We start from the raw sequence: 288,358 nt of genomic DNA, 5'->3' as shown, positions 1-288,358 counted from the left end.
TTCCGCTGAGACTGATAGCTATAGGGAAGACATAAGCCTGGAACTTTTGGAGGCACCCACGTGGAGAAAGCCTGCGAGAGTGAAGCCAACGCAAAGGAAAGCAGAACAGACAGGAGAGAGACTGAGTTCTGACCACAGTGTTTGAGCTCCTGGTTCCAGCCATACCTGAAGACTTGCCATGAATTTTCAGTGATATAAACCAACAAATTTCCTTAAAAAAAAAAATTGTAAGCAGCTTAAGTTGAATTTCCATCACATGCAAACAGCAGACCCCTGACTAATAGGTGGGGCCTGTCTGAGGAGTTAGGTCGTCACAGCTGTATGTCTGGGTCCTATGGAGCCACAGGCTGAAGCACAAGTCTTTGTCAGTGTGCCAGGTCACCGGGTGCAACCCTGAGCAAGAGAGGGAGGCATCCTCCCACCTCTGCTGAGGTCACAGCCGGGCTCCAGGGAGACCACAACTATGTGGCCCCTCTGGATCCTCAAGGACTGCTGCCTTGAGAGACTGGCAGATCCCCCGGACAGGAGAATAGCCTCAGCCATCACAGGCCTGAGCAGCAATGGAAGTGAAGAACCCTCAAGCGGATTCACAGGCAGCCAAATTCCACAAGGGGGCGGGGCAGTCCAGAGCAGAAGGTGAGAGACATGCCTGTGAGCTCCCACGGAACGTTCCCTGGCAGCTCCGGCAGCACACGGGGGCGGGGCAGTTTTGCAGTCAGTTGAGGTCTTGCATTCGGCGCACGGAGACTGAAGTCAGGGTAAGACCTGGGCAGCCTTAGCACCCACAGACAGGAAAGACTCTGTGGATCTCAGTTTCAGTAAGTTTTCCTGCAGATGTCCTGAGGAGGTAGCAGATGCTCAGAGGGGATGACCACAGGCTACACCTGTGACCTGGGCACTGGGTTTCCCAGCTTCGCCAGCAGGCCAACAGTCCTGGCAGGATCGAGGAGAGAGAACCAGCAAGCCTACACTTTCAGGGAAGTGGAGGGCTTCCAACAGAAACCATAAGATATATTTTTTTTTCCAAAATGACTATATATTCCTTTTATAATCACACATATGTCTTGTCAAATCCAGAATAAAAAGAACAATATAGATTGGGGGAGGGGGAGTAGACAGGAGGGAGGGCCACTTGGAGCGCTCACACCATCCACGAAGGCAGGAAACTTAAGTGCCAACACCAAGAGGCACCATCCTGTTTTTGTCATTCCTTGGCCCTTCAAAACCTGATCCCAGCTTATCGTGCATATTTCCAGTGATCCAGACCCCCAACCACTAAGTGAAATTGACCAGGATGCTGCGTTAGGGGCAGGGCCTGAGAGCAGACTCCTAATACTTGGATCCCGCAGGTCAAGTGGCCCCTAAAGCGCGTCCGCGTCGCGGGCCGCGGCCACCAGGTGGCGCCCTGACTTCTGCTCGGGCGGCCGCCAAGTCTCGGCTCCCGGCGGGTCCCTGGGCAGGGCGGCCACCCTCCCCGCACCCGAGGGGATGTGCCAGGGCCGCGGGCCGTGGAGAAGCTCGATGCCAACACGAAAGTGCCGCCTGCTATGACCCCAAAGCCCCAGTACAGGGCCCGAGGGGCCTCGGGTCCCATGGAGGACCCTAGCCTGGCCCTCGCCTCCGCCTTCCGACCTGGCCGCCCCTCGCCCCCCGGGGTAGGAGGCGCGGACGATGAGACTCGAGCTGGGCCGGGGTAAAAACAAGGCCGTTCCCAAAAGAGGGACCTCGCACTGGAGTAAGCACCCCGTCTTGCGGCTGACGCCGTGGGAGCAGGCGCCAGCCCTCTGACCCTCCTCCCGCTTCCCCGCCGGCCGCCTACGCCCCGCCCTCCCGCAGCCCTCCTTCCTCTTCCCGCCCGGACGAAAGGAGAAGCGCCCAAAAGTCCGGAGGAAGCGGGACGGGAGCTCCTGGGGTTTCCAGCGCGCCTGCGGGAGGGCGGAGGCGTGCCCGGCGCGGCGCCGACTCGGGCCGCCAGGGGGCGCTGCGGGGTGGGCGCCGGCGCGGCGCGCTCAGACTTCCTTAGGAGGGGCCGGGGCGCCCCTCCCGCCCCCGCTCCCGCCCCGGCGGGCTTCGTCTCGGGCCCTGAGGCCGCTGCGCCCGCAGTCCCTGGAACGGGGAGTAATAGGAGCCTTCTCCAGCGAATAAAGCGTGATCTCCTGCTGACGCCGGGCACTGCAGATAAGTGAGCAAAGAAAACAGACACAGCCCCGCCCTTGTGAGGTTTATCTTGTGTTGTGGGGCAATGAACAGAACAGAAGTCATCTAAAGTAGCAATCGCTGTCAGAAGCGGGTAGACGCTATGGAGAAAAACAGAGCGGAGTAAGGCGGACGCGGAATTGTAGGGTGAGGGGTGCTTATTTCATGCAGGAGGTCAGGGGGGCCTCTCTTAGGGGAGGAGGACACTTCACAAATACCTAAAGGACGGGCCGAGGGGAGCCCAGCCTCTCTCTGAGGGAAGAGCAGAAAAATAAGGAACGCTTCACATGTGTGTTAAATAAACGAATTTTTGAGGCAGGACACCACACTGTGCTGGGGCGCCTCTGATGGTGCCAGGTGCCCTCTTCCAAACCTGTCTGTCCCCTTCCATCCATCCAACCATCCGACCAGCCCTGTGGTCAGCGGGCCTCAGGCACCTACTTGCTCTGTGCTGCACCTTACCCTGGGTACACTTCATTCCCATATCCCCTGCACCCAGGATATGGAAATGGGAAAGACATACTCCTTGGAGGGAGAGGCCCTCACTCTCACTCTGGTGGGACCAGAGAACGGCATGGCCTGCCTGGGAGAGTAAGTTGGCAGCATCTCACTTTTAAAAATGGACACCTTTTGATGCAAAAGCCTGTGTGGGATTCCAGGCCAGGCATTTCAGTATGGTGGCCATTACTCTGACTGGAGCAAGAGTGGCTGGGTTTTAACTCCAACCCCATCCATTACCAACTCTGGGACCCTGGAATTATTCTTTACCTGTGTGCCTCAGCTTGCACATTTGTAAAATTAGGCTAATAATAATACCTAAGTTAGGGTTTTTGAGAAAATATATTGCAAAGGGCTTAGAGCAGTGCCTGGCCAATAGCGAGTGCTCATTAGATGTTAGATATTATTATTAATTTGGCCAACTGTCTGCACAAAAGTGCAAGCTGACCTGTTCACCAAATGCTCTTTGCAAGGTTACCTGCATAGCTCCATGCTGGAGCAACCTCAATAAGGATCCAGCAATAGGGAGATGACTGAGCAGATTGTGGTGCACCCATACTATAGAATAAAGCATAATTTTAGAAAGATTGTGCCAATGAGAGACATCTTGAGACCCATATCAGCAAGTCAAACCAAATGTCAAAAAGTGGTGAATCGTGTGGAACATTGGGATGTGTGTCATGGCTCTCTGAGCACCTCAATTCCTCCTCTGATAAGAGCTAATTTGACCTATTATCTGAATAGTTAGTCAATATCAATCAAAACTTTAAAGTCCACATATCCTCTGACCCAGCAATTGTACTTCTAGGAGCTTATCCTAAAGATATACTTGCGCATTTGAACAAAGAGTCATGAGCAGGCAGGTTTGTGGCAGCAGTAGCAAAGACGGAAACAACCTAAGCATCCGTCAACAGAGGAACAGTTAAATAAATGATGATGCCTCCATCCCGTGGAAGATTGCGCAGCCGTTAAGGTTAATGAAGCAGATCTCTATGTGCTGATGTGGAAAAATCTCCCCAGTGCATTTAGTTAAAAACGCAACAGGACCACAATGAGAAACCACTTTATACCCATTAAAATGGCTAAAATTAAAAAGACTGACAACACCAAACATTTGTAAAAATGTGGAGCAACTGGAACTCTTATACGCTGCCAGTGGTCCTGTAAAATGGCACAACCATTTTGGAAGACATTTTGGCAGGCTGTGTTTGTTTTTGTTTTTCATAAAGTTAAACGTACACCCAAGCGAAGACCTAGCAAATCCCCTCCTAAGCATTACCCAAGAGAAATAAAAATATATGTCCTCACGTATTGTACAAAACGTTGATAGCAACTCTATTTGTAATAGCTCGAAACAGGAAACATCTCAAATGTCCATGAGCAAATGAGGGATAAACAAATTGTGGTATAACTGTTGAGTGATTCACACAGGGTTCTGCCTCCAGGGTTCTGCTCACTACTGTGAACTTAATCTCCCAGCCAACAATAAAAATAAATGCACTACTGATATGCCACCACATGAATGAGTCTCAAAAATGCTCTCTGAGTGAAAGAAGCTAGCACGAAAAGAGTTCCGTTGTTTGAAGTTCTATAACAGGCAATGCTAAGCTGAGGTGGTAGAAAGCAGACCAGTGGATTGGGGGAGCCAGGGCAGTAGGCAATAACTGGAAGAGGTCACCAGGGAACTTTCAGTGGGGACTGAGAGTTTCCATATCTTTTTATATATTTTTTTCTTTTCTTTTTGAGGAAGATTAGCCCTGAGCTAACATCTGCTGCCAATCCTCCTCTTTTAGCTGAGGAAGACTGGCCCTGAGCTAACATCCGTGCCCATCTTCCTCTACTTTATATGTGGGATGCCTGCCACAGCATGGCTTGCCAAGCAGTGCCGTGTCCGCACCTGGGCAAACCCGGGGCCACGGAAGCGGAACGTGCGCACTTAACTGAGCCATGGGGCCAGCCCCTAGTTTCCATATCTTATTTGGGGTTTAGGTTATAAAGGTATATGCATTATAAAAAGTCAGAAAACTCTTAAGATTGGTGCATTTTATCATATGTAAAATATTCCTCAATTTAAAAAAAGGAAATAAAAGCCCCAGCCCTCACAGTAAGAGCCAGGAAGGACTTGAGAGGGGAGGGCCCCTGAGGAGGAGCTGCACTGTCATGCTGGAACTCCTGGAGGCAGAAGCCCGTCGGATTCTGCTTTGTTCTTCTCTCCACGCTCAATGCCCAGTACAGGACGGAGCATGACAAGTATTTACTGAACACCATAGGGAAAGAGGACACGGTGGGACAGGCCCCCGGTCCTCCGAGGCTCACAACAAGCAGAAAGGATGGAATGTGACGGGGCAGACCCTTGGAGCGATGCTCGGGAGGACGGCGAGCCCCTTGGGTCTGCAAGGCTGTTGGATGTGCAGAGCCCGGGGCTCCCATCCTTTGGTCCCTGCTGGGGCTCCAGGCTGGGCTGCAGCGCTTGTTCTGGTAGATTTGGAACAAACGCAGGAGTTGGCGGGGGCCTGCTAAGACTTGCTCGTCCTCGTGTGGCTAGCTGAGCCCAAGAGCTTCCTAGATTTGTCCCGTCAACATACCCTGTGAGGCTTCTTATCTGGTTCCATAAATCTCGGCCCCCAGCCCATCTCCCTGCAGAGGGTCATCTTAATCCCGAACACCCAGAACCTTCCCCCTCCATGTCCTGAAGTCCACAGAGTTTAAATGAAAAGAGGCAGACTCCTTGCTGCTGAGGTTTCCTGTCCAAGAGCAGCCCGTTGGTGAAATGACTGACAGCAGACCTGACTTCACCATTACACCTGCCCCAATAGGAGAAGAAGTCACAGTGAAATTCCTATATAATCTTGGAGGCAAAAAAAAGGCATTTCCAACTATGGCTTGAATACAGAACCCATAAAATAAAAGACTGATATAATTAACTAAATAAAAACTTTTTAAATTCTTGATTACAAAAACCACCGTAAACAAATTCAGAAGACAACAAACTGGGAAAACATTTTTCAATTCACATAACAAAAAAAAGAGCTGAATTTCTCTAATATAAAAAAAGGTCCTATAAATCAATAAAGACCAACCCCCAAATTAAAAAATGACAAAAGCTCTGAAAAGCAAATTATAGGTAAATAACTCTTAAACTTAAAAAATTCTCGGGGCCAGCCCGGTGGTGCAGCAGTTAAGTGCCCACGTTCCACTTCAGCAATCTGGGGTTCGATGGTTGGGATCCCGGGTGTGGACATGGCACTGCTTGGCAAGCCACGCTGAGGTGGGCGTCCCACATATAAAGTAGAGGGAGATGGGCACAGATGTTAGCTCAGGGCCAGCCTTCCTCAGGAAAAAGAGGAGGATTGGCAGCAGACGTTAGCTCAGAGCTGATCTTCCTCAAAAAAAAAAAAAAAAAATTCTCAATCTCACAACAAGAAAAATAAAATCACATAAAATTGTATTCAACAATAATTTTTACCAAAAAACCCCAGCAATTTCATAATGGCTAATGTTAACACAAATTAAAACAACATTGAGATACTGGTTTCATCCTTTCATATTGACGAAGATTAAAAAGGTTTTTTTAACACCTTGCGTTGGTGAAACTCTGGAGAAACAGGGACACTGAGGACAGAAGGCTACTTGTTCAATCTCTATGGAAGGTAATTTGGCAATTGTCTCTCAAATGACAAATGTGAATACCCTTTGACCCAGCTCATCCACCACTAGGAGATTATTATACAGGTGTATTCACATACAACTGGAATGTACACAGTTATTCACCACAACATTGTAACATTGTCATCTCAAACCACTAGAAAAAACTGAAACAGCCATGAATATTTAAACTAGTAGACTGGTTAAATAAATTATGGTACATTCACACACATATACACACACAGACACACACAGACATACACACACTCACAGCAAAGCGTCAGTAAAAACAGGATGATTAATCTCTTTAGGTACTGATTTGAAATGATCTCTGAGATACACTGTTAGATTTTTTTAAACCAAACACTCAAGGTTCAGAACAATGTGTATAGTTTGTTACCATCTGGGTAAACAAACATAATTGTGTGTGTTACGGTATCCAGAAAAATGGAAAACATTTGCTGCGCCCAGAAAGGGGAGCTTGGGTGGCTGGAAAATAGAGGTAAGAGGAAAACATTCCACTGAACAGTGTCCTGTGCCTTTTGAATTTTGAACCCTGTGAATAATTACTCAAACAACGAACGAAAGAGCCAGCCCTAGCAGGGCTCTCTGTGCATCCTATCCAAGTGCCACACTCTAACCAAAGCACTTGCATAATGAGACCTAGACAAATAAACTCAGCAATGAGGGTCCCTCCTCCAAAGGTCAGCCCCATTCTTGTTCTGTGTGTTGTCTCAGGGCGTTCCGTCTGGGCAGAGATCTGCGGAGGATTTGGTAACACTAGACCTCAGGTCTTACACAGGTGCTGGTCTGAGCTTCCTGAGCTCCTGCTGGGCTGGCCCTGGCCCTGCGGAATCAATGAGGCTCCCCAGAGAGGGAGGCCAAGGACCTGGTGGCAGGAGCTTAGAGGCTCCTAAGGAGGCAAAACTAATCCAGGTGGGAGAGTGAGTTGAGAGACAAGGCAAGAGAGCCTCGAAGTGAGCCTGGAGTGCAGACTGCCAAGAGAGGAAGGTGCCCCACAGTGGACCAGGAAGTTCTCCTGATCTGGGAAGCAGAGGGTGGAAGCAGGAGTGGCCCCGTTTACCATCACTCCTATGACCCACATTTGTGCTTCCCATGCCTGCAACTCTGGGCTCTGCAAGGCTGGAGGTTCTAGTCCACAAATAGGCTGCATCTTGTCAGGGGACATGACAAGGGTCCCCTCAAACTACGAGCTACAGCTCCTCACCAGGATCTCACCAGTGAGAGGAGGAGTCACGCTGCTGGCAAGGGTAGTTGACCCTGATCAACAGAAGGAGGTAGGGCTGCTTTTCCACAGTGGACAAGAGGAACACATGTGGAACTCCAAGATCCACTTCAGTGCCCCCTGGTACTCCCTTGCCACCTAATTGTGAGTAGACATGTGTAGAACCCCAGCCTGAGATGGGCGTGATTGCAAAGGGTCACACTACCCAGTAAGCTACAGCCTGCAGAGGGGGCCAAGGGTGAGGGGAATTTAGGAGAAGGGAGGGGAAGGTGGAGGAGGGAGAGGATGAGTGCCAGTGCAACCCAAGATCAGCTGCAGCAATGGAGGCTGTAGCAGTCCAGTAACCTCCCTTTTCTGTGTCCCCTCAGAAGGAGAGGCTCCTGGAACCAAGGAGGAACTAACTGCTCCCTGGACCTGTATTTGTGCGGTGCAAGGGAGGGACCGAAGCAGCCGAGAGAACGTGCCTCTCAGAGCTCCACCTGCAGGAATGTGTTTGACCATCACGACTTCCCACAGGCTGCTCCCAGCCAATGACAGCACAACAGGGACACTAAGGCAGGCCTGTGCCCAGGAGAAGTGGGACTCCTCTGACAGATGACTTTGGCTCAAGGACTCCTCATCAGTACAGCCAGAACTTTCGGAGAACTGCGCTACATTCTAAGACTCCCTGTCTAAACTTCCTTCCTCTCCCTTTCCTCCGCAGAGGTCAGACCCGCATCACGGCTGATACTCTCCCGACCTCCTCTGGCTTTCTCACTGTTTCCCCTCTCAGGTCTTTTCCCTGAAAATCTCCTGGGGTCTAATCTCATCTTGGCATCTACATCTTGGAAGACCTGAAGAGAACCTGTTGCTATTGTGTATAAAACTCACTTCTGAGCTTCCTGGCAATCAAAGGGAAAATATTGTGTATGTTAATCATTAGTGCTCTTCATCAAATACTTCCAGTCCCCCTACTTCCAAGCACACTAGCATTACCCATCCAGGTTCATTTTTGCCTGCTGCCCGGAAAGCTAAACACCAAGACGACGAGATTGCAGCAGAGAAAGGGTTTACTCACAAGGCAGCCACGTGAGTAAGTGAGAGAATGAGTCTCAAATCTGCCTTCCTGAAAATGGAGACTCAGGGATATTTATGGGGTAGGAGGCAAGGTGGTCTAAAATGTAGAGACAGATGTTTGGAGGTGAGGAGAAGTGAGGTAATTGATGACCTGTGCAAGCGTAGTCAGACTCCATGCCTCTTCCTAGGACGCATGTTCACAAAGTGGCGGCGTGAGCTGGATCTGGGGGTGGAGTTTTGAGCCTCTTGACGTCAAAAGGTAGCTTATGGGACATCTGCATGGGCCCAGTTGATGAGTTCGTGGTCTCAACAGGCCTGAAGTGGACAAGGGGGTTTTAATTCCTGAAAACCAGCTCAAACACCCATTACCCTGGTGACCCAGGCTCCAGGGAGATGCTATCTGTAGGAGCCTACTAGGAGTCAGATAGCACATTGCCTGAGCAGCACAGTTAACAATGGGTGGGTAAACAGCTAAAAGCTATAATTAGTCATTGCAAAAAGGAAAAAGAACTTCAGTTCCTACTACCTAACCATCAATGGCTAACTGTTTGCCCATTTCACTAGGAGGACTGCTTCCTTGAATTGGGTGGGGCCATGTGACAGAGGAGTTGCTCTAAGTCAATAATATTTGGGGGATCCTTTTTATAACCATAACCCAGCCTTTTGTGACTAATATATATTGGATCTTATTATCTAATTCAGAGTTTGTCAATAGTGGCATGTGATATTATGATTTATAATGAGAAACATATATTTGGTCTTCATCCACTGTTTCTGGCATAGAGCCCCTAAAACTTTTGGAATTTCCTAGGTGCTGAGAGCCCAAAAGGTGCCTTTTGTTATGTCAATGAGGCAGCTTTTGGAAGGCCCCTGGGGAAGGGAGCTGGCTGCCAGGGGAACCAACCATGTGGTTAGAGAGCTGGGACTTTCAGTGCCATCCCTAGCCTCCAGGGAAGGGAAAGGGCTGGAGATTGAGTCCAATCACGAACGGCAGATGATTTAATCAATCATGCCCACGTAATGAATCCCCCACAAAAACCCAAAAGGAAAAGGTCGGAGAGCTGCCAAGTTAGTGAAGCAAACACTGCCATGTGCCAACGTGCTGGGCCCCAGACTCCACAGCGACAGGAGCTCCTTTGTTCAGGACCTTGTCCTATGTATCTCTTTACCTGGCTATTGATTCGTACCCTTTAATATCCTTTGTAATAAACAGGAAATCTAGTGAGCTCTGTGATCTGTTCTAGCAAACTGATCAAACCCAAGTAGGGGCTTGTGTAACCCCTGATTTATCGCCACCCAGTCAGAAGCAGAAGTGACACCTGTGATTGGCATCTGAAGTGGAGGAAGGGCAGCCTTGTGGACTGAGCCCTTAACCTGTGGAATCTGATGCTCTCTCTGGATAGATAGTGCCAGAGTTAAGTTGAATTGTAGGACACCCAGGTGGTGTCAGAGAACTCCTTGGTGGTGTGGGGAAAAAAACCCGCACACATCAGAATTGGAGTTAGAATTGCCTAACTCCACTGTCGACATTTTGGATCAGATCACTCTTTGCTGTGGGAGACAGTACTATGCATTATAGGATCTTTGGCAGCATCCCTGCCCTCTACCTACTGGATACCAGTAACACTCCCTCAGTGTCACAACCAAAAATGTCTCCAGACATTGCAAAATGTCACCTAGGAGCGAAATCACAGCCAGGTGAGAACCACTAACGTAACTAATCAACTAATCGCAGCAAAACTTCACTTCAGAGAGAGAGCGAGTTTACAACGGAATCACAGAAAATGCTCAGTTAAAACCAGACAAGGCAGAAAGAAGGGGGAGGAAAGAAACAAAGAACAAGTACAACAAATAGAAAACGGTTGCAAACACAATAATCACTTTAAATGTGAATTGTCTCAAGAGAATGGGAAGACAAGCCACAGACTGGGAGAAAATATCTGGGAACTCTGTACTTCCTGCTCAATTTTGCTATGAGCCTAAAATTGCTCTAAAAAATAAAATCAATTTTAAAAATAGGTTTAAAAGATGAATGGTCTAAACACACAGATTAAAAGACAGAGATTGTTAGAATGCGGGGGGGGGGGGGGGACCTACAGCTGATATTGTGCTTCATAGTCAGAAACTGGATGCTTTCAGCCTAAAATTGGGAACATGGCAAGGATGCCCCCTGTGACCACTCTTATTCAACATATACTGAGAGTCCTATCTACCACGATAAGACAAGAAAAAGAAATGAAACGTATGCAGATTGGGAAGGAGTTACAGATGACAGGATTGGCTACATAGAATATCCCAAAACAACTTCTGGAGCTAATAAACAAGTATAGCAAAGTGCTGCTCATGCCGATATAAGTAAACGATTAAATAAATAAAGAGGGGGGAAGTGATGTATCTCCTATGCAGAAGAATTCCCAATAGTCTATGTTAACACTCTCCCATTGTTACCAGCTGAATTGTGTCCTGCAAAAAGATGTGTTAAAGTCCTAAACCCACACACTTATGACTGTGATGTTGCTTGAAACAGGGCCTTTGCAAATGAAATCAGTTTAAGATGAGGTCATTAGGTAGACCCTAGTCTAATATGACTGCTGTCCTTATAAGAAGAGGAAAAGGGGGCGGCCAGGTGGTGCAGCAGTTAAGTGCACACGTTCCGCTTTGGCGGCCTGGGGTTCACCGGTTCGGATCCCGGGTGCAGATATGGCACCGCTTGGCATGCCATGCTGTGGCAGGTGTCCCACATATAAAGTAGAGGAAGATGGGCACGGATGTTAGCTCCGGGCCAGTCTTCCTCAGCAAAAAGAGGAGAATTGGCAGTAGTTAGCTCAGGGCTAATCTTGCTCAAAAAAAAAAAAAAGAGAAGAAGAAGAAGAAGAAGAGGAGAAGGACACAGACAAAGGCGACAGGGGAGATGACTTTGTGCCAATGGAGGCAGACATCGGAGGGATGCATCTAGAAGCAAAGGAACACCAAGGATTGCTGGCAGCTCCAGAAGCTGGGAGAGAGGCATGGATCAAATTCTCCCCGAGAAGCTTCAGAGAGAACATGGCCCAGCCGACACCTCGATTTCAGACTTCCAGCCTCCAGAGCTGTGAGAGAATAGATTTCTGTCATTTTAAGCCCCCCAGTTGGTGGGACTTCGTTATGGCAGTCCTAGGAAACCAACACACTCCTCGAGGGGCTGAGGCATAACTTCCCACTCCTCCAGTGTGTTGGGTATAGTGACTTCCTTCCAAAGAGTAGAGTATGGAGAGGGGGGAAAAGAGTCACTTTGCTGTGGAGGAAGCTGACAACACTGCCTCAGCCGGGCGATCATGGTCGGTATCCACAGTGATAACTCAGGTTGATAGCATGCATCTTGATATGATGTGGTGAATATGGGACTTTATCTTCATGGTCTTCCTTCCCAAAACCTATAACCACATTTAACCATGAGAAAAACCTCAGACAAATTCCAACAGAAGAGCACTGTACAAAAGGGTTTAGTACTCCTCAAAACCCTCAAGGTCGTCAAGACCAAGGAGAGTCTAAGAAACCGCCACAGGGGGCCGGCCCAGTGGCACAGCAGTTAAATTCACATGTGCTGCTTTGGCAGCCTGGGGTTGGCTGGTTCAGAACCCAGGTGTGGACCTATGCACTGCTTGTCAAGCCATGCTGTGGCAGGCATCCCACGTGAAATAGAAGAAGATGGGCACGGATGTTAGCTCAGGGCCAGTCTTCCTCAGCAAAAAGAGGAGGACTGGCAGCAGCTGTTAGCTAATCTTCCTCAAAAAAAAAAAAAAGAAAGAAAGAAACTGTCACAACCAAGAGGAGCCTAAGGAGGCATGACAACTAAATGTAATCTGGTGTCCTGAATGGGAGCCTGGATCAGAAAAAGGACATTAGGTAAAAATTAAGGAAATCTGGGTAAACCATGGACTTTAGTTAATAATTATTTATCTGTATTGGTTCATTAACTGAAACAGATGTACCACACTAACATAAGATGCTAATCGGAGAGGACACTGGGAGTGGGTGTACGGGAACTCTCTGTGCTAGCTCCTCAATTTTTATGTAAGTCTGAAACCGTTCTAAAAAATAAGGTCTAGTTAATTTCTTAAAAAAGATAACAAAAACACCAGTGCTACAAAGGTGTCAATATTCTCCAAAAAATGCTATAAAAATACACAGAATTTTTTTGTTTTTTTGAGGAAGATTAGCCCTGAGCCAACATCTGCTGCCAATCCTCCTCTTTTTGCTGAGGAAGACTGGCCCTGAGCTAACATCCATGCCCATCTTCCTCTACTTTATATGTGGGACACCTGCCACAGCATGGCTTACCAAGTGGTGCCATGTCCGCACTGGGGATTTGAACCGGCAAATCCCAGGCTGCCAAAGTGGAACATGTGCACGTAACCACTGCGCCACTGGGCCGGCCCCATGAACAGAATTTTTTAAAGAGATCAAGTTTATTCCAGCATTTACTCTAAGAAAATTTGCCATTTAATCTTTATATCAGTGCTGATGGGCACTGTAAGGAGCCATTTGCTTTCTACTGAAGTCTTGTGTTCTTTGTAGCAGGATTGTTCCCCGTGTGACTGCTTCACTGGGTGACTGTGGATAAAGATGAGGGCGTGGGCTTAGGGCTTTATTCCCTGAAGTCACATCTGCAGTGGACTGCACTTGGAGACATTCAGGATGGAGATGTCCTCCAGGGAGGCCCTCAGGTTTCCTGAGCAAGACCCCACAGAGGGTCTGCACCTCAGTGGGCTCACCAAGGACCACGATCTGGAACCTACCTCTGCAAATTCAGATCCTCAATTCCGTCCCCTTTGCCCAGAGCTGATCCACCTCCAGAAGGCTGGTCCCCCTGCCTGAGCTCCCCAGGCAGATGTGTAAGCCAGAATCTTTATGCATTTTTATACCAAGAGCCAAACCTGGAAGGGGCCAGAAAGCCAATCTGGCCTGGTGATCCCTTAGGAATATACAGAAATAATAATAATCCTGGCTAATTCCTAGCGCTTGCTATGTAAGCATTTTAATTATAACAACTCCTTATCTTCACAACATCCTTGTGAGGTAGATACTATTATTTCCCCACATTAAATTTGGAAAATGAGGCACAGAGAACTTTAATAACTTGCCCTAATCATATAGCCTCAATGGCCTAGGCAGAATTTGAGCCTAAGCCAGCTGGCTCGAGACTCTTGATCTAGACACTATAGGGACACTATAGGGATCTAGACACTGTGGGAAGCCAACTGTGACCGAGAATTTCATGATACTCTATGAAATCGAGGAAGAGGGAAGCTGGAGGGATGTCTTGTGCAAGTCATAATAAACTATCCCAACCCCACTACTTAATACATTTGTAGAGAAAGAATAGCATAGGGATTAAAAAAGTACATCCTGGGGACCAGCCCCATGACCTAAGTAGTTGAGATTGGCTCGCTCCAATTTGGCAGCCCGGGTTCGGTTCCCAGGTGTGGATCTACACCATTCATCAGCAGTCATGCTGTGGCAGCAACCCACATACAAAATAGAGGAAGATTGGCACAGATGTTAGCTTAGGGTGAATCTTCCTCAGCAGGGAAAAAAAAAGTGTGTGTCCTGGATCCAGACTTCCAGAGACCAAATCCCAGCTCTGCTGCTGACTTGCTGTGTGCCCAGGTCAAGTTACTTACCTTCTGTGGTTGGCAGAATAATGGCCCCTCCAAAGATGTCCATGTCCTAAGCCCCAGAACCCATGAATATATTAGCTTATATCACAAAGGAGGATTAAGGTTGCAGATGGAATTAAGGTGACTAATCAGCTGACTTTAAGATAGGGAGATTGTTCTGGGTTATCTGGGTGGCCCCAATGTAATCACAAGGGTCCTTAAAAGTGGATGAGGGGGGCCACCCAGTAGCGTAGTGGTTAAGTTTGTGCACTCTACGTCGGCAGCCCACTGTTTGAGGTTTGGATCCTGGGCACAGATCTACACACTGCTCATCAAGCCATGATGTGGTGGTGTCCCACATACAATATAGAGGAAGATTGCCACAGATGTTAGCTCAGCGACAATCTTCCTCAAGCAAAAAAGAGGAATATTGGCAACAGATGTTAGCCCAGGGCCAATCTTCCTCACCAAAAAAAAAGTGGATGAGGGAGGCAGAGAGAGATTCAGTCAGCATCAGAGAAGGAGATGTGACAATAGAAGCAAGATAAGAGTGATACTATATGAGAAGAACTTGACCCACCATTGTTGGCTTTGAACCTGGAAGGGGACCATGAGGCAAGGAATACAGGTGGCCTCTAAAAGCTGGAAAAAGCAAGGAACTGGATTTTTCCCTAGAGCCTTCAGAAGGAGCACAACCCTGCTTACACCTTGATTTCAGTCCAGTGAGACCCATTTCACACTGCTGACCTCCAGAACTTCAAGCTAATAAATCTGTGTTGTTTGAAGCCCCTGAGTTTTTGGTGTTTTATTATAGCAGCAATGGAAAACTAATGCACCTTCTCTGTGCTTCAATTTCCTCCCTTATAAAATGGGGAAAATAAAATGATCTCATAGGGTCATTGTGATGATTAAAGGAGAAAATACAGGTAAACCCTGTGTGCCCAGTACATAGCAAGTTGCTCAATAAATGCCAGAAAAATGGTAAATCTAAACAGTTGGGGGAAGGAACCACAATGGATTCTAAAAACATTAGGTGAAATGTTGTTTAGGAATGGGATGCTAGAATGGTGACCAAGGTTACCCCATCGTTTACATACTAATTGCAAAAGGGGGAAGTGCCTTTACAGTGGAGAAACCTAGCAACCAGCATCTGGACTCCGCTTCAAACGTAACATCACCAAAGGTGGAACAACCTGACATTGACGTCCTTCCTGATTTGATGCAGATGATAAAGTACAGCATCACCTTTGAAATACTTCTTACCAAAAAAGTTAACGTGAATCTAATCAAGCTATGGAGCTGACTTTCAGTTTGCAGGAAATTCAAGGAATAGAGGAAGAAGTTAAATAACAACATGAAGAAACACTGTCATGTCACATTGTCCTTCAGGAGCCCAGGAGTCTCCCATCTATGGCGCTGCCATTGTTAGCACGCCTCCTGCGAGGAAGGGGTGGGAGCATGCAGCATCTTGTAAGACGGCTTTGAATAGGCCACGCCTGAAAGTGGTGTACATCAGCTTCCACTTACCCTTCTTTGGCCATAACTTCACACAGCCTGACTGCAAGTGAGCTAGGAAAGATGCCTGGGAGCTTGGGAAGGAGAGGAAAGGAGTGTGGTGAGCATCTAGCAGATTCGCTGCACACGTAACACCACTTACCCTCCAAGTCGTGTGGGTCTCAGCATGGCCTCTGCCAGGCAATCCAGAGCCACGCACACCCTCAGTCCCGTGCGATTCCTCGGTCTGAGATGGACCAGCAGCCCAGTGTCCTCCTTTCTCCCCACATCCCCCACAGCCAGTCAATCACCAAATACCAACGTCTGCATCCTTACATATCTCTAAATAGCCACCACTTCCAATTGCAACTGCCAGAGTGCAACAGCCTCCCATGGGGCTCCCTTCCTGCAAGGCTCCTGCTCTCAGGGGGCTTATCTTCTTTATAAGGCTGCAAGTGAGCAAATAAATAAATAGACAAGAAAAGATAATTACGGGTGCTTAAAGGAACCACAGGCTGAAATGGTAAAGAATGACTATCTGGGTTGAGGAGGAAGAGCTGATTTACGCAGGGCTGTCAGTGAAGGCTGCACTGAGGAGGCAGCTGTGGCAGACAGTATTATCCAGAAAAGCAGCATTTCCATTTCTGTGTGCTGTTGCAAAACCCTGCCACTCCTCCTTCCAGTGGTAGACTCTATGCTCCCTCCACTTGAATTTGGACAGGTCTTTTGACCTGAAAAATTAATAAAATAACAACAGAAGTGATGCTATGTGACTTCCGAGGCTAGATCATGAAAGACAATACAGCTTCCACCTGACTCTTTTGGGACACTTTCCCAGGAACCCAAGCTATGTGAACAACCAAGGCCCCCGGCCTTCAACCCTGGTTTAGCGGATAGACAACTGCCAGCAGCAACTTGCCGGTCATGTGAGTCAGCCATCTTGGGAGCAGATCCTCAGTTCTCACTTGATTTGCCCCAGCTGATATTGCATGAAGCAAACATGTGTCTTCCCCATCAAGCCCTGCTCCAATTAGAGATATATGAGCAAAATAGATGACTGCTGTTTTGAAGCCACTAAGTGTTGGGGTGTTTGAATATGGAGCGATAGTACAGAACTGAGGCCTAAACCCTAAGAAGCCAGCCTTGAGAAAAGCTTCCCAGAGCATTGTTCAGCATCGCCAACAACAAATCCCCCAGCTCTAAGACAGGAACACGCTTGGCACGCTGAAGGGACAGGGCTATGTGGCTGAGGGGGAGAGCAGTAGGACATGTGACAGGAGAGAAAGGCTGGAGCCACATTGTGCAGAACCTCAGGCATCAGAGAAGGATGTTTGAAAAGTATTAAAAGTTCATGGGGCCAGCCCGGTGGTGCAGCGGTTAAGTGCGCATGTTTTGCTTTTGCGGCCTGGGGTTCGCCGGTTCAGATCCCGGGTGCAGACGTGGCACCGCTTGGCAAGCCATGCTGTGGTAGGTGTCCCACATATAAAGTAGAGGAAGATGGACACGGATGTTAGCTCAGGGCCAGCCTTCCTCAGCAAAAAGAGGAGGATTGGCAGCAGATGTTAGCTCAGGGCTAATCTTCCTCAAAAAAAAAAAAAGGTTCAGTGGGAGCCTTTGGAGGGTCTGAAGAGGGGGATGGTGGGATTTGGCTTGTCCTTGAAGGATGGCTCTGGCTGCTATGAGGGGACATTTGACAGGACAAGAGTGGAAGCAGGGAGACCAGTTAGCGGACCCCTGCCGTGTCCAAGATGAACACAATTGTCACTAAGTGGTGGAGAGCGGAAGACAGATTCTGGGCATCTTCAGTACAGGCAACAGGCCTTGCTGATAGATAGGGTAAGGGGTGAGGGATAAGGAAGAATAAACGCAAGCTTCTCGGTTTTTTCCTCAAGCAGCCAGGTGAGTAATGGTGCTACTGTCTGGATGGGGCAGGCTTGGGGAGGAGCAGGGTTGGGGTGGGGGAAACTTCCTTTTCCCTACAATATCCGATTTCAGGGTGGTTATAGAAAGAATTCCAGCTGGTTAAATAACCCTCACTACGCAGTTACGGGCAGGCGAACACAGAGCTTCTGAGTCTGGTGGGGGCGAAGATTCTGATAACTACTTGGCTTTCCTTAAGAATTCTTTTCTATTTATTTGTTTGTCTTTGTAGCTTTAAGAGCCGTGCAGTGTGAGGTTATTATAATTACTATGGCAAAGATCCCAGTTGGAAGCTAAAACACATCCGAAGGAGGAAATGGAGCTCAACATGTAGGGGACCCAGCCAAGCACTTTCCCCAAACCACACTCCATTCGCCAGTCTGGAGAAGAGCCCCTGAGTAACAAAGAAGAGGGAGGGAGGCCACAGGCGCTTGCTGAAAGAATGGCTAAAAAGAGTCAGGGATGGGGGTCGGTCCCGTGGCCCAGTGGTTAAGTTCGTGCACTCCGCTTGGGCGGCCCAGGGTTTCACCAGTTCAAATCTCACGCGCGGACAGCATCACTCATCAGGCCATGCTGAGGCGGCCTCCCACATGCCACAACTAGAAGGACCCACAGCTAAAATATATATACAACTATGTACTGGGGGGCTTTGGGGAGAAAAAGGAAAAATAAAATCTTTAAAAAAAAAAAGAGTCAGGGGAAAGAACTAGACTGCCAGAAGGACTCTGAGAGCAGGCAGAAGGCGGAGGCCATTGGAAGCAGCTGCTGGGTCTCCTACAGGGAGAGGGAGAAGGAGGGGCATGGGGCGCCCAAGAGGACAGGGAGGGATTCCAGCCCATGCCACACCTGGACGCCTTCCTGCTCTTTCCTCTCCAGCCCCAGTTCCAGGAGTTTACCCAATCCATTCAATGCCCTCCCTCCCCAGGATGCACCCCCAAAGCTCAGAAGGAAGCTACTCTCTTCACCTGGGCTTCAGCAAGGCTCACGCACCTGTCAGGGCTTCTGGGCGATCACCTCACAGGAGCCCAGGTGGGACTGGCCAGCAGAGGGAAGCAGGGTCTCCAGCCAGGCTCTGTAGGAGCAAAGGACGGGCCGTCACAACACGACTCACGAGCACCTCTGCTAATTCCCACTCAGCCCAATTCCACTGACTCTGCTCTCCTGCATTTTCATGTTGTTTCATCTTTCCTCCCCGTTGTCTCCTCCAGGGGACCATAGTATTTTTGTGTGTGTGTGTTTGAGGAAGATTGGCCCTGAGCTAACATCTGTTGCCAATCCTCCTCTTTTTGCTTGAGGAAGATTGTCACTGAGCTAACATCTATGCTAAAGTTCCTCTGTTTTATGTGGGATGCTGCCAGAGCATGGCGCGACAAGCAGAGCTAGGTCCGCACCTGGGATCTGAACCTGCACACCCCAGGCTGCTGAAGCAGATCACGCAAACCTAACCACTATGCCACCAGGCTGACCCTGGGGGCCCACAGTATTTGCTATCCAAGTACTGCTTCTTCCCACTCCCTCCCCCCAAAAAGGTAAGGGGTCTCAAGCTTAACCATGAGCTACCAGAGCTACCAAAGAGTCAATGATAAACCATACCTGGGTGTTACTTCACTTATTCACTCAATTATTTATTGAATTTATTTATTGAATTTATTTATTTATTGAATTTATTTATTCATTCGATTATTTATTGAGCTCCTACCAAGTATGATCATTAAGAAAGCTTCTGCAGGGGCTGGCCCAGTGGTGCAGCAGTTAAGTCCACACATTGCATTTCTGGGGCCCAGTGTTTGCCGGTTCGGATCCCAGGTGTAGACCTATGCTCTGCTTGGCAAGCCGTGCTGTGGTAGGCGTCCCACATATAAAGCAGAGGAAGATGGGCATGGATGTTAGCTCAGGGCTAGTCTTCCTCAGCAAAAAGAGGAGGATTTGTGGTAGATGTTAGCTCAGGGCTAATCTTCCTCAGAAAAAAAAAAGAAGGCTACTGCAGTAATCCAAGCAAGAGATGATGGAGATTTGGACCAGTGTGGTAGCAGTGGGGGTGACGAGAGGTGGTTGGATTCTGGATGTATTTTGAAAGGTAGAGTGAACAGGTTTCTCTGACAGATTGGATGTGAGGTACAAGGGAAGAAAGAAGAGAAGGATGCTTCCAAGGCTGTTGGCCTAAGTATCTGAAAGGGTGGTGTTGCCATTTTCTGAAATAGGACACACTGCAAAACAAGCAAATTGAAAGAACTATGGGCCAGCCCAGTGGCGTAAGTGGTTAAGTTTGTGTGCTCTGCTTTGGTGGCCCAGGGTTCACAGGTCCCAATCCCAGGCTCGGACATAGCACCGCTCATCAAGCCATGCTGTGGCAGTGTCCCACATAGAAAATAGATGAAGACTGGCACAGATGTTAGCTCACCAACAATCTTCCTCAAGCAAAAAGAGGAAGATGGGCAACAGATGTTAGCTCAGGGCTGACCTTCCTCACCAAAAAAAAAAAAAAAAAGAAGAAGAAGAAGAAGAGAAAGAAATAACTACATCAAGAACTTCCTTTTTGTACATATTAAGTTTGAGATGCTCATTTAGACATTCCAGGAGCAATATTCAGTTAGCAGTCTGGAGTTCCTGAAAAAGGTCCAGGCTGGAGGTAAAAATTTTCAAAACCTTAGCCTGCCTTTCTCTGCTCATAAGCAAAAAGAAATGTTGGAATCAGAGGGAGCCTGCAGAACTTCAACGAACAAACATCAGAAAGTGGTTGGCACTGCCCCGCAGAGTTGGAGAGTGACCTCTGTCAGAGACTAAACGAGATAATGTATCTAAGTGTACTTTAGAGCTTCCTCTAAGCTTCTGTACAGATGGACACCATCATTGAAAGTGTCTGCAGTTGTCCCCTGCCCCACAGAGACTGATGTGGGAATAATCTTACGCCCTTGTAAAGTGGAAATGGACCAATGGCCGTCCCAGACCCCTTCCCTCCTCAGGGGTCCATATTACTATTGAAAACCAAATCTTTTAAACATTTTATTTTTTCCTTTTTCTCCCCAAAGCCCCCCAGTACGTAGTTGTATATTCTAGTTGTGGGTCCTTCTGGTTGTGCTATGTGGGACGCTGCCTCAGCATGGCCTGATGAGCAGTGCCATGTCCGCGCCCAGGATCCGAACTGGTGAAACCCTGGGCGGCTGAAGCAGAGCGAGCGAACTTAACCACTTGGCCACAGGGCCAGCCCCGAAAACCAAATCTTTACCCTTTCCTCCTTCAATAAACTTCCTTTCTCTCTCTTCCTTCACTTGGCCTATCCCTTCTAGTTACAAAACAAAAGTTGTCATTTGCAATAATGAAAATAGACAGAGGGTAGGGGGAAGGGAGTAGGGAAGAGGGTATGACCATACCTAGGAATGGCCAAACTCAACTTTCTTGTTCTGTGTATTTTTGTTAATTTTAAAAATTTGTTGTTTTGTTTTAAGATGTTTGCTGTCAGTATAATTATTGTTCTTTTGTAGGTTATTGGTTTAGGGGGATTTTTTGTTTTTTTAATTTTTTAAAATTTTACCTTTATTTTATTTATTTATTTTTTTAAAGATTGGCACCTGAGCTAACAACTGTTGCCGACCTTCTTTTTCCTTTTCTTTTTTTTTTCCTGCTTTTTCTCCCTAAATCCCCCCAGTGCATAGTTATATATTTTAGCTGCGGGTCCCTCTAGTTGTGGCATGTGGGACGCCACCTCAGCGTGGCCTGACAAGCGGTGCCATGTCCGCGCCCAGGATCTGAACTGGCGAAACCCTGGGCAGCAGAAGGGGAGTGCGCGAACTTAACCACTCGGCCATGGGGCCGGCCCATGGTTGTTAGTTTTTTTCTGTGTGGATGCTTGGGTGGGTTTTGTTTTTTGGGTTTTTCTTCTCAATGGACTATTTTAGAGTAATTTTAGGTTTACAGCAAAATTGAGTAGAAAGTACAGAGTTCCCATTTACCCCCTGACTCCTATACACACACAGCCTCTCTCGCCACCAATATCCCTCACCAGAGTGGTACATTTGTTATAATCGATGAACCTATATTAACACATCATTATCACTGTCAGTCCATAGCGTACATTAGGGGTCACTCTTGCCATTGTACATTCCATGGGTTTGGACAAATGTATAATGCTATGTGTCCACCACTATAGTATCATACAGAATAGTTTCCCTGTCCTACAGACCCTGTGCCTGTTCCTCCCTCCCTCCTCAATAACCCCTGACAACCACTGATCATTTTACCACCTCCATAGTTTTACAGAATTTTGCATTTTTCCAGAATGTCATATACTTGGAATCATACAGTAGGTAGCCTTTTCAGACTGGCTACTTTCACTTAGTAATATGCATTTAAGTTTTCTCCATATCCTTTCATGACTGGATAGCTCATCTCTTTTTAGTGCCGAATATTCCATGCATTGCTGTGCAATGTATACGTTGTATTGATGTACAGTTTGTTTACCCACTCACCCACTGCCTTCAGTGGCTGGTTGTTGATCTCAGTTGCTCTCTGGCTGCTTCAGAGATAGTCTCGCTGTTTTTGATCCTCTGCAGTTTCCCTATGAAGAGTGTAGGTGTGGATTTATTTTTATTTTTTAATTTTTACTTATTTATTTTCATTCTTGAGATTCATTCTGATATCTGAATCAGAGGATTCATATTTTTCATCAATTCTGGAAAATTTTCTCAGGCATTTTCTCTTTGAATAATATCTCTTTTCCACTTTCTCTATTCTTTCCTTCTGGAACCCGGTTGTCTGTATGTTATATCTTCTCATTATATCATTCATGTTTCCTAACATCTCTTGGTCTTTCATACTTCATTCTGAATGATTTCTGCAAATCTATCTTCTAGCTTATCAATTCTCATTTCAATTATATCTAATTTGCTTTATGACATGTTCATTTAGTTTTTAATATTTTTAAATTGTAAAAAACACATAACAGAGGCTGGCCTGGTAGCATGGTGGTTAAGTTCATGCACTCCACTTTGGTGGCACAGAGTTCGCAGATTTGGATCCGCATTGTGGACCTATGCACCACTCATCAAGCTAAGCTGCGGCGGTGTCCCATATACAAAATAGAGGAAAGTTGGCACAGATGTTAGCTCAGGGCCACTCTTCCTCAAGCAAAAAGAGGAAGATTGGCTACTGATGTTAGCTCAGGGCCAATCTTCCTCACCAAAAAAAACCACATAACATAAAATTTATCATCTTATCCCACTTTTTTTTAAAGATTTTATTTTTCCTTTTTATTCCCAAAGACCCCCAGTACATAGTTGTATACTTGAGTTGTGGGTCCTTCTAGTTGTGGCATGTGGGATGTCGCCTCAGCATGGTTTGATGAGTGGTGCCATGTCAGCGCCCAGGATCTGAACCGGTGAAACCTTGGGCCGCCAAAGCGGGAGCGTGGGAACTTAGCCACTCACCCATGGGGCCCGTCCCCGACTTATCCATTTTTAACTGTCCACTTTGGTGGTGTTAAGTATATTCACATTGTTGTGCAACAAATCTCCAGAACTTTTTCATCTTGCAAAGCTGAAACTCTATACTCATTAAACAACTCCCCATTTTCCCCTCCCCCTGGCAACAACCATTCAACTTTCTGTTTCAGTAGAATCTAACTGCTCAAGATACCTCATATAAGTAGAATCATACAGTATTCATCTTTTTGTGACTGGCTTTTTCACATAGCATGGTGTTCCCAAGGTGCATCCATGTTGTAGCATGTAACAGGATTTCTTTCTTTTTAAGGCTGAATAATAATCCATTATATGCATATACCACATTTTGTTTATCCATTCATTCATCGATGGACATTTGGGTTGCTTCCGTGTTTTTACTGTTGTGAATAGTGCTGCTATAAACATGGGTGTGAAAATGTCTGTTCAAGACCTTGTTTTCAGGGGCCGGCCCTGTGGCTGAGTGGTTAAGTTTGTGCCCTTTGCTTCGATGGCCCAGGGTTTCACTGGTTCAAATCCTGTGTGCGGACACGGCACCACTCATCAAGCCATGCTGAGGCGGCGTCTCACATGCCACAACTAGAAGGACCCACAACTGAGAATACACAACTAGGTACTGGGGGCTTTCTGAGAAAAAGGAAAAATAAAATCTTTAAAAAAAAAAGAGACCTTGTTTTCAGTTTTGGGGGCTATGTAACCAGGAGTGGAACTGTTGAATCATATGGTACTTCTATTTTTAATTTTTTGAGGAAGTGCCATGCAGTTTTCTGCAGCAGCTGAAACATTTTACATTCCCACCAATAATGCACAAACGTTCCAATTTCTCCACATCCTCACCAATACTTGTTATTTTCTGCATTAGGGTTGCATGAGGTTTGTTCGGGACAGAATAAAGCACACACATCCTGGATCAACAAACATCGACCCCTCAGTGTTGAAGTTCCTCATTTTGGAGGGAAGTTCCCAACCACCCTACTTGTGGCTAATTGTTCCTCCCAACCTGAGATCCCGACTCCCAAAGGGGCAGTTCTGTGGATGTGTGACAGTAAGTTGTGGAGCAGTGTTTCTCACAGCTTCTGGAGATCAGTCCCCAGAGAAACTTGAAAATAGAACTCTGGAGGAAATTTGGGGGGAGAGAAGGACCCCTGAGCAGCTGAGGACCACAGCTACTTCCTCAGGGTGACCACAGACAAGCTTGTTCTTCCCCTCCAAGGACGAGAAATCCTCTGCCATCCTCAGAGATGGGGCCCATCTGGAGGAGGACCCTAATCAGAGAATACACTCAGCCTTTAGAAAATGGTGACTTTCTTTGATGGAAAAAAGGCTGCACTGGGAGTCTAGAGCTCAGAACCCTTTGGCTCAGAGGCTGTGTGATGTTAAGTGAACTTCCTCCAGGAGTTTCCCTTTTCAGGGAATACAGCTAATTCACCTGCTCTGGACGCAAGGCTGAGACGACAGCTCTCAGAGCTCTCTGAACGCCCGTTCGGATTCAGCTGTGTCTTGCTTTTCTATCATCTTTATAGAGCAGTGAAAAATCCAGTTTTATGAGATATCTTTGCATTACTATGTGGTTCTTTCCACCACAGCAAGCCAGGCAAAATATGACTGTGTGTGATTCCCACTCAGGGAAGTATGTAGAGGCGAAATGACTCTTGTGCTATGGTAGTGAGACTCCTGGGTGGGAAGAGGGAAAGGTGTGCAGGGCACGAGAGTTTCTTTTTGAAAAGTTAGTTCAACGTTATTGTTATATTTTCCATTTAATGGTAATATTTAGGCACAAATTTAAAACTATACAACAGATTCTTATCAATTATTCAGGTTTACATAAGAGAGCAAAATACGAAAAACTCACCAGTCTATCCTCCACCACCCAACAATTTGTCGCGTAGTGTTGTAGGCCAGGTACTCCAGGAAACACACTCTGCGACAAATTTGTGTGCAGGTGGTTTATTGGGAAGTACGCTCAGAAACACTGTCTGTAAGGGGGTAAGAGAAGCCAAATGAGGCGCAGAGAGAAGTTAGGTTGCAAAGCAGTTGGTGTTGCCACAAAGGCTGCATGTGGCATTCTTTTGGGGCGCTCTGAAGCTAGGATGGCTCTCTGTAACTGTCCCAAATTGGGGCAAAGGGGACATGCATTTGTACTGCGTAATAATCAGTCATTGGATGCAATCTGCCCCAGGGAGGGCCTTAAACTTGGCAGAGCAGCTGCATGCAGCCAAGGGCGATGCCTGGAGAGGCACCCTGCATAAGCTGTCAGCAAGCAGCACTCCTGGCAACTGGATGAAGGGCCTTGGTCCCAAGGAAGGGCATCTGGATAACACCCCACAGTATCCAGGACACCCCTACATTCCTATTCCCCTCCCCAGAAACAAAAACCATGACAGTTACATGTGTATCCCTCCAGACCTGTGTTTTTTTAACTCATATACATATATTTTTTCAAACACAGGCATATATGTATGTACGTTTTCTTTTTCTACTTCAAGAGACTCATAAGATACGCATTGTTCTATTGCTTTGTTCACTTCTTCGGGGATCTTCCCATTGGGTACAAATAGCTCTCTCTCTCCCTTTTTTTAAACAACTGTGTAAAATTCCATATTGTGGATGTTTAACTTCCTCAAACGTTTTTTGACATCTATTGGAACAATCATATGGTCATTTTTTTTAAAGATTTTATTTTTCCTTTTTTCTTCCCAAAGCCCCCCAGTACACAGTTGTATATATTTTAGTTGTGGGTCCTTCTGGTTGTGGTACGTGGGACGCTGCCTCAACGTGGCCTGACAAGCAGCGCCATGTCCACGCCCAGGACTGGAACTGGCAAAACCCTAGGCGGCTGAAGCAGAGCGCGCGAACTTAACCACTCGTCCCAGGGCTGGCCCCCATGTAGTAATCTTTAAGTTTATCTGATTCTCAAGATTGTTTGAACTGAAAATGCATGAACATGGCAAAGAACATTTTTTTAAATAGACAATAATGAGGAGAGTTGCCTTATCAAATAGCAAAGCATAATAAAAGGCAATAGTAATGGAGACGATGTGGTATGATTGCTGGAATAGACAAATAGATAATAGAATTAATAGAAAATCCAAAACCAGACTGCATGTATATATGAAAATGTATTCAGTTTGTAATAAAGGTGGCATTTTCAAAGCAGTGAAGTGCAATGAGTATTCAGTGCCTGGTATTGGGCAACTGAATATTTAGAAATTGTTATATTTTATTTCTTGCCATATACAAATAAAAATTCCAGACAGACTTAAGAGAGCAGTATAAAAAACCATTAAAGTATTAGAGGAAAATATGAAAATATTACACAAACTCAGTTTATAATGGAAGGTTTTCCCTAAGTATGAAATGAAACCCAGAAACAATGAAGGAAAAATTTGACCGTTTTTATTGCATAAAATTTAAAACCTTCTATGCAACGAAAGACACGCACAGCAAACAAAACACAAGATTAAAAGAAAGTGATAAATTGAGAAAATATATTTGAAATGCATGTAATCATCCAAATCACTAATACACAAGACATATAATCAATAAAGTAGAGATAGTGACGAATTGTAAAAGACAATAAAGATGTAATTTATAGAAGAGATACAAACATCCAACAAAGAAATGAAAAGTTACTCATCCTTGCTAGCAATCAGAGAAATGTGAATTAAAACAACATAATACAATTTTGGGGGGCAGAATTATCAAGAATGTAAACATCAGTAATATCTATCACTGGCAAGACTACAGAAGAATGGGTGCTCTCTTTTATTGTTGAGCAGAAAATAAATTGGTAAAGCCTTTTGGAAGGGCAGTTTAGCAAGTTCTATGCAGAATTTAAATGGATATATCTTTGGCCCATAAATTCTATTTCTCTGAATTGAGCCTAAAGAGATACACCTACACAAGGAAGTACATGCAATAATCTTGAATGCAGCATAGTTTATAACTGCAAAAGATTTGAAATGATCTAAATATCCTTAATGAGAACATTTAGTCAAATTACAAATAGATTTATGCTATAAAATACTAAACTGTAGTTTAAAATGATGTAGAGATAGAGCTGACATTGAAAAGTCTTCAATGCATAGTGTTAAGAGGAAAAAACCTGAGCATATGTTTAAACATATGTACCCTTATTGAAATATATGTATGCATGCACGCATACACATACAATAAACTCTTATCAGTGGTTATCAACTTGGGAGGGACCAGCATTGGCCCTCGGGTGAGATGGCACTTTCACCTTTTACATGTATTTTTCTCTGTGATTTGAAGATTTTACCGTAAGCCTACATTATTTTTGTGATTTAAAAAACAATTTCCTTGGGGTCTGGCCCCATGGCCGAGTGGTTAAGTTCACGCGCTCTGCTGCAGGCGGCCCAATGTTTCATTGGTTCGAATCCCGGGCGCGGACATGGCACTGCTCATCAAACCACGCTGAGGCATCGTCCCACATTCCACAACTAGAAGAACCCACAACGAAGAATATACAACTATGTACGGGGGGCTTTGGGGAGAAAAAGGAAAAAATTAAAAAATCTTAAAAAAATGATTTCTTTAAAAAATAAAAAATAAAAAACAATTTCCAAAAGGAAAAGGTAATATTGACTGGCAGGATACTACAAAGGATACAAAGAAGAAAAATCAGCTGTAATCCCATCATTAAGAGAAAACCTCTGTCGACATTTTAATGTAAATCTTTTCAGTTACTTTTCTTTGTATAACTAATTTTTTAACCTAGGAAATACAGACTGAACAGTATTTAAATTCCGTTTATCCTTCTTTCTTCACTTTAACTTTCTTTAGTTATCTAGTCTGGAATTCTTCCTCCCCCATTGAACTCACTATATTCATTCAGACTCCGCCTCTGGGTCACAGTCAAAGGCACTTCTCCTGCTGATCACGAGGCTTGAAATCCAGATCCTAGCCCCAGCGCACAGGTATGGCCCTGGGGGAGCCACTATCTCCTGGTGCTGTGAGCTCCAGACTACTTTGGCTCTCATGGGAAGGCTCGGGGATCAGACTAGGCGGCTGGGGAGCCCCTGGCTGTGGCTGACCTTGATTGTTGAAAAGAACTACTCAAAAGATAACAATTAGTAAAAGAAGTATCCCTGTGATGAAGCTGAGGTGAGGCTGGGCACTGCTGCTGCCGAGAATCAGGACCCACACAGATGAACTTTGCTCCTTTCATCCAGGTTGCAAAACAGTGCGAGCTGCAATGAGGAAGTTTTCTGCACAACGTGCTCTCCGCAGTGGAGATACTTGACCCTTGAGCCTAGTTCAATGGGGACAGTGTTTACATGGACACCAACAGCAAATCTACACTGGGACCCTTGAACAACTCTTCTCTAGACTTCAACAATGACCACTAGGAGCAGGCCAACCTTGCGTAGGCCTTAGCTGCAAAACTATTCGCAGCGTCCTCCCAGGTCGAAGCCGTGGCTGCGCAGAACTGTTGGTGCTGGGTGAGCCAAACTGCGCATGAGTGAGCCGGCCCTTGAGTCTGGGGAAGGAGCCGTCGGTTGGATTACTCTCTGAATCTAATCTGATTGTGATCTTGCACAGTATGGGAGAATCCACAGTATCAAGAAGCTGTTGATAAATTTATAATCAGAGGAAATTAACATTTAGTATACAGGAGTCAAGAAGGGGACAAAAGCAGATTACAGAACCGAAAATGAGGGGGCTGACGCCATGGCCGAGTGGTTGAGTTCGCACACTCTTCTTCGGGGCCCAGGGTTTCCCTGGTTTGGATCCTGGGCGAGAACGTGGGTCCACTTGGCAAGCCATGCTGTGGCGGGCGTCCCACATAGAAAGTAGAGGAAGATGAGGGCCTGGCCCTGTGGCCGAGTGGTTGGATTCGCGCGCTCTGCTTGGGTGGCCCAGGGTTTCTGGAGTTCCGATCCTGGGCACGGACATGGTCACTAATCCAGCCATGTTGAGGCCGACGTCCCACATGACACAACTGGAAGGACCTACAACAAAAAATACGCAACTATGTACTGGGAGGCTTTGGAGAGAAAAAGGAAAAGTAAAATCTTTAGGGGAAAAAAAAGAAAGAAAGTAGAGGAAGATGGGCATGAAGGTTAGCTCAGGGCCAGTCTTCCTCAGCAAAAAGAGGAGGATTGGCAGCAGATGTTAGCTCAGGGCTAATCTTCCTCCAAAAAAAAAAAAAAGAACCGAAAAGGCAAGTTACCAAGATGAAGTGTTTTAAAATCCCTTTCCAGTAATCATGTTGCAATAAATATATATGATAGACATATATGTATCTCGTATATATATTTGCTGTATGTATATCAAATTATTATGTTGTACACCAACTACAATGTTATATATCAGTTATATCTCAAAAAACCAGGGAAAAATAAAAAATAAAATCCCTTTCCATAAAGTAAAATGGTCCTCTGCCCTCTCAATCTGGACCCTAAAAGGTTGTAGAGGTGCTTTTAGCAAACATGCTTGTGGGTTTGTGCAGGAACACTTCTGCAGTGCTTGTCTTCGGAATGGCCAAGGTCTTCATGATTAAGGTCCAGACCTGCTACCTTTGTACATCGCCAGCTCTTCTACCATAGTGAGGAGTTTCGTAAATGTTTTTGGTTGATGGCAAAGTTGTTGAGTTTCTGCAGTCAAACCTGATTATTCCCCCAAAGAAGTGAGGAAAAGGTGCAAATAACCCAAAATAATTGGCTTTGTCGACGAAAATAATCCATAACCAATCTATAAGTGAAAATTTGGGTCAGTTTATTCTGAGCTGAAATCTGAGGACCATGGCCCGGGGCCTTTCTTTCCAAAGGAAGAAAGGGCACCAAAGAAGTGAGGTGTACAGAGTGGTCATATACCCCCAAGCAGGACGTTTCACATGTGATTGAAATGTCCCTCCCACAATAGTCACAAGATTGCCCTATCGGCACAGCGCTTGATGGACACAGCAGGTACTGGGTCTGCTCTCTCCAAGGGCCTAGCAGCAGGCAAGCCTATTGTCTTGAGCTGGGCGGTCACAAGTGAGCGCAGCAATCAGTTTCTAGCCTAAGGAAAGATGCTTAATCCTTAAAGAAATGCCAACCTTGGGAGGGGGAGGGAAGTTGCACTTTTATCACAAGGGCCTTTGCTCTTGCCATAGGGAATACCTAAAGCAGATATACAATGCATGCTCAACGCCTCGGTCAGGCCCTTTTGGAAAGACAAGGTCAGGCAGAATTAGGTTTACACCAAATGGCTTCCTCATATATTCCCTATATCCTATTACTTGCCATTTTTATTTGTCAGCTTCATGAATATATTTGGTTTTGAAGTATGTTGTGATAATTTTATGGAAAATTAGTCTTTGTATTCACTTTATTAGTAGTTCCTGAGCATGAGTTAATTAGTTAATCCAGGAATCTGTCCTCTCACTAAGGAAACTACAAGTGTCCCGAGAGGTTCCTTCCAACAGAAACTTCCGCTCACTGCCCCCTTGGGCAAATGTTCTCTCCTAGGGCTTTGACACTGGAACAAACTGAAAGGAGAAGTATGACCTTTGGTCTTAGTGGGCTAAGAATACGGTAGGGCTCTAAAGACCAAAGGGAACTTATTGTCCATGTATTAGACTCAAAAAGGGACACTGGGATTCAATTCCTTCATTAAATTATTCCTTGAACAAACATTTGCTGAGCACGCACAGTGTACTAGGCACTGTGCTAGATGCTTGCACATATTCATTTTATTCCACAGATGAGGACAAATTCAGAAAGTTTCAAGAAATTCGTTCAAGGTCACACAGCAAGGCCACAAGAACTAGGATTCCAGCCCCTGGGTCCTGACTCCAGTTCTAGTGCTTTATTTACTATTCCGCAGTTGACTCCAAGGCTTACCCACACCCAGTTTTAGGGATAAATGGAAAGAAAAAAAAAAAGATTATTTTTAAACAGATGAGGTTGACTCAAAAAGTGGAACTAACTTTATTTCAACTGAGTATTAAAACTTATTGATAGTTCCTGAGAACATTGCTGATAAGGGTGCAGACTGGAAAGGAGGGAGACTTCTCAAGAGAGAATGGGTGGGGGGACACACACCCCAACACACACACAACAGAATTCTCCCTGGACTGGAGAGGATGAACCTCAAACAGCCAATAGAAAGCTGATGGTTGAGGTGTTTGGAATGAATAAGATAAACACTCAGATTCTTGGCTGCAAGTGAAAGAAACCCAACTCAACCAGCTTGGACAACCACAGAGAGAGCCCCAAGGGCAACTGCAACTAAGACTGGCTCTCTCTTTTTCTCCTTCCTTCTCTTGTCTGTGCATCTCTCTATGTCAACTCCTCTCTCTTCCAGACAAGTTCCTACAAGTCAATGGAAAAATAGCTGCTGGCACTTTTCAGACCACATCTCCCAATTACCCCACTCAAGAACTGCACTCCTTCCCTTGGTGTCAGTTCAAACATTCTGGTGCAGGACTGGGGAGGTGGGGAGGCAGAAGAGGGAGGCAGCCAGTGGCTTTGATTATCCAGAAGAAATGGAGAGATATGAGCCTGCAATGGAAAGATTAAATATCCTCCACATGGAGTTATAATTCTAATTGGCCTCGGTTCTTTCTGGTATAATTGCATTGTTGTTTCCACAAATTCAGAAAAGATGTGGATTAAACAGGAGGTTAATAAGCTCAATTGTATCCCTCATCTACATTAACAGCGTCTTTATTTTCATTTAAGGGTATATTCTGTGGATTAGCTTTTATGCCTATTAGCTTTTGACAGAATATGACACATGGAAATTTGAGCATGCTGATCATCTTTGATAACCATGCTACATTTTTCTGTAGATTTTTTCTTTCTATGCTGACTCTTACCTTCTGTGTGGCCCTTTAACAAGAATAAATCCAAAGATTTAAATATAACATTTCAGAATTTGTTAAGTATTGTATACCCTAGTAGATAGATTCAAAGCAATGTTTGCTCACAAAGGATTCATTACAGCCCCAGATTTGCATTGTTTTCCCTCACTTAGCATAGATAAAGAAAAAGGGCCCAAACTGGGGTGGGGGTGGGGGCTAGACAGACTCTCTGCCTTATCATGCACCCTGTGACTTCGGTCCTTTAGTCATTTAAATTTCCATTTCATTCTCTCTGAAATGGAGATTACCTACTTCACTGGGATATTGGAAGGAGTAGAGACAACAGATGGTTAGCACAGGGTTTGAGAGGCTTCATAAATGGTGCTTATCGATTTTGGCAAAAGCCATTCTCCTATAGATGCCCTGAAAGACCTTTATCCCAGTTTGGGAGGAATCAACAGTGCTCCACCACACACTCACCTGTCCAAGGTACACAGAAAGCCATCAATTCAATAGTTTACAGGGTCTTCCCTCTCTGAGCCCAAATTGCCCTGCACCGCTCATGGTCCATTTGATCTTCCTATGGCACTGCCGTAGGACATGTCTTGCATTGTTAACTCAGACTACTGCCTCCCACATTGTTCAATGTTTCACCATCTATTGCCAAACTGACCTCATTTCCTGCCAAGCTAACCTCATTTCCGTTTTTGATAGGGTTACTAAACTGGATGGGTTCCGAGAATACTGCAGACACAGTATATCTGGATTCTGCAAGGGGAATGATAAAGTCGCGTGGTCTCTCTGTGACCACAATGGCCAAAAAAAAAAGTGGGACACAGGGTAAATAGCAGGAGTTGTAACTGGCTGAATAATTCCTCCCAAAGCCGTTTGATGAGACCAAGCAGGAGAAGTTTGGCTGTGGGAAGCAGGTAGGAACAGAGAGGTTAACCTGGGAGTGAGAAGAGCTGATGTGGTCATGAAAGATATCCTCCAAGATCTGGAGTAGGAAGCCCATTCACGTAGCAAATAGTTCTTGAGTGCCTGTGCTGAGCACTGTGTGAGGCTCTGGAGATAGAAGAGAACAAAACAGACAAGACTCGTGTCTTCTTTGGCACTTACACTCTAGTGTTGGGGAGAAAGTCAAAGAACACAGAAACCATTTGGAAATTTCTAAAACTGATAAGTGTTACCAAGAAAATAGCATGACGGGGCAGGAGAGGGGCGCTTCTTCAGGTGTGGAAGTCTAGTGATCTGAAGAATGAGTAGCCAGCTGTGTGAACTTCTGGGGCCACAGCAATCTAGGCAGAGGGAACAGCAAAGGCCTAAAATGAGAATGTGCTTGGTATATTTGAGGTCTAGAAAGAATTGAGGTCCTGGTAGCCGAAATGAAGGGAATGGGGTACAGAGGGGCAAGGAGTGGACCCTCTACAGAAGAGCCTCCCAGGTGGTGTGCCCCAGGGGGGTCCCATAGGCCCAGCTGTTGATCTCCTCAGCCCTCAAGTCAGCAGAAGTAGGGCCTAGAGTAACCTAATTTTCTCCCTACCACCACCACCACCTTGGACCTCAAAAGTTCACCTACGGGCTGGCCCTGTGGCCGAGTGGTTAAGTTCTCTTGCTCCGCTTCAGTGGCCCAGGGTTTCACCGATTGGGATCCTGGGCGCAGAACTAGCAATGTTCATCAAGCCACGCTGAGGCAGCGTCCACACAGCACAACTAGAAGGACCTACAAGGAGAATATACGACTATGTACTGGGGAGATTTGGGGAGAATAAGAAGAAGAAAAAGAAGAAGAAGAATGGCAACAGATGTTAGCTCAGGGCCCAATCTTTAAAAAAAAAAATGTTCACCTACTTACTGCAGTGTTCCGTGCACAGATTTCATTTCCCTCACGCTCCATGATATGGGAAGCTGGGAAGCTCTGATGTAGGTTTTCGTAGGTTTTAAACACTTTAAAATTTAACTCCTGTATAGTTTCAAAGGGCAAAATTGGAAGCATTGCCTAGAAAATACAGAGAAAGAGATGGACTTCAAAACAAGGGAGAGAGAGGGGGCTGGCCCTGTGCCCGAGTGGTTAAGTTCGCACGCTCTGCTGCGGCAGCTGAGGGTTTTGCTGGTTCGGATCCTGGGTGCGGACATGGCACTGCTCATCAAACCACGCTGAGGCAGCATCCCACATGCCACAACTAGAAGGACCCACAACGAAGAATATGCAACTAGGTACTGGGGGGCTTTGGGGAGAAAAAGGAAAAAAAATTTTTAAAAAATCTTAAAAAAAAAAAAACACAACTATATACCCCGGGGGCTTTGGGGAGAAGAAGGAAAAATAAAATCTTAAAAAAAAACAAGCAAGGGAGAGCTTTAAAAACTATCGGAACCACCCAATGATGGAATGGCTTGCCTCAAAAGATGGTCTGGTCAGAAGAGGAAAATATACATACTGGATAAGAAGACTCACTGTCATGAGGATGTCAATTCGCAATAAATTAATCCATACATTCAACATAACCAGGAGTAAAACGTCAACTTTTACCTGGATAATTTTAAAATTTATATTCTAAGAATATCTTGGAAAATTCTGAAAAATAATTCTGAAAAAAAAAGGGAGACCACCTCTTCTAGGTATTAAACATATTAAACACAGAATAATTAAAACCATACAGTACAGGGACATGACTAGGCAGATAGAGCAACGAAACAACAGTAAAAGCCCAGAAAAATATATGTATAAAATTTTATATATAATTTCTCTGTGTAAATAGTATAAGGATGGTATTCTAAATCAGTTGGGAAAAGATGGGTTATTCAATAAAAGGTGTTGGGGGAAGCTGGAGAGCAATCTAGAAAAAAATAAAATTGGAGCATGACCTCAGACTTTATAGCAAAATAAATTCCAGGCAGAGGAAACATTGAAATGTGAAAAGTGAAAGAAAGAAGATCCTAGAAGGAAACGTGAGAATTTTTGTATATGTACAATCTTGCTGTGGACAAGCCTTCCTCAGTATGATAAAACAAACACACGAATAAATAAAACAAGAAACTAAAAAAAAGAAAATACAGTACTAATAAATTCCAGTGTTTTTCTCCCCAGCTTTACTGAAGTATGATTGAAAATTGAAATTGTATGTATTTAAGGAGTACACGGTGGTGTTTTGATATACATATACATCGTGAAATGCTTGCCACAATCAAGCCACTTAATATATCTATCACCTCATCTACTTACTTTTTTTTGGTGGTGGTAAGAACCCTTGAGATCTACTCTCAGCAAATTTCAAGTATACAAAACATTATTGTTAACCCTGCTCGCCGTACTATACATTAAGTCTCCAGAACTTATTCATCTTATAACTGAAAATCTCTACACTTTGACCAACATCTTCCCATTTCTCCTTGCCCCCAGCCTCTAGTAATCACCACTCTACTCTCTGTTACTATGTATTCCCTTTTTTAGATTCCACACATAAGTGAGTTCATGCAGTATTTGTCTTCCTGTGTCTGGTTTATTTCACTTAAACTCACTAAATTCAACTATTTAAAACGTATTTTTTGGGCCGGCTTGGTGGCACAGCGTTTAAGTGCACATGTTCCACTTGGGCAGCCAGGGATTCACTGGTTGCGATCCTGGGTGCGGACATGGCATCGCTTGGCAAGCCATGCTGTGGCAGCTGTCCCACATTTAAAGTAGAGGAACATGTGCACGGATATTAGCTCAGGGCCAGTCTTCCTCAGCAAAAAGAGGAGGATTGGCAGCAGATGTTAGCTCAGGGCTAATCTTCCTCCAAAAAAATTATATATATATATATATTAAAAGTCTAGATATTGACAAGAAAAGCAATAAAAAGAAAAAGCAAATAGAAAAATAGGTAAAGGATAGGAATAGAACACACACAGAAAAATAAACAGAAATGGCCCTCATATATATGAAAAGATGTTCAACTTCATTTATAGTGAGAAGCGGAAGTGAAAACAGCTAGGGGTAATTATTTTTGACCTACCGAGTTGGCAAAAGTTAAAAAAAGAAGTCATTAACATCCTGGTAAGAGCATGGGGAAAAAGAACTCTCATAACTGATGAAAGGAATGCAAATTTTTTTTTTAATTTTTTTTTTTTTTTAAAGATTTTATTTCTCCTTTTTCTCCCAAAGCCCCCTGGTACATAGTTGTGTATTTTTAGTTATGGGTCCTTCTAGTTGTGGCATGTGGGACGCCGCCTCAGCATGGCTTGATGAGTGGTGCCGTGCCCGCACCCAGGATTCGAACTGGTGAAACCCTGGACTGTCGAAGCAGGGTGCACGAACTTAATCACTCGGCCACGGGGCCGGCCCCTAGGAATGCAAATTGATACAATCTCTACTGAGAGCAAATGGTAGTAGCTATCAAAATAGCAAATGCATATGCCCTTTGATCCAGTAATTCTGCTTTTAGACACAGTAGTCCCCTCTTATCCTTGGGGGAAATGTTCCAAGACCCCCAGCGGATGCCTGAAACCACGGATTGTACCAAACCATATATAGACTATGTTTTTTCCTATGTACACATACCTACGATAAAGTTTAATTTATAAATTATGCACAGTAAGAGATTAACAATAACTAATAATAAAATAGAACAATTATAAGAACATACTGTAATAAAAGTTACCATAGATCTTAGCAACCTCAGCATACAATTATTTTTCTTTCCTTATTAATTTGAGAGCTTTCACATTTTCACTTAAAAGTAGCACTTTATGGCTTGTCTTTGGCATAACCGAATTGCCAGCATCACTACTCTTGTGCTTTGGAGCCATTATTAAGTCAAATAAGGGTGACTTGAACACAAACACTGTGATACTGTGACTGGCATCTGATAACAGAGAGGACTACTAAGTGACTAAGGGGCGGGTAGTGTATACAGTGTGGATACTCTGGACAAAGGGATGATTCACCTCCCAGGTGGGATGAAGCAGGACAGCGCGACATTTCATCGTGCTACTCATAATTGCTTATTTCTAGAATTTTCCATTTAATATTTTTGAACCTTGGTTGACCGTGGGTAACTGAAACCGAGGATAGTGAGCCCCAGGATGAGGGGAGACTACTGTATTTAGCCTACAAATTTCTGTGCATGTGAAAAAAGATGTACATTCAAAGTTATTCACTGCAGCCTTGTTTGTAGTAACAAAAAGTTGGAAACATCAAAATATTCATAAATTGATTTAATAAATTATGACATATCTGTACAATGAAATGCTATGCACCTGTTAAAAGGAATAAAACTGCTCTAGTTAATGGTATGGAAAAGGTCTAAGATATGTTATTAAGTGGAAAATATTGTATATAGTATGCTAACACATGTTAAATAAAGAATATTAACATATATGCTTGTGAAATGCATAGACTATCTCTGGAAGGAGTCACATGAAAGTAGTAACAGTGGCTGCCTCTGGGGAGGAAAAGTGAGGGGCTAGAGGGAGAGGGATGGGGATAGAAGAGAGACTTCCTCTTCATTGTATATTCTTTTTTTTTGAGGAAGATTAGCCCTGAGCTAACATCTGCTGCCAGTCCTCCTCTTTTTGCTGAGGAAGACTGGCCCTGAGCTAACATCCGTGCCCATCTTCCTCTACTTTGTATATGGGACGCCTGCCACAGCATGGCTTGTCAAGCAGTGGCGTGTCCACACCCAGGATCGGAACTGGTGAACCCCAGGCCGCCGAGAAGCAGAACATGTACACTTAACCGCTGCGCCACTGGGCTGGCCCCTGTATGTTCTTTTATACCATTTGATTTTTACATTATACACATGTCATCTAATTTAAAAAAATAGAGTACAATTGAAAGTATGGGGTGAAATGTTCATAGATGTGTTTGCACAAGTATAGAAAATAGCCATTCTCATCATCCCATAACAGATGGTGGGGAGGTGGGAGATTTTGGGTGAGGTTTGAGTTTTTACTTTTATACTCTGTCGTATTGTTTCAATGTGTTACATTAAGCATATATTGTGGAGTCGGCCTGGTGGCACGGTGGTTAAGTTTGTGCACTCTGCTTCTGTGGCCCTGGGTTGGTGGGTTCGGATCCCGGGCGCGGACCTACACACTGCTCATCAAACCATGCTGTGGCGGTGTCCCATATACAAAATATAGGAAGATCGGCACAGATGTTAGCTCAGGGTCAATCTTCCTCACAAAACAAACAAAAAAGCATATATTGCTTTTCTAACCAAAAAATTAATAATAGTTTCATCACCAGAGAAGTGTTGATATAAAGCTGAAAAGACTATTGCAGAGTATTTTGCAGGAGGAGTTACATCCTGGTGGAGAATTTCAGACCAGATGGGTTTTTAGGCAGCCTTCAACATAAAACATTCCTTAGGCCTATGACCTATAACTCTATGTGGACTGGGCTTATTTCTCCAACTGGATTACAAGCTCCTTAAAGACAGGTAATCTGAATTTTGCTTTTTAAAAAAATACCCTTCATCCTTTAGCACAAAAGTACATAATCTTGCCACATAAAGTCTGTCACTTGAATGCAGAGACAGCAGTTTTTCAACAGCTAACATAGTGTAGACTCAGTGCCCAGAGCTGTAAGGTCACATATCATTCTAACCTTTCCTATCACAAAAAGAAATGTAATACAATTTTCCTGGTAAGGAAGTCTCAGTCAGCACATTTTGCTTTTGGTTTGGTAAAACAAGAGTTTATTTGTTCAAAGTCAGTGGAACAAGAAGGCTTGGCCAGCACATTGCCATGATCTCCATTTACACGACACCAACCACGTGGCTGCAGGTCTGGAGCCTAGGACCTCTCCCTGGGCACCTACTTGGGTCTCTAATTTATTATCATTCATCCCTCTGCTGCAAATCTTGTACTTAATTAATGTGCACTGAATGAATGAATGCATTAACGTGTAAATACATGCCCAAACGAATAGATGGGTAGATTATTGGATAAATCAATGTGTAAATACATGCACTAATTAATGAATGAAACACTTTCTCATAAGGCAGACAGACATACTATGTGCAGGTCATGGACACTGAGCCTACCGGTACTGACTGGCCTAGAAAGTAGAAATAGATGCAATGAGCCCAAGACTGGGGCCTTTTCTGTTAGGATCAAAAGTGGCCCTGCCTCCTGGTCAGTGCCCAAGAGTATACCCAGCCAAGCAGAGCACACAGCACAGCGTCAGAACCACACATGGCTGGATGGGCCCCCACCAAGGAAACTTTTATCCCTCCCAAGGGCCACGATTCAGCCGCTGCTCAAAGAAATCCATACCTAAACCCACCGATTTAAAATATTTGGTTTCCTCCGTATTGGTCCTTTACAACTCCAGATATTTTATCCTCAATTTTTTTCACACCAGGAAACATAGATATGTCAAAGTATGATCATACCCAGATTTTTTTTCTGCTACTTAATCTCTCTCTCCCTCTCTCCTGTTCTTCCTCTCTCTCTCTCTCTCTCTCTCTCTCACACACACACACACACACACACAACCCAGAGCAACAGAAAATAGCAATCATCACAGCTCAAAAACTTAAAAGATTGAAGTGGTCAAGGTAAATGACTACATAAAGTGATGTCTTGACAAAAGGGATCCAGCCTCACCTATCAAATTGACAAAGGTTTCTTTTGTAATAAGAATGCTCAGTGTTACTACAGTCAAAGCAGCAGAGCTGGCAAACTCCTGCTGGTGTTGGCATAAATTGGCAAGCCCTTAGGAGAACAACTGAGCAATGCATTTTGAAAGGTTTAACAATGTTCCTGTCCTATGTGCCAGTGATTTCACTTCTTACAAGGATGTAAGGCTGAAGAGATAATCCTTTATTCTTAGAACATAACCCAAAAACACTTTTTCAAAAGATTTAAAATAGCAAACCCTACTCCTCCACTCCCCAGGCTCTAATCTCTGTTCCCTGCTTGCTTTCCATAGTGCATGTTACATAGTCATGTATTTGTCTGCATTTCCTCCCCCTCCCCCCACTGAAGAATCTAAGCAAAGAGTGTCCCTAGTGACTTTGAATAATTCCTTACACATAGTGGGTACTCAATAAATATCTGTTTAATAGTGAAAATTAAAACAAATGCAAAAAATAGAGTAATAGTACATTTTGGCATAAGCCTTTGATTGACTATTGTATAGTCATTACAAATGTAATTATGATAATTATATCAACTTAGAAAATTGGATAGACTGTTAAGGGGGAAAGCAAAATACAAAATAGTATGTAGGTGTAGTAGATTGTGACAGTAATGGCCCTAGTGAACCACACCTGCCTGTATCTGGACTTTCAGGAAGTCCCCTCTCACATCAACTCTGGGCTGTGACCTGCTCTGGACAATGAGACATTAGCAAAGATCATTCAGGTAGCCACTTGAAACTGCAGTTGGTCTTGACCTCTCTCTCTTGCTGCTTTTGGAACCCAGCTGCCCAGGTAGTATGCTGGAAATATACCACCCAGCCCACTGCTAGCGCCAGGCACAGAAAGTCTCACGCACAGAATGAGGCCGTATTATAGCATCCAGCCCCAGCGGAGCCACCAGAAGACTGCAGTGGCATGAATGACCCTCTCTGATAATAGCAGAAGAAATGCCCAGTTGAGCTCTGCCCAAATTGATGATTCAGAATTGTGAGCAAGTAAAAAGGTTGTAGTTTGGAGCACTAAGTTTTGGGGTAGTTTGATATAATATCTACTTTGTTAAAATAAGTGTGCATATGCAGAAGGAAAGTAGGAGTGCTGCTTACATGGAAAAGAACGCACGGCAATCTGTGATGAAAGAAACTCTGGGGAAGAGACCTCTTGACTAGGCCCGACTTTACACGGCCCTACCTACCAGCACAGAGACCAACATATTCTATAGAAAAAGTTATTTAAACAACAACAAAAACAAGCACACAAACCAGGATAGAGGTTCTGTTTAGAGCGATGGAAAAGTTTTGGAAATAGATAGTGGTGATGGTTGTACAACAGTGTGAATGCAATTAATATTGTTGAATTGTCTTTTTTAAAATGGTCAAAATGGCAAATTTTATGATACATATTTTTTTACCACAATTCTACAGACACAAAACCATATAATCAAAATCACCTCTGGCAAACTTCCTCCCAAAGATGGAAATCTTTCTCTAACGGGCAGTACAAATGGTTGCTCAGCCACCATGAACTAAGAGCTTGTATAGCGGGCCCTATCTGCTCTGGGCCACTTTCTCTGCTTCCATGCAGACTTAGACCAAGCAATGCAACCCCATCCTGCCATCCCTTCAACGGCCATGAAAGTCAGGATGGGGGTGGGGTGGAGCTTACCTTCCTCAAAGGAACCCGACTCTAGTTGGCCAGCTCCTTACACAGTTTCTCACTGTCTCCCGTGAGGCACCAAGGCACACTGTACATTTACAGCCACGCCCATGACCAAGAATGTCTTTTAGTTTCAAAGCACCCTTCCTTGCCTCCTGCAGCAAGATGTGACATTCAGGGGCCGGCCGGTGGCACAGCAGTTAAGTGCACACGTTCCGCTTCGGCGGCCTGGGGTTCACTGGTTCAGATTCTGGGTGTGGATATGGCACCAGTTGGCAAGCCATGCTGTGGCAGGCGTCCCACATATAAAGTAGAGGAAGATGGGCACGGATGTCAGCTCAGGGCCAGTCTTCCTCAGCAAAAAGAGGAGGACTGGCAGTAGTTAGCTCAGGGCTAATCTTCCTAAAAAAAAAAAAAGATGTGACATGTGACATTCACAACCATAATCTGGCATTTATTTCTGTCATCTGCTCTATGCCAACCCTGGCTTTAGACAATTCTATGAAAGTGAACAGGTGGTGGCATATCTGGCTGACACCTCCTGGCTGAAGAAGGGAAGGGAGAAACAGCACCTCACTCTCAATCTCCATGCAAATAAGCCCTTCGGGCAGGGTCCAGGGCCTCCTTAGCTTCCTGGATCAGGCTGAGATTCCTCATTGGAATGGTCAACTAACCCTCTCCCCAAAGAGGTGTTTGCCCGGTGACTTCCCAGTGGCTCTTTTATCCTGAACTTGGATCTGCTGGGACTGACTCATCCCTCCCTTGCGGCACCGATACTTAATATTAGGCCACGGCAGCCGCCTTGAAATCCCCGCCTGGCTTGTGGCTTTCTCTCCTCCTCTTCCGACCCTGCCCCAGACCAGTCCTTGTGCCTATCTCAGGTTTTCCCAGCGCCTGTCCAATTCAGCACTGAGGTTTGTACTTTGCTTCCCCACACAAAGGAAGATTTGTTACTAATTTCCCCACTTGTCATCTTTGTGTGCTGTCTTTAGTCCTCCTTTCTGGGAGCTTCTTTCCCTCTGCTCTTGGGTCCTGGTAATTACCCCTTCTAACTCAATTACATGACCTTATTTTTTCCCACTTCCTCTTTCCTTGCATTGTTATGCAGAGGGAGGGAGAGGCAGCAAACGTGCAAAGAGAATTGGATTAGGCAGCAGGATGTCTCAGCAGCTCTCTTCCTGATTCTGCCTCTGCCCTTGAGGTCTCACTTCCAACCAGCCCCACACCCGCTCACACTGTCTTCCCACCTGCAAAACCGCCCACTGGCCAGCAGTGTGGGAGAAATCTACAAGGGTGCCTTGGCTGAGGCCGTGCAGGGGAGCTTCTGGGAGAATTCAGGGGATTGTTTCGGAAGGGAGGAAGACGTTTCCCTCCCGCCCTGACTGGGTCTGAAAATTAAACAGACAAAGATTAACAGGAGAAAAGCATAAAATTTTATTAAACTTTTACACGTACATGGGAGCCTTCACAAGGGAATGAAGACCTGAAGAACTGACCAGAGCAGGGAACTTTTAGACAAATAATAGATTTGTGAAGGATTGAAAAGACAAAGGGGTTTGGGCTAGGAGTAGTAAATAGTGAATAAGTAACTTAGAAGATAAAGGTTAGTTTAACAAGCTTTGTTTATAAAGCCTCAGCCCCCAATTTCCTGACCCCGGTGACAGGAATGTCCTCCCTCCTGGTACACGGAGGGTACCTTTCACATGGGAGTGTGATGACCTGCTTCAGGAAGAAGAGGAAGGAGGTAAGAGTGACCCTCTGCTCCTGCCGCTCTTTAAAATTCCTCAGCTTCAGATATTTCATGTGGACGGTGCCATATCTGGGGGCAGTGCGTCCTGAACTCCATCAGTATCTGTTACCATTTATTCACGTGAACGGGAGACTCCGACAGAACCAAAGAACAAACTCAAGAGATCATATACAGGAAGAAAGCAGTAGTGTTGGGAAGAAACGTAATCTGGTTCAGGGAAATCAACACTGAGAAAATTTATATAAAATCTCCATCCTGGAACTATTTTCTCAAATGATTATTCTTATCCTTCCTGGAGGACAGACACCCCTTTGAAAATCTGATAAATGATATAGATTCATATCCCCAGGGAAACGCACATGAGCACAGAAGCCAAACCTTCGGGCTCACGGGCTCCTTGAATCCTGGAGGCACTCGAAAGCCTGGGTCAGTGGTCTAAGGAGGAGAGCAGCAATCAGGCCTTTCCTGCTTTGTGAATCCCCGTCTAGAGTTCAGCCTAGTTGAGAGAAAGCATTCATTTGTTCATTCATTCAACAAGTAACTCTTTGAGAAACTTCCAAGTGTCAGGCCCCACGCTGGGCCATATTGTGAGGCAGAAAGAGGTGGATCAGACACAGTGCCTGCTCCCGGGACGCTCACGGTCTGGCGGAGGAGACCTACGGAGAACAGACAATGAGTGTACAGTGATGGAAGAGGCAGCCCCGTGAACGGTGGGAGCCTGGAGGAGGGGGCAGAACTACTTCCCACAGCTCCCCCTTCCCACAGCAGTCAGTTCCTGTACCTCTGAGTACAAAGCAGAGGGTTTCAAAAAGCCCAAGTATTCCCTGAGGGGCTGGCTGAGCAGTCCGGCTCAGAGCTCTCACCCCCGACCCCCACCCCAGCCCCAACTAGCTTTCACACCTCCCCTGGGATGGAGCCAGTTTTCCTCTCTCCCCCTAGGCTCCCAGGATGCCGTCACCTTCACAGCCACCCCCCACCCCCACCTCATCAGGGGCTGTCTGGCTCTCCAGGCCAGCTTTTAAATAAGTAACTAATCCCCCTTGCGCCTCCTCCTTTCTCTGCTTAAACCGTATTCATTTTACTAGTTGAGCTGCAGGAAAACAAGGAGTAACAAAAATAACTAACTTTAAGGAAGTTACAGATTTGCAAGTAACCTGGGGAGTCCTGCTATGAGCTGGTCCTCAGGCTGTTCTGCGCAGGGCCAGGCCAGGCTTCCTCTCGCCCCTCCCTGAATTCTCCCTTCTTGGGGGCCCTAGGGAAAGTCCCACTGGCTCCAAGTTCAGGTGTCAGCAATCCTGCCTGTCTGGGTTGGATGCTAGGGTGCAGCTGCATATCCTAGCTGCTTCCCTATCACACCTTTGGCCACTGGCCACGAGCACCCCCTGGAAGGCTCTGGCTGTTCCTCTTCCCTTCCCAGGTTCAGCACATGACTCCTGGGGGAGAAAGTCCCTTTCCTCTTTGGTCTTTGAAGAGTCCTCCCCAGGGCCTCAGGCCCTGTCATCGCTCCCAGCAGTTGCTCTGACTTAGACACCTGCAAGTCCTACTGTAATGTGCATTGGTTTCACAGACCATTGGATTCTATGTGGAAAATGAGTGAGTTTATAGTTTGTAAGAGAAAGGTAAAACCTTTTATAAATTTGTTAAATAAAGATAACAAGTACAAGATGTTTGTGTTACACACAGAAAGGATAGAAGGACCAAGAAATTCCTAATATTCTTGAGGCACTGGAACTCTAAATATCTGTGACACCCTAAATATACATGAGACACTATATATTCATGCATAAGCCTTTTTCTTTTCTTTTTTTTTTTTTTTTGCTGAGGAAGATTAGCCCTGAGCTAACATCTGAGACAATTGTCCTCTATTTTTTGTATGTGGAATGCTGCCACAGAGTGGCTGATGAGCCGAGTAGGTCCACACCCGGGATCTGAACGCGAGAACTGGGGTCACTGAAATGGCACTCACGGAACTTTGACCACTCGGCCACCGGGCCAGCCCCATTTCTGTTCTTTTTTAAAAAAAGAAATTAATTGACTTTCTACTCTTCCTTTCACACTTGTAATCAGTTGCCAATGTCAACCTACAAAAACAGAAGGCAGTTTCACAGGCAAAGCATTTATTTGGGATCAAAGAATTACAATTCAGGGAGCACAGATTCAGGTAGAAATCCAAATAGTGTCCTGATTACAGGAGAGGGGCTCAGAGGTTTTATGGGGAAAAGCGAGGAAGATGAAGTAATTTGTATTAAGGAAGAGTTCATTGGTGCTAGATGAGGTAAGGCTAGGTTTGTATTTCATAGGGTGGCTTGAGATTCGGTCATCAGATAAAAGGCTAGACGTGCACTTCATTGATTGGTTAGCGATTCGGTCATCAGCAAAGTCCAGTTTTGTCAGTCCTTACAAACAGGATATTCTCATCTTTACTGACTTCTTGGAATGTTGGTGGTTTGGTCCTGTTTGGAAGATAAAGAAAGCAAGACATGCAAGGCAATTCCTCTGAAATGGCTGCTCTGGCTCTGTTTTAATATGGCTCCACTCATGTCATCTTTCACAGAAATAGCAGAGAACCCACTAAAACCAGCACTAGGGAAGAGCGGAGTTATGATGTCAAACACGTGTGAAGTGTTGCTGATCTGCTGGCTTTAGGCCAGTCTGGACCCAGAGTTTCAAATGATGTTCTTGCTCCTACTCTTGCTCCTGCTCTTAGCTCTCTTTTTCTCAGTACTTGTTTCATTTCCTGACGCACTCTCTTCACACAGCAGAATAGATCTTACATCTTGATCTTACATCTGTAGTCTCAGAGAAAAAGAGATCCTTTCCATATACCAAATATAAAGATGACTCTGATTGGTCCAGTTGAGGTCACCTGTTCCTCCCTGAACCAATCACATTCATCACTGTGGCCAGGGAGATAGATGGAGAGCTCTGATTGGCCAGCCTGGGCTTCCCACTCTTGCCTGTTGGGTAAGGGTAGAGCTCCCACTAAGCAGTCCCACTGGGCAGGCCCATGTGGAGTAGGGGATTGGGGCTTCCAGAGGAAACGTGGGGACAGAAGCAAAAGAGTCCTAGGCCCTTTTTCACAGAGTGGGGATGGGGAGGGATTTTCATGTGCCAAAGTTCTTGCTTCTTTCTATTCATTGGCATGGATGCTCTTTCCTCTGCCTGCCATGCTCTTCCCACTCCCTTGCCTCTCAAATTCAACGTGGCTAACTCCTACTTGGACTTTAGGTCTCAGCTTAAATGTCGCCTACTCCGAGAGATGCCTCCCCTGACCCCACACATTAAGTTACATCTATCTGACTGACATTCTCATAGAAATTTTGTAATTAAAAAATAGTTTTTAATTTAATTTAATGTTGGTTGAAACTCTGTCTCCCTCAACAGGCTGTAAGCTCCACCAGGACAAGCATCCACACAGCTTTGCCTCTAGTTTTGCATTCCTAGCTTCTAGTTCACTTGTACGAGGTAGGTATTCACTCCCTCATTTATTAAGAAAAAAAGGGAGGGGCAGTGACAGATGCTAAATAAATAGGTAAATAAGGTAAATAAACAGGTAAATAAGATATATGTGTCTCTGCATTCAAGGAGTAGCAGCTTCTGCACAAGCATTGGTCCTGTCCTTTTCAAATTGGGAGATTCGACGGGTGGTGAAAGCAACTTGGTAGATTGCAACTACAATTCTTTTTTTTTCCCTAAAGATTGGCACCTGAGTTAACAACAGTTGCCGATCTTTTTTTTTTTTTTTTGAGGAAGATTAGCCCTGAGCTGACTGCTGCCAATCCTCCTCTTTATGCTGAGGAAGACTGGCCCTGAGCTAACATCCATGCCCATCTTCCTCTACTTTTTATATGTGGGACACCTACCACAGCATGGCTTGCCAAGCGGTGCCATGTCCGCACCCTGGATCCAAACTGGCAAAACCCTGGGCTGCCAAGAAGCAGAATGTGCGAACCTAATTGCTGCACCACCGTGCCCACTCCTCTTTTTTTTTTTTTGCTTTTTCTCCCCAAATGCCCCCAGTACATAGTTGTATATTTTTAGTTGTGGGTCCTTCTGGTTGTGGCATGTAGGACACCACCTCAACATGGCGTGATGTGCGGTGTCAGGTCTGCGCCCAGGATCCGAACTGGTGAAACCCTGGGCCACTGAAGCAGAGCGCGTGAAATTAATCACTCAGCCACGGGGCCAGCCCTGCAACTGTAATTCTTTTTTTTTTTTTTTAGAGATTTTATTTTTTCCTTTTTTCTCCCCAAAACCCCCTGATACATAGTTGTATATTCTTCACTGTGGGTCCTTCTAGTTGTGGCATGTGGGACGCTGCCTCAGCGTGGTTTGATGAGCAGTGCCATGTCTGCGCCCAGGATTTGAACCAATGAAACACTGGACCACCTGCAGTGGAGCGAGCGAACTTAACCACTCGGCCACGGGGCCAGCCCCTATAATTCCTAAAACATGAAATAGACTAGAATAGGAAATAGAAATGGACTAGAAAACATCAGAGTGCATCATACATAATCAGGGTGTTATTCCATCACATTTTTGTTTCAGTATATAATATTATAAATATATACACACACCCCCTATGTACTAGGTTGCAGTGTAAAATGCATCTTATACTGGGAATTTGCTCAAAAAATTTCAGAAACCCTGCATTAAGTTGCCTGGAGTGAAGTGTGATAAGATAGTCTCCTTCCAGTTCAGAGCAACCCAGAGCTCCAGATATTGACTCATGTCATCACTGGGAAATAACACCTGGGAAGCTCGTTCAAAGAACCAGAGTGGAAGTGGAGACACAATTTCAGGATGCTGTTGCAGGGTGAACTCTGGATTTTTGTGCTTTGGTTGGCTTGTGTTACATCCTCAAGGCCATTTCATCATATGTACAGTCAGGTGTGTTTTCTCTTTTTTTTTTCTTTAAATAACAGATGACTTAATGGTTTTCAAAGTTGAATACAAAATTAGAAAAAATATTGTATTGCTGCCATGTGTGGTTGGGCCATAAATTGCATATTCCTAGAAAATATTGAATTAACTAAAATCCTGGAGGAATAGAACTGAGGGAGGTTGCAGGACAGGAGTTAGTACGGTGTGGAAGGAACCGGGCTATGGTCCAGGACAGATGGGATTCAAATCCCTGTTTCAATACCTGCTGGCTATGTGGATTCAAGTGAAGGGACCTAAAACATATTTGCTGAAGACTCACTCAGAGCAAGTCCCTGTGTCAACTGTGGGAGGTACAAAAATAAACACTATATCATACCCTGTCTCCAAGGAATTTACAATCTGGTAGGAGATAAGAGGACAACTGAGCCTCAGTTTCCTGATCTGGAAAATGCATATAATAGTAGATCTACTTCCTTTGGCAATTAAAAAGATTCAGTGGGGGCTGGCCCAGTGGCGCATCGGTTAAGTTCGCACATTCCCCTTCAGCGGCCCGGGGTTCACTGGTTTGGATCCCTGGTGCAGACATGGCACTGCTTGTCAGGCCATGCTGTGGTAGGCGTCCCACATATAAAGTAGAGGAAGATGGGCAGGGATGTTAGCTCAGGGCCAGTGTTCCTCAGCAAAAAGTGGAGGATTGGCAGCAGATGTTAGCTCAGCACTAATCTTCCTTAAAAAAAAAAAAGAAAGAAAAGAAAAGATTCAGGGAACGAATTCATATACTTACCCCTGTGTTAACAGATAGTAGAGAAGCACTTGATAAATGTTTTCTGTTCGACTTTATAAAATGAAAAAACACTCTTCTTCATTGTTTAAGACTTCAAAGGGGCTGGCCCGGCGCTGAGTGGTCAAGTTTGTGGCTCCACTTGGGCGGCCCAGGGTTTCAGCGGTTCGGATCCTGGGTGGGGACATGGCATCACTCGTCAGGCCATGCTGAGGTGGCATCCCACATGTAACAACCAGAAGGACCCACAACTAAAATATACAACTAGGTACTGGGGGGATTTGGGGAGAAAAAGCAATTAAAAAAAAAAAAAAAGACTTCACATAGAAAATCAGATGCAGTTTTGAAAAACTAGATATTGAAATTCATGATGAATAAATGTCTGTGAATACAGATGATATCTAGATATAGTTGTAGATGAAAGAAATTCTTTCTGGTTAAATTCTGGATTCTTTCAGTTTTTTTCCATTGTTATCTGTTTTCTCTATGGAGTTTCTCAAATTTGGGTCTATATCAGTAGCGTAGGCGAGATTTGCTGCAGTTACAAACAACTCCTAAATCTCAGTGGTTTAACATGGCAAAGGTTGGTTCTAGTTCATGCACAGTCTGCCCCAGCTCCGGTCAGCAATCCGGGGTAGCTGTCCTTCACGTGTTGGCTCAGAGAGCCAGAGCACTGCTGCTTTCTTGTACCTTCGCATCAGCATGTGGGAAGAGAGGACCTGGAGAAAAGCACACTCCACCTGTAAAATGCTTCCACCAGGAGGTAAGAGATGCCACTTCTGCTCACAATTCATTGGCCAAAGCAAGTCTCGTGACTCCACCCAACTTCAAGATTCCGCCTGACTTCAAGGGAGCAGGCAAATACAATCCTGCCAAGTGCTCCGGCAGGGAAGAGAATTGGATATATGAGCGAGCGGCAGTAATGACTACCCAGGGTCTCATACCGTGCTTCCTGCACTCCAGCTGGTCTTTTTTGTTTTTTCAAATGGCTATGTTCCCTCCTATCACAGGGCCCTGGCCTGGCTGTTCTCTCTGATTGTGACACTTTTTGCCCCACTCTTTGCACGGTCTAAATTTCACACTAAGGCAAGCTTTCCCTTCCTTAGGGAAACTTTTGCTTTCCTCTCTCAGTGAATTCTCCCGTTATTATTTACTTTCACAGCATCAGACGCCCCCACCTCATAGCACTTAGCTGTAATTTGCAGTTAATCATGTGATGACTTCACTAACGACTGCTTCTTCCTCTGCAGCATATGCTGTAGGAATCACGTTGTTTTGTTCACCCCCATATCTCCACCACTTAGCCCAGGGCCTGGAACTGTCGCTGAGTGAAAGAAGTGAACGGTCTCAAGAGTCTGGGAACATTTTTTGTACCCTCCAAAGAGTCTGAGTATTATTGGAATTTGAGAAATACTGCCTTTACGAATTTCTCTTGGTAGCTGTTAGGGAGATACTTGACAAATACTTGCTGATTTCATTCTGAAAGTTTAGTCTAGATGGAACATCCCTGAACCCTCTGAATTTGTGAAGTCTTGATCTTGTAAGAGGAACAATATTTATCTGCCCCTTGACCAATCTAGGGAATTGAGGACTAGGGAAGTCATTTCACATTTCATTTTGGTCCCCACCCTTTCAGATTGAGCAATCCAGGTTTTTGTTTTCGAGACCCAGCCTGTACCTGTAAACTTCCCCATTCATTTGCATAGGTATTTCAAGACTGCTCTAGATCTGTGAGCTTGATTTAAGGACCAAAAGTTGGTACAAAAAGCCAAACTGCCTTATCTACCTACATTTTGAAATAGACCTGATTAAGAAGCAGAAGTTAAAGAAAGTCAACTCTTCAGTTTGGTGTTTGCTTCAAGAAAAAGGCTGTGACGGAGCCCATTTTTTAGCTAAAGGAACTTCTCTTTGAAGTTAGGGCTTTGTTTTGCAAATATAAGGCCTAGTGAGCTGCCTAGGGAGCTGTATACAGGCTCTTCAATAAAAACTCAGTAATAGGTGAATCAGGGTGAAACTGCAAATGGACCACTGGCATCACAGTTTGAGGCATTTCTGCCTCTGACACCTTGATGGGCCAGAAAGTTCTTGATTTAAGCTCTTCAAGGTAGCAGATCATTTAAACGTTAATTTAATTACACTACATTATCTTCTTTATTTATAAAAACAGGTTAAATTGGAGTCTCGGGTGGCTTGTCTGCAACAACAAACAGGGCAGTGCCTTTGTTGATAAATAGCTCACATTCCACAGGGCAGAGTCATACCCAAACCCCTTGGGAACCAGGGCCACAATCTTTGATCTAACTAGTTCTGCATACCAGTGCTAATTGGTTTTGAAAGTGCCTGATTTATTATTTTTCAGCATTCAACTTATATTTCTTTAGTGGATGACTCCACTCGAGAGTTGCAAGTTAATGGTATTGAAGACTAATTGTGCTTAAAATACATGTGATTGGGCTTCTCAATTTGCAAGGCTGGTCCCTGAGCCTGCTTCCTGTCCTTCTGGTGCCCTCCTTGCCACACCATCTCCCTCCCTAGGCTCCACCCTTTCCTCTCTTGCTTCTTGCCTCTCCTTCCTCGATGAGGATCATATTTCTCGCTAAATTACAGACTTTTATATGTTTTCTTTATATACATGTAATAGGTATACGTGAGCATGACAAAAATTTCAAACAGCATAAAAGAGCATAACTGTAAAAATTTATTCTCTCTTCCACCCTTTTTTCCGAATCTCTGGTTCTCCTTCCAGGCACCCACTGTCAGTTTCTTCTGTCTTTCTGATTATAATCTATGCATATCCAAGTGGTGGCATACTTCACTGTTCTGCATCTTGTCTAGTTCACTAAATAATATTTTGGAGATTGTTTTAGATCAATTCATATAGAAAGGGCTCATTCTTTTTAAAGTTGTACCATATCACATAATTCAGGTATAATTTCTGAGTCTGTATGTCTATGTGTGCTTGGGTGTGTGTGCGTATTTTATAAAATTTTCCTCTAAAGCCTTATATATCTCTTCCTTTGCTTTCCAGGAGAATGTAGTGTCTGGTCCTCCTTGAGTCCCAGTGCTTGGCATTCTCCTCCTTTTCAGAATGCCCTCCTTATTCCTACAGGCTCCAGGCCTGCGGGTTCTACCTCCATGTATCTGGACTCTGAATCCTTTCCTAAAACAATGCTGTTAAAAATGTGAATAGAGCAGAGAAGTTGGTTCTTTAAAAGAAATTCTTCAGTTAAAACCAAATGACGCTTGTGGCTTGGACCTGGCGATGTAGAAGGGAACAAGAAGACTTCCAGCCCTCAAGTTTCTCGTGGCCCACTGGGGAGACAGGCAGGAAAGCCAGTGATTACCCAACAGACAGGTGCAAATCTCACAGTGGAGCGCTCGTCACCAGAGGAGCAGAGAGAGGCCAGCAGTCACAAGGAAGTGAAATTACGGCAGATGTGGCATGGATTGTAGGGGGTGGTAGGGAAACTTTAAGAAACTGAACCTGAATTCTCCCAGGCTTTCAGCATCAAAGTAGATACACCCTAGGAAGGAAGGCAGGAAAGATGTCACCATGCAGGATAAACCTTCTCTCTGGCTCCTGTAAAAATGTACCTTGACTCTTCTCACAAACCTGTGAAGGTTTTATCAGTCCCAACAGCCCAGGAGTGGTCCCTCAGTATTCCTAGAGAATTTCCCATTCAGCTGGGAATGTTGGCATTAGCAGTGATTGGGAACCTAAGATGCATGGCGAGGCCATTTCAGTGGGTCATGAGGAGCAGCTGGCAGGCACTTCAGCAATGTTAGGAGCCTAGAAGATCTGGGTTTCCACTGCCTCTGTGACCTTAAGGAAGCCCCTTAAGCTCTCTGGGCCTCAATTTCTTCAGCTACATGATTCATTCATTGAGAAATATTTAATAAGCATCTATTATATGTTAGGCACAAATCGTGGTCTTAGGGAAGCAGTAGATAAAAGAGACAAGTATGAGGACGCTGGATAATTTTACTTCAGATATCTTGTTTAAAGCCATCATTTTATTTTATTTATTTATTTATTTTGATGAGGAAGATTAGCCCCAAGCTCACATCCGCTGACAATCTTCCTCTTTTTGCTTGAGGAAGACTGTTGCTGAGCTAACATCTGTGCCAATCTTCTTCTATTTTGTATCTGGGATGTTGCCACAGCATGGCTTGATGAGTGGTGCTCAGGTCTGTGCCTGGCATCTGAACCCGTGAACTCTAGGCCGCCTAAGCGGAGCCATGAACTTAACCACTACACCACTGGGCCAGCCCCTAAAGCCAGCATTTTGTATTTGTCAGCGATATTACCGATCATCAAGCATTTGTGAAAATGTTTTTCTTGCCTGGAGAAAAGACAGAAATCCACGCCTTCTTGCCTCCCCCTCTCCCTCCAATATCACTGCCCCCTTATCTGCTCCCCAAGTTTCCTTTTCTATTGCAGAGTTTGTCTTTCCTCAAGTGGCTGCTGCTCACCCTTCCACTTTCCCTTCTGTCCTCCATCTGACTGTCCCTTTCTGTCCTCTTCCTTCCGTGGTTGGTGGCCCCGGGTGTGGGTGGCTGGGCCTTTTTTATGCTCGTCTTTGAAGGCAGTTGGGGAAGAGGAGGGGAGCGAGGGCAGCATGCCAATAGCTGTGGGCAGGACAGGATGTTTGAGGTTTTGTTGGCTCTCTCTGATATGTGAGACCAGCATCCAGGCTGCCTCCTTCAGAATTTGGGGATGATAACTAACTTGCTCTATGGCTTTGTGAAAGTCTTTTCACCCTAAAGGGCTTTGATTCCTCTCTGTGTAAGATGAGTGGGCTCTACAATGCGATTTCCAAGTCTCTAAGCTCCAAGCTCTGAAACTCTAGGAAAATAAGCTCTCAAATACTCTCCTGGTGGGACTGTAAACGGTACATCCCATATGAAGGATAATTTGGTAATATCCTACAAAATTACAAATACCTATACCTGTTGACCCAGTAATTCTACTTCAAGGAATTTCTTCTTCTTTTTTTTTCTTTCTGCTTTTTTTTTTCTTCCCAAATCCCCCCGGTACATAGTTGTATGTTTTAGTTGTGGGTCCTTCTAGTTGTGGCATGTGGGATGCCGCCTCAGCATGGCCTGATGAGTGGTGCCATGTCCATGCCCAGGATCCGAACCAGCGAAACCTCGGCCGGCCGAAGTGGAGCGCGAGAACTTAACCAATGGGCCTCGGGGCTGGCCCCCATACCACTCTTTATACTCTGAAATTTGCATTTTCCACTTTAGCAATTTATCACGTATATCAATACAAATAGGTTTAATCCATTTTCATAATTGCATAGTATTCCATAGTAGGGAGGCAGTATAATTGATTCATGGATTTCCTTACCTACAGACAATCAGGTTGTTTTCAGTTTGTTTGTGCTTGTTTTGCACTACAAACAATACAATAAGCATCTGTATTGGTTTCCTGTGGCTACTTTAACAAATTACAACAAACTACGTGGCTTAAAACAACAGAAATTTATTTTCTCACAGTTATAGAGCCCAGAAGTCTGAAATCAACGTGTTAGCAGTGTTGGTTCCTTCTAGAGGCTCTGAGGGAGAATCTGTACTATGCTCCTCTCCTAGCTTCTGGCAGCTGCCAGCATTCCTTGGCATTCTTTAGATTTAGGGCCCTCCCTAAATCTAGAATGATCTCATTTCAAGATCCTTAACTTAATTACATCTGCTAAGATCTTTTTTCCAAATAAGGCTATGTTCACAGGTTCTAGGTGGACTCATCTTTTGGAGGACCAACATTCAACCCACTACAGCAAGCATTCAAACCACTACTACCTCCTTACAACTGATATTTTCTTTAGTTTTTCTACAGGGCAGAGTTAATATTTTTTTGGTCAATGGGTAGGCATGTGTATTTTAAATTTTAATAGATATTCCCAGATGACTCCTAGGAAGTTTGTGGCAATTTACACTCCCATCAGAGATGTACCAGGGCTTGTTTCCCCATGTATTGTTGACTGCTCTTGTTAATGTTTGCTAATTCAATGAGTGAAAAATGGATTATTGTTTCAACCTTTTCCATGACTATTAGTGAAATAAGCATCTTTTTAATGGGCCATTTGGATTTTTTTCTTCCATTAATTACCTGCTCCTATACTTTGGCCATATTTTTAAAACATTGAGCTACTTAGCTTTACAAAAAAAATCTATTTATAGAAACTCTTTTATGTCAGAGATACAATGTGTTTGCCATGTTTTGTGCAGTTCTATTCCATCTATTGTTTATTTTCTTTTTTTAACTTGTCATTATGATGTCATGCAAAAGTTTCAAAATATTTATGTAGACAAATGTTTTCATTTTTTCTTTAATGATCCTGGACTTCCTGTCTTGAGTTATGTTACTATTCTTTGAAAAGTTTCCTCTTAGTTTCTGTTTTGTATATTTTTATATCTTTAATTCTTCTGGAACTTATCTTTGAATATGGCACGATTCTAGCTTTGGCTTGTTATAAATAGTCAACTAAACCAGGATCATTTATCAAATAAACTCTTCCTGTATTACTGGCTTGTTGACCACCTTTGCTGTATTAGCTTCTACTACTAGATTCTGTCTCAGACTTCTCAACTGTTTGCCTGAGCTATTATAGTAGGAAAAAGTTTACAATAACTTTACAACATAGTAGTTTTACAATAAGTTAAAATTTGGTTTTCAGTAAGTGAAATTCAAGTGTGCCATGAAATTTCCTGGTTGAGGTCAAAGATCACAAAAGACAAGGTATGAGAAAAAGGCTGGGTAAATTGTAAGGCTCTACAGACAAATGTTAGTTGTTGCTATTGGAAAAATGAACCCAGAGAAAGAATCTTGGGCTCAGGAGGCGGGACTTTTGCTTTTATGACCACTAACAGTGCAGAGATTGAAGGGCCATCTGTGGGGCGGCCGACCCTGCGCCCCGACCCCCAGAACTGGAGCGACAGAGGGGAAGGGGGGAAGCGAAGTGCTGCGCCCAGGAACCGCGGAGAATGACCAAAGCTGCAGAATGGAATTACGGAGAGAGGAAGTGGAAAGAGGAGGCCAGCAAGGAAACCTAGGAACAGAGGGCTCCCTCGGGAGGCGGGTAGGAAGGCCGGGGCAGGTGGTGGCTCTTTCCTGCAGGCGGCTTGCTGGGGATTCCCGATCCCCTGGTCCGCCGGGAGCCGCAGAGAGGAGCGGCACGGCCGCGCAGGGCCGGGGCTACCGCTTCAACAGCCGCAGAGGACTAGTCGGCCGTGCTGCCCTTCTCCCCGTTCGGCCCGATCCGGCCCGGCCCGCAGGTCTGGCGGCTGCCGCCGCGGGGTCTGAGATTGGCTCGCGCGGCGCGCGGGGTGGGGCGAGGGCTGCCGGGAGGCCGGCCCGGGAGGCGCGCGCGCGCACACGGCGGCGGCGCGCGCGTGCTCCGTCGGTCGGTGCGGCGCCGGCGGAGCGGGCCATGGCAGTGGGCGGCGGGCTGGTGTAGCGCCGCGCGGGCCAGGCGGGGGGGGGACTGAGAGGGGCGGGATGGGGGCGGCGCAGCCGGACGGGCGCGGGGGCCTGGGCTGCTGACCGCGCAGCCGGAGCCTGGAGCTGGCGGCGGCGGAGCGCCGGGCAGGTGAGTGCGGCGGCGCGGGACCCGGATGCGGCGCGGCTGAGGGGCGGCGCGGTGGCGGCGGCCGGCTGAGGTGCCCCGGCGCTGCCCGGCGGCGCGCTCTTGCGCCACAGCCGGCGGCGCCGGCCACTCGGGTGCCCGCGCCGCGCTTCCTGCCGGCGGGGAGGACACCCGCCCCCTGGCTCGCCTGCGGCCCTCCCGGGGCTCTCCTCGGGGAGCGGCGCGCCCCGGCCGCCGGCGCTTTCGGTCGCGGCCCGAGGGCGCTGTGTGAGGAGGCGGCGTCCTCGCCCCTGGGGTCTCTGCGCACCCCGCCGAGCTGCCCGACCCTTAGGTGGCTCTTTCCGCAGAAGTATGTTTTAGGGGCGGGGATCCCGGACTGTTGGGCTGTGGTCGTGGTTTCAAATCGCAGCACCGCCGCGGACCCGCTGGGGGCCTTGGGCCAGAGTGTCTTGATTTGTGAAGGGGAGTGATAGATGATCCGTGCTTCCCAGGCTGGCGGTGAGGACCCGACGGGCGGATTGGCAGGACCGAACTGCAGATGCTCGGGAAGCGGCGGCTGTGAGGGGCAGCCCTGGTGCAGCGTCTCCTCTTAGCATGGCCGATGCCCGTGCGCGTGTACGTTTGGGGGCACATTCATTTCCGAACTGCTCTGGAGTTGCCGGAACCCCCGCTGGAGTCGCTTGATATCGGAGTCTGTTATCCTCCAGTGGCCGCAGTAGAATCCTGCGGTCTCATCTTAGTACCCTATGATCTCTTTCTTGCTACGGCTGACTTGGAATACCTGTCTCAGGTGCCGAGTGGGAATTGCCTTTGAAATAAACCTGAGCGAATTTAGGATTCGCTTAGGATGGAAGACGGTGGGACTCACAAACTTGAAGGGCTTTGCTGTTTAAATAATCTTAAGTGACACTTAAAACGCTGTCACTTGTTACAGAGTATAAACACGGAGAATATGGAAACAGACTCCTTTTTCTGCATTGCTACATCCGAAGGGAGTGACAAGTGCTTTTGTAAACATCGTTGTGGGCAGTGTTCCTGTCTGGTGAAGTCATCACAATTAAATTAGATGAGTACTTATTTTGAAGCGCTCAATGGCTGTTTGGAAATAGGATTCCTAATAAAATCGTCTCCAACGAGTCAGAATTCTCAGCAGTTCATTAATCACTTGGGGATTTTTATGCTACGCTGTGAGATATTTATGGTAAAAGCAGAACTGTTTAGGTCATGATAGTGTAGCATGGGAGACGGCGGTCAGGGTAAGGTTCTTAACCTCGTTTTAGAAGGCAAGTGTGGAACAGAGTAAAAATCGTAACCTTTAAAACTGGAATTGTAATCACTAACCAAACATGACTAAAAGCAAAAAACTTTGTTTTACACCCCCTGATTCACCTCTGCTGAGGGTCTTTCACCGTCAGGATGTTTTTTAGAAGTGGAGAAAATTGAGTTGGGTTTTGATTTACTGCTACTTTGCACCTCTTGCCTGCATTTCCTGCTTTTCTTAGAGACTCATCCTTAAAGGCTTTTGATCCGACTTGCTATGTGAATGCGAACAAAATCCATAGAAAAAAATTAAAAGTGAACTTCGTAAACTAAATTATGTTGTCTCTTGTCGTGTCATTATGTTCTTCCTGTCTTGTGATCGTCCCTGTTGTCTGCCTTTAGACTGGTGAACCCAACAGAAGCCCTGCTAGCCGCTGTCAGAAGGCGAGAGGTCAGAAGTCACATTTTGGTTCTAGGGCTGGGCCTGGGTCCCAAAGAGCTGAGGATTTGGGGGTGTCACTCAGTCTTTCTGGGCCTCAGTCTTTTCATTTATAGGATTTGAGTTTGTGTGGCTGGCAGGTTGGGAGGTAGGTGGTGGACTAAAGAATCACATTGTATAAAGGAACCTTCCAAGATATTATACTTTTTTGATTTTCCTTTTCTTCACTCTTTCTCTCTCTTGTGTTGACTTTTCCTTCTTTTCCTGAATTCAAAACATCCTGATGCCTCCCGGCTTCTAAGCCAGTCCCTCTGCTTTTTTCTACCTGTATTCTTTGTGAGTGATCTCATCATGTCCTGTGGTTTAAATACTATTAATGTGCTGTTGACTCTCAGGTTTTTATCTCCAGTCCTGAGCTTCAGATTTCTTCTACCTGCCTCCGTGACATCTTCACTTCATTTGTCTATAGGCACCTTAAACTTCATATGTCCAAAGTGGAGTTCTTGATTTTCATTCCCTAACCTAGGCCTTCCCCAGCAGCAAACCCTCTCACTTTTACCTCCAGACTGTATCTACTTCACTTTATTTTTATTGCCACCATCCCACTTTTTCCTCGGTAGTGCCTCCCTAACTGTCTCCTTGCCTCTGGTCTACAGTCCATTCATTTTCGAACAGCAGAGTGATCTTTACTTACTTTCCTGCTCCCGTGGCCTCTCATTACAGTAAGAAGTAAATCCAGACTCTTTACCTGCATTATCAACTAATTATCTTGCTTATTTTCTTGTTCATTTGTTCATGGTGCTTTTCCTCCAACATACTATAAGCTCTCTGACATCAAGGCCCTTGTCTGTCTTCCCTGGTATTCTCAGTAATCAGAACAGTGTCTGGAATATTTAACTAATGTTGAATGAGTGAATATGTGAATGAAATAAGTTATGAAGTCTTCTGATTCCAAGTATAACATGTGCAGAACACATTTTACCCTTTTTTGGTCCCAGATTTGAGCAAATGAGGAAGTAATCAGAAGGCCTAGAGTTATTCTCTTAGGCATCCTTACTCCCTCAGTCTTCATTAGGGTGCTGAAAAGGCTAAGCATTTAGACGTTAAGCCATTGATAACAAAAACAAATGTGAATTTTGTTCATTGTGTACTGGATTATTAGTATTTTTGCAAATAAGGAACCAAACAAGCTTTCCAGCCTTGTTTTGTCCTTTTGAGACATTGAATTTTGGTTTTGATTGGAGGGGATTAGTTCTAGAATGTGGTAGTTTGATTAAGTGTTGCATACTAATTCCTATAGGGTAGCAGTTGGAATTTTTACAGAGAGCAGGTGTTTTTATTTCACTTATGCTATTTTTTTGAATCTGAGATTACCCCATCGCATGTGTGCATGTGCGCGTGTGTATGTCTGTATCCTCTGAACCATTTGCTCTTTTTTTTTTAAAGATTGACACCTGAGCTAACAACTGTTGCCAATCTTTTTCTTTTCTGATTTTTCTCCCCAAATCCCCCCAGTACATGATTGCATATTTTAATTGTGGGTCCTTGTAGTTGTGGCATGTGGGACGCCACCCCAGCATGGCCCAACAAGCAGTGCTATGTCTGCGCCCAGGACCTGAACCAGCAAAACCCTGGGCTGCTGAAGCAGAGCGTGTGAACTTAACCACTTGTTAACCGCTTGGCCACAGGCTGGCCCTGAACCATTTGATTTTGTGTTATCTTTTTTTATTTTTTGAGGAAGGTTAGCCCTGAGCTAACATCTGATGCCAATCCTCCTCTTTTTGCTGAGGGCGACTGGCCCTGAGCTAACATCCGTGCCCATCTTCCTCCACTTTATACGTGGCACACCTACCACAGAATGGCTTGCCAAGTGGTGCCATGTCCGCACCTGGGATTGGAACCAGAGAACCCAGGGCCACCAAAGCAGAACGTGCGAACTTAACTGCTGCGCCTCTGGGCCGGCCCCTTGATTTTGTGTTATCTTATATTACTGTATCTTGGGAATAAATCCTTATCATTTGGTTTCTATTAACTGCTCATTTGAGAGCTTTGTCATATTGTAGAAAGAGGCAAATAAGTTAGGATTTTTTTCTCCGCCTGAGACCAAGTCTGTAGCCCTGAAGACTGTCTGGCAGGTATGTGAACAAAGAAGGGTATGAAAAATCAGAAGCGTACAGTTCCATTGTCAGAGCAGGAATATAGGGAAAAAATACATTGGAGGAGGAAATCCTAGACCAGAAGATTAATGCTGACTGAACATTTAGTAGAAGAAAAGGAAGATGAGGGAGAATATCATAGATTTTCCGGCTTGTGTGGGTCAACTTCCCTACTCTTAGCTCTCACCCCACTCCTCAAATTCTAACACTTGGGTTGTTTTCCCTCTGCCCTCTCGCCGTTCCCTGATTGTATGGGCTATTTTTCTAAGGAGTGCCTGTGAGCCTTCGGTAGCCTAATGTCTGCTAGAACACCTTGTGAGAGAGGAAACTAACCTTTTCTTGAAGAGGCCTTTTTACTTTTTCATAATCAAGGTTTGTCTTCTTGGATTTTCCAGCCATTGGGTCCAGCTTTACCCCTTAGAGTGACTTCAAACTGGTGCACTTCCTTTTTAGAAAAACCTGTTGTTCTCCCATATATTCCATGGTAGCCTTTATGGTATCATCTCCAGGTTAAATAATTCTGAGTCATGAGCTTTAGTTGAGAGAGGGAAAATGAAAGGGATTAGATGTATGGTTGGGTGTGTATAGTATGTTAGCTACCAGTTGCTCTAATAATGCAGACTGTATATTTCTTTGTTTTCCTTTTTTTTAGCGAGGAAGATTGACTCTGAGCTAACATCTATTGCCAGTCTTGCTCCTTTTTTTCCCTTCCCAAAGCCCCCCAGGACATAGCTGTATATTCTAGTTGTATGTTCTTCTAGTTCTTCTATGTGGGACGCTGCCTCAGCATGGCTTGATGAGTGGTGCCATGTCCGTTCCCAGGATCCGAACTGGTGAAACCCTGGGCCCCCAAAGCGGAGCACGAGAACTTAACCACTCGGCCACGGGGCCGGCCCCTTACTTGGTTTTTAAAGAGAAAATTTCTCATAGATAGAATATATCAGAACTGGAATGAGTAGATAGTTGATCAACCTAATTGTTGGTTTTCTTTTCAATATATAAGTGAGAGAAGTCCAGTCTTCAACATAATGAGTTTACATGCGGTAAAGTTATTGTATAACTTCTGTAACATGTTATGTGAGGCAAATCCCATAATGTCGGGTTACAATAGGGGCCGTCTAACAAAGAAATTTGGGGCCAAGTCCGTGATAAAATCGTAATGGATGGCATCACATATCTTCTCATCTCTCTTTGGTAAACCCAGAATTCCCATTTTCTGCTACCACCTGGTAAGCTAGAAATTAATTTTGCCAAGGATTGTGTTATAAAGTCTGAGCTTTTCTCCCTGGTCTCTCTCTAGCATTGTCACTTTCTGCTAGCCTGTCCATTTTATTCCAGCACTTAACAGTTGTTTTAGGTATTCAGCTTTCCTAGGGATTGAAGGAAGGATATGCTATCTGTATAGCTAAGAGGTGTGGTTAGTGTAGCTTTTCATTCTCCTGTTAACTTGGTTCTAGGCTAAGGCAGTTAATAATCTAGAAATTCCATCATTTCCTCAGAAAATTCACAAATCCTTACCCTGAGTCCTGGCTCCAGAATCTATCTTTTCCCCACCTCTTTACCAAGAATGTACATCTCCTCATTTCCTCAAATATTTAAAGCAGGTCACCTGAGGTTATTATCAGTTGGCCCTTTAGCCAGGAGTAGTTACTGCTAAAATATAGAATGTTAATCTGGACAGTCCCCTGTATTGTGGATGTTGCTAGAGCCAGGTCTGCAGCTCAGAATCCCCTAGTGCAAACCCAAGAAGGGCTGCCACATCCCTGACCCAGTAGCGTGTCATCCCATGGTGCTCTGGCCACTTGGGAGACCACCTGACAAATGCTCATTTGCCTTCAAGGGAAATGCGATCCTGATTATCCATGCCTTCAGGAGGAGGATTATGTGGATTAAAAGAAATCCATTGGTAATCCAGAAGCTTTATGTAAACTGCAGTTTAACCACATTCCTGACCATAGTTTTTCCTTGCATTTCTAATAACTAATTTATAATATTTACTAATTTCATATCTATCTCCTCCTACCATTGAGAAATAATGGCAGTTGTGAAGTAGAGAAAAGATGGGAGGAGTCAAAGGAGTTGGATAATGAGCAGGCATTGCCCCACATAATTTGGTGTTGACTGGGTGGTTTAACCACAGTGCTTACTAGACCTTGAAGACCTGAATTCCATGAATTCCTTACCTGCTGAGCCACTGGAAGAAATCTGAGGTGACTGTCAACAAGAGGTCAAACTCCATTTTGAGACATTTATACTTTACTAACTTAAATGATTAAGCTTTTGTGATTTAAATAATGAGCATATCAGATTGTCAGAATTATAAGTTTAATACAATTTAAAGTTTTCTTTAATGTTTCTTTAATACTTTAACCTATTGACAATTTTTTTAGGAATTAAACTGAAGACCTGCTCTTTGAAATAGAGATGCTCAGTTTTTGTAGCCAGGCCACCAACTACCTCCGACAAGTTATTTACATGTAGTTACACAGTAATTAATTTTTATTAAATAGTTGAAATATGGTCATTTAAAATAGTTTATTCTTGAACTACTGATTTAGTATAGGTCTTGTATTTAGATGGTGGTAAAATCAGTGTTTTCCTCTAGCTTTATAAAGCATTACAAATTGCTGCTGTTATGTTATCTGAACAAAAATTATAATTTGTTAGCTAAAACTTATCTCTCTGGTTGTATATTTTCAAAAGTTAGGTTCCATATTTATCAGTTATATAGATATCCTTTCCTTTAATATATATATTTTTTAATATTTTATTTTTTTTAAGATTTTATTTTTCCTTTTTCTCCCCAAAGCCCCCTGGTACATAGTTGTGTATTTTTAGTTGTGGGTCCTTCTTGTCGTGGCATGTGGGATGCCGCCTCAGCATGGCCTGATGAGCGGTGCCATGTCTGCACCCAGGATCCGAACCGGCGAAACCCTGGGCCACTGCTGCAGAGCACGCGAACTTAACCACTCAGCCACAGGGCTGGCCCCTAGATATCATTCCCTTTAATTAAGATTCATTATAGTTAATTTTGGGGAGAGTATCATGGGTAGAAACAGCTGGATTTTTTCTTCTTTTTTTGGTGAGGAAGATTGGCCCTGAGCTAACACCTGTTGCCAATCTTCCTCTTTTTGCTTGAGGAAAATTGTCCCTGAGCTAACATCTGTGCCAGTTTTCCTGTTTCTTGTATATGGGAGGCTGCCACAGCATGGTTTGATGAGAGGTGGGTAGGACTGTGCCTGGGATCTGAACCTGTGAACCCCAGGCCACTGCCGAAGTGGAGCACGTTAACTTGACCACTATACTACTGGGCCAGCCCCCTGGAATTTTCTTAACACGCTTGGTTTTTGCACTGTGAGCCTAAGGAAACATCCATAGGAGTAGAGTAGATGGTGGTTGATTTTGGACAAAGTTGTGATCAATTGAAATTATTTTATTTTTGTTGTTTGGATGGCTGTAGAAATTTCACATTTTTATTGGAAATCATTAGTTGTCTTAACTCTTTATATTCTTCACCTGCCATTTCATTATTAATATTTTTCCTAACTGAGATGGTTCTGGGTTTTAGGTTCTCATTCTACCTACAAGGAGTGTTATACACACACACACACACACACACACATAATTCTGTATATAAAATAGCTATGTGTGCCATACTAACCAGAAACAATTATTTTACCTTTAATTTATGAAGAATTCACTGTCTTTTTTTGAGCCACAGGCAATTATTTTATTTATTTATTTATTTGTTGAGGAAGCTTAGCCCTGAGCTAACATCTGCTGCCAATCCTCCTCTTTTTCCTTAGGAAGACTGGCCCTGAGCTAGCATCCATGCACATCTTCCTCTACTTTATGTGGGACGCCTGCCACAGCATGGCTTGCCAAACAGTGCCATGTCCGCACCCGGGATCCGAACTGGTGAACTCCAGGCTGCCAAAGTGGAATATGCGCACTTAACCCCTGCACCACTGGGCCAGCCCCTATTTATTTATTTTTATTATTTTTTTTAAAGATTGGCACCTGAGCTAACACGTGTTCCCAATCTTCTTTTCTCTTTTCTTCTTCTTCTTCTCCCCAAAGTCCCCCAGTAGATAGTTGTATAGTCTAGTTGTAGGTCCTTCTAGCTGTGACATGTGGGATGCCGCCGCAGCATGGCCTGATGAATGGTACCATGTCTGTGCCCAGGATCTGAACCAGTGAAACCCAGGGCCACCAAAGTGGAGCGTGGGAATTTAACCACTCTGCAACAGGGCCGGCCCCCTTGGCAGTTATATTTAATCAGTGATTTTAAAATTCTGTGTATTCTTTGTGTTGTTTTATGTTCTTTTGTTATTTAAAACTATGGCTGTCAATATAGCCTATTAGAAAAACTGTGTGGCTTACTGTACGGAATTAGACAGACTATAACAATAGTTAACATTTATTGGATACTTATGTGTCAGATTATGCCAAGTGCTCTTTTTATATTATTTTATCTTCATAACAAACTTGTAATGAAGTACTAATGATATCCTCATTTAAGAGATGAGGAAACTGAAGTTTGGGAGGTAACATGCCAAGTGGCAAACAGCTTTCAAGTGGAAGAGTCATGTTTCAAACTCAGGTCTTTCTGACTCTAGAGTTTGTGCTTTTAACTGATTACCTCATACAGTTCTTTATTTTTTGGTCCTTCCAAGGAAGGTTGAAAGAGACCGTGTAGGTTTAAAGTGTTATGTTTTTTATCCAGTTGTATGGATAAGAGTTAAGATTTAGTGAATTAGTTATTTGATGGATTATGCCTTTGCTTTGAATGTATGATAAGCTTTTCTTTTTGCCTTGGCTTTACAGTTAGAAAGACTTGTTTGTGGTTGGTCATGTATATGTAGCTAACAAAAATGCTTAATGTATGACCTAATGTAGTTAGGTGTTCTAGTAAGCTTCTGTAGATCATCTTTATAGAGTTTTCAAGTAAGAAAACTCAGAATATTTTTCCCCCTTCTGCTCAGGTAATTTGTTTGTATGGTATATTGAAACTTGTTGCTAAGCTTGATCCTAAAGTACTGGGAATAGAGGAAGATAGACATAAGCTTACTTTTGAGTAAACGAGCCAATAGACTACAGTTATTAATCTTTTAACCAAAAAACAAAAAACCCAAATAGAGAAGCATTTGTACTATTTCGCCTTTTTTGTCATAGTCACATGAGAAAGAAAAGAAATGTGAACATTAACATTATATCTACCGTGAATAGTACTTAGACGCATAGAAGGAGACACATAGGACACACAGATTTTCTGACTAACTTTGGGGCCCAGTCAGCTTGTTTCAGGCAAGTATATGGTTGTGTGTCATTACAAACCCTTACGACAGAGTGACTCTGCACGTGGGGGATTTAGGATTATTTTCTTTACTGCTGAATAGTTGAGCTCTTAATGAGTGTGCCTCTTCCTGTAGAAAAGCTGTGAGTGGACGTACATTGGGGCAGGGTGACTTTTCCCTCTCAGTAGTCTAAACTTTTGCTTTTAACAGAAATCTCAGTAACTCCCAAATCTTATTTTAGTTACCTAATTCTCGTTTCATGTTATTTCCCAAACCATGTATTATTTTACAAAATAAAAAGCAAGCACTTAAAACAAGAAAATCTGAGCCAACCCTGATGGCCTAGTGGTTAAAGTTTGGCACGCTCCCCCCTTTGGCATCCTGGGTTCTGTTCCCGGGTGCAGAACCACGCCACTCGTCTGCCAATAGCCATGCTGTGGTGGTGGTTTACATAGAAGAACTAGAAGGACTTAGAACTAAAATATACACCTATGTACTGGGACTTTGAGGAGGAAAAACACCTACAAAAGCAAGAAAATCCTATCTTGTCAGTTCCCTAAGAGTTATTTTGACCTAACCACTAATTTTGAATTCATTTATAAGCAGTGATTTCTCTAGATGAGGACTTTAGTTTTAAAATTACAGGGCTGGCCCCGTGGCCGAGTGGTTAAGTTCACGCGCTCCGCTGAGGGCATCCTAGTGTTTCGTTGGTTCGAATCCTGGGCGCGGACATGGCACTGCTCATCAAACCATGCTGAGGCAGTGTCCCACATGCCACAACTAGAAGGACCCACAACGAAGAATATACAACTATGTACCAGGGGGCTTTGGGGAGAAAAAGGAAAAAAATAAAATCTTTAAAATTACAAATAGTATTTCTTCATTACTGGGCATGGAGAGTAAAATCCAATGTAGTATTGTCTATTTTGAAAATGAACTATTTAGTAAATTAGAGAAGTTTTGCATTTGACTGCATCTAGTTGGATGCTAAAGTTGGGATCTGTTTTAAGTAAAGGAAAATATTTTTAAGGAGCCCAGTCCTTTCTGAAGTCTTCATATATTATTGTCAGTGTCAGTAATGTTTGCTTTAAAATATAATCTTAAAAAAGAGAAAATTTTTTTGGTGGATTTACGTAGTGAAGTACTTTACCTTTAAGAGAAACCCAAATTATTTAAAATTTAAATTATTTAAAATTAAATTATTTTAGGGGCTGGCCCCGTGGCCGAGTGGTTAAGTTCGCGCGCTCTGCTGCAGGCGGCCCAGTGTTTTGTTGGTTCGAATCCTGGGCGCGGACATGGCACTGCTCACCAAACCACGCTGAGGCAGTGTCCCACATGCCACAACTAGAAGGACCCACAACGAAGAATATACAACTATGTACTGGGGGGCTTTGGGGAGAAAAAGGAAAAAAAAAAATCTTTAAAATTAAATTATTTTAATTATTTTTTATTTATTTTAAAATTTATTATTAAATAATAAAAATTAAATTACTTAAAATGACATGAACTTTCACCTATCAACTTGGCAAAGATAAAATATTTTAATACTTTTGAATAGGATTGGGGGGAAGATATTTTCATACATTGTTCCTGAAAGTATAAATTGTTGCAACTTCTAAGGAGGGTGTTTTTGCAATATCTATTAAAATTATGAATGCACATACTCTTTGACCCATTAACAGTTTTGGTAGGAATTATCCTTTAGCTAAACTCACATATGCAAAATGATGCATGGACAAGGTTATTTGTTGCGTTGTTTTTAATAGCAAAATTCTTTTTTTAAAGATTGGCACCTGAGCAAATATCTGTTGCCAATCTTTTTTTTTTCTTCTTCTCCCCAAAACCCTCCAGCATGTAGTTGTATATTCTAGTTGTGAGTCCCTCTGGTTGTGCTATGTGAGACACTGCCTCAGCATGGCCTGATGAGCAGTGCCATGTCTGCGCCTGGGATCCGAACTGGCGAAACCCGGGCTACCAAAGCGGAGTGGCTGAACTTAACCACTTAACCACTTGGCCATGGGGCCAGCCCCACAAAGTTCTTGAAGTAACTTAAATGTTCATTAGTAGGGAATTTACTTTATTTTTTTCTGAGAAAGATTCTCCCTGAACTAACATCTATTGCCAGTCTTCCTCTTTTTGCTGAGGAAGATTTGTCTTGAGGTAACATTTGTTGTCAGTCTTCCTCTGTATGTGAGCCGCTGTGCCAGCATGGCCACTGACGGACGAGTGGTGTAGGTCCATACCCAGGAACTGAATCCAGGCCGCCGAAGTGGAGCGTGCCAAACTTAAGTGGAAGCAGTAGGCCACCGGGGCTGGCCTAGGGATTGACTTTAAAAAATAATATACATCCATATGCTTGAATGCTCTGTAGCCGTAAAACAGAATGAAGAAAGTTTTTACGTTCTGATGTGGAATGATTTCACCACATAAATGGGTGAAGTTAGAAAAAAAAAGTATGGTCACAGTATGTATAGATTTCTACCATTACATTTTTTAAAAAAGAAGGCAATAGAATATATCTATTTGCTTGCTTATAAATGCAGTATTTCTGAAAGGATACCCAATAAACTGGTATATGTTGGTTGCCTCTGGAGAGAGGAACCTGAGTTACTGAGGGACCTGGGTGGTGGCAGACTTTATTGTATATCCTTTTGTGCTTTTGAATTTTGAGTGTCGTATTCACCATGAAAGGTGACTATAATAAATGCGTATAATGAAAAAGTAGAGAAATTCAGCTATTTTGAACATTAAAAGGTAACCTTATATAACTATTAGAAAATTAAACAAAATGGACACTAACTATAATGTTTAAAGTATCATTAAAGTAAAACTTTAAAAAATTGTATTTACTCAGTTTTCTACCTTGGCTAGTGTTACACTGATAGTGCAGTTAATGCATAGGTGAATAAGATGGAGGTGTCTATTCACATGCATTCATTTTTGATTGAAAACTATGCCCCCTCTGCCACCGTCCCTTCCTGGAAGTTTTTACGTTATAGAAATAGCTCTGGGCTTCGCATCAGGAACAAAACAAAACAAAATGGATGATCTTAGCTTTACCACTTAGCAGTCACTGTATTATTTTAAGCAGGGAATTTAACACTGGATGTGAAGTAATATTTGTTGAGCTCCTGCTTGGGTACGACCCTGTGTTAGGCATATTAATAATGATAGCCAAAGTTTATGGAATGCTTATAGTGTGTGTACCAGGCACTATGCTAAATCTTTCTATGCTTTATCTCTTAATCCTTTCAAAAAGTCTGTGAAGTAGGTGGTGTTATCTCCTGTTTATAGGAGTAAACTTGGATTTTATTTTGTTTTATTTTTTTGAGGAAGATTAGCCCTGAGCTAACATCTGCTACCAATCCTTCTCTTTTTGCTGAGGAAGACTGGCCCTGAGCTCACATCCATGCCCATCTTCCTCTACTTTATATGTGGGACATCTGCCACAGCATGGCTTGCCAAGCAGTGCCATGTCCGCACCCAGGATCTGAACCTGCGAACCCCGGGCCGCTGATGTGGAACATGCAAACTTAACTGCTGTGCCACTGGGCTGGCCCTGTAAACTTGGATTTTAAAAAGTGGATTATCCAAGGGGCCTGCCCTTGGCCGAGTGGTTTGGTGTGCGTGCTCTGCTTTGGTGGCCTGGGGTTTCGCCAGTTCGGATCCTGGGTGTGAACCTGGCACTAATTGTCAAGCCATGCTGAGGCGGCGTCCCACATAGCAGAACCAGAAGGACCTACAACTAGAATATACAACTATGTACTGGGGGGCTTTGGGGAGAAGAAGAAGAAGAAGAAGAAGGAGAAGAAAAGATTGGCAACAGATGTTAGCTCAGATGCCAATCTGAAAAAAAGAATTATCCAAGATTACAAAATTTGTTAGTGGCAGAGCTGGAATTCAGACTGCTTTGCCTGACGGTAAAGCCTCCTGCTTTGCTATATACAGATCATTATTGGCTTATATTGGTTCTACTTTTGTGTAGCGTATACTTTTGTCTGTTTACATGCTGTCATCATAATCTACTTTTAACTAAAGTCAGCCTTCAGTACATTGCCTGATGATTTGGAGCTCTTGCATGGTGGCATTGATGGCTTGCCACTAGCCCTATGGGGGAAAGGCTACTATCAAGAATATTAATTTGAGGCCGGCCTGGTGGCACATTGGTTAAGTGTGCATGTTCCGCTTCGGCAGCCCAGGGCTCACCGGTTCAGATCCTGGGTGCGGACATGGCACTGTGTGTCAAGCCATGCTGTGGTAGGCGTCCCACATAGAAAGTGGAGGAAGATGGGCATGGATGTTAGCTCAGGGCCAGCCTTCCTCAGCAAAAAGAGGAGGATTGGCAGCAGATGTTAGCTCAGGGTTAATCTTCCTCAAAAAGAAACCAACAAAACTTTAAAAAAAATGGGCAAAGGATACACACACAAAAAAAGAAAAGTATTAATTTGGTTACTCCTAAACATAAAATTATTTGGAGAATTGCTCAGGTGTCCTATTGATTGCTTTTGTACAAGAAACCCAACATCCTTGGAGTAGAATTATAAAATATATTTCTGTGATCTGAGGGTAGACTTGGAACGATTCCCTTCAAAGACTGGGAAACAAGGAGGGGGAGGTGTTAGAATAGTCCAGAAGAGCAGTGAGGGATGCTTAACTATGACAGTGGGTGTGGGAAAGGGAAATTTGCATTAGAGAGATACTGAACATTTTGCAAGTTAACTGGGTTTCTAGGAAGAAGAGACACATCAGGAGGAACAGGAAAACTGCCTTAATTTTGTTTAAAAGGGCTGTGTATGTACATATGTGTATATGGTTTGTGAGAGATTCAAATTTTGGCTAATTTCTTCTGTGAGGAAAAATATGCTTCTCTTTTAGAAAAAGATAACAGGGCTGGCCCTGTGGCCAAGTGGTTAAGTTCGCGCCTTTCGAGGCCCGAGGTTTCGCTGGTTCAGATCCTGGGTGTGGACATGGGACTGCTTCTCTGGCCATGCTCGGGCTGCGTCCCACATGCCACGACTAGAAGGACCCACAACTAAAATATACAACTGTGTACTGGGGGGATTTGGAGAGAAAAAAAGCGGGGGAAAAAAAAAAAGATTGGCAACAGTTGATAGCTCAGGTGCCAATCTTTAAGAGAAAAACCAAAACAAAACAAAAAAGAAAAAGATAACACTCCTGCTATTTTCTAAAAGAAAAGTTAATAGGAATTAGCGTTAAGGTAGATTTTTGCCTTCCCTGAGATGTCCTTAGTTAGTCAGTAACCATATGCTAGTTGTAAAAAATTCAAATAAAGAAGGAAAATAGAGTAAAAAGTGAAACGTCCCCTTTCAGACCTTCTCACTCCATCCTCCTCTGTTCTCCCCATTTCCATTGCCTTCCTCCAAGATAACTACTGTTATACTAAGGCATATAGCCTGTGTACCTTTCTCTGTACATTTTTGTATATAAAATTTATTTTAATTGGGGTCATTTTACATTTAAGTATCTCTTTTACTTTTCATTGAAGTTCTCAAAGTGAGTTGTCATTTTTCAATTTAACACTTCTTTTCCAAACACTTAGTATATGTTCAGGTCTGTGCTACACAGACTTTTTTCCTTAAAGAGATTCTTTGATATCTAGTCATATCGGGGAAGAGCTATGTGGAGATTCAGGGGGAGCCTAGACACACACATGTGCTTGCAGAAATAGAATAATTATTATTTAATTATCTTGTAGAATCTCAGAATTTAAAGAGGAGACTTAGGGACAGCTTAGTTGTTAGACTAGGAAATGGGGTCTCTTGGGTCTCTGTTTAGTGTTCAGGATGAGAATTTCCAGTGTTCTGTGTTTCCACTTGCATAGAGTTTCAGTCTTTGGAAGTCTTTGGAAGAAGATAGAGATATGAGAATGGATGATTGTGTCATCACGTGGTTTTAGGGCAATGTTTTTTTAACCAGCCATAAATTATTTGCTTAATGAATCTGTGTCAAGCTGGAGGGCCATCACACTTATTGAAAGATAATTTTTGAATTTAACTTTTTTCGATGTTTTCAAATAGATAATATAGCCATTCAAAATTTGAAGTTACCAAAGGCTTCTTTCCTCCAGCCACGCTGTTCTCTTCCCCACAGGCAACCAAAGCCATCACTTTCTTGTATGCCCTTCAGAGATTTTTTCCTTTTTCAAACAAATGTATATGTGTGTATATATTCTACTTTTCTACTATTTACCATATATATATATGTATGTATGTATGTATGTTAGTATAGTCTGTACACTTTTCTGCATACTGCTTTTTGAGGACAGTTTTATAATTTAGTGATTAGGACCAATATTGAAGAAGTCCTTGTAAAATTTTGAGGTGATATAACTGTGAGCCGTGGCTGAGATTAATTCTTTATGTCGAATAATAGGATCTAAGTTCTTTTTTTTCCCTTTAAAGATTGGTACCTGCGCTAACATCTGTTGCCAATCTTTTTTTTTTTTCTTCTTTTCCCCAAAGCCCCCCAGTACATAGTTGTATATTCTAGTTGTGAGTGCCTCTGGTTGTGCTGTATGGGATGCCATCTCAACATGACCTGTTGAGCGGTGCCATGTCCGCGCCCAGAATCCGGACTAGCGAAACCCTGGGCCACTGAAGCGGAGCACATGAATTTATTTGTTTATTTTTATTTTTATTTTTTTATTTTTTTTAAGATTTTATTTTTTCCTCTTTCTCCTCAAAGCCCCCCGTACATAGTTGTATATTCTTCGTTGTGGGTCCCTCTAGTTGTGCATGTGGGACGCTGCCTCAGCATGGTTTGATGAGCAGTGCCATGTCTGCACCCAGGATTCGAACCAACGAAACACTGGGCCGCCTGCAGCGGAGTGCGCGAACTTAACCACTCGGCCACGGGGCCAGCCCCAGGATCCAAGTTCTAAAAGAGTTCAACAGACCAGACTAAAACTAACAAAATGAAATTTAACACATCTAACAATTAACTTTTGAGTTTAAAATTCCAAGTCATTTTCTGGAAGATGGCAGAGATTTTTCTTTCCTTCCTTCCATTTTGTGTCTTTCCAATTTTGTGTTGTTTTTGTTTTTAATGCCTCCCTTTGAAGCTTTTTTTTTTTGAGGAAGATTAGCCCTGAACTAACATCTGCTGCCAATCCTCCTCTTTTTTGCTGAGGAAGACTGGCCCTGAGCTAACGTCCATGCCCATCTTCCTCTACTTTATATGTGGGATGCCTGCCACAGTGTGGCTTAACAAGTGGTACATAGGTCAGCACCCGGGATCTGAACTGGCAAACCCCGGGCTGCTGAAGCAGAATGTGGAAACTTAATCACTGTACCACCAGGCTGGCCCCTCCAATTTCGTTTTTATGTATGTTTTTAAAAGGCAAAATTGGGATCATGTTACACCTACGGTTCTGCCACCAGTTTTCTTTCCTTAATATAGTAACATTTTTCAAGTCATTAAATACTCTTTTACAACGTGATTTTTAAAGTCTCTATAGTATTCCATCATATGGATATAACACAATTTAATCAATCTTCTTTTGTTAGATACTTTTGTTATTAATTAATTTACTTTTCCTTTGGGAATAACTTTATAGTGAGTGTCTATGAACTAAATCTTTACACAACCATTATTTGTTAGGGATGACACGTTAGGACTTGGAACTATTGAGTCACAGTGTTTGAATATCATAGTCTCTTCTTTTAAATTACCTAAATAATTAGCAGAGGTTGGAATTACATAGGGAAAGGGAAATTGATGTATATTGTACCATGAATGGTAGATAGTCCTAACCTACACATATAATATGCATAGCTCTTTAGTTGATCTGCATAAAAGTATTGTAAGACCAATCATTTCTTCCTTCTTCTATTTCTACTCAATAGACGATTCAGTTTTGCTTCCGCATCTCAGCTACTAAGTGTATGTGAAAAAATTCTGTACTTTTTCTATATAAGCATTTTATCTATTTTCATTTTATTTACTTTTTGTTATATATTTAATAAACATTTGTTGTCTACTGTCTGTGGAGTCTACTCCTGTTTCCTTTTTTCCCATTCTTTTTGCAACAGCTTTATTTATACATAATTCATATACCATACAATCAATCCATTTAAAGTGTACAATTCAGAGATTTTTAGCATATTCAGAGTTGTACAACCATACCAAAATCAATTGCAGAAAATTTTCATTACCTCAAAAAGAAACCTTTTAGCTATTAGTGTCCAATCCCATCCCTACTCCCTGCCCTAACAAATGACTAATCTACTTTATGCCTCTCTAGAGTTGCCTACTGGGGACATTTCATATAAATGGAATCATGTAATATGCAATCTTTTGTGACTGACTTCTTTCACTTAGCATAATGTTTTCAAGGTTCATCTGTATTGTAGCATGTCAGTACTTCCTTTTCATTTCTGAATAATTCTGTTTCCTTTTTCAGTTCCATTAATAAATGTGTTTTGTTAAGTATGGGGCCTGTTAATCAGATTATCCATGTGCTAGGTTTTCCTTTTGTGTATCACTTGGTTGTCAGCATTTTGCTGTGTATTTCTTAATCTCTAAGAGTTGGCATAGAGAGGGAAAAGATGTGAACCTCAAAGCAGTCAGTTTAGCTGTTTGTTAGTATCATTGGTAAGAATTTTATTTTAAAAGGAGTTTGAAACTATGGGATAAAATTAAGTGAAACTTGGGAATTACTCCTAGATTTTACTTTTCATGTTCTTTTCTCAACTCCTATTATTTATTACTTTTATTTGAGCTAATAAATACTGTCTATAATATCTACACTTGAACTTAAATTAAGGAGAAAGATAGTCAGATGAAAAATTGGAGCATCAGAAAAGAGACAGTTTCATATTCAGAGCGCTGCTACCCTGAAACCCAGTCCCGACAGTTTCCCACAAAGGGTTTCCCAGAACACCTTGAGTTGCCTTCCTGTCATCTCAGGTGTGTGATTTGCAGTGTGTATATTTTAAAGAATGATTTCTTAGTTAGTCTATCAAGGCTTAAAAGAACATCTAACTTTCTTTTATAAAGAGATTGGTTCCTGAAGTGTTTTGTTTGTTTTTTTGGCTCTGATGGGCTTTTTCATGAATATATGGGAGGGTTTTTTCCACACGTATTTTTCATAAACGTGGGAAGTATCTCTTTAGTCAAATGATGGCTGTGTGTTGAATGTTCAGGAGATAGAACTGGTGTGCTAAGAATTTATGAGTAGGCTTAGTTGTCTTGATGCATCACTACTCAAAAGTGTGATCCTTCTGCTGATTGCCGTGTCTACTATGACATCCCACAGAAATTGAGAGTTAATAATAAAATGTGGGCTTGCATTTTGTCTTTACTTTTCTATTAATTATTTTAATTGTATTTTAGGAAAATATTGGATTACTACAATTAGGGGGAAAAACCCCCACTAGGCCCCTACTACTGACAGTTTGAAAAGCACAGAGGACCATCAAATGCCCTGGTTCCAGCTTTAAGGAGCCTCTAGCCCAGTGGATTTAGGTTTTTAGGCTTTTTTTAACTGAAATTTTAATTGCGATAACAGTAGATTCATGTGCAGTCTTAAGAAATAATATAAAGAGGGGCTGGCCCCGTGGCTGAGTGGTTATGTTCGCACACTCTACTTCGATGGCCCAGGGTTTCCCCGATTTGGATCCTGGGCACGGACGTGGCACCACTCAGCAAGCCATGCTGAGGCGGCATCCCACATGCCACAACTAGAAGGACCCACAACTAAAAATACACAACTATGTACTGGGGAGCTTTGGGGAGAAAAAGGAAAAATAAAATCTTTAAAGAAAAAAAGAAGAAATAAACAGTTCATTTGTATACTTGACTGGGTTTCCCCCAATGGTAACATTTTATAAAACTGTAGTATAGTATCACAGCCAGGATATTGACATTTATACAGTCCACTAACGTTATTCAGATTTCCCCAGTTTTACTTGTGTGTGTGTGCATTAAGTTCTATACAATTTTATCACCTGTGTAGGTTTTTTATGCACCGCTGCAGTCAAGGTAATGAACAGTTCCAACACTACAAGGATCCCTTGTGTTACATCTTTATAACCACACCTACCTCTAGCACCCACCCCTCCCACCTTCCACTCTCCTCTGCTATCTCTAACCTCTGGCAACAGCCAATCTGTCTTCCATTTTGTCATTTCAAAACTGTTTGAAAATGGAATCACACAATAATATGTTACCTTTTGAGATTGTCGCTTTTCACTTGGCTTAATTCCCTGAAGATTCATCCAAATGTTGCTTTTACTAATAGTTTGTTCCTTTTTATTGCTGAGTAGAATTCCATAATATGGATGAACCACAGTTTGTTTAACCAGTCACTTGTTGAAAGATTTGGATTTTTTCCAGTTTTTGGCTGTTATGAATAAAGCAAGTATGAGCATTTGTTTTTCGTGTGAACACAGGTTTTTGTGTGAACACGTTTTTGTTTCTCTGGGATTAATGCCCAAGAGTGCAATTGCTGGGGCCAGCCCCGAGTGGTTAAATTCGCACACTCCGCTGCGGTGGTCCAGGGTTTTGCTGGTTCGAATCCTGGGCGCCGACATGGCACATGCTGAGGCGGCGTCCCATATGCCACAACTGGAAGGACCCACAACTAAAAATATACAGCTATGTACTGGAGGGCTTTGGGGAGAAAAAGGAAAAGAATAAAATCTTTAAAAAAAAACACAGAGTGCAGGGGCTGGCCCCGTGGCCGAGTGGTTAAGTTCGCGCGCTCCGCTGCAGGTGGCCCAGTGTTTCGTTGGTTCGAATCCTGGGCGCGGACATGGCACTGCTCATCAAACCATGCTGAGGCAGCGTCCCACGTGCCACAACTAGAAGGACCCACAACGAAGAATATACAACTATGTACCAGGGGGCTTTGGGGAGAAAAAGGAAAAAAAAAAATAAAATCTTTAAAAAAAAAAACAAAACAGAGTGCAATTGTTGAGTTGTATGGTAATTGCATGTTTGGTTTTATAAGAAGTTGTCACAGTCCTTTTTATCATACAAGGAATAACAGAGAAGCCTTATATAAACAGATGCTAGGTGGCTGGGGTCTGAGCTGGGGTTCTATCCTGGTTGGGCTGCTGCAGTGGAACTCAGCACTGAGTACCTCTGGGAGAAGCTGCAGCAGGACCTGCAGGTGGAGCATGTGCAAGTGGAGGACATGACTCCCAATTGTTGTGCGTCTAGCTTCCAAGTCCTGGTGGTGTCAGCCAAGTTCCAGAGGGAGCTGCAGCTTCAGAGACGCCAGCTGGTGAACACGTGCCTAGCCAAAGAGCTTCTGGACATCCATACCTTTGAGCAGAAAACCCTGACCCCAAGGCATTGGGCCTGTGAGTGGCAGAAATAAGGGACAGGGACCTGCACAGCCATTAAATTATGAATCAGGCGCCCCCTGCCTCCCCCACAAAAAAAGAAAAAACCAGATGCTAGCTGTAGTATATAAACAAATCCTAGCTGAGCTGCTGTTCTGGTTGAAGTAAGCTTGGACTTGGAGTTCCACCTGCTTGGTCACCACCCAGGGACTGTGCTGCCTTTATTCAGCGCTCTTTACTTAGGCTGGAACTGAAGGCGAGACAGGTGAAGTGACTTTAAAAAATTAAAAGAAAATATTTAGAAGTGATTTTAGGCTTGTTACTGGCAAAGCTGGTATTGGAACTCAGCTTTCTTGATTCCTAGTTTTTTGTTGTTTTTATAACTCAGAGTTATACTTTCGTATGTATAGTTTGAATGGTCAAATAGTCCTCCAAGCTTTGTTAAGAAAAACAGTAGTATTCTGTTGCTTCACTCCCTTTTAATGTAGTTGTACCAGAGCATTTACTATTAGCATAATTATTATTTTATACTGAATTATGTTCCTTTTATTTCTCCTTTATAATATAGTTAAGACTCTGCATAACATATACATATATATAATCATTTAAAATTATGTTTAGTTTGTATTATCTATAAATTTTGTTTCAGAATGGTAAAGGGATGTTATGAAATATTTATTTTAAAAAAGAGAGCATTGAGTCTGACCTGACTGAGAACCCTGAGGATAGGTGGGATGTGGTGGTGCTGCACATGGGAAAACTCTTTGGTGGTAGGAAGGCTGCATCTTGGAGAAACTGAAAGAAGGCCCTATATAGTGTGAGAGGAGAGAGTGAAGGGGAAATGTGCAGGATAGGGGGTGTGTATGATGAGTCTAGGAGGGAGGCAGGGGCTGTGCAGAACCTCGTAGGAAGAAGCTTGGAGAATTATTTGGCTAGAACAAAAGCTGAGGGGTTGTGAGGTATAGATTTGCTTGACCAAGTGGAATCTATAGCTGAAATGGAGTTTAAAGATCATATAATTTAACTATCCCATTTTGCGAGTAAGACATTGGAAGTTAAGGGAATTTTCCCAAAGTTAAACAGTTAGTGTATGATGAGCTGGAGCTAGAACTTGATGGTGCTAGTTCATTGTCTGCACTAGACTGCCAGGTTAAATTTTAGATAGTTGGGAGCATTTCGGGTTTTGAGCAAGAGAATTCCAAGATGGACATGGCTGGATGGCTGGTATGCAGACTGGAGGCAGTGGGTAACAGGAAACCACAAAATCAGGGCCGCCATGATTTTATCCTCTAGTCAAACTGAGTCACTAAATGTGAGTTCTGATCTTGACTTATGCTCAATTATTTAATAGTTTTTGTGTTAGTGTCCTTGTCTCCCCTTCTAGATAGTAAGCCCTTTACTTTTTACTTTCTATACATTCTGTCTCAATACTTTATTCATGAGTAATAAGTTTTTGCTTATAAGTTCCCCCAGCATCAGGATTTGAATTGGGTCAGCAACTTGCTAGAATCTTCATTTCATTTTCCTGCATTGGCTTTTTTTTTTTTTTTTCCTGAGGAAGATTTGCCCCGAGCTAACATCTGTGCCAGTCTTCCTCTATTTTTCAGTATGTGGGCTGCCAGCACAGCATGGCCGCTAACAGTGGTGTAGGTCTGTGCCCAGGAACAAACCCAGGCTGCCCAACTGGAGTGCACCAAACTTAACTAGGCAACCAGGGCTGGCCCTGCGTTGACTTTTTACCTGGTTATGTATTTTGGTTCTCTAGACTTAGGGTTGCCTGCAAAGATTAGTTCATGTTCTCTGTAGCAAAGCTTTTATCCAGCAACATACTTTGATGACTGTACTTGTAAGTAATATTGAACATAAGGAAATAGGAGCTCTGTGGTTTAGATCTTGTTCAGAAGATTATCTTTAAAAAGAGTTTGTGTATACTCAGTTCCCTGTAGTATTAGCCATGGATTGGTCCTATACTGGTACATTATCTGCTCACCCAGGTGAGGTGAATAAGCTCTCGAGTCCCACGTACCATTTGGTGACTCACAGTGAGGGCAGGCCCATTGTTACTAGTAAGTAAATAACAGTCTCCAGGGAGACTACTTCCTTCTGGTTTTTAAACTATTTTATTTAAATATATATTTATTTTTAATAGTTGATACATGCCTATTATATAAAATTTAAAACAGATGTAGCGAAATATAAGTTTTCTATCAGCTACCCAATTTTCTCTTGGGAGGTAATCACTCTTTTGTGTGTGTGTGTTGTTCCTTAGATAACCTATGCATTTATGAATATGTGCACACGTAAACCCTCACCCTCACAAATGCTAGCATTATTCTTTGCTCTTTGTGTCTTTTATCACTTCATAATATATTTGATACTGTGTATCTGTAGGTATAGAACTACTTTATTCTTTTTCATGGCTTCTTAGTACAGTCATGTGTCACTTAGCAACGGGGATATGTTCTGAGAAATATGTCGTTAGATGATTTCACCATTGTGCCAACATCGTAGAGTGTACTGAAGGGGAACAAAATTTGCCACCCCAAAATGTGTCTCTTTAACATGAGGATTATTTTAGGAGCTGTCACCTTAGTGTAACACTGAACTAGGTGGTAGACAGGAACCTCAAAAACTTGTTTATTGGACTGCCCTTTGTTTCTCTGTGGCCAAACATTTGTTTTCCAAACGTTTGCTCCTTTTCACCTACCTGTGAATTGCCTGCCTTCCCTTTGAAGTCCCTGACTCGCCGCGCCCCCCATCTTCTTTTGTCTTTAGCTGAGGATGGTGTTTAAGGTGAGGGCTTTGGCCTTTAAGGTGAGTTACTCAGTTTTCCTGGGTTTCTCCCATGTATACATGTTATTAAACTTTTGTTTGTTTTCTCCTCTTAATCTGTCTCATGTCAGTTTAATTCTTAGACCAGGTGGAAGAACCTAGAACAGGAGAGGAAAATTTCTTCCTGTCCTACAGTACTTACATAAACTAGATGGTATAGCCTATTACACATCGACGCTGTATGGTGCAAATCTTAGGGGACCACTGTCCTATGTTCGGTCAGTTGTTGACTGAAACATCATGATGCGGCACATGATTGCATTCTATTGTGTCAATATAATTTTCCTCTATTTGTATGTGAATAGATGCTTAAATTGTTTCTCATCTTTTGCAATAGTTTTGACTAGTTTTAAAGTGGCCAGATTTGCAGCTAACCTGTGTAAGGTATGTATGGAGACAGAGAGAGAGAAAGGCCATTATAATGATTTTGTCAAGGAAGGAAGTTGAGCAGGAGAAAATCTAGAGAGAGCTAGAAGGAGAATGAAGGGAAGAGAAAAAGTTAAGGAGAGAGGAATAAAAGATAGGAGTGAAATATCCCTGGTCTTCCCAAGACGGGTACTGAAACCCAAGACTCAACTTTTCTATTACTGTCTTGGAATCAGACTGAGTTCATAGTTATTAGCCATGTGATCTTGGGCACATTATCTGTTCTCTCTGTGCTTCCGTTTCCTCATCTGTAAAATGAGATAAACAGGGTAATAACTCCTCATCATGTGTTAATTCACATAGAGCTGTTAATATAGCACCCGTCCACTTTGAGCAAGCTTTCTGCTTCCCTCCCCTCCCCAGACATTGCTCTTTTCCCCTCCCACAGCCCCAGTACACAGTTGTATGTTCTAGTTGTAAGTCCTAGTTCTTCTTTTTTTTTTTTAAACGTTGGCACCTGAGCTAACGTCTGTTGCCAATCTTCTTTTTTTTTCTTCTTTCCCCCAAAGGGCCCCCTTACCCTCCTTACCTAGTTGTATATTCTAGTTGTAGGTTCTTTTGGTTGTTGTATGTGGGAGGCCTCCTCAGCATGGCCTGACGAGTGGTGCCATGTCCCCACCCAGGATCCGAACCGCCGAAACCCTGGGCTGCTCAAGTGGAGTGCACGAACTTAACCACTCGGCCATGGGGCTGGCCCCAGTCCTAGTTCTTCTATGTGAGCCACTGCCAAAGCATGGCTACTGACAGACGAGTTGGTGTGGTTCTACACCCAGGAACTAAACCTGGGCTGCTGAAGCAGAGCACGCCAAACTTTAACTGTTAGGCCATCAGGGCTGGCTCCCCAAACTTTGCCTCTTATTCGGCTTGTCAGCTCAGGTGTACTCCTCCCTGAAACCATCTAGGTTGCGCTAAGCCTCACTTCTGTATCCTATACTTTTGTCTTAGCTTTCATCCCATTCCTTTGAAATTCCCATATCTAATAATTTACCCTATTTGAGGGTGAGGAACCGTCTCTTGTAATGTCTTGTATAATTTAGTTTCACCCTGCAACCACTACTAAAATACTCAGCACACTGCCAGGCATATAGTAGGCACTTGATAATGTTAGACTTATACTGAAGAAAGCCTTGGGCATTAGGAACATTGGACCTAGAGAAATAACTATCCTTTCCATCCTTTCCCCAGCCACCCAGTTTTCATTCCCTGAGGCAACCAATGTTTAAAAAGGCATTTTTCCTGAGTTTTTATATAAATAAATACATACATATAAATACAAGTATGTATTTATATATTCTCCCTAACCCCCTTTTAAAAAATAAAACAATAGCATACTCTGAACATTATTCTGCACATTGTAGTCACACCAACATAGGAATGATGTTCAGTTCTAGGCACTGGTAAATTTATTTTTTCTTATTTTGAGATAATTGAAGATTCACATGTAGTTGTAAGAAATCATACAGAGGAATCTTGGTTACCCTTTACTCCTATTTCCCCAGTGGTAATGTCTTGCATAACTATAGAAAAATATCACAGCCAGGAAATTGACTGTGGTTCAGTCCATCTACCTCATTCAGATCTCACCAGTTTTACGTGGCCTTATTTGTGTGTTTAGTTTTATGCAGTTTTATTACCTGTAGATTTGTGTGGTGATGACCACAGTCGAGATAGAAGTTACATCACAAGAATCTCTCATGCTACATTTGTGGCTCCAGCTACCTCCCTCCCACTCTTTCTAATCTCTGGCAACCACTAATCTAATCTCCATCCCTATGATTTTGTCATTTTAAGAGTGCTATGTAAATGGAATCGTCCAGTATATGATCTTTGAGATTGGCAATTGTAATTAAGTGTAATTCCCTGAAGATCCATCTAAGTTGTTGCGTATATCAGTAGACATTCTCTTATATAGCCATAGTACATTTAAGAAATTTACTATTTATCAAATTTAAGAAATTTGCTGTTTATCAAGTTTAGGAAATTTAACATTGATACAATATTATTATTATCTAATATATATCCATGTTCCAGTTTTACCAGTCGTACTAATCATATTCTTTACACCACCACTACCCAATTCACTATCACATAATGCGTGTGATTGTCAGGGTTCTCTAATTTCCTTTAATCTAACAATCCCTTTACCTTTTTTGTCTTTAATAACTTTGATATGTTTGGATAGTATAGGTCAGTTTATGTTGTAGAATGTTCCTCAATTTGGGTTTGTCTGTTGTTCTTCATAATTAGATCCAAGTTCTGCATTTTTGGCAGGAAATGCAGAAGTGATGTTCTATGCCCCTCAGCATACACATGATGACAGTTCATGCCTTTATTGGTCATTTTATCTTTCATCACTTGATTAAAATGGTATCAGCCTGGTTTCTCCACTTAGAGTTATTAGTTTTTGCTTTTGTCATTAGTAAATGTTTTTGTGGGAAGATACGGTCATGCACCGCTTAACGACGAGGAATGTGTCATTAGGCAATTTTGTCATTGTGTGAACATCATAGAGTGTACATAAACCTAGATGGTATAGCCTACTACAGACCTACGCTATGGCACTAATCTTACGGAACCACCATCATGTATGTGTGGCAGTGTTGACAGAAATGTCATTATGCAGACATGACTGTGCTTTGAGTCTAAGTAAAGATCCTGTTCCTTATCAAACTTTCACCAAGTTTATCATCTCTTGAGTTTTTTTATTTTGGTGCCTGTATCAGTTATTATTATTATCCTGGTTGCAAAATGGTGATAAACTTTTATGGCCAGCAAAAAGGCAAAGCTAAGTTCTATTTCAGCATTGATTTAATAAGTAGAAAAAACCAATTCTTTCATATGTAGTAAGAATATAAAACCAAGCCTAAAAAAGCAAAGGTTAAATTGTATAGAAAAGGATAATAATTTTAGAGCCTCCCCAAAGTATAATTTTTAAGAGAAAAATGTTGATCTAAGGGGTAGTTCTCAAGAAGTTAAGATTTGCTTGTGAACTATGAAATGATAAAAGTATGTTTGAGAATCTGAGGGCAGAGGTAGTTTAAAACATTTTTTTAAAACAGTTTTAGGTTTACAGAAAAATTACAAAGTCCAGGATTCCCATGTACTTTGCACCCAATTTCTCCTATTAACATTAGTATGTTACATTGGTTTCAACGAACCAATGTTGATAGATTGTTATTAACTAAAGTCCATATTTTATTCAGATTTCTTTAGTTTTTACCAAATGTCTTTTTTTCTGTTCTAGGAGCCCATCCAGGATACTACAGTGCATTTAGTTGTCATGTTTCCTTAAAGGCCTTCTAAACTGTGACAGTTTCTCAGATATTCTTTGTGTTTGAAGACTTTGACAGTTCTGAGGAATACTGATGGGATATTTTTCATAATATCCTTCAATTGGATTTCTCTGGTGATTTTTTTAAATGATTAGACTGGAGTTACAGATTTTGGGGAGGAAGACCATGGAGCTAAAGTGCCATTTTCATTGCATTATATCAAAGTACGTACTATCAACATGACTTATCACTGTGGATGTTGACCATGATCACCTGGCTGAGGTAGTGTTTGTCAGATTTCTCTATCGTAAAGTTACTCTTTTCCTCCACTTTTCATATTATACTCTTCGAAAGAAAGGCACTATATGCAGCCCACACTTAAAAAGTGGAGAGTTATGCTCTATCTCCTCGAGGGGGAAGTATCTACATAAGTTACTTGGAGTTCTTCCGCATGGGCAGTTTTTCTTCTTCCCCCCCCCCCCCCCCCCGTTTATTTGTTTATTTTAATTATTTATTTATATTAGTATGTACTTATGGATATTTATACTTTAGGTTATAATGTAATACTGCTTTATTTTGTTGTTCAAAATGTTCCAGCTTAGGCCATTGGGAGCTTTGTCAGTTGGCTCCGGTGCCCTTTTGACACACCCCCATCATTGCAGGGTTTTTTTTTCTCCTTTTTTAGAGCACTTCTTACTTTCTAGTACTACAAGATGTTCAGGGCTTTTCTTGTTTATTTCCTGACTCAATCCTAGGATCAGTCATTTATCCAAGGAGCCCTGGTTCCTTTTATTGGAGTATGGTTTTAGAAACTAAGATCTGGGCATTAGATGTGCTCGTTATTACTGGGATATCATTGGTTCTTGGCCTTCTTGGCTGACAGAACAAGGAAACGTGAGTATATTAACCTGTGAATGTACCTATGTCTGTAAATATTTCTATATTTAACCTTCTCTCTCTATGATAAGCTAAACATGAGTTTATACTGATATTTCCAACTCTAATCCATTCTAGCCTCCTCTTGTTCCTTAACTGTCCCACTCCAGTGGTGAGAAACCTGGCTTTTGATTTTTTTTTCACTTCTTCATATATTTTTTTGATTTTTTTAATTAAGATTATGATAGTTTACAACCTTGTGAAATTTCAGTTGTACATTATTGTTAGTCATGTTGTAGGTACACCACTTCACCCTTTGTGCCCTCCCCCACCCCCCTTTCCCTGGTAACCACCAATCAGTTCTCTTTGTCTATATGTTAACTTCCACCTATGAGTGGAGTCATACAGAGTTTGTCTTTCTCTGTCTGGCTTATTTCACTTAACATAATACCCTCAAGGTCCATCCACGTTGTTGTGAATGGGATGATTTTGTCCTATTTTATGGCTGAGTAGTATTCCGTTGTATATATATATACCATATCTTCTTTATCCAATCATCAATTGCTGGGCACTTAGGTTGCTTCCACGTCTTGGCTATTGTAAATAATGCTGCGATGAACATAGGAGTGCATGGGACTTTTGGAATTGCTGATTTCAGGTTCTTAGGATAGATACCCAGTAGTGGGATGACTGGATCATAAAGTATTTCTATTTTTAACTTTTTGAGAAATCTTCATACTGTTTTCCATAGTGGCTGCACCAGTTTGCATTCCCACCAACAGTGTATGAGGGTTCCTTTTTCTCCACAACCTCTCCAACATTTGTCACTTTTTGTTTTGGATATTTTTGTCATTCTAACAGGTGTAAGGTGATATCTTAGTGTAGTTTTGATTTGCATTTCCCTGATGATTAATGATGATGAGCATCTTTTCATGTGTCTATTGGCTATCCTTATATCTTCTTTGGAGAAATGTCTGCTCATGTCCCCTGCCCATTTTTTGATCGGGTTGTTTGATTTTTTGTTGTTGAGCCTGGCTTTTGATTTTTTTAAGTGCCTTTCACAGAACAGAAGTTTTGAATTTAACTTTTGCTAACCTGTTCTGATGGAGAGCTGCTACTTTATGTTATTGTCCTTCTACTTATCTCCTTTGCTCTGGGTTTTGTAACCCCTTTCCTTTTTTTTTTTTTTTTTGAGAAAGAAACAGAAATTTAATAGAATACCCAAACTTAGCATTTATCATTGACAACAAAAACATGGCTCCTCCAAAGAGGGAAATAAGCACTGGGTAAAAGGTGTGAGGAAGATGAGGGGGGTCGTCCACTCCCTTGTGGCCTTCAGGGGACCCAGGAAATGGATCACAAAGTTTTCATTCATATCCGCATCTGAGAGGTGGCCCCGTGCACCTGAGTGTCCCCGCTGTGTCCCTGCTGTAGTTCAGCTGGTCTCAGGAGCGTCATCTGCCACCACCGCTGGGCTCTTTTTTGGTGTTCAGCCCTGGGCGGGAAGATAAGTGGCTCTTCTTGTGTTTGAAGAAGAGTCGAATCTTTCTGGTCCACTGGTATGGGGGCTCTAGCTGACAGGACAGGCTGTAGCTCGCCTCCTCGCTCAGGGGCTCCACGGCCTGGAACCAGGCCCCAAATTGCTTGTCAGGTGGCACGGTGTACAGATTTGCAGCCTTCTGGACCAACTTGATGTCCTTGATGAATTTGAATTCCTCATTCCGACAGCTGAGCACATTGCCCTCCACATAATAATCCATCTCATCATGCAGCAGGTCCAGGTAACTGAAGATCATCTCGAGGGAGGGGATGACACCCTACTGCTGCAGCCTCTCCCAGGCTCCATGGCGGGCCCTCTGTGCAGTGGCCAACACGGAGGTCGCCTCCTTCAGGAACAGTGTCTTGTTGACGTGCTGCTCTCCCCTGCACCACTTCTTAAAGGTGTACCCTTTTCCTTTTTTTTGATTTTTCTGGTATGGGGTCTTCCTGAGCATTTCTTGAAGAGGAGGTCTTGTGGCAATGAACTCCCTTAGCTTTTATTTATCTGGGAAAGTTTTTATTTGTCCATCATATTTGAAGGATATTTTCGCTGGGTAGAGTATTCTTGGCTGAGGGTTTTTGTCCTTCAGAGTTTTGAATATATCATTCCACTCTCTTCTAGTCTGTCAGGTATCTGCTGAGAAATCTGCTGACAGCCTTATGGAGGTTCCTTTGTAGGTTATTTTCTTCTGCCTTGCTGCCCTTAGTATTTTCTCTTTGTCATTGACTTTTGCTAGCTTCACTACTATATGCCTTGGGGTTGGTCTTCTTACATTGATAAAGTTTGGAGGTCTGTTGGCTTCTGTCACATGAAGTTCCATCTCTCTCCCCAGGTTTGGAAAGTTCTCAGCCATTATTTCTTTGAACAGGCTTTCTGTCCCCTTCTCCTTCTATTCTCCCTCTGGTATACCTATAATCCTTATGTTGCATCTCCTAATTGAGTCAGATAATTCTCGGAGAGTTTCTTCATTTCTTTTTAGTCTTAGTTCTCTCTCCTCTTCTGTCTGCAGCATTTCTATATTCCTATCCTCCAAATTGTTAATTCTGTCCTCCATATTATCGACCCTACTGTTCAGAGAGTCCAGATCTTTCTTAATCTCTTCCATTGTATTCTTCATCTCCAGTATTTCTGATTGGTTCTTCTTTATAGTATCAAGCTCTTTTGTGACATACCTCCTGAACTCATTGAGTTGTCTATCTGTATTCACTTTTAACTTATTGAGTTTTTTAATAATGGCTGTTTTGAAGTCGTCGTCATTTAGGTTATAGATTTCATTGTCTTTGGAATTGTTTTCTGGGTACTTGTCATTTTCCTTCTGTTCTGGAGATTTAATATATTTTTTCATACTGCTTGATGGCGTGTATTTGTGCCTCCACATAGAGATAGAGTTTAGTTCCTGCTTTCACTTGTTTCTACTGGTGTGGAGGGGGAGCAGCTGTTTAGACTGCACTCACCAGGAACCCTGTCAGCTGTTGCTAACTGGACCTGGGCCCCTCCTCATAGTCACAGTGGTCTTGTATGGTCCCTCGTCAGCTGTGGGGGCAATGGCAGGGGGCTTCAGGCTGCTGGTGCCTACTGTTGCCGACCACCTAGATGTGCTCCCTCCTTGGGGTCTGCAGCGGTGTTATGTGCTTTCCCAGTGGCTGGGAGCAGGATCACCTATATTCGCAGCTCTGTCACTGTCAGAGGCCACAAAATCTCACTTGTCCACTGTAGAGCTATGGGTATCTTCTGCAGTCTGTGGTTAGTTCACCTAGCTATGCTACTTTTGCCCCAGGGCCTTCCAGCCTTGTGATTGCCGGATGGGGCCTCTCCACTAGTGCTGTGCAGAGGCTTTCACTGAGGCTGCTGTGGGACTGTAGAGTTTCCCCCTGGGCCATGGAGCCGGGTTGCTGGAACTCCACCCAGCCTCCGACCACCCCCACGGGATCTCCGGGAGCCCCTTGCACCCTCTGGGACACAGCCGGAGTCTGTGAGTCTGGCGGCAGCTGGTGGGCTGCCGCCCTGCCCAGGATCCTCCTCTTTGGGAGCCTCCTGGCGTTCTGAATGCTGGATGGGGCCTCTCTGCTAATGGCGAGTAGAGGCTTTCCCTGCCGCTGGTGCAGGACCCTGGAGTTTCCCCCTGGGCTGCGGAGCCAGGCCACTGGAGCTCCACCAAGCCCCAGTCCACTCCCACGGGATCTCTGGGAGCCCCTTGCCCCATCTGGGAGACAGCCGGAGTCCATGAGTCCGGCAGTGGCTGGTGGGCTGCTGCCCTGCCCGGGATTCTCCTCTTCGGGAGCCTCCCAGAGTTCTGAATGCTGGGCGAGGTCTCTCCGCTAATGGCGAGTAGAGGCATTCCCTGCTGCCGGTGCGGGACCCTGGCGTTTCCCCCTGGGCTTAGGTGTAATCGCGGGGGGCTTAGGTAGGGCTGTAGTCACCTGTTTCCACCGTCGCTCCACTGGTGCATGCACACTCCTGCCCTTGCTGCATGGAGATGCTATGGGGGAGTCCGCTAGGAGAAAGCCGCTTGCAGGTACTAGGCTGTCTGGGGGTCGGGGGTCAGAGTTTTCACCTATCTCCACCTCCTCCCGGGGGGAAGTCTGTCCACCTTCTGATGTATAGCAGCACAGGTCTCTCAGGCATCCTGAGATGCTATATGGATATCCTTTGTTAACCGATGAATGTCCAATTAGTTGTAGATTCGAAGGGGGAGAGACAAAGAAGACTACTCACACCGCCATCTTGGTGACGTCCAGAAGTTTTGAATTTTAGTAAAGTCCAACATGCAGTTTTTTTCCTCCATGGATCTGGCTTTTGGTGTTTTCTAAAAAACTCATCGCCAAACCCAAGGTCACCTAGATTTTCTCCTGCAAGTTTTATGATTTTTAAAAAAGTTATTTATTTATTTATTTTTGAGGAAGATTAGCCCTGAGCTAACATCTGCTGCCAATCTTCCTCTTTTTGCTGAGGAAGACTGGCCCTGAGCTAACATCTGTGCCCATCTTCCTCTGTTTTATGTGGGATGCCTGCCACAGCATGGCTTGACAAGTCGTGTGTAGATCCGTACTTGGGATCTAAACCGGCAAACCCCGGGCTGCCGAAGCGGAACATGCGAACTTAACCATGCTGCGCCACTGTGCTGGCCTCAATTAATTTATTTTATTGTGGTCACATTGGTTTGTAACATTATGTAAATTTCAAGTATACGTCATTATATTTCAACTTCTATATAGACTGCATCGTGTTCACCACCAAAAGTCTTAATTGCCATAGAAGTTTTATAGTCTTAACATTTTACATCAGAGATAGCTTTTTCAACTTCTTTTAGCCGAGAGGATTTTGACTGTTTCAATAAGTAATATATTTTGGTTATTTTTCGCCCTTTGGTTTTTTGGATGAGACATAGATTTTAGTCATAAGTTTCATAGGAAAAGAAATGGTGAGATAAAATTTAGAACTTCTTGAGTGATGAATGAAAAGTTATAATAATGTCAGAATTGAAATAACATATGTCATATGGAGAAAATAAAGCCACCACCACAGCATGGCTACTGACAGACAAGTGGTGTAGGTTTGGGCCTGGGAAGTTAACCCAGGCCATCAAAGTGGATTGCGCCGAACTTAACCACTAGGCCACTGGGGCTGGCCCTCTTTCTAAAATTTTTTTAAGACCTTTTTTTTAATAGCTGCAGAGCATTCCATTATGTGGATGTACCATGATATATCTAACCAGCCTTCTCTTGATGGATTTTTAGGTTTACAGTCTTTTGTCATTACAAGCAGTTGTGAAATGAATAAATAAGATTTAGATTTTACTTTGAAACATTTGATTCAGATTGTCTGTGGCCCAAGATATAGATTTTGACCAGTGAAAGAAACAAGGTAAACTGCCATACTGCAAATAAATGGCTCACACTCAGAATAGTGATCAACACATCGATATGTATGCATGTAATTTATGTAGTTGAGGGCACTTCCACAAAAAGCTGGAGGAGTTGTGGAATGCTTGCACACAGTATAAAGCTTAAAAGTACAAAAGTTTATTGTGAAAAGTAAGCCTCTCTTCCCTTGCCTGCAGTGTCCCAGTTTCTTGTGTTTTTATGATAGTGTTCTTCCAGCCATGTGCAGCATTACCACTGGCCAATCGACTTATCTTCCAGGATGATCTCAGAAATCTCCTATCTTCTCTCTATTCCCCTAAAGTGAGCTCATATTTCTGGGGGCCATTCTAGCTCTTTACCTCCTCTTGGTCTCTTTTCAAGTCTAACTTACTCCAGAGTAATTCTCAATAAACAGGCTCCAGGTTCCCTGGAGTTCAGAGCCTTCTCTCTTCAATCCCAGCCTTGACCAGATAGGGTGTCAACGCAGTCATTCCTGGAACTCCTCTTTCTGCTGAGCATGTTTCGTTATCTTGTGGCTGAATGATTATAACAGTGATGGTCCTTTGTAATGTTTCTTTTCAAGTCTGAAAAATCACTGAAGATTTTATAAACAAACCACTGATGTGTTTATAATTGTGTGTTAACACACCTTTCTTTTAATCTATATAGAAACTGCTGCTCTGCTGATCTAATTAAGGAAATCCTGATTCTTTTTGTAAGGGGAAGAAACTTTTTTTTTCTGTTCTGTGAAATTAAATAAAATTTTTTTTATTGAGGTCATAATAGTTTATAATGTTGTGAAATTTCACTTGTACATTATTATTTGTCAGTCACCGTATAAATGTGCCCCTTCACCTCTTGTGCCCACCCCCAACCCCCTTGTAACCATTAAACTGATCTCTTTGTGTGTTTGTTTATCTTCCACATATGAGGGTGTCTGGCTTATTTTGCTTAACATAATACACTCAAGGTCCGTCCATGTTGTTGTGAATGAGATGATTTTGTCTTTTTTTATGGCTGGATATTATTCCATTGTATACATATACCATATCTTCTTTATTCAGTCATCACTTGATGGGTACTTGGGCTGCTTCCATGTCTTGGCTACTGTGAATAATGCTGCATTGAACATAGGGGTGCATAAGTCTCTTTGTATTGTTGATTTCAAGTTCTTTGGGTAAATACCCAGTAGTGGAATAGCTGGGTCATATGGTATTTCTATTTTTAATTTTTTGAGAAATCTCCATACTGTTTTCCATAGTGGCTGTGCTAGTTTTCATTCCCACCAGCAGTGTATGAGGGTTCCCTTTTCTCCACAACCTCTCCAACATTTGTTATTTCTTGTCTTGGAGTTATAGCCATTCTAACGGGCATAAGGTGGTATGTCAGTGTAGTTTTGATTTGCATTTCCCTGATGATTAGTGATGTTGAACTTCTTTTCATACACCTGTTGGCCATCTGTATATCTTCTTTGGAAAAATGTCTGTTCATATCCTGGGGAAGAAACTGTTTAAGATGGGAAGTGGGCTTCCTAATGCTGATTTTAATGCTTACTGAGTTTTCTAAAGGCTGCTTACAGTATACCTAGAAATGAAGAATTCTTAAGCAATTGTATGTCTCATATTTAATGACACTATTTTAGCTTATTTTGTAGGGATGTTCCTAACAGTTGGTGAGAATATTAAATGAGAATAATAAACATTGTTGTACCCACTTAGTTTTAAGGCCATAGGACACTTTTTGAAATAGGTAACAAAAAATAAATAACATTGAGAATATGGTGAAATTTTAGTGAACGTAATGGATAATAGTTTCTCTCCCCTTCACAAGAAAAGCCTGTTTTCGGGGCTGGCCCGGTGGCTCAGTGGTCAAGTTCACACATTCCGCATCTCAGCGGCCTAGGGTTCGCTGGTTCGGATCCTGGGTGTGGACATGGCACCACTTGGCACACCATGCGGTGGTAGGCGTCCCACATATAAAGTAGAGGAAGATGGGCACGGATGTTAGCTCAGGGATAAAAATACATAGTTCTGTATTTTTAGTTGTGGATCCTTCTAGTTGTGGCATGTGGGACGCCACCTCAGCAGGGCTTGATGAGCGGCGCCATGTCCTTGCCCAGGCTTCCTCAGCAAAAAGAAGAGGACTAGCAGTAGTTAGCTCACAGCTAATCTTCCTCAAAAAAAAAAAAAAAAAAAGAGAAAAGGCTGTTTTCTAAACTCTGACATTATTATAGTTCTTTGAACCTTGTTGTATGGGTATGCCAAAGTGAATGACTTTGTATGGTGCCATATTTACAAGTTGTGGTGTCAATGAAAAATATGTTGTGATTTTAACTACTAAAAGTTTAAGTGATTGGCTTTTATAAAACATAATAGGAGCTTGGAAATTATTTTGATGATTATTATTTTTCAAAGTATTCACATGGCCTTTTCTCTATAAGAGGTGAAGTAATTTGTCAGCTTGCTTCTGTTTGAATTTCCTTATCTAGAAAATGTGGTAACAGTATTAACCTGTTGTAAGTGATCTAACAGTAATTGAATGCTTTGCCAATATGATGTGGAATACAAGTGAGCTGACTCTGTTCATAATTCAGACCTTTGGAATGTCACATGTGTTCTGCCAAGAGGTTGGGGCTTTCCTGGGCATTCAAACTACAGAGATTTCCTGAAAATCGTGGCAAAGAGCCTCTGTGTTTTAGAGCTTTATTTTATTTATTTATTATTTATTTTTAAAGATTTTATTTTCCCTTTTTCTCCCAAAGCACCCCAGTACATAGTTCTGTATTTTTAGTTGTGGATCCTTCTAGTTGTGGCATGTGGGACGCCACCTCAGCAGGGCTTGATGAGCGGCGCCATGTCCTTGCCCAGGATTTGAACTGGCGAAACCCTTGGCCGCCAAAGCAGAGCGTGCAAACTTAACCATTGGGCCACGGGGCCGGCCTCTAGAGCTTAATTTTACAATTGAGAGTGGAGACTAGAGAAAGAGGCCATCAGCTCTGAGTGTTCAGGCTGTAGTGGCTCCCGTAGAGCCCCGGGCTCCATTAACTCTGCGCTGCATTTCCCCTGCACTCCTGAGAATTGTTCCAAGAGCTTTTCTCATTGTCTTCGTTAGCATGACATCCCACCCGAACCCCATCTCAGGCCTTACTGCAAAAGGGTTTCTTTTTCCTTGGCACAAGTTCTTCTTCAGATATCCAATTAACGAAGAAACCTGGACCTGTAGGTTGAGTATCAAGGTACCGGGCTAGCATAAGTGAAAGAGGTTATGTGTCCTATTTTCAGCAGTGTTGTAATGTTGGTGTTTAATTGGATTGGGAGGGTGATATTCATTCATAGAAATGTAAGGAGGCACTGATTTGAAAAAAAAATGCAGTAAAAATAGGGAAATATATATTTTCATATTCTGATTTGACAAAATTTTGAGACATTCGTAAGCTGAGAATACCTGTTTGATTTTAGTCATCAGTCTCTGGCACTCTCATTACACTCTCCCCTCTCCTTTTGTTTAAACAGTGGTTTAATTGTCTTGTTGCAGAGGTGGATACTTTTATTTAGTCAGGAGACTGGAGCAATGTGTGTATTTATAGTCTAAGATGCTTTTTAGGATCTGCTTTCCTTGTTCCCTCAGGGCTAAACTTTGAAAAGGTCTAATCTAGTGTGGTCATGCCAGGTCTGAATGTATCCTTTAATGTACTTCTGGCACTGCTAGAAAAAAAGATTTTTATTTTTTTTAAACTTAATTATTTTATAGAGGTCATATTGGCTTATAACATTGTGTAATTTCAGGTGTACGTTATTATGTGTCAGTTTCTGTATAGACTGCATCATGCTCACCACTAATAGTCTAGTTTTTATGTTACCATACATAGGAGCCCCTTTACCCCTTTGCCCTCCCCTCAAGATTTTTCTTTTATAAATTTCTGTTAGCTAAAGAGTTGGCCATCAGACAATCGACTTCTTTCACATATACTTTTGTATATTAGGGTGTGTGAATATTTTCCTGTATTTGCCATTTATTCATGGAATATTTATTGAGAAGATATTTACTATTTGCTGTCTGAGGCCCTGAGGTTGCAAAGTTGAAGAAAGCTCATGGCTTTAAGGAACTTTAAGAGCGACAGATAATTCTGGTTCTGTGTGGTAAGTGCAAATGATAGAGCCTATCCAGAGTATTGTGGGAGTACAGAATGGAGCAGTTCTCAAAGTATTGTCTGGGGACCCCTGGAGGTCCCTAAGCTCTTTCTTAGAAATCTGCAAGGTTAAAACTATTTTCATAACGTAGGACATTATTTGCTTTATTGACTTTCCTTTGCTTACAAATATACGATGGAGTTTTCTAGAGGCTATATAACTTGTGATATTGCAATAGATTGAATGCAGAAGCAGAGAGGAGAATCCAGCTGTCTTCTGTTAAGCCAGACATTAAGGAAATTTGTAGGTATGTAAAACACAGTATCACTCTTCTCAGTAAAGGTTTTGTTTTGAAAAAACGGGTTTAAAAACTAAAATGTGTTTATAAATAAAATGTTTTAAAGTAAATATTTAATAGGTTTATTATTTTTACATGAAGTAAATATTTTAAAATCCTCGGTTTTAATTTCAAGTTCAGTAAATATTCATAGTTATAACCTACATAGATAAGAGCTTTTGAGTCCTCAGTAATTTTTAAGAGTGCGAAGGAGATGTGAAACCAAAAAGTTTGAGAACCACTGAAGTAGAAGTTTCTAAGGTCCTCAGGAGAGAGGTGGCCAAGGAAGGATTCCTTAGGAGGTGATACCAGGCTTTAATCGTAGTTTTTTTTTTTTTTTTGATGAAGATTAGCCCTGAGTTAACATCAGCCACCAGTCCACCTCTTTTTGCTGAGGAAGACTGGCCCTGAGCTAACATTGGTGCCTATCTTCCTCTACTTTTTATGTGGGACGCCTGCCACAGCATTGGCCCAACAAGCAGTATGTAGGTCCACACCTGGGATCTGAACTGGTGAATCCCGGGCCAACAAAGCAGAATGTGCAAATTTAACTGGTGCGGCACCGGGCTGACCCCCAATCATAGGTTTTTAAATAACTGCCAGGAGAAGTGTAAAGTGGGAGGGAGTTTCAGAAGATAGATAGGAAGAGGTGGAGGCTTAAGGCCTTGTATGCCAGACTGAGAAGTTTGTTCCTGCTCCTATAGGCAGAAATAATAAAGAGTTTCTAAAATGTTTTAATTTCTACCCTTACGTATGAAATAGTATTGGAAGCTATTTTACTATGATATATGTATTTTTAAGTATAAGGAGATTAGAAGATTGTGTTTTTGATTTTGTATGATTTGCTAAATTGGCTTTCAGCATTTTGTATGTCAAAAGCGTATTCTATACACTACTATTTAGCATTGAACAATGAACATTTGAATAATCTGTGACTTCAAGTCCTCATGCTGTCTAAATGAAGTTGTTGTATTTCCTATAAAATGTAGGTTTCAAGTAACCATTTTTCAGTGATACCAAATTTTTGTAAATTGTTTTTAATATGCTAATTATAGTTATAAGCTAATACTGACAGAGATCTTCTGAACCTGGAGGTTAAGTTGATAGGAAAACTCAGATCCTAACCTTCAAGTAGAGGGCCACTGAGAAATATTAGCAAAGCATATATCTGACGAAGAATGTATATAAAGAACATTTACAACTCAATAATAAAAATTTAAATAACCCAATTTAAAAATTGGCAGAGTTTGAATAAATATTTTTCCAAGGAAGATATACAAATGGCTAATAAGCACATGAGCACTTGCTCAGTCTCATTATTCATGAGGGAAATGCAAATCAAAACCATAATGAGATACCACTTCACACCTGCTATAGGATGGCTAGAATCATAAGATGGACAATAATAGTGTTGCATGTTACATCAGAACCCTCATAGGTTGCTGGTTGGATTGTAAAACAGTGTAGCCACTTTGGAAAAACAGTTTGTCAGTTCATCAAAAAGTTAAACATAGTTACCATATGACCCAGCAGTTTCACTCCTAGTTATATACCCGAGAGATTTGAAACAGATGTCCATACAAAAACTTGTGTATGAATGTTCAAAGCAGAATTATGCATAATATATTGTCAAAAAGTGGAAACAGCCCAAATGTCCATCAACTGATGAATGGATAAACAAAATGCCGTTTATCTATACCGTGGGATAGGATTCAGCCTTAAAAGAGAATGGAGTTCTTACATATGCTACAATATGGATGAACCTTGAAAACATTATGCTAAGTTAAAGAGGTCAGTCACAAAAGACTATGTATTGTATGATTCTAATTATATGAAATGTCCAGAATGGGCAATTCCATGGAGAATTATTTAAAGATTTTATTTTTTTCCTTTTTCTCCCCAAAGCCCCCCAGTACATAGTTGTATATTCTTAGTTGTGGGTCCTTCTAGTTGTGGCATGTGGGACGTCACCTCAACATGGTTTGATGAGCGGTGCCCTGTCTGCACCCAGGATTCAAACCAACGAAACACTGGGCCGCCTGCAGCGGAGTGCGCAAACTTAACCACTCGGCCACGGGGCCAGCCCCATGGAGAATTATTTGAAATAATTGCAGAATTGTAGAAAAGTTTAAAAAATTATAGAGTTAAAGTTGTATGGATTAAAAGCTATCCTCAAGACTTTCCCTCTTTCCCAGTGGAAGAAACAAATATGTAAATAATAAATGAGAATCACAAGTACTAATAAGTGTTAGGAAGGTGATAAAATGGTAGAGAATGACCCAGATTACTTTCTTAACTGTGGTGGTATACAGAAAACCTCAGAAGAGGTAACTTCTGTGTTGAGACATGAATGTTAGAAGGTGGCAGATGACCTGGACCAGAGCATTCCAAGCTGAAAGAACAGCAGGTACAAAAGCCCTAAGTAAGGAACAAAGTGCATGAGGGACAGAAAGCAAACCAGTATGGCTAGAGAACAGTGAATGAGGAAGAAAGTGCAAGATGAGGGCCAAGGTAGACAGATACCAGATCATATAGGGTCTTTGAAGGTCATAGTTGCAACTGAAGTAGAGTTACAGTGGGAAGGTTTTGGAAAGTTTTAAGCAGGGAGTTGGAGTGATCTGATCCATGCTCTACAGGGTACATTCTGGTTGCTCTGGCCCAGGTGAGTTGCAGAGAGGCTCAAGTGGAGAGTGGAGGCAGAGATACTGATTAGGAGGTGTTGAAGCAAAACAGACAAGAAATGCTGATGGAGGCTTAAGACTGAGGCTGTGTCAGGGACAGTGGGAGTGTTGGGTGAGTTTGGTATGTTTTGGAGGTAGAGCCAGTTTTTTTGTTTTTGTCTGAGATGACGTTTGAGGGGGAACAGAACGGGAGGCTATTGATAGTTTACTTTGTAGCATTGTAAAAATATTGGAACTACTAAATACTCATAAACAATAGTACATCTACACAAGGGGGTACAGTACAGATATAGAAAAAGACTGAGGAATATCTCTGTGAACTGATATAAAGTAATTTCTCAGACATATTGTTATGTCTGGAAAAAAAGCACAGTGCAAAAGAGTAACTATAGTATGCTATCTTTTATGTAAGAAAAAGAGAGAAACAAGAATACAGATAGGTATTTGCACATTTGTGCAAAAATAAACACAGGAAAGATAAGCCAGAAACTAATTGAGATTGGTTTCCTCCAGTATTTGGATGGGAACAGTGTGGAAAGGATGAAGGGGATCAGAAGGGGGTAGTAAAGATGGAGAGAGTGATGCTTTTATGAGTCTATTTTTTGTATGAATCTGACTTTTAGAACTATATTAATGTTTCACATAATCATAAATACGTAAGATCTATCAGGATGGGCATTAAAATCCCAACTGAAATAAAGACACAAATGAACCTAACTGGATATCTAATGAATAACAACCACATTGAAAGGGAGAATGACAAACTAAAACAATTAACTACACAAAATTTTGACTATAAAGCCCAGGCTAAAAACAAAAAATCTGCAAACACTGAACTCTAGTTAGTAGGATTATTTTTCATAGTAGTTTAAGTTAGGAATTCCATAACTACTTTATGTGAATTTTAGGATTGAGTGAGTTTGTCAGTATATTGAAGATAATGAGAATTAGGTTTATCACTGTGGTAAAGAGAGTTATGAATATGACTTGAATGAACATTGTGTTGGATTGGGATCTGAGATATCAGTATGAATTCCTGGTCTTTTTAGATAGATTGGCACAGAAATAAATATGGATGTGTGTATGCATGAGTTAGTATATATATGCATATAATTCCTAGTTCTGTCTGTTGTTCCTTATCATTTTCTGATAGAGAATATAAAGCTACTGAATTCCTGGATATAGAGGGCAGGCTCAGGGTTAAAACTGTGATGTATTTAAGAGGCATTCTTAAAATTTGTCTTTCTAGGGGCCGGCCCTGTGCCTGAGTGGTTAAGTTTGCATGCTCCACTTTGGCAGCCTAGCATTTTGCCGGTTTGGATCCTGGGCGTGGACGTGGCACCACTCATCAAGCCATGTTGAGGCGGCGTCCCACAGAGCAGAGCCAGAAGGACCTACAACTAGAATATACAGCTATGTACTAGAGGGCTTTGGGGAGAAGATGGAAAAAAAAAAAAAAGATTGGCAACAGATGTTAGCTCAGGTGCCAATCTTTAAAAAAAAAAGAATGTTTTTCAAGAAATTTTACAGAATATATAGCATGAAAATAGAATGTTTTTGAAGAAATTTGTGCAGGAAGTGAGACAGTGATCATTTTGAGGAGTTAGCCACATAGAACATATTTTAGCATTAGCACCTAGTATATTTTAGGTAAAAGGAAATGATCCATTAGAGTAGTTTAAATATTAGAGTGATTAATTGCCCAGAGGAGGTGAGAAGGTTTGAGATCAAGGACATGGGCACAGGGCTTAACTCTTACAAAAGAGTAGCAACCTTTCTGCTTGGAAACTAGAGGAATGGGAAGAGTGGATGAATCCAGGAAGTTTTAGTCAAAGAGGGAGAAAAGTGTAGAATTCTTTATCCTACTTTTTTAATAAGACAGAGATTGAGGTTATCTGCTAGGCATATAGTTAATCACTGTGGGGTTGGGATCCTGGGAGAAGAAAATGTTTAAGGAAAAATTATAGAGTAATTGCCAAATTCACCAGATATTTATTGAACACCTGCATTGTGACAGCCACTCTTATAGACAAGATCAGTGTTCTCATGGAGCCAATCATTGAAATGAAAAAGAAAAATGACAAATCATAATGTGCTATGGAGAGAATTAAAACAGGGCAATTGATAGAGGGACTGGGTGGCTACTTTTTTTTTTTTTGAGGAAGATCAGCCCTGAGCTAACATCTGCTGCCAATCCTCCTCTTTTTGCTGAGAAAGACTGGCCCTGAGCTAACATCTGTGCCTATCTTCCTCTACTTTATACGTGGGACGCCTGCCACAGTATGGCTTGCCAAGCGGTGCCATGTCTGCACCCGGGATCCCAACCAGCAAACCCCGGGCTGTGCTGGAATGTGCACACTTAACCACTGCGCCACCGGGCTGGCCCCTGGGTGGCTACTTTTGAGGAGGTGACATTAAAGGAAGGTATGAAAGTTAAGAATTGCAGTCGCTTGAAAATCTCAAGCTGGTGTAAAAACCTCAAGGTGGAAATGTGCTTGATGTATTTGAGGAATGGAAAGGAGTCCAGTACTCTGGAACAGAGTGGATGAGGACTATAGTGTCATGAGGTGAAGTTAAAGTAGGCAGGGCCAAGCCACGTTGGTCCCTGTGGCCATGGTAAGGAGTTTGGACTCAAGGAAGTCCTTTAAGGATGGTTTTAAGCAGAAAAGTGTCATGATTTGGTACATGTTTTAAAGATTCCTCTGGCTTCTTTATGTAAGATGAATTACAGGAGTAGAGGGGAAGCAGGAAGGTCAATCAAGAGGCTTTTGGAATTGACCAGGCCAGAGATGATGGTGGAGAAGCTTATATGATCACCAGGGTAGAATAGAAAGGATTGCTGAGCAATAGTAAGAGCTCAGTTTAAGATAAACTAGCATGACACGGCAGGCAGTGTGAACTTAGGTAGCATAACCTTTTAGATGGAAATGAAGAGTTTGACATTAATGTTTCTTGAAATAACCGTCTATGGGATACAGGCTTGGTGAAAGGGAATGCGTTAAAGGACAAGAGGCTTTGATTGATTCAATACATATTTATATATGAGCACCTACAATACTAATATAACAAGAACTGTGCTAGCTGCTAGGGTTACCATAGTGAACAAAAACAGGCCCCTTTCTCATGGAATTGATATTCTCATTGTGGGATGTGGGACGCTGCCTCAACGTGGCCTGACGAGCAGTGCCATGTCCGCGCCCAGGATCCAAACCCTGGGCCGCCGCAGCAGAGCGCGCGAACTTAACCATTCGGCCACGGAGCCGGCCCCTGGAATTGATATTCTAATGAGAGTGGGGAAGGTAAACAATAAGTAAATATATACTGTGTTGGGTGATGGTGAATAGTATTAAGAAAAATATATTAGGGAAATATATTAGTGAAAGGTAGACATTGATGGGAGAAGGGTAGGCTTACTATTTTATAAGGCGTGGTTAGGGAAGCCCTATCTGATTAGGTAACATTTGAGCTGATAGTGCTAAATGAAGTGAGGGAGCAGACCAGGGAAATATTTGGGTTAGGGATCGGGGGAACATTTCAGGCTGAAGGAACTTAAATACAAAGGCTCTGAGACTGGACTGTGCTTGATGTGTTCTAGGAGCAGTGAGCGGGCCAGTGTGGCTGGGTTGGAGTAAGTGAGGGAGGAGGTAGTGGAAGTTGACACTGTGAAGGTAGAGGAGACTCGAGTCAAGTTGTAGACCAGGGTTAGGCCTTTGGATTTTCTTCTGTGCGATGATGGCGATGTGAAGATTCAGGGATGAGGATGTGAGAGGAGTGAAAGGCAGGGCTGTAGCTGAAAGGTGTAATTTGGGCCTGAGGACTCACGAGGAAGGTGTTCGAAGTATCTAAAGGTGATGATAAGAGAGGGGGATGTGCAATAAAGTGGTTTTGAATACCACAGGGAGGTAGGAAGAGTAGAGAAAGATAAGTTGAAGGCATGGAAGGCTTGTATACAGGTTCCTGATGAATAAGTTTATTTGGATTTGATTTTTTTTTAATAATTGTAAAATATACATAACAAAATTGGCCATTTTAGGGGCTGGCCCCATGGCCTAATGGTTGAGTCCAGGGTGCTCTGCTTTGGCAGCCCAGGTTCAGTTCCCAGGTGTGGACCTACACCACTTGTTGGTGGCCATGCTGTGGTGGCGACCTACATGCAAAATAAAGGAAGATTGGTACAGATGTTAGCTCATGGCGAATCTTCCTCGGGGAAAAAAAAACATTGACCATTTTAACAGTTTTTAAGTGTACAGTTCACTGGCATTAAATACATTCACAATGTTGTGCAACCATCATAACTATCCATCTCCAGAACTTTTTTAGAGTTTCTCCAAACTGAAATCTGTACCCATTACACACTAACTCTCCGTTGCCCTCTCACCCCAGTCACTAATAACCACTATTCTACTTTCTGTCTCTGTGAATTTGCCTATTCTAGATATCTCGTGTAAGTGGAATCATAAAATATTTGTGCTTTTGTGACTGGTTTATTTCACTTAGCATAATGTCCTCAAGGTTCATCTGTGTTGTAGCATGTATCATAATGTTCTTTTTAAAGCTGAATAATATTCCGCTGTATGTATATGCCGTATTTTGTTTATCTGTTCATCCATTGATGGACGTTTGGGTTCTTTCCACCTTTTGGCTGTTGTTAATAATACTGCTGTGAACATGGCTTTATAAATACCTGTTGGAGTCCCTGCTTTTAATTCTTTTAGGTATATATCCAGAAGTGGAATTGCTGGATCGTATGGTGATTCTGTGTTTACATTTTTGAGGAACTGCCACACTCTTCTACAGTGGTTACACCATTTACAGTCGCGCCAGAAATACACAAGGTTACAATCTCTCTACATCTTTGCCTGGATTTAGTTTATACTCTACCTTTGGTTTTGAGCAGTGGAATGTTAAGCATATTAATTTCCTTAAAAGAATGTTTATCATAGATTGTTTTCTAGTGGTTTTAGAAGTAATACAAACCCTCACGCTCTGCTATAAGGTCAGAACTGGTAAGAAAGTTGTCTTCTAGTTAAATTTTAGTGAGAGATCTTCGTGGGAATTAAAATTCTGGGGCCTTAAAAAGAATACGTTACCAGAAACTTATGGTTACTGTGTCTGTGTAACTTGGCTGTGATTTCTAATGTCCTAAGTACTTCACTTGGCTCAGGAGAAAGCTATGTGTTTTGATTACTAGGCAGGAATAACTGATCTTCCAGGATTGGACCAGATGATTAAATGAGCTAGAATGATTTTTTTCAAAGAGTACACTTGTTAACCTCTGAGACTGGAAATTTTATAAGGAGCTGGAGAAATTTTTATCTGCTGTTTACTGATACATTGTCTGTTTAACAGTTGGGAAAAGACATTCCTTCTGTGATGGATAATAGACAATAAAGGTTATTGAAGGAAAAAAATGTTGATGAGATTACTGCTTCTGCAGAGAGGTTTTTGAAGCTTTGTACCTTGTTTGCAGTTGTCAGCAAGTTTTGGAAATTTTTAAGTAAATCATATTCATTGTCTTCAATGTTGTTACAATAATTATGCTTTTCCTCGGTAAATGACATCTTTTAATTTGAAAAAGTTTACTTTAGAAGCTTCGTATGTTTTATGAACGTTATGAATAAACCGAGCGGTTTGTACTTGCCTTCCAGTTCTTGCTAGTTCCTCTTCCTCCAGTTCTTTGTCTTTGCCTGAGGGTTCTTTTTCTTTAGTATGCATTGAATGTTTACGCAGTTGAAAAAATGTTCATAAAGATTATATTGTTGAGTGCTTACTGTTTCTGGTACTTTGATAACATGCTTTTTGGTTTTACTCAGAAAATAACTGGTCAGATTGTCATATAGTCTGCCGTAGACAGTAAAGATATTGTGAAAGAAATTCTGGCTGTCTGCGTAGCGTGACCTTTCAAAACTGTTTTCTTTGCTGCAAGCATCTCACTTAGCCTTTTGACTGCCACATGACAGAGGAAGTAGTATATAAAGGGCAATATAAATGGCTGCCTTGTTGATCTCAATACAGTTTTCCAATATAAGAGCATGCTGAACAGTCACATACGTTAGTAAATATGGTTGTTTTATGTATGTGGAGGATGAACTAGTTTTATGTATAATACATAGAGTACATTTTAAGTATAATTTTATAAAATTTATAATGTCTAAAATTTAAATAGAAAATCATTTATGTTACTTAGAAAAAGGATATACTTTTTTTATTCAAAGTTTTAAGAATTATTGGTGAACAGAGATTATTATATACAGCTATGTCTACAAATCCACCTTTTTTTTTGATGAGGAAGTTTGGTCCTGAGCTAACATCCATTGCCAGTCTTGCTCTTTTTGCTGAAGAAGATTGTCACTGAGGTAACATCTGTGTCAGTCTTCCTCTATTTTATGTGGGATGCCACCACAGCGTGGCCTGACAAGTGCTAGGTCCGTGCCCTGGATCTGAACCTCCAAACCCCGGGCTACTGAAGCAGAGCATGCGAACTTAACGACTATGCCACTGGCTGGCCCCCAAATCCTCCATTTTTGTGGGCAAAGATTTTAAAGCAACTTTGGAGGCATCTTTCTGCTGTTCCTGAGCAGCAAAAAGAGGCTTCTTTAAAACTGTGAACGGGCCTGGGGAACATGAGTAAACACCAGCCCGATTTTAAACTTTAATCTTATTTTCCACTAGTAGCTTGGCTCTATAATGTGTGTATGCATGTATTTATTCGCCATTCAGCACATAGTTACTGAGGACATGTATCAGGCACTGTGTGGAACCCTGAAGATGAAAGAGCCTGTGCTTGTTATTCAGGAACTTACTATCTAGATGTCAGCAAGGGTGGCAAGAATAGAGTTTAGCAGGATCACAACTCCTAGCTCTACGTGCTAATGTTACTTCCCTCCTAGAACCTGGAGGTAGAGGCAAAGGTTAAAAGGAAAAGCAGTAGGGGCATGAGGATGGTCAGGATTCTTAGGTGGGAACAGTGCTGGAGGAGCAGCAACTGCAGGTGATAGGAAGAATCTGGAACTTTGATTTGGAAATTGCCTACACTAAGATCAGAGGAAGAGTGAAATGAGGAACGGGTCTCCGTTAAATGGGTTCTTCATGCCAGGTGCTGCCTAGGGGCTTTATATATGTTACCACTGTTAATCCATTAAAAAAGTGTGAAATTTAGCCTATATAGGAGAGCATATGTAGAAGCATATATAGAAGCTTCTATAGCATTTATAGAAGAGCACGTGAAAACTTAAATTTATAATTTAGAGAACAATAAAAAATAAAACCTCTCTGCATAACAGCCAGGACAATCGTATGTGTCTTCCTCTATCATTTCTCCCTCCCCCTCCCCAAGCTACACTTTGTTGCATTTTTATTTTTTTGCTTTTCTTTATAACTTACCGTTTCTGTTTATTATCTCTGAATAGTATTTAACTTTGTATTTTTATTTAAGTAAATGGAATATTGTATATATTCTTTTTTGATTTTTTTCTCTTGCATTGTAAGGTTTATTCATTGTGATGTGCATAGCTATATTTTGTTAATTTTCCATATTGTAAAATAGTCTTACATTTATTGATTCATTCTATAAATGTGTATTTAGATTATATCTAGCTTTTAGATATGAAAAATTCCACAGTGAGCATTCATGCACCTGTGACATCATCAGATGAGAGTTTTCCATGTATACCTAGTAATGGAATTTTTGATGCCAGACTCTTTGGAAGAGGTTGAATCTGTTTATTCTCCCACCAGCAGTGATCTATGAAATGGCATATCATTGTGGTTTTCATTTACATTTCCTTGGTGACTGATGAGGTTGAAGATTTTTTCCTCGTATATCTATGGGGTTTTTTGGCTTGTGTGAAATTTCTGTTTAATTATTTTGCCCATTGTTCTGTTGGGTTTGTGTTCTTTACATAATTCATTTTCTCACTATAACTTATAAAAATAGTTTATTTGATCAGTTTTTATTCACCTATTTATTTTTTTATTTTGTTTGTTTACTTATTTTTGGAAGATTAGTCCTGAGCTAACATCTGCTGCCAATCCTCCTCTTGTTGCTGAGGAAGACTGACCCTGAGCTAACATCTGTGCCCATCTTCCTCTCCTTTATATGTGGATTGCTTACCACAGCATGGCTTGCCAAGCTGTGCCATGTCTGTACGTGGGAGCTGAACCCGCAAACCCCGGGCCACTGCAGCGGAATGTGCAAACTTAACTGCTGCGTCACTGGGCTGGTCCTTATTCACCTATTGAACATTCTTCATTGGATTTTTTCTTATTTTTTGCATCAACAGCAGCTCTTTAAAATGGCCTACCAGAATCTGGATCTAGCCAGCCTCTTCAGTACCATTCTGCCTCTGTTTTCTGCCTCTCTCTGTTCTTAATGGGCATCTTTGAATTCCCCAAATGCTTAAGATTTCTTAGGTCTTTGTATATGTTCTTTCTTCCTTTGCCTAGATAATTTCCTTTGTTCCTTCAAGTCTGTATTAAAGTATCCCCTTTGCTTGGAAAGCACTCTTGGCTTTACCTGACTCAAATTCATGTATTTTGTGCCTTTACATTTATTTATGAAAAATATAGTAGTTCTAGTCAGATGACTAGTCAGAAGGAGAAAGAGAGCTGTCAATATGTTTATTTCTACCAGGAGATTAAAAAATGCATTGCACAAAGTGATAAACAAGGGTAAAAACTGTTGAGTTTAAATGAGTGAATGATTTGCTGGTGTCATAATGGTCTCGTCAATGTTGTCCCCCCACTACACTTCATAATTCTGTTTTCTGTTCGGATGGAGAAGGGTGATAAGGAACACACAGTGGTAGAGTAGACGGGGCAGTGGTCTGAATGTGACTGAGGAAGGATACGTGGGTTTTAATCATGGCCTTGCAGCTACCTAAGCTGTGTGTTTGACTACATTAATGAAGTACAAATTGCTGTAACAGACTGAAAATGAATAATGGCTCAAACACAATAAATGTCTATCTTTTACTCATGAAACATTCTAGGGTGGATGGTCCTTTTTGGTGGGTGGTTCTCTTTTAGGTGGTTCTTTCCATCTCATGACTCTTTCATCTGTGACCAGTGGAAGAGGAAAGAGAAGCTAGGCAGCACACCAACTTTCTTAAAGACCTCACCTGAAGTGGCACAGATCATTTCCACTCAACATTCCACTGGAGAGAACTTAGTACATGACCACTTCTTACTGCATAGGAGGTTGGAATGTCTGGTCTGCCGAGTGCCCAGCCACAATCCCATAACTGTGGAAGGAGAAAAACAGTCTCTGCCACAGTGGCCTTGGGAAAGTCATCCTATTTCTGTAGCTCTAAGGTCTCAAGGTATAAATAAGGGATCTATACTGAGAAGATTTATAACACATACACCCTTCTTCCTTAGAGATTAAATTTAAAAAAGGCACAAAGAAAGCGTTTCCGTTGTGTCTCCATTCACCGTGTTCCAATGTAATTTTGAAGGAAGGTGAGATGCTAAAGCTGGTTTCCATCACTGTTGGCTCCTTGTTGTCACAATCAGACTACTCATAGCTCTGTAGCTTTATCTAGGTCCTGGGTACAAACTACATCGTGGTCTTATAGTGAATGGAAGCTTCTTATGTGAGATAAAATAATTCTGAGGTTATGTGTTTGTGCCAAGTTATAGGTAAATATATTAGTTGGTTTTGAAAAATTAAGAGCTTGTTTAAATATTCTACATTTTCTTTGGAACATATAAGGATTTTAAATATACTTATAAACATCTAATTAAGGAAGCTAACTAGAGGTTACATCATTTATTCATAAATTCGGACTCAAGTTTCAGCAGTTATGATTTCAAGGAAGTTGTCTTGATAGTTTTTGTAACTGAAGTTTGATATGTCAAAGTTGGGTAATGGAAGTTTCATTTTTATATAAAGACATTTTTAAAAAAACTCATTTAACATATACCTCTCTCTTTTTTGAAACGATAGCAGCATTAAGATTATCATAGGTAATTTAATTTTAGCTTTTAGTTCTCAGTTCTATTTAAATTTCAGTAAAATTTTGGTCTGAGTGATTCTTATTTCAGAAGTTAACTTGTTTGCTAATATACTGAAGGTGTTTGTATATAAGAAGGAAATATTTCTTATGAGAAAGCCCTTGAGAAAAATCTATATTTAAGAAAATGTATGTATGTGTGTGTAACGTTTTTTTTAAAGAAGTGAATTAACTTTTGGCTGTAGTAGTTGCATGATTTGATCTTGTAATCTAATAGATCATGCTCCAGTTACCTATTGCTGTAACAAACTAACCTCAAACTTAGTGGTGTAAAACGTCCATTTTGTTATGCCCTTGGTATGTAGTCAGGAATTTGGACAAAGCACAGCAGGGTCACCTTATCTCTGGTCCCTGATGTCTGGGCCTCAGTGGAGAAACTCAAAGCCTGAGGACAGGAGTCATGAAGGCTTCTTCACTCAGAAGTCTGGCTTTTGGTGCCGGTAGTCAGTTGAAGTTGGTCAGAACACCTACACATGGCTCATAGAATGAGCATTTCACAAGCAAGTGCTGTAAGATGTGGCAAGTGGAAGATATCAGTTTCTTAAACTTGGATCCAGAAACTAGTAGAGCGTTACTTCTGCTTTATTAAATTGGTCAAGCAGTCACAGAGCTCAGATTCAAGGGGAGGGAGCATAGGCTTCACTTCTCAATAGGGGGAGTGTAAAAGAACTTGGGGGTCTGCTTTAAAATCCTTCCAGGTCATTAGGAAAAACTCTTTTATCGGGTAATTACAAGTCTTTTGGAGCTAGTTTTCAGTACTCTATTAAATTATTTGCATTCTTAAACCTGTCTCTCATTGCTAATGTTTTAGCCAATATGTTTTAAATTCCTTGAGAGTACCCCTTCAGTTTCCAGATGGTGTCAGTTTTGAAGCTGAGAAGTAAAACCAAATGGACCTCTAGTAGTAGCTCTTACTTGAAAACAAAAAAACAAGAGAAAACGTATAGGTTGGTTTTAATAGCTGCATTCAATCAGGAAACGTATTTTTAATTGTTTAGCTGTTGTGTTAGTGGTATGAAATTGATACTAATGACTTTTCTAATTTATTTGCTCTGTTAGTAATTCATTTGTGACAGTAGGTGATGTGAGTGGAATGAATGAGTAAAATGAAAATCCCCAACAAAGCAATATTTTAAATGGTATATTAAAAATTAAAGGAGAGATAAAAATAATGCTGTCTTAATGCCAACAAATTGGACCACCTAAAAGAAATGGATATATTCCTAGAAACATAGAACCTACCACAACTGAATCACGAGGAAATAAAATATCTGAACAGACCGTTTACTAGTAAGGAGATTGAATCAGTAATCAAAAACAAACAAACAAACAAAAGTCCAGGACAGATAACTTCACTGGTGAATTCTATCAAACTTTTAAAGAAGACTTATTGCCAGTCCTTCTCGAACTCTTCCAAAAAATTGAAGAGGAGAGAATACTTCCAAACTCATTTAACAAGACCAACACTACCCTGTTACCAAAATCAGACAAGGAAATCACAAGAAAAGAAAAGCACACGCCAGTAGCCCTGATGAACATAGATGCATAAGTTCTCAACAAAATATTAGCAAACCAAATTCAACAGTGTATTAAAAAGATCATACACCATGACCAATGGGATTTATTCCAAGGATGAGAGATGGTTCAACACCCGTAAATCAATCAATGTGAAACACCACATCAACAATATGAAGGTTGAAGATCATGTGATCATCTCAAAAGATGCAGAAAAACCATTTGACAAAATTCAATATCCATTCATGATAAAAACTCTCTAAAAAGTAGGTATAGAGGGAATGTACCTCAACATAATAAAGGCCGTATATGACAAGCCCACAGATAACATCATACTCAATGGTGAAAATCTGAAAGCTTTTCCTCTTAAGATTAGGAACAAGACAAGGATGCCCACTCTTGCCACTTTTTTTAGCGTAGTTTTGAAAGTCCTAGCCTAGAGTATTTAGGCAAGAAAAAGAAAAGGTATTCAAATGAGAAGTGGTAAAATTGTCACTATTTGCAGATGACATGATATTATATGTAGAAAACTCTGAAGACTCCACCAAAAACCTGTTAGAATTAACAAATGAATTGAGTAAAGTTGGAGGGTACAAAAATCTGTTGTGTTTCTATACACTGTTGACAAACTATCAGAGGGAGAAATTAAGGAAACAATCCCATTTACAATTGCATTAAAAAGAATAAAATACCTAGGAATAAATTTAACCAAGGAAGTGAAACCCTGTACACCAAAAACTATAAGACGTTTATGAAAGAAATTGAAGAAGACAAAAGTAACTGGAAAGATACCTCATGCTAATTGATTGGAAGAATTAATGTCGTTAAAATGTCTATACTACCCAAAGTAGTCTACAGAGTCAATGCAATCCCTATCAATCCCAGTGGCATTTTTCACAGAAATAGAACAAATAATTTTAAAATTTGTATGGGACCTTGAAAGCCTCCAGATAACCAAAGCAATCTTAAGATAGAAGAACAAAGCTGGAGGCATCATACTTCCTGATTTCAAACTATATACAAAGCTATAGTGATCAAAACATTATGGTATTGCCATAAAAACAGAGACATAGATCAATGGATTAGAATAGAGAGCTCAGAAATAAACCCATGCGTATGTGTTCAATTAATTTACGACAAAGGAGCCAAGAATATATAATGGGGAACGGACAGTCTCTTCAATAGATGGTGTAGGGAAAACTGGAAAGCTACATGAGAAACAGTGAAACTGGACCCACTATCTTATACCATATGCAAAAATTAACTCAATGGGTTAAATACTTGAGCATAAGAAGCCATATACTGAAACCATAAACTCCTAGAAGAAAACATAGACAGTAAGCTCCTTCACGTTGGTCTTGGTGATGATGTTTTGGATTTGACACCAAAAGCAAAGGCAACAAAAGCAAAAATAAACAAGTGGGACTACATCAAACTGAAAAGCTACTGCACAGCAAAGGAAACCATCAACAAAATCAAAAGACAACCTAATGAATGAGAGAAAATATTTGCAAGTCATATATCTGATTAGTGGTTAATATCCAAAATATATAAAGAACTCATACAACCTAATAGCAAAAAAAAAAAAAAAAAAAAAAATTCTATTAAAAAATGAGCAGAGGTTCTGAACAGACAGTTTTCCAAAAGAGACAGATGACCAACAGGTAAATGAAAAGGTGCTTAACATTGTTAATCATCAGGGAAGTGCAAATTAAAACCACAATGAGATAGCACCTCACACCTGTTAGAATGACTGTTATCAAAAAGACAAGAAATAATTACTGGCAAGGATGTGGAGAAAAGCGAACCTTTGGGCACTGTTGGTAGGAATGTAAATTGGTGCAGCCACTGTGCAAAAGTGGAGGTTTCTCAAACAATTAAAAATAGAACTACCATATCATCCAGGAATTCCACTTCTCAGTGTATATGGTAAGGAAACAAAAACACTACCTTGAAAAGATATCTGCACCCCATGTTCATTGCAGCATTATTTACAACAGCCAAGATGTGGAAGCAGCCTAAGTTTCCATTGATGGATGAATGGATAAAGACAATATGGGGCATATATACAATGGAATAATATCTAGCTATATAAAAGAAGGAAACCTTGCCATTTACGATAATATGGATGGAAATTGAGGGTATTATGCTAAGTGAAGTAAGACAGAGAAAGACAAATACCATAAGATCTCATTTATATGTGGAATCTAAACGCCCCTCCCCAAAACCAAACCCCCCTGAACTCATAGATACAGTGAACACTTGGTGCCACAGGCAGGGGGTGGGGATGGGCAAAATGGGTGAAGGTGGTCAAAAGGTACAAACTTATAAAATAAGTCATGGGGATGTAATGTACAGCATAGTGACTATAGTTTATAATACTATGTATTTGAAAGTAATAGAGTAGATCCTAAAAGTTCTCATCAGAAGAAAAAAAATGCTTTAAAAATAATGTTTTATTTGAGGTTTTCTAAACAAAATATGATTTATAGATTAAGTAATGTTATAAATTAAATATGGGATAATATCTGAAAGCTGAGTTTGAAGCATAAATGAAGATTTCAGATCTTTTGGGAACCTAGATGTAGTGACCTGTGATGATTTGTTCTACTCCAAACCATGTAGCTCCCAGTACTTGTTCTGTTGTGCACAGGTCATAGGCTGGGGCAGTGAGGCACTGAAATGGTTTCATGACAGTGATACAGTGGTGCTGACTTAACTTTTCAGGTGAGGTCTCCTGATACCCAGGCACTACCTTCCAAACCCCTTTGTGAAGTTCAAGCAGGTACTCCATACTTCCCTTTCCCACTATTTTGGCCTTGTCTCGTGTGGTTGAGGCTATGTGGGGGTTGAGGTGGAAAACACAACCTGCCTTATAAGCCTTCACTATCTTTCTCTGTTTTATTCTCTGCAGTGGCCTAAGAAGGAGCATCATCTCAATGAAACAGCAGACATATCTCCCATCTATCTCAACAGACCTGTGTGCTCTGACTCAGACTGGGTTGCAAACTGCTCTATTTTTGAAATCCCCTTTTCCTCAAATCAAGTGTGTGATATGGTGTCTTAAACAGAATGAGTACTTACTTATTAACCTGAAGTCCAATCATTTTTTTCTGTCTTCCTCTCTTGATCAAGGTCTAGCACTGAGATGACACTATCAGCCTGCCTCTCCTGACTTATAGTGTTTTTTAGAGAGAAAAGGCAGCGAAAGAAGAGTTAGGCACCAGGACAGATCTCTTTTCCTAGGTGTTTATTTCTTTTTTTTAATTCCCAGTTTATGTCACTAGTGAAGGGGAAATGAAAGCTACACACAGAAGCATTTTGTCATTCATGGCTGGATAGCTTAGGAGGAAAATTGGTCTCCAGGGAGAAGCTTTAAAACAGACAAACAAATACTTCATAGACCTAACTTAAACCAGTGTGTGAAGGAGTAATCCTGAAATGGCTTGGGAGAAATGCCAGCTTTATAGGATGCTTCTTTAATTTTTATGTATAACTTATCTTAAAATGATGGCAGACAGAAATAACTAAAAGGTTCAGAGCCTGGAATAGTGCTTTTTCTATAGCTGTAAGCTATTTAAAATTCTTCTCATGTTACTGCTTGCCATCCAGAAGGCATTCTGGCACTTGTTCAGTTCCTAGATGTGAGAGCTGTTGGTTGATTACTCACCAGCATCACCATACACTTGTACAGTTTGGCTCATGACTCAGCCTCACAGCACTTACTTGTGGGTACCCTTTGCTATATAGTCATTCCTGATTGTCATGATGTCACTTGTTATAAAACAAGTACCAGAATTGATTGGTTACCATTTCTGGGATGAAGGTTTGTTGACATTCAAAAGAACACTGCAGTTAGTCTGTTGGATCTCGTGCCACTGAAGTGAGAAAGAGAAGCTGTCGTCTAGACAATAAAACTTTTGTTTAAAATATATACGTGCATGATAGGTACAAAAGTGTATCCAATAAGCCAGAAGTATTTGCTTGACTCCTCTACTATTAACTAAAATGATTAAAAAAGCAAAAAGGGCTTACCCCAGAAGTCAGAGCTGTGGAGAGAAGTTGAGGAGAGGGAGGGGAGTACTGTCTGGTAGGAACACCCAAGGAGACTCGGAGATGCTGGCAGTGTTGTGTTTCTTGACCTGGGCAGTGGTTTGCTTTACAATAGGTATTTTCTTTTCAATAATTCATTGGGTACTTTTTTATGTATTATTTTAAACAATAAAAATGTTTAAAAATAGGAAATACTTGGCCATCACGTAGGAGAATTCCCTCAACTGTATCTTCAAAGGCGGAGATCACCATATTTTGTACTAGTTATCAGTAGTAAGTCTCTGTCCTATTAATTTTGTCTATTTAGGAAAATAAGCACTTTTACTGTAAAATATGGTTATGGTCAACCAGCGATTGAAATAGGCTTAACAGTTAGTTCCTGTGCCCAAATACTATTCATTTGGGCTTCAGGAAGAGAAGGCACAGGGTGGTGGGCGAATGTAGTAGGGATGAAAAATATCTTTCTTGGAAATATATATCCAGTTAGAATAACTTTATCTCTTGTTGATAAGCATGATTGAACATTTAGATTAGAAGAGAAGATGGCAGACTGAAAACTAGAACACTGAAAAATTAGCATTACTTAATAAAAAACTATTTAAATTAAGACTATTTAAACTTAAATGGAATATCTTAAAGAGGATAGTAGTGTAGTTTGGAATAATGAGGTGATGACTTTTATTTTTTATAATCTTTTTAGGAAGATTATTAACATTCTTTAGACCTGGGAATCTGCTGAATTAAAATTTCTTCATCAGCCCATTTGGTCTGAAGAAATAATACCAATAATGTTCCCCTTCCCCATTGGAGTACTGTTGTTATGGATTATATATCTAAATTTCTGTTTTTCTTTTTCTTTTTTTTTTTTTTTGAGGAAGATTAGCCCTGAGCTAACATCTGCTGCCAATCCTCCTCTTTTTGCTGAGGAAGATTGGTCCTGAGCTAACATCCATGCCCATCTTCCTCTACTTTATACGTGGGACACCTACTACAGCCTGGCTTAACAAGCAGTGTGTAGGTCGGCACTTGGGATTCAAACTGGCGAACTCCGGGCCACCGAAGCAGACTGTGCAAACTTAACCATTGCGCCCCCGGGTGGGCCCCTAAATTTCTGTTTATCTGACTGTAGTGATTTTTAAAAAGCTGTTGGGAGTGTGGGTGTTACCTGAAATTCTCTGATACCTTTTAAGTAAATAATGCTAATTTATATGGCTTGTTTCAAATCTTAATGTTTGTTTAGTGATTATCAGTAGAAAGCAAGAAAAAAGTAGGGTAAAAGTATGAATTGCAGAGCACCCTGTGGTGTGATGTTCCCTCTGCATTTTGAGATTCATTGCATTTCCAAACCTGTCCTAAGGCATAGATTCCTGCTGAGATTCTCCTGCTCTGGATCACCTTCAAAATTTAATCTGGAGTGAAAATCGTCTAGAAACCTCAGTGTAGAAAAACTGGGTTGCATTCCTCAGACCTCAGAGAGACCTCAGGCCTCTAGAATTAGCCTTGACTATCACTGATTTTGGAGAGTCCTAAATCATTACCACATAGAAATCCTCAATAGAGAAAGACATGTTACCAATTAGAAATGAAAACGCTGATGCTCCAGAATCGGCAATGAATAACAATAGTTAATTAAGTTAAATTAATTAATTTTTTAAACATAATGCCTTTTGGGGCCGGCCTGGTAGCGCCGCAGTGAAGTTCACACATTCCGCTTCTCGGTGGCCTGGGGTTCGCCGATTCGGATCCCGGGTGCAGACATGGCACTGCTTCGCATGCCATGCTGTGGTAGGCGTCCCACATATAAAGTAGAGGAAGATGGGCACGGATGTTAGCTCAGGGCCAGGCTTCCTCAGCAAAAAAAGAGCAGGATTAGCAGATGTTAGGTCAGAGTTAATCTTCCTCAAAAAGAAAAAACCAAGATAAAAAAATAAACACAATGCCTTTTATTTGAATACCGAATACATTCTGTCAGTGCACAGAGTATGCTGAGAATGGAATTTTTTTTTAATAGTTCCTTTATTTTATTTTTCTTATTGTAGTAACATGAGAATGGAATTTTTTAATAGAAAAAATAATGGCAGCAATACAATTAAAATAGAAAAAATATAATTTCTAATATAATACAAATGACAGATACGTTAGCATTCTGTGAAGGCCATGTAGGGCATTCCATTGTCTGATAAGCTGTAGTTTAATTTAAAATTATTTCAGATAAGTATTTGGAATTGGAATTTTTTTTCCTTGGAAAACAAGATTTTATTGCAAGGTGTCTTAGAAATTTAAGTGCTCCATTTTATCACAATGAAAATTATTCTCAAAGCAGATATTCTCTAAGATAACAAAGTATTCAGTTTATTTGTATACCATAGTATATTAAAAGTTACAAAGCCTAAGATAAGCAAGAAACGGGTCAGGAAAACACAACTCAGAATTCTAACATTTTTACATGGTATCATTCATTATGAAATGCAAAAAGGCTATTAATGTTTAAGTGGAATGATCTCTAACCTATAAATTATACTCGTGTGACCAAACACATACAGAAATATAGATTCCAGTAAATATTAAAAGTTTGATTTTATAAGTAATCAGAGAAATGCAAATTAACTCATGAGAATGTTTTTACTTTTAGATAATTAAGATTAAAAAACTCTAGGGGGCCAGCCTGGTGGCATAGTGGTTAAGTTTGCATGCTCTACTTCGACGGCCCAGCGTTTGCAGGTTTGGATCCCTGGTGCAGACCTACACACTGCTTATCAAGCCATACTGTGGCAGCATCCCACATACAAAAAACAGGAAGATTGGCACAGATGTTAGTTCAGGGACAGAGTTCCTCAAGCAAAAAGAGGAGGATTTTCAACAGATATTAGATCAGGGCCAATTTTCCTCACCAGAAATAACAAAAAAGCTCTATTATAATCCTGCTAATGGACACTTTGTACATCCATTAATGCAGTGGGAATACAAATTGGTAAAACCTTTCTAGAAAGTACCTTTCTAGGAAGTTTGCCAATATGTATGAAGAAGCTTAAAGAAGTTTATACCAGTGATTCTAAACCTTATTCGATCCAAACCCCTTTTTTGTGGTATGTTTTGTAATACTTGTTTTACTATATTAAAATGAAATTCTTTTCTTTTCTTTTAAAGATTTTATTTTTTTTCCTTTTTCTTCCAAAGCCTCCCGCTACATAATTGTGTATTTTTAGTTGTGGGTCCTTCTAGTTGTGGCATGTGGGATGCCGCCTCAGCATAACTTAATGAGCCGTGCCATGTCCGCACCCAGGATCAGAACTGGCGAAACTCTGGTCCAGCGAAGCAGAGCGTGGGAACTTAACCACTCGGCCACGGGGCTGGCTCCCTCCTTAAAATGAAATTTATAGATAATATAATCTACCTGCACACATAATAAGAGAAATATAATGCTTTAACTGTAATTTAAAGGAAGGTGAGTTGTGATGAAAAGATAATATGCTTTTCAATATGTAAATACTCAGGTGGGACTGTAGTAGAGCAGAGTCAGATGCTCATATCTACGTAGATCACTGTGACTGCACTGACTGCAAGTAAAGACTGACACAGGGATGTTGTGTTGGCAACTTAAATTCCGTAAGTAGTACATGTAGCTGCTGCTTTTGATTGTATCTCCTGGCTCACAACATAAACTAAATGAAAAGTCCTTGCTCTGGTTACACGGCTTTTCATTCATAAACAGAACAGAAGGTCATTGAGCACTTCTCCCTCAGGAACCATGATAGATGCTCCAGGTGTTTTGGCCTTCATAAAACAAAATTTCTACTAATATACACACATAGTAGGAATTGCTCTGTCATATTGTATGTTATTGATATGATGCAGTGTCCGGTATTGTAATTTGATAAAGGAATATTCCAGTAGCTCATTTTGCTTTCTCTCTGAGCATTGTCATTAACCTTATCATTGGTTTTAGAACCTTTTTAGTAGTTGTGTAAATTGTATTTGTTTTGCCACAAGGGATGTAACTTTGAATTTTGCCCCTCTAATTTTGGTAACTTCTTTGAATTGTTTTTGAGCCATTGATCCTAAGATGAATGATGCAACACAATAGTAACAATAAATATTTAACAAAAGTGAACTTTCTAACAAAAATGAAGTTAAAAATACATTTGCTAAGACTAGAAATTAAGAGAAATTAAACAACATAGCTTTGCTAATGCAGGACTCTTTTGTAGGATTTCTGTAGAAACTATAATTAATTTTTGGAAAAGTATGTGAGCAAACCACCTGGTAGGTCACTAGAGACCACCTTTTGAGGAACACTGCTCTAATTCCTTTCACACCAAGCAATCAGGGCTCATGATTGTTTGCTGTGAATAGGAGGCATGGCTGCTCCTTTCATTGGAAAGAAACAGGTCTTATTGTAAATTAATGTTACTCATCAATTATTGAGTACTTTTTATATGTCAAGTGCTTTGCAAGGTACTTTTCTGTATGTGCTATTTTATTTAATCCTTACCTAACTCTGCAAGGTAGATATTACCAATCTTGTTCGTAAATTAGGAAGCTGAAGGTCAGAGAGGTTAAGTAAGTTATCTACGTTTATACAGTCTACGCTGTACAACAAAACGCATAGGTGAGACTATGTTATGTAAAGGACCTCTTAGTGTTTCAATAATAAAATCTCTGTATGTCTCGTCCAATGTTGGTGAGCCTTATACTAGATTACAGTGAATGATAGAATGAAAAATTAAATACTTGAGAACTATTTTATAAAATTAGAGATTTTAAACCATTCAAAATTAGGAAAAGTAACATTTATATAGTGAATAATTTTATCTGAGGTGATTCATTTAATTGGATTTGAAATTTTGTTTGGGAACTTGTCTTTTAAGACCCAAAGACAATAATCTGTCTTTTGGAGGGGAAACTTTAGTAACAATATATATTTTATTTAAATTTGGTACTATTTTAATTTTAGATATATACTTTCTTCTTCAGGATATTTGCTGTGATGGGTACCAGCTGTTTGTGCATTGTAGACTGCTTGTTGGGAAAAGTTTTAAAAGAGAGGAATGCCTTAAGCAAGACAGGAGTTAGTTTTGTCTGTGTCTAGATTAGCCACGGAAGTCATTTTGGTATATATATGTATATTTAAAACACTTTTTTTTTTTTAAGATTTTATTTTTTCCTTTTTCTCTCCACAGCACCCCTGGTACATAGTTGTGTATTTTTAGTTGTGGGTCCCTCTAGTTGTGGCATGTGGGACGCCGCCTCAGCATGGCCTGATGAGCGGTGCCATGTCCACGCCCAGGATCCGAACCGGCGAAACCCTGGCTGCCGAAGTGGAGTGTGAGAACTTAACCACTCGGCCATGGGGCTGGCCCCTATTTTGGCATATTAAGTGTATGTGTTGTGGTTTTAAAAAACTGCTTGGCATTCATGGACATTGAAATAAATCTGGCTTATAATAAACTTGTTTCGCAGAGGCATACTAAATATTTATGAATGTATTCTGTTTATAGTTAGGTTAAGTACTAAGAATCCAAATCTGCAGTTTAGAAATACTAACGAACACATACATATTAAGAATAGATAGACTAGCTCTAACCTGAGTCTGTCCTTTGGACTATTGAAAGTGTCCTCAGTAATAGAACTTTTAAAGAAGTATATAAGCTGTATGCCCTCATTAATGAAACATTGAAAAAAGGAAATATTTATTTATAAGTATTTTTGAACTACATTAGTGTATTTCTTTCCAGTCTTTAATTTTTGTACATTAGGTTGTACTCAATGGTTTTTTTCCTTTTTACAGTAAATAGAATTCTAATTATACTTTTGGACTGTTTTCTATTTTGCTTTTTTCATGTCATTTATAGACATTTCCATAGTATTGTACACGCTTGACAAGCTTCAGTTTACATGGCTGCTTAATATGCCATCAAGTGGATATATCATTGTTTATCTAAATATTTCTTCATGTTTGGACAATTAGGTTAGTTGCAAGTTTGTCATATTTGTATATTTTGCTTTGTACATAAAAGTTTTTTTGTATTGAAGTTTTCTTTTTCTGAGGAAGAGCCGCCTTGAGCTAACATCTGTTGCCAATCTTCCTCTTTATGCTTGAGGAAGATTTTCCCTGAGCTAACATCTGTGCTGATCTCCCTCTGTTTTGTATGTGGGATGCGGCCACAGCATGGGCACTGCCAAGTGGTATAGGTCTGCACCTGGGAACTGAACACGGGCTCCCAAAGCAGAACATGCTGAATTCAACCACTCAACCAGGGTCACGGGGCTGGGCCCCATTTTCAAGTTTTTAAATGCGTAAGTTATATAATTGAAATTACTGAGTTAGTAGGTATAAAATTTTTCAAGGCTTAGTACATATTTGCAAATATTTTCTAAAAGCAATTTAGAGTGCCGTGTTCTATTCGAAAGGATAAATTTAAATGTTATTTCAGTATAAATGATAGAGATATATAATGTTTAGCAATGTTCCTTAGTAATTTGTAGAATTACTTTAGAGATATCTCCTATATATAATTGCAGTGATTCAGATAAAATAACCATCTTTAAAAAATGAAGTGATAGATTGTTCAGTTTTTCAGTGCTCAGTATAATGCATACTTCACTGTAAACAAATCAGTAGTTAAGGCTGATTTGTTGTCTTTGAACAATGGAGGCAGGAAGACTAAAGCCCAGATGAATCAAGATCCCACCGCTTAAGTTGTTTGATTGAATCCTAAAGGTTGAGATAGTAAATGCAGTGCTCGTCATAGTGCATGGGCCCTTCCAGTGCTAATGTTCTGTTCTTTTATGACCATTCACTTTTCTTCTAGCTATATATTGTATAATAGGAAAGAGAGATATACTAGGTAAATACTATTGCATTTTATTTTTAAAAAATTCCCTGTCAATTTCTCTTAAAATTTCTTCCGTTATTTCCAAAGTAGTTTTTAGTTGAACTTGTTTATCTGTCTAACAAGTTTATGTTGGTTTCTGCTCATCATTTGATGTAAAGAGAGAAAAATCCAGTGACTCTGCTGGCACATTACTAGAAAAGCTGAGAACATTTTATTTTTTAGTTTTTTTGCTGAGGAAGATTGGCTGTGAGCTAACATCTGTTGTCAGTCTTCCTCTTTTTGCTGAGGAAGATTGTCCCTGTGCTTACATCTGTGCCCATCTTCCTCTATTTTGTATGTGGGACGCTGCCACAGCATGGGTTCATGAGCTGTGCATAGGTCTGCACCCAGGATCTGAACCTGCGAACCCTGGGCTACTGAAGCAGAGCACAAGAACTTAACCACTGTGCTACTGGGCCTGCCCCACTGAGAATGTTTAAACCCTTTCCTCTCTTTCTGCCAGTGAACAAGTGACAGGATATGGGTTTGTAATTATAGTCTAAAGGTTTAGTTTGAGCTAATTGTCACTGCCGAAGTTCCTTTGCCCTTTGATAGCTTCCTTGGAAAGTTGTTATAGTCATTTTGTGCTTGTCCTCAGCCTTTGATCATTTGCTTAGATGCTCAAACAAAAGAGTGATAAAAGACTGAGGATCTTTTGGGCTAGGTAGCCCTGTGAAGAATATTTCCTTTAAAGAGAAAAGAAAGAAAAAAAATAAAGGTAAAAATGAGTTAAAAAATATGCTAATTGGCTTGGGAAAAAATCTGACTTTTGGTCCTGGGTCTGCCTATGTGTCATCCTAGATAATTTATTCAATCTCTCTGGGCCTTAGTTTTCTTATCTTTAAAATGGGAAGGGTCTGTAACTCCTCAGGCACCTCCCAATCTGAAACTCTGAGTTACTTCTCAGGCTGGACTCTTGTGTGTGGTGCTCCTTACAAAATAAGGGTAACCAAGGGAAATAGTAACCAGAATATATTTTATTTTCAATTGTGTGTCAGTAATTTTATTTTCTTCAAAATATCTCTACAAAAGATTTATCCTTTAGCAGTTGGTTTCGTTACTCATTTGTTTAGCAACTGTGCCGCAGTTTTAGGTCTGACAAAGGACATGCTTTTTTCATTACAGTACAGCACATTTTGTGAGTATGCCCTCCTCTTGATATCTACCTTAAAGTGTTGTGCGTGACGCTCTGAAGAGCTACAAGTTACCCAGTGGTTTTAGTTAAACCACCTCATCAGTAAGTTTGTTTTCTAAGGGTCTTGCACACTAAGAGCTAGTTATACTGGCCTTAATTTCTCTGATCAGTTAAGGGGCTAAAGATTTCTTGACTTAGAGCTTCTTTTACCTCTCAAGAACTAGCCAAAGACAATGTAGTCAAATACAAGAAACCATTGATTGGCAAGTAGAAATGTATGCTAAGTTATGTTCTTTACTATTTTAAGTACATACTATAATTAGGTCTGGATAAATTATGGAGACTCCATTACTAATTTGCTTGTCTTTTCATATTATAAAGTGTCTTCCTAAGGGCAGCAGTTTTCAGTTTTGACGATATTCAACTTATCAATTTTCTATTTTATGAATTGTGCTTATGATGTTATATTTAAGAACTCTGCCTAATACAAGATCACAAGATTTTTTTTTTTTCCGAGGAAGATTAGCCCTGAGCTAACTGCTGCCAATCCTCCTCTTTTTGCTGAGGAAGACTGGCCCTGAGCTAACATCCGTGCCCATCTTCCTCTACTTTATATGTGGGACGCCTACCACAGCGTGGCTGTTGCCAAGCGGAGCCATGTCCGCACCCGGGATCTGAACCGGCGAACCCCGGGCTGCCGAAGTGGAACGTGCGCACTTAACTGCTGTGCCGTTGAGCCGGCCCCAAGATTACAAGATTTTCTTCTCTGTTTTCTTCTAGAGTTTTTGGGTTTACATTTAGACGTATGATCCAGTTTGAGTTAACTTTTATTTTTGGTGTGAGATGGATTGAGGTTCATTTGCTTAACATATGGATGTCTAGTTATTCCAACACCGTTTGTTGAAAAGACTGTCCTTTTTCTCATCAAATTACCTTTACATCTTTGAAATCAGCTGTTCATTCTCTTTTTCAAAAGTGAAATAATTTAGGGGCTGGCCTGGTGGAGCAGTGGTTAAGTTCACATGTTCTGCTTTGGTGCCCCGGGGTTTGCCAGTTCAGATCCCTGGTGTGGACATGGCACTGCTTGGGAAGCCATGCTTTTGGCAGGTGTCCCACATATAAAGTAAAGGAAAATGGGCATGGATGTTAGCTCAGGGCCAGTCTTCCTAAGGAAAAAGAGGAGGATTGGCAGCAGATGTTAGCTCAAGGCTAAGCTTCCTCAAGAAAAAAAAAAAGGGATAATTTAAAGCAAATACCAAAAATAATGTTATTTTACCTCTACATATACTTTCATTATTCATCTCTAACTGATAAGGACTGATTTTTAGAAACATAACAAACATTCCATTATTGTAGGCCACAAAGTTAACAATACATCCTTAAAATTATCTAATATTCAATACATATTTAAGTTTCCCTAATTGCTTCAAAGATGGTTTTTTTTTTTTTTTAAAGATTTTATTTTTTCCTTTTTCTCCCCAAAGCCCCTCCAGTACATGGTTGTATATTCTTTGTTGTGGGTCCTTCTAGTTGTGGTATGTGGGACGCTGCCTCAGCGTGGCTTGATGAGCAGTGCCATGTCCGTGCCCAGGATTCGAACCAACGAAACACTGGGCAGCCTGCAGCAGAGCGCGCGAACTTAACCACTCAGCCACGGGGCCAGCCCCTCAAAGATGGTTTTTTATAGTTGATTTGTTCAAATCAGCATTGGCTTTGGCTGTGTCTCCCATGTGTTCTTTTATTCTTTAACAGTCCTTCCACCACCTTCTTTCTTTCTTTTCTTGTTATTGTTTTATCGATGATCCCACATTTTGGGATCATCAACTGATTGCTTCCTTGAAGTGTAAAACTCGCTCCTCTATTCCCTATAAACTGGTAGATAGATTAGATCTAGACACTTGATTAGGTTCAAGTTCAGTTTGTTTTTTTTTAAGCCAAGTATACCGTATAGATGGTGGTTAGTATTCCCTGTTGTATTATAGGAGGAGACACATAGTGTTTGGATTATTCAGAGGGTTTAGGTGGTGTCAACCTCATATGTTAGTTGTAAAGTTCCTCATCATCCTTTCACCATATTTTGTAAGTTATTTTAGCATCCATTAATGACTGTTGCCTAGATTATTCCATTAGAGGTTGTAAAATGGCAATTTCCTAATTTTATCATTCTTTTTGCATTTACTATCTAAAGTTCTAAAAATTAAGAAAAAAAGAAAACTTGCCCTCATCACTTATTTGGTTATCCTGGAATAGTTTGTACAAGCAGATTAAATGTTTGATTTACTTCCCCATTCTTTACCAATTTTCAAAATAATTAGTTGGTCTTAGCAGTCTCCAGTGGTGACCAATAACGGATTGGTTTGTTTTTTGTATCATTATTAAGTTACATATTTGTATATATTTGATGTATTTCAATCCATGCATGATATTATTTTTGATGCTCAAAAATGCTTCAAGTTGGTTCCTGTCTCTTTTGGCATGACACTTTCATTCTTTGAATAAATGAGATTTGAACCTTGGTTCATTTAACTTCAATGCCTATGTTCTTCCCATTAGTATTGTTTGCCTTTTTGAAAGAAGCCCTTAAGGAATAGATGAGACTTAAACGGCACAGTTGAAGGGTGCATTTGTTGGGATAGGGGTTTGATACCAGGAGTGTCAACATATATATGAACATAGGTGTAGCAGCAGTAAGGCAAAAGGCACTTGTGGCACAAGGGGCTGGGCTGTGGAGTGGTAGGCCAATCCGAGGAAGATAGGCCAGAGACATAGCACAGAGAGCCCTGCCAGCTGGGCTGAGGGATTTCGTCTTTTTAATACTTAGGTGGTGGGTCATGGGACTAAGTTCATGACATTTTGTTTCTCACATAAGATTGATAGAAAATTATTTTTGAAAGAAGGCCCTCTTAATTGCCATTTTCATTGAAGTTGGCAGAGAAAACCTCAGCCAAAGAGGCCATTATCATCTAAGTAAACTCTGGAAAGTATTACCTGTTATGTGGTTGGTAACTGAATTTCTCAGGACCTATAATCCTTGAAGCTTTTCATTTTTCACATGTGATATACTTTTGTTGAATCTGAGTCAGTGTGGTGTATACGTATAATTTATGTAGTTATAATCAAAAGTATATATAAATGATTTCTGGTCACTTACTCCTGCTTGATTTAATTGGTCTCCTGTTACATTATTGACTATATTAAAATCAAAGGACTAATTATGGATTGGTGGGCTTTATCATATTTTAGTATAAAATTTGGCTGATTATCTGTCTGACTTAGTTTTACTTACGATTCTAGGGCCCCATGGTTATGAATGTGCTTCAACTTCATGATGCCTCCTGCTATGGCAGACAGCCTTGACATCTGGTCAGTGGATTCACAGATAGTATCTGATGGCTCCATACGTGTGGATTTCCTTTTACCCACTGGGATTTATATCCAGTTGGACGTACCTCGGGAAGCTCCCATTTCCTATATTAAACAGGTATGTTAATAGTTGGAATTTCTATAAATGTAGTTAACTTACTATATCACTTAGAGGAACATGTTCTTCTGTTATAGAAAATGTTATTAATGTAAATCATGTGGTAAATTTGAGGGAAGTTTAACCTTTAGGTCATTGCATTTTAAAGATTTTGATATGTGCTTTGTGTTATGTGACATAAAACATAGGCATTCTCCCACTTTTAACTAATTTTCTCTGAGGAACCTTTGCCCTGAGCTAACATCTGTGCCAGTCTTCCTCTATTTTGTATGTAGGTTGTCACCAGAGCATGGCTGCCAGTGAGTGGTGTTGGCCCACACCCGGGACCTACCTGTGCCGAAGCAGAGTGCCAAACTTAACCACTAGGCCAGGGGACCCGCCCCTTAATTTTTTTTTTTTTTAAGATTTTATTGTTTTTATTTTTCCTTCTTCTTCCCAAAGTCCCCCAGTACATAGTTGTGTAATTTAGTTGTGAGTCTTCCTAGTTGTGGCATGTGAGACGCTGTCTCAGTGTCACCTGATGAGTGATGCTAGGTTCGTGCCCAGGATCTGAACTGGCGAAACCCTGGGCCGCCAAAGCAGAGTGTGTGAACTTAATCACTCTGCCATGGGGCCGGCCCCTTAATTTTCTTTTTTGAACTATATGTGATACCTGAATTAAGAACAATTGGCTTCTGTTAGCTAGTTTGTAATGCTTTTCAGGTTATTAAAAGGAATTTGGCATTGTCAAAGAAGATTTTATTTTGAATTAAAATCTCTATAATTACTGTCTTTGAACTTGTTATATTTTTTCCATGTGATTTTTGGTTACTTGTCTCTTCTTCTTCTTCCCTTCCCACCCCCACTACTTTTCATGGTGACTGGGGGAAGAAAAAGTTTTCTACCATTCACTAGATTTTTCCTCCCAGTAATGAATGGTATGTCCCCATTTGGAAGCAAATTCTTTTAAATATCAAGGCTTGACTGTTATGTTTTGTTGGATTATTTTTTCAAGTGAATTAATGAGTGCCATTGGTTTGTGAAGACTATGATATATAAATAAAATTGTTTTTCTAAGCTTTCTCTTTAATGTTTTCCAAATAACTAGACCCAATATGAAAATCAGGGGTTATGATATTTTTAAGAGAACGTATTTATGGTAAACTTTTTTAAAGCTCTTGACTTTGGACAGCCTCTTAACTCTTTTCCAGTCTTCTTTTTCAGGGAGACATAAGAATTCTAAAACTGCATGATCCTTGAAGTAAAAAAAAAAGAGAGAGAATTGTTTTATGCACCCCACATGTGCAGAGAATACTTATGTTTATAGTCACCAGTGACAGCTGTGGAGCCTGTGGCTATACCTGAAGCTGGATTAACCATTGATACCCACCCCCCCTTTTGTTTTTTATTGTTATAGAATAGGCACAACATAAAATTTACCATTGGAGTCGTTTTTAGGTGCACAGTTTTGTGGCATTAAGTACATTCACAGTGTTGCCCAGCCATCACCACTGTACACTTCTGGCACTTTTCATTAAATAATAAACTCTGTACTCATTAAATAATAAACTTCCCCTTCTCCCAGTCCCTGGTAATCTCTAGTCTAGTTCCTGTCTCAATGAATTTGTCTTTTCTAGCTACTTCATGTAAGTGGAATCATACAATGGTTGTCCTTTTGTGTCTGGCTTGTTTGACTTAGCATAATATTTTAAACGTTCATCCATGTTGTAACATGTATCCAAACTGCATTCCTTTAAAAGACTGAATAATATTGCATTGTATGGATATTCCACATTTTGTTTATCTGTTCATCTTTTGATGGACATTTTGGTTGTACCCATCTTTTGGCTATTATGAATAATACTGCTGTGAATATTGGTGTACAAGTGTCTGTTTGAATCCCTGCTTTCTGTGTTTTTGTATATATACCTAGAAGTGGAATTGTTGGATCGTATGGTAATTCTGTTTTAACTTTTTAAGAAACTGTCAAACTGTTTTCTGCAGTGACCGTATACCACTTACATTCCCACCAGCAATGCACAAGGGTTCCAGTTTCTCCACATCGTGGCTAACACTTGTTATTATTATTATTTTTTTGATAATAACCATCCTTATGGCCGTGAAGTGGTATGTCATTGTAGTTTTCAGTTGTATTTCCCTTATCACTAATGATGTCAAGCATCTTTTCATGTGCTTCTTGGCCATTTGTAGAATTATCTATTCAAGACCATTGCCCATTTTTGAATTCAGTTGTTTTTTTTGTTGTTGAGTTATAGGAGTTCTTTATCTATTCTGGATATTAGCCTCTTATTAAATATATAATTTGCAAATATATTCTTCTATTTTGTGGGTTGCCTTCTCACTGTCTTGATAGTGTCCTTTGATGCACGAAAGTTTTTAATTTTGGTGAAGTCCAATTTACCTATTTTTTTCTTTTGTTGCCTAGCACTGCTTTCTTTTGTTTTATGTAGCTGAATCTGAGGACTGGCCATGATTTTTACCCAGCTCTGTTATCCTCAGCTCTTGGCTTTTGCACGTGCTGCAGTTAAAATATGTAATCCCACCTTGCGTTTGTATAGTGATCTTCTTTTATGTGATCTCATCCAGGATACCTGGGGGAGATGATGAGAGCTTAATTCTGCTCATGCTGACAGGGCAATGTTAGTTAATAAAGGTACCCCTGGTGAATAGAAAAGAATGCAGGGCAAAAATAATATAAATTTTGTTTGGGAGTAATGATACATACTTCAAATTTTTAATTTTTTTCTGATTAGAAGTTATGTTCACAGGAATGTTAAATACGGAAGTCTTGATTCTTACTCTTCATAGATATTCACTTTTAATAATTTTTTTATACAAATGCATTTTTTGTGCATTATGCCATTGTATTACTTTACAATAATGCGTTAATGCCATACATGTTCTCTTGCAATTTGCTATTTAATAAAAGACAACAACCTTAACACATCTTGGATAGCTTTCCATGTTATAGTGTATTTCTCTTTTATTTTCGCTGTTCTATAATATTCCATAATTCATTTAACCAGTGCTTTACTGGTAAACATTTGGCTTGTTCTCAGTTTTATAAACAGTGCTACAATGAACGTACCTGGAGATATATCTTTGTTCACTTACGCAAGTGTTTCCATTCCAGAAAATCTCTTATTATTTTTTCCTTCAGATGTTATGGAAGCAAGTTTGCGATTACCCAATGTTTAACCTTCTTATGGAAATTGACTCCTATATGTTTGCATGTGTGAATCAAACTGCTGTGTATGAGGAGCTTGAAGATGAAACAAGAAGACTGTGTGATGTCCGACCTTTTCTTCCAGTTCTCAAATTAGTGACAAGAAGTTGTGACCCAGGGGAAAAATTAGACTCAAAAATTGGAGTCCTTATAGGAAAAGGTAATTAAAAATATTCTTAGTATGACTTCTTAATATCTCTATTGCTATATGTATAAACATGTGCAAATATAATCTAAGATATTGCTTCGCAAAGTGTGGTCCATGGACTAATGCTGGTTTGTAAATTGTTATCAGTCTGAGATAAGGTAAGTACAGAAATTGAGAGTAAATGTTTAGAAAGTCCTCTAGCAATGTGACATTACCACAATATCCAAGGGCTAATGTTTTGTATATCTTCTTCTTTTCTGGTGACTTACTTTTATTTTACAAAAGTATTTGACAGATTGGAGAGAGCGAAGTTCCTTTGCCTCAGATAGTTTGAGAAGTGCTTTTCTAAGAGAAACATGCTTAGTTTCTTGTGAACTGCCCTTCTTGCTATAGTAATCATAAGTGTCTCAAGGGCCAGTGGTATATCAATATCCTGCCTTAGACAAGATACTAACTTGAACTAGGTACAAGGAGTTACTGAGGAGGAGACTTTGAAGTTTAAATACAAAACCCGAAAAATCCATTGGAGAATTTTGGATGTGGGTTGGCTACCTGTATTGATTAAATTTACTATTATAGGTTAATATAGTACCATCCTCTTTAAAATAGTAAGTATCTTTAAGATAATATGTATATATTATATATGTATAAGTATGGTTCTTGTCTAAGAACCATCCCCTTTAAGATAGTATTCTATGATCTTGGCCTGTAGTAATTCAGGCTAGCGTATGATTACGCTGTGGGACTAAACTCTTTTCCCTCAGAGTATTTAGAACAGAACCTTATTCATTTACTAAATGACACCCTGGTCTTTAAAAATGTTTGATTACTTCACAGGATAACTTTTCCCCCGTTAAATAGATTCATAATTATATACCATACACATTTTTTCCCTTATACAGTCATGTGTAGCATAATGACATTTTGGTCAATGATATACAATGGTGATCCCATAAGATTAGTACCATATAGTCTAGGTGTGTGGCAGGCTGTACTATGTAGATTTGTGTAAGTACACTCTATGATGTTCGCACAATGATGAAATCGCCTAATGATGCATTTCTCAGAACATATCCTGTTGTTAAGTGATGCATGACTATATTAATGGCCTCAGTAGAAAGCATTCCCTTCTTTTTTCTAGAGCTCCAAAGATATTTTTTAGTAGATTTTTATTTCTTCTCCATTAAAAAACATTTTTCCTTGGTTTGAATTGAAGAATTATATGGAAAAGTAGAAAGAATAAAAAATCACATATAGTCTTATCATCCAGGACAAAAATATCCACTGATAATGTTTTGATGTAGTTCTTTCCAAGCAATTTTGTGTGTGTGTGTGTGTGTGTGTGTGTGTGTGAAAATAGATAGCTTACGTGTATTAATGCTGACGGAAGGATGCAGACTAAAACCATGTTGATTGTTAGGGAAGTTAAAATATTTGGTAATGCATAAGGTTAGCACGATAGAGAGAGCTATTCATTAGGATATCGTTATCTTTTTGAGATTTACTATCTTTTATAAACTTAGATCACTGAGCTGTCTTCGGGTCTTGATTTCCAAAACATGGATTCATTAGCCACCGTTACTGCTCCCTAAGCTTGCCAGATTTAGCAAATAAAAATACAAGCAATGCAAACATGAGCTATACTTAGGCTAAAAAGTCATTCATTGTTTATCTAAAATTCACATAGAACTGGGCATGCTGTTTTTTTATTTGGCAACCCTAACTTTACCCTACCACAGCATAGGGATCTAATGTATGTACTAGAATTGATTTCTCTTTCTATAAACAATACGCTGTATTTCATTAGCATAAAGCTTATTGTACAGAATTTTTTTATGCAGTGCGCTCTACCTTTTGAATGATCAAGATGTAAGAAGTATTTTATTGCATTAAATTATGCAGTTTATAAGCTCTTAACTATTTATAAATTGTATTTTAGCTCTTCAGCATGTCTAGAAAAGCTGGTATTATGATCATATACACAAATTCAAATATTATCATTCACTTAGGAAGTTGAGTAAGTTTGTTTTAACATTTTAGAATGAATTTTCACTTTAAATATCTAACAAGTCAGTTTTTGCAGTTACTGATTTGTATGTAATGACTACAACCGGGGCTTGATGAGGTCATGCCTCCTGGGAAAACAATAAACAATTATTTCAATTTAACTTCAGGAAGAAGGTTGCTGCCTCCTCCTCTCCAAAGGAAACAATAGAACTTTTACAGATATGACTGCCCTGACGTATCTTAAAATTCCTTCTTCTCAAAGATGATGTGACTGACCATTTCAGTTTCTATGTTTATTCTAAATAATTATTTACAGAGCTGCTGTGCAGGTTCTGATTATTGTCTATAGTGAAAGTACGTGTCACTTCTGCGTTAATTTCTCCAAACACCCGGTAGTAAATCTTTTTTCTTTTTTTCAGAAGATTGGCACCTGAGCTAACGTCTGTTGCCAATCTTATTCATTTTTTTTCCTTCTTCTCCCTGATGCCCCCCAGTACATAGTTGTATATTCTAGTTGTAGGTCCTCCTGGCTGTGCTATGTGGGACGCCACCTCAGCGTGGCTTGATGAGTGGTGCCGTGTCCGCACCCAGGATCCGAACCAGCGAAACCCTGGGCTGCAGAAGAGGAGTGCGCAAACTTAACCACTTGGCTACAGGGCCGGCCCATCCAGTAGTAAATCTTGATAGCAGGATTTTGTCAGCATCCTGAAAAAAGTATTTGAAAACTCCCTTGTTTCCTCTTACTTGTCTAAAGCTGTGGCATATCTTAAAGTGAAGGAAATATATAGTCTGCAGAATTTTAACAATGTCTTTAATATGAAGAAATTGTTCACTCCCTATTTTTTTAATATCCAAAAATATTTGACTGTAAACTATACAGTAAAGTTATCTTACAGTTTAAGCTTTGCTATCAGATTTTTTTTACCAGAAGACATGTAGGAAATTAACTAGATTTGAAATTAAATTACTTAGCCTAAAGTCTTATTTTTGGCAAAGTTTCTATTTTTAAGAAACCTCTGTTGTTTCCAGATTCAAGCCTCATCAGTTTCTTAAAAACAGCAGATTCTCAGAGATTGAGATTCAGTGAGTCTGGGATAAATTAAAAAAATCTGTACTTTTCAGTTGATTCTAACAGTTATATGAACAGTCCCTTATTTATAATATACTGAAAAAAATTACCATACAGTAGTGATTGCAGTTAAACAGTGTATGTTGAGTGTTTATACTGGGGAATACAGCAGTAAATGTGCGTGATGTGGTCTTTGTCTGCTTGGAGCTCACAGTCCAGGGGGAAATATGGATCAGTAAACAGACAATTACAGTACAATGTGTGAGCTGCTATAAGTCAAGGAGGGTCACTTCAATCTACTGGGTGATTCAGAGGACACCATGGCTAACTGAACCTTCAGTCCTGATTAGGAGTTGATAGGTGAAAGCAATTGGAAGAAGGAAAAGCAAAAGGGTGTATGAAGCATGGCTTATTCAAGGAATAAAAGAAATGGATTATGGTTTTTTTAAGAGGATAGCAAGGACAAGCAGGAAGACTGGAGAGGCATCCAGCTTCAGAGCATGCAGGGCCATCTAGGCCATATAAAAAGTAAAGACTTACTCCTAAGAGCACTTGGGAAGCTGTTGAAGGATTAAGTAGAGGAGTACCATGATTAGATTTGCATTTTAGAAAGATTTGGGTTGGAGAATGGGTTGGAGGGATTAAGACTGGGAGTAGAGAAATTAGTGAAAAAACTGATGTAATCCAAGGGAGGGATAATGACAGTATTAAGTTAATGGCTGCAGGAGCTAGAAGTAGATAGAGATGAGAAACATTTACAAAGTGGATTAGACGTGACTTTTAGTGGATAAAGGGAGATAAAGAGTTTGATTTTTGTTAGATGTACTTGTTATTAGGTACTGATTGCCCTGTCGTTACCGGTAATACCTATTATCTGTGAATAGAAGGAGTCTGAACAGTGCTAGGAAGAAGCTCTAAGATGCTTCAGCTGCTCTACCTAATTTACAGTCCATTCATAGCTAATTTAGAGTAATGTATTTTTATTCCAGATCTAAAACTATCCAGGCAATCATATTGTACCCTCAAGATTGTGCCTTTGCTGTGATATGCAACTTAGACATTTAAATTTTTTTATATTTAATACCACAAATTGATTCTGATATTTATTTTTTAAATAATAATTGTTTTAATACATAAAAGTAAGTAGACAATGCAGATAAGTCCACTCTCCAGCTCACTCTTATTGACACACATATATTCAAATAGTATAGATCCAAATGATGTAGTATTGATTGGCTTTATGGAACAAAAAGCAACAGCTTGCCTAACTGTGCTCTTCTATCCAACACTATAAAATGCTGTTAAATTGTCATCTCAAGTATCTTTCCAAAACAAAAATTTATACATATTCTATATTCTTTCTTTTGGATTTGTATGAAAGGAATCTTTTGAGACCTATTTTGTCCCTGCTTTTAAAATTTAATATATTGGGCTTTTAACATAATGCATAGATCTATTTTATTCATTTTATTACTTGTACCACTATATAATGGTATATGGATGTATCTTAATATTTCTAACGCGGTCTTAATGATTAACTTTAGATTTTTTCCAGTATTTATATTATTATAAACAAAACTACAGTGAACATTCTTGTACTGATATCATGTTATTTGTATAATTATTTCCATAAGTTTGAGGAAATAAACAAAGACCACCCTTATGAGAATAGACTGTTTACTCAGAGCTTGCCGTAGTAAGAGAACTTGGTGTTTGGCACTGACTCAAAGGCAGGCAAGGGAGTGAGAAAGTTTTATATTGAGAAACGGGGAAGGCTTCAGGTGTGCCTGGTTGAAAGTTGTTGGCCGGGGGAAGCTGGAGAGGGGCTCACTAGAAGCTGGGCATCTTCTGTGATTGGTTTGGGGAACATATTTGGCTTTCTCTGGTTGGTCCTGAGTCTCTCAGGTTGAAATTCCTGTTGGTGAATTTTGAGATCGAATGATGTATATATATGTGTCTGTGTTTATATAAAATTTTAAATAACTATTCTATAAATTCTAATAAATATTCAATAAATATTCCTGTCTCTCTCTATCCCATCCAGCATAGTGTACAGTCAAATTTTAAAATGTCTGCCAATCTGATAGGTAAAAATTAATGCACATGTAAAAATTTATACATGTTCATTTATTGTTTTAGATTTCTAGAATTATTTATTAGAATAATCATAAGTTTATGAAAAAGTTCTCATATACAGTTGTCTTGGCAGAAGTGGTTCATAATTAAGCACAATAAAGAATAATTTTATGTTTATGAGATTTTTGACTAATTGATGTAACTTGAAAAATCACAGTGAACTGAAAGTTTAATCTATAAAATTTGTTTACTGAGTTTTAAATTAAGTTATAACTTGACTTTTAGGCTCATAATAATTTCAGTATGTAGTATTCTATTACAGCATTTGAAAAGTTCTCAGATTCTTAGGCTTTCTCAGATATTTTAAATGTGGTTTACTTGGTTTGTAAAGAAAAACTGTAGATCTTTTTGTAGTGTAGTGTGAATGTCAGTGATGATTTTTATAAAACTGCTAATCAACTACATTTCTTTAGACGGTTTCAAGTTTGTATTCTTTAGAAATCTAATCATATGTTCTTCTAGTCATGAAATTTATTATTTTATCTCACTATTCTTTTGCTCTTTCGTAATATTTTCTTGCCCAGTTTTGTTTGCTTGATGAAGACCAAACGTCCAAATTAGTTTTTGTTGAATATATTTTGTATTGTCTTTTATTCTTATTAGCTACTCAAAATGACACCTTTGAAAAATGTGTTTAGGTCTGCATGAATTTGATGCCTTGAAGGATCCTGAGGTGAATGAATTCCGAGTAAAAATGCGAAAATTCAGTGAGGAAAAGATTCAGTCGCTTGTGGGATTGTCTTGGATGGATTGGCTAAAGCAGACATATCCACCAGAGCATGAACCCTCTAACCTTGAAAACTTAGAAGATAAACTTTATGGAGGAAAGCTCATTGTGGCTGTTCATTTTGAAAATTGTCAGGTAGTATTATATTATTTTAAGAAATACTTTTGTCATAAGTTTGTGCTATTTACCTGAATGCAGCTCAAATCTTAGAGGAGGCTCTTGCTTACCTAGTAAACACTATTACAAAGAATATTTTTAGATTTAAGATGGAAATAAATTTAGGATTATGTCTAACAATCTAACTTGACATATCCCTTGCTCATATATGATTTTTGATGCAGTGGTATGTTAGTTTACATCGGGGTCAGCAAACTGCACTGTTTTTGATTGGTTTTTATATTTTTAAAGGGATGTAAAAAAAATCACAGAATTTTAAAAAAAAAGGTAAAGAAAGAAGGATATGCAACAGAGACCCATATGTTTCAGCAAACCCTGATCCTTGCAGGAAAAGTTTGCCAATCTCTGGTCTAGATAATGTTCTTTAGTGTATATATTATTGTGTTTCTCATGTGATTTTTCTTTTGTCTATAAAATGAGAGATTTGATCAAATGATCTCTTTTTTTCCATATTACATTCATGTTGTATGAATATGTGAATTAAGTGCTGATATGGAATTGGGCATTATAATTTAGTGTATACACAGTTAATCCATATCTGAATGTTCACAGCAATTTTACAAACTAGATTATGCTCCCACCTTTGTATCAAGTATGGTCATTTTATCATCTGGAGTCTGGCCTTAGAATTAGGGTAGGAATTCAAGGATATTTTATTTTGTTCTTCAATTACTATGATGACAACAGTGACAAAAACAGTGTATCGGTAGCCATTCTATGTTACACACTTATACGGCCAGCAACTGTGAAAGGTGTTTTTTATGTATTCTCCACTTCTCCCAACAACCCTGTAAAGTGTTGATGTCTTATCCCCATTTTACAGTGAAGAAACTGAAAGGGAGAGAAGTTTGATATTTTTTGTGTCAACCCTATAGCTGGTCTCTGGTAGCCAGGATTTTTTCCAGGTGTTTCTGGTTTTATCCAGTTCTGCCTCCTTCCCAACAACATGTTATTAATTATTTCTTAGGACACATGTGAAAAAGAAATTATACCTTCTGGCATATTACAAAGGAAGTTTGTCTAGGGAAAAAAAAATTTGTTACTCGATCCTGAGATATGTTGAGACTAAAGGTCAGTTTAAGCCAAGATTTGGATATCATAGAGTGTCAAGATCAAATTTAAAACACTGTTTAGGGAATTCTTCACTGTTGTAAGAGCTGAACCAGGGAATTTTACTGTTAAAAGGTGATTAGAATTCAACTTGAAAACACTGGTTCAGAACAATTTGCCCATCTAGGTCAGTTTGAATTTTATTACATATGGGTCACGTCTCTACTGGATGTACAAATTTTGATGTAATCATCATTGTAACAAAGTATTTGTGGAAAGAGGTGTTTTGAAGTTAAAAGAGAAATGGAGATATTTTGAAATCTTATTGGATTTTAAGCAGTCCTAGAATTTAATGCTGAAAGGAGTTTAGAGATCATCTAGCTAGACTCTTTGTATAACGTAATAATTCTTTTCACTGTCCCTTATATCCTGTGTCTCTGACCAAAAACGTCCATTGCTAGGGGGAGTGCTCTGCCTCCTGAAGTGGCATGTTTTAACTGTGGGCAAGCACACATTTAAATTTTGAATTAAAAAAATTTTTTAAATTAAAACTAGCCTTCTGTGACTTCTGCCCATCTGGTTATACTTCCTATTTTCCTTAAGTATTCATTCAATCTTTGCTTCATTCTACATGCCAAATATTCAGATAGTTGAAATATAGCTATTGTGTCTCTCCCTAGTCTCCTTTTCTTCTGACTAAATATTTACCCAGGGATTAAACCAAAAGTTCCTACACTTTTGGATTGTATAGATCAGTAAAATTATTGTTATTAAACAATTTTGGGAAGTCACGTAGAGTTATAGCTTTTTATTTAGGCAAGTAGGGCCATTTAAAAAAGTGCAAAACCATAATTTACCATCACTATTTCATAAATGAATAAATGTTTTACCACCAAAAAAAAAAAAGGAATGACAGAATCTCAGAATAAAGGATGATTGGCAACCTACTCTGTCATATATTCATTTCTCTCTTTCGCCTCTCTCATTTCTATAAAATTCTCATTTGGCCATTTCTCTGTCACTGCTGGTGACCAACATTGGGAAGCAGCATGTGGGAACACCAAACTAAAAGTGAGGGGAAATATAACAAGGTATTTACTTAGGTTAAAAAATGATTTTCTAGGATTGGTAGGGGGAAAGCTAGAGAGCAATTTCTGTGAAAAACATGCAAAATTTTAAATGACCACATAGTCAGTATCGGCCAACTGTAGAACATGGCTTTTAAGAAGCAAGATAAATATAATCATGGAACTATTGTGTCTCAATTTTACAGAATAGTCCCAGAGGCCAGATCACAGATGCTTTATTATTATTATTATTGTTATTATTATTTTATTTTATTTTATTTTTCCTGAGGAAGAGTCCCCCTGAGCTAGCTAACATCCATTGCCAATCCTCCTCTTTTTGTTTTTGCTTGAGGAAGATTAGCTCTGAGCTAACATCCATGCTGATCTTCCTCTACTTTTTAGTATGTGGGATACCACCACAGTGTGGTTGGTGAGTAGATTAGGTCTGTGCCTGGAATCCGAACCCACGAACCTGGACTGCCAACGCGGAGCGTGCAGAACTTTAACCAGTCAGCCACGGGACTGGGCCCCGACAAATGTGTTATTTTTGATTCCAAGAATCATAGTTTGTAGAGAATACCAATAAACCTGAGCAGCACTTTTAAATGTTTTTAAATTTTTTTTTTTTTACCTCAGCCTGCATAAGATATATGAAATAATTTTATCAATAAAGAGAGGGGCACATGTAATTTGAAATAGTTGCCTGTGTATTGGGGGATGGGGAGAGGGGAGTAGAAGGGGTAGGAGGTGGAGAGTGTGTTTTTTGGGGAATTCCAGAGAATATGTCGAAGCAAGGGCAGAAATGTGAGAAACAGTAGTACGGAAGGATGTAGAGTAAGACTATCAAGAATAAATATTTCCTCACCTGTGTAGTCATTATATGAATAACTACGGTTGTCAGAGTATAGATATAGTCACTAATGAACTGCATCCCTCCCTGCTGGAGAGAAGTATCTGTCCCCAGCCGTATGCCCAGTGTCCTTGTTGGATAGTCTCTCATTTATAGCTTTTTGTAAGCATTGAGCAATATAATACAAATTCATTTGCCAGGAAAATTACAAATCTTTGAGAAGATGCAATATTTTGTGAAGTATCTGAAAGTGATGTTGAAAAATTGATTGAAATACAGGAAAAGCCAGTCAAGTTGAGTTCTGACCAGTCAGTCAGTCAGTTTATGTAGAGAAAATTAAGAAGAGTGATGATGACACACGAGTAGTTCTTTAGAAGACATAAATGTAATTATCAAGGGATTAATTAAGATGCTTTTGGAGAAAAGTTTGGAGCCCTTGATGCTAAATACGATTCCAGTATATAAATGTATATCCATTATTGTCTTGATTGCATGTCCCTCATCACTGATAAGGATGAATCTCTTTTCACATATTTATGAAACATTTGTATTTCTGTTGTGTTTTTTTTGGTCTAGTTTTTATTATTTTGATTTTTTCTTTCTTTTTGAGGAAGATTAGCCCTCAGCTAGCTACTGCCAATCCTCCTCTTTTTGCTGAGGAAGACTGGCCCTGAGCTAACATCCATGCCCATCTTCCTCTACTTTATACATGGGACGCCTACCACAGCACGGCTTTTGCCAGGCGGTGCCATGTCTGCACCCAGGATCCGAGCTGGTGAACCCCAGGCTGCTGAGAAGCAGAACGTGGGCACTTAACTGCTGCGCGGCTGGGCCGGCCCTTTCTTGTCTACTTTTTAATCAGGTTGCATTTTCATACTGATTTGTAGATTTGGAGTTAGTGATCCTTTGTCATTAACATGTGCTGTGAATGTATTCTCCCAATATATGCCTTATCTTTTTATTCTTTGTTGCGTTTGTTCTGTTTCGCTTGCTTTTTATCCTTAAGTTCTAGTCATTGTTAAGATTTCCTCAGTTGTCGTATGTTATATATGTATATGCATGTATGCATACACACAGAGCATATCAAGTTCAACATTGCTGTTGCATGGAAAGTGCTGCTTTATGTGTTTCTGTTGGTATATACCTAGGAACAGAATTAATGTCAAGTGTATGTACATAATCAGTTTTTAATAGATACTGCAGAATAGTTTTTCAAATTTACATTCCTACCCAGTAGTATTTTGAGAGCTTGTTTTCCCACATTTTTGCCAGCACTTGTTATTATCAATAATCTTTTTAAATTTGCCAGTTTTCTTTTCATTGAATTTTAAGTTTCACTTAACACATTTTATTCCTTGGAGTTCTCTTTGATTATTCTTCAGATATACGTGCTCTTTATTCATTTTCGAGCTGCTCTTAAATCTTGAAACATAATAACCATACTTGTTTTATTTTCTGATAACTAGTTAACAGTATGTGCAGTTTTCCAAGCCCAGTTGTGTTTTCTGTGCTGTCTGCAGGTTCATGCTATCTGATGATGAGAGAGTCTTCTAGGTTGTATTTCTGAAGAGTTTATGTATGAAATAGAGAGTATATAGGGATCATAGAATAATTTTATGATATATGAAAGAGCCTGGGCTCCTTATCTTTCATACCTGTGCTATTTAATACAGTAGCCACTAGCCACATGTGTATATTTAAATTTAAATTTAAGTTAATTAAATAAAATTGAAAATTCAGTTCTTTACACTAAGCCACATATCAAGTTCTCAAGAGCCACTTGTGGCTAGTGGCTGTTGTATTGGAAGCACAGAATAGAATATTTACATTATCATCATCATCATTATTATTTTTGGTGAGAAAGCTTGTCCCTGAGCTAACATCTGTGTCAGTCTTCCTCTATTTTATATGTGGGATGCTGCCACAGCATGGCTTGATGAATGGTGTGTAGATCCGTGCCCAGGATCCGAACCCACAAACTGCAGGCTGCCGAAGTGGAGCATGCGAGCTTAACCACTACGTCACCGGGCTGGCCCTCAATATTGCATTATTAAAGAAAGTTCTTTTGAGTAGCACTGCATTAGATAGTTGTGACCATTTGTATTATGTTAAAAAAGAGTATCACATCTCTTTGTGACTCTCTTTTTAAAGATAGATTACTTTCTAAGCTGGGTGAGGGTTAGTTTTGAGGTGGATAGTATAAGAGGTAGGGAGATCAAATTGAAAGCTATGTTGCACTTTAGGCGAGATATAAAGAATCACTGAAGTTGTAGAAGAGTGTTACTAGAAATGGAGAGAAGGTGACAATTGGCATCAGGATATAAGATCATTGGTATCTTATTGGGAATTGAGATGAGGGAGAAAAGGGGAGTCGGGCACTTCTCAAATGACTCTGTGGGTCCTAGCTTGTGTGCTTTGATGCATATGACACCAACTCATTAAAAAAAGGGAGAAGAAGGGCCAAAATGCTAGAGAAAATAGATTGGAACACTCCAGTCTATTGGAGTGTTTTTAAACTAAGAAAGTTTAGGTTTCGAAAGTTGGAATTTGAGGGCCAGCCCTGGTGGCCTAGTGGTTAAGTTTGGCATGCTTTGCTGTAGTGGCCCAGGTTTGGTTCCTGGGTGTGGATGTACACCGCTCTATTAGCAGCCATCCTGTGCTGGCGGCCCACATACTAAACAATAGAGGACGATTGACATGGATGTTAGCTCAGGAGTCTTCCTCAGCAACAACAACAAAAAATTTTGAGATACTTTGTGGGAAAGGGAGGTGACTTAACTTAATTTGGTGGAAAATATTGCAAAATCAATTTCAGGTTAGTGTAGAGAATTTTCTAGCAATCACAGTTGTCCAGAGTAGCAGTTGGCTGTCTTGGGAAATAATGAGCTTTCTTCTGTCTTTGATATGTGATCATATGGTGGGAAATTACTTTGCTAGATTATGAGAGGATTCAGGTATTTTAAATAATTATTACTATCTGTACCTTTGAGATTTACAATGAACATGTTTAATAATATTCCATCTCACCTATCTTCCTTTTTCATTAAAATTTTTATGTTTCTTTTTACATGTTTGTAAAATTGGACAGAATTTTTAATTTATGGTTCAACTGATATATAGATCTCCCATGAGTAGACAACATATAATTCTTTTCTTAATATGAACTAAATTTGAACAAATACAGGTTTTTTTGTACCTTTTTAAGAAAGATATTCACTGGGAAATGCATGTGATAAACTATCTGTTGATAAACTTTAGTTAAATATTAGTAAACTTTAGTTAAATATTAATCTGACCTGTGGGAGCTCTGGAGTCTGTATAGGTTAAGACTATGTTTAGAAAGTAGGAAAATTTACTGGAATATTAAATGTAAAGGATGTACATGCATGAATATTACGTATGGATGTATATAATATAGTAGGAAGTATGAATGTAAAGAGTGATTTTTTTCAGCACAAATATAAATTTGCATCTTTTTCTTATTCCTCTTGTTAGGATGTGTTTAGCTTTCAAGTATCTCCTAATATGAATCCTATCAAAATAAATGAATTGGCAATCCAAAAACGTTTGACTATTCGTGGGAAAGAAGATGAAGTCAGCCCTTGTGACTATGTGCTGCAAGTCAGTGGGAGAGTAGAATATGTGTTTGGTGACCACCCATTAATTCAGTTCCAGGTATGTGTATTACTATCAATTCACCAAGGAAGTATGTGTGTATTTAACAATTTGAATTTATCATCAAAAACATGTATTGCCCTAGTAGAACATTTGGAACCTACAGAAAATTATACAGGATTAATAATAGATATCTGTAATACTAATATATAGTAATAAATATCCATAGTCTGGGATAACCATTGTTAATATTTTGGCATGTTTTTATTGTTTTACTTGCAGTTATATATATTTTTGGTGTAAAGATTATATACGTCTATTTGCGTATCTGTATGTTTGCATTCTTCTCTTTTGATTATTGTTATATCATAATTTCCAATAACATTATCAATTCTTAATACAATTTATTATAGCTGCATACTGTTTTATCATGTTGACATAATGATTTAGATATGAAATATTCTGGGGGAAGTAAAATATAAAATGTCTTGATTAAATGGTTATTAGTTGAATTGTATAAAAACTTACTTGTGATTATTAATTAGGTAAAATAATATTATAAATTTTCATTGTGATTTAGAAAACTTTTCAATTTCAGTCTAATATTTATATATGTAATCTCCCTTCCACCCTTTGTCTGTTACTTCCATATGTGGTAAGAATTTTGTGAACATTAGGTATCACCATCCTCAAAAGCCTTCCTTAATCTTTGAGATATTTATTTTCATTTAGTCATGAATTCTTTGAGTATATACTTTATGCAAGACACTGAAGTGCCTCAGATTATTTTTGGAGTAAAAAGGAGTTTAAATAAGATATGTGCAGTGTAACATCCCTTCTCCCACCATAAGGTATGCTATTTAAGAATAGAATCCTGGCTTAGCCTTCAAGGAACTTGAAGATATTTTTGTTGAAATTACATTTGAAGACTAAAAAATGGTCATTACATAAAGAATAATAGGCTAAGTGCCAATATAAATAGGTAAATAGTAACAGGATTTTTAGAAAAATATGTGATCACTGCTATTTATAATTTTTTCTTTTTCCTGGGAAAGATTCGCCCTGGGAAAGATTCTGTTGCCAGTCTTCTCTCTTTTTTTTCCCTCCCCAAAGCCCCAGTAAGTCCTTCTCGTTCTTTTGTGTGAGCTGCTGCCGCAACATGGCTGCTGACAGATGAGTGGCGTGGTTCCATGCCAGGGAACTGCACCTGGGGACCGAACCTGGGCCGCCAAAGCAGAGCACGTGGAACTTTAACCATTAGGCCATCAGGACTGGCTCTTGTTTTGTTTTAAGCAAAAGGGATATAGGCATGCCAAATATTAAGTTATGTCTGTTTGAGAATAAGGTGCTATGATTTATTAGCAGGGAACAAGGGATTTTATACTTTTCTTTTCAGACTTTTTGGTGTGGTCCTTAATCCTTGTGGTTTAGTGGGTAGGAAGTCTAGTAGCAGGTATAACTTTTGTGCGTAGCTTTGCCAGCTGTGGCGTTCTACAGTAAGTTCTTGAACTCTAGCCCAGGAGAGGAAGAACAAAGATGAAAAGTGCTTGGTGGTAGCATAGAAGAACTGACTCCTTCCCTTCTTGTTGTGCCATTTTTTAAGTAGCCTCCTGCTTCTTTAACACTTTTGTCTTTTATCTTGATATGGCGAAGGTCCATTGTTTTGTCAAAACCTAGAATTTGTCATTGTAAAATAAAATAAAGGCATGTGTGCGTTTTTGTACAAGGTCGTATGCGAGAGAAAATATAGAACATAAACAAAGGGATGTGAAGGGAATGGAATAATATAATTTTCATAGTGAAAAGTTTTTGAATCAATACATTTATCATAATGTTATGTAATGGCCACTTATAGGCCATTCTGGATATATTTTTTTTTTTATTAATGTTATGATAGATTACAACCTTGTGAGATTTCAGTTGTACGTTATTGTTAGTCATGTTGTGGGTACACCACTTCCCCCTTTGTGCCCTCTGGATATTTTTTTATTTCAAAAAATTGTGTTTTTAATGATTCTGAATTGAATACGATACATTGACTCACACTTTGTATGGGAAATTTATTCTTCTGAGGAATATCTGGATTTCTGTTCACCTTGTTAGGAATCTTTGGTAATGTGAAGAACCACCCCTTTTCTTATATGCCTCTGGAGAGTTTTCTTGGTTTCTTGGAAATAAAACAGAACATCAGTCAAGCTGGGATGGCCAGTAGGTTCTTTTCTGGGAAGACAGTACTGGTTGCCTGGAACCCTGTGCTGAAAAGGTACCAGGTCTACCTCAGGGATCTATGGGAAAGTGTGAATTGGCTACCTCAGGACTTAAGAAATGGCCACATGTGTACTGCATGTTCACCTTCCCTGACTGACTGGTCAGACCTTACACTGTGACATCACAGTCTATGATGGTCAAGTTTGCACCCTGGAAAGGTGCACCAGTTGGTTAAACTGTCAGGTCTTAAGTGCAGAAAAGGGAAGACAAAACATTTAGACTGAGGGACGTATTTCTTCAAAGTTTAGCAAACAAGCAAACAAAAAAGTCAGACAGGTGGATTTAAATCCAAGTTTTAGAGATGCTAGGCTTGTAGCTTAACCCTTCTGACTGTCAGTTCTTTTATCTATTAAATGGGGGATAAATCTCTCTTATAGAATTGTTATGAAGATTAACTGTAACTATAAGAAGTGTCTGGCTCAGTTCTTAGATACTTAGGTGTTCAATTAGTGGTAGCTATTTTATGTTGTGTTTTAATTTTATATTCTTTTTTTTTTTGTGGTGAGAAAGATTGGCCCTGAGCTAACATCTGTGCCAATCTTCCTCTATTTTTTTTTTAAATTATTTATTATTTTTTTTTCTGAGGAAGATTAGCCCTGAGCTAACATCTGCCTATCCTCCTCTTTTTTCTGAGGAAGACTGGCCCTGAGCTAACGTCTGTGCCCACCTTCCTCTACTTTATATGTGGGACGCCTATCACAGCATGGGTTTTGCCAAGCAATGCCGTGTCCGCACCTGGGATCTGAATCGGTGAACTTGGGGCCGCCGAAGCAGAATGTGTACACTTAACCACTGCGCCACTGGGCCAGCCCCAGTCTTCCTCTATTTTGTATGTGGGACACTGCCACTGCATGACTTTGATGAGTGATGCATAGGTCTGTGCCCGGGATCCCAACCCAAGAACCCTGGGCCACTGAAGCGGAACGTGCAAACTTAACCACTGCACCACTGGGCCAGCCCCGAATTTTTATATTCTTGACATTGAGTTAAGATATACTTTCACAGTGCATTTGGTATAATATTTTTCAGCCTAATTTTATTCTAATATTGTTTTAATTATTTGCTTGACTACTCTACCTTATTCTTTCTTGCCACTGTAGTATATCCGGAACTGTGTAATGAACAGGACCTTGCCCCATTTTATACTTGTGGAATGTTGCAAGATCAAAAAGATGTATGAACAGGAAATGATTGCCATAGAGGCTGCCATAAATCGAAATTCATCTAACCTTCCCCTTCCTTTACCACCAAAGAAAACGCGAGTTATTTCTGTAAGTTTCATGTGTGAACTGTTGGTAACCCTAAAAGACATGTGATTTTGTTAAGTTGTATGCTTAAGCCTCACGTGGATTTTCTTTGCTCACTCCTCCCTCTGTGAAAAGCAATGCATATCTGCCAAAGATCCATCATCATTTATTAATAATTATTTTTCTAGCTACTATTCTTTTTCTTTACTCAAGCTATATGTAATTGTAAATATGCCATTTATATTTTTGGTGTTCTTTTGGTGCCAAAGAAAAGTGCGATTAAATTAGAGATTTTTTTGAGGTTAAAGTTAAAATAGTACTTCAGTGAGCAATTTGAGATGTTGTAGTAGAAAAGTTAGATGTGCAGAAATAGTTGATTTACCAGTATATTCATTTCTATCAGCTTAGCTGTGATAGTGTTTTTGATACACTTTGCTTGTCTTTTTCTTATTGAATACGTTTAGACTTTAAATGTATCAGAGGCACCATTTTCTCTAGAATGTAATATATTTGTATAAAGCAAATCTTAAGTTTGTGTTCATTGGAACTGTTAACATTTTTTTAATAGTTATTCACTCTTAGCAAATTGTTTATTTAACTGCTCCTTGTTAAGATATTATTTGTGTATTAATTTGTGATCATTTCTTAATTTAGCCAGAGCTTTTAGTACTGTTTGTTTATGGTGTTTAATTTATTGAATCTCTTAGAAGTACTGGAATACTGCCTGTGTTTTGCCATGAGAACTAAGTGCTAGTGGTTACGATGCTTAATTTACTGTATGTGATTTTCCATTGTTGGTTCAGAGGTCTGTTTTCACTATTATACCAATGGACATAAGAACTGATAAGACGATTTCATTGCTAGTACAAAATATTCATTTCTTTCATTAAAATACTCTTATGTTTATTTCATTCTTTTGCAGCACGTTTGGGAAAATAACAACCCTTTCCAAATTGTCTTGGTTAAGGGATATAAACTTAACACAGAAGAAACTGTAAAAGTGAGTACTTGCTAAGATTTGAATTTGTCATCTGCTCCATTATTTGAACAATTCACTGATATGCTCAGTGAACATTACATTAAAGATTAAATTTTACCCATATTGGTCAATTACACAAAAATAGAATATGGCAGTTTATTATAAGACAATCAAGAATTTTTGTTTTAAAGTATTTTTTGAATAGTTGGAGATGTACTGGATAGATTGACATTTTTCCGGTATATGCTATGTAAAAGAAATTGTGTTAGATCATGAATTCAGCAAGTAAAATTTAAGCCAAAACTATAGATCACGTGTTTCTATGCTAACTTAGTCTCCTTTCTCAGTCTTGCTTAGAGCTGCACTCAGCTTCCTCTGTCAGCCCTTTTTTTCTTTTAAACTTGCTGATCACAAAGAAAATGTAATAGCATTTCCTGGAAGAAAATAGATGACTGCATTATAGACCACAGGTTGTTAGCACATGGGACTTTATTGCACAACCCCATACAGTTAAGTAAAGACTTAACAAGGCATTTGGTCTCAAAGTGTAAAGCATGCATTTTCCCCTATTTTGCTTGGCAGGAAATTAAGTGAATAGTTTTGTGATCCAAAAAAGAGATTCAGTTAGTTTGAGATGTTTGCTGGCATGAGGTTGTATTCAGGAGCACCTTGCCAAAGATTACCAATGGCTTGCTTTTGTAAATGGACATTAAAGATTCTTTGGTTAGCTCTCATTAAAATAAGGGCCTTTTTGCTCTTATATTCTCAGCTAGATTTTAATTTTTAATGAGTGTGTTTATGCCAATTAGCCTTTATTTTCTAGTTTAGTCATAATTCTACTTTTCCCTTTAATGTAAATTTTCCTTAATTTTTTTCCAGTTGCAAAAGTGTAATATAATTGTTGCAACAGGTAAAAAAGTCCAAACATGATTAAAGAAAAAGTTACTGATCTCTCCTCCCTGTCTCTTTACTATCATATGGAATTCAAGGTCAGTGAGCCTTGTGAAGGACCCTCAGGTTTTTAATTTTTTTTATTATTATTATTATTTCTTTTGGTGAGGAAGATTGTCCCTGAGCTAACATCTCTTGCCAGTGTTTCCCCTTTTGCTTGAGGAAGATTGTCCCTGAGCTAACATCTGTGCCAGCCTTCCTCTATTTTGTATGTGGGTTCCCACCACAGCCTGGCTTGATGAGCAGTGTATAGGTCTGTGTCCAGGATCCAAACCTGTGAACCCCAGGCCACCCAGTTGGTGCACACAAAGTTAACCATTATGCCATTAGACTGGCTCCGTGACCTCCATGTTTATACAAATGTTTATGAACATAGGATGTGGGGGTTGAAGGAGATTTGGTTGTGTTTATTTTGTTGATTGGTTGGTTTGTGAAACAAAAAGAGATGGCATTATATACATTATTCTACAACTTGATATATTCATTTTATAATATGTCTTGGACTGTTCTCTGGATTAGTAAATATTCAGTAGAGTTCTTTGTGTATTGTATTCCCAAAGGCAGAAATCGCATATAGGCACATCTCCCCTCAAGTAATATGGAGTATAATGTATGTATGGTTTTGATCAGTGATTTGTGTATTTAGATGTGTAATTTACATTGTAAAAATTGGAATCTCTACTTGTTCTCATTTGTAGGTTATTGTATTTGCCTTCTGTAGATAATTTATCAGTTAATTCTTTTGTAGTTATTATTTCTCTGCAGCTTTTTGTTATTACTCAATTTCTTCCTGAAGAAGACCAAAGAATCCTTCACTATATGCTTTATTCTCTGGAGCATTATGCTTTATGTCTTTGTCGATGACGGAAGAAATTATTTTTTTCTCAGTGACATTTTATTTAGATTTTGCCAACTTCCGTCAGCTTTTTCAAGCTGATTGATTCTATTATTTGTGATTATATGTTCCTAGGACTAATAGGCTTAATGATATGCACCATTTAAAGTATCTGTCCCTCCCCAACTCTTTTCTTTTTCCAGTGGGGTTATATAGTTGAATTTAAGTAAGTTAGTGCTAATATGACATAACTTTCTTTAGATACACCTCATTCTTTTTTCTTTTTTTATTGAGGTATAATTGACATATAACTTTGTACTAGTTTTAGGTGTACAACATAATGATTCAATGTTTGTATATCTTGCGAAATGATCACCTCAGTAAGTCTAGTTAACGTCTGTCACTATATATAGTTACAGAATTTCTTTTCTTGTGATGAGAACTTTTCACATGTACTCTTAGCAGCTTCCAAATATGCAGTACAGTATTAGCTATAGTCGCCATGCTGTGTATTATATCCCCATGACATTTATTTTATAACTAGAAGTTTGTACCTTTTGACTACTGTCACCCATTTTGCCCACTCCCAGACCTCATTCTTTTTCTTTATTTTTATTGAGGTTATGATAGTTTACAACATTGTGAAATCTCAGTTGTATGTTATTATTTGTCAGTCACCATATAGCTACGCCCCTTCACCCTTCATGCCCACCCTGCACCCCTCTTCCCCCTGGTAACCACTAAATAGTTCTGTTTGTCCATGTGTTTGTTTATCTTCTACATATGTGTAAAATCATACAATTTTTATCTTTCTCTGTCTGGGTTACTTTGCTTAGCATAATATCCTCAAGGTCCATCCATGTTGTTGTGGGTATGACAATTTTGTCATTTGTTTATGGCTGAGTAGTATTCCATTGTGTATATATATACCATATCTTCTTTATCCAATCATCAGTCAGTGGGCACTTGTGTTGCTTCCACATCTTGGCTATTGTGAATAATGCTGCAGTGAATGTAGGGGTGCATAAGTCTCTTTGACTTGTTGATTTCAAGTTCTTTGGATAGATAACCAGTAGTGGGATAGCTAGGACATATGGTATTTCTATTTTTAATTTTTGGAGTAATCTCCATACTATTTTTCATAGTGGCTGCATCAGTTTGCATTCCCACCAGCAGTGTATGATGGGTCTCTTTTCTCCACAACCTTTCCTACATTTGTTAATTTTTGTCTTGGTAATTCTAGCCATTCTAACGGGTGTAAGGTGATATTTTAGCATTTCCCTGATGATCAGTGATATTTAGCATCTTTTTATGTGCCTGTTGGCCATCTGTATATCTTCTTTGGAGAAATGTCTGTTCATATCCTCTTCCCATCTTTTGATCGGGTTGTTTGACTTTTTTGTTGTTGAGTTGTGTGAGTCTTTATATATTATATATTATGGAGATTAACCCCTTGTCACATATATGATTTGCAACTATTTTTTCCCAGTTCGTAGGTTGTCTTTTCATTATGATCCTGATTTCCCTTGCCTTATAGAAGCTCTTTAGTCTGATGAAGTCCCACTTGTTTATTTTTTCTTTTGTTTCCCTTGTCCATAAGACATGGTGTTCAAAAAGATCCTTTTAATACTGATATCAAAGAGTGTACTGCCTATATTTTCATCTAGAAGTTTTATGGTTTCAAGTCTTACCTTCAAGTCTTTGATCCATTTTGAGTTTATTTTTCACACCTCATTCTTTTTAATTGCTACACAGGAGCTCCAGTACAACATTAAAGAGAAATTTGAGAAAACAAAAAAGGTAGGGGAGGAGGGACAGCTTTACTTTTTTCCTTCTAAACTTTTTCTGGCTAGGAGCTTCAGTATGATGTTAAATAGAAGTGGTGAGTGTAGATGTATTAGTCAGGATTCTCCAGAGAAACAAACAGAACCAATAGGATGTGTGTGTGTGTGTTTGTTTAAAGAATTGGCCCACATGATTATGGAGTTGGTGAAGTCTCATGATCTGCAGGGTTACTTGGCAAACTTGGAGACCCAGGAGAGCTGTTAGCTTAGTTCTAGTCTAAGTCTAAAAGCCTGAGAACCAGGAAAGCCTTTTATGCAATTCCTGTTGAAGGTCAGCAGGCTCAAGACCCAGGAAGAACTGATGTTTCAGTTTGAATGGAAGGCAGGAGCTGATGTCTCAGTTAGACATCCAGGCAGGAAGAATTCTTTCTTAATCTGAGGTGGGTCAGCCTTTTTGTTCTGTTCAGTTCTTCAACTGATTGCATTAGGGAGGGCACTCAGCCTTAGTCAGTATGCTATTCAAGAGCTAATCTTATCGAAAAACACCCAGAATATCTGGACACCCCAAGGCCCAGTTAAGTTGACACATGAAATTAACCATCAAAGTAGACATCATTGTTTTCTTCTTAATCTGAAAAGAAAGCATTCAGTCTTTCAACTTTAACTATAATGTTAGCTGTAGGTTTTTCATAGATGCCCTTTATTCAAGAAATCTTCTTTCTACTTTGCTGAGAGTTTTTATTCTGAAAAGGATAAAAAAGGTGCACTTTGCCAAATGCTTTTTCTATTTATTGAGATGATCATATGGTGTTTATTTTTTTGTCTGTTAATTTGATTGATTTTCAAGAGTGGAAACCAATGTTGTGTTTCTGAAATATGCTCCCTGAAATGTAGCAGCCTTTTTATATTTTATATTTTGCTGGATTCAATTTATTAATATTTTGTTATGGATTTTTGTGTCTATGCTCATGGGAGTATTGGTCTGCACTTTTCTTTACATATAATGTTTTTTGCTGATTTTGGTATCGGAATAATGTTGGCCTTATAAATTGAGTTGAGAAGGCTTCCCCTTCTCAGTTTTCTGAACAAGTTTATGTAGGATTGGTATTATTTCTTCCTTAAATGTTTGGTGGTATTTACTCTCAGCCACCTGAGCTTGGAGTTTCCTTTGTGGGAAGGTTTTTAATTAGATATTTAATTTCTTTAATGGATGTATATAGAGAAGGATTTTCTGTTTCTTTTGTGTAAGTTTGGTAATTTTTGTCTTTTGAAGAATTTGTTTTAAGTTGTTAAATTTATTGGCCTTAAGTTCATAATAGCCCCTTAAATTAGTTTTCTATTGCTGTGTAACAAATTATCACAAACCTAGGCGCTTAAAACAAGATTTGTTTATTAGCTCACATTTCTTTGGTCAGAAGTCTGAGCATGGTCTCGCTGGGTTCCTGCTTATGCTCTTACTAGATTGAAATCCGGGTGTTAGTTGGGCTGCATTCCTTCCTGAAGGCTCTGGGGAAGAATCTACTTCCAAGGTGATTCAAGTTACTGGCGAAGTTCAGTTCCTTGCGGTTGTAGGACTGAAGCTCTCATTTCCTTGCTGGCTGTTTGCTGGTGATTATTCTTAGTTACTAGAGTCGTTTTTCAGCAGCTGGCTCTGTGGCTCTCTCCATTTTTAAATGTGGAAACAGGATTTCCCCAGCATCTAATCTTTATGCTTTGAATCTCTTGCAAAGAGAGCCTGGTTCCTTTTAAGGGCTCACCAATGGGTCGGGCCCATGAAAGACAATCTCCCTTCCTTAAAGTCAACTATACCACATAGTATAACCTAATCACAGGAATGAAACCATTATCTTTACAGTTCCAGAGATTTTACAGGGCACATAATTCTCTGGAGTATGTAATGAAAAGCCTAGGTGGTCAATGAAGATTCATTACTCTGCCTGACTGGCACTTGACTGTCTTTCAATCCTGTGAGAGTGCTTACACTTCTGTAGCATACAGCTTCTTGGTTAGTCTTTTCCCAGCCTTGTGGCATTTCACTTTTCAGGTGTACATCTTAATATTCAGCAGAAGCCTGAACTCAGTGCTGTCCCAAAACTAGAAGATGGCATTAGTGTAGTCAGAGCTCAAAATGCCTTCTAATTATAGCTTTTGTGGGAAAGGGGTCTTGTACCTCACAAAGAGAATGAGGATCTCCCTCTCCACTTTTTTTTTTGTGGTTATTTTCTCTGTTCTCATTTGCCCCAGTCTCTAAGAAGTCCTGTGGCAAGAGCAATGGGGACAGACCTAAAATGTAGAGAGTTGAACCTTCCTCTCTTAGGAAGTTAGGGGAGTTGTAGCTCCAAGAGAATGGTGTAAATCCTCCTTGGCTTCCTCCCTACCCCCCTTTCTGTTCTTCTGCTGTTTGGCATAGTTGCAGGAAGTGCACGTGAATAAAACCTTAGCTTTCTGGCTGAGTGACAAGAAAAGAAGAGCCCCAGGCAACCAGACATACGTGGATGATTGCAGAGTGGGAAGAGCTCAGGAAAACAACCCCTTAAAGTTGTTTATGCTTATAGGTTTCTTCCTGAGCTGTACATATGTGGATCTGAGTTTTAACTGCCTACATACTTTCAGAACTGAACTGTGGTGTGGACTACCACCCAAGTCTCAGACTGGTCATTGTATAGTGCACACATAGGACAAATCCAAATAGGCCTGCAGAGGATTTGAATAGTGAACCGGTATTGGAACCACTGCGTACAAGAAGGCTTGTTGGAACTTGCAGCCTGAACCTAACCATTGTCTCCTAAAACAAACATATTAACGTTCTCTGTAGGATATAAACAAGACCCAGAATTTTATACCATAATGGTCAAAATGTCTAGGATGCAATACAAAATTAGTTGGCTTATAAAGAACTAGGAAAATCTCAAGTCATATGTAATGATAATCAACAGATATCAATGCTGAGATGACATAGATATTGAAATTATCTCACAAAGATGTCAAAGCAGTTATTATTAAAAATGTTCCAACAATTAAGGGCAAACATAATTGAAAGGAGTGGCAAAATAGAAAGTCTCAGGCAAGAAATAGAAAATATAAGGAGGAACCAAGTGGAAAATTTAGAGCTGAAAAATAATAACTAATTAAAAAACTGAACTAGTGGAATGATAATGAGAAAGGAAGGAGTTGGTGAACTTGAAGATTAATCAATAAAAAACTTCCAGTTTGAACAATAGAGAGAAAAATTGGGGAGAGAAAACTCTACAGAGCCTCAGATACCTGTGCAGCAATATCAGAAGATCTAACATTTGTGTTATCTGAGTCCTAGAAAGAAAAGAGAAAGAGTACAGTTCATAAAAACTGTTTAAGGAAATTATTACTGTAACCTCTCCAAAGCAGGCAAAAGACATAAATAGAACAGATTTAAGAATCTCAGCAGACCCCAAAGAGGATAAACCCATAGAATTCCAAGCCCAGATACATACCATAATGCACTTATTAGTCATAAATCATAACACCTCATAGTCTTGTTGTATGCCTCAGCACTCCTAACCTGTTAAAATATTTATAACCTGAGGAAAGAAAGAAACTGTATCTTAATCTTTTTATCTCAATGCCTGGAACACTAATTAAATATTTGGGCAATGAATTAATACATTTCAATGTAACTATCTCTTAACATCTTTGTGTCCTTAGTTGAAGGTAGCAGATGACTCCTCCCATAAGCCAGAACAAATCTGCCACTTTACAAAGTGATACTTGATGAAACCATGGGAATTTCAGCCTAGTCATGCTACTGATCTTTTTTGTGTTCATCAAAGGCAAAGTATAGTGGATTTTGGCAGTATTGTTGAACAAGAAGGAAATTAGGTGTCAAAGCCCAACACAGAACCTTTTTTTTTTTTGAGTACTTTATTTTTATTTATTTATTTTATTGAGGTCATAATCGTTTATAACATTGTGAAATTTCAGTTATACATTGTTATTTATCAGTAACCATGTGTATGTGCCCCTTTACCCCTTATGCCTACCCTCCAACTCCCTTACCCTCTGGTGACCACTAATCAGTTCTCTTTGTCCGTGTGTGTATCTTCTACATACGAGTGAAATCGCACAGTGTTTGTCTTTCTCTGTTTGGCTTATTTCACTTAACGTAATACCCTCAGAGTCCATCCATGTTGTTGCAAATGGGACAACTTTGTCACTTTTTATGGCTGAGTAGTATTCTATTGTATATAAACACCACATCTTCTTTATCCATTCATCAGTTGATGGGCACTTGGGTTGCTTCCATGTCTTGGCTTTTGTGAATAATGCTGCAATGAACATAGGGGCACATAAATCTCTTTGAATTGTTGACTTCAAGTTCTTTGGATAGATACCCAGTAGTGGGATACCTGGGTCGTATGGTATTTCTATTTTCAATATTTTGAGAAATCTTCATACTGTTTTCCATAGTGGCTATACCAGTTAGCATTCCCACTAGCAGTGTATGACAGTTCCCTTTTTTCCACATCCTCTCCAACATTTGTTATTTTTTGTCTTGATGATTATAGCCATTCTAATGGGTGTAAGGTGATATCTCAGTGTAGTTTTCATTTGCATTTCCCTCACAATTAGTGATTCATGTGCCTGTTGGCCATCTGTATATCTTCTCTGGAAAAATGTCTGTTCATATCCTCTGCCCATCTTTTGATCGGGTTAGTTGTTTTTTTCTTGTTGAGTTGTATGAATTCTTTATATATTTTGGAAATTAACCCCTTGTTAGGTATATGATTTGCAAATATTTTCTCCCAGTTGGTGAGTTATTTTTTGTTTTGTTGATGGTTTCCTTTGCTGTGCAGAAGCTTTTTAGTCTGATGTGGTCTCATTGTTTATTTTTTCTTTTGTTTCTCTTGCCTTGAGTAGACATGGTATTTGAAAAGCTACTGCTAAGACCAACGTCAAAGAGCATGCTGCCTGTGTTTCTTGAAGGAGTTTTATGGTTTCGAGTCTTACCTTCAAGTCTGTAATCCATTTTGAGTTAATTTTTGTGTATGCTGTTGCTGCCAGGGGCCTGGGTTCTTGTACTGGTAGAGCTGTTGTTCGGGCTGCTGCTGCTGAGGGCTAGGCCACAGGTTCTGCTCTGATTTCTGAAGCCTCAGGTCACAGGTGCCACCTGCCACTGCTAGGGTAGGGACTAAGCCACAAATGTTGTTGCTGGTCCTGTAGCGTCTGGCCAGTGTGCTTTGTGAGACCGCAAGTCAGGGCACCCTGTTCCTGCTGGGAATATCTGAGTTTTGGTTGCTGTCCCCACTGCTGGAAAGACCAGCGCCACTGCCAGGGCAGTAGAAGGGGGCTGGGTTGCTGGCACTGCTCTGTGTGTGTCCTGAAGCCTGAGGACATGTGTGGCACTTGCCATGCTGAGGAGGGGCAGGGGCCAAGCCATAAATAAGTGCCTTTGCATCCTGTGGTTGCTGGCGTGTGTGCTAGTATGAGGATCCCCATTTTGGATCGCCACTTCCGGAGGAGGGAGAGGGAGCTGGTCTCCTAGTTCCACTGCCTCCTAGAGATCCAGTCCACCAACCTTTAGATATATTGAGGCATGGATCCCTCAGGCGTTCTCGTGTGCTGTTCAGGGAGTCCTTTGTTGGTCCATAGATGTCAGACTGGTTGGAACTTAGAGGAGAGAGACAAAGGGAACAACTCACTCTGCCGTGATGCTAATATCGCTATCCTGTTGAACTCCTTTTAAGATAAGATTTGGTACAATGGGGGCGAACCTTTCCTAACCTCCTGATAAATTAAAACTCCCATCTGTAGTGTGTTTTCAAACTGATGCTCAGTCTTCCTGAGATATATTAGGAAGGAAAAGAAGACTTGGAAATCTGGGTTTTGCGCTCTTTCTTCCTACCTTCCATTTAATTTTACTAACACTAAATGCCATTTATTGAGCATTTCCTGATGGGGCTATTTCTTAATTGCTGAGCAAATAATTGTTTTATAGTTCTTACAGGCAACTGAAATTTTCTTTAGAGAATAAAGTAATTATGAAAATAAACAATTGTGTATCAATATGCTTTCTCTTATTCTGTCTTGGCTGTTATAAATACTAGTATTGTTGGTTGCTCATAGTTTAGATACTTTGGGTATAGCATAAAGATAGATACAAAGATTTCCTAAATGTGCTGTTATATGTAAGTCCATCTTTGTAATTATCCTTATCATCTTCTTTACAAACTAAAAATGAAAGTCCCCAGACTTTTTGCCTAATTTCTGTGAACACAAGGAAATATCATTTAAAGTGGTTTAGAGACGTGGACTTAAACAAAAGTTGCCTAGGCTATGGCTATTCAATCTTGAAACTGTTTGTTTAAAAATGGGAAGACAAACCTAAATGATTGTTTTTAAAAAGGAATACCAAAAAAAAATTTCCGTTTCCTTCTTACTTTTGTTACTTTGAATGAGTTTTGGGTTGATTGTGGGCATTTGGTCGTATATCTGTTTATAGGATCTTAAATTTAGATCATCCAGCTATTTTATGTGATGCTTTGTAGAATATTAATTATTAAATATTTTAAAGATAACATTATAAAATAAAATCCAAGATCACTTAAGACAATGACAAATCACCAATATTCTTGCTATCCTACTACTTTTATTTGTATTCTTTTCTTTACACACTCAACATGTGAATATGCTTTTGATGAGTATATATAATATTTTATTTCATGTTTTATTTGATTACATCATAAATAATTTTCCCCTTTTATACAGTGTAGGTTTCATGATACATTGAAAGTAAGAGACATAGAGTATCTAAGTAGATGCTGGTACCATTCTCGTTGTGGTAGAGAAAATAGGTGATTATGGTTAGTTAGTTTCTAAGGAAGAGTTTTGTTTGAGTTTTATATGGGAGAGACTTGCATAGGTTTATAACCTGCTGGGGAGAGAGATTTTTTCCCCAGTGCAGAGGAGCAAAGGAGCAAGGTCTAAGTACTTGGAAAGTTGGAACAAGGTGGAACCAGGAACCCTGACTAGAAGGAATGCCCTTTTTGTTGTGAAGTTGAATGGAATCAGTTCTGTGTTCAGATAAAAATTCCTGGTGGCATGAGAGTTTACTGTATTTTTAGTAATCCTGTGTAATCCCTATTACTTACTTTACTGTGTTAAATAATCGATATGTATTTGAAATAATCAATTTTCTTCTTTTAGCTTCATTTTTTTTAAAGATTTTATTTTTCCTTTTTCTCCCCAAAGCCGCACAGTACATAGTTGTAGATCTTTTTTTTTAGTTGTGGGTCCTTCTGGTTGTGGCATGTGGGATGCCACCTGAGCATGGCTTGATAACTGGTGCCATATCCGCACCCAGGATCCGAACCAGCAAAACCCTGGGCCACCGTAGTGGAGTGCACGAGCTTAACCACTCGGCCATGGGGCTGGCCCCTTAAAATTTTTTTAAAGGAAAATTTCAAACATACACAAAAGTAGAGAGATAATATAATCAACTTCTATGAACCCATCACTTGGCTTCAGTAGTTATTCTGACAGCTTTTTAATAATTTTTCTTTTTAATTATCTTTTTAATGATTTTGAAATATTTAACCCTTTAATCCATCTATGTTTATTTTGCAGGAGTTAGATTACTGAATACTATTTATTAAAGTAAGCCATCCTTACCCTGTTATATTATGAAGTGTTTAGTTTACTAGCCTGTAGTTCTTTTTATGCCAGTATAACATCATTTAAATTATCTTAATAGGTTTTAAACTCATATAATTGTAATATATTATGAATATTTATAATAATTTAAAAAATTAATGGTATCAATATTTAAAATTTTGTATTACAATTTACTGTGTTTTAATATCTTTGGATAAGAGATTCTTGGGTTTAGCTTCATTTTCAAAATTAGGATAGTCACTCTTTTAACAAGTCAAAATTTTTATTGATAAGCTTTTTTAAAGATTTTATTTTTTCCTTTTTCTCCCCAAAGCCCCCCAGTACATAGTTGTGTATTCTTCGTTGTGGGTTCTTCTAGTTGTGGCATGTGGGACGCTGCCTCTGCGTGGTCTGATGAGCAGTGCCATGTCCGCGCCCAGGATTCGAACTAACGAAACACTGGGCCGCCTGCAGCGGAGCGCGCGAACTTAACCACTCGGCCACGGGGCCAGCCCCTTGATAAGCTTTTTTAAATTAAAGAAAGACAAACCTAGTAATTGCACATATGTATTCATTCGTTCAGTAAATATTTATTGAGTACTACTGTGTGCTCTGATTCTAATTCTAATTCAGAGTTCTAACTCTAGTTTTAGAATTCTAATGCTAATTCAGATGTGACTGGTTGACTAATGTCACATCTGAATAAATCAATATAAAAACCTTTTACCTTAAAATGCTTTTACCTTAAAGTATGTCATTGAGTTAGTTTCTGTGCTTTAGTACTGTTTTTAGTTCTACTTTTACTGCTCATTTTTAAATTGGAGATAATTAGTCATGTCTTTTAAAAAAACTATATAAATGACTGAGTAAAATTTTCTGGGACATTTTACATATGTCTTGCTTCACTCTGGACCTGAGTCTTTAGGAAAAAATGAAAGACAGCGATTTGTAGCATAATCGTAACTATGGCTAGAATAGCTTTAGTTGGCTCTAGGCTTATAATGACAAATTCATAAATTATTAAGAAGTAGAGAGAGACTTTGGAGACATTTTGTCTGCATCTGCTTTCTCAACTATACAGAAGAGTAAGACAAGGCCCCGAGTAAATGAAGTCAGTGGAAGCAAGCATATGATAGTAGTTTTTATACTTATAGTTTTGGTTTCTTTAGACCCATTTATACCATTGAGACCCCTGGTATTTTTTAGATGGCCTACGCAGTAAGTGAAAAATAGGTTAAGCTAACAGTTTAAAATGTGAATAATTTACTGATTAATTTCAGTCTGATGGTTCTGTGGACAGGTAGGCTTTTTTAGAGTTGGTGTGCTTCTCCCAGTATATGTTTCTTCATTCTCCAAAATAGAGGTGTTTCAGTGGTGCAATATTCATGATTCTGTGTTTGTTTTTGTCTCTCTCGTTACAGGTTCACGTCAGAGCTGGCCTTTTTCATGGTACTGAACTTCTGTGTAAAACCATCGTAAGCTCAGAGATATCAGGGAAAAATGATCACATTTGGAATGAACCACTGGAATTTGATATTAATACTTGTGACCTGCCACGAATGGCTCGATTATGTTTTGCAGTTTATGCAGTTTTGGATAAAGTGAAAACAAAGAAATCAACTAAAACTATTAATCCCTCTAAATATCAGACCATCAGGAAATCTGGGAAAGTGGTAATTATATACTTATATACTAACATCTGAAAAAATTTTTATAATGGAATAATTTTAAGACCCTTTGAAAAAATTGAATAATAGAAGTAAAATTAAATCATATAACTTTGATCCCTAAGAAGTGATTTCAAAAAGACAATAAATCTCCATTTTTATGTCCTGTTCATTCGTTTCTTCTTTTGGCAAATTTATTTTAGTAAATATACTATAAGTGTTATAAATGTAATACTTTTTAGCATATATAGTTAAAAAAGAATGAGGAGATTTAAAAAATTACAGATCTATAGTCCCTTCACAAAAATTCCAGGTGCCGGATATGTACAGGTCCACAGTCCCTTCATGAAAATTCCACGTGCCAGATATGTTTCAAAATTCAGAATTTTGCACATTTTAGAAAGGTCATTGATTTCTCACTCAACACACCTTGGAGGGTCTGGGACACAAATCTGTAGTCAAACACATCAATATCTACCAGTGAAATACATGGAAATTCAAAATAAATGAGACAAATGACTATTAATTAGCTTCATGTTATTTCTGTCCATGTTTTACTGTCAAATGAGTTACCAAAAAAACTTTAATTTTCAGAGTTTTTTGGATTTTGAAAATGTGGATAAAAGACGGTGGATCTTTTCTGATATTCTCATCTTCCATTTTATATTTTTAGTCTAGTCTTTTTCATTTTTTTCTTAGTTTATAAAAAGTTTTTTTAAGGGATGGGGACATGAGTTTTATACGTTTAAGAAAAATTGGTTACTATATTTATCTATGTGAATTTGTATTCTTTCATTCTTAACATGAGAATGAAAGCATTTCCTCTGGTAATTATCATAGGTTTTTTAAAAAAATAAATTTTAATGTCTAAAAAGTCACAGAAGAGTTGCTTCCTTAGTGTTTTTCTTCCACTGATACAGAATTTTACTCAAAGCATTCGAGTATTTATAAGGTTTTTTGATAAACTGTGACCAAGTTAATTAGTCTGAGTGTCTGAGCGTCTACATAAAAGTCCCATTAGCTTGGTGCTTCCTTTTTAGAAATAGAAATAAATTCTGTAATACCTGAAGACTTGGCCTTCTCTTATGTTAAGATTTGTATGCTTTGAAAGCTTATAAAACATACAACCTGACATTATGTCACACATATTTTCTTGAATCATTAAAAATTCCTCACTGTTGTCAATGGCTATACAATTCTGTTTTTTGGATATACTATTTTATTGTGAGACATTAATTGACTTTTGGGTTTTCTGGAATCATTATAAAGATGTTGAACATTTCCCTATGGATATCTTTTTATTTTCACTGGTGTTTTGGGAATCATCTAGAACTGTAGAAATTTGTAGAACTAACATTATTGAACACAAAGCATGTACATGTTCACACCTTAAAGTTCATTCTTAACATATTTGTGCAATGTTATCTTTTTCAACAGCATTATCCAGTAGCATGGGTAAATACGATGGTTTTTGACTTTAAAGGACAATTGAGATCTGGAGACGTAATATTGCACAGCTGGTCTTCATTTCCTGGTGAGAATTACATCTGAATCCTTAGTGTTAAAGAGTAACTTTTGGCATGTGGAGTAGCTAATGTTTCTTTATGAGTCACTCTTTTTTCCATTTAGTAAAGAAACCATTATTTCGTGTCTTTGTTTATTCTAAAACAGGTTTCCAAAAAAAAAAAAAAAAAAGTGATTTGTATTTGAGTATATTTGTTATGTCAATGCATGTGTTCTCTCTTTAAACATTTTGTTTTTATAGGTTTTTGAGAAATTTTCCTAAGAAATAATGTCTTCTTTATAACAACCTGTATTGCTCCTAATTGTACTAAATTTCTACACTAATAGAATGAACATGCACCACTGTGGGAGGAATAGACAAAACACTTGTTCTTTAGTTGACTTTAGCCTGAAATTTGAGCTAAGAGGAGCAACATCCACATGCTGTATTTCTCAAATACTAATCAGAGTACACTCAGGGGGAGATGGTTTTATCCCCATTTTACAAATGAGGAAAGTGAAGCTCAGAGATAAGAAATTAGTCATTGTTATATAATTGGTTCAAGCTTAAGATTTGTACAGAAAACTGCTTGACTCATTCCATTATCACATATTGCTTTCCCAAATGTTGGAAATTTTAGTGTAAACTGTGCGTTATAACAGTTGTTTTCTTTTTTTTCTGTCTTCATGGTTGGTTGGTTAGTAAAATTGTGTACTTGCATTTTTAAATTATTTTGTGGGTGACAGGCGTTTGAAAATGTTCATCTGTTAGTGGTTGCTACATGAGAAAGTGTTCTTGGATAATCAGTTATCCGTGAACATATTTATAAACTCCTCACATTCTAATACTTTGTGTGTGTGTATATTGTTTTATTCCTACCCTTTCCTGCATATACCTCCAATAATTTTCACTAATCACATTATTCTCCAAATATAGAAGAGCAGTGTGCATTTACACATTTCTTAAGAGGAACTGTCGTTTTACTGAGTAAAAATTATGCATTTCACCAGTATACTTTTTTGAAAATCTTAATTTAGATTCACACATGTTTTCCACAACACCAAGCAACTTGACTTGTATTTTTAGAAAAATTTTTGGTGGTATTCACTTGGCATGCCATGAACCTGACTTAGTCTTTAACAAAATGTAAGATGAAAAATAATAAATGAACACATTTGCCCTGCATGTATCAACTCTAGAATTATCATATTTATCTCAATAGGATCAAGCCAGAAACAAAGGAACTACTCTATAATCTAGAGTCCCTATGTCATCATTAAAAGATATGTAACCACTTTTATTGGTTGCTTTTGTATCTTTCCAGAATTCTTCATGTATACGGTAGGAAATACAAATGTAGATTTCTGTTTTTCTCCCTATTCTTCCGCAAAATACCACGTTTTGTGCCATGTTCTGCTCTTTGCACTTTTAACCTTGTCTATCTACATAGAGTCTTACTGCTGCTGCTTAAAGCAGAGTTATCTTTTGATGTTATAAACAGTGTTATAATGAATAACCTCGCTTATGTGTGGGTATATATCTAAGATAAATTTCCAGAGGTGGATTTATTGAGTCTAAGAATACATACAGTTTTTTTTTTTTTTAAAGATTTTTATTTTTTCCTTTAGTACATAGTTGTATATTTCTCGTTGTGGGTTCCTCTAGTTGTGGTATGTGGGACGCTGCCTCAGCGTGGTTTGATGAGCAGTGCCATGTCCGCGCCCAGGATTCGAACCAACGAAACACTGGGCCGCCTGCAGCTGAGCGCACGAACTTAACCACTCGGCCACGGGGCCAGCCCCTGAATACATACAGTTTTAATTTTGATCAGTAATCACAAATTGCTCTCCAATAGAGATTGTACCAATTTGTACTCTCCAAAAGTGTCTTTATTTGTGGTCACTTTTAACCAAGATTACCTTTACATGTTTGGGGCTGATAGGAATACAAAAATGCTAACATTTGACTTCAGGTAGGTTACATTTGAAGGACAAATAAGTATAATGCTATTGGATAGCAAGTATAGGATTATAATTTGCTGAGATATCAGCCTTAGAGGTGTATAAATTAGGAGAATTGCTTCTGTTCAGGTGAAAATGGAATCTGTGAGATGTGAGAATATTAAACAAGAGCAGCAAAGGATTAATTATGGAGCTGAAACTTGTAAATACTTTGTAAAGATTTTCTAGCTTTGGGAGATAATTATGAGTGCGCATACTATCTGGACGTTAAACCTAGACCGAATGGACTTTTGTCTTTTATTTCCTCAGGAAGTACAGAGAGAGCAGCTGTGCTAAAAATCAGTAAAGGGAAAGAGAATTTAGTTTGGAGAGGGTAGACTTGAGATTGTAATGCTAACTGTTCTCTCTTCTTGAGTTTATGTCTCTTCACAGTTTACTTATCTGTGAAATGAGAAAGTTATATGAGCTCCAGGGTTTTACGACAACATTGAAATTTTTAGATTCCCGTGCACAGTCCTATGAATGGACCATGTTTCGAGTGGTAGAGAAGAAGAGGGAGGGCACTGAAGAGAGAAGCAGTTGGCGAGATTAAAGGAGTTCCACTTGAATAGAGTGTTACAGAAACTACCAGAGAAGGTTACAGAAATTACCAGAAAAGGTTAACTGTATCAGCAGCTACGGGATAATAAAGGAACATTAACAACATTAGATTTATTAAAAGGAGTGTCATTGATGATTGTCAACATATCAGTTTGGGTATTGTGATGACCGTGGAAATCAGATTACATGTGATTAAGAAATCTATATATGGTGATGTGTCACTTAACGCTGGGGTACGTTCTGAGAAATGCATTCTTGGGTGATTTTGTTGTGTGAACTATAGTAGTGTAGCCTACTACACACTATATATACTAAATTTTTTTGTGAGGAAGATTGGCCCTGAGCTAACATCTGTGCCAATCTTCCTCTGTTTCTTGTATGTGGGATGCTGCTACAGCATGGCCTGATGAGCGGTGTGTAGGTCCACGCCTAAGATCTGCACCTATGAACTCCGGTCTGCTAAAGAAGAGCATGTGAACTTAACCACTATGCCAGCAGGCTGGCCCCTGTATGGTCCTAGTATTAGGGGACCATCATCATATATGTGGTCCGTCATTAACCCAAATGTCGTTATGTGGTGCATGACTGTACAGTAATGAAATAATAACATTTTCTATGGGCCACCTAATTTTGATGGAGGGAGAGCAGTTCCAATTAAGTTTTTTCCAAGATTGAGAATACGTAACAGATTTAAAGAGGTGAGGTAGCCATTAATTTTTGTTAACTTTCTAGTTGCAAAGATGTATATAAACTCATATTCAAATTTTGTGCCAAGCATTAACAGAAAATTCAAGGCTTACTGATATAAATGTCTACTAAACTTCCTTAGATGACACACTTTTTAAGTAATTTTTGTGGTTGGAGTACATTAAATTTCTTAGTTAAGTTTCAAAAACATTTTCTTAAGCATCAAAATTATTTGCATTTTTTAGATGAACTTGAAGAAATGTTGAATCCAATGGGAACTGTTCAAACAAATCCATATACTGAAAATGCAACAGCTTTGCATATCAAATTCCCAGAGAATAAAAAGCAACCTTATTATTACCCTCCCTTCGATAAGGTAAGCTGATTATTTAAAGGGCCATTATGCATGAAATAATTGAATTATTAGTTTCTGGCTCTGTGTTTATAGTTTAAGCTCTCTATTTCTCTTTCAAAATGTCAAATACATTGACAGCTGGGTTCACTGGAAAGATCACTGAACAGGGAGCCAACTCTGTTTAGTCCTGGCTTTGTCTCTGACCAGGGGAGACATGGCATCTCTGGAGTTCAGGTTTCTCATTTATAAAATGAGGACATCATAGTTGTTCTCTGAGGGTCCTTTTCAACTTAAAAGGGCTATACACGCATTCATATGTAACTCTGAACATGTGGATACAGTAAAACATGCCCAGCATGTTGGTTCAGAGACTAAAGACATAATCACTGCTGTGTTAGAGCTGGTATTCGAAGATGATTTTTGTTGAATATTAATATTAGTATGACTTCCTAAGGTACTGTTATTTTTGTAGAATCTACAGCAAGGACTTTTGTTTGTAAAACACATTGCCTTAGTATACAAACTACCTGTCTTGGGAATGAGGAGAGTATCTGTTAGGGGCTGAAAATAGGGCTTTGATAATTTACATGCTAAGAGGGCTAAGCGTTGTGTATCTTCATTTTTGGCATCTTTGTTTCTGCTGTGATTGATACTGATTTTTGTGAGGAAATCTTTGGGCAAATTCTCAGATAATAAACAAGAAGTTTCTTTTATTTCTTTAATCCATTTGAGAACAAGCTAGCTTTAAAATTTGGTATTATACTAAGTAATATTTAGATTAATCTACCTGTTCACTTAATTGTATTTTAACGTTCAGCACTACCAGACCTGTATAGAGTAGATTTTTAAGGTTGTATGTAAATTAAATTTATGTGACTCAATGTTTCTTCCTTTACTTTCATTTTAATTGAATTTTACTCACCTAAGAAGTAGCTTTTTGTTTAAAGTTCTTCTAAATTGTTTTTCTGATCAATAATATACAACCAAATTAAATTTTGTGATTATTACAATAGAAATCTCAAATATGTCAGGAGCTGTATACTTTAGTGTACATTGAGTAGAAAAATGTACCTTTTGATTCATCAATTACATTTATGCCATGGCTTTCTTCCTTAGAATAAAAGTTTTCCATGATGCGTAGCTATCTGTGATACATTTAATAGTTCTAGCTCTGACTATTTTTGTGTTTAATTATGTCAACAATCAGGTATAGTTCATTTTGGATCAAATGAGATGCTTTTTGAGGTATTTTTATAATATAACATACTGTGAAATTATAAGTATTTCAATCTAATACTTCAAGAAAAGTCCAGTTTCTTTAAAATGTTTTATTTCAGCTTTGCTTAATCTACAATGGTCACTAAACTTTCCTTTTGCCTTTATAAAATCCTTTGGAGAGTCTGTCTTTGAAGATCAACTTGGGATGGAGATTTTAGTCTTTAAATATGTATAAATATGTTTATACTTAGTCATTTTCCTTTAATTGTACAATTTATATATTATCTTTGTAAAAACAAATCAAATAATACAGATATAGAGTGAAATTTCTCATTCGTTTTATTTAATGTAACTTTTTTTGTTGTACTCACTTGCAAACATTTTGCTTTTCAAATCAATTTTAATGGTTATTGCTTAATTATTCAAGAATTTGCTTCATTCTTTTCAAGAATCAGAGTCCCTTTTGAACTTAATGAATTTTAAAAATATTTTTAGGCTCTCTCTTGACATTCCTTCTACTTTTGATATCTGTTAATTCAGAAAAAAACATAATGACAAATGACAAAAACATTCTATTTTTAGTAACTCTTACATAGCTGCATTTTCTTAACCAGAATACATTTATCTATATTAAAATACTTTTTTCATGTACATGTGCTAGCCACTACTTATTCTATGTACAGACAGTCTTAGTGCATCCTATGAATCACAGTCCCTTTTAGTAATACCATGGTTTACCAGTGGTCAAGAGTGTGAACATTGGGAATCACTGCATAATATTGTTTTGCATTAGAAATTCATGTTTACATTATAAAGAGTGGAAATGACAGACCATATTACTTCCTTGTAGTCTAAGTACAAGTGTAGTGATTTACACTTAAAATTTTACAAATATGCGGCCAAAATTTAATTAAAAATTTTTTTTTGAACAGATTATCGAAAAGGCAGCTGAGATTGCAAGCAGTGATAGTGCTAATGTATCAGTAAGTATCAAGGTTTTAAAATGGCCCTTTCTTATTATAAAGTTGTGCTCATTATTAGTTACCTTCATCTCGTTTATGGTAATGAACTTTCAGAAGACCATAGTCATATGCAAGAACAGTCGGTGAGTGTGCATATGTACATACTAATGTTTTGTTAAGTAGCAGCTGTGTGTAGGTGGTGTGTGTTCAGTGGTAAGCCGTTTTCTGATACAGGCATGAGTTCAATAGCTAGTGTGTAAGAGATGTTAGACACCTCATAGATTAACTGTTGTTATTCAGTTGAAGGAGGAAGCTCTAATTTTATTTATTTCTCTCATGTAACAGCAGATATAATCAGGCCAGGCTTCTCAGTGGTGGGGACCCAGGTTTCTTCCATCTTGGTGCTTTGCCATGTTTAACATGTAGTGTCTATCTCATGGTTTAATATTGGCACTTGAGCTTCCTACATTGCTCCATCCCAGCCAGCAGGAACAGGAAAAGCACGACTAGAGACCACACACATTCTTTTTGAGAATATCATTAATGTGTCTCATTTCTGTCACATATCGTTAGCCAGAACTTAGTCACATGGCCATACCTAACAACAAGTGAGCCTGGGAATTGTAGTCTTTAGCTGGGCAGTCATGTGCTAAGAGTAAGAGATTCTAGTTACTAAAGCAAGAGGAGGAGAATGCATATTCAGGGAGAAACAGCAGTCTCTGCCACTCACACTGTTCCCATTGTTTCTGCCCAGAGACTACAAAATAGTTACTTTATTTACCTTGCTTGCAATATATATATTATTTCTACTATCTATACTTTTTAATTTAAAATTTTTTCTAGTTTAAAACGTTGCTGAGTTCTAATCTGATATTCTCTCTTTGTGTCATCAGTTTACAACTTTTAAGTGTCTTCAGTAAAGCCATTCTACATAGAATGGTAATTATATAGGGGCCAGGAGGCACGATGGAGATGATGTATATGTTTTTGTCGTTTGCACAAAATCACAGCACTGTTTCACGTTGGCTAGTTCAGAAATGCCTGGCCTAGTCTGTTCTTCTGCTTTGCCATTAGAGTTCTCAGAAACTTCCATAGCCCCGCAGGGCAAGTCATCTGCTACTACAAATACTTTGAGTGGTTCTCTTTAATGAAACAAAAGAAGTTTATAACGACTATACACTTATCAGCTTGTCAGGCAATTAGTGAAACAGATCATATAGTTTAAGTTTAAGAGGTAACAGTTATATAGGGATATCTTCATTCTAATGCCTCTTTTTAGTTACCTTTTATTAGTCTTAGTATTGCTTGTTGAACATCAGAAACATAAATTAAGTTTTACTATTTCTACTGGAATCCACTACTAGATTACAGGGTTTTCTCCTTGCTGAGGATGCAGTATTGTTACCCAGGTTTGATGTACTTTTGTTTTTGCTGAGGAAGATTTACCCTGAGCTAACATCCATGCTTATCTTCCTCTATTTTTTAGTATGTGGGCCACCTGCACAGCATGACTGCCAGCAGAGCAGTGTAGGTCTGCGCCCAGGCCGCTGAAGTGGGGTGGCGCTAAACTTAACCATTAGGCCACTAGGGCTGGCCCTACTTTTTTTTTTTTTTTTCCATTGGGCACATAGTACAATTAATGAATTGTGAAACCAAAAATGAAAGTTTTTTTTCTGTAATCCCCACCTGCTTTCCTCCTCAGAGATAGCTGTGTAAATAGCTAGCTAATAGATAGCTACAAGCTATCCAACTTAATACTATATATGCACTTAGATACCTTTATGTGTAAATATGTATGTCCTTTTTTTAAATAAATGAGATCTTTATGTACATAATTTTTCCCTTTTTCTTTTAATGCATTTTGTGGATCTTGTCGTGTCTTCATGAAGAGGTCCACTTCTCTCTTTTTAAAGCCTTCTTAACATTCCATGGGATTAATTATTAGTAACCATTAGTTATTAAACATACATACTCCTACTCATGGATGTTTTGCTTATGTCCAAATATTCTCTACTAAAACAGTGTTTCAATGAATATTTTGTACATTCTTCCTTTTACATTTGTGTATTTTGTAGGATGTATTCCTAGAAATGAAATTATTAGATCAAAAGATATGTGCCTTTTTCATAAGAATTTTGCCAAATTGCATAGCCTGAAAGATGTAAAATTTACAACCCTGCCCACATTGTGGAAGAGTTCCTATATTTTTGCATTTCTGCCAACCCTTTTAATATGTCAATCCGGTGGATAAGAAAATGGTGTCACATAACTTTAACCTGCATTCCCTTGTTACTAGTCAGGTTCGGGTTTGTTTGCTTTTTAAATTTCAGTAATCTTTTAAAAGATTTCTGATTATTTCTTTTTTGTGACTATAAAGTCACCTTAGTTCTCTCTGAGGAATTAAATAATCTTGTTTTTAAAGTGGTCTTGCTTCTTTTGGCATCTGTCTTTCTTCATATTGGTTTTTCTCAAATGTTTGATGATTCTTAGTTGAGCTCTTTTTATATTTCTGACTCTCTGGTTGTCTGCCTATTCCCTGTAACCTACTTTCAGTAACTGTAGGAGTTAGAGTAGACTGTGTTGACTGCTGGGGTCTCCTGTATGTGAAGATTTCTATACCTTCTGGGATTAAGTGGTTCCCTAGGTCTCAGTACCCATGCTCCTCACTTCAGTCTGGGGTCAGTGCCGTTGCTGTTTCAGCTCAGCACAGAGGAAGGGGCATGCCTGATCAAAGCCGCTGCTCCACCTGCTGATCCCTTGATGATCTTCCTGATAATTCTCCCTGGCCTCCTCTCACCTCTTGTATCCTTTGATTCTGAGCTGTGTTCCCCTAGAGCTGTGTTTCTTACTACTACATGGATCTTAGCAGATCTGATCCCTGGTTCTATCTGCTTTCTTTCATTGAAGGATTCCTGTGTTAGATACTCTTTCTCTTTTCCAGAGCTGTTACTGATTAGTATTTTTTAAAAGATGTTTATCTTTTCTGACACTTGTTTCTTTTGAATGAGAGGAATGAAGAGAACTTGTTCTCATTCCACTGTTATAGTCCACTATTCACGTACATGCCAAGAGCAGGTTACATTCCTTAATAAGATCATGGTAAGTTGACTTGTTGAATTGTTTGTGTGTGTGTGTGTACATTTATAGGTATATATATTAAAGATATATTATGTATATATATATATATATTATGTGCACATACAATTCCTCAGGCAACTTTACCATCATCTTACTAAGGGACTTAAATCTGCTCTTGGAATTAAAAAAAAAACTTAATTGTAGTAAAATACACATAACATAAAATTTACCATCATTTTTAAGTGTACAGGTCAGTGTACACTTAAAGTACACTAAGTATATTGTGAATATCCTTAACACATTAAGTGCAACTGATCTTCAGAACTTTTTTATCTTGCAAAACTGAGACTCTACATCCATTAAACAATTCCCCATTTTCCCCTTCCCTCAGCCCTTGACATCCACTATTCTAATTTCTGTCTCTATGAATTTAACAATACCTCATAAATGGAATCATACATTATTTTATCTTGTGACTGAGTTCACTTAGCAAAGTGTCTAGAGATTTTCTTGGTTGTCACAACTCAGGGGAGGGTGCTTTTGGTATCTATTGAGTAGAGCTCAGGGCTGCTGCTCAACTCTCTACAATGCACAAGAACATCCTCCTACAACAAAATATCGATAGCACCGAGGCTGAAAAATGCTGCTCTAATCTAAAACATCTGTGTTGTAAATAAAGTTTGTCTTATTTTCATACTGCAGAATCTCAGGCACAAAATCTTCATGGCTGGCTTTGGAGAATGCAGAGGAGAATGCAGTCTTTAGTGCAGAGGTTCTAGGGATCTACCTAGAATGTTTTCTTAGTAGAATGATTCAGAATCTTGACAGCCTTCAGTTTTAGGGAAAGGAAATATCAAACGTTTAAAAAAGTATTTCAAAGTTACTGAAAACTTGCGAGAAGAGTACAAAGAATTCCCATATGGCCTTCTTTCAGCTTCCCCAACTGTTGACATTTTACCACATTTGTTTTATCAATTTATGTGTGTGTGTATGCATTTTTTTCTGAATCATTTGAGATTAAGTGGTATACATCATGCCCTTTTACCCCTTAATTCTTCAGTATGTATCTCTTAAAAACAAGGACATTCCCACACTTAACCAGAATCCATTCATAAAAATCAGGGAAATAATATTGATACACTTCTATTGTCTAATCCACACATTACATTCAAATTCAGCGAATTGTCTCAATAATGTCCTTTATAGGTCCAGGATCCAACTGAGGATTACTTTCATTGCCATGTGTCTTTAGTTTTCTTTGTTCTAAAACAGCTCCTCAGTCTTTTCTTATCTTTGACTTTCACATTTTTTAAGAATATAGGCCAGTTACTTTGTAGAATGTCACTCAATTTGGATTTGCCTAATGTTTTGTCATGATCAGATTCTAGCTATGCATTTTTAGCATGAATACCGTAGAAGTGGTGGAGTGTTCTTACTGCATTTTATCAGGAGGTGAGCTGTGTCAGTTTGTCTCATTACTATTGATGTTAATTGTTATTACTTGATTAGGATAGTGTCTACTAGGTTTTTCTACTATAAAGTTAATGAGTATTTTATGGGAGGATATTTTACGTCAAACTTTCACCCACTTGTTCTAATATTTATTAATCCATCTTGCCTGAATCAGTATTATTACAATAGTTTGCTAAGTGCTGATTTTCAAATTTGTTTTTCCTGTTGGATTTATTAGTTGGCTGATGCCATAGGGTAGAGGTTTCTTGACTACCTCATTTATTTACTTAACTCATTTTTTTTAACTTATAGTAGTATGGATTCATGATTTCTATTTTTTTTTTTTAAAGATTTTATTTTTTCCTTTTTCTCCCCAAAGCCTCCCGGTACATAGTTGTATATTCTTCGTTGTGGGTCCTTCTAGTTGTGGCATGTGGGACGCTGCCCCAGCGTGGCTTGATGAGCAGTGCCATGTCCGCGCCCAGGATTCGAACCAGTGAAACCCTGGGCTGCCGGCAGCGGAGGGCGTGAACTTAACCACTCGGCCCTGGGGCCAGCCCCCATGATTTCTGTTTTATTGAATGACTTATAATTGGTTACTATCATTTATTTTGATGTTCAAAATGACCCAGATTTGGCCAGTGACAGCCCATTCAAGCTCTCTCCTGTCATTTTGACATGTCTCTATCATTCTTTGAGCATTTCCTTCTTGCTGGTACAACAGAGTGTTCCAGGCTCCTCTAACATTTTCCCTGCCCCAGCTTTGGAATCAACCATTTCTCCAGGGAGTCCAGATTCCTTTTATTTGTGAAAAGTATTCAGAATCTGAGAGCTAGGCACTGGGTATGCTCATATATAACCCCAGAGATAGATTTCTCTATCTTTCTATTAAAAGCCATGAGTTCTTATCAATGCCTCTAATTTGGATCCACCACCACAGGATTTTTTTCTAAGCGTTGCCTTTCCATATTTTTAATTCCCTTTTCTGACAGACATCTGGATTCCTATTAACCTCAATATATTTATTTCTTCATCTCCTATTTGTAATCAATCTCCCAATCATGTAACCATCTTCTTAGTCCCTGTCCCACGAGCCCTGACTTCCTGTGCTGTCTCATTCCCAGCTGCGTGTTGGTGAAGTCCCTATCCTAGCCAACATGTAGTTAATTCTTTCCTTGGCAAGCACACTGCTAACATGCTGCCTGAGTCTCCAGCCCCTTTGGTTATGACATATGAGTTTTCCAGTGCTTTCCATAGGGAAGGGTAAGGAGCCATAGTATATTTCTCATGTGCTTATAGCAAGTTATATATGTTTTGTTTTATTTTGGTGAGTACTCTTCTATTCTAACATGTGTATGATTTTGAAAAAGGTAAACGTAAAGAAAAACACAGTAGAGAATATGGGTGTTAATTTTCTTTGCTTCCCACTGTTATCTTCCATTATCTTATTTTATTTCAAGTATTTGAACATGTGTATAAGTACACCAGTTATGCTGTACAATATAATTTTTCATTACTGTTTGTTTTGGGTTTTGTAAAAGAATGTATGATTCTGTGTTTTCTTGGGCTTCCTGCCACATTTCTGATAGTTGATTGTTTTCACCTTGGCATTATTCGATGCTGTGCTGTTCATAGCTCAGTAAACAATCACACTACAATTATACAGCTAACCCCCTGCTCTTCCCTCTTAGTTTACTCCTAGGTCTTCAGGATATTTACTTACAGTAGGTCTATAAAGTCTAATTTTGATCCACAAAATTACAGTATGTCTGCTAGCTTTTTGCAGTATTGAACTTAATAGCAGTCTGCCTTTCTTTGACATGAAGAAGTTATACTCTGTGTTATTTGCAGTAACAGGTTTCATTTTAAGACGTAAGTGTAGTAGTTTGATTTTCAAATTCTGATGACTTTTCATGATCATTTTTCAGAGAAACCCAGTCATACCTATAAAATAGAGGATATCCTTTTTAAGTTGAGGCTCTGAATATAAAACCACTATAATCATATATAAAGTCTTTGTGTGTGTGTGTGTGTGTCTGTGTGTTTAAATAAGACTATTTTTTAAAGAGCATTTTTAGATTCACAACAAAATTGGGAGAAAGGGAACAGAGATTTCCCATATGTCCCTTGCCCATACACGTGCATAGCCTCTGCCGTTATCAGTATCACTCACCAGAATGGTACATTTGTTACCAAGGATGAACCTACATTGACACATCATAATCACCCAAAGTCCATAGTTTATGTTAGGTTTCACATTGTTGTTTTGCATTCTATGGGTTGGGACAAATGTTTAACAACATACATTTATCATTATAATATCATACAGAGTGTTTTCACTGCCCTGCAAATCCTTTATGCTCTGCCTGTTCATTCTCCTACCTGACAACCACTGGTCTTTTTACAGTCTCCATAGTTTTTGCCTTTTCCAGATGTTGTATAGTTGGAATCATACGGTATCTGGCCTTTTCAGATTGGCTTCTTTCACTTAGTCGTATGCATTTAAGGTTCCTCCATGTCTTCTTGTGGCATGATAGCTCACTTCCTTTTAGTGCTAAGTATTCCATTGTCTGTATGTATTACAGTTTATCCATTCACCCACTGAAGGACATCTTTGTTGCTTCCAAATTTTGGCAGTTTTGAATAAAGCTGCTGTAAACATCTATGTGCAAGTTTTTGTGGAGGCCTAAGTTTTCACCTCCTTTTGGTAAATACCAAGGAGAGTGATTACTGGATTGCCTGGTAAGAGTATGTTTAGTTTTGTAAGAAACCGCTAAACTGTCTCCCTAAGTGGTTGTAGTATTTTATATTCCTACCAGCAGTGAATGAGCGTTGCTTTACATCCTCGACAGCATTTAGTGTTGTTGGTGTTCTGAATTTTGGCCATTCTGATGGATGTGTAGTTATATCTCATTGTTGTTTTAAATTGCATTTCCCTGATGACATATAATGTTAAGCATCTTTTCATATGCTTATTTCCCATTTGTAGATCTTACTTGGTGAGGTGTCTGTTCAGGTTTTTGACCTATGTTTTTGTCTGGTGGTTTATTTTCTTATTTTTGAGGTTTAGGAGTTCTTTGTATATGTTGGATACCAATCCTTTATCATATATGTCATTTTGCAAATATTTTGTCCCAGTCTATGGCTTGTCTTTTTATTCTCATGACAGTGTCTTTCACAGAGCAGATAATTTTAAATTTAATGAAGTCCAGCTTATCAGTTCTTTCTTTGAGGGTTCATGCATTTAGCGTTATATATATAAAGTCATTGCCAAACCTGAGGTCATCTAGATTTTCTCTTGTTATCCTTGAGGAGTTTTATACTTTTGCTTTTCATGCTTATTTTTACATAAGTCTGGTAGTATCAATTCTTCACCTTTGTTCTTCTTTAGTATTGTATTGGCTATTCTGGGTCTTTTGCCTTTCCATATAAACTTTAGTATCAGTTTGTTGATATTCACAAAATAACTTACTGGAATTTTGATTGGGTTTACATTGAATCTATTGATGTAGTGGAAAGAACTGACATTTTGACAATATTGAGTTTTCCTATCTTGGGAATATCTCTCCATTTATTTAGATCTTTGAGTTCTTTCATTAGAATTCTCTAGTTATCCTCATGTAGGACTTGTATATGTTTTATACCTGAGTTTTCATATTTTTGGATGCTAATGTAAATGGTATTGTGTTTTTAATTTCAAATTCCACTTTTTATTGCTGATAAGTAGGAAAGCGATATACTTTTGCATATTGACCTCTGCATATTGACCAAGGTTGTATCCTGCAACCTTGCTTTAATTTCCTATTAGTTCCAATAGTGTTTTTATTGATTCTTTCAGATTTTCTACATAGATAATCATGTCATCCCCATTCTTTTTTACATATGCATACACTATTCTGAATCTCACTACTTTAGGAAATTTGTAATATGACTATTTTATGTATTTATTTTTTATTGAGTTAATGATAGCTTACAATCTTGTGAAATTTCAGTTGTACATTAATGTTTGTCATTCGTATTGTAGGTGCACCACTTCACCCTTTGTGCCCACCCCCCCCCTTCCCCTGGTAGCCACTCATCTGTTCTCTTAGTCCACATTTTTAAATTCCTCATATGAGTGGAGTCATACAGAGATTATCCTTCTCTAACTGGCTTATTTCACTTAACATAATTCCCTCAAGGTCCATCCATTTTATTGCAAATGGAATGATTTTGTTCTGTTTTACAGCTGAGTAGTATTCCATTGTATATATATACCACATCTTCTTTATCCATCCATCTGTTGATGGGCACTTAGGTTGCTTCCATGTCTTGGCAGTTGTACATAATGCTGCAGTGAACATTGGGGTGCATAGGACTTTTGGAATTGCTGACTTCAAGCTCTTTGGATGGGTACCCAGTAGTGGAATAGCTGGGTCGTATGGTTGCTCTATTTTTAATTTTTTGAGGAATCTCCATACTGTTTTCCATAGTGGCTGCACCAGTTTGCATTCCCACTAGCAGTGTATGAGGGTTCCTTTTTCTCCACAACCTCTCCAACATTTGTTACTATTAGTTTTAGATATTTTTGTCATTCTAATGGGTGTAAGGTGATATCTTAGTGTAGTTTTGATTTGCATTTCCCTGATGATCAGCGATGATGAGCATCTTTTCATGTGCCTATTGGCCATCTGTATATCTTCTTTGGAGAAATGTCTGTTCATGTCTCCAGCCCATTTTTTGATCGGGTCGTTTGATTTTTTGTTGTTGAGTTGTGAGAGTTCTTTATATATTATGGATATTAAGCCTTTGTAAGATATATGACTTGCAAATATTTTTTCCCAGTTAGTGGGTTGCTTTTTTGTTTCAATCCTCTTTTCATTTGCCTTGAAGAAGCTCTTTAGTCTGATGAAGTCCCATTCGTTTATTCTTTCTATTGTTTCCCTTCTCTGAGAAGACATGGTGTCCAAAAAGATCCTTTTAATACTGATGTCAAAGAGTGTACTGCCTACGTTTTCTTCTAGAAGCATTATGGTTTCAGGTCTCCCTTTAGGTCTTTGATCCATTTTGAGTTTATTTTGGTGAATGGTGAAAAAGAATGGTCAATTTTCATTCTTTTACATATGGCTTTCCAGTTTTCCCAGCACCATTTGTTGAAAAGACTTTCTTTTCTCCATTGTATGCCCTCGGCTCCTTTGTCGAAGATAAGCTGTCCATAGATGTGTGGTTTTATTTCTGGGCTTTCAATTCTGTTCCAGTGATCTGTGCACCTGTTTTTGTACCAGTACCATGCTGTTTTGATTACTGTAGCTTTGTAGTACGTTTTAAAGTCAGGGATTGTGATGCCTCCCGTTTTGTTCTTTTTTCTCAGGATTGCTTTAGCAATTCAGGTCTTTTGTTGCCCCATATGAATTTTATGATTCTTTGTTCTAATTCTGTAAAGAATGTCTTTGGGATTCTGATTGGGATAGTGTTGAATCTGTAGATTGCTTTAGGTAGAACGGACATTTTAACTATGTTTATTCTTCCAATCCATGTACATGGAATGTCTTTCCATCTCCTTATGTCATCATCCAGTTCTCTCAGAAAGGCCTTGTAATTTTCATTGTATAGGTCCTTCACTTCCTTAGTTAAATTTACCCTGAGGTATTTTATTCTTTTTGTTGCGATTGTGAGTGGTATTGTGTTCTTGAGTTCTTTTTCTGTTAGCTCGTTATTAGAATATAGAAATGCTACTGATTTATGCAAATTGATTTTATACCCTGCATCTTTGCTGTAGTTGTTGATTACTTCTCAGAGTTTCCCATGGATTCTCTGGGGTTTTCTATATATAAGATCATGTCGTCTGCAAACAGTGAGAGTTTCACTTCTTCCCTCCCTATTTGGATTCCTTTTATTCCTTTTTCTTGCCTCATTGCTCTGGCCAGGACCTCCAGTACTATGTTAAATAAGAGTGGTGATACAGGGCATCCTTATCTCGTTCCTGTTTTCAGGGTGATGGCGCTCAGCTTTTGCCCATTGAGTATGATGTTGGCTGTGGGTTTGTCATATATGGTCCTTATTGTGTTGAAGTAGTTACCTTCTCTGCCCATTTTGTTCAGAGTTTTTATCATAAATGGCTGTTGGATCTTGTCAAATGCTTTCTCTGCATCTATTGAGATGATCATGTGGTTTTTATTCCTCAGTTTGTTGATGTGGTGTATCACGTTGATTGATTTGTGGATGTTGAACCATCCCTGTGTCCCTGGTATGAATCCCACCTGATCATGATGTATGATCCTTTTGATGAATTGCTGAATTCTGGTTGCCAAAATTTTGTTTAGAATTTTTGCATCTATGTTCATCAGTGATATTGGCCTGTAGTTCTCTTTTTTCGTGGTGTCCTTGTCAGGCTTTGGTATCAGCGTGATGTTGGCCTCATAGAATGTGTTAGGAAGTGTTCCATCCTCCCTAATATTTTGGAATAGCTTGAAAAGGATAGGTATTAAATCCTCTCTGAAAGTTTGGTAGAATTCCCCAGGAAAGCCATCTGGTCCTGGGGTTTTATTCTTTGGGATGTTTTTGATTGCTGTTTCAATCTCTTTCCTTGTGATTAGTCTGTTCAAATTGTCTGCTCCTTCTTGAGTGAGCTTTAGGAGATTGTAGGAGTCCAAGAATTTATCCATTTCCTCTAGGTTATCCATTTTGTTTTCATATAATTTTTCGTAGTATTCTCTTATAATCTGTTGTATTTCTGCAGAGTGTGTTGTTATTTCTCCGCTTTCATTTCTGATTTTGTTTATTTGAGCTTTCTCCCTTTTTGTCTTTGTAAGTTTGGCTAGGGGTTTGTCAATTTTATTTATCTTCTCAAAGAACCAGCTCTTTGTTTCATTGATCCTTTCTACCGCCTTTTTAGTTTCAACAGCATTTATTTTCTGCTCTGATTTTTATTATTTCTCTCTTTCTGCTTACTTTGGGCTCTGTTTGTTCTTCTTTCTGTGATTCAGTTCGGTGTAGTTTAAGATTGCTTATTTGGGATTTTTCTTGTTTGTTAAGATGTGCGTGTATTGCGATGAATTTTCCTCTTAATACAGCTTTTGCTGTATCCCATATGAGTTGGTATGGCATGTTATCATTTTCATTTGTTTCCAGGTTTTTTTTGATTTCTTTAATGTCTTCAGTGATCCATTGCTTGGTCAGTAGCGTATGGTTTAGTCTCCACATCCATGTGCCTTTCTCAGCTTTTTTCTTGTAATTAATTTCTAGCCTTATAGCATTATGATCAGAGAAGATGCTTGTTATTATTTCAATTTTTTTAAATTTGTAGAGGCTTGCCTTGTTTCCCAACATATGGTCTATCCTTCAGAATGTTCCACGTGCACTTGAGAAGAACGTGTATTCTGCTGTTTTAGGATGAAGTGATCTATATATGTCTATTAAGTCACTTGTTTTAGTTTTTTGTTTAGCTCCACTATTTCCTTGTTGATTTTCTATCTGGATGATCTGTCCATCGATGTGAGTGGGGTGTTGAGGTCCCCTACTATTATTGTGTTGTTTTTAACGTCTTCCTTTAGTCTGTTAATAGTTGCTTTATTAACTTTGGTGCTCCTATGTTGGGTGCATAGATATTTGTGAGCGTTATTTCTTCTTGATGAAGTGTCCCTTTGACCATTATATATTGTCCCTCTGTGTCTCTCTTTACCTGCCTTATTTTGAAATCTGTTTCGTCTGATATAAGTATTGCCACACCTGCTTTATTTTGCTTGCTATTAGCTTGAAGTATTGTCTTCCACCCCTTCACTCTGAGCCTGTGTTTGTTGTCGGGGCTGAGGTGTGTTTCCTGGAGGCAACAAATTGTTGGATCTTGTTCTTTAATCCATTTTGTCACTCTGTGTCTTTTTATTGGCGAGTTCAATCCGTTTACATTGAGGGTGATTATTGATGCATGTGGACTTAATGCTGTCAATCTGTCACTCGTTATCTGGTTTTCCTGCGTTACCTTTGTTTCTCGTCCTGTGTGTTTTAGCCTACCCATTGACTACAGCAGTGTCTTATGCTGGGTTTCTTAGATTTTTCCTTATTTATGCTTTGTGGCTCTGTTCTGTTTTTTAGTTTAGTGGCTACCCTGAAGTTTGTATTTAGAATGTCGTGTATAATATAGTCTATTCTCTGGTGGTCTCTTACTTACTTGGCCTAGACTGATTTAGTCCCTTTCCTCTTCCCCTCCTAAATTATTATTTTCATTTCTTATTCCAACTCGTGTTGTGAGTTTGTAGTTAGAGTGAGAAGATCGTCTTTGCTGTGGTGGTTTCCTTCCCTTTATCCTAATGCTATAGTTGAACATTTGCTATCCTATTCTTGTTCTATCTATCTGTCTCCTTACTTTGTGGTTTGTGACCCCTTTCTCCCTTTTTCTTTTTTTGGGTATGAGAGCCTTCTTGAGGATTTCTTGTAGTGGAGGACTTTTGGTTACAAATTCCCTTAACTTTTGTTTGTCTGGAAAAGATTTAATTTCTCCCTCATATCTGAAGGATATTTTTGCTGGCTAGAGTAGTCTTGGCTGAAGATTTTTATCTCTCAAAGTTTTGAATATGTCACTCCATTCTCTCCTAGCTTGTAAGGTTTCTGTAGAGAAATCCGCTGAAAGTCTGATAGGAGTTCCTTTGTAGGTTATTTTCTTCTGTCTTGCTGCCCTGAGTATTCTTTCTTTGTCTTTCCTTTTTGGCCATTTTTACTACTATATGCCTTGCAGTAGGTCTTTTTACATTGACAAATCTAGAAGATCTGAAAACTTCCTTCACACACATTTCTCCCTCAATCCCTAGATTTGGGAAGTTGTCTTCTATAATTTCATTAAGCACACTTTCTGTTCCATTTTCCTTTTCCACATTCTCATGAATTCCTATGATCCTTAAATTCTTTCTCCTCATTGAATCCGCTGTTTCTCTGATATTTTCATCATTCTTTTTAATCCTTAGTTCTCTTTCTTCCTCTGTCTGGAGCCAGTCAGCCTGTCTATCTTCTATTATGCTAATTTTCTCCTCTATGGTGTCTACACGCGCATTCAGGGAATCCATCTTCTGTTTTATCTGGTCCATTTTATTTTTCATCTCTAGTATTTCTGTTTGATTCTTCTTTATAGTTTCAATCTCCTTTGTGAAGTAACTCCAGAACTCATTGACTTGTTTCTCTATCTTTCCCTGTACCTTATTGAGTTTTTTGATGATAGCTACTCTGAACTCATTTTCACTTAGTTTACCTAATTCCAAGTCCTCAGGACTTTCTTCTGTGTTTTTATTGTTTTCCTTCTGATCTGGAGCTTTTATAAATTGCTGAATGGTAGAGGAGCGGTTTTTGTGCATGATGGTAGTATTCGGTTGCAGTTACAGCCTGTCGCCACTAGATGGGGGTCGAGAGCCACGCTTTCTGAGCTCTCTGCGTTCAGCCAAGATGGCGGCACCCAGTGCTGGTTGGAGCCGGTGGAGGGGCAGTTTCTCTCTAGCGCCAATCTGCATTTCGATCAGCTGTTGCTCTCTGGTCTTCCCGGGCCCTGGCTTGATGGGATCCCCGCACACGGAAGCTTTCCCCTTCAGCAGGTTTCCACTGCACCAGTGGCGGTCCTGGATGATCCCCTGGTCGCGTGGCTCCTCTCCCGCTTGTTCCCTCACCAGCAGCCGCAATCCCACCCTCTAGGAGAGGGAGCGAAGTTCTCTCTTACCCCTTCCAGCTCCTCCGAGGGCGGCTACAGCCTCTCGATCTCTGTCTTGTTACTCTGTAGGTCTCTTTCGGTCTTGGCATTAGGGGTCATTGGTTGAAATTCAGTTTTTCTGTTTCTTTGGTTGTATTTTGGAGGGGAGAGAGTCTGGGGTCAGCTCACCCCGCCATTTTGCTCCGCCTCCTCCTATTTTATTTATTTTAATGTTTATATGAAATCCCAGTTAAAATAATGTCAAGTACAAAATAATACAGCAATAGAATATAAATCCTTATAGAATCAAAGTGGTTTTGCCAAAATGGTATAGTTTTTCAAGTATAGGGAAATGCACCTCTTTCTTTTAATGTTAGTGCAGTTCAGAATCTAGATTTAAAAAAGTAGCATGGACCATTTTCTTTGTTTTAGTATATTCTTAAAAGCATCGGGAAGGAAAATAAGTTAACTGTATTTTTTTAATGTTCAATTTTAGCCGGATTCAATTCTTAATCTAAATAGTTTTATGTCTGTGAGCCAAGAAGGTACCTATTACCCTTTTTTTATACTATATATGTTTGGTTCATCTCTGTTTTTTGTTTGTTTATAGAAATTGAAAATTAAAGAAGGAAGGAAAGAAAATTCAGTTCAAATGATAAATGACTTTTAAATCCAAGTGGCAATTCTGCCACCTAGTGTTTGCACATGGATTTTTAAAAAAACAGTATTCTTTTTTCTTTTTTAGAACCAGTTGTGAATAATTCTTTCCTTCATCCTTAGCTTAGAAATTTAATATTCAGAAATAAAAGCTTTAAGAAGAGGATCAACATTTATTAATTATTTTTAAGAAATTGGATTTTTTTAAAGCTCATAAATTTTTAATAAGTTTATTGTATGTAAGTTTGCTACATGTTTGCCAGTGATATTTACACTGTGTAGTTCTATAATGAGTAATTTTGCTTTCTTAGAGTCGAGGTGGAAAAAAGTTTCTTGCTGTACTCAAAGAAATCTTGGACAGGGATCCCTTGTCTCAACTGTGTGAGAATGAAATGGATCTTATTTGGACTTTGAGACAAGACTGCAGAGAGAATTTCCCACAGTCACTGCCAAAATTATTGCTGTCAATCAAGTGGAATAAACTTGAGGATGTTGCTCAGGTAACAAAATATCATTTCTGAAACTCCTGTTGGGAGTATATACTACTTTGCTGATTTCATGTAAATTGTCCTTTTGTACATAGGTATATTTCTATAGATTGGATAATTTTCTGCAGGAGAAATGTTGAGATTTTAAACTGTTACATATACTCTTAAATGATACATCAGAACGTTTTAAGATTTAAAAATCCCATCTTTGGGGCCAGCCCAGTGGCATAGCGGTTAAGTTTGTGGGCTCTGCTTTGCTGGCCCAGGGTTCACTGTTCAGATCCTGGGAGTAGACCTATGCACCGCTTAACAAGCCATGCTGTGGTAGGCATCCCACATATAAAGTAGAGGAAGATAGGCATGGATGTTAGCTCAGGGACCATCTTCCTTTAAAAAAAAAAAAGGAAATCCCAGATTCTGGGATTCTGGGATTTAGAGCATAAATCATTCAGATCAATTTTGACATTCATTTCAGTTGGGCAGTGTTGATGAATGTTTGCCTCTAGGCAGAATAGAGAAAGGAAAAGAATTTTGCTCCAGAAAGACTGCCAAGTTTTAGCTCCTTGATTCACTTTTTCAATTAAATTGAAGAAAGCACTGGCCTGTTAAAATTCAGTTGATCATCAGTGCTCTATAGAAAGATCCTTGAAATTGTTTTTAATTAGAATGATGATGTTTGGCTTATTAAGATAACCAAGTTGTTTACTTATTTGAATTGAACTTTTACAATTTAAAAGTTTTCTTGGTAAATCTATAATGACTTTAAAAATTTTGTCAAGAAAGACATTTATTTTAAATCTTTGATTTTATTTTACTTCTCAAATTTAGTGTAGAAAGGATTTCTTTTGAGTTTATTTCTAGTGTCTTAATTTTTTGAATCATGTTACATAATTATATTATGTCCTTCATTTAAACTATTTCCATAGTTAGATCACATGAATGTACTTACCCTGAAAAGGAACTACTTTTGTCATTTAGATTGGTTTTAATTGTTCTGACATAATCTTCTAACCACTTATTTATTTAAATTCAGGCTTAGTCTCCTGTGAACCTCGGTAAGGTGAAATATAAAATATAAGCATTGTTTAGTTCGCACATTTGCTTCCATCCTTTGGGTCCTGTGCAGTTAGTTCTAAGTGCCTCCCAAACGCACCCTCCACCAAGAAATGCATCATGTTATTTTGTATAGAATTAAAATAGAAAAAATTTCTGGCTGTACTCTTAAATGATACTTGAGATTGAGGTTTATTATGTGAACTGTCAGAAAATAGAATGAGCTAATTTATGCTTAATATTTCTTTATTTAACCCTATGGATAGAAATTTTTACGTTCAGAAATTTAGCACACTTCTGTTATTTCCATGAGGGAATCTAAAGCCTTGTCAGATATAACTCAACATCCTCCATTTGGTAGAAGAAAGCCACTAGTGTAACTTAATACTACGTAGTATCAGCTCAATGTGTGTGAGCAAGTGTAGGGATGTGTGAATTTCACAATCCTAATTCTTCTTTTTAGTAGTCTAGAAGAAAAGTTAATGGAATGAAAAGTAATACGTTTTTGGCTTGTTCACCAACCCTATCCCATTGCTAGTTTAGTGAACTGGTCTGAAAGAATATAAACTGTGTCTTCAATAAATTGACCACCTTGAGAAGCAGAGTGCTTCTGTGCAAAGTTTGTACTCTGATTCTACAGGCACAAGCTGTGGGTGGAAATTTATAGAAGAGTAGCCTCCTGTTAATCCACAGGAAAACACTCTGTCGGCATGTGAAATACATAGAATGTAAAAACGCAGAAGGGATTTCAGTAGTCTTGGCAGCAGGCAGGCAATTAATTAGTCAGCACTGCTTTCATTATTTATAAGGCTGAGTCAGGTTTCCCTCCTCTATTTACTTTCATAGCTTTCCCCAACCTAAAGGGATGAGTTTTGGTAATTTATTTAATTTTACATTTATATAATAGATTTTTAAATAATTGTAAATAATCTTACCCAAGGTAATTACTTTCCAATAGTAGAGCTGTTTTTAAACCATAACATAGTTGAACCTCTAGTATTACACGATGGTATCTATCCTTTACAGTGTTATTTTTGTGAAGCAATGTATTCCAAGTGTTAACTGGAGATGCTAGGAGTTGTGTTTTTTTTTTTTTTACTATTGTTTCAGACCCTCAGGAAATGGTCCTCCCTAACTCCTCTATGCATAATGAGGACTACTGGTCCTTCAGGGCCTTGAGCAAGGCAGGGTGGGGGCCCCATCATTGATAAAAACTGGGATGAGGCAGGTGTTCCATAACTTTTTTTTTTCTTTTGAGGAAGATTAGCCCTGAGCTAACTAGTGCCAATCCTCCTCTTTTTTGCTGAGGAAGACTGGCTCTGAGCTAACATCCATGTCCATCTTCCTCTACTTTATACATGGTTTGCCTACCACAGCATGACTTTTGCCAAGTGATGCCATGTCTGCACCCAGGATCCGAACCAGCGAACCCTGGGCTGCTGAGAAGCAGAACATGCGAACTTAACCACTGTGCCACCAGGCTGGCCCCTGGTGTTCCATATCTTTAAACCCGTATTTCTGCAACTTTTTTCGTTATTATACTCCTTAGGAGCCTTTTTAGATTTTCTTTCCCCTAATAGCCCCATCTGCATGGTATTTTGAAACCACAGATAAGTGTATGTCTGTTTGTATACTTTGTGTACATATGTGCTTTATACATAAAAAGAGCAAGTACGAAGCTTATTCTTTTTATTGAATGCAGTTTAAGAATAGTTAACCAGGGACCGGCCCGGGGGCGCAGTGGTGAAGGGCACACGTTTCGCTTTGGTGGCCTGCGGTTCTCTGGTTTGGATCCCAGGTGTGGACATGGCACCCTGTGACAAGCCATGCTGTGGTGGGCGTCCCACATATAAGGTGGAGGAAGATGGGCACGGATGTTAGCTCAGGGCCGGTCTTCCTTAGTAAAAGGAGGAGGATTGGCGGATGTTAGCTTAGGGCTAATCTTTCTCGGAAAAAAAAAAAAGAATAATTAACCAAAAATTTAAGGTAGAAGTTAAAATTTAAAATCTAACATTTCATTGTACTTGTTGAATAACTTTGATGTTACTTATGCTAATTGCACTGTATCAAATTTCATATCTACATTAACATATAAATGTATACTAACAATAGCAATGTAATCAAGTTTTAAAAAATTATTCAGAAGTATTTTTTTCTGCAAATGTAAAACAATTGAAAAATTTTTAATTTCTTAAAAATTATCTTTAGTAAACTTAACTTTTTTTTTATTAAGGTTATGAAAGTTAACATCCTTGTGAAATTACAGTTGTACATCATTATTAGTCATGTTGTAGGTACACCACTTCACCCCTAGCTAGTGCCCTCCCCCTTACCCCCTTTTCCCTGGTAACCACCAGTCAGTTCTCTTTGTCCATGTGTTAGCTACCACCTATGAGTGGAGTCATACAGAGTTCGTCTTTCTCTGTCTGGCTTATTTCACTCAACATAATACCCTCAAGGTCTATCCACGTTGTTGTGAATGGGACAACTTTATCCTTTTTTATGGCTGAGTAGTATTCTAGTAAACTTAACTTTTAAATTTACTTGATATGAGAAAACACCTTTTAACTTAGCTAATGGATATTCATTCAGATATTATTGACTTTTTTGGTGCACTTGACATAATAATGCGGAGTTGAATAATTTGTGGAATTAAAATAATAAAATATAAACTATTTTTATTTAATTCTCAAAGCTCAAGTCTCACACCAAAGCTTAAGTGAGATACACGGGCAGCTAGCAGATACTCACAGGCTACCTCTCATAACATGACTTCGAGATTGAGCAATCATTTGAGAGAAAGTCTGCCAGTCATTGCTATGTGTTTGCCATAGTTTTGTGCTCTGTAGGCTCTGATCTTGCATACATTTTGTATATCTTCCTTGGACTCGGTGTCAGTGATACCCAAGAAAACCCAAAAAGAGAAATATTAAGGAATAAGATTTTGGCAGATAGGATTGAGCTTTGGAGGGTCACAAATCATAATTATCAAGATTTTTTCGCTTTCCTCCATAACCAATTTTCTTCCCACTTACCATCTCTGTTAAGAGTCCACTGAGGGGCCAGCCCCATGGCTAAGTGGTTAAGTGCGTGCACTCCGTTTCAGTGGCGCAGGGTTTCACTGGTGTGGATCCTGGGCACGGACATCGCACCACTCATCAAGCCATGCTGAGGCAGTGTCCCACGAGCCACAACTGGAAGGATCTGTAACTAGAATATACAGCTGTGTACAGGGGGGCTTTGAGGAGAAAAAGGAAAAATAAAATCTTAAAAAAATAAATAAAAGAGTGCATGCTATATATATCAAAACTATGAGGAGGATAGGACTCTTGCCAGGAGCAATCCTGATGAGTCTCATGGTGCTCTCTGATGGGAAGGAGATAGGAGTCCTTTCTAGAGATTTGGGCTCTCTGCAACTAGAGTTTCCAAAGATGTGGCCATGTCTACCTGAATCCATCCCACACCTGCAGTTTCAGCTCATCCCCCCAAGGGATTCTTTTTTTATCCTACTTCTAGATCATTTCTAAGTGACATCTGTAAATAGAAGACTGGCTGTATTTGTCTTGTTTATAGGAAATAAACAACTAGGTACTATTTCTTCCTTCCTTTCTTTTTTTTTTTTGAGGAAGATTAGCCCTGAGCTAACTACTGCCAGTCCTCCTCTTTTTTGCTGAGGAAGCCTGGCCCTGAGCTAACATCCGTGCCCATCTTCCTCTACTTTATATGTGGGACGCCTACCACAGCATGGCGTGCCAAGTGGTGCCATGTCCCCACCCAGGATCCAAACTGGTGAACCCCAGGCCGCCAAGAAGCGGAACGTGTGAACTTAACTGCTCCACCACCGGGCCAGCCCTTATTTATTTCTTATGGATTACTTATTATGACTCAAAGAGTTTAAACATGTTATGGTAAATAAAAAGTTCTGTTAAGTTATATATACTCTTAAAAATATTAAGAACTAAAAGTGAACTCCTTCAAGATAATTTTATGTTGAGTTATTAGTGAGCTTTTAATATCTAAGTTGACTGTCATTAGCTTGAGCCTTGCAGCTTATATTTGTACCTTGGATTTTACCTTTAAGTATTTCTTGATCATTTCTCTCTCTTTCTTTCCATTTAAAAATTATTTAACTGGTTAATGTTTATAGAATCCAAGTATACAGTGTATCATTCTATTTCCAGGTAAGTACTTAATAGCTTTTTTTTATTTGCTTATCTATAGAATATTTCAACAAAGACCGTCTTTATTAATCCATATTAACAGGAATGGATTTCTGAGGTCTCAGTAAGTATGTATACGTCTCCTTTCTTTTGACCCATCTCTGCTCCTGTATGCCAAGGAAAAATAGATTACTTTTTTCCCCTGTAATTTCTGAACTAGTTTCAATTTTTAAACAGCTTCAGGCACTACTTCAGATTTGGCCTAAACTACCCCCCCGGGAGGCCCTGGAGCTTCTAGATTTCAACTATCCAGATCAGTACGTGCGGGAATATGCTGTGAACTGCCTGCGACAGATGAGGTACCTCCTGCAGGTGGCCTTCTTTGGGGCAAGGAATACCTTGGGGGTGGGCCGGGAGGGTGATATCTGCTTAAATGTCTCATAAGAAAAGAAAAGGCTAGGAATTATTCAGAGTTCAAAGCATTTGTCCCTCCTGCTCTCTTTGCTCACACTCTTATGTTTATTCTGTATTGTAAAACAAAAACCAAATGGAGACATACTGAGTCAGGATGTCCTCAAGATCACCTCAGGTTCCAGGACTCCCTGGGAGGACTCATAGGACTCGGCATATAGTCATACTCTTGGCTATGACTTATTACAGGCAAAAGGTACAGAGCAGAATTGGCAAAGGGAAAAGATTCATGGGGCGAAGTCTGGAGGAAAGCAGGCAGAAGCTTCTGAGGGTTTTGTTCCCAATTGAGTCACACAGAATACGCTTAATTCCCCCAGCAACGAGTTGTGACAACATATCTGAAATATTGTCTACCAGGGAAGCTTGTTTAGAGACTTGATGGCCAGGGTTTTTATTGGGGGCTAGTCACATAAGCACCCTGTGCCTGGCATGTACCAAAATTCTAGACTTCCAGAAGGAAAAAGGGATGTTCAGCATAAACCATACAGTTTGCACAGTTTAGGCACAGTGAGCCACTCTCATCGTTAGGGAGGTGGGAAGCCTTGTGAAATCTATACTCCCAGGTGCCAGCCAAGCACCAATGTGTAAGCAGGCTTTTTCAAAGGATAGCAGTCACACCTGCTAAGTTAACCTTTTCTCCCCACCACCCAGAATTTAAAAATGGTAGTATTTTGTTGTGTTTTTTAAAATTTATATTTTTAAGCAAATAGCATTATAGTTAAAGATGAAGTTCTTACAGTTTCCTTACCCAGTCTCAAAAGTCTTCTTTCACTTTCCAGAGGCAACCATTATCATGAATTGGGTGTATATCCTTCTATACCATATTTTTCTGTTTTCACCACATTTTTGTATCTATAAAAATGTAGGATAATGTACATTTGAAAATTATACCAGTGTGTCTTGCTATGTGTATCATTTTATATCTTGCTTTTTTTTCATTCAACATTAGGATTTTGAGGTCACTCTCTCCTGTTACATATCAATGTAGCTTTTTCCTTTTACTACTACATTATAATACTCCGTCATAGAGATGTATCTTATTTATTCCATTTCTCTATCCAGGAACATTTTGAGTTTTCTCCACATTTCCCTATTACAGACAGTGCTTCAGCGAACATGCTTGTACAGTCCCGTTTGCACAATATATGTGCGAGAGTCTAGGGAGTTTATTTGGAGAAACGTCATTATTGAGACACTCTCAGGCAATGGGCATTTTCGGGTTTATCCATTTTGTTTCTAGCTTAAAATGAGGGTTATACTGTATAATTACTTGAAAAATAAAAGTTATGTGTGATATCCATAAGAAATTACACAAATTCTTCAATAGTGGTTATTTTGGGGGAGTGAAATTAGAAGTGTAAGGGAAGAGGAAGCCTCTTTCTATTTCATACCGCCTTTCTATCTTTTGCACTATTTATAGGTTTTATAATGGGCATGGATTTTATAATAAACTTAACTAAGATTGTTTTATAGATAGTTTTTAAAAATGAGGCTGCCAGTTGTTCCTCAAATGCCCTAAGTTTGCTTTGGAGACCTGAGGAGAAGGGGCTATCTAGCTCCCCTGGGCCAAGTCAAGTGGTTTTCTTAAATGTATTGTTCCCCCAGGAAGAGATTACTATGATCCCCATGTTCCATATCAGTACTTCTGATACATTTTCCTGTGTTCAAGTTTTTGGTTATAAGGTTTTTTCTTGATATATAGTACCCTGGGTTTCAGTCCCAGATCTGCCTTAGACTACTTTCTGAATCGTTTTTTGTCCAAGATTATATAGTCAGTAAGTAGAGGACTTAAAATTCATACCTTACCTGATTACTGGAATTGCCTCTTTATGTGAATGGTTTGGAGATGGACACAAAATATAGAGAACCACTAACTTTACTTAATTCAGCTCAGTTAATTATAATATTATGTTATATTAATTCAGTGAATCAATCCCCAATTACAGATTCACTCATTTCCTTATCCTTCAACTGATCTGAAGTCAAGATTTTAATTGTTCATTGGTTATCTGGGCAAAGGAATTACTGAACCGTAATGATAGGAAGGGAAAATAAATTGCTAAAGTACTGATGAAATTTTTATTTTATAAAACTGATTGCAGGGGCCGGCCCGGTCGCGTAGTGGTTAAGTTCTTGCACTCTGCTTCCATGGCTTGGTGTTTCCCAGTTCGGATCCAGGGTGCAGATCTACAGACTGCTTATCAAGCCATGCCGTGGCAGGTGTCCCACATATAAAATAGAGCAAAATGGGCACAGATATTAGCTCAGGGCCAGTCTTCCTCAGCAAGATGAGGAGGATTGGCGACAGATCTTAGCTCAGGGCTAATCGTCCTCCAAAAAACAAACAAACAAACTGATTGATTGACTGAGTATCTCACATTTTCAGCATGATCAGAAATCAGTATTAAAGTACTTAATTTTATTGTAACTCTGGACTGATTGTAAATACAATCATCAATTGTATCAACCTATTTAATTTGATAAAAATGCCCCCTATATCTGTTCTTTGCTCCTTTCCACTCCCCCTCCCACCCACCGAAATCCTCTTATTTTCTTGTGTTGTTCTAACAGTGGAACTGTGAATGTAAGAATGCAACAAGCCTGACCTAAAAGAAGCATTGTATGTCACTAAGTTAGTATTTGGTAGTTTGATAGGAAGGGATGTTTCCCTTGCACAGGTTGTTGAGTGACTCACTCTTTGTTTCTTTCAGCGATGAAGAACTCTCTCAATATCTTTTACAACTGGTGCAAGTTTTAAAATATGAGCCTTTTTTGGATTGTGCCCTCTCTAGATTCCTATTAGAAAGAGCACTTGCTAATCGGAGGATAGGGCAGTTTCTATTTTGGCACCTCAGGTAAGTCTTTATATTTCGATATGAGTACACCTTGTGCTTTTGTAAATATAAATCAGCATTATGCAGGACATTAAGGAAAACAGTCAGCTGCTTTAGTTGTTTCTGAGCCATTTATATCATTGATACTCATGGTGTCTTCTCCTGTTTCTTGATACCCAAACTTAATTTTCATGATTGGCAAAGTAATTCAAATAAGTGTCCTTCTATGCCTCCTTGATTTTTAACTGAAACTAGTAATTAACGGATTGCTATTTTTCAGTAAAGTGTACTTATCGTGTTAATATATTTGGACTAAAAACAGACTTACTGGTCCTTGTAGAAGGTTGTAGGTATTAGTATCATCATTGCTACTATTGGGTAAAGATTTTAAAGTTTTCCTATAACAACAGCAAGTTTATTTTCAGCTTTTTTATTAACTAGGTCATTTTCAGAAATACATGAAACTTATTTCACCACGTTTATATAGGAGTAAAATCAGGAAAGAGAACTAAAGTTCTTTTGTTTCCTGGGAAAATTGTTGATTTCTAATTTTTGACTCTGTACTCAGATATTTTTATTTTTTTCATCTGACTTCAGAGTAGTGAAACCAATGATTATCAGAAAAAAATCTTTCGGTATTTTTGGCTAAGCTTCTTCAGGAAAATAAGCTGTATAATATTTTTATGTTAATTTTAGGGGTTATATTTCTGTATCTTGATTTCCTTATATTCCTAGAGTTTTTCCTTTATTATTTTTTTGTCTTCTCATCCAGCTCATTTTTAAACCTTTCAGGGAATAACAAAATAAGTCATTTATTCCTTTTTCAAATGTGTATACTATTCTTTAAGTGAGAAAAATTGAATAGAAGCTAATTGAGGGATTAGTCAATTGTGTGATGTGAGGATGTGAGTCAGATCTGTCTTTCATCTTACTTATCTGTAATTTGGTTAATATTACCTTTTTATTCCAAAAAGCAAATAAGTTGTGAAAATGAGTTGTGAAAATTTTGGATTCTTGGAATAATTAACTAATTATACAGTCTTGTATCTTTTTGAACTATGGGGTTTAAAGAATTGGAAAATTGACCATCCCACTAAAAATTATGCAGAAGATGATGTGTTCTTTTCTTTGATTGGCATTATAAGTTAATTTCATAATAGAATAAAAAAGTCAGTATCGCTATTTGGTGATCTGAAGTGTTTGATAAACCGTCTTAATATTATTAACTTTCTGCAGGTCAGAAGTGCACATTCCTGCTGTCTCTGTGCAATTTGGTGTCATTCTTGAAGCATACTGCCGGGGGAGCGTAGGGCACATGAAAGTGCTTTCCAAGCAGGTACCAGCTTGTTTTCATCTTCATATTCAATCCGCCACATGGTATTTGATCAGCTGTATCATATGCTATTCTCTCATCACATTATTTCATAGAGGTTTCAGTAACTGAATCTGATTAATACATTTTTTTAATCAAATTTTAAGTCAAACTTAGCAGAAGAATGTTAATTGAGTGCTGCCTGAAAAGTTAGTCAGGATTTCTCATAGTAATACCATGCCTTAAATTTTAATAGGAGGTACTTTTTTAGACATGCTTAACAAGGGGTTTGTTGGTGATAGTGACAATGATCATGAAATATTTAGACCCTGTTATTTCATATCCCTGAGTTACTCTTTCCAGTTAGTATAGTATTTATGATTCATATCCTTTGCCATTTGTTTTAGACTGAGATATTTTAACACCGAAGTCCGTAAGGGTTATAGCTTCTAGGATTCAGAATCCTTAAGCTGCTTTTTGAAACTATATATACCTGCCTGAAATTGTGATACTCTCCCATCATGTTACAGTCCCTCATCTTCTTCCCAGGCCCTCATTTTCTAAGTCTTCTAGGTGATGAGATACTAGTGATATTACTAGGTCAGACATTACATGCTTACTGAATGCCAGGAGCCCTACTGACTGTTTTAAGTATGCCATCTTATTTTACCCTCTCAATAATGCACCCACAATAGTTACCAATACTTTCTGGATTTAACAAGGGAGAACACTGAGGCTCCAAGAGATAAAGTAACTTGCCTAAAAACCCACAACTATCAAATGACAGGAGTAATTTTCAAACTTAGATCTGTTGAGCTATAAAACTAAAGTTTTAAAAAAGTTATACTCGGGGGTCTGCCCTGTGGCCAACTGGTTAAGTTTGCGTGCTCTGCTTCGGCAGCCCAGGGTTTCGCTGGTTCGGATCCTGGGCACGGACATGGCACTGCTCATCAGGCCACATTGAGGCGACGTCCCACATCCCACAACTAGAAGGACCCACAACTAAAATATACAACTATGTACTGGGAGGATTTGGGGAGAAAAAGCAGAAAAACAAAATTATACTGGGAGTTTTCAAACCTTTTTAGCAGCACAACTCTCTTTTTAAAATCAAAGCTTAGAGATAGATCCCATATATCAAATAGACAACAATATCATTTTCGCAGTCTAAATATATTTTTGAAGCTAAATAAAGCAAGCCATTTAACAGAACCATGAAGCTGTTCTATTGAACACAGAATTTCAAAATCAGGGGTTATTGTTGACAGTTGTCTCTCAGTATCCAGTTATTTCTGTGTTTTGTTTTGGAGATAATCTTGATTTATACAGGTAAGTATTATAAATAGTAATAGCTTTTGAATAGGTTGTTTGCAAATGAGAAACATAACTATGGTCCAGACTTGATTTGCTAGTGGGGAATGAAGCAACACTGTATTCCAGCTTCTTCATGCTGGAATCCTTCATTGACACCAGTACACCGTTCTCTAGCAGAAGTTTTTCCTGAATTTAGTATTATCTAACCTAACACAAGAAGGTTTTCTTAATGGTTTGATTTAAATTTACTCAGAACCTACTATATGTCAGGGTTTGTGTTAGGTATTGGTGAGGTGAAGTTAAATTAGCTATGTCGCTTTTGGCAAGGAGTTTATCTTCCATAGCGTAGGTATACAAATCAATGATTAAGTATTGATGGAAGTATTGTTATAGGAGTATTAGGGAAGCACAAAAGAGAGGCATGTAACCTAACTTAGGGCATTAGGGAAGAGTTCACAGTGGAGGTAACACTTGTGTTGGGTTTTGATGGTCTGCTTGGTATTAGCTGGATGGAGAGTGTGTTGGTCAGTGTTCTACAGAGAAACAGAACCAATAAGATGTTTGAATGTGTATGTATAGAGAGAGAGACTGAAGGGAGGGGGTATGGAGGCTGAGAAGTCCCAAGATCTGCAGTCAAACAAGCTGGAAACCAGGAGAGCTGATGCTGGTGTTCCAGTCTGAGTCCAAAGCCCTGAGCACCAGGAGAGTCAGTGGTATGTAAATTCCAGTCTGAAAGCAAACAAACTTGACATCTAAGAAGAGCTGATGTTTCAGTTCAAGTTCAAAGACAGGAAAAGACTACGTCCAAGCTCAAGGCAGTCAGGCAGGTGGAATTCCTTCTTACTTGCAGGAACGTCTGCCTTTTTGTTCTATTCAGGACTTCACATGTTTGGATGAGGCCCACCCACATTAGGGAGAGCAATCTGCTTTACTTAGTATACTGATTCAAATGTTAATCTCATCCAAAAACACCCTCACAGACACACCTAGAATAATGTTGGACCAAATATCAGGACACCCCATGGGCCAGTCAAGTTAATATGTAAGATTAACCATCACAGCTCAACTTGGCATCCATATTACAGCTCCTTAAATCATACTTAATTTCCAAATAAAGACAATAACAAGGTCAAAATTCCACCTAACATGATACAGTACCCTGAGTGTAATCAAAAATGCCCCAACCTCTTTCCCAGAAGAGGAGGTAGTGTCCTTGAGTGGTGTTTAGTCTTTTCCTTGATATCCTGTAAATTAGATACTATGATGTAAAATTAACAAGCTTAAAAACTATGATATAAAGTCAATACATCTTTTGTTACATGATAAGGGAGCAAGAGCAGGAAGAAAGACTTTGGAGATACACACATGTGCATGCACATACATACACACACACACAAACACATATTTATAACAAAATAAGGAGGGGTTGCTCATGGTTTTTAGTCCTGATTTTTGTAACTGGTCAGCGGGTCATAGCTGACATTTATTACTACCTTCTTCCAATGCATTTTGTATTCCCATTGCTTTTAGCAAGCCCTCCAGTTGGTTGTGGTTCTTTACCTGATGGGATGACCCAAACCTTCATTTGTTTTTCCTTCTTCTTTACTTTGTTTTATTGAGGTCATTATAGTTTATAACATTGTGAAATTTCAGTTGTACATTGTTATTTGTCAGTCACCATATAAATGTCACCTTTATTCCTTATGCCCACCCTCCCCCCGATAACCACTAATCTGTTCTCTTTGTCCATGTGTTTGTTTATCTTCCAAATATGAGTGAAATCATACAGAGTTCGTCTTTCTCTGTCTGGCTTATTTCACTTAACATAATACCCTCCAGGCCCATCCATATTATTGCGAATGGGATGATTTTGCTTTTTTTATGGCTGAGTAGTGTTCCATTCTGTGTGTCTATATGTATATATATATATAGACACACACCACATCTTCTTTATCCATTTATCAGTCAGTGGGCACTTGGGTTGCTTCCATGTCTTGGCTACTGTGAATAATGCTGCGATGAACATAGGGGTGTAAGTCTCTTTGAATTGTTGATTTCAAGAACTTTGCATAAATACTCAGTAGTGGGATAGCTGGGTCATATGGTATTTCTATTTTTAATTTTTTGAGAAATCTCCATACTGTTTTTCATAGTGGCTACACCAGTTTTCATTCCCACCAGCAATGTATAAGGGTTCCCTTTTCTCCACATCATCTCCAACATTTGTTATGTTTTGTCTTGATGATTGTAGCCATTCTAACGGATGTAAGGTGGTATCTCATTGTAGTTTTGATTTGCATTTCCCTGATCATTAGTGATGTTGAACTTCTTTTCGTGTACCTATTGGCCATCTGCGTATCTTCTTTGGAAAAATGTCTGTTCATATCCTCTGCCCATCTTTTGATTGGGTTGTTTGTTTTTGAGTTGTGTGAGTTCTCTTTATATTTTGGAGATTAATTCCTTGTCAAATATATGATTTGCAAATATTTTCTCCCAGTTGGTGAGTTGTCTTACTGTTTTATTCCTGGTTTCCTTTGCCTTGCAGAAGCTTTGTAGTCTGTTGAAGTCCCACTTGTTTATTTTTTCTTTTGTTTCCCTTGCCTCAGTAGACATGGTATTCGAAAAGATCCTTCTAAGACAATGTCAAAGAGTATACTGCCTATATTTTCTTCTAGAAGTTTTATGGTTTCATGTGTTACCTTCAAGTCTCTTTGATCCATTTTGAGTTAATTTTTGTGTATGGTAAAAGATAATGGCCTACTTTCATTCTTTTGCATGTGGCTGTCCAGTTTTCCCAGCACCATTTATTGAAGGAGACTTTCCTTTCTCTGTTATATGTTTTTGGCTCTTTTGTTGAAGATTAGCTGTCTGTAGATGTGTTTCTGGGCTTTCAGTTCTGTTCCATTGATCTGTGTGTCTGTTTTTGTACCAATACCATGCTATTTTGATTGCTATAGCTTTGTAATTTGAAGTCAGGGATTGTGATGCCTCCCTCTTTGTTTGTTCTCAGGATTGCTTTAGCTGTTCGGCATCTTTTGTTGCCCCATATGTATTTTAGGATTGTGCTCTGTTTCTGTAAAGAATGTCATTGGGGTTCTGATTGGGATTGCATTAAATCTGTAGATTGCTTTAGGTGGTATGGACATTTTAACTATGTTAATTCTTTTGATCCACATGCATGGATTATCTTTCCATTTCTTTGTGTCATCATTGATTTCTTTCAATAGTGTCTTATAGTTTTCATTGTATAGGTCTTTCACCTCTTTGGTTAAATTTATTCCTAGATACTTTATTCTTTTTGTTGTGATTGTAAATGGGATTGTATTCTTGAGTTCTGCTTCTGTTAGTTTGCTATTAGAGTATGGAAATGCAACTGATTTGTGTGTGTGTGTGTGTGTGTGTGAGGCAGATTGGCCCTGAGCTAATATCTGTTACCAATCTTCCTCTTTTTGCTTGAGGAAGATGGTCCCTGAGCTAACATCCATGCCAATCTTTCTCTACTTTATATAAGGGACGCTTCCACAGCGTGGCTTGAAAAGCAGTGTGTCGGTCTGTACCTGGGATCCAAACCTGCAAACCATGGGCTGACGAAGTGGAGCATGCAAACTTAACCACTACACCCCTGGGCTGGCCCCAGAAATGCAACTGACTTTTGTGTGTTGATTTTGTACCCTGCAACTTTGCTCTAGTTGTTGATTATTTCTAATAGTTGTCTGAGGGATTCTTTAGGGTTTTCTCTATATAAAATCATGTCATCTGGAAACAGCAAGAGTTTCACTTCTTCATTGCCAATTTGGATACCCTTTATTTCTTTTTCTTGCCTAATTGCTCTGGCCAAAACCTCCAGTACTTTATTGAATAAGAGTGGTGAGAGTGGGCACCCTTGTCTTGTTCCCATTCTCAGAGGGATGACTTTTAGTTTTTCCCCATTGAGTATGATGTTGGCTGTAGGTTTGTCATATATGGCCTTTATTATGTTGAAGTACTTTCCTTCTATGCCCATTTTATTGAGAGTTTTTTAATTATAAATGGATGTTGGATATTGTCAAATGCTTTTTCTGTGTCTATTGATATGATCATGTGGTTTTCAGCCCTCATTTTGTTGATGTGGTGTATCACATTGATTGATCTGCAGGTGTTGAAACATCTCTGCATCCCTGGTATAAACCCCATTTGATCGTGGTTTATGATCCTTTTAATGTATTGCTGTATTCCGTTTGCCAATATTTTGTTGTGGATTTTTGCATCTATGTTCATCAGAGACATTGGCATGTAATTTTCCTTCTTTGTGTTGTCCTTGTCTGGCTTTGGGATCAGGGCAGTTGGAAAATGTGTTAGGAAGTGTTCCATCGTCTTCAGTTTTTTGGAGTAGTTTGAGAAGGATAGGTATTAAATCTTCTTTGAATATTTGGTAGAATTCTCCAGAGAAGCCATCTGGTCCTGGACTTTTATTTTTTGGGAGGTTTTTGATTACTGTTTCAATCTCTTTACTTGTGATTGGTCTATTCTGTTTCTTCTTGATTCAGTTTTGGGAGGTTGTATGAATCTATGAATTTATCCATTTCTTCTAGATTGTCCAATTTGTTGGCATATAGTTTTTCATAGTATTCTCTTATAATCCTTTGTATTTTTGTGGTATCTGTTGTAATTTCTCCTCTTCAATTTCTAATTCTATTTATTTGAGGCTTCTCTCTTTTTTTCTTTGTGAGTCTGACTGAGGGTTTCTCAATTTTGTTTATCGTCTCAAAGAATCAGCTCTTAGTTTCGTTGATCCTTTCTACTGATTTTTTGGTTTCAATTTCATTTATTTCTGCTCTAATTTTTATTATTTCCCTCCTTGTGTTGACTTTGGGCTTTGTTTGTTCTTTTTCTAATTCTGTTAGGTGTTGTTTAAGATTGCTTATTTGAGATTTTTCTTGTTTGTTAAGATGGGCCTGTATTACTGTGAATTTCCTTAGCCCAAACCTTCATTTTTGAAGGGTCTATGCCATTCATAGTCCCACCTGCACTGACTTATAATTTTCCATTGATTTTTATCACAGGGCATAGTAATACTAAGAGGTCTTCTATATTTTAGGCATATTCTTCCTTATCTCTTGTTGTAGAGTAGTAGGCTGATTTTCCCTTGGCAGTCAGGATCAGTCAGTCCAGGTAACACCGTAACACCCTTCTTTGCTTGCTGACAAGAGGCATAAAGAGCCCAAAGTGGCTGGGAGAGAGTCTTAACTTCCAGTTCAGTGGAATCAGTGGAAGCATTCCTCCCTCTGTAACTGACACAATTATCCAGCAGAGCATAAGGTCACAGGAACAGGAAGCAAAAAGTTTGTTAGTGACCACTAGGGGTAATAGTGAGTAGTACCACTTTCATTTCCACACCTTGATTTCTGGACCCATGTATCCTCCTGTAGGAGAAACAGAATCATGTATTGGACACTGGTTCAGAACATATTCAACCTTCTGGAGAATTTTGCCCCAATCCTGCAAGGTATTGCCACCTAGCTGGAACTGTAACTAAGTATTCAAAAGGCCATTCCAGGGGCTGGCCCTGTGGCCTAGTGGTTAAGTTCAGCGCACTCCACTTTAGTGGCCCGGGTTCCGTTCCTGGGCACAGACCTACACCACTCATCAGCGGCCATGTTGTGGCAGCAACCCACATACAAAATAGAGGAAGATTGGTGACAGATGTTAATTCAGGGTCAATCTTCCTCAGAAAGAAAAAAAAAAAGACATTCCGCTGTTCTGTCAAGCCAGCTATTTCAGGGTGATGGGGACCCTGGTAAGACCAGTGAATTCCATGAGCATGAGCCCGTTGCCATCCTTGATAAGAAATAATGCTGCGTGGCATACCATGACAGTGGATAAAGGTGTTTTGTAAGTGCATGGATGGTGGTTTTGGTAGAAGCATTGAGTACAGGGAAAGCAAATCTGTATCCAAAGTAAATGTCTATTCCACTAAGAAAACAAAACACTTCCCCTTCACTAATGGAAGCAGTACAGTGTAATCAACCTGTTACCAGATAAGCTGGCTGACCACCCTTTGGAAATGGTGCCACATGAGGGACTCAGTGTTGGCCTCTGCTGCTCGCACATCGGGCACCCAGTGGTGGCCATAGCCAGGCAGGCTTTGGTGAGTGGAGGTCCATTTGCTAAGCCCATGCGTAACTTCCATCCCTGCCACCTTGGCCACTTTGTTCATGGACCCGTTGGGTGATGACAGACATAGCTGGGGAAAGGGACTGACTGGTATCCACAGAATGTGTCATCCTATCCACCTGATTATAAAAATCCTCCTCTTCCGAGGTCACTGTTTGGTAAGCATCCAGTGGGACACAAATATCTTTATGTTTTTGCCCATTCAGAGAGGTCTATCACTTACCTCTTCCCCAAATTTCCTTGTCACTACTTTTCCAATCATATGCGTTCTAAAACCATCAGCCAAACATTGGTCACAGCTCATGAACTGGTATATAATTTCACATATGGACATTTCTCCTTCCAAGCAAAGTGAACAACCAAATGCACTTTCCAAAATGCTGCCCACTGGGAAGATTTTCCATCACCACTGTCCTTTAGGAATGTTCCAGAAAGAAGTTTAGTACCACAGTTATTCACTTTCATATGGTGTCTGCATATCATGTGGAATCACCTGTAAACCATGCTTGAGTCTTCTCATGTCAATTGATCATAGGGAACTCTCCGTGAGGCCATAGGTGCAAACTGGAGGAGAGAAAGTGGTGTAGCAAGAGTGGGGATCATGGGCATTTGGGTCACTTCTTCATGTAACTTACTGTGTCTTCAGGGACTGCTCAGGCCCAATCTCATATATACCACAATTATTTGATGAAGGAGCAGTGCTGTGCTTGCCCATCTTTATGGCTTGGTGGGTCAGATAACACCCAGTTCGTGCTGGGCAACTCAGTTTGCATGGTTACTTGGTGGCCACTCGTTAAACATTTAGTCTCTATTAAGGCCTAGTAGCAAGCTAAGAGCTGTTTCTCAAGAGGAAAGTCGTTATCGTGAGGGGGTGGCAGGCATTTTTTTCAAAACCTAAGGACCTCTGCTATGATTCACTTATATAGGGGCCTGCCCAAGGCTCCAAAGAGCATTCCTGTCTACACTGACAGTTCAAGCACCTTTGGATCTGCTGGATCCAGTGGCCCAAGTGGCAGAGCAGCTTGCATGGCAGTCTGGACCTGTTGCAGAGCCTTCTCTTGCTCTGGACCCCACTCAAAACTAGCACCTTTTTGGATCCCTCAGTAAACAGGCCAGAGTACAAACCCACATAAGGAGTATGTTGCCTCTAAAATCCAAGGAAGCCCACTAGGTGTTGTGCTTCATTTTTAGTTGTAGGAGGGGCCAGAGTAGCAATTATTCTTTACCTTGGAAGGGATATCTTGACATGTCCCACACCACTTGAGCCTTGGATGTTTCACTGAGGTAGAAAGTCCCAAATTTTTATTACACTTATTTCCTACCCTCTGACATACAAAGTTCTTTAAGTCTAGAGTAGTTGTTACTTCCTATGCGTTAGGTTCAATCAGCATAATGTAACAGACCAGAGTGATATCTTGTTGAAGGGAAAGGCAGCCAAGATCCCTGAAAACTAAATTTTGTCATAGGGCTGGAGAGTTGATAGACCCCTGAGGTAGGACAGAGAAAAGTGTAGAAAAGAGAAAAGGCCAAAATTGTTGGCCTTGCAGACTCTTAAGCACACTGCTTATGTTAGGCCTTATTGACAGGTATAGAGATAAAAGCATTTGTCACATCAATAACTGCATATCAGGTACCAGGGGATGTGTTACTTTGCTCAAGCAATGAAACCACATCTGGTGCTCCACCTGGTTAATGTTGTGATAATCCACTGAAGTCTCCAAGATTCATCTGTCTTCTGCACAGGCCAAATAGACAAGGTGAATGGGGATGTGATGGAAATCACCATCCCTGCATCTTTCAGTCCTTGATGATGGCACTAATCTGCGCAGTCACTCCAGGACTGTGTTATTGCTTTTACTTTACTGTTTTGTTAGGTGGAGACAGTTGTAATAAATGCCACTTGGCTTTTCCCACCATAATAGCCATCACTCCACAGGTCAGAGAACCAATATGGGGATCTGCCAGCTGCTGAATTTATCTATTCCAATTATGCATTCCAAAACTGGGGAAGTAACCACATGATGGCTTTGGGATGCACTGGGCCCACTGTGAGACAGTTCTATGCAAAACTCAATTGTTAACTTGACCTCTGTAAGCCCCTACTCTGTCTGATGGACCTCTGTGATGTTTTGGGCCTCCTGGAATTAGTGTCAATTCAGAGCCAGTGTTCAGTAGTCCCTGAAAGGTCTGATTATTTCCTTTACCCCAGTGTGCAGTTACCGTGGTAAAAGGCCATAGAGTTCCTTTGCAGAAGCCAGAGAAAAATCAATTTCAGTCTGGTATAGGAGAAGTCACAGATGTCACTGTCTGATGAAAGTATTGGAAGAATTATCATCTTCAGTGTGGCCAGGTCAATGGGTACATGTTAGAGAAATGAGTCCTGAAGATTTACTACTCAGGTGTTTATTATTGTCATGGTGTAAACAACAGACTATAAGCTGTATATGACTAGTACTAGCAGAGTAGTTTCATCTAGCCGGTATAATCTGAAATCAGTATATTCAGTCTACTTAGCTGAAGTTTTCTCTAGTATTAAAAATTCTCTCCCAGACTTTGCTTTTTGGTACATTATTTTTTCCTTGTGGCAAAGACTCACCTACCTTGTTACCTTTTCTAACCTCTCTTTCTCATTTGAAGGCAGTTTGTTTCTCTGTTCCCAACCATCTGCTCATTCCTATACCTCTCTGCTATCCCACCCTATTTTTCTATCAGTTCCCTGTAGTAATTCCCAGTTCACTGCACTTTTCTAACTCATTTGCATTGCCATAGGAAATCCCGTAAGTTTTCATAGATGATTTTAATATTTATGGTTTTCCGTTCATGTTAAAACAAACTGTATTTGATCCCTCCCTTTTGGGAAGCCCATTAATGTGTTATTAAGAGCTAACACTTGTTTATCACTTTTTATAGGCCATTTATTCTTCACAACATGAGATATATACTATTAATCCACTTAATTTTATAGTCCTCTTAAATATATCTCATACCAGTCAACCTCTCTTATATTCATGGCTACCATCTCAGTCCAATCCATTATCCTCTCTCACCTGGATATCTTCATTAACGTCCTAAATTGTGCCCTTTCTTTCCATTCTCTACACAGCAGATAAAGTGATCTCTTAAGAATGTAGATGTATTATGTCACTTCCCTTTTTAAAGTCCCTACAGTAATTTTCATTGAATGGGGAATAAAATCCAAACTCCTTATCAAAGCTTATAAGGCCCCACTTGGTGAGGTCCTTTCTTCTTTGACCTCAGTCATATGATCAAACTGTACTGGACATTTTCTTGGTTCTCTGGGACCCTCAGCTTGACTTTTATAATAGCAAACATATGACATGTGTATGATCACATTATTCTTACTCTTTTTCTTGACGGATAAATAGCAAGAGGAGGACTGCACTTTACATGGCAGTTCTTGTTGTCACTGTAAACCTACAAAAAGACAAGGTGTTGAAACACTTAAGAAGTCTTTGACTTATGTGAGTATTCAGGACACTGTTGCAGGAAATGGATATCAACACAATTAGTGATGGAGCATGGAAATTTGCAACTGTACAAACATGGACGAAATTCAAATTTGAAGTACTTCAAAAAGTTCCTGTTTGCATAGCAAGTCTTTCGGCTGGTTCCCCTTTCACCAGTGTTTGTACAGCTCCTGAAATTGTTGAGAAATGGAGTGTCTGTGGTTTTGACAGATGGCTAATTTGGCAAGCTTCAGCCATCTCGATTTTATCATCAAGTTACATAGAACTTTCCCAGTTTCCTGTGAGCAAGCCTTCAGCCTGTCTATAGAAACTTCACGCCTGAATTCACCTCCCTACTGAGTCTTAGTGGTTTCCTTGCATAGAAGCAGAGTTCAAAAATGAAAATATGATGTAAAATAAATCTGTGGTCCATGGACATTCCAGCCATGGTGTTCATGATGTTTGTTGTATACATATTTTATATGCTTGTTATATACAACTTATGTGTTACTTTGTTTTATCATTTGTTGTTTCCAGTTTTAATGACATAATGAGAAGACAAAATAAAATATTCCATCAGATTTTTGATTGTTCAAGGCTCTGTCTTACGGAATTTTACATAATATGGCAGGGAAAGACCCTCAGTTATTAAATAATAAAATTGACTTTTTTTCTTTCTTTTTTTTTTTTTTTTTGCTGAGGAAGATAGCCCTGAGCTAACATCTGTGCCAGTCTTCCTTGACTGTATATGTGAGTTGCCACCACAGCATGGCTGACAAGTAGTATAGGTCAGCGCCCAGCATCTGAATCTGTGAACCTGGGCCACCAAAGCAGAACGTGCTGAACTTAACCACTTTGCCGCAGGGTTAGCCCCATAGTTGACTTTTTTTTTTTTTTTGAGGAAGATTAGCCTGAGCTAACATCTGCTGCTAATCCTCCTCTTTTTGCTGAGGAAGACTGGCCCTGAGCTAACATCCATGCCCATCTTCCTCTACTTTATATGTGGGACACCTACAACAGCATGGCTTACCACACAGTGCCATGTCCACACCCGGGATCCCAACTGGTGAACTCTGGGCCACTGAAGGAGAAGGTGCGCACTTAACCACTGCGCCACCGGGCCGGCCCCCCAAAGTTGAGTTTTAAACACAGTGGTTTTGATTCAGTTGGCCATTGTTGAGACACCTTGTGCTAGTTGCGTAAGTGTATTTTTTTGTTTACCTAAGATTTGATAGCCAAAGTTACCTCATAAAAACAAGTAAATAAAAACAAGTAATTTACTCTTGGGACAACAAATACTGTGTCTATATTCATAGTTGTTTTATTACACAAAAATCATGCGTGTGTGTGTGTGTGTGTGTGTGTTTTGGGGCTGGGTTTCACCTCACCACACCAAGGGTAGGTGGTGAGCTAAGGCCCCTGGCGGCTCGGGGCACCGCATCTCACCCATGCCACAGCCAAAGCCGCAAGTGGTTTTCAACCAACACTGACACGAGAATCGATTTTAACTTACTGTTAGTGGAAAGAGAACACACTGAGAAGTCATATAAGAGTGGTGACAAGAAGTCGATATTAAGGTTGAATGGCAGGAAGCCCGAGGTTACTTGTACATAGATTTTCCTCTTATGCTATGGAGTTGGCTAAGTGGAATGGTTCAGATTGTTTGTTTTCAAATTCTATTACTCAGTGAGCTGCAGAGTTCTGAATACTTTAGGTTTCATACTTATTACCCACAATCTATGCCCCTTTTCTCTAATTTATAAGATTTCATTTAAGAAAAGGGTTAAAGTTTAAAAAATGGTGCTTTAAGTAACAAGTAAATAAAATGAAAATACGTTTTTCAGTTTCTTGTATCTAATATGTTTGTCATAAGCCAAGCACTGTTGTTATTTTAGCTGCCTGTTGTGTGTATGTGTCAGGGGTGAGGAAGGGAGGGAACAGTTATTGATTAATATGATCACTTGGTATTATAGTACTTTATATTATTTTTAACCATAAATGAATTTTGGTGATGGGAAAACTTGTTTTTCAGGTTGAAGCACTCAATAAGTTAAAAACTTTAAATAGTTTAATCAAACTGAATGCAGTGAAGCTAAACAGAGCCAAAGGGAAAGAGGCCATGCACACCTGTTTAAAACAGAATGCTTACCGGGAGGCCCTCTCTGACCTGCAGTCACCTCTGAACCCGTGTGTCATCCTCTCAGAACTCTAGTAAGTGACCGTCTGTGCTGTGCTCAGTGAATCTCCCATGAAAATAGCATTGCAGAAAGGATTCCTGAGTGACTGCCTTGGGGGAGCAGTAGGGCCAGCTGTTAGCCCCAGTAAGTGGAATAAAATTAAAGAAGGACGATCTCAAAGTCCTCAGGGGTTATTCTTGTGTATAGTGGGAGGGATGCCTACCAGCTAAATTTATCTGTGGGGTTAGTGCAAATTATTAAAAGTTAATTTCTTTTTAATTGTATGTAATTAAATTGTACGTGTGTTACTGGTTTCTAAGAGTTAAAAATCCCATGCAAGCAAAATGTTGGCAACCGTCATAAATTATTTACTAATTAACTTTCCTTTTTCAAAATGAGATCTTGAATGAATTTGGAAAATTATTTCTTACTTTTTCATTTCCTACAAAAGTGATAGCAGAAAAGTAATAATGTGTACTCAGTATGTCAGTGTTCAAAATCGATCCCTCTTTAATAAATCTATAATGAACTCATAATATTCCTGATTTTAATCCAGCGATATTGGTATTGTTACATATAATAACATAAAGTTAAAGAAGAATAAGAGAGGAAAGGAGGAATTTTAAATGTAGGTAGTGAGACAGGCAAAGCTAGATTTTCAGTCCAGCCCATCTGGCATCATTACATGCCAACCAAGGCTGTGATCCCTGTTTGTTTTCTACCAAGAGGAAATGTTCTAGTTCTGACTTCTGCAGACCTGAGTGGAACAGGTGAGAGGTTCTCTCAAGCCTAGTATATCACAGCAAAATTACAATATTGCCATTTCTTTACGTTGAAGTGGGCTAATTTTCATCTTGTTCGATTTCAGTGTTGAAAAGTGTAAATACATGGATTCCAAAATGAAGCCTTTGTGGCTGGTGTACACCAACAAGGTGTTTGGGGAAGATTCAGTTGGAGTGATTTTTAAAAATGGTGATGGTAGGTACTGAGGTTTTTATAGTGCCATCTCCCTTAGTATTTTTCATTTGTTGTCACTTTGCTTTATCTGGAAGGTGATATGTAAATGTGTAAGCAGGGGCAGCCTAGAGGTAGCTATCAAGGGTCATTAGGTTGAATTCGGCATGTCTTAAATCCCTTTTATTTTCATCTTGGAAAATGACTTCTACAGCTTACATACATACCTTGTTGTAATAAACTTTCCCTTTTTTCCTACAAAATATAAAGTCTGTCTATCCTTTGGTAAAAAGCTTGTGAAATACAAGAGAATATTTTTAATAATGTGTTCATATATCCTGTTTCAGTGATGGCAATTTTGATATTGCTGCCATAGTTTTGTATTTTAATTAAAATATCTTACTGACCCATACTTTATAAATGCCATGCCTCTGAAGTAATCACACCAACCAGAATGCAGTCATGAGTGCCACCACTTGCCAGTTGTCTGACTACAGGCAAGTCTTGCACAATTCATTGAGCTTCAAGTTCTTCATGTCCGTGATGATTATAGCATCTGTATTTTGGGTTTCTTAAAAGGAATTAAGGGAGATAACATAAGTAAATGGGTTTAATATAATACATGCCTAAAACTATTTTAAAAAGAGCTTGTAGTGTTTAGCTAGACATTTAACCCCATTTGACCACACGAATGTCATTATGTGGAAGTCAATAGTTTCGTAGCCTCTGTTACCTGAAAATTACCCTTAGACGTGATAATTAATTAAGTTTTACAGTTTTGCAAACCCGTCATGCAATTAGTTATGTGATTCTTAAGAACTTTCTGTGCATCCCTAAAAGCAAACAAGAAGGAAAAAATTTAGCAACGTGAATTGTGTGTTTGCTGTAATACGTCATTCCTGTGTATAACAGTATTACAGCATCCATGCAGTTCGTATAGTACCTTACGCATGGTGAAGAATTAAAAACATTTTTTAATGTAATTTCTGAAATAGTGTTATAAGTACATGCTAAACAACAAATATAATATTTCACATAATGAATATGGTCAACATTAAAATTTAGGGAAAAAATTAGTACAACAGTAGTCAGTGGTTTTAGTTAATTCTGGCTGAATTACCTCATCTGGAATTAATGTTATTAGGTATAAAATGGGAAGCGTTTATAATAAAGCAGGGTTTTTTCCCCCTTAGATTTACGACAGGATATGTTGACACTCCAGATGCTGCGCTTGATGGATTTGCTCTGGAAAGAAGCTGGTCTGGATCTTCGGTGAGATTTCTAGTGAATTTATTTTTGTCTCCTATTGTATTCCTTCCATGGCAAAAATTTTAAAACTTTTTGTTGATTCTTTCCCTTCTGCTACTGATTGTTGTTAACAATAATATTTGTGTTGCACTTTACAGTTTACAGTGTGCTGTTAAATGCATTATCTTATTTAAACCTCATCAGGTGTAAAACTGTATATGTGACAGAGATTCCAGAAAGAAGAAATAGGTTTGAACTTGCAGTAAAAGTAAAGCCTGAACAGACAACAGTGGAGTCACATTCGAACCTGTGGTTTTGAAGGTGCTCTCAGGGAGGATTCACTGGTGGTCATGGGAGTGACGAGGCCTGAGACAGGCCTGCCCCTCTCCTTACTTAGCCTCGTAACATCGATTCCTCTACCTTCCTGGGAGGGAAGTGTTTAGGAGGGATCTCAGGGATTTCAGCTTGCCATCATTATTAGGGGTAGACAGTGAGCAGGACAGGTTTATGGAAACAGAAACAGATAAAATGGAAATCTAGTGGATTTTAAAAGTTTTAATTATTATCAAATCTTTTGAGGTGAAGAGCAGATGAAGGTAATTACAAACAAAATATTGATATATTTAACTGCATAAAAATAAAAGATTTGATGTCAACCAACAAAATTAAAAGTTAGGCCTCATGCTAGACATTATATTCATAATGAACAGGACAGGAGGATAATAATCGTAAATATTTAAAGAGCTCATAGATATAAATATATGGGAAAAAGCTGTGAAATATTCATACAAGATATAAAATAAATAAACTAATAATTATATGACGCTGTCATTTCCAATGCAGAAGTATAAATTACAAGAACAATTGAGGGGGCTGGCCTGTGGTGCAGTGGTTGGGTTTGCGTGTTCCTCTGCGGTGGCCCAGGGTTTCGCCGGTTTGGATCCTGGGTGTGGACATGGCACTGCTCATCAAGCCATGCTGAGGCGGCATCCCACATGCCACAGCTAGAAGGACCCACAACTAAAATATACAACTAGGTACCAGGGGTGCTTTAGGGAGAAAAAGGAAAAATAAAATCTTTAAAATATACTACTGTGTGCTGGGGGGATTTGGAGAGAAAAAATCAGGAAAAAAAAAGAAAAAGATCGGTAACAGTTGTTAGCTCAAGTGCTATCTTTAAGAAACAACTAAACAATTGAGGGGCCGGCCCGGTGGCCCAGCGGTTAAGTTCGCATGTTCCGCTTCTCAGCGGCCCAGGGTTCGCCGGTTCAAATCCTGGGTGTGGACACGGCACCGCTTGGCACACCATGCTGTGGTAGGAGTCCCACATAAGGTAAAGTAGAGGAAGATGGGCACGGATGTTAGCTCAGGGCCAGGTTTCCTCAGCAAAAAGAGGAGGACTGGCAGTAGTTAGCTCAGGGCTAATTGTCCTCAAAAAAAAAAAAAAAAAAAAAAAAGGAAAGAAAACCAAACAATTGAATACTGTTGATTTCCTAGAAAAGATTTTATTCAGTGATAATCTAGTCTAGGACACGATTGAAGCAACAAAAACATAAGTATTTTCGTATACCATTGTAAGTTAATATAAACCTCTCTGTATCAAGTTTTTTTATATCCTGTGTCCAGTATTTCCAGAATTTACTTAAAAATTAGAAATATTAACAGATTTATGCACAAAGATATTCATCCTTGCTTTATGTACAATTTAAAAAATTGGACCATTCTTTTGAACATTTGCTCAATGGTAGAATAATAGTTTTAAAAAATGATTAGTTTTTCCCTGTGACCAAATATCTCAGGTATTTTAAAATATTTTTTATAGAATTTGGAGAAAGTGCTTATCTTCACATATCAAATGAAATAAGTGAGATGCAAATGTGTTTTTGTATAATTATTTCAACCATGTTAAAAATTCACTGGAAAATGACACTAAAATATTGACAGAAACTAAAATGGTAATAGACATTATTTCTGGGTGGTGAAATTAAAGGTGATTTTCCCCCCTACCTCCTTTGTGTACCTGTTTATCTAGTATTCTACAATGAGCATGTGCTCCTTTTTTAATCAAGGCGAAAAAAACCATTAAGCATATTTCACAATATAATACAGGTCCATACAATTTTTAAACTTTTCTTCTACTCTAGTTGATGATGATTAACTTTCTTTTTTTACCTAATCCTTTCTATTTTATTTTTTTTATTTGTGGACTATTTCAAACATGAAACTATAGAAGATAATTTACAACAATTTTATGTTCTAACAGCAAGATTTAAAAAATATATAATTAACAATTAATTGACAGATCTTAGCATGTTTCCATATTTACTTTTTTAAAAAACAAGAAATAAGCAGATAAAGTTAATGCATTATCATCCTACTCTCTTGCTTTACATCTCGGAATTAACCGCTATTATAAAGCTGTAATACATATATTTTCATGCTTTAAGTATATATTATATATCCATTGTATGCTTTGAACTTTAAATAAATGCTGTCACATCACACGTAACTTTTTGCAGTTTACTTTTTTCTTATAACATTTTTTGAGATTTGTCAAGATTAGTATGTGAAGTTCTAATTCATTATGTTCACTTCTATATTAATTCTTTGAATAAATGTAAAAATTTATCCATTCCCCTATAAGTAGCTATTTGCCCCCTCCCCCACTTTGCCCCCTGCAAACCCAAACGAACCGTACAGTTTACACGCTTCTAAATATCTCTCTATTCACATAGGAAAGAGTCTTTTAGTTTATATAGCCAGAAGTGGAATTGCTGGGTCATAAAGCATGTGCATTTTCAACTTTGCTACCATTGCCCAAATACTTTCCAGAATAGTTGTACCACTATTGTTTCCACACAGAAATGTCTGCCTGCACTTGTTAATTTTTTGCAGTTCTGGTGGATATAACAAAGTATCCCATAGAATTTTAATTTGCATTTCTTTTATTAGTAGTTTGGGTGAGTATGCTTCAGTGTTTATAAGTATTGTGTTTTCTCTCCTATGAATTACCTAGGTTCCTTTAAGGTTTAAAATACTTTTTCTTATATTATTTTAAAAATTCCTTCCCTGTACAATTGTCTTAAAGATGTTCTTTTATGTTTTACTTTGCTAATTTTAAACTTGGTGTACTTAAAGATATTCTTTTGTGTTTTATTTTGCTAATTTTAAACTTGCTGTACTTTCCCTTCTTTTTCTCTCTCTGCAAAAGTTTGATCCTGGTGTTGATTTTTTGGAGTCTAGGTTGTTTTGTTTTGCTTTGTTTCTGCTGTGGAAGATTCACCCTGAGCTCACATCTGTTACCAATTTTCCTGTTTTTCCTGAAGGAGATTTGCCCTGAGCTAACCAGCTGTGCTAGTCTTCCTCTATTTTATATGTGAGTTGCTGCCACAGCATGGCTGCTGATAAGTAGTTTAGGTCCATGTGAGCCTGGGGCACCAAAGCAGAGCATGCAGAACTTAACCACTAGACTAAGGGGCTGGCCCTTGGAGTCTAGGTTTTTTTTTACTAATTATTTTCCTTAATGGTTTTTGGACTCTTCAGATTGTTTTCCTGCTTGAGTCAGTTTTGAGGCTAAGAATTTTCCAGTTCATTAATTGAATACTGTATATTTTTTATAACATCTTCTTGTAATTTAAAATCTCTATGGTTAATCTTTTCTTCTTTTGCATGTGTAAAATTATTTTATATGCAATGTTTTTTCCTTATTAGAGGTTTGCTGCTTAGTATTGTAAAAGAATGAGCTTCTTGTTTTGTGTTTTTTTTTGTTTGTTTTCTGTTTTATCATTGATTACCTCTTTATGGTTTCCTTCCTTTTACCTGTGTTTGTTCTGTTCTTTGGATTTTTTTAGTTGAATGTTTAGAACATTAATTTTCACTCTTTTTCATATATACAATTAAAACCATAAATTTCCTCTAACTACTGCCTTAGCTGCATCTCAAAGGTCTTAGCATGTACTTACTTATGTACTTTCATAATGCATCAAACTATATAGAATTCAAGGCTGACTACCTGTGTGCCTGTTGGGGGCCTGCCCTTGGCAGCCAGCCAGGTAGTTCAGAACTGTGCCTTAGCTATAACTTGTGTAAAGCCTCAAAGTTGCAAGGGGTGAGAGCTCAGGTCTTGTAAGTTCTTTCCTGTACATGTGCACAGCCCTGGGCATGCACACGACCTTCTAGATTCCTACAAATATGTTGGAGTTTTTCACCGTACCCTGTGGACATCTCACTCCCCAGCTTTTCCTTTTAAGCTTTTTTGGTAGCATGTTGTTTGCCTCAGCTATTATTTACGCCTTAGCTGCAGTATTAAACAATTGATTTTGAACATTCTCTAGAAACATCCCCAGGTAAAAGGCATCTCACACCAGATGAGGTCTGAGCCAAGTCAAAGAAACAGACTTGCAAGTGGGATCTTCCTGTGAAGCACTAGAGAGTTCAAAGAATGACAACTGTGTTAGATGGGGCTTTGGAGGAACTCTAGCCCCATTTTTGTCCCTTGTAGGAGATAGCAAATTGCTATATTCCCTATGATTGTGGGCTGTTCATTGTCAAGTCTACTGTAGAACTGGGAAGGAGGAGGATGGGTATTGGTAAAGTATGACTGAGATTTAGCTGTTTCCTTCAATAAACACTCCCTAGATGGCTGCAAGCCTTTCTTGTGTTTCCGTATTACTGAAATAGTTGATTCTGGCAATTTTTTGCCAGTGTTCTTGTTGCTTTTATGGAAGAGTGGATTTTCAGAGGTCCTTAACTCCCTGTTTTTGCTGACATCACCTGGTTATAGAATTTTTAAATCTAAATTGACAGCTGCTTTCCTTAGAAAACTTCCATTGTATTCTAACCTCTGTTATTTTTTAAAAATCTGTGAGTGTAAATAATCAGTTTTTTACCTCACTGCAGAAAAAACTTTCTCTTTGCCTTTGGTTTCTGCAGTTTTACTAAAATTTATCTGTGTATGAATTTCTTTTTATTTTTCCTTATTCTCATTATATCTTCTCATTCAAAGAAAATCACATCTTTTAGTTTCTACAAAATATATCCATATTCTTCAATATTGCAGTTCTCCCACTCTCATAGACTTCTGCTCCTTTAGTAGATGTATGTTGGACTTCTCTGTTCTGTCCTGTCTGTCTCTTAACCTATCTTTCCTATTTCCTACCTTTTTATTTTTATGTGACAGTCTCTCTATTTCCTTTTACTCTATCTTCCAGTTCACAAATTCTCTCTTCAACATTGTCTAATCTCTTTTGTATTCAATGTAGTGTGTTTATTTCAATGACAATTAAAAAATTTTTTTTTTTAATTTTTTGATGAGGAAGATTGTCCCTGAGTTAACATCTTCGCCAGTCTTCCTCTACTTTGTATGTGGGACACTGCCACTGCATGGCTTGATGAGTGGTGTGTAGGTCTGCACCCAGGATCCAAACCTGCGAACCCTGAGCCGCTGAAGCAGAGCACACAAACTTAACCACTATGCCACTGGGCCGGCCCCTCAACGACCATTTTTATGTAGGAGTTGTATTTGATTTTGTTTTTGTATGCCTGGTCTTTTAAAAAATACTGTAATTACCTATTTCTTTTCATGTCTTTCATAATTTCAGAGTCTCTTTCATTTCGTTCTGTTTTATCTCTTGGGGTGCCACCTTTCTGTTTATCTGCTTAATCTTATTCATTTCCTTGTGTAGATAATAATATTTGGTTTTGAATTCATTTTGGGTGGAGATTGTGTTTTCTGTGAGGGTCTTTTGTTCCTTAGGGTGTGAAAGTATCTCCCAAAAATGAATTTGTGTTTTGTTTGTGCTGTTCCCAAGATCTTTACACACAATCAACCAGTTTTTATGTTAACTCTTTGCCTTCAGGCTTTTATACCTCATATTTAGTTTATATTTGCATCTCATGAGAATGTGGGAAGGCTTAAGTCTGTGCACTTTCACGAAACATTTTTTATTGCCCACCCAGTGCCCAGGATAGATGGCAGACTTTCATGGCACATCCTCTAGTCCGTGAGCAGATATTTCCTAGTTCCCTTTTCATACACTTGACAGTGCTTTGAGAGCCCCAGCTTTGTGCAAGATCTCAGCTCCAGAGCCTCGGTCTCATGGGCTCAAGACCATGTGTTTTTTTCTCATGAGCATTAAAATGTCACCCAAGTCAGTAACTTCCTGAGCCACTACTATGAATAATCTCTATATTTCTGGGACCTACAGATCTCCTTTTCTTTCTTTATTAACCATAACTATTTATAAAACCTTTTTGACTTTATCTGTTACTTTTTATGTGTTTTAGTACATACAGCAACTTAGTCCACAAGGTTGCTGGAAACAGTTGTACTTGTGATTGACTTTATTCCTGCAAGATTATAAGTATTTCCTGATTAATTTTTTAAGTTTGAGTTATGCTCTGTTCATTACTACATATATTTTAATTTTTCAAAAACTTAAAAAGTTGCTGTTGATTGACTGAACCAGGCATTGTATTAGGTTCTTCACACATACAATGTCATGTAATCTCTACAACTCTGTGAGGTCGTCTTATTCCTTTTTAACAGATGAAAAAATTAAGGCTCAAAGTATTTAAACAATTTGTCAAAGATTATAAGAATGTTAAGTAGCTCATTAGCCAGATTCACATCCAGGTCTGTCAGGCTCAAAAGCTTCATGACCTTCTGTTATTTACCAGTCTTGAATGAGAAAACAGTTATGGTAAGACATATCTAGTAACCTTTGTTTATTTATCAAAGTGTTCTGGTGCCCCAAATATTCAATTTTCCATTGTTTTTTTTTTTTTAAGTAAAGAGTTTTCTACTCTTAGATCCTTCCAGGGTAAATATTTCCAGTGCTGTTGAGGTAGAAAGAGCAGTTTGCTGTGGGTGTTGTTCCTTTCATGGGACCTGTAGATGTGATTGGAATAAGGACAAGAGATAATAGTTCATATACAAAGGACTCTTTGAGGTCCATAAATGACACAGTTTTGCTTTTAAATTAGGAGGAATTTCTAATACAGCTGTGTAAAAATAGCATTAGTAGTTTTGAATAGGTAGCAAGTTTTTGGGTCACCTACCCAGTTATAAGACGTACTGCATGGATAAGAGGATGGGTAATTATGAGAAACTCTGCCTGAGGAACATAAACCCAGAAGCGTCTGGGCTGCCTTTTTTTTTTTTTTTTTTAGTAAATAAAGTTTTATTGGCACACAGCCACAACCCGTTTGTTTACATATTGTCTGTGCCTGCTTTTATGCTGTAACTGCAGAATTAAGTAGTGACCTAGTAGTCTGCAGCACCTCAAATATTTACTATCTGGCTCCTTCCCGTAAAAGTAAACCCTGACGAAAATGTTCTTATTTGAGTTATCCCACAGAAAATGGGGGAAACTTTTCAACCTTAGGCTAGTAACTCATTGGTTCTTTGCAGTGTTAGCACATAAGCTACACAGTGGTCTCCTTTACTAAGAGCAGACTCAGGCCATATGATGAGTCTTGTTTAGTTATGAAAGGCTGAACTGAAGACTGTCCTTAGTTCGTCAGCCTAGTTGAAAACCCCAACCAAGTTCTTTTCTGTTAGTTTTGATTTTACCCATTCTATTCAGATGTAAAGCACATTTAGCATCCAATGAAGTTTATTGTGAGCTGAGGCGAAGGGAGGCAGCCACATGTGGGAGTACCAGAAATAAACCTGGTGTCTGTCTGATGGGAAGCAATGTGTGTCTAACAAGGAAAAGGAACTTGTCTATCCAGTGAGATCTGTGCTGACTTTTTGTACTCTGACCCCATGTTAAAAAAATATGCAGGACTTTAATTCTTTTGAGTTCATTTCAAACTAATACCTTTTTCTCACCAAACGTTTTTTACTGTTTCTATAAATATATGTGCTCCAGTGTTCCTGCTGTGTTTGTTTTTCTTTTGGCCAGCTGTTCAGGTTAAACTGGGTCATGTAGCACACACTCTTTTAAGTTCAATCTCAAATCTTCAGGTACCTTCTATACATTACTACTTTGATCAGAATATTTTAGTACTTGTGCCACTGTCTTGTTAACATGAATAAAGTGCATATTTCTCATTTTGATTTTTCTCTGATGTCTCAAAATACTCTTTTGGTATCTTTCATTCTAAATTAGAACATTCGTAAGCCTTCAATATGTGAGAACACCCTGACCTCCTTTGGTCAATAAATAATAAGCCTTTTCTGTCAAGTCTAATAGGTTGTCCTCATGTGGAAATCTCTCTGGCCTTTGGTAGATTTGACTGTCCTCTACCACCCCTCCTCCCCCAAAAATATGTGTGATGTTGAATTTTGGGCAGTTGTCTTCATTGTGACTTTACATCTGAGTTACGCTAATGAGGTTTACTTCCCTTTTAAGAGAGTTACACAACAGTTCTTTGATAACACTCGTATCCTTAGTCTTGGAAGGATGCAGTAATGCAAGCGTTAGGTAAAAGAGTTACACTTCACTCCTTTGGAGGCAATGAGCTAAGGTACCACTCAGACTTGGGTTGATGTGTCAGAGTCAAAGCCAGAGAAAACTTTCTACGTATCCATTCAGAGTAAGATTATGGGGCTGCCACCCCTACTGCTATAGAATTTATTTTGGTTTTTAACGCTTGCTTTGGTGGAAGGGTAACAATTGTTCCTTGAGTCAGGGAGTCTGAGAAAGGAAGGTAAACATTACTAATTGTTTTCAAGGCCTTTATAAGAAGTGTAGAAGTTGAGTGCAAAGGGGGCCCGTGTAAGATGGTCAGGGCTCCAAGAGGTTGTCCCCAGCTTGACTTCTGTCAAACTGTCTCTCTGACAAGGATGTTTTTTCCTTCCCATTGTGAGCGTTCCATCCTCAAGACACTGAATGCTTTCATCGTTGCCTGCTTTTGACAGGAAGTTATTGGACTTTTGCCCAGTTTGGCTACAAGTGGGGTGGGAGGAGATGCAGGAAAGTGAGCCAAAGTGCACTTTAACCAGGCAGTGTTTACCTCACATGTGTTGTGTCACGATAAGGATAGGGGTGTTTCATTCTCCATAGCTACCCTTCTTACTGAGGGGGAAGTTTTAAAAGGAGAAATAATATTGCAGATGTAAAGCAGTCTATTGGTATATCAGGATGCCAGTATGCAGTTTGACAATTCTGCTTCCAACCTTATTTGCTGTAACTAGGAAAGTGCTTAAAGAGGCATAAAATAATTGAATTGTTAGTCGGAAGGAAATTTAGGAACTACTTAATAAAACTCTTCTATCTGATTGTTACACGTACTAACAAACTCATGCGTTTCCCCAGTACACACACACACACATTCTTTCTCTTTCATGAAATCCTTCAAAGGCTTTCTCAGTGCTTTTAGGAGAGTGACAGAGTCCCTCTATGGCCTATGGGCCCTGCGTGGTCTTTCCAACACTGACCATTTCTTCTCCTCACCTTGTTTTTGTGCTCCCCCTTGCCTTCTCCTCCAGTTCTGCTGTCCTTCCTCCTCACAGAGCTCTTGCCTAACCCTTGACATGTTTTCATGGCATTTGTCATTCACACAGAGATCACATGTACATTGTGCATTTGTGCTTTGTCCCCTCAGTGAGACCAGGGATTGCTGTTTTTGCTCATTTCTGTATCACCAGCAGCTAACACAATGCTTGGCACATAGCTGCACCCAAATATTTATTGAATCCATGAATTCCATCCGATGCATGGATGTAGTCGCCTGACTTTTATTTGAAATTTCCAAGGTATTTCATTTCAGAGTTACTCTCAAGATAATACAGTTTTGAGAAAATGTTTACAACCAAAATGAGAAAGGATAATCATTAGTATGTAAGGAACTCATTTAAGTCACTAAGGAAAATGTTTAAAAGCCCAATAAACAGGCAAAGGATGTGAATAGCTAATTCACAAAAGAAATTCTTCTTGGGGCCAGTCTAGGGGCATAGCGGTTAAAGTTTGGACGTTCTGCTTCTGCAGCTGGGGGTTCACTGGTTCACATCCCAGGTGCGGACATGGCACCACTTGTCAAGCCATGCTGTGGCAGGTGTCCCACATATAAAATAGAGGAAGATGGGCACAGATGTTAGCTCAGGGCCAGTCTTCCTCAGAAAAAAGAGGAAGATTGGTGGCAGATGTTGGCTCAGGGCTAATCTTGCTCAAAACAAGAAAAAAGAAAGAAAGAAATTATTAACAAAAAATTCTTAAAATGGCTAAAAGAGATCTGAGAGTTTTTATTTTCACTGGGAATCATATAAATGCAAATGAAGCAAACTGCAACCTATCAATTTGGCAAAAATTGTTTTGCATAAGAAGCATTCTGTGACGCCTCTATGTAGTTAGTGACTCTCGAAACTGTTTTAGGTTAAAAAGATGGTTTTAGAGGCACTCAGACCTAGCTTTAAGTCTTGGATCTTCCACTTGGTTAAATATGTAACTTTTTGCAAATTTCTTTTTCCTTATTTGTAAAATTTGGAATTTACCTTATAGAGATTTTGTTGTTAAATTTGTTTATTCATTCAAAAATATTTATTTAGTGCCTGCTTTGTGCCAGGCACATTCTCAGGCATTGAGGATATAGCAGGGAAGAAATCAGCCCTGCCTGATGGAACTTACATCCCAATGGTAGAGACAGACAATAATCAAATAAATAAAATGTCCAGGATGTTGGATAGTGTTGAGTGCTAGAGAGGAAAATAAAGCAGGGAAGAGATAGCAACTATTGTGTCACAGATAGTGTTGCAATTTTAAATAGGACGAGTCAGGAATTTCTCACTGAGATGGTGACATTTCAGCAGATTTCAAAGAGGTAAGGAAGTAAGCCCTGTAGATGTCTTGGGGAAGAATGTTTCAGGCAGAGAAAATAACATATATAAAGAAATGAGGGAGTATTGTGCCTGATATGTTTGAGGACTGGCAAGGAAGCCGCTGTAGTAGGAACAAAGTGGGCAAGGGGAGGGTCCTAGGAGAGGTGAAGGGGCACTAGATCGAAAGGCTTGTGGGCGATGGCAGGCATGCTGGCTGTCACTCTAAGGTGGGAAGCCGTTGCGGAAATTTTGATCAGGGGAGTGACATAACATGAGTATATTTTAAGTGAATTATGTTGCTGTTGCGTTTAGAACAGACTGTGATGTAGGGAGACTAGTTAGGAAACTTTAATAATTGAGTAAGGGTTGATGGTGACTTGGACTAGGGTGGGAGCAGAAGGAAGGGTGGAGGCAGAGAAGTACTTAGACTCTGTATACATTTTCAAGATAGGTAAATACCCACGCATGAGAGAAGAGTCAAAGATGACTTTCAGGTTGTGGGCTTGAACACATGGAAGGATGGAGTTGCTGTTAGCCAAGGTGATGTGTAAAGTGCTTCGCCCACTATGTGGCACCTATTAGGTGCTCTGTAAAGGGTGGTTTCAAAATTTAGAGTAAAAATGAAAGACTTTCATCTGATGTGCTTCTGTCCACCTACACAAACAATAGAATATTTCACCAGAATAACTAGATAACAAATTATACGTTTAGATGGCACATTGGATTTTTAGTAAATTATCTGTTAGCCAAGAGATTTCTCCCTAATAGAAGGTAGAACTCATATTTTTCTGTATGACAATAATAAAATAATGGCAAGGGTATCAATAGTAATAAAACTTTCATAAAATCAAAGAAAAAACTCCATTAATGTCTCATTTTATGGATAATATACACATGTGACTATGCCCGTTTTTTTCCCTTTCAGGATGCTGCCTTATGGCTGTTTAGCAACAGGAGACCGCTCTGGCCTCATTGAAGTTGTGAGCACCTCTGAAACAATTGCTGACATTCAGCTGAACAGTAGCAATGTGGCTGCTGCAGCAGCCTTCAATAAAGATGCCCTTCTGAACTGGCTTAAAGAATACAATTCTGGGTTAGTTTATTTTGTTTGATTATCATTTTTCTGAACAAACAGTCAAATAACTGGGGTCGGCCTAGTGGCACAGTGGTTAAGTTTGCATGTTCTGCTTTGGTGGCCTGGGGTTCCTGGGCTCTGGTCCTGGGTGCAGACCTACACACCTCTCATCAAGCCAGGCTGTGGCAGTGTCCCACATACAAAAAAATAGAAGAAGATTGTCACAGAGTTAGCTCAGGGCCAATCTTCCTCACCAAAAACAAAAACCGAAAACAAAACCAAAAAACAGTCAAATAACTATAACAAATTCTAATTTTGCCAATTAGAATCATTAGTGTCCTAGAGGAAATATTAGTCTTATTTATTGCTTCGTTTCAGATTAGATCAAAATGACAAATAGCCCTTCCTAAAGTCTGTCAGGTAGTTAGCATTGAATTCTGCAGTTATCTAGATCAAATTTCAGAGGCCTACCGTAGATACAATCTAAGAATTTAAGTATTTTTTAAATAACATATAAATTTTTGTGTAAGTATATCAACTTCTGTAATTATGTGAATGTATGAACTTAAGTAAGTTTTCAGTAGGTTTTTAAAATAGAATTAAATGAGTTTGTAGTCTCTGATCTCTCCAAACTAAAAAATACAGTGCTAGAAATTGTGTTATTTATGGTTATTGTGTTGGAAAAGTCCTAATACATAGGAGATTAAGGAATTTCACAGTGAGGGGAAAACACTGTGTAAGTATTTTTGGCTGAAGACTTCAAAGTCAAACTTAAATTTTATCATTGGCAAAATCCAAGGACTTGTATGTGAGAATCAGTTTCCAAATTTTGATCTAAGGGCCTTGTCTCTAAAAGGTCTATATTACTCACTTCTGATTTTAAGTCAGTGATTTAAATGGTTGGAACTGCTGTACGTTGACTATTAAATGTGGAATTCTAATATGTTCCAAAGCTGAGGCCGGCCCGGTGGCGCAGCAGTTAAGTGCGCACATTCCGCTTCGGCAGCCCGGGGTTTGCCGGTCCGGATCCCAGGTGCGGACATGGCACCACTTGGCAAGCCATTCTGTGGTTAAAGTAGAGGAAGATGGTCACGGATGTTAGCTCAGGGCCAGTCTTCCTCAGAAAAAAGAGGAGGATTGACAGCAGTTAGCTCAGGGCTTATCTTCCTCAAAAAAAAAAAGGTATTAAAATGTTCCAAAGCCCCAGCGTCATCCAGCAAAGCTGATGGTGCCCTCTCATTTCTGTGCATGTGAACCTGCCCCTCCCTCCTGAAACACAGCTCTCAGGACACAGCAGTTTGAATGGAGAGGTCCAGTTATCCGAGCTTTTGAGCCAGTCTGCCATCCCTCTCTGCCCTGCTCCTGTGATGATCATTCTCGCTCTTGGCTCATCCAGCATGTTCTGCTCATATGGTTTCGGCAACTCTGTGTTGCAGTTCTCCTCACAATTAAAAAGGAAACAGAAGTGTGAATTGCATCTCATCCTACACATTTGGAGGCTAAAAACCTTTGTTGCTTCTATTTTTCCTCTTGTTCAGGGATGACCTGGACCGAGCCATTGAAGAGTTTACCCTGTCCTGTGCCGGCTACTGTGTAGCTTCTTATGTCCTTGGAATTGGTGACAGACATAGCGACAACATCATGGTCAAAAAAACTGGCCAGGTGAGCTGTTCCCCAGAGTCGGCCAAGGCCCTCAGTGATGTTATTACTTATGTACAGCACAATCTCTTGTGAAACTCAGGCAGATTCTTTAGTGAACCTCGGAATCATGTCTTTGTCTTTCCTTTTATGTTCTGCTCATTTCACATACTATCTGCTTCATATATTTATTGGTTTGTTTGCTTAAAGTTAGGTGATAAGCATTTATTTAAATGTTTAAAAAGTTATTGCAGTTAGTTAAAAGTCACCTATTCTTTCATTCTAAGAAATTGTATTTGGGACATATATGTACCTGAGAGGAGAAGGAGCAGATGATGTGCAGGATGTATTAGCTGTAAAGAAGATAGCTAATGCTAAAAAAAAAAAAGTGAAGATGAACCCCACTTGAGCCATTTTCTCTTTTAGAACATCAAGTCTAATTATATATGGGAGTAGGGAGAAATGGAGTATGAGTAATACCATTTTTGGGGTAACTAGAGAACTAGACTCGGATATTTATGAAGAAGTTCTTAGTTTTCAAATGAAAAGTTTCTCCTTTTTTGGAATGGCTTATATTTGTTTGTAAATGCTTTTATATGAAGCAAAGACAGATGAGGTATTTGGGATAATTTTTCAGTTTAGCCATCCTTGCAATTCCTTGCCACTAGAGATATTCCAGAGTGAAAATTTGGGGGTCACTGTGTAAGCTCTGGCTCTAGGTGAGACCCAGAGTTTTAAACTCCTGGGAGATCCAGGTAGTTCTGGCTTGGGGCTTTTAGAGTTGAACCTGTGTTCATACTGAAAGGATTCCCTCAGACTTCTTGTCAAATTGAACACATAGGTTTTTCTCCATTCTTTCCTGACACTCTTCCAATATATATTAAGGAATAAGAAATATATAAATCCAAGAAGTCAAAGATAATAGGAGAAGGGGCCACGGTGGGTGAAAGACATCAACAGATTTGGGGATGATAGATAACAAAATGGAAAAGCAGCAATGATTAGCATAGCTGAGTAAATGGAAACCTGCATACTTGTAGAGGGGTATGTCAGTCCAAGAAAAGCTCTGGAATCAGAGGCACTAGGTAAGGCTGAAGGTGGTGATAGGGGATGAGGATGCAAATAGGATTGATTGGCAGTTTACAAATGGAGCATTTAGGTGCTCAAGTCTCCTTCCCAACTCTGTGAAGGAAATAGAAGATTTACTCCCTGAAGAAACTGATTCTTCTGACTCAGGGACACCAGGTTCTGCAGAGGCTGAACCAAAGGTACCATATTAAAAATGGGCATGAAATGAAAATACTAAATGGTATGATCCTCAGCCACTTCTGCTTGCTTTGCTCACTAGAAACTGGGTGTGTATCCACACTCTCAGCAAGAGACTAGATGGTTTTTCTCAAGAGAATCTGAGTGGTTCTAGTGGAAAGACCTACAGATCCTGACAGTTGAGGTCTCTCCCTAGTAATTCTGCTAGTAAACCCACCAATCAACAATCCTACCAGGTACACAGAATTTCCCTTCAACTTTTTAGTGACCCATTCTTAAGTATGAATGGTCGGCCAAGGATTAGCAGGTGCTTGAGGGGAGCCTCCACCGTGAAAGACGGAGACCAAAACAAGGAAAATGGGGAGAAAGAGAACTCTGGGAAAGAAGTGTAACTGCAGTAAACAGAGGATGATTTAAAAAATCAAAACAAAAAGACATGGCATTTATGAAGTAATAATGGGATTTTATTTTTTAAAAACCAGAAAGTAGAATTCTTGGAAATTAAAAAAAGAAACAAAAAGTTAAAAGAGAAGTAATGTAAACTAAAGATCAGCTAATATTTATTGAACTCAACTTGTAGAAGGCACAGTTCTAAGTTCTTTAGTTAACTTCTTCAGTCTTCATGAAAACCTTGTAGTGGTAGCAGTATTCCCATTTACAGATGAGAAAATTGAAGTAATAGAGTGGACATACCAGGATTTAAATCCTGGCAGTTTGGCTCAGATTCTGTTTTTTAGCCACCATGCTATATATTGCCCTTTAATATCCCCCAAAGAACAAAATATCTGATAAATAGAAAAAAGAGGATCTAGAAATGGTAGAGAATCAGTCCAGGGAGGCTTACCACCAGCCTAATAGGAATTCCTGGAAGAAGTAACAGAGAATAGGAAGGGAAGGAACTTACCAAATAACATAAAATAATGTTTTATATTATATATAATAGCAAATAATATAAAAACATTTTCCAAAGCGGATGTTCACAAAATTCAGTAAAAAGAGCATAAAAGTTCCCTCATGGTGGATGAAAAGACACTAAAAGGCCCTCTGCCACGACATTTCAGTGCGTCAAGCACAAAGAGATGGTCTTACAACCTTCCCAGAGACCGGGCAGGCCACACACCAGGGTTCAGGAGTCAGATTCGGCTTCTCAGTAGCAACATTGGAAACTATAAGACAGTGGAAGTTAGCCTTCATAAATACGAGAAAAAATGATTTCTAACCTAGAATTCTATAACCAAACTATCAGTCAAATGTAAAGGTGGAATAAAAACATTGTCAAACATACCAGTTCTCAAAAGTCATATCTCCTCTGCATTTTTTCTCAGGAGGCTGCCAGAATAAGGGCCTCCACCAAAACAAGGGTCTACAGTTATAGTTATAGTTCTCAACTGGGGTGCTTTTGCCCTCGGGACATTTCTCAGTGTCTGAAGATATTTCTGGTTGTCATAACTGGAGAGGGCTGTGTCTACTGGCATCTAATGGGTGTAGGCTAGGAATGCTGCTAAATATCTTACAGCATACAGGACAGAACCTCACAACAAAGAATTATGGGTCCCTAAATGTCAGCAGTGCCAATATTGAGAAACTCTGGTCTAAATCAAAAGAGAATATGATGTGGGACTCCAAATGGGAGAATAGTGAAGGGAGAGCCCAGGATGATGGTTCTGTGGCAGGCTAAGTATAAACCTACTGTTTAGAAAAATGGAGGCACATACCAGGAAAAACACATGAAAGAGCGGGGAGAAGTTACCTCTAAGTAGCAGCACTCAAGGTGGTGAGGGAGCTGGTGGGGCAAGGATGTCTTCTCTTTTTGTTATGTTTCTTTGTATGTTTATTATTTGGATGTATTTTTCTTTTTAAAGATTTGTCTTTCCCACAGGGTATATGCAGGTTAATGTCAGGGTTATTACTGAGTATAAAAGACCTAGGAATGTTAGAAACTCTCTCTTCCCAAGTGGCCTAGTAGGCTGTGAAAACAGAAGGGCTCAGATGAGGTGGGTGTAGTGCATGGGGGTCTAGGACTGCTGAGATCTTGCCTTTCTATTTGGAACTCACCAGAAAAACAAGGGAAATTAAATCCCTTTTTCCCCCCCCAGCTCTTCCACATTGACTTTGGACATATTCTTGGAAATTTCAAGTCTAAATTTGGCATTAAAAGGGAGCGAGTGCCTTTTATTCTTACCTATGATTTCATTCATGTGATTCAACAAGGAAAAACAGGAAACACAGAAAAGTTTGGCCGGTGAGTCTTGCCCTGTGTCAAAGGTCTGCACATCTAATGTTTCCTCATCTGATCAGCTGAACTGAGAGTCCAACTGATTTCTGAAATGAGGCATACTTAGATCTGAGAGATATTCAGTCTGCTAATAGGAGGTTTTTGGGGAGTTTGCCTGTCAGATCCACATTCTGGTTCTGAAATAGAGAAGAGAAACAGAATGCTAGAAATCTAAAATAAGTTACCGTGTTTTATTCCAGTAGTATACCACCTTTTACCTGTCTTAGAAAATTCTCTGAAATTAAGACGTTTGATAGTGAGATGCTGAGAGGGGCAGACATTTTGCTCTCATTCTGTGTGGAGTGCAGTAAGGGAGCTAGGGTTCAGGGACAGACTTTATAATCTCTGATCTATTCCTTGCTATTTGGATCTTTCAAAGTACATTACTTGTCTTCTTATCTTTATTTCTTCATCTTGGAATGGGGACAAGAATAATTCAATTTCAAGGCTATTATGATCATGAGAGAGATGTTATGTGCTGTGACCAACTCATACTATAGGCTTACCAAATAATTTCTGTTATTTCTGATTCTGCCAGGTTTCTGCAGAATATACCTCTGGGTCCGTTTTTCTCTTTGGCAAAATTAGGGAGATAGGATTGGGTGGTCCTCTTGAATGAGAGAGAGGGAAGGCAGATGACGGGGAGGCGTAATGCAAAAGCATTGACACTGATTTGGGGGACATTAAAGAAATTAATCTCTGGAGTCAGACCGTAAATCTAGAATCTAGAATTATGTTCAGAAATCCTCATGGATTATAATTATCACTTGTTTTATAATCATTTTTTGTGTCTTATAAGATATAAAAGCCTAGATTGTGTTATATTGCCTTTTATCTTAGAATTTCAATTTAGTTTTGTTTTTGAAAAGGATATGTGTGATTTTAGAGAGCATGACTTATTTTATGTAAATTTTAGTCATGGGACAATTTTCAAAGAAGTAAAAAATCAGAAATGAACCTTTAGTTCAGTAGAAATTTTCCAACTCTTATGGAAAGTCTAGATATGTCTCTCTTGTTTTCCTTTATGAAATTTACTATCTCCCCTCTAACATCATGCTTTTGGGATTTGCTGCATCAACTAAAAGGTTCCGCCAATGTTGTGAGGATGCGTATCTGATTTTACGACGACATGGGAATCTCTTCATCACTCTCTTTGCCCTGATGTTGACTGCAGGGCTTCCTGAGCTCACATCAGTCAAGGATATACAGTATCTTAAGGTACAAACCTCTTTTTTTGTATATTGGACTTTGTGGGCGTAGAGCTCAGCAATACCTGCCTATTTCATTCAGATGTTCAAAGGGAATGGCACAAAGTCATTTCCTGTGAGACAGTTCTTACCTGGGAGCGATAGTGGCAAGCAGCTGAGTAGTTATCTTGCAGTAATCATAAATTCATTTCATCTTCAGAAACCCTTTGGTAGAGGTCATATTATCACCCTACCTTGGTGTTCATTCTCCCTCCTGCAAACAGCATTTCAATGAGAAGATGAGGCACACTGCTGCATGGTGGCTGGGGAGGCATGGCTGAGCCAGCCTCCTGCAGACTTTGTTATTTGTATGTCACTACAGAGGATGTATAAAGTCTGATTTTCTTTTCCTTCATTTTTAGGACTCTCTTGCCCTAGGGAAGAGTGAAGAAGAAGCACTCAAGCAATTTAAGCAAAAATTTGATGAGGCACTCAGGGAAAGCTGGACTACTAAAGTAAACTGGATGGCCCACACAGTCCGGAAAGACTACCGATCTTAACGATCAGCCTTTGCTCCTAATGTATTTGTTGGTTTTGTTTAGTTTTCCTTTTGCACTTGCACTAAATTGTACGTGACCCTGCCAGAGATGTTATAAAGGGAATGGAATCCTGGAACTCAGAGTTAAATTAAGAACAAGGCATCCCACAGAACCTAATCTGAACACTCCCTCATGACCACCCTCTGCTTTTTGAATGCTTCCAAGATTCGTCATGAAAACTGTCAACATTATGGATAATCATTTTCTGCTGACTTTGCACGCCAAGGAATGCTACTAGAGATTGTTTTTTGTCTTTCTTTTTTTTTTTTTTTTTACTTGGTACTTGTCTGGAAAGGTGTAAATACTTCTTCATCATATTGTGACCAAGTGTTATCACTCAGCCAACTTATCCACACCTGGGGACAGGTGGCTGTTCTTACTTTCCAAATGAGGCTTAAAAGAAAGGTATCTTTCTTCCCTTTTTAAATTGTGTAAACTACAAATTATAATATAATTTGAAATTATGATTATTTTTCAAAAGAAATCTTTTAAATCTGTGGAAACATTAATTCTTTTGATATTTATCTACCACGATAGCATCATTGCAACCAGACTTGCTGAAAATCTGCTGGTGAGGTAAATATAATATATATGCTGCATATATATTTATAAAATTTCTAGTGGGAGTTCTATATAAAAAGATGTTTCTTTGGTTTTCTTCATCCTGTGTTTTAAAATTTTACAAAAAGCAGAGCTTTTTCCTTTGTTACTTTTTAGTTAACTATGTGATCCAGTTCTTCCAGCTGCTTCTGTAATGAGGCACATATTAATAGTTTTTACATGGTATCTATGAGAGTTCACTTCATAGAGCATAATACTTGAGCAAACGTACCCAAAACAGAAAGCAAATGAAAAGGAAATTTTATGGAATAAACTCCAGATCTGTAATTCAGTATTTTAGTAAAATGCCAGCTGTTCTTACTATATTTATTAAAACTTGTGATAATGTGATTTTTCAAGGATATTCGTTCAAATTGAAATGGTTTCATGCCACATGGAATTCTTTAATTTATTTGTTGAGGTACCGTATATTTAGGGTGCTAGGTGGCAAATAATGTTAATATGTGCAATAGGAACTACTGGTTTGAATGTGTAAATGGATGCTCTTTCTGAGTACTGACAACATCCAGCAAAACTACTGCTTATTCTCCAAAGACTGTTGGGAGCTCTCAATCCTCAAAGACATGGGAAAGAGAACTGAGTATTTGCCCTGTGACTGAGTTTTCTATAGGAATTTTATTAAAGATTGTTTCATTCTGTTGTCCTCCTTGATGTTCTCAGTCAAATCAATGGGTGGGCTGGTTTGGCTGCTCTTGGGATGTGGGGGCCTCTTCTTTATAGGCAGCACAGGCCTTCGGACCTTGGCACTGGGACTCTAAGAAGTGGCCAAGTCGAGACTCACCAACCTCAGGAGCAGGCTAAGGCTCATGTCTCTTGCCTAACTTCTCTCCTTGCTTCCCTTCCCCATCAGGCATTGTAGGAGACCTCTTGGAGTTTGGTGGGAACCGGAGGCAAGAGGGTGCCCTCATCAAGTTTCCATACCTCTGGGAGGTAACTTTAGGTCTGGGAGAATGCCCCCTCAGTTATTCAGTACCCAAGCCAAGGCCAGACCACTTGTTTCCAGAGCGCCACTGTTTCTGGAGAGGTCTCCTCAGCCTATAGGGGACCTTGGTAAATATGTACCAAATCAGTGAATGTGAATGTCTTTGAGAGCAAGAAAGGGAAGTGAACCTCCTCAGACCTTGCTGGACTTGAGCCAAGGATGGCTCTTGACACCCCCATCTGCTGTAGGCCCCCCAAAGATGCCACGGCACTGTGGTACAGTAGCCCTCAATAGCTGCTGAGCACTCCTAGCAGGTGGTCCCTTCATACTTGCTAAATTGCATGCCTCTGATTCTCAGAGACTCTGGCTAAGTCAGAGAGGAGGAAGTGGGAGGCAGAGGATAGCCAGCCTCTGGGATGGGTTAAGGGTTTGGGCTACAGGATCAGCTGCTTGCGTGGAGGCTGGTTACCTAATGCGTTGGCTGTTAAGTGCTCCGGTCTACCAAAACGCTTGGCTCCCTATCTTTTGGTCCTTTCCCAAGTTTCCCCAAAACAAGGTTTTGAAAACTCTGGACATTTCCATGCTTGAGGACAGCATCTGCTTCTCCCCCGGTCTAGGAAAACAAAGGATGAGTTTGTTGAACAAGTAACTCCTGAGTCTCCATTTCATGTTGATAGGCAGATCCTGGGATGCAGCAGCCAGAATTTACCATCCAGCTCTGCCTTTGTGATCCTTGAGTAAGGTATTTATTTTATTTCTCAGGGTCTGAGCTTCCTAGTTTGTAAAATGGGACTGATAATAACTGCTCCATTCACTTCTGTGGGGTGGGGAGAGGCTAGGTTAAGACTATGCATGGAAACGTGCTGAGTCCCAACTCAGAGGCAAACTCATTTCTTTCCCTGCTTCCTCCTCTTGAAGGCCACTGAAGGGAGGAATCTCAGGGAAGGAAAGCCCTTCCAGAGCTCTGTCTCTGTCACCTGTCTGGGGAGACCCCTCCAGTGCATTTTCAGTTCTGCCTTGTTCAGCCCATAGCCTTGACTGTCAGCACCAGACCTCAGCCAGGCAGCCAGTAATGCAGGTGTCATTTGTCTGCAGAAGGTGAAAGATTGGTCCATGGGGTGGAAAACAGAGAGGTACTGGGCCATGTGACCCTGACTATTGGGGGCTGGGCAGCTCTTAGAAAGGAGCAGGCAGGGGGTGGGATTTCTTGGAGGAGAGGGTCTCAGAGCTGAGTTCTCAAGGACAGATATGAGGTAGGTGAAGGGATCATGGAAGAGCAGACTAGGCACGAAGGTGCAACATATATATGAAGGCCTGGAGGTGAGAAAAAGCAGGATTCGTGGGCATTAAAGGCTCAACAATTGTTTCTTTCCACCTGCCTCTTCCCCTTCCTCCACTCCAGAATGCTGCTTCACTTCTCGGGGATCCAGGTAGGATCTAAACACCAGTCCTGTCATCCTGTAGCCTCTTCCTCTTTTAGTATCTGTGGCCGTTATAATTATCCCCTTTTCTGATGACAGAAAAACTTTCTATCACCTTCTGGATTACTCTCCTCTAAAATGTATAACTAATGGATTTTTGGAATTCATGATTCCTTTCCACTTTTAACAAAGCCCAGATTCAACACTCAGCAAAGTTTGACCTCTCAAACCCTCCGTACCTTCCTCTCTTCTCCCTTTTTTTCTTGTGAAAAATGGCACATAGAGAAAAGTGCATAAAACAATAACTCATATAAATGACATCAGTATATTATAGAGCAAACACCCAGGTAACCACAACACAGGTCAAGAAAGGACATTGCCAGCACCTCAGAAGCCCCACAACTTACCCTTCCTGGTCAGGACTCCCTCCGTCTCTGCCAAGGTAATCACTCTCTCTTCTTTTATGGCAATCATCTATTTCCCTACTTGAGAGTTAACTGCCTATTTTTTGGGTCAGGCATCTCTCACTCAACATTGTGTTTTTAAGATTCAGCCACACCGTTGCATGTATCTCCAATTCATTCTGTATCACCATTGTATAGTATTCCATGTTGTGGATATCTCATAATTTGTATGTTCTTTCTACCGTTGGGACATATACAGGTTGTTTCTAGTTTGAGGCTATTACAAATGATGCTGCTATGGTAATTATAACTTATGCGCTGGTTTGCATATGTAAATATTTCTTTGGATGTGTATATTTAAGATTAAAATCGATGGATTATAGGATTATGCATATCTTTATTTTGACTAAGTAATGCTAAAATAAGTAGTACCAATTTATTCTTACTCCAATACTTACTTCTTGTTGCTCCACATTCTCACCAATACCCAGTTAACCAACATTTAAAAAATTTTAGCCATTCTGGTATGTAGTCAACTAATTTGCATTTCAAAATTAGTAATGAGATTAAGTTGCTTTTTCATATTTGTTTTTGGCCATTTGGATTTTCTCCTTTGTGAAATGACTGCTAAAGTCCTTTGTCCATTTATGTGGTTACACGTCATTTTGGTTTTTTGTTTTGTTTTTATGTGAAATTCTATATAATTTTGTATACAAGCCTTTTTGTCAGTCAAAGTTGAAAACGTCTTTTCCAGTCAGTGTGACGTTCTCATTCTCATAATGGTTTCCTCTAATAACATAAGAGCTTAATTTTAATGTCAAATTTATCATTATTTTCCTTTATGGCTAATATCCCCTGTGTATTATTTAAATGAAATGTTTCCCTATCCCAGGGTCATGAAGATACTCTGCTAGATTATCCTCTAAAAGCTTTATTTTTACCTATTCCATTTAGATCTATAATCTACATGGAATTGCTTTTTATAAATAGTGTGAAGTGCGAGTCAGATTTTGTTTTTTCCCATGTGGGCACCAGTTGCCCCAGTATCTTTCATTGTAAAGATAATCTTTCCTCACTATTGTATTTCTTTGTCATAAACCAAGTGTCCATATGTGCATGAGTTCCTTTCTGGACTCTAGAAAATACCCAGTAGATTTCATCTGCCTATTTTTCTTCTAATTTACTTATTTGTCAAACTCACATAGCACTTAGTTTGTGCTAGGCACACATCTAAACTGTATATATTTAGTCCTTATAATAATCTTATGTAATAGGGACAGCTGTTCTTCCCCAATTTACACATGAGAAAACTGAGGCACAGCTTAAGTAATTTGTCCACAGTCACAAAGTGGGAGCCAGTATTCAAACTAAGGGGGTCTGCCTTAAGTGTCCATGATCTTTACTTACAATTACCAATGATGCCTCAGTATACGTTTCAGAATCTGCTTGCTGAGATCCACAAAAAGAAACCTAAGGAAATTTTGAATGGGATTGCATTAAATTGTAGATTAGGTTGAGGCAAATTGACATCTTCAGAATATTGACTCTTCCAACCTATGACAATGGAGTATCCTTTATTTAGATGCTCTTTAATTTATATCCACAGTGATTTCTCGTTTTCTTTGTAGAATCTTGTGTATCTTTTGTTAGATTCCTGGGTAAGTGACTTTAAGTTTCATTGTTGCCAATCTGTGGCAGTGGTTGTCAAAATGTGGTCCTCTGACTAGGAGTGTTAGCATCACCTGGGAACTGATTAGAAATGCAAATTATTGAGCGCCACCCCGGGCTTATGGAATCTGAAACTCTGGAGACGGAATCCAGCACCCTGTGTTTTGATAAAGTTTTAACTAAAGTTTCAGAGTAATCGATAGAAATACAATTGACATTTGTATTTAGCAGACTTAGTAAACATTGTTATTAATCCTATTTATAGAAATTATTTTGATTTTGCTTATATCATCTACAAACAATTATAGCTTTATTTTTTTCTTTCTATTCCCTTCAACATTTTTTTGTTTTTCTCACCCTTCTGCACTGGTTACGAATTCCAATAAAAGGTTGAATAGAAGCAAGAGTCAACCTTTTTCTGATCTCAAAGGGAAAGTTTTCAATATTAAGTATGGTAAATTTGCTCTGGAATCTGGTTTTTTACCAGATTAAGGAAGCATGCTTCTATTCCCAAGGGATTTTTTTAAAAAATCGTGAAAGGATGCTGAATTTTATGAAATTATTGATATGTCATCTTGACAGGATAAGTTATCTTGACTGATGTTGATATATTAAACCAAGTTAACATTCCTGGAATGAGTGCAACTTGTGACATATTCTCTTTTTTATATGTTGCTGGACTCGATTGCCAGCAGTTCATTTGGGATTTTTGTATCTATTTTCATCAATGGGATTGGATTAGCCCATAAATTTCTTTTAAGGTCTGTGTCAGGTTGTGTTATCAAGGTTTTTGTGACCTTATAACACACGTAACATTGGCATTATTTCGTACTTAAAAGTTTGATAGAATTTTGCCAGTGACTGTATGAGGTATGGATTTCATTTCTTTACTAGCTAGAGGAATATTCAGACTTTTGTTTCTTCCTGCATCTGTCTAGTGAGTTGTAATTTTCTAGGAATGTGTCCATTTCATCTACATTTTCAAATTTATTTTTATAAAGTAAACGATGTGTTAAGAGTTTGTTAATGTTGCAGGATCAGTAGTGACATCCTCTTTTTCTTTCTTGGTATTGGTTAACGCCTTCTCTATTGATTAGTCGCACCAGGTTTTTAATTGTATTGATCTTTACAAAGAATCAGCCTTTGGCTTTTTTGATTCTCTGTTCTATGTTTGTTTTCTGCTCTCCTTTTATCCTTATTATTTCCTTTCTTCTACTTTATTTGGATTTATTTCACTGTTATTCCCCCCTCCAGTTTTATAAGATGGTTGCTTAGCTGGTCAATTTTAGCCTTTATAATAGCCATATTTATCTGCATCCCATAAGTTTTGATATGAAGTCTTTTCATCACCATTAAGTACAAAATATTTTCTAATTTCCATTTTGATTTCTTCATGACCTTCTGGTTATTTAGAAATATATTTGTTAGTTTCTAAATCACGTGGATTTTCTCATTGCTGTTTTGTTGTTGATTTCTAGATTGATTGCATGGCATTCAGAGAATATGTTTTGTATGATTTCAATTCTTTCAAATTTGTGGGACTTACAAATCTTCAGTGTGTGCATGAAAAAAATTCATATTCTGCAGTTAGTAGATTGTGTTCTACATATGTTCATTAGATCAATTCTGCTAATTGTGTTGCTTCAATTTCTGTATCTTTACTGAGTTTTTGCCTAGCATTTATAAGACAGAGAAGTTAAAATATCCCACTATGATTTTGGATTTGCTGGTTCTAGTTATGTTAATTTTTATTTTGTAGAGTTTGAGGCAATATTATTAGGTACATACAAATTTAGAATTGATTTATATCCCTGGTGAACTGAACCATTTTTTAAAAAATTATTTTAAAGTGTTCTCTGTGTTTCTGGTAATGCTTTTTGCCTTACTCTCTACTTTAACTGTTATTAATATAGTTATACCAGCTTTCCTTTGGTTGGTGTTTGCATGGTGTACTTTTTTCTTTCAATGTTTTGGAGTCCTTATGTTATAAATGTTTCTCTTGTAAAAAGCATATAGTTGGATTTTCCTTTTTTAAAAAAAATCCATTCTGAGGGGCTGGCCCCATGGCCAAGTGGTTAAGTTTGCACAGTCTGCTGCAGGTGGCCCAGTATTTCATTGGTTCGAATCCTGGGCGCGGACATGACACTGCTCATCAAACCACACTGAGGCAGCGTCCCACATGCCACAACTAGAAGGACCCACAACGAAGAATATACAACTATGTACTGGGGGGCTTTGGGGAGAAAAAGGAAAAAAATAAAATCTTAAAAAAAAATCCATTCTGACAATCTTTACCTATTAATTGAAATATTTAGTCAATTTACATTTAGTGTAATTCCATCTACTTGAGGTTAAGTGAACCATATTGCTATATAGTTTTATTTTTCCTAGCCTTCCTTTCTGTGTTCTTTTTCCCATCATTTTTATTTATGGTTTTAATGGAATTCTAAAATAATTTTCCTATTAATTTGGAAATCATACACTCTTCTACCATTTTTTATTGATTACACCAGATTACAACTGCATACTAGACTTATCCGGGTCTAATGTTAACTGATACTTTTATCGTCTTCCCAGACAATGTAAGAACCTTAGAACTCTTTAAATATGTTTACTTCTCTCCCAACCTGTATGCTATTGTTGTTGGATTTTAATTCTATATCAATATTAAATCCCACAAGAAAGTATTATTTTATACAGCCGCTGTTCATTTAGATATATATACATTTTTTACTGTTATCATTGCTTTTCATCTTTTTTCCTGCATTTTCAAGTTTTCATCTGGGATCATTTTTTCTTAGACCAGAGAGCACCCTTTCATATTTCTTCTAGTTGTTCTACTCTTGAGTAATTCCCTCAACTCTGTTTGCCTGATAATAAATGGTAGTTTTACTGGGTACAGAAATTTAGGTTGGTAGTTACTTATTTCAGCACTTGGAAGGGATTTTTCCATTGTCTTTTTGTTTCTATTATTTCTATTGAAAAGTTAACATTATAGTGTGTTTGTTTTCCACTGGTTACTTTTAAAGATTTTCTGTTTGTCTTTGGTTTTTAGCAGTTTTACTGTGATATACCCAGGGGTGGTTTTTTTTGTATTCTTCCTGCTTGGTGTCTGCAGAGCTTCTTGAATCTATAGCTTGCTACCTTTCATCATTTGGAAAATGCTCTTCAAATCTGCTTCTGCATAATTCTCTCCTTTTGTAACTCCAGTTACACATATTTGACCTTTAACTATGTTGTCTATATTTATTACTCTGTTCTCGATATCTTTTTGTATTTTTCCCTCTAGATAATTTCTTTTCACCTATTTTACAGTTTACTGTTTCTCTGATTTTGAGTTATTAATTTCATTATTGTATTTTTTAATTCTGTACTTTGTATTTGGTTCTTTTTGAATTCTGCTATGTCTTTTTAAATTTTCCTATTCCCTCTGAAATTCTGAGTTGTCTTTTATTACCTTGAACATTTTATATATAGTTATGTTTAGCTCTACATCTAATGAACTCTGAATCTGCAGCCCCTGTGAGTCTGTTTCTATTGTTGGTTATTTCTGCTTCACCCATGTATGTTGCCCTATCTCATTTGCTTGTGTATTTATTTATGTTGGATGGTCATATCCAAGATAACTCTAATATCAAGAATAGATCGATTCTCTGTTTATTCTTATTTCTTAAGTTATGCTCTTTGGGGTCCCAGCCGAAAATGTGGGAGTTTTGCTGGAGTCCCCCAAGATTGGCATTTCTGGACCCCAAGTTTAGCTTTGCAGCTATGCAAGACTATCAAGGGCTGGCCTGGTGGCACAGTAGTTAAGTTCGCACATTCCACTTCTCAGTGGTCTGGGGTTTGCCGGTTCAGATCCTGGGTGTGCACATGGCACCGCTTGGCAAAAAGCCATGCTGTGGTGGGCGTCCCATGTATAAAGTAGAGGAAGATGGGCATGGATGTTAGCTCAGGCCAGTCTTCCTCGGCAAAAAAAAGGAGGATTGGCAGTAGTTAGCTCAGGGCTAATCTTCCTCAAAAAAAAAAAAAAAAAAAAGAACACTATCAGAAGTTCTGCTCAGACTCTTGACCTTCTGTTGTGGAATCAGTAAACATTCCCAGGGTTAAATGGTTCCAAATACCTGGCTCCCCTCTCTGGGCTTCCATCTTCTCCTACACCGTGGCATGGAAATTCATCACTGCCTTTTTAGCTTTCTGGTGCCTTCAAGAAGATGTATTTTATATTTTGACCCATTCTTTTAGTGGTCATTAGCAGGAGAGTTGTCAGCATTATCTTTTCCATCTTTACTCCTTCCCCTGCTAACTCTTCACCCACTTTAATATGGCTTCTGGCTTCATTGAGACGGATCTTGTTAATTTTGTCACCAACATCCTGAGTGTTCCCAAGTCTAATGGACACTGTTCAGTTCTCGTGCTTCTCATCTTCTCAGCAGCAAGTTGACATAGTTAACTATTTCTGTTTTACAATACTTTCTACATCTTAGGATTTTCTACCATCTCAAAACACTCCTTTACTAACACTTTCTTCTCTGTCCAATCTGTTTTTCCTTTGTACATTTCTTATAAAAAATTTGCATAAATGTGGTAAGTGCTTAGTTTTTAAAAGTGAAATCTTATTTTTTCTCTTGAATTTTGATTGGTTACCCCCCCCCCCATCATCAACCTTATTCCCCATCCCCACTAGGTAGCTCATGTTACCTGTTTGTAACCTTCCATATTTCTCTCCATGCTTGTATAAGCACATACAGGGGGAAAAAAGAGGCATGCACACATATATTATAGACTGTGTCTGTCTTTTTCTTTTTTTTTTTTTTACAAAATTGGTCTATATTATACCCAAGTTTCTGCAAGCTGCTTTTCTCTTACTCAAAAATATCTCACGGAAATCTCTCCAGTTCATCTTCTGAATGGTTGGATTGTAGTTCATGGCATATGTTAATTTATTCAATCATTTCTTTGTAGATGGGCATTCACAATTTCCAGGGTTTTTTCCCCACTATGAACAATGCTACAATAAACATCCTTGTGTATATATATCCTTATCCTTATATACTGATACTGATGGCTCTGTTTTTATGGGATAGATTCCCAAGAGAAGAGTGTGTGTGTGTGTGTGTGTGTGTCTAGGGGTGGGGTGTTATGTTTTTAAAAGCTTTATTGTAAGTGCACTTTAAAATCTTTATCAAAATTTAACATTTGTACAAAACATAACATACAAAAAGGTAAAAATCATATAGATATATAGCTTCATTAATTTTCACAATGTGAGCACATCTTTGTAACCAGCACCAGATCAAAAATAGAAAATTACCATCATCCCAGAAATTCCTCTCATGTGCCTAGTTGCTAACTCCCCCCTAAGTGAGCATTATGGACTTCTAAGACTGTTTATTAGTTTGAACTTTATATAAATGGAATTTTTAATTTAATAAATGTCAGATTGCTTTCCTAAAAACTTAAAATATTTATTTTCACCACCAAAACATTTAAGGGGTACCCTTTCTTGCACATCTCAGACAGTAACTTGTCATTGCTCTTTTTAGGTTTTGTTGCTGTTTTCATTATTAAAATAATCTCTAACTACAAATTAATTTGAGCATTTCAAAATCTATTTATTAGCTGTTTGGATTTCCTTATCTGTAGATAGCCTATTCATATCCTTTATCCATTTTACAATTTTGTGTGTGTGAGAGGAAGATTCACCACTGCCAATCCTCCTCTTTTTCTGCTTGAGGAAGATTAGCCCTGAGCTAACATCTGTGCCAATCTTCCTCTACTTTGTATGTAGGATGCCGCCACAGCATGGCTGATGAGTGGAGTAGGTCCGCACCCGGGATCTGAACCTGTGAACCCCAGGCTGCCAAAGCAGAGTGTGTAGAACTTTAACCACATAGTTACTGGGCTAGTGCCCAATTTTTAAGAGCTCTTTATATATATGTTGACCCTTGTCATCTACATTACATATATTTTCCCCAAATCTATTGTTTGTATATTGCCTTTGTTTATGGTATCTTTTACCATATGACTTTAAAATTTCTAGATAGTCAAATATGTCTTGTCTTTTGTTTTACAGCTTCAGTATTTCCTTCCTTAATGAAGATCTCCCTTGCCCTTAGCCAGTCTCAAACGCTGTAGCTCTTCATGGTTTAATCTTCCACTCTCTTCTTGTTTTTCTCTACAAGCTCCCTAGTTGATGTTATCCATTCCCATTGCTTTAAATTTCCTCTATATGCTGACAATGCCCACATGTGTATCTCCAGCCAAGACCTCTCCTCTGAGCTGCGGTAATGTGAGTCTCACCGCCTACCAGCTGTGAGGGGCTTGCTAGGTCCTGGGGGATACTCGGCATGAGGTCCCCACCCTCAGGGCTCACTGGAGGAAGTAGATATTGTGTTCAAGTCAAGGGATGACTGGGAGCGTTGTTGATCTAGTGCATGTTTTTACCCACTACAAGGCAAAGGCTACCGTCAAAGGAATGATTTTAGTTGTGGAATGTATGTAGAACTACTACAAATTGATTAGAAAATGTCAACTCAATAGAAAAACAGGCAAAAGAAATGAAAATGTAATTCTTGGCAAAGGAAACCTGAATGGCCAATAAACATGTTAAGACATTCAACTTCACTAGTAATCAGAGAAAATAAAATTATGATGAGATAACTATATTTTAAAAACCATCAAACTGGCAAAGCTTTAAAATCCTGACTAATCAAATGTTGAAGATCTGAGGAAAGAACTGTCCTGGGTGGTCAGAGTTTATAATGGTGCAGCCACCTTCGAGAGCAATTTGGCAAACATCTGCTAACACTGAAGATGCACATACCCTCTGATTTAGCAGTTCACTTCTGACTAGACCTCTCACAGTGCCTCTCGATCTTTGATGTACATACAAATCACCATGGGGTCTTGTTAAAACGCACTCAGGTTCTGTAGGCCTGGGGAAGGACCTGAGATTCTTAATTTCTAACAAGCTCCTAGGTGACATCATTGCTGCTGGTCCAGGGACACACTTTAAATACCAAGGCCCAAGAGAAACTCTTGAGCATATCCTCAAGGGGCATACGCGAAGATGTTCATTAGAGCACTGATGGTACTAATGATCCTCTGGAAACCACCGAGGCGTGTGGATGGCTACATTCGTGTGGGTGAATGCAAGAGTTACGGGAACTGGAGTTAGACATACCAACCTAGGTGAGTCTCTCAAACTGCTGAGTGGGGAAAAAGCAAGTTGCAAAAAGGATATGTAGAATATGATATTTAAAATTTAAAATAATACTGTATATTGTTTAGGGATACATACCTATATAGAAAAACAATACAGACTTGCATGGGAATGATGAACATGAAATTCACAACAGTTATTACTTGGGCAAGAGAGGAGAATGGGAACAGGGAGGTCCATGGCACTTCAGTTGTCCTCTACTGCTTTAAACTGGGTGATGGGTACATCCAGTTAAATAATACAACTGTTTGTTATTTTCTATTTTTCGTATGTCTGAAATAAACAATCAAAACAAAATAGCCTCATTTTTTAAGATGGGGAAACAGAGGCTCAAGAACTTAACCTGCTCTGCCAAACTTCAAGCCCAGGCTGTACTCCTCCCACACTGCCATGCTGCTTTGAATTAACAGAACAAAACAAGGGTTCACCAGTCAAAGGCAAGGCTGCATTCCCAAGGGTGGGTCTCACAAAGACCCAACAAACTGTGTCCCCAAGTGTTTGCTGAGGTACCTGACACACACTGGAAAGCACATGTTTTGACCTCTAATAACTAGATTTCAAAGCAAAGTGCCTGAAATTAATGGCTTTGCTTTTGGACATGGCACAAAACCCTTTTTTACCAGATAAAATATGTCCATTAAAAGAAGCCCTTTATTCAAGAGAAATGAAAACAAACCACAACACTCAAACCCTTGAAAACAAACCCAAATGTGAGTTTTACACGCTTCAGCAGAGTTCCCCTTAGCGCCTCTCCCCGTCTTCCAGGGGCAATGAAGCAGAGCTGGGGGGTGGAACGGGAGAGAGGAGAACGGCAGAGGGAGAGTTTCTGTAAAGGTAGTCTGCTGACCTGCCGGGTGGGAAGACTTCAAAATAAAAAGATGTTGCAGGAAGCAAGTAGTCAAGGCGAATTTTCATACGCTCTCTCTGCCATCAAGCACGTTGCCTGCCTGGCCTAGGCCTGTCTGAGCCATCTTCTCTCTGCTGTCCTGCCCCTCAGTTGCTCTTTCCTGGTGGTAGAACCTGGTTGTGCCTCTGTTCAGCCCCAAATCTCTTAGAAATATGTTAGTGGCAGGGAGATGGTAGTAAAGGGCATGGGTTTTAGTGTCAGGAAAACCTGGGTTTAAAATCTTGCCTATGCCAGTACTGAGCAACTCACTAAACTTGAGACAAAGTATCCAGGCCAGTGCTGTCTAAGAGAACTTGGTACGAGGATGGAAATGTTCTGTATCTGCACTGTCCAATATGGTAGCCACTAGCCTGTGACTACTGAGCACTTGAAATGTGGTTAGCGTGATAGAGGAATTGAATTTTTCATAGTATTTAATTCTAATTAATTTAACTTAAATAGCCACATGACTAATGGCTACCCCATTGGACAGAGAAAGTCTAGAAAATGGAGGATTACGTGATAATAGATATGAAATACTCCAATAAAAGACTCTACTATTGAACCATATCCTGCCTTGAAAGACCTTCAGACAAGAGTACTGAAACCAACGATCTCGGGCACTTACCGTACTGACTTGGCATCTCTGCGAGTCTGCCTGGGTGGGCATGCTTTAGTCAAAGAGCACTGACACTGGTGCTATTTCCAGACAGAAGAATGCAGCTCTGACTTTTTTTGTTTTTGCTGAGGAAGATCAGCCGTGAGCTAACATCTGTTACATTGGAGGAACAATCTTCCTCCATTTTATACATGGGCTGCCACCACAGAATGCCTGACGAGTGTAGGTCTGTACCAAGGATCTGAACCCGCAAATCTGGGCTGCCGAAGCAGAGTGCGCGGAACTTAACCACTACGCCACGGGCCGGCCCCCAGCCCTGCCTTTTTTTTTTTAAAGATTTTATTTTTTCCTTTTTCTCCCCAAAGCCCCTCCGGGGCATAGTTGTATATTCTTCGATGTGGGTCCTTCTAGTTGTGGCATGTGGGACGCTGCCTCAGCGTGGTTTGATGAGCAGTGTCATGTCCGCGCCCAGGATTCGAACCAACGAAACACTGGGCCGCCTGCAGCGGAGCGCACGAACTTAACCACTCGGCCACGGGGCCAGCCCCCCCAGCCCTGCCTTTTTAAACATGCCTGAGGATGCAGCTGTGCAGTCTTGGTAGAGGTTTGCTTCTTCCTCTCGTTTTTCTTGTCCTCACCATGCTGATTACACAAAACAACTACATCTTCAGAAACCCATTTTTAATTAAATTCTTATGTGTCACTACTTGACATTTCCTTAATATTAAATTTCCAGTTAGAAAATGTTCATTTTCTCCAATTAAACTAATCATATAATTATGTACCAACTGCTTTAAACGAGACAACCTAGCTGAACAGGTTAAAAACACATGCAGACATCCATTTTTAGAAACACCAGGAAGCAGGACCAATTTTGTTTCATAGTATTTATTAGTTCCCCTTGTAAAACATTAGTGATTTTGGTCCATATCTTATTTTCCATTTGGCTTTAAAACATTTTACATTATTTACAAAGTAAATTGGAATTTTTATGATTGTACATAATTCTTTTGGTTTTTTCTGACCCTTGGAACATTACAGATTCAAGTAACTAAAAACTAAGGACATGGCAGACTAAATGTACTGAGAAGTACATACTGAACATATTTAATTACCACAGTAATTTAAAAGTCCTGATCTTTACTTCTCAAGATTAACATTCATGAACATGAAGTCACTCAGAAGCCTCTGGGATTTCTCTGTTATCCACGATGAGCGTGTGAACAATGCCCTCCTTCCGCTTCCCGCTGCTCACGGCCTTTATGTAACAGGCGTGCTTCCCCAGACCAAAGTGCGTTTCGGTCCCGTCATCTACGAACTCACCCTGGGCCGACAAAAGGAGGAGGAATTAGTGTGCCAGAAACATCTGTCTTTGTCTAGAATGTTAACACCATGTCAAAGGGGGAATAATGAAGTACGTATTAGCTAAATGTTAAGCTTTGCAAAATTAAACTTAGAAGTTGATATTTTGATGTTTTTACATTTCTGCTAAGAATCGAAGGTTTCTTTTTTGCCCCCCCTACAATGTTTAAGAATCTTAAGTTTCAGAGGAAAAAACTACACACCTCATGGCTGTGTGTTTATAATACCTACTATACAGACATACAGATTATCTTCAAAAGTAAAAGTGGTAAACACGCTAGCAAGCCTTGACTAGTCACTCATGCTACGCCAGGAGCAGCGCGCATGCGTTACCTCATTGTGACCTCACAATAACCCTGATGAGGGGCCATCATTATCCTCCTTTCAGAGACGAGGAAATTGAGGCACAGAGTGGTTAAATAACTTGCCGAAGGCCCCAGTCAGAGGGATGGAGTGTTCTTAACCACTCTGAAGATCTGAGTCCTTGGGGTTCTAAGGTGCCTTACAATAAAATACACAGAGAACCTGAAACCCAACACTCCTAAATCTAGACCTGCTCCGGCCAGCACAGGAGCCACTAGCCACACGCGGCAACCAGGCCCTTGAAATGTGCTGAGTCTGAAAGGAGATGCGCTGTGTAAGTATAAAATACACGCTGGATTTGGAAGACTTAGTGTGAAACAAAGAAAGCAAAATAACTCACTAAAAACTTTTATATTGATCACATGTTAAATGATAGTATTTTTGATGTACTGATTTAAATCACATATATTATTAAAATAAACTTCATCTTAAAACTTTGTATTGTGGCTACCAGGAAGTTCCATCTGAAGCTCACACCTGTGGCTCATGTTTCTATTGAACGGCACTGATCTGGAGTAAAAAGATAGGGGCCAAGTAGTAGAGAGAAGGGAGGAAGAGGAGGCTTAGAGGATAAAAGTGAATTATGCCAGGCAGCAAAGAAGCCACAATCAGACTTAAGATTTGTCTGTGAGCTCCCTGGCAGCCAAAGCAGAAAGAGCAAAGTCCCACAGCTGACATCTAAACCAAGAAAGCACGGGCTGTGTTGGGAGAGAAGCTCAGCCCCAGCTCTGAGAAGAACCTGGCCAGTGGCTCCTTCTGCGAGGTGTACTGAATGCCACCACAGGACCGGATGGACTGGTCCTGGAGCGCAGTGTGTGCTTTTCACTCTTTATATGGAGCCTTGAAAACAGCCTTTAGGCCATGCTTCTGCAAAAATCAACTTAGAGGGCAGGGCAAGGGTTGAGCAATACCATCCCCGTAAGTAGCTTCTTGGCAATCTGACAGATGCACAGTCTTGGTCACGATGCTTTGAGATGAAAAGACAACAGAGAAAATGAGCTGTCACTCACAGGCCGCAAGAACAGGTGTGCATAGTACTGGGGAAGGCTGCCTGGATACCGAGCTGCCCCAAATGCCCTGCAAGCTAGTTACAATGAGGAGGGAGCTGGCTTAGAAGGCACTATTACTCAAACGCTCGTGGGTTCCCGTCCACTACCGTGGAACAAAGACACTGTGAGTGAATATTATTTTCAACTTCTTACTCACTTACAACCACACTTTTCATACCACGAAACAACATTCTCTTTACATTTGCACTGGAGAATTCCTTGAAGGGGGGAGGGACCATGATTCAAAATTGCTGATTCTCCATCTAGAGAATTCCAAGGTAGAAAAGAAAGGACAGGAAGGAACGCCAGCTGTGGCATTGGGCACACAGTAGGTACCCAACCCACGTTAATGGAAAATGAAACTGTCCTAAAAGGGTCCAGAAAATATCACCGAGCTCCCGAACGTCTCTGCACAGAAGTCTCCATCAGTAGGTCTAACCCAGAGAGCGGCTCAAGCTCCGAAGATCAATTCTGAGTGAGCCCGGGTTAAATCTCCCTTCGAGAATTAACACCCGGATTAAGAAAAACAAAAGCATTCATCTTTGTAACTCTGGAGTCTGGCTTCGGCTTCCTGAGAAGCAGACAGCTAGAGGGCCCAGCAGGTTCTATGTAGTTTCCCTGCCCTTCCCTCCAGGTGCCTCTTCTCACCTCCCTACCTGTAACAGACTAAGGGGATAATGGCAGCAACCACAATGTGCAGCTAGCTGAAGTGTGACCAAGAGGCGCTCTCCAACCCAGCCCTGGCGTTCACGTCTGAAGCCAGCGTGAAAGGCGGGGGCCTGCGAGAGTGCCCCCTGCTCGCCACAGATCACATGGGGATTTCCACCCAGTGATTTCAGCTCCTGGTCCCACACTCCCTGCTTCCCATGACGGTCTCTTCTGCTCCCACCTTCTCCCCGTGCCGTGCACACCACTGTGATTCTCGCTTGAAAGTCACGCCTATATTCATCCCACCCACAATCATGACAGTGCAAACAGCTGAGAGCAAAAGCAGAACGTCCTGGGGTCGAGATGGGGATTGCAGCGCACTCGGCCTCCATAAGTGGGGCAGCCTGTTTCTCCCGCATCTTGACTGCCAGTCTACCAGTTCCACCTGTCTCTGGGGTTTCTGATGGTGACTCTTCCTGTCTGCTTTGTGTCATCTCACATTGTGTGCATCACTTCTTTTTCAGAAACTTTGCTTTTAGAAAATTACCACCTGTGTTGAGTGTGTGGCGTGAAGCCTTCTGAGTCTCAGTGTGACCTGGGGCCCAGCAGCTTTGGCATCACCTGGGGAAATGTCACACTTAGCATTTTAACAAGATCCCAGGTGATTTCTGTGTATGCAACTTTGAGAAGCAGTGGTATAAACATGGATAAACACAGCATGCCCACTGTTGGGGGAGGAATTTTTTCACACGGGAATCTAGGCTACAGCCCGGTCCAGGAGAGGAGGGGTGGAGGGGCAGGTGTCCCAGCTCAAAGCCTCAGTCGTCTCCACGCTCTCACTGCCCCAGGCACTGTCCGGGGAGGGTCTTCAGAATTTGGAATCCGGAGTACTTAATCTCTTTTTTGTTTTCAACCAAGAGGACCTTATTTAATTATAAAATCTCCATAATTAGGAAACACAGCAACATTTCAATGGTAACTTATACACATGGTGCTAAGAGTAATCAAAAAGTCAACTTACTGCTGTCTCCATTTTTTTACCGTTGCACCATACATCCATAGTGTCTTTTTCTGTAAAAGTAACAAATTTAAAAAAATTATAATCTACGATTTAAAGATAAAGTTAACTCTTGATATTTATTATTTTAAAAAAGTTTGATACACTAGATTTCTAAAACTCCATTAATATCTAAAACTCAATACTTTTCATGGCTTTGAAATTCTTCTAAATTTGAAGGAAGTGTCGGTTCTTTGTTCGAAGCCTTGTTAAACAAAATAAACAGTGAAGCGCAGTCTCTGACGGAGGATGCACACCCATGAAGGCGAGGAGGGACCTTTCCACGCTGTCAGTGATCAGATGACGCCCCCGCCTCCCCAGGTGACGGCACAGGGAGACCACCAAAAAAGGCTGCCGTGGGTTCAAAGGAGATCGCATGATAATAGCTATTCATTTCACTGTCTCTATTTATTTTCCCCAAATGGTTTCACTTTGGGGGAAAATTATTGGATCACAGCTGTGTGAGTAGAGTGCTGACGCCACAGAGCACAGTGCTGCCACGAAACATGTGGACACTGGTTAAGCTGCCACAGCTCACTTCAGGGAAGTGTGTATATGTGTGTGTGTGTGCACAAAAGCAAGTGCATTTTGGGGGAAGGATCCCCAGACTGGCTTGTGAATGTTAATGTCCCGGGGAATGGAGGGGAGAAGTCTGCACTTCAAGCAGCCAGAGGATGAGCTTTGGGTGTTACTATTAAGACAGGAGAGAAGTGTGACCTGTGTGTGTGACCTGTGTGTGCATGAGGAGCCCAGAGGTCAAAAACCCACCTGGGAGTTTAACCACTGGCCCTGTGTTCGAGTGGTTAAGTTCACGTGCTCCGCTTCGGCAGCCCAGGGTTTGGGTGGTTCAAATCCTGGGCGCGAGCCTCGCACCACTCATCAAGCCATGCTGGGGCGGTGTCCCACACGCCTCAACTAGAAGGACCCACAACTAAATATACAACTATGTACCGGGTGGGCTTTGGACAGAAGAAGGAAAAATAAAAATGAAAAGATAAAATAAAATCATTAAAAAAAAGCCACCCGGAAGTCCAGGTTGGGGCATCAGTCAGGGGCCTGACTCCGACAGGCCGTCTACTCCAGGAACACGGTCTAAAGTGGATTCTCTTCTCCCCACAACTCGAGATGGGAGCCTCACTCAGAGAATGCAGAAAGGCCTTTGAGCTGCGCTAGAGGGAGACAGAGAAACGTAGAGGGGCCCAGGGGACACAGGCAGGGTCGCCCCAACGGCAGCCTGAGTGGGAAGCGTCCACAGGCACAGCTGCAGGGAAACCCAGCATGTCCCAACACATGAGCAGAGCACACAGGCCTAAAGCGAACCACGAGGGTGGTGAAAATTGGAATTTTATTTAACGTGCCTACTAGACCTGTGCACGTCCTCAGATTTTCTACAATAGCTATTACTAACATGCCTCTGAAGAACACCACTAATCCAGAAGCCAAAAAAGTAATATGGAATGACTCTGACTACATAAAAGTAAACAAGACTTCTGCATGATTTAAAAAACCAGGCACACACATAAGCAAAGTCATACAATAAACGACAAACTGGGAAAACATATCTGAGACTCACAGCACAGACTAAGGGCTAATCTTGGTAATGTAAGGGCTCCTAGCAACCAAGGAGAAAAGACCAAGAACCCAAAAGAAAATGAGTCAAAGGACACGAACAGGCATTCTCAGGAGAGAAACACGCGGAGGAAAAGGCGCTCTCCCTCGCTCAGTGTTGAAAAAGGCAAATAGAAACAACCCTGAAATACCATGTTTCACCTAGTAGAATATCAAAAATCCCAAACTCTGACAACAGGCTCTGTTGGAGAAGCTGTGGACACACAGGTAGCGAGAGTACAAAACTGTAAAAGCCCCATGGGTGGGGGGAAAACCTACTACGATGATAACTGCAAGGCTTCCCCTTTTCCAACTTTTGGGAATTTATCCGAACGCGACACGCGCACTGTATTCCGAGAGGCATGCGAACAAAGCTACGCAGGGAGCACTGCTTATGCTGACAACAGAGGAGAGAAAGCCCAAGGGCCCATCATTCGGGAATGAGTTAAATAAACTATTTTATTTACTTTTGAAATTTACTCTGCAGCTATAAAAAAGATGAGAAAGTTCTTTATGTACTGATATAAAAGGATCTTCAGAATATACTACAGAGTCACAAGCAGGATGCTTTTATGTAACAAGGAAGTAATAAAATATTTGTATTTGCTTGAGTCTGAATAAAGACACACTAGAAAGACTCACTATTAAAAATGGCTATCTCTCAGTTCAAATCCTGGGTGTGGACACGGCACTGCTCATCAGGCCACGCTGAGGCGGCGTCCCACATGCCACAAGTAGGAGGACCCACAACTAAAAATACACAACTATGTACCGGGGGGCTTTGAGAGAAAAAGGAAAAATAAAATCTTAAAAAAAAATGGCTATCTTTATGGGGAAACAGGGTGGATGGGAGCAGGAGTGGAAGCGAGATTTCTCAATGTGTCTTTCTGTATCATCTTGATTTCCGAATCACGTGAGTATATCACCTGTTCAGAAAGATACATTGATAAAAGAACCCATCTGCCTGATGAAGTATGAGATCATCACGGCCCAGCAGTGGATCCCATGAACCGTAGCGGGTCCTGGCACATGTTCACGTGGGAGCCTCCAGATGAGTCCCGAGCAGGTATGTTCTGTAAATGCTTGCACAGAAGGGCACAGTTTCAGAACAGAAAGACAACTTCCTCCCAATGTGAAGTTTCATCATAACAGCACTTCCCTCTTGCTGTCTTTCTTTTCCTCCCATGATGTTCAGTAGTGTGTTGACTACCAGACCGAACAATGCTAACCCATGCTATCTTTGGTCCCCTTGTGTGTCTCACATCCTTTGGGTGGTGAAAAAGAAGTACGTGATCTTTGAGGTCGGAGAGCCCTGGGTTCAGACCCCGGCTTCACGATTTACCAGCAGTCTCCTTGGTCAGGGCAGCACCACTCTGAGCCTCAATTAGCCTCAGTCTCCTCATGGGTAAAAGAAGACGACACAACTTTTCTTGCAGGCTGTTAGAAGGATTAGAAATAAAGTGCCTAGCGTAGTATCTGGCACAGAATATGGCCTCAGTAAATCATACTGTTTTTGTTATTAAGAGCTTTTTCTGGCCTTGTTCTAACTTTTCAATATAAAATTTAGAAAATTATATAATATTGTTATTTGAAATCTGTCATATAATATGTAGGTCACTTTCACACTAAGACCCTAGATAAGTCCTTTCTTTGCCTGTAACAATAACCACAAATAATACTGTGAAAGAACTGACTGTGTGAGAAACACTGCTAAGTGTTTACCTGTACTAACTCTGTTAAAGCACATCCACCTGGCTCCGTGAGGGACACACTATCACTATCCCCACTTTACAGCCGAGAAGACCAAGGCTCGGAGGTTAAGGAATTTGCCCGTCACACAGCTCTGATGCTGGACCTGCTTTCTTCATCACTCATCTGCAAAACACAGGCCTTAGTCAGAAGAGTCTGGGGTTTGGTGGATCTTGGAAGCAGAAGCTCAAGCAACATGAATACTCTAGGTAATTCTGCCCTCACCTCAGTCAATGACACTGGCCTTGTCCCTTTATCAAGGTCCCTTTCAGACAAGCAGCAAAAGGGACAAATTTGGGCTGACCTTCATCTCCCTTTCAGGCTCATGAGGGGCTGCAAATGGACAGAGCAGAGTGAAGGCAGACGGGGGAAGGAGGAGAAGAGGAGTTGTAAAGGACTAAGAGAAGTCACAGTGGATAGGCAGCTTCCCGGGCATTTAGAGAAAACTAGCTATAAGCTAGGCATGGCCTACGTAGACTCTCTCATTTCACCTATGGAAATCCATATCAATTGTATTACAATGTTGGTGAAGTAGCTGATTAAGTGCCTAAAAGTATTTCAAAGGCTTGGCTTCATCATATGAAACCCAATATGTTACAATGTGTTGAGAGTCCTGCTCATGGCCCAGTGGGTAAGTTCGCACGCTCCACTGCAGCAGCCCAGGGTTTCACCGGTTTGGATCCTGGGCGCGGACATGGCACCGCTCGTCAGGCCATGCTGAGGTGGCATCCCACATGCCACAGCTAGCAGGACCCACAGCTAAAATATACACAACTGTGTACCAGGGGCCTTGGGGAGAAGAAGAACAAACAAACAAAAAAGATTGTTAACAGATGTGAGCTCAGGTACCCATTTAAAAAAAAAAAAAAAGTGTTGACACTAATTCTAATCCCTTCAAAACGAAAACTTCCATTAGTAAGCAAAGATGGAATGTTCTCCAAATTTATTGTAGATTGAGCCACTACAACTCTAAACACATCATTATGAAAGATAAAGATGAACCGCCAAAAGCTTCCAGAAAGAAAAAAAAAGAGATTCAGACTGGCATAAAACTTCTCATTCAAAACAATGGCGAACACAGGATACTGAAACAAGGCTTTAAAAAATCGGAGAAAAAATTATTTTGAAGCTAAAACTCTATAATCAGCAGAAATACCAATTTTGCATGAGGGCCCAGTAATGTTTATCTCCTAGGCACCTTTTATTAGGAAATTACTTAAGGATATTTACCAGTAAACAAAAGTGAGCGGGGAGTTGCGGGGTTCCATAACTGAGGAACTAAACCAGGAGCTCCACGACACCAGGGCACTGGCCGCCACGCAGCGGCTGGAAGGCAACCCATCTAGTTTCAAACAGGAAGTCAACAGACACCCGAGAACATCGTCTTTAAGAATGAAAAGAATTCCAAGCAATAGATAACATGAGTAAAAATGCTAACAGACATTGGAATATGAGCAAAGATACACATCCCCTTCCAATAAGAAAACACAAAGGCAATCAGGAAAGCCTAGAAAAACAAAAAGACTGTACAGAAAAATCATGGTCCGACTATGCAGCAGACTAAAATGAGGTATAATTTTGAGCGACTGGTAGATTATAAAACAGAAAACCCATTTGACCATGACTGAAAACAACTTCCTTTGAGTGGCACGGGGGGTGTGACAACGTAGAGAAAGAATGTAACCACAGCCCACCCTAAAAATGCTTATATAATCATAATATAAATGCTCTTTACTGGCTTTTAATTTTAGCATCAATCTGTAGAAAAAACAAACAAGACTTAATCATGGCTGCAGAACAGAATGCAAATATTAACGACTTTGTGATGTAAAACCAAAAGCAGAGGAGACGGAGGTCGAGGCAGGGAAACGCGCACTGCTTACAGCCTCGTCTGACACGACGGGCATGAGGTAAATCTACGAGCTGATGAGGAAGATGCTGGTAGTGGCAGCAGGGGCAAGATTTTTTTACTGTCCCCTAACTCCCTCCATTAAAACAGACAGGGCGGGACCGGCCCTGGGGCGCAGTGGTTGGGTGCGCACGTTCCACTTCGGGTGGCCCGGGGTTCGCCACCCGGGTGCGGACATGGCACCGCTTGGCATGCCATGCCATGCTGTGGTGGGCGTCCCACGTATAAAGTAGAGGAAGACGGGCATGGATGTTAGCTCAGGGCCAGTCTTCCTCAGCAAAAAGAGGAGGATTGGCAGCACTTAGCTCAGGGCTAATCTTCCTCAAAAAGAAAACCAAAAAACACAAAAAAACAGACAGGGTAACATAACCAAACCAAAAGCCCATGGCCAGTATCCACAACACCAACAGGTGGGGGAACCATGGACAACCACATGACCTGCAGTGGTAGGATGGGCACCTGTGCAGAAGAAAGCAGGAGGGGCAACAGGGCCTGTGATGGACCTAAGAGTCCCCCAAACGCTGTCCCAGTCCTACCTGGAAAGTTGGGGGGGGGGGCCAGTTTGTGAAGAGCAACTGAAACGGAAGGGGTTTTACACACTCTAACGGTGGCTGGAGTACAGGAGGAGCATGCAGAAGTCTGGAGCAGTCTGGCCCAATGACCCCACAAAACTAACCAGCCAAAGCTACGTCCAGTACAAAACGCCACGCCGAGAAGAAACTTCTGGGAAGAGAATCCACATTGAGCAGCTCAGGGACACTAGAGTAAAAGGAGGAGAAGACCTAAGGAAAAATGGGGAAGGGAATATGGCATACATTTGGGAAGTACGCCCTTGATTTTTAACATTATCCAAAAACAATGGAAAGGGGAATTCTAGAGCCTGACGTTTATGAAGTTGTCCACAACCACACTCTCTTCTACAAATTCAGGAAGACTAAGTTCATATAAAAATGAGCAAAGAAAGGTATTGAGCTCTAGCTCCATAAAAAGTTATAAGGAAAAAGAACAGACATCATTACAGATAATAAAAGCATCAGAAAGACATGCCTACAAAAAAGACAAAACTATAAAATACTGTTTCAAAATGAGCTAAAAGAAATTTAGAAAATCCTACAAGATATGTAATAACATAAATAAGAATTAGAAAAACTCTGAGAAATGAACTCAGTAAAAAATTATAAGTAAAAATAAAAATGATTTCAGAAATGAAGACTAAACTAAAAGGAACACATAGCAAATAAACACAATAAACACTGCCTTAACAGAAATAGAAGATGAAGAGGAGGACACTTTTTTCTAGTAAGGAAGACTGGCCCTGAGCTAACATCTGTTGCCAGTCTTCCTCTTTTTGCTTGAGGAAGATGGTTCCTGAGCTAACATCTGTGGCAATCTTCTTCCTCTGTTTCCTATGTGGACGCCACCACAGGGTGGCTTGATGAGGGGTGTGTAGGTCCGTCCCTGGGATCCAAACCCACAAACCCTGGGCTGCGGAAATGGAGCACATGAACTTAACCACTACACCACCCAGCCAGCCCTAGAGGAGTAAATTTTTAAAAATCAAAAAGAAGGTGACAAGACAAACCACAGATTGAGAGAAAACATTTATAAAACACTTATCTGATAAAGAATTTGTATTTAAAATATACAAAGAGCTCTTAAAACTCAACAATAAGAAAACAAACAACTCAATTAAAAAGTGGGCAAAAGATCTGCACAAAAAGGTCACCAAAGAAGATACACAGATGGCAAATAAGCAATTGAAAAGATGCTCAACACCATACATCATTAGGAAATTGCAAATTAAAATGAGGTATCGGGGCTGGCCCCGTGGCTGAGTGGTGAAGTTCACGCGCTCCACTGCAGGTGGCCCAGTATTTTGTTGGTTCGAATCCTGGGCACAGGCATGGCACTGCTCATCAAGCCACGCTGAGGCAGCGTCCCACATGCGACAACTAAAAAAGGACCCACAACAAAGAATATACAACTATGTACTGGGGGGCTTTGGGGAGAAAAAGGAAAAAAATAAAATCTTTAAAAAAAAAATGAGGTATCATTATACACTTATTGGAATGGCTAAAATCTAAAACACTGACAACACTACTGGCAAGGATGCTGAGCAAGAGGAACTCACATTCATTGCTGGTAGGAATGCAAAATGGTACAGCCACTTTGGAAGACAGATTGATAGTTTCTTCCAAAACTAAACATACTCTTACCATATGATCCAGCAATCAAGCTCCTAGTTAATTACCCAACTGATGTGAAAATTTATGTCCACATAAAAACCTGCACACAAATGTTTATAGCAGCTTTATTCATAATTGCCAAAAACTGGAAGCAACCAAGATGTCCTTCAGTAGGTGAACAGATAAACAAACTGTGGTATATCTGTACAATATAATACTATTCAGCAAGAAGAAGAAATGAGCGTTCAAGTCATGAAGAGACATAGAGGAATCTTAAACACATATTGCTAAGTAAGAAAAGCTAGTCTGAAAAAGCTACATACTGTATGATTCCAACTATGTGACATTCTGGAAAAGGCAAAACTATAGAGACAATAGAAAGATCAGTGGTTGCAGGGGCTGGGGGAGGCGAGGGGGAGGGAAGGATGAATAGGTAAGAGCATGGGATTTTTAGGACAGTGAAAGAATTCTGTAGGATACTGTAATGGTGGATACAGGACATTTTACATTTGGCAAAACCCACAGAACTGCACAATGCAAGAGTGAACTCTAATGTAACCTATGAGCTTTAGTTAATAACACGTCAATATTGGTTTGCCAATTGTCACCAATGTACCACACCAATGCAAGATGTTAATAATGGGGAAAACTGAGGGGGGCGGGTAGAGGAAGTATGCGGAAACTCTGAGATATTCTAGTAAAACGAGGCAAAGACAAAGCACTTCCAAAGGAAAGAAGATCAGATTGTCATCAGACTTTTTGACAGTAACACTTTATGCCAGAAGAAAGTGGAGTAATATATCTAAGATACTTAAGGAAAGGAAATGTGAGCCAAGAATATTAAGTATAAAGTACACAGAAAAATGTCATCAGCATGCAAGAACTCAAGTAACATCGTTAGTAGTCCTAAGGAATGCACTAGAGAACAAGTGTCACACAAGCAAATGATCAGAGACAGGAGCAATACGATAACTTCAAAGCAAGAGATAAATATTTCCTTATAGGACTGAGAGTGGGTTGGAAGGGAAAGGGCACAGTGTATAATGGCCGTATGCTCTGACAATGTAGATACAGTACAATTGGAAAAGGATATGCAAGAAAATGCCTTAAATTTTTTTGGTAATAGTATTAACGATGGTAGTACTTGTGTTGTTAACTGAGACTACTATGCATGTAAGGCGGCACAAAGCAAAGGAGTAATTATATCATATTTTAATTGCATCATCCTCTGTGTCCTTGAGAAGCAGGATTCTCAGTGTGGAAGAAAGAACGTACAGATGTTAGCCAAGGTTAAGTAAAAACCTAGTATTCCCGGGGCTGGCCCGGTGGCGCAGCAGTTAAGTGTGCACGTTCAGCTTCGGCGGCCCAGGGGTCCCCAGTTCAGATCCCCAGTGCAGACATGGCACCACTTGGCATGCCATGCTGTGGTAGGCATCCCACATATAAAGTAGAGGAAGATGGGCACGGATGTTAGCTCAGGGCCAGTCTTCCTCAGCAAAAAGAGGAGGATTGGCAGCAGATGTTAATCTTCCTCAAAAAATAAAATAAAATGAATAAAAAATTTAAAAACCTAGTATTCCTGAATTTGAATTACAAGGATCAGTACAAACTCATAACCTATTTTATCTCTAAAAAAGTCTCTCCCTCCTCCCTCCATCTACCTATCTATCTAATCTATCTGTCTATGCATGTATATAATTTCCTTGCTCCATCCACCGAATACCTAAAAATACTGAATAAGCATTCTGAACGTATGCTCACATGATGCTCTTGAAATACCATTTTTCTCTAACAGAAACTAGGGCTTCTTGGAGAAATGGGTGATTCCAGGTCTGGGTAGAAAATGTTCAAAATGAGCCTAGAACATCTTGTCATAACAGCCAGTCTACCGAGGATGTGTCAGAAGGGCTCAGTGGCCAATCGAAAGAGCACTCCATTGGCCAAAAATGGGACAATCTGAGCATCAATAAGGATAATAACTCAAGAAGTACTGAAACACATCAAATTGTTTAAATCCATGAGTTAAAAAACAAAAACCAAACCTAAATGATCACCTTTAGGGGAGAAGGAGCCAGTTCAATATCCTGAAAATTGGTAAATAAAGGGAAAATAAGCAGATCTCCTGCATTTCTTATGCAAATTGTACCTCTGTGTAACCAAATAGTAGAGGACAGGAAGTTTCTCATTATAGAAGTATTCCAGCTAATGAGCAAGGAATGAGAGAAGCAGAGTATCAGCACTGGGCGACTGCTAATGAGTTAATGGATGAGGCACTGGGTATTGATGGTTGTCGACATCATTGGCAAATAAACACCATGTGCCTCTTGATATAACAAACAATAAAGTGGTCTTGCCAGAAAAAAATAATCACACCTAAACTTGACCAATTCTTCAGAGTCAACTACCAAGTTACAGGAAATATTAAAGACAGAAGCACATCACAGGAAAGCCGTCAACAAAATCCAGACCACAGCAAACTCTTCAAGACAAACTGACCCAGTTTCGTCAATAAATAAGCTATACAGGAGTTTCTGGTTTCATTTTTCAACTATGTGTATTTATTACTTGATAAACATTTTCATTGTTACAAGTTTTTTTTTTGAGGTATTTGCTAGCATTTGACTAGACTGCAGACTCTTTGAGGTATGGACAAGATCTCTTCATCTCTGCACCCTCAGTGCTTGCTACACTAACTGCCTTAGAAGGTGTCAATATTATCTAAATAAATCAATCAATGAATTAACAAGATGATCTAAACAGTCTTAACTTAGTGATAAGAAAGGGGTAACCAGAAGAGAGATAAGGTAGTAACTGGCAAATATTTGTCTCCCAAGTTTCGTGGGCCTGATAGAAACTGAGAACACACATCGCAATCTGTGACAACAGAACTTAGTTTAAACATCAGCAGCTTATTCCTTTTTATTTTTTAATCTACTTTATCTGGACTTTGACGATTTTGATCTTGCTGCAGTCCTAAACCTATTGCCACCTAGAGAAAAGTTCTTACTGATGAATCTTAAATTTCCAACTGCCTTTAGATATGCTTTTAAATAGAAACATCAAACAATAACAAATGTCCACATCAATCTTTTTTAATCCAAGTTTAAATAATCCTCAAATCCATCACTATATGGTTCTCATATATTTTATATATAAATCAGTCAATTAAATGAACATTCCATCCACACAGGACACATGAGAAATACAGTGCAGTTGGGCAGTCCTTGAGGGTATTAGGCTAAGTGAAATAAGTCAGAGGGAGAAAGTCAAATACTGTATGATCTCACCATAAATAGCAGATAAAAACAACAACAAACAAACACACAGATGCAGAGATTAGATTGGTGGTTACCAGAGGGGAAGCGGAGACGGAGAAGGGTGAAGCGGTTATTAGGCACACGTGTGTGGTGATGGATGGTAATTAGTCCTTGGATGGTGAACATGACGTAATCTACACAGAAATCCAAATATAATGATGTACACCTGAAATTTATATAGTGTTATAAACCAATGTTTACCTCAATTAAAAAAATTTGTAATTCCACAACTCAAAAAGAAAAAAAAAAGAAATACTCTTGCACTTATTCTCTCCTATTCACAGCTCCCACAAAAGGTCGGGACAGTTAGAGGAACTAATGAAACAGCCATCATAAAGAGCCAATAAATGCTGCAGAACAGCACTCACTCACCCAAGACGACTCTAAAGTCCTCCCCGTCCACATGTAACACCCAAGTGTTGGTGGTTTTTGATCTGTTCTCCATATACTTCTTGAGACTTTTCCCATTAATTTCCAGAGTATATTCATAAGCAAAGCCACTGACGGCATCTATATTTATGGTTGCTTTTGTCTTTGCTGCTCCAACGCAGAAGGTTTCTTTGCCCACTAATTTGAACATCCATTCTTTTCTTATCTCTTCCTAAGTAATAAAATACAAAAGTTGAAAACACACAAATGCAAGAAAATTTAATACTTAATTTTAGAAATAATGTAATTCAAGGGAGCAAATAGCCATACTACTTAGATGTAATTTTATTAACTCATGATGGAAAGATTAGAAAATAAAGGCATTTTAAGTTCAAACATTAGAGGTTATAGTCTATGAGTTTTATAACCATTATTAGTTTGCTTTGTACAGCAAAATGATGCAGGCCCAAATAGAGAGAGAACCACTGTAAGAGAAAAGCCTTGAATTCACAAATGAAGAATCCACATTAACAAAGCCACGCTTTACGAAGTAACATATTTTTTCCTACCTTCCCATCTACATATACCACTCGTTTGCCTGACGTGGTCCCGTGTTCAAATTCGATCTTATGAACTCCGTCACTTAAAGCAACATCCCAAACGGCGACGAGATCTGTCATTCTTTCCAGGCTATAAGGAGGGCTAAGGGAATAAAATAAAGCAATTACAATCGGCCAAAACCAGTGATAGAATAACCACGTAATCCTCGCAAGATGAAACATCAGGTTTCTAGAACCCCTGGAATTACAAAATATTAAAGTGATATTGTCTAAGAAATCCTCCTCACAGTTCAGGGAACTATCTTCTGCCTCTCATGCACTCTCCCTTTAAGATGAAACTGCTATCTATGGGTTTATAGTCGGATCATCCCAAAGTCACCTTAATATTAATAGGATTAGGAATCTATCAGGTTATCCAGCACAGTATTCTAAGTTAGGCTACAGAATAATGCTTGGAAAGGTCAGTAAAAAGTCTGTACTTCTCCCTCCTTCCACTTACAAAGCGCAGTATTTAATTTTGGTTTTTCTTTTTCAGATGCAATCACTCCAAAACAAGAACTCTCCAAACCTTTCATACTTAAAACAGCAACTAGAGATTCATTTTAAGAAAAAGGTTCTAATTTATTATACAAAGACTGAGAAAAAGAGAAGTCACGGAAGACGTGTCCTATAATAGAGATAAAAATACTATGGAAAATACTAATTATTATCATTATTATAGGAAATATTATTAAAAATATAAAGGATTCTGTCTGCCAGAAGTTTCTGGCACAACTTAAATACATATTTTTGATGTTAGTATTTTTTTTTAAGATTGGCACCTGAGCTAACATCTGTTGCCAATCTTCTTTTTTTTTTTCTGCTTTTTCTCTCCAAAGCCCCCCAGTACACAGTTGTGTATTTTCAGTTGTGGGTCCTTCTAGTTGTGGCATGTGGGACGCTGCCTCAGCATGGCCTGACGAGCGGTGCCATGTCCGTGCCCAGGATCCAAACCAGCAAAACCCTGGGCCACCGAAGCAGAGCGCGTGAACTTAACCACTCGGCCATGGGGCTGACCCCTGATGTTAGTATTCTTAAATAAAATATATAACATATGCTCCTATGTGAATAATACATATTATAAATAATGCATGTATAATATGTAATTAACATTTTGGGAGACGTAACATTAGAGCAATAAAGATCATAGCTAACAGCTATTAAGTGCTTACTGTGTGTCAGTCACTGTTCTAAGAGTTTTACACATATTAAATCATAGAATCCTCACATGAGATGGGTGCTATTATTATCCCTAGTTTATAGATGAGGAAACAGGCACAGAGCGGCCAAGGGCTTGTCTAAGGTCACAGTGACAGAAAGTGGCAGATGGGAGTTAAACCCAGGACTGTGGTGCCAGATTCTGTTCTCTCAACTATGCCCGACTCTTCATTCACCCTGATCTCCTGTGTATCCTCTAAATCAGAGACGAGACATGGATTTATACCACTCTGAAGTGATTTCCAAGAACTCTGTGCTGAGAGGGATTTGGAGATCTTACAACCAGGCCCCGTGGGAAAGGATGCCACATGAGTGGCAGCCACCGCCATGCCAGGTGTTTCCTACACTTGTTCTAATACAGAACAGCAAAACCATGCATTCTGCAATCTTACAAAACGTGTCCTTAAAAAAGCAGCCTACATAAATAACTCTTTTGAATGATTAAAACAATCTTGAAAGTTCCAAAAGCTAGTTTTATTGTAATGTAAGACATTTACCTTTCGTCATCTTCAAAGATAGGACTGTCATCTCCAGATGCCATGGTTGGCAAAACAGTCTTTAATCCAATTAGCAGCCAGGAAAGAAAAAAGCAGAATTGCAGCGAAGAAAGAATGAGAGCGACAAAGATGATATCTGCAAAGGGTTGTTATAACTTTGCAATCCATTTCTTAAATTGCATGCAGTTTCTGATGAAACAACTTTTACATACAATAGAATTGCAATCTCTAATTTGCAGGGAAAGAAGTCATGCAAATTGACCAATATTTTTCCCTAGTATGGATTTATAATTTCCTAAAACTAGAAAATAAACTCCAGTTTACTTCAAGTATTATACCACATCAGAGTTGCAAGAGACCTAGAGGTCCTCTGGGTCCCACGCTTCTCAAATTGAGGCACAAGAAGCCCCAAGGGGTATGAGGCAGTGGGTCAGGGAATACATAAAACTCCAAGATAAACAGAATGCATATTCTGGAAGCACCAACATTACAGGGTGGTAACATTTAAAATGCAATCTTCATATTAAATTTCAGAAAGCTATATTAGGGTGGAATATATAATTTTAAAAATTTATTTTTCAGATAACTTCAAAGAAATGTTGAGTTTCCAGGAAGCAGCCAGGGACAAGCTAGTTAGCTTTCTAAGAGTAAACAATTTACCCACCTACACAAGCCCACTTAATTTACTAGTGCCAGTAAGGAATCCCCAAAAGTGATGTGGTTTGCTCAGGTCACTAGCAGGGCCCAAGCCAGAAGTAGAGCTCAGGACTCCTGCTCAATTAACTAAACAGCGAGTGGGCTGTAGCGCTAATTAAGTTCTACTGAAATCAGAAGCACACAGGTACTAACATGCATAGGAAACTCTCCACATTTGAAGACTTGGGATTAACAGGTACACCCCTGCCAAAGCTGTTGGAAAACAGGCTCAGCCATCTTTTGCTCCCAAGATCTACTCTAGCCTTTTCCCTATAGATGCCCAAGAGTGCTCTCTCCTTGTTAAAAACGAGAGATTACCAACCTTCTTTGGCTGGAAACAGCCAGAAGCCACAAATTATTTTTAAAAAGATGTTAAACAAGAGATTAGCAGCCAGAAAAGCAACCCAATAGGCAAAGAAAAGTTAAGAATTTTAGAATAAAAACTAGGTAAAGATTCAAAACACTTTGTACCTAAAATAAATCCCTCGTTTTTTTTATCAGCACCTATAAATGTGTGCATTTTTCTAGTCTTAAGAAGCCCTAAGATACCTTCTGTGAAGGTGGAGGGTATCCTGCAACTATGAAAGCAAAGAGAAAACACAGCAATAGAGTAAGCCAAACAGCATAAGAGAAACTTGCATAAGGCGTCCTTTGTAAGTCAGAGTGGACCTAGGGATATCATTCAAGTTTTGTTCTACAACTTTTATTCTAGAAAGTTCAGTAATGCAGCATTCAAACTTGAAACGACTGCCCAGTTTTTCATTACAAGGAACTTCAAACATTACTAAATCACACTGAGATAAGGCACGGTAGCATCTTAATTATATTAACTTTTCACAAGGAAGTATAGAAGACAACACAACAGATTAGAAGGGAGTTGGAAATCAAGATCACATTTATTTTTTAAACATTTTCTCTAAACTATCAACATTCATTGGTACATTCAATACTTATTTATGGAGTATCTGTTTAAGGTGTTGAAAAAGTTTTGGAAATAGACAGTGGTGAATGGTTGCACAACACTGTGATGTACTTAATGCCAATGAGTTGTACACTTAACAGTTAAAATGGCACTTTCTATGTTATATATGTTTTAGCATAACTTTAAAAAATTAATACTGTAATATACAAAAAACCACTGAATTACAGATGCTTCAAATAGGTGAACTGTATGTATGTGAATTATACCTCAACAAAGTTGTTATAAAAAAAAAAAGAGAGACCCAGTGGCTCTGCTGGTTGTGTTTCCTGGAATGTACCTGTACCTAAGAGATGATCGCAACTGTCCTTGTTCCTGATTTCTACTTCACTGATGTGAATGAGAAATATGTGTCACACACAGATCTCTAAGTTACCAACTGGACTTAATAACCACATGCCATATTCCAACTTCGTCCAGCATGCTAAGAGTTATCAGTCACTTCTGTGCCAGGCGCTCAGCTGGGCACGAAGCTCAGAGGAAGGGACTCTGGAGAGACCCAAAGATGACTACCGCACAGCCATGGGGGTGTCGTGTAAAGAGGAGCAGAAAAGGACAGAGGGGGCCGCAGAACAAGGATCCTAGCCCTGCCGAATGGGTGGGAAGGCCAGGGAAAGCTTTGGTTTAAAACTTGGGAGAAAGGAATTAATCCGCTGTCATTTTTAAACTCTTATACACACACTTAATGTTCAGGATCATGTGATCAAACTGGAAAATGATAAATACAAAGAAAAATTCCCTTTCTTTTAGCGCAAAGTTTTAAAATGTAAAGGATGGAAAACAAATTCCATTTATTTTGATTGTCGGGGACGATGTCGCTCATTTGAAATTTCTTACCTGGCTTCAAAGAGAGCTTTTTGAGTATCTAGTGATGTACCCATCACCGTCATCTTTTAAAATCCTTTCCCTAGCAACCCAACACCCATGTTTCAGAGTATGGCTTTAAATATTCACACGTTTCCACTGTTCATCTAACCCCAGCTTGAATTTTCCCTTAACTTAGGTTTTACTGTACTGGGGACCGTACTGGTTTGTCCAAGTTGAACACAATTCGTTTTTAAAATTACTAAAGTGCTGATAGTTCCCTTTTCAGCAAAAGCTCTAGGCAAGGCCGGCCACAAGGCAGGCCGCCCTTCAACAAGCAGGTGCTGACACTGTACGCCCCGTCCCTTGCGAAGCACTGGGGCCTCCAGCAAAGTCGGCCAGGAACCTCCTGGAGCCAGGTATTCCCAAACGCTACGGGAGCGACAAAGACGAGAAACGCTCTTCTGAGGATCATTTTGCAACGGATACCATAAGGTTTATGAGGGATTCACTCTAAGCAAATGATCACGCCCCCCAAACAAGCCGGAACCGTGCTCACTGGAGCCGCTTTTTATAATACCTAAAAACCGAAAACCACCTTTCTGTTCGCCGTGAGGGAGGGAATCCGTTGAGTAAATCACAGTCCTGCCCCTCCACAAACCGACCGCCAAGCCCGGGCGGCGGGCACCCCGCCCCGCAGTCAGCGCGGCCAGCACAGAGGACGCAGAAAACCCCTGGAAGCCACGGGCACATGCGCGTGAGGTGTTATTAAGAGAAAGAAGCCCAGTTACAGCACGCCACCATCCAGGTTCTGCAAAACTGCGGTCCGCTCGTGCTCACAGGGGAAGGGGGCTAAGGAGAGACGCCTTAGTGTTCAGCGCTGCCTCCGGGGCGCAGGGTCGCCTCCCGGGCCTCCTTCCTGCGCCACCTTTGCCACAGCGACAAGGAGGAACCGCAGAGTTGGGGAGAGGCCGACGCCGGTCGCCGGGCCTGGCCGGGCAGGGGCTCCCCCGCCTGCCCCCGGCCCCGCCTCTGCCGCGGCCCGACCGTCCCGAGGGTCCCGGGGCCGCACGGGCCGCCTGGCTGCCGGGCACCCCCCAGCCCGCCCCGGGCCGCGCTCTCACCTGCACGCCGTGGCCGCGGAGGCTCCGGGCCTCGCCTCGGGGGCCGCCGACCGAGCGCCTGGGGCTGCGGGGCCTGGCTCCCTCCGCCGAGAGCAGCCGCAGCTCCGCGGAGGCCACAGCGCGGCGGCGCGAGGACGGGCGCGGCGGCTCTTGGTCGCGCTCGGGTCCCCGAGGTGCCCGCGCAGGCCGCCCCCCGCCTCGCCGCCCGGCCCCGCCCGTTGCCTCCGCCGAGGTCCGGCCTGGAGCGCACCCGGGAAACGGTCCCGCGCCGCCTCCCGTCGTCCTGCCGGCCAGTGGCGGTGGGAACCGGCCGAGGGCTGGCGGGCGCGGCGCGCTGGGGACGCCGGGGACGCCCCGCTGGGCAAGGGCAGCCCTGGGCCCGCTCGAAGCCTCTTTATGGCTTCTGGTTCCCCCGTGCGGGGGGCAGGAGGCCCCGTGTATGATGCAGCCCCTGCCCGCCCGGCTCCATTTAGGTCCTCTCAGGAGGCCTGCTCCGTCTGACCCTAGGGCTTCGGCAGCTGCTCTTCCCTCTGCCTGCACGCTCCTCCCCGCCTCTTGCCTTAGTTAACCTCCATTTTGTTGTCGACAACAGAGATCATTTCTTAAGGAAAACTCTCCTGGCCCCTAAGATTTGCGGCACCTGGAATTCTCCTTCTGAGCTGCTTTCGGAGCGTGCAATCGTGTGTGTAATTTCTGCTTGCTGTGTAACTTAACAGTAGTTAAGAAGGCCGGGACCGTGGCGGCTTTGCTCTCGCTTTTGTGTCTCCCTCACTGCACACTGCAGGCTCGGAGTCGGCTCGGATAAATATTTGTTGAATGAATGAATGAAGAGCAGGCCTGGGTAATGTTTTAGGGGGCCTCGATTTTCACTTTAAGGAGGAGACAGTGTCACCTGTAGAGAAGGAGGAAGGTTGTCGAGTGGGCCGTCTGAGAAGAGCCGTGAGTGGTTCCCGTGGAGAGTAGGGCCAGCAACAAAATAGAGACAAGCGGAGAGATTCTGGAGGAGTTGTGAGGGCCCAGCAGCCCTGGGGGCGGAGGGGTGTCCAGGCCCCACTGAGGAATTTCTTCTGCAGCTTGATGTTAATGTAAAGAAGGATTGTCTCACCCTTGGGCTTGGTAGGGTGGATGTGATTTCTAGATGCTGAGCAAGTATGTGAGAGAAGGGAGAATTGAAAGGTAGTGGGGCACAGTCCGTAGACTAGGTTGACCAGCCTGCAAAGTCGTGACTGAGCTCCTCACCAGGTTAGTCACAGGGATTCTGCTTAGGGAGTCCTTGTTTGCCACCCTGTGTTGAAAGCTCTCCAAAGACAAAGACTTTTCATATTTGTTTTTTCTTCTGCACCAGTATCTTGAACAGAGTTTTCAATAAATACCTATTGAAAGAATGAATTAGGGGGGAAAGGTGAAAGCCCGCAGAGTGGAAATTTCCAGAGATGGGACAAGGCTAGCTGAAGACACCTCTCTAATTCCTTTTTCCTAGTGCTTAGTTCTTCTGAAAAACAGTCCTGAGTTGTTGAGCTAGGACCAGGAAACCCTGGTTGGGCAGCAGCTCAAAGAAGTTGTTTAATGAAGAATCATATGTTTTTGTAAAACTTTAGGAATCGGGATGTCTTACAAGACCAATAACGTGTAATTTATTGAATGCTTGCTATGTGTCGTATATATCGTGGCCTGTAGTGCTCACTACACCCCAGTGATAATATTTACAATCATTTTACAGAGAGACCCAAAGCCCTTCAGAAGTTGCAGGGCCAGCATGTGGAACCAGGCCTATGGGGTTTGAAAAGTTCATGTTAGAGGGCCTGTTATGAGAAAAGTATTCACTGTGTTTGAAGAAAAATCTGGGCACTGTCTTAGACGCCTGGGGAGCCCCTCTGCCCAGGGGCCCCGGAGTGCAGTGGAGTTCAGCCTCCCCACGAGGTGCACCCCAGTCTGCATCCAGAATAGGCAAGGCAGTCTGAGTCCTCAGCTGGCTTGTTTTGTGCCACTATTTCCTCTTTGGGTATGGTTTCTGGGGTGCCTGGAATTAAGGAACATGCCTGTTTGGGCTGTATTGCCCACCTACTCATTCCCTGGGCCCAGGACATGGGAGACAGGAATAGTCACTTGTTACCAGACAGGATTGTTATGGAAAGAAAGAAAACCTGAACAAAGCACTGTGAGAGATATTGGACTTGAGTATCAAACATACTCCTCCAGGCTGATGCTGCTTTTGACTTTATTTTCCCTCAGATTGCTTCCCAGAAAGTACCTAGTTGCTGCTCTAACCTCTGAAACTGCCTCTCACCAGCTTACTAATAGACATTGGGGATTTATTTTAAGAGAGCAGCTAAAAATGCTTTCATTCATAGGAGTCCAGGTTTTCATTGGGCTTCCTTTTGAAAAGGGAACTGTTAATGGATTGACTGATTTTCTGAACTTACTTTTAAAACAGCCTGAATGAAGATCAAAATAAAAGGAAAAAGTTACATAATCTGATACCTACAGATTTAGAATTTTCCATGTGTCCTTCCAGTGTTGGTCCAGCGTGACTATTGGTTGTGTGTTAGGGAAAGAGGCAGCAGAACTTTAGAAAGGAGCTCAGGGCCCAGGATTCTGGCCTCAGAGGACTGTGTTGGAACCAGTGCCAGTAACCACAGTCTCAGCTGCCGGCCAGGCTGCTGCTGTGCAGGCCTCTCTCCCTCAGCACAAGGAAGCTGTGACTCTATCTACATCAACACAGAAAGTGGAGAAGCAGCGGACCAAGGTGATTTTGTAGAAATTCAAACCAGAAAAGCCTGGCAATTTCAGGAGGAAATAAGTTTTGGTCTGAGTCATCTGGAGAGGGGGGTTTGTAGATACACCCTTAATTAGAGCAGAAAGCCAAAGGAAGGCAGGATAGACACATGTTCCAATTGGGTGAGACTTTTACAATTTGTATCTAGCATATTTTGAGAAATTTTAAAAATATAGAAAAGTGGAGAGAATAATACCCATATTCCCACCACCCAGAATTGACCATCATTAAATATTGCCTCAATAAAAAATTTCATCAGAAGAAAACATTGCAGGTGAAGCCCTATTTGACTTTCAACCCCAACACCATTACTTTCTTCTCCTCCTCAAAGGCCATCATTCTCATGAATTTGGTGTGTTTCCTTCCAAGCCCACTTTCTATAGTTATATAGAAATTGTATACATGAATAAAGGTTCTTGAGCATCATGTATTCCTTCTTTTAAAAATTATTTAAATGTTACCATGAATGGCAACAGGGAATTTGTGTATGAGTGTAAGACAGGATTATAGGGAGCTCATCCTTTGGAATTCACATCACCATCATCATTACATTTATTTGGTATTTGCTCACAGTCTGTTCTGTGTCAGGTGCTGTGGCAGAGAATATAACAGTGAGCAGCACTGATGGTTTTCCCCCACTAGTGAAGTTTACATTCTAGTAGAGGAGGCAGTCACAAAAAACGAGCAAACAGACTGAGTAGGTTGCCTCCAAGATGGCTCCTAGTGATCCCCACTTCCTGTATTCTCATCCTTGTGTAGTCCTCTCCCACATTTTACCAGGGTTGGTCTGTGTGATCAATAGCATAGAGCAGAAGGGATGAAATGTCACTTGCAAGATTAGGTTATAAAAAAGACTTCTGCTTCTCTCATAGGTGGTCACACATTCTCTTGGATTACTCCCTCTATGCAAAGCTGCCAGTCGTGGGGACCCTCAGGCAGCCCAAGGAGAGGCCCACTTGACAAGGAAAGAACTGAGGCCTGCCAACAACCACGTGAGTGAGTTTGGAAGTGAATCCTTCAGTCCCAGTTGAACGTGGAGATGACTGCAGCCTGACCAATAGGTTGACTACAACCTCATGAAAGGTTCTGCCAGACCATCCAGCTAAGCCACTCCTGTATTCCTGACCCACAGAAACTTCAAGATCATGTTTGTTTTAAGCTGCTGTGACTAGGGGTAGTTTGTTACGCATCAATAGATAATTAATACACAGACAGATTAAATAATTGCAAATTGGAATAAGTGCAGACACCAATCCTGTGGAAGAACAGACGCCCATCATGAGAAGTGATATGGTCAAGTGGTTAATGAAATAGGCTTTGGAGCCTGAATGCTGGTTTCAGATGCTGGCTCTGCCACATACTAGCTGTGTGAACTTAGCAAGTCATTTTTTTTTACTTCTATTTTCTAATCTGATCATTTGTAAAATAAAGATAATAACAGTACTTACATTAAGGTTGCTATGAAGAGTCAAAAGTTAGTAAATGGAAGTGCTTAGCCGAGAGCCTGAAACATTTTAAGGGCTCAATTAATATAACTATTGTTATTCTGTATAGATTCTTTTTTTTCCATATTCTTTAACTTTTCAGTATTTGAAGAATACACTACAGCATGGAGAATATGAAGAGAAATGTTTTGCTTTTTTTAATTCACAATTCTTCTGGTTGATTTCCATTAGGAGGCGTTGGAGGTGAAAAGGCAATTAAGTCCCCACCAAAGGAAGTATGTCTGGCATGCTCCTGTCGTCTCCTCTGCACTTGTGTGAAGGGATTGCTGCACCCTGGGCGTGGTGAATCAAGAAGATGGCATTCAGTCATAAGATTTTTATTGTCAAATACTGAGAACGATTTAACGGGACTTTCAATTCTAAAAAATCCAGCGTCAAACACTATTTGATCAACTTCCTTCGGCGCTGCAGAGCCCGCGGCCTCGGCCTGCTCTCCCCGTGCATCCTCTCTCTCACTGCCTTCTTCACAGCAGCGAGGCGACTTCTGGCTGCAATTCTCCCAGCATCGTCCTGTTTTGGTTTACTTGCTATACCCGAAACAACTTTTTTCTGAAAGACTTTTTTGCTTGTATTATTATTGTTTTGCCATTCACACTCCTCCAGTTTGGTCAGATTGTTGAATTTTTGGTTTACATCCCATATCTGAAGGCTAGCCATATCCCAAAAGCCATCCAGGTCTGTACAGGTGGTATCCTTTTCTCCTCGTTTATAGTCACAATTGGCCACCAGTTCTTCAAACTGTTTGAACCTTTCTTTCATAAGGAGTCTTGTTTGACCAACTGCCAGGCGAATGAGGTCTTTGGCCTATCTGGAATGTCCAATTCAAGCTTCCTTTCCCACTCAAGGCAGTGTGAAGTTAGTTTTTCAGTTTCTGACTGGAGAATATTTCTGAAATACAGCACGTGTGGTTGCTGAGATGTCTGATCCTCATTTATTTCAAGTGATGGGACTTCTTTTATTGGAAGGCCATGTAGATTTTCAGTAGTAGTTTCATTTTTCTTTAAGACACGATCTGTGCTCCCGACTGCTAGGGAACGCAAAGGACGGCGAAATTCATCGTAATCTTGATGTGCTGAAGGTTTACATTTCTGTGCCAAAATTTCTTTTGTTGCTTCTAGAGCCTTGTCAACTTCCGTGTTTAAAGAGCTGCAGCTGTAAGCGGGCGTCCACGCAGTGGTTTTTGTGGGCGTCCAAGGTGTTATCTCGTAGCTCTTCAGACCATCTGGAGGCCGAAATACGAAATCTACTGGTGCGAAGGATGGCCTCCCTTTCACTGCTGCAGGATTTGACTTAGGTAACTTTTCCATTTTTGATAAGACTCCATCTGGATCCGTTCCGTTTGTCACATTGGTTTGTGACTCCAAAGTATTTTCTTCACTATCAACTTTAAAGGAAACGACCTTGCCAGGTTTTCTTTCTATCTTTTTGGCAGGCCTTCCTTGATTGGGTACTTTTCTTTCTGTTTCTTTATCACGCGTCGCTCCTGTGGCCGGCGCGGCGGAGGCTGCTTTCGCAGAGGCTGCACCGGCGGAGGCTGCTCCCGCGGTCTGCTTCGCTCTTCAGTCATCAATCGAGTGGTTCTCACGCACGTGGGCGTTGCAGGCTGCCCTGCTGTTTTCTCGGTGGACACTTTCTTTTCAGAAGATTGTCTTTGACCAGATCGGGTTGCTCGAACATCACTCCCATTACCAATCTTTTTTGGGTGGTATTCTGTTATTGCTGAAAGAAAACAAGGCTTGTCAGGTCTATAAAGACCCACTTTAAATACTCCTTGTTGAGCTTTCTCTCTCTGCTCTTTCAATTTTTTAAGTTGCTTTTCCTCCTGGTATTTCTGGAGCATTTGTCTTCGTTGATCACTTAGAACAGATTTCACTGACCTTGGCTTGACACTCATCTCTTCTGGAATAAGCTCCTGAGATGTCTCCTCTAATTCAAGATTTCTACGTTCCAAGGTTGGAATGTTGACATCTTTCAAACCAAAGCGTCTATTTTGTTCATATTCCTTGTGTCTGTTTGCTTTCTGAGATAGAGATTTCCTATGAACAATTTTAATTCTAATCATATCAATACTTAAATCCTTTCTCAGTCGACTGGCAAAATGTGATGAAGCCATCTCTTCTGGAGGATGGAGCCATGGCTGCGGGGGGACAGGTAACTCGTCCTAGAGGAGCCTCCCCTGAGCGGCGGCCAGCTCACCGCTCCTGTAGAGATTCTTGAGCTTTTGTTATTAATATGTTTGCCTGAGCTGTTTGCTTATAGTCTTTCAAAATGGAAAATGAGTACTGAAGGTGATTGCCCCTGTATGAATCTGACTCAGATTTAACAATGTAATTCAACCCTGTATTGAGCACCGACCTGTGCCAGGGACCATGCTGGGTGCTGGAAAAAGTTTAGTGAGATATGATCCATGTCCCCAGGAGTTCAAATTCTCATGGAGGAGGCAGAAACAAATGTATTAGTCTAATAAAGGGTTCTAAGTCTAAAAGACTTGTGAGTTGAAGAATCTTCCAGAATTCATCACCAAATGCCATTCATATTTGGTATACTCTTTGTTGTGGGAAGAAACCTGATAGTTCTGTATCCAGGAGAATATCTGAGAATCAGTTTAGAAGTTTCGATATTAAGAGGTCTGTTTTAGTTGCTAATGAAGGTTATAATTTATACTGGGAAGTCAAAGCACAGAGGACAGCAGTAAGCTGAAAGGAGGAGAGGCTTTGGATCTCAGCTTAACTCTCATTTCCTCAGACAGGCCTCCTCCACACACCACTGTTCTCCTTCCTAGCACTTAGCATAATTTTATGCTCATTTGTGTTTTATATTCCTCTTCCCAACCAGACTAGCAGCTCCACGAGGGCAGAAACCACATCTGGTTTACTCACCACTGTAAACTCCACATCTGGTTCAATCCCTGGTTCATAATGGGTACATGAATGAATGAATGTTAAATGAGTGTTTAGAACCATTAGAATCCTGGTGGGTGGATGAGGCCCAAAGAAAACTCTTGAGACCAATGCAGCAGGATGCTGCGCTAAAGACTGAACTTGAGTGCAGTCTTTTCCTTCTCTAGAAAAAAGAAAGGAAAGGGCTTGGTGGTCCATAGGAAGGGAATTCCTTTGGGGGACAGTGCTACAGAGCTTCCTCCCCTCCAATGGCTACACACAAAATCAGGAGTGATGAGAGGGAGGCTCTGTGGTTAGGAAACAGAAAGCAATCAGCCTTTCTGATTTTCTGTGCTCTTTCTGTGCTCTGAAGATTGTGAAGGATAGTGGTGATCATGCACCTAGCATCCATTGTCTTCTCGCCCCTTCCAGGACTCCAGTTTGACTCAAGTAGCCGTACGTCCACGTTGCAACCCATGTCACTCAAGGAGCACCTACCACACTGCCAGTTCCAATTATGGTAACCCCTTTCCCCTTCTGGAACCCAGGCTTACACCATCCGCACATTTGCCAGGTAGTTACTGATTGGGAGGCAGAGTATGTACCTGTGTGAACTAATTGGCTCAAAAAACCAGGAGGAAAGATTTTAGCTGGAAAAGAAAGCATGTGGTCCTGATTGTTCCTGGTAGACATCTGGCAAATCACTTTAGTATGAATTTGAAACCTACCATGTTTACAGCAGAGCAGAGAGACCGAAAGAAATTGGGTCCTTGATAACTTGAGCCATCAAATTAACCAGCCCCAAAGTCTATGTTGCCTCTGGACTTCCTGTTATGTGAGATTGAAACTGGCTCAATACAAGGTTGACATAAGTGAAGCCATATTGTAGAAAAGAGACTACATTGTAACTTTGAATGACATCTGACTAACCCAGCTGGATTCACATCCTCCAGGAGATCCACCTGCTCTGTAGATTTTATGATCCCTGCTTGTGCATGTATCTCCCAGCTGCGATAAGACGATAACTTCGTTCTTTTGAGTTCCTTAGGAATGTGATGACCCTGGAACAGAGAGTCTGTACTGGTAGTCATCATTCATGAAAACTGAAAGATCTGGTGTGGCAGTTCCCAGTTTGTAATACCAGAGGGTCAACATTCCTAACGCCTCCCCTATAACCCACTGGCCCATATAACCACTTTAAGATTCTGTGCCCTTTCAAATGGTTGTTTTGGACATTAGTTGGCCATCTTCCCTCTTGCTAGCAAGCTGTAATAAAATGCCCTTTCTCTGCCACCATCTTGCCTCTTGACGATTGACTTTTGTCTTGGGGTGAGCAGATCGTGTCCTTTGTGTGGTAACAAGATAATCAATTTATTTATTTTTTAAAGATTGGCACCTGAGCTAACAACTGTTGCCAATCTTCTTTTCTCTTTTTCCTGCTTTTTCTCCCCAAATCCCCTCAGTACATAGTTGTGTATCAGTTGCGGGTCCTTCTAGTTGTGGCATGTGGGACACCGCCTCAACATGGCCTAACGAGCAGTGCCATGTCCGCCCCCAGGATCTGAACCTGCGAAACCCTGGGCCACAGAAGCAGAGTGGGAGAACTTAAGCACTCAGCCACGGGGCTGGCCCCAAGATAATCAATTTCTTGATTGCTTAAGAAGACAGTTTGAATCACGTTTTCTCTTATTTGCTGCCAAAATAATGCTAACTGACCCAATGATGTTTGGTCCTGGCCACAATTAGGGTAGCTACACTCAGAAGAGTGGGTAAGTCACCCTATTCTCCTGGAAAAGGCAACCACTGAGATTCTTTGTGTTTTGAGCATTGAAAATGAAAATCTTCGAGCCATTGCTAGTGTGAATAGCCAGGTATGGAAAAGGCGGGGGCGGGGGGGAGCATGTTTGCATGGGGCAGAAACAGAGATCAAATTCACAGTGGCCCCAGATGCCTGGAAGAAGGCTCAGTATGGTCCTGAAAGTAATGAACCCTAAGAGCTGTGACCCCAAGACCTCCTTGTGAGGGACGGCCATGCCCTCCGTCGAAGATCCCTGTTGGCCACTATGGGACCCGCACCCACACACCTGCATCATTTGATCAATTGGAAAATACAGGTTGTCAACGGCGACACCATGTGGCTGTAAGATGCAATGACAATGGTGGGCAGATGAGAGGTGAGGCCTTCCCTCAGGTGTGTGGAAGTTGGATTTTCCCTTAGGAATTTTTGGATCACTTAACCAGGTATGAGTTTTTGAAAATGGTGGGCAGGGACCCTATTTGTAGATTCTGAATTTTTTAAAGTGCGAAATGAAGATTGAGCTGATTTCCTTTTGTGGGGGAAAAAAAAACAGAGCAGTGATTTTATTAGTATACTGTGGAGCCATTTTTACAGTTTTTACCTATATATCAGGATGCAAGAATATTAGGCTTGAAGACACCCAAACGAAAACGTTCCCATTTTATATCCCCTTTGAAAACTCGTCTATGGTTCCCCATCACCTGGTGGATAAAGTCTCAGTTGCTTACCATACCTCCTAAAGCCTTCTTCTCTGCCTCTCCAATGATGCAACACACTCCTCAGCTTTCTCAGGAAGCCCTCAGTAAGATTCACTATATTTGTAAATACTTTGGGATTTAGGTTTTGGCGGAGGGCAGATATGAGCTGTACCAAAGGGGTCCAGGTTTAATTACCAAAAAAAAAAAAGTGAAGTTTACCGAGCACTTGCGAACTAGTTATTCACTTAGTGCTTTGGAATTATTTAATTTGCACATTAAGTTTTCTCTAAATACCTTTCTTCCCTTTATTGCTGGGGAATTCTTATTCACCATTTAGAATTTTTCTCCTCATGTATCCCTCCAGGTTCGCAGTTGTTGATCTTGGCTGCACTTTGGAATTGTCTGGAAGCTTTACAAACTATCGACGCCTAAGGCCTACCCTGGAGATTCTGATTAATTGGTTTGGGGTCTGGGCATCAAGACTTTTCAGAGCTCCCCAGGTGATTCTCATGTGCAGCCAGGGCTGAGACCCACTGGTCTTGGAAGACTTCAGTGACTGACTTAGGTAATCCTCTTTCTCTTTCCCTTCTCTGCACTGCACACCCTTCTCTGCTCATGCCTATCACTCTGTATCTTAATTTCAGAGTGTGTACCCATTTCCCTAACTATATTTTGAGCATCCCGAGTCAGCCACCTTTGCATTTCTGGAGGCCTGACAGTTCGAGGAGATTTGGAAAATGCTGAATGGGAGGGTAAAAAGTCATCAACACTTATTGGGATCCTCCAAATGCCAGACGCTGAAGCTCAGCCAGGTCTGGAACGCAAAGAACACACTGAGCGGTCCCGCAGCAAGAGCTCGCAGGCAAAGTGTGTGTATGTATATAGAGGGCAGCCTGCGGCGGCCACGTGACCCGGGCCTCCCTTTCACTGATGGCCTCAAACGTGTATTTCTGACGTCTTCTTGGTAGATAAAGTTCCAGGTAGGCGATAAAGCATCCGTGAGACCTGCGCATGTTGAAAGTGCGATGGGAGCGCGCAGGCGCAGACGGCAAAACAACCTCGGCGCGCTCGCGTCTACGTTACGGCAAGCCCCGCCCCCAGCAGCGGAGCCAACCAGAGGGCGCGGGCCGTCCCAGCCTCCCGGCGCGACCCCAGAGCCTCGCTGCCGGCGCTCGGAGGCGGGGCCGAGGCAGGCCCTCGACGCGCTCCGGCTCGATTGGCCGGCCTTCACGGCGCGGTAACGGTCGCGGAGGCGGGGCCGGAGGGGGCGGAGCGGGGCCGGGCTGGGCGCGCTGCTGGCGGAGGCGGCGGCTGAGGAAGGTGAGTGCCGCTCGGGTTCGCAGACTCCCCTGCCAGAGCCCCTCCCTACGGCAGTCCCGGAATCGGCCTCACCTGCGCCCTGCGTGTGGCCAGCCTGACCCTTGTCCGGCCCCGGAGAGGAGCCGTCTGGGACTGACTCGCCAGTGAAAAGTCCCGGGAGACTTTTAGGGACCTGACGAACCTGGTTGAGTCCTGGCTCCCCGGCCTTTGTGATCCTCGGCTCCTCGTTGACCGTCTCCGCGCCCCAGTTTCTTCGTTTGTAGACCGCAGCTGGCATTCTGGCCCTTCGTGGTGGGCGAGGGGGTTAAACGAGGCAGTAAGAGGACGGCTTAGAGTGACGCCTGGCGCGGACTGGATTCTGGATGAGTCGTAGGGAATCACACATGCACGAGGGTTGGCTGGGGCTGCCCAGCTCCGCTTCTCGGGGTCAAGGTGTCCCAGGAGGTTGCCTGGCTAGTCAAGCCTCGGAGAAAGCGGTGGGGGATGCGCGAAGGGGTAGAGGAGTAACCCCTTTCTCCGGTTTATTAGGCTCAATCCAGACGAGGGGGAGAGGGGGGCTCTAACATACACCAAACAGAAAGGGTTTCTACCACCGCTTTATTTTCTAACCGTGATGATATTAAGCACTGTGCAGGCGTTGCCCGTGTTGGTTTCAGTCCTCTGCAGGAGTTTTTTCACTTTTGGTATCCCCAAGTAGCTCCGGGCCGCCGCGCCCCGCCCCGGGGAAGAGGTGCTAACTAGATGGAGTTTGCGCGCGGCTTCTGCTTCCAGGAGGGAGAGGCGCGCTCTGGCCCTGTACGTAACCTGTCCCGAAGCAGAGTGTTTTGCTGGAGATGATGTCCAATCCTAGCTCCAATTCCTTATTTGTGATAGATTCACTTCTTCTTAGGAACATTACGTAGCGTATTGGCGTATTTTTGGAATAGAGCTTTTGCGTTTAATAGACAATAGAGACTTTGAAAGCATTGCATGTTCCATCTAATTCAGGAATGTGACATAGATGCTTTTGAGAAAGCTACTCGTAGATTTCGATGTGACTCACTTGAGAAAGAACAGTTACTGGCCATGCTTTGTTATTTGCAGCTTTTTCCCAAAAAAGTGGTGGAAAATAACTACATTTTAATGTATGGTGCATGTTACAGGGGCTTCAGACCCATAAAGGGCAAGTTACCAAAGCACTCTTGGGAAAACTGGGCAGTGCTGGAAGATGGTATTGTGTTTTGCTTCTCTGCCCTCGGCTTTCTGTACCATGTACAAACCAACTCGTACCCTGCAACCCCTATTCCCACAGTCCTGCTTTAGGTGTGTTATGACACTGATGAAATCTACAGCTTCTGCCTTGGCTTAGGGAAGCATTTAGTCTCTTTCTGTAACATGAAGTTCCAGACCTGTGTCCTGTCACAGCCCGTAGTGGGGAAGAGGCTGCTGCAAACGATTGGCATGTTAATTTCACAGCACGGACCTCTGAAAAGGAGGGCTTGGTTACAGGTGGAATTGAGAGAGTTTTTCTTCCTGCCTTTTGTGTTGAGTGCTGTTTGTCTATCAGAGAGTGCTCCGTTTTAGTACCCTGCAAACAAGAATACTCTACCGTTGAAGCCAGAAGTCAGGATTGGTGATAGATGATGATAGATTTGGACCCCCAGCTCAGTGTTTCCACAAAGCAGGGAGAGGAAGGATAAAGGGAAAGAAGAGAAGGCACCTGGTGGTGAGCACTGGAGTAGCAGTTACTTCAGTTGTCTAGCTTCGGTTCAGGGTTACCTGTCCCACAGACCCCTGCTCTGGAAATAACACAAGGCCGTTCTTCCTAGGAGATTGAACATTAAGATTTTGGTCTGTTTATCTTTTTGAAACCTAGATGAAGATCCAGTTTTGGACGTGAGACTCACTGGCTGATCATTTCATTGAGATCAACTTCAATGACCAGGTGAAAGGTGCAAGAGGAATGTGCTATGACTGAGGTATGTCTGTTGTGACAGATCCTGTCTGGATGTTGGGAGGCCGTGCAAAGGTATTGAATACTCTGCTAGGTACATTATATATATCTCCTTTTGACCTCCTGATAATCCTATCAGGTAGATATTTCAAACTCATTTAAGGAAACTGAAGCCCAAGAGATTAAGTAACTACTTAAGATATCACAGATAGCTATAATCACCGACTATAATCACCACCTCTGTCCCATTGTGTGCCAGCCACTGTTCTATTTGTCCTTTCTATATTAACTCACCTAATCTTCACAAGAACCCTGTGAGCTTAGTGCTTCTGGTAGCCTCGTTTTATGATAAGGAAATTGAGGCATAGAAAGATTAGTACTTTCCTGGCTGTGTGGCGGAGTCCACGATTCCAACCCAGGCAGTTTGGCTACAGAGCTATACCAGCTTTCTTTTGGTTAGTATTTCCTTTTTGTTTTTGTTGTTATTTAACAAAATCTTTTTATTGTAAAATGGATTTTTATTATGAAATCAAATGGAAAAGAACACACATACCAAATGTATAGCTTAACAAGTTATTAAAAGATGATACCACCTGGGTCAGGCCATGCCAGAGCCCCTCCATTGCCCCATCCCAGTCACAGCTACTTCTGTACTCTCATTAGTTGCCATTCTTCTGACTTTTGGAGTAGTTGCCTTATTGTGTTAAAGAAAAAAGTACATCAGAGTTCCAGTTCCTTCATATCCTTGCAAACACTTGGCATAGTCTGTCTTGAGCCATTCAAATTGGCGTGTAGTGGTTTCACATTGTAGATTTTAACTTGCATTTCCTTCATGACTAACAACTTTTAGTGTCTTTTTATGTGTTTCTTTGTCTGTATGTCTTCTTTGATGAAATGTGTATTCAAATTTTGTGCCCCTTTTTAAGCTGGGTTGTTTGCTTTCTTATTAATTGTATTTTGAGAGTTCTTTATGATTTGCACTTATTTTCTCCTAGTCTGTGATTTGGCTTAACATTCTCCTAACAGTATCTTTCAAAGAAAAGTTCTTATTTTTATGAAGCCCAGTTTATCAGTTTGTTCCTTTATGGATCATGCTTTTGATGTTGTATCCAAGAAATTTTTGCCTTATCCAAGGTCACAAAGGTTTTCTCCTATGTTTTTTCTAGACATTTTGTAATTTTAGGTTTTAGATTTATGTCTGTGATTCATTTTGAGCTAATTTTTGTATATGATGTGAGAGGTATGGATCAAAGTCTTTCTTTTTTTTTGCATATGCATATCCAGTTGTACTATTTTTTGAAAAGACTATCCTTTCTTTTCTGAATCGCATTACACGTTTGGTGAAAATTAGTTGTCATGTATGTGTGGGTCTGTTTCTGGACTCTATATTCTGTTTCATTTATCTATTTGTCTATCTTGACAGCAGTGCCATACTGTCGTGATTACTGTAGCTTTGCAAGCCTTGAAATCAGGTAGTGTTAGTCCTCCAACTTTGTCTTTTTCAAAGTATTTTGACTAAGTCCTTTGCGTTTCTTTTCTTTTTTTTTTTTTTTTTTGAGGAAGATTAGCCCTGAGCTAACATCTGCCGCCATTCCTCCTCTTTTTGCTGTGGAAGACTGGCCCTGAGCTAACATCTGTGCCCATCTTCCTCTACTTTATATGTGGAACGCCTACCACAGCATGGCTTCCCTAGTGGTGCTATGTCCGCACCTGGGATCTGAACCGGTGAACCCCAGGCCACCGAAGTGGAATGTGGGCACTTAACTGCTACACCAGTGGGCCGGCCCCCTAAGTCCTTTGCATTTCTGCACAAGTTTTAGAATCAGGGAAGTTTTCCTGAATTACATTTTTTACTATTGGTTCTATTCCGCTGCTTTAGTTTTCTTTTTCAGTTACTCCTATTATCTGTTTGAGCTTCTTTACCTATTTGGCATTTTCTTTCATATATTTTTAATTCTTAAAATTGTTCTCCTTTAACCTCTGTTTCTCTTAAAACATTATCTGTTGTGTTTATTCATTCTTGTGTTTCTTCTTGCTTGCTCTTTATTTCTGAAACAATTATTATTTAAAAAAATTTTTAGGGGCTGGCCCCACGGCAGAGTGATTAAGTTTGCACACTCCACTTCAGTGGCCTGGGTTTGTGAGTTTGGATCCCAGGCACAGACCTACACCACTGGTCAGTTATGCTGTGGCAGTGACCCACATACAAAATAGAGGAAGACTGGCACAGATGTTAGCTCAGGGCTTATCTTCCTCAAGCAAGAAAAAAAAAAGAAGAAGAAGATTGGCAGTGGATTTAGCTCAGGGTGAATCCTCCTCAACAACAGTAACAAAAAACCAAAACAAACAAACAAAATTTTTAATTCTTTCCTGGGTTCTATTACCTCATTTCCAAGTTTTTCTAATTCTGGCTTATGTTGTTTTTTCATATCTTATAGAATTTTCCTAGTATACTTTAACTTATTTTAAAACAGTGGGTTATAGTTCTGATCTGTTTTGTGGGCTCATATCTGGCATGTTTGTCTTGTCTATAGGGATGTTATTCTCTTCTTTTATATTAACTTTTGTTTGACTTAGATCGCAAAGCTTTTTTTGTTCATTTTTATGTGAATTTTTTTTGTGAATTTTTTTCAATGTAACAGCTTTATCGAGATATAATTCACATGCCACACAATTCACCCATTTAAAGGGTACAGTTCAGTGTTTTTTGGTCTATTCACGGTTGTACAACCATTGCCACAATCAAATTTAGAATGTTTTCTTAACCCTGAAAGAAACCCCATACCCATTTGCCATCACTCCCAGTTTCCTTCTTATTCCTCCCCCTGCCCACTCCCAGTCCTAGCCGACTACTAATGTGCTTTCCTTATCTCTAGATTTGAGGATGTGGCTATTTTTGCCATTGATCTACTCATATCTCCTTTTAAAGGACTGGTATGAAATATACTATTCTCTGAGCAAGAGAGCACTGGTCTCCTTGAATATATGATTTAAATTGTACTTCTCTCATATCTAAGACTTTATTTGAAATAGCCGTCTTCCATCAGAACCTCAGTGGAGGAGACCTCTGTTACTGGAAGTTTGTCTAGGCATAGGCAGCTGGCCTCAACCAGGGAAATTCTGACTTTAAATTTCATATAAAAGCTTCAGTAACTTGTAGGTTAAGAAAAGTTCAACCATGTGTTTCTCCTATTCCTTTTCTTTTCCCTCTGCTCTTCTCCATCTGCAAATAGAACCATGAGTGTTGGAATGTTGCAAGCAAAAATAAATGATACTCCCATAGTAAATCTGTTCCAAGCAAAAGCAGAAAGTGCCAAGGAATCTCATGGACGAACCTCTTCTCAATGATTTTCAGCTGAATTTTTACAGGCCCAGGAGATTAGGATGGTTAAACTTTGGATAAATGCTCTTGGCTTTTTATTCACTTATAGACTAACCCTCAGTTCTTTTGAGGTTCAACCATCAGCACTTTTCCCCCCAACTTTTTGAATTGTGGTAAAATACACAAACTTAAAATTTACCATCTTAACCATTTTAAGTATACCGTTCAGTGATACTAAATACATTCATAATGTGCTAACATCACCACTATCCATCTACAGAACTCTTTTCATCTTGTAAAACTGAAGCTCTATACCCATTAAACAATAACTCACCTTTCCCTCAAGGTTCTGGCAACCACAATTCTACTTTCTGTCTCTATGATTTTATTACTGTAAGTATCTCTTCTAAGTGGAATCATAAAACATTTTTCTTTTTGTGACTGAAGATCCTTAAGGTTCACCCATGGTGTAGCATGTTGCAAAATTTCTTTCCTGTTTAGGGCTGAATAATATTCCATTGTATGGATAATACCACATTTTACTTATCCATTCATCTGTCAATGGACACTTGGGTTGTTTCCACATTTTAGCTATTGTGAATAGTGCCGCTATGGACATGGTTGTATAAATATCTGTTTGAGACCTTTCTTTCACTTCTTTTGAGTAGATACCCAGAAGTAGAATGGCTGGATCATATGGTAATTATATGTTTAAGTTTTTGAAAAACCACCATGCTGTTTTTCACAGCAACTGTACCATTTTACATTCCCGCCAACAGTGTGTAAGTGTTCCAATTTCTCCACATTCTCGCCACTACTTGTTACTTTCTGTTTTTTTGATAGTAGCCATCCTAATGGCTGTGAAGTGGTATCTTACTGTAGTTTTGATTTGCATTTACCTAATGGATAGAGATGTTGAACATCTTTCATGTGTTTATTGGCCATTTGTATATCTTCTTTAGAGAAATGTCTATTTAAGTTCTTTGTCCATTTTTTAATCAGGTTGTTTTTTTGCTGTTGAGTTTTAGGAGTTCTATATATATTCTGGATATTAATCCCTTATCAGATATATGATTTGCAAGTATTTTCTCCCATTCTGTGGGTTGCCTTTTTACTCTGTTGATAGTCTTTTGATGCACAAAAATTTTAAATTTTCATGAAGTCCAATTTGTCTGCTTTTTCTTTTGTTGCCTGTGCTTTTGGTGTCATAGCCCAGAAACATCCAGTGTTTTATAGTTTTGGCTTCTACGTTTAGGTCTTTGATCCATTTTGAGTTAGTTTTTGTATATGGTGTTAGATGTGAGGGTCCAATTTCATTCTCTTTCTGGTTTTCCTGGCACCATTTGTTAAGGACACTGTTCTCTCCCTATTGAATATATGCGGGGAATTATTTCTGGGCTCTCTGTTCTATTCCACTGATCTATATGTCTCTATGCCAGTTCCACACTGTTTTGATTTATGTAGCTTTGCAGTGAGTTGCGAAATCAGGAAGTATGGGTCCTCCAGCTTTGTTCTTTTTCAAGATTGTCTTGGCTATTTGAGGTCCTTTGAGATTCCCTATATATTTTAGAATGGGTTTTCTATTTCTGCAAAAAATGTCCTTGGGATTTTGATAGGAATTGAATTGAATCTGTAGATTGCTTTGTGTAGTATTGGCATCTTAATATTAAGTCTTATAATTCATGTACATAAGATGTGTTTCCATTTATTTATGTCTTTTTAATTTCTTTGAGCAGTAGTTTGTAGTTTTCCTTATACAAGTCTTCCACTTTCTTGGTTGAGTTTATTCCTAACTATTTTATTCTTTTGGATGCTATTGTAAATGGAACTGTTGTCTTAATTTCCTTTTTAGATTGTTCATTGTTAGTGTATAGAAATGCAACTGATTTTTGTGTGTTGACTTTGTATCCTGCTACTTTATTGAATTCATTTATTAGTTCTAACAGGTATTTTTGTGGACTCTTTAGAGTTTTCTATATGTAAGATCATATCATCTGTAAAGAGAGACAATTTTATCTCCCTTTCCAATTCAGATGTCTTTTATTTCTCTTTCTTGCTTATTTGCGTTGGCTAGAATTTCTAGTACTGTGTGGAACAGAAGTGGCAAACGTGGACATCCTTGCCTTGTTCCTGATTTTAGAGGAAAAGCTTTCAGTCTTTCATCATTGAGTATGATGCTCACGGTGGGTTTTTCATATATGGCCTTTATTACGTTGAGATAGTTTCTTTTTATTCCTAATTTGTTGAGTGTTTTTTTATCATGAAAGGGTATTAAATTTTGTCAAATCCTTTTTCTGCATCAATTGAAATGATCATGTAGTTTTTTCCCTTTCATTCTATTAATGTAGCGTATTACATTGATTGCTTTACATATGTTGAACTATTTTTACCTTCCAGGAATGACTCCCACTTGGTTGTGGTGTATAATCCTTTTAATATGCTGCTAAATTTGGTTTACTTGTATTTTGTTAAGGATTTTTACATCAGTATTCGTGAGTAATATTGGTCTTTGGTTTTCTTGTATTGTCTTTGTCTGGCTTTGGTATTAGGATCGCTAAAAATTAGTTGGGAAGTGTTCCTTCCTCTTTAATGTTTTGGAAAAGTTTGGAAAAAAAATGTTTTTTGGAAAAGTTTGGATGGATTGGTATTAGTTTTTTAAATGTTTGGTAGAATTCCTCAGTGAAGCCTCTAGGTCCAAGGCTTTTCTTTCTTGGGAGATTTTTTTGTTACTGATTCAATCTTCTTACTAGTTACAGGTCTGTTCAGATTTCCTATTTCTTTGTGATTTAGTCGTGGTAGGTTTTGTGTTTCTAGGAATTTGTCCATTTCATCTTGGTTATCTAATTTGTTGGCATTCAACTGTTCATAGTACTGTCTTATGCTTTTTATTTCTGTATAATTGGTAGTAATGTCCTCACTTTTTTTAGCAATTTGAGTCCTCTTTCTTTTCTAAATGTTTGTCAATTCTGTCTTTTCAAATAACTAACTTTTTATTTTATTGATTTTTCTTTATTGCTTTTCTATTCTGTATTTCCTTTATCTCTGCTCTAATCTTTACTGTTTCCTTTCTTTTGCTAGCTTTGGGTTTAGTTTATTCTTCTTTTTCTAGTTCCTTAAGTTGTAAAGTTAGGTTGTTAACTTGAGATCTTTCATGTTTTCCAAGGTGAATGTTTATAACTATAAATTTCCCCCTTAGCACTGCTTTCACTATGTCCCATAAGTTTTGGTCTGTTGTGTTTTTGTTTTCAGTAATCTCTAAGTATTTTCTAATTTCCCTTGTGATTTCTTCTTTCATCCATTGGCTGTTAAGAGTGTCCTGCTTAATTTCTACAAATTTATGAATTTTCTAGTTTTACTTCTATTATTGATTTCTAACTTCATCCCATTGTGGCCAGAGAATATACGTTGTATGATATCTATCTTTTAAAATCTGTTGTAACTTAATTTGAGGCCCTAACGTGGTCTATCCTGGAAAATGTCTCATGCGCACTTGACAAGACTGTTGGGTAGAGTGTTCTATAAAAATCTATTAGCTCTGGTTGGTTTATTGTGTTGTCCAAGTCCTCCCTTTCATTGTTTGTCTTCTGTCTGGTGGTTCTATCCATTATTGAGAGTGGGGTATTAAAGCCTCCAACTATTATTGTAGAACTATGTCAATTCTGTCACTTTTTGCTTCGTTTGTTTTGATGGCCTGTTATTAAGTAAATAAATGTTTATAATTATTATATATTCTTGATGTATTGAACCTTTTATTAATATGTAATGTCCTTCTTTGTCTCTTGTAACCTTTTTTGGTTTAAAGTCTGTTTTGTCTGATATTAGTATAGCCACCCTTGCTCTCTTTTGGTTATTATTTACATGGAAAATCTTTTAACATCCTTTCACTTTCAGCCTCTTTGTGTCTTTAGATTTAAAGTGAGTTTGTTTTAGACAGCATGTATTTGGATATTTTTTTATTCATTCTGCCAATCTGTCAAGAGTTTAATCCATTTACATTTAAATGCTGATAAGAAGGGACTTATTTCTGTCATTTTTCTATTTTTCATATTGTCTTATAGTTTTCTTGGTTCCTCATTTCCTGTTACTGTCTTCTTTTGTGTTTAGTTGATTTTTTTGTAGTTTAAATGTTTAAATTCCTTTCATTTCTTTTTGTATATATTCTAGTAACTATTTTCTTTGTGGTTACCATGGGGATTACATTTAACATCCTAAAATTATAACACTCTAATTTGAATTTGTAACGGCTTAACTTAAATAACATCAGAAACCGTCCCTTTACAGCTCCATCTCCACCTCTTTTCGTTGTTGGTGTCACACAATTACATCTTTATACATGTGTGCCCCAAACCATAAACTAATAATTCTTTTAAATCCATTTAGTCTCCTAAATTATGTAGAAAATGAGATGTGACATTGCAAAGCAAAGTTACAGTAATATTCACTTTTAGACTAATGATTGTTTTTAAAAAAATTCTCTCTCTTAAATCGTGTAGAAAACAAAAAGTGGAGTTACAAACCATTGTTATAATAATATTAACTTATACACCCGAAAAAAATAAAAATTAAAAAAAAATAATATTAACTTTGATAATTGCCCATGTCATTTACCTTTACTGAGATCTTTATTTTTTCATATGACTTTGAGTTACTGTCTGATGTCCTTTCATTTCAACCTGCAGGACTCCCTTTAGCATTTCTTGCAGGGCAGGTCTAATGTTAATGAACTTCTTCAGCTTTTTTCCCTGGGAATGTCTTAATTTTTCCCTCACTTTTGAAGGACAATTTTGCCAGATTCTTGATTGACAGTTTCTTTCTTTTAGCATTTTGAATATATCATTCCACTACCTTCTGGCCTCCAAGTTTCTGACAAGAAATCTGCTTGTAATCTTATTGAAGGTTCTTTTTATGTGATATGTTACTTCTCACTTGCTGCTTTCAGGATTCTGTCTTTGTCTTTCAAAAGTTTGATTATAATATTTCTTGGTGTAGGGTTTTTGGGTTCATCTTTCTTGGAGTTTGCTGAACTTCTTGAATTTATATATTTGTGTCTTTCAACAAATTTGGGAAGTTCTCAACCATTGTCTCTTTAAATATTCTCTCTGCCACTCTTTCTCTCTTTTCTCCTTCTGGGACTCCCACAATTTGTATGTTGGCCTGCTTGATGGTGTCCCACAGGTCCTTTAGGCACTGTTCACTTTTCTTCAGTTTTTTTTCTTTCTCTTCCTTAGGCTTGATAATTTCCATTGTCCTATCTTCAAATTTACTATTTCTTTCTTTTTCCTGCTCAAATCTACCTTTGAATGCCTCTAGTGAATTTTTCATTTCAGTTATTGTGTTGTACTTTTCAGCTCCAGAATTTATTTTTGATTTCTTTGTAGGTTTTCCATTTCTTTATTGATATTTCCATTTTGTTCAATTTTTTTTAGTAGTAGAGTTCTTTTTTATAAAAATTATTTAATTATTTTATTGAGGTAATATTGGCTTTTAACATTATGTAATTTCAGGTGTACATTATCGTATATCAGTTTCTGTATAGACTGCATTGTGTTCACCACCAACAGTCTAGTTTTTATCTGTCACTATACATATGTGCCGCTTTACCCCTTTCAAGTTCCCCCCTCCCTCTCTGGTAACCACTAATCTGTTCTCCTTATCCATGTGTTTGTTTATCTTCCATGTATGAGTGAAATCATGTGGTGTTTTTCTTTCTCTGACTGGCTTGTTTCATTTAGCATAATACCCTCAAGGTCCATCCATGTTGTTGCAAATGGCACGATTTTGTCCCTTTTTTTTTTTTTCTGAGGAAGATTAGCCCTGAGCTAACATCTGTCACCAATCCTCCTCTTTTTGTTGAGAAAGACTGGCCCTGAGCTAACATCTGTGCCCATCTTCCTCTGCTTTATCTGTGGGATGCCTGCCATACCGTAACTTGACAGGTGATGCATGGGTCCTCCCCCAGGATCTGAACTGGTGAATCCTGGGCCGCTGAAGCAGACCATGCGAACTTAACTGCTGCACCACTGAGCTGGCCCCAAGATTTTGTCCTTTTTTATGACTGAGTAGTATTCCATTATAAATATAGGTACCACATCTTCTTTATCCACCCATCTGTTGATGGGCACTTGGGTTGCTTCCATCTCTTGGCTATTTTGAATAATGCTGTGATGAACATAGGGATGCATAAATCTCTTTGAATTGTTGATTTTGTGGTCTTTGGATAAGTAACCAGTAGTGGGATAGCTGGATTGCATGATATTTCTATTTTTAATTTTTTGAGAAATCTCCATACTGTTTTCCAGAGTGACTGCACCAGTTTGCATTCCCACCAGCTGTATATGAGTGTTCCCTTCTCCACATCCTCTCCAACATTTGTTATTTCTTGTTAATTATAGCCATTCTGACAGATGTGAGGTGATATCTCATTGTAGTTTAGTTTCCCTAGTAGTTTAGTGATGTTGAACATCTTTTTGTGTGTCTGTTGGCCATCTGTTTATCTTCTTTGGAAAAATGTCTGTTCATATCCTCTGCCCATTTTTTATCAGGTTTTTGTTTTTTTGTTGTTGAGTTGTATGAGTTCTTTATATATTTTAGAAATTAACCCCTTGTTGGATATATGATTTGCAAGTATTTTCTCCCTGTTGGTGGGTTGTCTTTTTGTTTTGCTCATGGTTTCCTTTGCCTTTCAGAAGCTTTTTACATATATTGTTTTCTTGATTTTCTCCATATCTTTCTTTAGTTCTTTGCACATCTTTAAGATGGTTGTTTTGAAGTCTTTGTCTAGTAGATCTGCCATTAGGTCTTTTTTTCAGGGATGGTTTCTGTTGATTTGGTTTTTTCCTTTGCATGGGCCATGCTTCCTGATTCTTTGTGTGCCTTGTTATTTTTTGTAAAAAACTGTATGTTTGAATCTAATAATGTGATGTCTGGAAATCACATTCTCCTTAACCAAGGTTTTCTGGGTTTTGTTTTGTTTATTTTATTTGTATTTTTTTTAATTGTTGTAGGCTGTCTCTGTGCTGAGGATCAGCCTGAAATGTAAACTTAAGGTCTTCTCAGGTCTTTTTCAGCCTGCACCTTTCCCTGGACATGTGCAGTGACTTTCTAATGCCTCATATATGCTTTTGCTTTTAAATGTCCTAGTCTTTAATGTCTGGCTCCTGAAAGGGGAAAAAGAGAAAAATGAAGGAGGGAAGAAAAGGATGATGGCTTGGAAGTCTCTGTAGCAAGAGTGGCAGGGGCTTATAACAATGGGGGTAGGTACAACAACGACCTCTGCCTCTTTCTCTGCTCCTCTGAGATCTAAAGCAGCAATCTGTGATCAGGTCACAGAACCCTGATATTTGGAGGACAGGTCCTTTTTGCTCACCCTGACACACAAACTGAGTGCAAGCTGCTCCTGGTATGCTGTGCACAGCTGTCTGCCATTGGGGTGGGTGTGGGGAACATGTAGCTGTTACTGTGCTAAGAGCTGAAATTGATCAAAATTAACTACAAATTCTCATTCAAGCCTTCCCTGGAATTTGAGAGCCTCAATAGACTCCAAGTTCCAACATAGTTACACGAGACAAATTCTAACAGTGCAATTGTTGTCTGGGTGGGGAGAGACATTCCTGGTGCTTCCTACTCTGCCATCTTCCCAGAATCCTCTCCTTCTGAACTTTTACAATGGGGTAGAATTCAGGAAAGCGTTTTGAAGTTCTCAGATTTTCCTCTTGTGTTGCTTTTATGTAGTGTTCCAAAATTTAGCAGTTTTCCAAAATTTCCTGGCTCTGTTACCCATCCTACCTTAGTCTCAACCTTGCCTTCCTCTCTCTTGTCTCTGTCTTGCTCAATTTTGACTTCATTCCCAGAAGTTTCTTCTCATTGTGAACCCTTCATGGAGCTCTAGCATGTCAATTTTGAGAGTTCATAGGCTTCCAGCATCTTCAGTCCTTACAGCAAGAGAGGGCAACACCCTTTCCAGTTTCACCTGCTGTTTTCATATTAGTGCGGTAGTGGATATTAGTGAATACCAACGATTGGGGAATCCTTCTGTCCTCATAACTGTGAGAATGCTGCCTGTGCTTTTGTTGTCTTCCTGCACAGATGCTGATACCCTATAGTTCTTGTTGCTATTAGTAATTTGCCCCATCCCCTTATATTTTGGTGTTTGTGGAAATAACTTGTCACTAAGTTTTAATATAAATATTGTTTTTTGGTTTTTGTCTTTGCTACCTTGTTGCTTCTGTTTTTATGTAGGAATTCAGAGATTTAAAAACTGCTGTCACCATGCCATCAATCCTTTTTTTATTCTTTCACTTTTACCATTCTATATGTTTATATTTTGCATGACTTTTTAATATTTTAGATGTCTTTTTTCCTTCAACCACATGAAATTTGATTTTATTAATCCAGCTTGACAGTCTTTCTCTTTTCACTGGAGCAATTGATCTGTTTGCATTTAATATAATTATTAATGTGAGTTTAACTCTGCTATATTACCATGTGTTTTCTCTTTGCTGAACCTGTTCCCTGTTTATTTTTCTCTCCTTTTGGATTCATTTTTATCCATCATCATGATTTCTTTTTCCCCTTTGTTAGTCAGGAAATGACGCACTTGTGTTGTCTTCTTTAGTGGTTATCCTGGAAATTCTCATGCATCCTTAATTTACAAAAGCCTGACATTAATAGATACCTTTACCTTCCTTCTGGATTATAAACAAAATTAGAACACTGTTACTCCATTTACCCTACTCCCAGCTAATTTATTTTTGTTATTGTGCATTTTAGTTATATTTTTTAAACTTCAAAAGATTATATTATTTTGTGTAGTCAGTGTGTGTTTACACTCACCCATTTCTTTGCTCTTTATTCATTTCTACATCTCTGCCTTTCTGTGACATCTTCTGCATGAAGTATCTCCTTTAGAATGTTTTATAGAACAGATCTGTCAGATTTGTTTTGTTTGTTTGAAAATATCTTACTTTTGCCTTTATTATTAATGGATATTTTCACTGGGTTTAGAATTTTATATTGGTGATTATTTTCTGTCAGCACATTGAAGATATTAGTCCATTATTAGTTTCCATTGTTATTGCTAAGAAGTTAGCTGACATTCCACCTGTTACTCCTTTGAAGATGATCTTTTGTCCTATGATTGCTTTTAAGATTTTCTCTCTGTTTTTGTTTTTCTATACATTAATATGATGTGTCTAGATGTGATTTTTTTTCTCTATTCTGTGCTTCTAGAATCTGTGGATTTGTGTCTTTCATTGGCTCTCAAAACTTCTTAGCCATTATATTTTTAAATGCTACTTTTGCTCCAGTCTTTTCTCTGTTTTTTGGATGCCAATTATACATGCATCCCTTCCATTTGTAGTAGAATTTCTTCCATGTTTTCCTGAATACAGTGTAGAGAACTAAAAAGGTGGATATCTCTTCCACCTTCCCTTCTAGTCATTTAATTTTTTCTTGTTCTTTCTAGTCTACTGTTAAGCCTGTGACTTGAGATGTTAATTTCAATTATTGTGATTTTTTTGCTATAAATTTTTAACTTATTCTTTTTCACACCTGTTCTGTCTCCTTTTCAGTTTATATTTCTCTGCCAAAAGTTTTAAGCTTTGATTTTTATTTCTTTGAACATTGTCAGCATGGTTGTTTTATGGTCTGTGCCTAATAATTACAATATCAAAAGTCTTTCTTTGTTGGTTGGTTTCTTTTGACTGTTGTTTCTATTCTCCTTTTATCTTGTTTCCTGTATACTTTGGTTATCTTTGACTGTTTGCTGCGTGTTGTATTTGAAACATTTTTTGGGGGGATAATTTGAGGCCTTTTTCCAGAGAAGGTTTCATTTGCTTCTGCCAGGCTCTTGGAAGCACTGTTATTATTTTTTTTATTATTAATGTTATGATAGATTACAACCTTGTGAGATTTCACTTGTACATTTTTGTTAGTCATGTTGTGGGTACACCACTTCCCCCTTTGGAAAGCACTGTTATTTTGAGACCTTCTTGAGATATTGGAATGCCCCCGAGGAGGGGAAGCCAGGGTTCAGTTCATGGGAGAGGTGGTTTACTTCTGGTTCACCCTTATCCTGAGAGCTGTAGCCCTCACAGGTAACAGGTAACAGACTGATCTTTAGCATGCATTTTCACAGCTCTTTCTTTGGATTTGGCAAATGCCTTAAGGGGAAAAATGAGTTCTCCTCCTCTCAACTTTTTGCCTGATAATTCCTCATTATCTTGTTAGTAAGAAAAACATTTTTTAATGCATTTTATTCAGCTTTCTTCATTGTCTTTAAAGGCAGAATTGCTTACTCTACCATTACAAAAAAGTAGGCTACTTATCTCATGGAATTTAGTCTTACCTAGACATATTTATATAAAACAACTTGTATCAGATAATCAGCAGAGTAATTTGTAGAAAAAGTCTAATATACAGTGGTATGGTTAGGTAAGGTCCATTTTGTTTAGCATACTTAGATATAACAACCACCACCAATTATCTATCAGTTTCTTTGTGCCAGGCACTTGTTTTAAGTACTTTCTGCATGTTGTCTGACTTAATTCAAGGTATGAGATGTAGCTATTACTATGTTTTCTCTTTTACAGATGGAGAAATCAAGGCTCAAAGATGTTAATGATTTTGTCCATGTTGCACATTTAATAAATGGTTAAGCTGGTAGTCAGTCACTCAGGCCATCGGAGTCTGAACTCTAAACCTCTCTACTTTACTCTTTATAGTGCTACAAGAGCACATAACGGGAGGACCTGATCTAGTCATGGTATTAGGGAGATTTCCCTTAAGAAGGAAATTTGAACCGAGATCTGAAGGTCAAGTATGAGTTAACTAAGTGAAGAAGAAGATAAGAGTCCCCAGGCCTTGAGCCTAGAGGGAGAAGACACTTTTGAAGATTTAGAAGAGCTCCAGTGTGGCTTTAGGGAGATTGTCAGAATATGTGGCTCCACACTCTTTGGTGGATTGTCTACCACCCTTATGTCTGGCCTACAGGGTGTATTTTTCCCACTTAAACACTCTGATTTGAAAGGCTGATTCTTGATGGTGATGCAGTAAGAACACAGTACCCCCTCTGAAGTATTCTTGCCAAAAACTACTGAACCTGAAGTTAATCGAGTTTCTACATATAGCCAGTTGACAAGAAATATAAGGGATGGAGAAATATGTTAAATGATAAGAATACAATAAGCCAAATCTGAAATGTGGGTAATTCTGCAAAACAGATGACTTGTTTTTTTAACAAATAAATGGCATGTTAAAGAAAAGGGTGGGGGAAGTGAGACTGTTATAAATTAAAGGAAACTTAAGAGTGCCGTGTGGACCTTGTTCGGATATTGATTTGAAAGGAAAAAAGTCATAAAAAGACATTTTAAAGACATTTGGGGGAAAATTGAACATGGACTAGATATTAAGTGATAGTAAGGAATTATTGTTAATTTTAGTGTGTGTGATAATAGGATTGAAGTTATGTTTAAAGAAAGTCTGTATTTGTTAGAGATGTGTACTGAAATATAAGTGGATGAGGAAGAACTGAAACTAAGGGAAGAATATTGTTTATCATTGAAGCTAGATTATAAATACATAGGCTCATTGTACTCTTTCTCTACTTCTGTGTATTTTTGAAAACTTCTAGATGAAAAGTTAAAAAACTAGCTGAAAGGTGGTAGCAGCTGATGTTTCCTGATATTTTCAAAAAGGATCTTTATTTAAAATAAAGGAGGCGGGATGAACATAGTGGGTGATTGAGTTGTTGAAAGGACCAAAATTTAAAGAGGAGAGAGTAGTCTATGATGCCAAGCAACAAAAATGGCAGAATTTGAGAATTTGTAACATGTTGTTAGATTTAGTTGAAAATAGATTGTTGGTGACTGCTAAATTGCTTAGTTGGATTTCACTGTCAGAAGCAGATACAGATGGGTGGAAGGGTGCTTTGGAAGAAATACTGAACTGGCAGCAAGGAGGCCTACTTCTAATCAATCCTGGGAAGATCATTTCTCTCTGCGTCTCAGATGGTTTTAGTATCTGATATATTGGTACAACTTTCCCTGCACTCTTTCCTGCCAGCTATGAATAGCTAGAGATTTCGGATTAAACAATTCCGAGGTCCTCTTGAGGTCTAAAATTCCGCGAAGCTAATGAATGTGTGTGATTGTGCCTCTGGAAAGGAGGAATTAGACCTATATATCATAGAATCCAAGGAAATATTTTCCTATAGAATGGCAGAATCTTAGATAACAAGAGCAAGTGATGGTAGGGTAGACTCAGTATAAACTTTTGTGTGTGCCAAACAGAATCGTTTGTTGCTGGCTTCTGATCTACTTAGAAATAAAGACCACTAAGAAAGTGGTACTCCATTCACCTTTCGAGTTAGTCCAGTGAATTGTTAGACTGACCTGTAACTTTGGGTCAGGCACGATTCTTTTGGTTTTTGGAAAGCAACTTCCAAAAGATAAGAGTTTATTTATTAGCATCATGTGCTTTTCTCATTATATACTTAAAATAAATAGTTTTCTATGTGTGTGTGTATGTGTGTAAAACCTCATAATGTTTTATTTCTAGAGAACGTTATAAGGTAGGTTTTATTCTAATCATTCTTAAAATCAGCTTTCTAAGAAGTCATAAAAGTTTTTACACAGGAGTGTCTTAAATTACCCAAAAGTAGTGGGTTCTTTTAAATATAATTTCCTTTAACACCTATTGTACTTTTTCATTTTTGATTTAGGGAACTCAAATTTTTTATTGCCACTCTACTTCTTTTGATGCTACGAAAGAAACTATTATCTCCAGCAGCCCCTAAAGCCCAGGAGACCAGTAAATCATCAGACAGACTCATGACTGAAAAACAGGTAAACTTGTAATATTTGAAGCCAGTGTTTCTCAAAGTATGTGCCAAAGAATACTACGTCTACTAAAGTAAAAAAACCTTATTTTAAAAGGATTTTTTAGTAAAATAATTTTGGGAAATGCTGGGTTAAAGACTATTAAATGATTTCATTATTTTAAAACTTCACAATACTGTCAGTCTCCAGAAGGATGCTTTAGTATACAGTATTTCCTACTTGTTTGACAAGCGCTGCAGCACAAACCAGTACCCTGCTTATCTGCGGTTTTACTT

General features: G+C 39.8%; 4 protein-coding genes and 1 non-coding gene across 10 annotated transcripts in view; 2 read left to right on the top strand and 3 right to left on the bottom strand.

The window, feature by feature from the left end:
- Positions 1-56,107: 56,107 nt before the first annotated feature.
- On the top strand, positions 56,108-224,986 carry PIK3CB (phosphatidylinositol-4,5-bisphosphate 3-kinase catalytic subunit beta). The gene is made up of 23 exons (XM_046666294.1): positions 56,108-56,250; positions 123,551-123,737; positions 126,898-127,123; positions 132,962-133,185; positions 139,690-139,869; positions 143,178-143,348; positions 144,247-144,324; positions 156,921-157,172; positions 158,604-158,700; positions 162,164-162,294; positions 164,424-164,474; positions 179,598-179,786; positions 185,225-185,346; positions 188,170-188,313; positions 189,529-189,628; positions 202,571-202,749; positions 203,584-203,693; positions 204,863-204,941; positions 216,605-216,772; positions 218,293-218,416; positions 221,755-221,900; positions 223,019-223,151; positions 223,543-224,986. Exons 2-23 carry the CDS (start codon positions 123,567-123,569, stop codon positions 223,678-223,680), a joined length of 3,213 nt encoding a protein of 1,070 aa, XP_046522250.1. The 5' UTR covers positions 56,108-56,250; positions 123,551-123,566; the 3' UTR covers positions 223,681-224,986.
- Positions 201,900-202,023, bottom strand: LOC124231399 (small nucleolar RNA ACA64). Its single transcript, XR_006886511.1, has one exon. It is a non-coding gene; the product is annotated as a small nucleolar RNA ACA64 (small nucleolar RNA).
- A 13,368-nt stretch (positions 224,987-238,354) lies between the features above and the next one.
- Positions 238,355-259,490, bottom strand: FAIM (Fas apoptotic inhibitory molecule). Its single transcript, XM_046676975.1, has 5 exons — positions 259,017-259,490; positions 253,669-253,801; positions 253,103-253,331; positions 241,926-241,975; positions 238,355-238,806 (listed from the first exon to the last, which is right to left on the bottom strand). The coding sequence occupies exons 2-5, from the start codon at positions 253,777-253,779 to the stop codon at positions 238,657-238,659; spliced, it is 540 nt and encodes a 179-aa protein (XP_046532931.1). The 5' UTR covers positions 253,780-253,801; positions 259,017-259,490; the 3' UTR covers positions 238,355-238,656.
- A 3,949-nt stretch (positions 259,491-263,439) lies between these two features.
- On the bottom strand, positions 263,440-267,452 carry LOC124227260 (disks large-associated protein 5-like). Its single transcript, XM_046641147.1, is given in 4 exon segments — positions 263,440-263,738; positions 263,741-264,103; positions 264,106-264,854; positions 264,887-267,452. Coding segments are annotated over 4 exon segments (1,935 nt in total). The 5' UTR covers positions 265,411-267,452.
- A 2,497-nt stretch (positions 267,453-269,949) lies between these two features.
- The window catches only part of CEP70 (centrosomal protein 70), a 58,957-nt gene continuing 40,548 nt past the window's right edge, over positions 269,950-288,358 (top strand). The window contains exons 1-3 of one of the 6 annotated variants that reach the window (XM_046642189.1): positions 269,950-269,992; positions 271,848-271,950; positions 287,966-288,089. In XM_046642189.1, coding sequence (XP_046498145.1) covers positions 288,003-288,089 — 87 coding nt within the window. In that variant the 5' untranslated portion in view covers positions 269,950-269,992; positions 271,848-271,950; positions 287,966-288,002. Of the gene's footprint in view, positions 269,993-270,025; positions 270,469-270,491; positions 270,788-271,847; positions 271,951-287,965; positions 288,090-288,358 lie in introns of those variants that run through there. The other 5 variants (XM_046642203.1, XM_046642197.1, XM_046642179.1 and 2 more) reach the window with 5 other exon arrangements.

Source organism: Equus quagga, chromosome 1, assembly GCF_021613505.1.
Source record: "Equus quagga isolate Etosha38 chromosome 1, UCLA_HA_Equagga_1.0, whole genome shotgun sequence".
Classification (NCBI taxonomy): domain Eukaryota; kingdom Metazoa; phylum Chordata; class Mammalia; order Perissodactyla; family Equidae; genus Equus; species Equus quagga.
Note: the sequence above shows the minus strand (reverse complement) of the source record. Positions and strands in the feature narration are given on the sequence as shown.

Excerpts from the sequence above, each read along its gene's own strand:
- PIK3CB (XM_046666294.1), top strand. The coding sequence starts at position 123,567 with ATGTGCTTCAACTTCATGATGCCTCCTGCTATGGCAGACAGCCTTGAC. Across the intron at positions 188,314-189,528 it reads TTTCTATTTTGGCACCTCAG|GTCAGAAGTGCACATTCCTG; the intron begins GTAAGTCTTTAT and ends AACTTTCTGCAG. Across the intron at positions 216,773-218,292 it reads CTTAAAGAATACAATTCTGG|GGATGACCTGGACCGAGCCA; the intron begins GTTAGTTTATTT and ends CCTCTTGTTCAG.
- FAIM (XM_046676975.1), bottom strand. The coding sequence starts at position 253,779 with ATGACAGATCTCGTCGCCGTTTGGGATGTTGCTTTAAGTGACGGAGTT. Across the intron at positions 253,332-253,668 it reads TGGTATATGTAGATGGGAAG|GAAGAGATAAGAAAAGAATG; the intron begins GTAGGAAAAAAT and ends TTTATTACTTAG. Across the intron at positions 238,807-241,925 it reads GTAAAAAAATGGAGACAGCA|GGTGAGTTCGTAGATGACGG; the intron begins GTAAGTTGACTT and ends TTGTCGGCCCAG.